At 44.6% G+C, this 288358-nt stretch overlaps 9 protein-coding genes, 2 long non-coding RNA genes and 1 pseudogene across 17 annotated transcripts; 6 read left to right on the forward strand and 6 right to left on the reverse strand.

The window, feature by feature from the left end:
• Window positions 1–55119: 55119 nt before the first annotated feature.
• LOC143487926 (chemerin-like receptor 1) lies at window positions 55120–57984 on the forward strand. Its single transcript, XM_076987229.1, has 3 exons — window positions 55120–55210; window positions 55329–55474; window positions 56029–57984. The coding sequence occupies exon 3, from the start codon at window positions 56039–56041 to the stop codon at window positions 56987–56989; it is 951 nt and encodes a 316-aa protein (XP_076843344.1). The 5' UTR covers window positions 55120–55210; window positions 55329–55474; window positions 56029–56038; the 3' UTR covers window positions 56990–57984.
• Window positions 57985–94246: 36262 nt separating this feature from the next.
• On the forward strand, window positions 94247–98315 carry LOC143487912 (chemerin-like receptor 1). Of its 2 annotated transcripts, none has more exons than XM_076987205.1 (2): window positions 94247–94326; window positions 96113–98315. In XM_076987205.1, exon 2 carries the CDS (start codon window positions 96132–96134, stop codon window positions 97125–97127), a length of 996 nt encoding a protein of 331 aa, XP_076843320.1. In that variant the 5' UTR covers window positions 94247–94326; window positions 96113–96131; the 3' UTR covers window positions 97128–98315. The 2 variants fall into 2 exon arrangements, with proteins under 2 accessions (XP_076843320.1, XP_076843321.1); XM_076987206.1 differs by lacking the exon at window positions 94247–94326 and adding an exon at window positions 95144–95738.
• Window positions 98316–128945: 30630 nt separating this feature from the next.
• Window positions 128946–133415, forward strand: ficd (FIC domain protein adenylyltransferase). The gene is made up of 3 exons (XM_076987236.1): window positions 128946–129014; window positions 129776–130108; window positions 130781–133415. Exons 2-3 carry the CDS (start codon window positions 129826–129828, stop codon window positions 131857–131859), a joined length of 1362 nt encoding a protein of 453 aa, XP_076843351.1. The 5' UTR covers window positions 128946–129014; window positions 129776–129825; the 3' UTR covers window positions 131860–133415.
• Window positions 133416–133606: 191 nt separating this feature from the next.
• On the reverse strand, window positions 133607–154447 carry sart3 (spliceosome associated factor 3, U4/U6 recycling protein). Its single transcript, XM_076987235.1, has 20 exons — window positions 154300–154447; window positions 153461–153782; window positions 149332–149458; window positions 148302–148409; window positions 147813–147997; window positions 147505–147610; window positions 145976–146100; window positions 145711–145866; window positions 143039–143177; window positions 142791–142898; window positions 142614–142691; window positions 142273–142331; window positions 141951–142060; window positions 141544–141656; window positions 141234–141310; window positions 140657–140825; window positions 140070–140542; window positions 138500–138652; window positions 135902–136089; window positions 133607–135654 (listed from the first exon to the last, which is right to left on the reverse strand). Exons 2-20 carry the CDS (start codon window positions 153644–153646, stop codon window positions 135468–135470), a joined length of 2847 nt encoding a protein of 948 aa, XP_076843350.1. The 5' UTR covers window positions 153647–153782; window positions 154300–154447; the 3' UTR covers window positions 133607–135467.
• A 71-nt stretch (window positions 154448–154518) lies between these two features.
• Window positions 154519–158715, forward strand: iscua (iron-sulfur cluster assembly enzyme a). The gene is made up of 5 exons (XM_076987237.1): window positions 154519–154676; window positions 156726–156839; window positions 156942–157052; window positions 157606–157684; window positions 157912–158715. The coding sequence occupies exons 1-5, from the start codon at window positions 154575–154577 to the stop codon at window positions 157998–158000; spliced, it is 495 nt and encodes a 164-aa protein (XP_076843352.1). The 5' UTR covers window positions 154519–154574; the 3' UTR covers window positions 158001–158715.
• Window positions 158716–164631: 5916 nt separating this feature from the next.
• On the reverse strand, window positions 164632–169316 carry tmem119a (transmembrane protein 119a). The gene is made up of 2 exons (XM_076987164.1): window positions 168974–169316; window positions 164632–166739 (listed from the first exon to the last, which is right to left on the reverse strand). The coding sequence occupies exon 2, from the start codon at window positions 166721–166723 to the stop codon at window positions 166043–166045; it is 681 nt and encodes a 226-aa protein (XP_076843279.1). The 5' UTR covers window positions 166724–166739; window positions 168974–169316; the 3' UTR covers window positions 164632–166042.
• Window positions 169317–169740: 424 nt separating this feature from the next.
• On the reverse strand, window positions 169741–172328 carry selplg (selectin P ligand). The gene is made up of 2 exons (XM_076987233.1): window positions 172159–172328; window positions 169741–171664 (listed from the first exon to the last, which is right to left on the reverse strand). Exon 2 carries the CDS (start codon window positions 171662–171664, stop codon window positions 170735–170737), a length of 930 nt encoding a protein of 309 aa, XP_076843348.1. The 5' UTR covers window positions 172159–172328; the 3' UTR covers window positions 169741–170734.
• Window positions 172329–172473: 145 nt separating this feature from the next.
• coro1ca (coronin, actin binding protein, 1Ca) lies at window positions 172474–206508 on the reverse strand. 2 transcript variants are annotated; one of them, XM_076987231.1, is made up of 11 exons: window positions 203948–206508; window positions 190597–190796; window positions 184583–184705; window positions 183173–183302; window positions 182067–182248; window positions 181520–181639; window positions 180067–180171; window positions 179666–179811; window positions 179262–179319; window positions 178596–178862; window positions 172474–175604 (listed from the first exon to the last, which is right to left on the reverse strand). In XM_076987231.1, exons 1-11 carry the CDS (start codon window positions 206385–206387, stop codon window positions 175485–175487), a joined length of 3891 nt encoding a protein of 1296 aa, XP_076843346.1. In that variant the 5' UTR covers window positions 206388–206508; the 3' UTR covers window positions 172474–175484. The 2 variants fall into 2 exon arrangements, with proteins under 2 accessions (XP_076843346.1, XP_076843347.1); XM_076987232.1 differs by lacking the exon at window positions 203948–206508 and adding an exon at window positions 202506–202656.
• A 51-nt stretch (window positions 206509–206559) lies between these two features.
• Window positions 206560–209773, reverse strand: LOC143487929 (uncharacterized). Its single transcript, XR_013124423.1, has 3 exons — window positions 209620–209773; window positions 208101–208192; window positions 206560–206849 (listed from the first exon to the last, which is right to left on the reverse strand). It is a non-coding gene; the product is annotated as an uncharacterized LOC143487929 (long non-coding RNA).
• A 7139-nt stretch (window positions 209774–216912) lies between these two features.
• On the reverse strand, window positions 216913–255372 carry ssh1a (slingshot protein phosphatase 1a). 4 transcript variants are annotated; one of them, XM_076987123.1, is made up of 15 exons: window positions 255097–255372; window positions 248337–248374; window positions 231067–231167; window positions 225525–225589; window positions 225117–225238; window positions 222806–222874; window positions 222356–222421; window positions 221207–221401; window positions 221031–221124; window positions 220394–220522; window positions 220264–220310; window positions 219596–219742; window positions 219289–219489; window positions 218168–218819; window positions 216913–217904 (listed from the first exon to the last, which is right to left on the reverse strand). In XM_076987123.1, exons 1-15 carry the CDS (start codon window positions 255175–255177, stop codon window positions 216966–216968), a joined length of 2946 nt encoding a protein of 981 aa, XP_076843238.1. In that variant the 5' UTR covers window positions 255178–255372; the 3' UTR covers window positions 216913–216965. The 4 variants fall into 4 exon arrangements, with proteins under 4 accessions (XP_076843238.1, XP_076843239.1, XP_076843242.1 ...); XM_076987124.1 differs by lacking the exon at window positions 255097–255372 and adding an exon at window positions 254503–254598; XM_076987127.1 differs by lacking the exon at window positions 255097–255372 and adding an exon at window positions 248826–248959.
• LOC143487914 (uncharacterized) lies at window positions 244548–246468 on the forward strand. Its single transcript, XR_013124421.1, has 3 exons — window positions 244548–244678; window positions 244816–244931; window positions 245034–246468. It is a non-coding gene; the product is annotated as an uncharacterized LOC143487914 (long non-coding RNA).
• A 28136-nt stretch (window positions 255373–283508) lies between the features above and the next one.
• On the forward strand, window positions 283509–287778 carry LOC143487842 (uncharacterized; annotated as a pseudogene). The gene is made up of 5 exons (XR_013124396.1): window positions 283509–283512; window positions 283963–284296; window positions 284397–284571; window positions 284696–284817; window positions 285342–287778. The product of XR_013124396.1 is annotated as an uncharacterized LOC143487842 (transcript).
• Window positions 287779–288358: the final 580 nt, after the last annotated feature.

Below are 288358 nucleotides of genomic sequence, written 5' to 3' on the forward strand. Positions count from 1 at the left end.
TGAAACGTACGAGGTTAAGAAGTACTTAGCGCTACGAACGTTTCGGGAAACCCACCCCTGTTCAGTCAGACAGCTTGTGAAACGAAATACCATTACAATTTCAAGCATTTTAAAGTAGGCGACGTTAGTCAAAATTCCAGCACTTTTCAAACGTGGAACACAGTGCAACATTAAAATTCTTCAGGTAAATGTTCCTTCCCCTGTTTTTGAGGGGTGTTTCTTTATACTACCACACATCGTTACGGGAGGACACTGCAAAAAATGACTTGTAAAACGCGCTCGCGCTCTCACAGGGTTGCGCGCAGCGTGCGGAGTCGAGTGCTACGGTCAGACGCAAAAGTAGAACTGAGCCAAGAAGAAAGCAAAAATATATATTTTTACTAGGGAAAATAAAACTAGTAACGCACAGTTATTTGGATAAGTAACTTTAATCTGATTACTGGACTGGAAATAGTAGCGCGTTATATTACTCGTTACCAAAAAAAGTGGTAAGATTAGAGTAACGCGTTACTGACATCACTGGTTAGGAGTCTAGCTGCAGTTGTAGCTTCTTTATGGGTGAGGTACTGAGAGAAGTAGAAGCACAACACTGTCTTAGGTTCAGCAATGTGGGATTGATTACCCTTAATTAGGTTAATATAGCCTATAACAACAACATTAATAACAAAATATCAATCACTTTAATACAATAGCTTTATGGATACAATACAATAGCTTTAACTTGGTACATAAATAGCGTGTGATATTTCAATCTTCAAAATCATTTCTTTTTCAACAAGTCGATAATTCCTTGTGCACCCGCATGATGGAGACACAAGGCTAAGTTTCAAAAGGCAAGGCTAACTTTCCAAAGCTAGCCAGTTTAGCTATTGTTCCCTCCCTACTGGGGAACAAGGCACGTTAACAGCTTTCCCACGTGATGGAGACAAAGAGTTTGCTTTCACAATACAAGAGGCTAACCTTAGCAGGTCAGCTAGCTAGTTCAGCTAGTCAGTTCCCTTTCCGCTAGGGAACGAGATACATCGGAGGTGACGCATTTCAGCACCGCCTATCCAAGGGGGTCCCAGCGTTGCTGTAACGTACTGCGCGAGGCAGAACAGGGAGGCGGACACAAACGCTGAGGAGAGCGAGATTTATTAAATGGAATTCCAAAGGCAGAGTCGTGATCGCAGGCAGGGGTCATAACAGGTAGGCAGTCCGAGCAAGACATGTAGACAGGCATACTAACAGGGAACGAAAACAACAGGGCAGGTTAGCTTAGGATAACTGAAAACACAAAAGAGCGAACTCACGAACAGCAGTAATCACAAAGAACAGGAATCCACAACGGCAGCGATCACAATAAACAGGCATGAACAAAGTGAACAAAATAACCGATACAAACATGGGAGAAACAGGGACTAATATACATGGAACTAAACAAGGAACAGGTGATAACAATGACGACATAGGCGTGGCAGACGAGGGGAAACCATAGAGACAGACGAGCAGGGCGGGATCCAGGAGCACGGAACAACACAAAACCAGGGAACAAGGGAAACCAGAGTGACAGCTAGGAGAGGGGGCGTAGCCCTATGTGACAGTTGCTTTGATTTGCATTCGATTTAACTTTACCTCAGAAGGAGGTACACTGATCTCAGACAACCACATCAAGAGATGCTACATTTAGTTCAATCTTTTTGTTAGTTCAGCACAGGAGAAAAACAAGAGCACGGCTGCATTTCCAAAATCAATATCAATATCCAAAATTTCTATCACAACATCAACTACTTATATGACTCATAAATATTTAATTTGCCATGGGTTGGTTGCGAGCCCAACCTCGCTGTGGCATTCACAAATAAACAATTTGCCTGAAGAGTCAGCTGAATGAATTAAACTGTAGCTTCCTGAACTCTCCGCGGAGAACTGGACGAGGGGGAGGACTCGCAGTCATGTATAGAAATGGTTTTAAATGTACTGCACTCGCTATGGAAGTGTACTCCAGCTTTGAGTCGCTCACTTTTAAAGTTGAATCTACGATTTCACTACTTGTCATTTTAATTTATAGAGCACCTAAATTTAATAAGGACTTCATTAGAGATTTTTATGACCTTTTATCCTCAGTAACGGTAATGTCTGACCGTATTCTAATTCTAGGGGATTTCAACATCCATGTGTGTTGCCCTCATAAGCCCATGGTCAGTGAATTTAACCATCTGTTGGACTCTTTTGATTTTATACAACAAGTGGCCCTACTCATGAACACGGGCATACCCTCGATCTCGTTATATCTCATGGATTTAATGTAGAAAATGTTAAAACCTTAGAAATGGCATTTTCAGATCATATGCCTGTTATGTTCAGCTCACTGCTTGCTTTACAACCTGTGATCATCAAGGCCCCAGAACATTTCACCAGAAAATTTGGCCCCACTACAGCTACTCAGTTTGCGGTTACATATAAAACTTATTCCTCTCCTACTATCTCTCAGTTGGACATTGAGCATTTAACTGCTTCTTTTCGATCTTCCTGCACAGCAGTGCTGGATCAGGTTGCCCCTTTTAGAGTGACTCACCCCAGCTTTAAATCTAGACCTTGGGTGGATGATTCCATTAGAATGGCTAGGAAAGAGTGCAAGAAGGCTGAGCACAAATGGAAGAGGGATAGATTACAAATATCATTTGAGATTCTTAAATCAACTTTGTTCAGGTTTCAAGAACTCATGAGATCTGCTAAAGCAAAATATTTTTCAGAAATGATTTCAAAAAATCAGCATAACCCTAAATTTCTGTTTAATACAATAAATTCAGTACTCAACCATGTTCCACACATTAGCCCTGAAGCATCCTCAAAAAACTGTGAGGCTTTTCTTGATTTCTTTCTGGCCAAGGTTGATAATATTAGAGCTAATATATCAACGTCGGTGTTCAGTCCTGCTGTTTATAAGCTGGGTATTCCAACATTTGAGAAATTTGACCCAATCTCCTTGTCTCAGTTAGCTGACATTGTCTCTCAAATGAAGTGTTCTAACTCTGCTGTTGATGTTCTTCCATCTTGGTTTTTTAAGAAAATCTTTGACACAATTGGCCCTGATGTTTTGTTAATTATAAATGCAAGTTTAGCCTCTGGCACAATTCCCGAGTGTTTTAAACATGCAGTTGTACAGCCTCTCTTAAAGAAGCATAATCTGGATATAGGGGATCTGAGTAACTACCGGCCTATATCAAAGCTATCTTTTCTGTCTAAGATCTTAGAAAGAGCTGTTTTAACTCAACTAACCTGTTTCATTGACAGCAACACAATTTATGAGACTTTTCAATCAGGTTTTAGGGCATTTCACAGCACAGAGTCTGCTCTTTTAAAAGTTACCAACGACCTCTTATATAATGCTGATTCTGGAGGTTCTTCAGTCTTGGTTCTGCTGGACTTGAGCGCTGCATTTGATACTGTCAACCATGATTTACTCATTGAACGCCTGGAATACTGTGTTGGAATCAAGAGTGTGGCTCTTAGTTGGTTTACCTCTTATATTAAAAACAGGACCTTTTCAGTGAGCATTGGCAAATACTTTTCTACCTCTACCATGGTGACTTCTGGGGTTCCACAAGGATCAATTTTAGGCCCTGTTGTTTTTTCATTATATATGCTTCCCCTTGGTCAAATAATTTGTAAGCATGGAATCTCATTTCATTGTTATGCGGATGATTTACAACTGTACTTACCTTTGAAACCTGGGAATCATCACCCCCTAGATAGACTTAATGAGTGCATCATGGATATAAAAAACTGGATGACTCAAAGCTTTCTTCAATTGAATGACAGTAAAACAGAGGTTATTCTGTTTGGGCCTCCTTCAATAACTAACCATCTGAAGGAAAATCTAGGCCCTTTAAAACCCTATCTGAAAACTCAGGTTAAAAACCTTGGGGTCATCTTTGATTCAAAATTCAAATTTGAGAAGCAAATTAATGCAATAGTCAAGGGCTGCTTTTTCCAGCTAAGAACAATCTCCAAATTAAAGTCGTTCCTTAGTACTTCAGATCTTGAAAAGGTCATTCATGCTTTTACTACATCTAGATTGGATTACTGCAATGCACTGTATTTTGGTATTAATGGAGCAACTCTGTCACGCTTACAGTTGGTTCAGAATAGTGCAGCCAGATTATTAACTGGTACCAAAAAAATCAACCCAATTTTGGCATCCCTGCATTGGCTCCCAGTGCATTACAGAATCCAGTTCAAAATAGCATTGATGGTTTTTAAAGCCTTAAATGGACTTGCACCAGCATATATTGTGGACATGCTCTGTATGTATGTGCCCTGAAGAGCTTTAAGGTCTTCGACCCAATCATTTCTAACAGTTCCAAGATCTCGTCTTAAACAAAAAGGGGATCGTGCTTTCACTGTTGCTGCACCAAGGCTTTGGAATGGACTTCCAACTGATGTCAGAAATGCACCGTCTGTGACGAGTTTTAAATCCAAACTTAAAACACACTTTTATTCTTTAGCATTTGGCAGCTGACAAACTGTGGATTAAGGATTGTGTAATTGTTAATGTTTGTTCTGTGTTTGCGGTGGGTGATTAGGGGTGGGAATGTCTTTTTTCTATTGTGCAGCACTTTGTTTTAAACGTGCTATATAAATAAAATTTTACTTACTTACTTACTTACTTACTAAACTGCTATTTGGGGCTCTAGGGCTTCAGCCTGAAATACTTGGAATACGCAAATATCTCAAGATGCACTTCAAGACTAAATATTCAGCTCGGTAACACGCAAAAAAGACTCTCTTGCTTTTAACTTGTATTTCCAGGTTTGTTACGCTGACAGGCTAGGGTCAATCTCTGGCCCCGAAGTCTGGTCACTTCAGTCAGAGATTAGCGATACACATGCAAAACTTGCCTATGACCGAGAAAGAAACTTAGATTTGGTGATATGCAAACTCAATTTTCTCCCTCAAGTACGTACAGAATGGCGAAGACTTCTTGACAGGAGCACAGTCAAAACCGGGTTGCGCTGGATGACTTGTCGAGGATTATTCAAAGCTAAACTAAAATCAATGCCTGTCACCCAAACAGAATTAATTTCAATTTAACTAAAAAAAGAAAATGAAATCGACTTGAAAGACAAGATGAAATAAAAGTAAGTTTGATGACGACACATAAACTAGGTTAAATACTTTTCTTGAGAAAATATAGTAAAGATCTTCTTGGAGGTTGGAACTTGGCAGCAGTCTCTTGGCATCACTCCAACTTTCGGTTGGTGATGGTATCTTGGCTTAAATCCAACAAACTCAAAGTTTTTAAATAACTTTTATGGGCGTGGTCGTACAAATTGTGAATAAAAACTGAATGCAATGATGTGGAGGTGCCAACATCTAATATTTTATTCAGAATAGAACAAAGCACAGATTACAGATTACAGAACAAAAACTCAGTCGGTTTGGTTCATTTCTCAGATCAGAATTGAAATTCTCAAAACTGTTCATTCAGTCTCCACATCTCCTTGTCACTTGTGCACATCATAATTGAATTTCTCCTTGTGTTTAACATTTTCCAAATGCTTTTGTACATATTGCAAATGGACATGGGCAGTTGTCTGTTGTTTTTTACATTATGTGTTGCTTATGTCATGTTTATCAAAATGTGTTGTATGGATTGGCTGTTGAATTGTCTTACCCTCCCAAACATTTAGTCTTTAGGTCATCGCCTAGGTCATTATATGCAAAAGTGTTGAACATGTTGTCATAATCTCTACGGCATCATTTTACATTTATTTAGTTAATTGTTTTGTTACATTTTGGTAATTTATCCTAATTTGATTAAATTGTTTGCAAGTGAACATTCAGTTACAGTAAGAAAGGGAATTGGTGAAGGCTTAGATCAACCAATGGTCTCAACCGGTCAGAGGTGCGTCTCATGAACCTTTACTGTAATTGGCAAACATTTATAGACGCTAAACACGGCAGTATCACAAAGTCTCATAAAGGAAAGACAAGGCCATGTATAGGGTGAACAGTCAATAGGAGAAGTAAGACTGTGGTGTAGAGGGGTAAGACTATATGGTGTAGATGGGTAATACTGTGTGGTGTAAGGCTGAGGGGACAAAACAGTGAAATACAGTAAGGGCAACAATTGTGGACCATGTTTTACATGTAAGTCATGGTCTCACAATGGCTGAAGCTGGTTGCTAGGTGCAGCCGAATATTGGAAGATCAACTGTGTCTTCAATCGTTCAAACATTTCATAGAGAAAACATGTATGTACTGTAATTCAGAAATGTGCTCTCTGCTGTAATGCTGCACATTGACATACTTTCTGACATGTTATTCTTTTTTTTGCATTTTTGCATTCTTATACCATATAGGATATCAAGACTAGCTCATAGTGGTAGCAGAGGTTCAATTTTCACACAGCAAGAGGAGGCTGTATGTGCTCAGGTTGTTTTGAATGTGTAGAATAAGTTTCTAATTTTGCAGTTGTCTGTCTTTTCTGAATTTCAGTGAGTGTTTTTGTCAACAAATTGCAGTGCGAACAATACCGTCAAACAATATTGCTGTACAAATTTGATTCCAGTCCAATTTCTTGCTATCAGTCTCCCACATACAGTCATGTGTAACTGTGTTCCGTGTAAGTGTGTATGTGTGTAACATGTATTTGATATACCACAGAATGTGCAGCTTTCTTGAAATCAAAAGCTTAGCTAGTTTCCATCAGAATATACAGTCTACAATGACTGTGACTTATAGTTGCACTGACAACATGACTAAGTATTTTGACTGCCTTGTTCATAGGCAATGGCACACAGACTAGATATTCTGATGGCACTGACAAATCGACTGACCTAAATATTTGATTTTGGGGCAAAAACAAATAATTTTGAGTGAAGTATGTGATTTTGCCGGTATTTCATTGAGTTTTGCTGTTTGCATTAACTGTTTTGAGAAATGCACTATTTGTGATGCCAATGTAAAGCATGATGTGAGAAATGAACCAAACCGACTGGGAAAAACTATAAAAGTTGAAACTGAGACAATGTATTATTTTACGGGAAAAATATGTTGTTTCAAAATTTCATGGCGTCAACAAATCCTATTTTTACCACTGTGGCATCCCCCCTTCTTACAACACTCAACAGACGTCTGGGGACAGAGGAGACCAGTTTCTCAAGTTTAGAAATAGGAATGCTCTCCCATTCATGTCTAACAGAGGTCTCCAACTTCCTCTTTATGATGTGCCAAATGTGATAGATAGATAGATAGATAGATAGATAGATAGATAGATAGATAGATAGATAGATAGATAGATAGATAGATAGATAGATTTTATTGTCCACAGGGGAAATTTTTTTCACCTTCAGTACAAAGCCTCATCAACATGAATACATACATAGGTATTCTTAACACATACCCTTCCCTCCCATCTCACCACCAACCTCCACACAAACATAAATACATATATAAACACAAGACAGAGCAGATCATATAGGCAGTCCAGCAGATGTCACAGAGGACACGGGGAAGCGTTCCACAGACGGTCAACTGGACAATCACCACCGTGTGCTTTCATTCAGAGTAGCTATCGCGGAGAGCACAAAACGTTTCCCAAACCGTGCCCGTTTCCACGTTAAAGCCCTGTATCTACACCCTGATGGGAGCAGAATGATGTGGCGGTTGAGGGGGTGGCTGGGGTCATGTGCAATCAGATGTGCTCTGTTTCTGGTGGACTTGCTGTTCTGGTCTGGTAAGTTGGTGTGTAGGCCTATTATCTTGGATGCAGTGTGAGTGATGCGTATAAGTTTGTTTCTATTGGCAACAGTTAACATGTTGAAAAAGCAGGGTAGACAATATAGGACGATGGGCTGGACTATGCTCTTGTACAGGAGAAGTAAGTGACGGGGCAACAGAAAGAGCTTTAAACTTGCTATTAGCTGTAAGTCTCTGTTGGCTGCATTTATAGATCTCCATGGTATGTTGTTCAAAACTGAGTCTATTGTCCATGGTGAGTCCAAGGTATTTGAAACGGTCTACCATTTCTAGTGTTTCACTGTCTATACAGATGGGATTATGAATTGTGTGTGTGTCACGCTACAGCCCTGGACCCCTCCCCTTAGGGGTGTGTTTAAGTAGTCTGTGTCCATGTATGTACAAGTGGGGGTGTGGTTGTGTGTGTGTGTGTGTGTTTGTGTTCACCCGTGTCATTTGTCTAATGTGTTTCACGTGGTGCTCATTAGTTCAAACGCATAAAGCGTGTGTGTGTGTGTGTGTGCAACATTTTGTGCTTGTCTTTGTTAGAGTCGGTTACCTGTGTGTGTTTGTGTTTAATGTGCGCTATCGCGCTGATCACTGAATAAACGTAACGGTGTTTTCACTTTGGAACCGCCTCATTTTTCGAAATCCCACTCATCGTTACAGAAAGACGAGCAGACCTAGAAAAAGATGCCAGGCTACGCGTCACGTGCAAAGAAGGGGAAGAGGGCAAGTAGGCACCATCATCCCCTGTACGTCGCCACGAAGCCCCTGCGACCGTCACCGAGATGATGCATGATTCCATATGCGCAAGTCTGCTGCATCAGGCTCAGGAGGCCAAGACGGAGTCAAGTGCAGACCATTTCAGACAAACTGCACAGAGGGTGTGGAGAGAAACCTATTGTTCCCCGACCAGAGACTCCTCTCCCCTGATAGCGAGATCCTTCGAGGTTTTCACCATGGAGATGACTCCTAAACCCCCCGAGAGTGAGTTCAATGAGGAGGAGTCTGGAGAAGAGGAAAGCTACCCGCCATCAGTGTACTCAGCACCCACCGAGTACAGTAAGGGTGAGGAAGAGGTCAGTCCTCCCCTTTCCTTGTATTCGGTGCCCACCGAGTACTATGGGGAAGAGGTCAGCCCCCCTCCGTCCGTGTACTCGGTCCCCACAGAGTACTACGACAACGAGGGCGAAGATGTCAGCCCCCCTCCGTCCGTGTGTTCAATCCCAACCAAGTACTCCAGCGAGGAGGAGGTCAGCCGTCCCCCATCAGAGTGCTCGGAGATGACTGTGCGGTCGAAGAAGGGGTACCAGCATGGGGAGGTTCCCCATGTCTCCTCCGAGAAGAGCAACATAGACTACTCACAGTGCAACACCCCCAGGAAGGAATGGAACTGGAGGAACCAGGAAGTGGGACCAGTCCCGTGGAGCAGCCGCCAAGGGGCGGTGAGGTTCCTCTCATGGCTCCCCGGAGAAAAGAGAGCGAGGGCCAGCAAGCGTACACTGAGGCGCGCCCCCCAGTGTTGCCCAAAGAGACAGCGCGCCTGCCCACTGAAGGGAATGTAGGCCCATCTGCGTTTTCGTAAATGTACTGTTGTGTGTCTAACGTCTTTTCCCCTGTCTTCCCAGGGAGGGTGTTCTAGGCTGTTAGAGGTGGATTCTCCAAAAAAAAAAAAAAAAAAAAGGTGGATTCTCCACCAGGGGCGGCTCCCTCCTGGACGCGTCACCGGCGACTCTGGACCCGTCCATTGGTGCTGGTCCGGGGTGGTATAGCTTCACTGGCACCGGGACGGGTAGTGCCCTTGGTGGGGGGCTCTGTCACGCTACAGCCCCGGAACCTTCCCCTTGGGGGTGTGCTTACATAGTCCGTGTATGTACAAGTGGGGGTGTGTTTGTGGGTGTGTTCACCCATGTCATTTGTCAAATGTGTTTCATGTGGTGCTTGTTAGTTCAAATGCATAAAGCGCGTGTGTGTGCAACATTTTGTGCTCATTTTTGTTAGAGTCAGTCACCTGTATGTGATCGTGTTTAATGTGCGCTATCGCGCTGATCACTGAATAAACGTAACGGTGTTTTCACTTTGGAACTGCCTCGTTTTTCTAAGTCCCACTCATCGTTACAGTGTGTATGTGATCTGGAGTTGGTAAATACCTTTTATTGGTAGTCCAACTGGTATGTCATCTGGTTTGGTCGATATTGATTCAAATTTTACATTAGGAGAAACAATTCATCCACTCCTACAATCAGAATTAGAGAAAATAATTTCATCATTAAATTGTACTACTTGCACACTAGATTCGGTTCCCTCAAAATTATTAAAAGAGCTATTACCAGTTTTAACTGAACAGTAGTTAACTCATCCATTACAACAGGTCACATGCCCAAATCCTGTAAATTAGCGGTTATTAAACCTCTGATCAAGAAATCAAATCTTGATTCAACTGTATTATCTAATTATAGACCCATTTCGAACACATTTATATCCAAGATCATAGAAAATGATATATCTGCATAGGAATCACATATTTAAAAATGTTCCAATCTGGATTTAGGCCCCATCACAGTACTGAAACAGCCCTGGTCAAAGAAACAAATGATCTCCTCCTTGCATCAGATCAAGGCTATGTATTTCTGTTAGTGCTTCTTTATCTTAGTGCAGCTTTCGACACAGGATCTTACGGTTAGAACGCTGGGTTGGATTCTCAAGCATCGCCCTTTCATGCTTTTACTTTTACTTAACTAATCACTATCAGTTTGTAGAGCTCAATAATATTCCGTCCAAACATACAAAAGTGAAATATGGGGTCCCGCAAGGCTCCATCTTAGGACCACTATTATTTACATTATATATACTACCATCGGGCATAACTAAAACAAATATGGTGTCAATTTTCACTGCTATGCAGATGGCACTCAACTTGCCAAACCTGATGACAAACACAGTTTAGGAAAAACTGAGGCCTGCGTAAGAGATGTTAAATGCTGGATGTCTCTAAACTTCCTCCAACTTATTGAGGACAAAACAGAAGTTCTCCTTCTGGGCCCAAATGCCGCAAGACAGTAAATACCTGGGCCCGTATTTATCAAACTTCTTAGAGTGGAATTTTGGACTTAAGTGCTGAAAAATTCTTAGATTTGCTCCTACTCACAGAGTTAAGTGTAAGTGCCAGTTATCAAAACTCTCAAGTATAAGAATCACTCTTACTCTCCCGAAAAATTAAGACTGCTTCAGAGGACTCTTAAGTTGTTAAGAGTTGCCACCAGGGGGCTGAGATGGCACTGAGAAGACAAAGACGTGTGCGAACCTTCCAAGAGAGGAAGAATGTCTTGGAAATGTTTGATGACTTTCAATTAATCAAATGATATAGACTAGACAGAGCAGGAATCATCTTTGTCACTGACTTAGTGAGAGATGTCATCTCACCTTCAACTACATGCAGCAACGCCATCCCAGCTGAATTAAAAGTAGTGCTGGTGCTTTGTTTTCTTGCTACAGAAAAAATGCAGCAGTGTAGTGCTGATGATTTGGGACCATCCCAACCAACAATTAGCCGAGTAGTCATGCAAACAATTATAGCACTTACAGCGCCACACATTGTAACCCGTTTTATTGACTTTCCAAACAACACCCTGTGTCATCCTACAGAAGCAAACCCAGTTTATGCAGATAGCTGGGTTTCCAGGAGTTGTAGGTGCACTTGATGGCACTCACATACAGATCAATGCTCCCAGTATTAATGAGGATGTTTATGTGAACAGAAAGAGGTACCAGGAATCTAAATAACCTTCAAATAGTTCAAAATGCTGCAGCCAGAGTTTGACTAGAACTAGAAAATTCGATCATATCAGACTAGTCCTATCAGCCCAGCATTGACTCCCAGTTAAATTCCGTACTGATTTTTAAATTCTTCTATTGACTTATAAAGCACTGCACAGGCTTGCTCCTGATTACCTCCAGGAACTTATTCCCTATTATGAACCCCTACGCCCACTCTAGCCAGTTGAGTCCAAAGCACACACTTTATTATTATAATTTTTGGTCTGCTCAAGTTTTCTAAACCATTTAGCTTGTATGCCATATCTGGCCCTCCCTCATGTATGTGTGCTGTGTGGTGTAGCATGCATGGGTCCATGAAGTCATCAGTGCCCATCAGTGCCCATGTACGTGTATATGTATATATATTAAAAACTAGGGGTGACCTGCAATAGTCACTGATTCGACTATAGTCGACTAAACCCCCTAGTCCAGTGGTTCTCAAACTGTGGTACGCGTACCACTGGTGGTACGCAGAGCACCCCGCGGTGGTACGCCAGATGAGCTCAGAAAATAAAAGATGCTTTGAGTTTTTTTTTTTTTTTTTTTTTTTTTTTTTTACACAACACATTTTTTTAATTAAAACAGAATTATGACAAGTCCTGAAATTCAGAAACTAAAAGGGATGACTCGTATTATTTGCGGAGAAAATGTCGCTAAACAGCTCGATCTGGTGCATCTTTCAAACGACACAGTCACTCGCAGAATTGATGAAATGGCGAACAACGTCAGACAAACATTGACCGAGAGAATTAAAATGAGTAAATGCTTCTCACTGCAGTTAGATGAATCCATAGATGTCGCAGATTTAGCCAACTTGCTCGTTTCCGTGCGATATGAGTATGAGGGCATGTCGCACAAAGACTTTTTGTGCTGTAAACCCCTACCAACACGAACTACAGGAGAACTACATTATAACATATGTGTGTAATGAGCAGGGTTGCCAACTTTCACGCATTGAGCGTGAGACACACGCATTTGACCGTCTTCACACGCCACACATCCGATTTCTCACGCCGACAAAAAAAATCTAGTTTATTTACCTCTGATCCACATCTATGATTCAATGAGTTACTAGTTCGCTCTGGCACCAACCACCGCGATATAATACTTATCTTGTGTCCATTTTACATCCTCCCGGTAACAATTTACGTTCGCTAACCCCCCGTCAACAACTTAAACTCGCCAAACAGCTTTTTCTTTTTTTTTTTTTTTTGGGGGGGGGGGGGGGGGGGGTACGTGGAGGTTTTTCGTTTGACAGTTGGTGGTACTTTGTGTAAAAAGTTTGAGAACCACTGCCCTAGTCGACTATGAACGTCATAGTCGAATGTACCATTCTAACTGCATGGGGGTGCCCAAGGATGCAGCTAAGCATTAGTTGTTACATGAAATGTCTTTGTTTTCGTTATATATAGCCTTGTGTCAAATAAAATAATCTTAATTTCTGTTAATAAATATTTTTAAATGATGTGTGTGCATTAACAATAGGCATCTTCCTTACTAGTGTTGTCACGATACTAAGAATTACAACTTCGATATGATACTTTAAAAAGTATTGAAATTCGATACGATTTTCGATACCAAAGTCAGATACTGTGCTCATTTCCATTTTAAAGGCTTTTAAATTATTTTTTATAAACAAACAAATGAATATTGTATTTTGTTTCACAAATGTCAAATAAATAAAAGATGTAGTCCCTACCACATTAAAACAGAAAAATAAATAATTGCACATTAATATAAATTAACATAAATAATAGTAGTGCACTCTGGAATTCACATTTAGAAGTTAACTTCAGTATTAGATTAGAGTTCAGTATTCATAGATGAATGGTCCATTGTAGTACGATCACTCTTTTTTTCTCCCTGTATGCTGTCGCACTTACGGCTCTTAACACTAGAAGTCCCTGAAATTTCAACCACCCCCCTGAAGTCCCAAAAGAGGGTCCAAAGAACCTTAGTCCAAACTGACACCTCTGGTGGCTCCAATTAACATCCATTCATTTGCAAAAGTGCCCATTGCCCGAGGAATCAGCAGGGGGGAGAAGAGCTGAACTTGCCTCCAGTGTTATGTAAATGAGGCGTGTGTCAGGTATGGGTGGTTGCTGCTGAAAGCTTGCACCTCCTTGGCTGCCATATGAGACTGTGCAAGATCTCTTGCAAGAAGTCTCCTCATCTACAGAACCATATGTTTGAGATTTGATTTGTGAAAGGTTGAAATAATGTGAAATTGACACAAACATAATATTTGAATTATAATGGCATATAGGTGGCATATTGATTAGTCAAAATGGCTCTGATATTTTTAACCTTATTTTAAGTAGTTTTGTCTTTTGAAAAACTGCTAATAGGTAAAAATATTTTTACATAAATGTATACAAAAAACCCTCAGCTACTTGAAATAGAATAATATTATTGAGCAATTTTAACTTATCAAGATCAAGATTTTGCAGTGTGTCTCTTCCAAATACAGCCATAACCAGCAAACAAAAATAGGAAATTTAGGAAATCTTACCAAAAGAGATATCACTACTACAGATTTTCACTACTCTCTGAAAACTAACAATGTGTTGTGTGTGACGTTTGTGACCCTAGGCTTGAAAATTGCTTCATATGGGCTTTTCAAACTTTTTTTTTGGCCCACCTCCAACCTTTCACCTTTGGAGGACAACTTTGTTTTCATGTAAGGATCAAAAGAAAATAATTCTGTATAATACAGTACAATAGTGATAAAAACAATTGGGGTTAGGTGAACCATACAGGACAGGAGAGAAAAGAGGGGGAGAGAAAGTAAAAAGGGAAAAGACAGAAGAGCAGAAAAAACAGCTCAAATGATTCACCAACTGCTGCTACTAAATGAAGAGCAGAAAGTAAGACATACAGCACAAATGACTGATGTATGTGTGTGTGAGTGTGTGTGTTTATGTAAGTGCAACATAGGATAAATGTACAGAATGTACTTAGCAAGGCCCCAGAGGCCAGAGGCAGGCAGAGAAAGACCAGGGAACCCCACCCGCCCACGGCCCCTCCAGGATCATGTCAAAAGCCTGCTGTGTACTGGAAACCTTTGCTATCCTTGCTTCTCAGTCAACAGAGTAAGTGAAATGTGTGGTGACATGAATTTTCATCCACATGTAGGTGGCTACAGTCATCTTTCTCTTTATTATAAAACTGACACAGACATTATTTGAACTATAATTTCAAAACATCTCAAGTCTGCCTCCTTTGTACTAATTTTGGATTTTTTTCTCACTGCAAAAGGTGACATGATTATTGGTCAAAATAGCTAAAGTTCAGATTTCTCTGAAAGGGTATTTTCTTCTCCGTCTGAGTCAATGGATCAACATAGCTCACACTATCACCCATCCCCCCGTCTACCTAGAAGTGGCTGCATGACAAAGGATGGCCTCATGATCCAAAATACCTCAGCACTGGCTTTTGGCAGGCTCAGGTAGAAATGTAGTAATGTTAGTAATGTTTTTCTTCTAAAAATGATAAGTGGGTTCAAAATAACAATTTTTGAAAAAAATTACCAAATTAATTGTTGATCCACCTCAAAAAAGGTCATGCAAAAGTCTGTAAGCTGGTCCTGAGTGTGTCTGCCCATCCCCCAGCTGCATTGTTGTGCAGGGGACATGCATAAGGTGAGAGAGGCAGTCAGAGGGCCTGGCTGAGAGCAGAAGCTACAGAGGACATGATATAAGTTTAGAAATATATACAATAAAGTTGAAATGTTCTCAACAGAGCACTCACATACAATTATCCACTCAGTCTGCCACTCCCTCATTTGGGGAGAAAGCTACACTATTGTGGCTATGCCCCACTTTAGACAATTTTTTAATCATGGAGGGGTCTGAAAATTTAGTCTTAGGTGCATGTCCTCACTGTATTGGAATATTTTATTGTCTGAGTGAAAGAGAAACAAAATGGGGTCACTAAAGTGGGAATAGCCACAGTACTGTAGCTTTCTCCCCAAATGAGGGACTGGCAGACTGGGTAGATAGTTGTATGTGAATGCTCTGATGAGAACACTCATGAACAATTGTGCAAATGTGAGATGTGTCGACTGCTACAGATACACGTGTGGCAAATGTACCAGGGAGATACCCTGGCAGTGCCAGGCATGTTCTGACAGACTGCTGAGTGACTGCTGAAGTGCTAGTCACACAAGAAGGACATGCCACTCACATACACACACACACACACACACACACACACACACAAACACACACACACACACACACACACACACACACACACACACAGCCCTGCACTGCAGCCTATTGTAAATATGTGTGGAATTGTTTTATTCCTTGTATTTTTTGTATAATTTTATGGCAATAATAAAAAGCATGGAACATAAAAAAGCATGGAAACATAACAGTTGTTCTTTTGTATGTTTCTCATGCTGAAATTTCAGTCCTCCTGACTTAGACACAAATGCTTCTGGTCATTACTCACATGTACCTGGCTATAAAATTTCTAATTTTCTATTTAAAATATTAAAAAATAATTTATTGTTTGTGCTTTGTTGCTCAGATAAAACTAAACTATATACAATATATATAACCTTTATATTATAAAATACAATAAACTGAATAGAACTAACTAAATGGCTAAACTCAATGAAAAACAACAATTAGTTGTGAGCTGAAGCATGCCCCCTCCTGTGGTGCGCCAGTAATGGCCTTATTTACAGAACAAAAGTGCCTGCTCGCAGCTGATAATAGGGTGTTAGCTAAAATCCTTCAGTTCTCTCGACCCTTCTCTGGGTTCCGATGGTAGAAGTGTTGAAAGACCCTTCTCTGGGACTTCTAGTGTTAAACCAAGAATATGACAAACATTTGCTAGGATACCATAATCAGACACATAATTTTGTATGCTATAATACTAGAAATGGGAATAATCACCAACCTCTTGGAATGTGTCACGTCCAGCCCCTCCCTCCTCCCTGGTCCCGCCTAGCTCCCCGCTCCCATTCGTTCCTCCCTCTGTCTGTCACGCCCCCTCGTTAGTGCCACACACCTGAGTCTCGTTTCACCGTCTTGTCTCTGTGTATAAAGAACCCCGAGTGTTTCATTCCCTTGTCGGTCATTCCCTGCACGGTAATCCCTCGCTCCTTCTATATCTCGTTTCTTCCAAAGACCTGTTCCTCCCGCTATCCATGTTCTCCCTTTGACTTCGCTCCCTGTCTGTTTGTTAGTTGTGCCCAGTGTTTTACGCCTGTGTTCTGAGTGTATGTTCCCTCGTGGTATTTCTATATGATTTTATCGTGCTGTCTGTTTGGGTTACCCTACTGTTGTGCTTTAGCGTTTCTTGTGTCTAGTTGCCCCGGTGTTCATTGTTGCCTATGTGTTTACAGTTTGTTAGTTGTGTGTTCTTACGTATGCTTGTTCCCAGTTGTTTAACGTTTCCGTTTAGTTCATGCTCTCTCCCCGTTAGTTTACTTAGCTCCCTCTGTCTTCCGTGTCCTTAGTCGTGTTTGTCTCTCTTTTCATTAACACTAGAAGTCCCTGAAATTTCAACCACCCCCCTGAAGACCCTAAAGAGGGTCCAAAGAACCTTGGTCCAAACTGACACCTCTGGTGGCTCCAATTAACATCCATTCATTTGCAAAAGTGTCCACTGCCTGAGGAATCAGCAGGGGGGAGAAGAGCTGAACTTGCCTCCAGTGTTATGTAAATGAGGCGTGTGTCAGGTATGGGTGGTTGCTGCTGAAAGCTTGCACCTCCTTGGCTGCCATGAGACTGTGCAAGATCTCTTGCAAGAAGTCTCCTCATCTACAGAACCATATGTTTGAGATTTGAATTGTGAAAGGTTGAAATAATGTGAAATTGACACAAACATAATATTTGAATTATAATGACATATAAGTGGCATATTGATTAGTCAAAATGGCTCTGATATTTTTAACCTTATTTTAAGTAGTTTTGTCTTTTGAAAAACTGCTAATAGGTAAAAATGTTTTTACATAAATGTATACAAAAAACCCTCAGCTACTTGAAATAGAATAATATTATTGAGCAATTTTAACTTATCAAGATCAAGATTTTGCAGTGTGTCTCTTCCAAATACAGCCATAACCAGCAAACAAAAATAGGATATTTAGGAAATCTTACCAAAAGAGATATCACTACTACAGATTTTCACTACTCTCTGAAAACTAACAGTGTTGTGTGTGACGTTTGTGACCCTAGGCTTGAAAATTGCTTCATATGGGCTTTTCAAACTTTTTTTTTGGCCCACCTCCACCCTTTCACCTTTGGAGGACAACTTTGTTTTCATGTAAGGATCAAAAGAAAACAATTCTGTATAATACAGTACAATAGTGATAAAAACAATTGGGGTTAGGTGAACCATACAGGACAGGAGAGAAAAGAGGGGGAGAGTAAGTAAAAAGGGAAAAGACAGAAGAGCAGAAAAAACTGCTCAAATGATTCACCAACTGCTGCTACTAAATGAAGAGCAGAAAGTAAGACATACAGCACAAATGACTGATGTATGTGTGTGTGTGTTTATGTAAGTGCAACATAGGATAAATGTACAGAATGTACTTATTAGCAAGGCCCCAGAGGCCAGAGGCAGGCAGAGAAAGACCAGCGAACCCCACCCACCCACGGCCCCTCCAGGATCATGTCCAAAGCCTGCTGTGTACTGGAAACCTTTGCCATCCTTGCTTCTCAGTCAACAGAGTAAGTGAAATGTGTGGTGACATGAATTTTCATCCACATGTAGGTGGCTACAGTCATCTTTCTCTTTATTATAAAACTGACACAGACATTATTTGAACTATAATTCCAAAACATCTCAAGTCTGCCTCCTTTGTACTAATTTTGGATTTTTTTCTCACTGCAAAAGGTGACATGATTATTGGTCAAAATAGCTAAAGTTCAGATTTCTCTGAAAGGGTCTTTTCTTCTCCATCTGAGTCAATGGATTAACATAGCTCACACTATCACCCATCCCCCCGTCTACCTAGAAGTGGCTGCATGACAAAGGATGGCCTTATGGCCTCATGATCCAAAATACCTCAGCACTGGCTTTTGGCAGGCTCAGGTAGAAATGTAGTAATGTTAGTAATGTTTTTCTTCTAAAAAAGATAAGTGGGTTCAAAATAACAATTTTTGAAAAAAATTACCAAATTAATTGTGTTGATCCACCTCAAACAAGGTCATGCAAAAGTCTGTAAGCTGGTCCTGAGTGTGTCTGCCCATCCCCCAGCTGCATTGTTGTGCAGGGGACATGCATAAGGTGAGAGAGGCAGTCAGAGGGCCTGGCTGAGAGCAGAAGCTACAGAGGACATGATGTAAGTTTAGAAATATATACAATAAAGTTGAAATGTTCTCAACAGAGCACTCACATACAATTATCCACTCAGTCTGCCACTCCCTCATTTGGGGAGAAAGCTACACTATTGTGGCTATTCCCCACTTTAGACAATTTAGACAATTTTTAATCATGGAGGGGTCTGAAATTTTCGTCTAAGGTGCATGTCCTCACTGTATTGGAATATTTTATTGTCTGAGTGAAAGAGAAACAAAATGGGGTCACTAAAGTGGGAATAGCCACAATACTGTAGCTTTCTCCCCAAATGAGGGACTGGCAGACTGGGTAGATAGTTGTATGTGAATGCTCTGATGAGAACACTCATGAACAATTGTGCAAATGTGAGATGTGTCGACTGCTACAGATACACGTGTGGCAAATGTACCAGGGAGATACCCTGGCAGTGCCAGGCATGTTCTGACTGACTGCTGAGTGACTGCTGAAGTGCTAGTCACACAAGAAGGACATGCCACTCACACACACACACACACACACACACACACACACACACACACACATAGCCCTGCACTGCAGCCTATTGTAAATATGTGTGGAATTGTTTTATTCCTTGTATTTTTTGTATAATTTTATGGCAATAATAAAAAGCATGGAACATAAAAAAGCATGGAAACATAACAGTTGTTCTTTTGTATGTTTCTCATGCTGAAATTTCAGTCCTCCTGACTTAGACACAAATGCTTCTGGTCATTACTCACATGTACCTGGCTATAAAACTTCTAATTTTCTATTTAAAATATAAAAAAATAATTTATTGTTTGTGCTTTGTTGCTCAGATAAAACTAAACTAAATACAATATATATAACCTTTATATTATAAAATACAATAAACTGAATAGAACTAACTAGAAACTAAATGGCTAAACTCAATGAAAAACAACAATTAGTTGTGAGCTGAAGCATGCCCCCTCCTGTGGTGCGCCAGTAATGGCCTTATTTACAAAACAAAAGTGCCTGCTTACAGCTGATAATAGGGTGTTAGCTAAAATCCTTCAGTTCTCTCGACCCTTCTCTGGGTTCCGATAGTAGAAGTGTTGAAAGACCCTTCTCTGGGACTTCTAGTGTTAAAACCCTTTAAATTCTGCAATTGCGTCATGCCTGCCCGTCACAAACGTTACAGAATGATCGACCAGTTTAACGCGACGCAGCAGAATGACAACACGGTGGTTCTGTCTACACAACCGTTCGACCGAGACGCTTTCAACGAGCAGTTGGATTCTATCCAAGCTATGCTTGGAAAGGACACTGAGGGGAAACCGGTGGCGCTACCCTCTCTCTGTCTCGTCCCTGAGGTATACGACGGGGAGAAAGGATTAGTCAGGAGCTTTCTCCTCCAATGTGAGGGTTACTTGCGTTTCCTCACGGTACCCCCACCACCCGAGAGCATACAGGTCGTATTCATGCGGTCACTATTAAAGGGAAAAGCCCTAGAATGGGCTAACATTGTCCTAGCGCACCGGGTTACGGATGCATGGACTGTGAAGGGATTTTGTCGGACGTTATGTGAAAGGTTTGGTGGAGGTGTGTATGAGTCTGCCCCTCAGTGTCGACGGGAGATACCTGCTGACCTGTTGGTCAGTAGGGGGATCGAGACCTCCACACTTCCCGACGACGCCTGCATAGCCGCCCGGCCTCCCGACGACGCCTGCACAGCCGCCACGGCCGTCCCAGCCTACGACGACCGCATCCTGGAAGCCACTCCCCAACGGCCCCCCAAGAATTTTTTGGGGGGACGCAGTGGCCACTCACCCCAGGAGTGGCTAGCTCGGGCCCGTGATGACGTCAGCATAGCGGATACGCCCCCCGATGACGTCAGCATAGCGGATACGCCCCCCGATGACGTCAGCGTGGCGATCACGCCCCCCGATGTCGTCAGCGTGGCGATCACGCCCCCCGATGACGTCGGCCCGGCGGACACGCCCCCCGATGACGTCGGCCCGGTGGACACGCCCCCCGATGACGTCGGCCCGGTGGACACGCCCCCCGATGACGTCGGCCCGGTGGACACGCCCCCCGATGACGTCGGCCCGGTGGTTCCGCCCCCCGATGACGTCTGTGCGGTGACCAGGCCACCCGATGACGTCGCTCCGGCGGTCACGCCCGCCGATGACGTCGCTCCGGCGGTCACGCCCGCCGATGACGTCGCTCCGGCTGCCACGCCCGCCGATGACGTCTGCTCGGCGACCCCGCCTGCTCCCGCTGCCCGCCAGCGGCGCCCGCCTGCTCCCGCTGCCCGCCAGCGGCGCCCGCCTGCTCCCGCTGCCCGCCAGCGGGCCCCGCCTGTTCCCGCTGCCCGCCAACGGACCCCGCATGTTCCCTCTACCGGCCAACGGGTCCTGCCGGTCCCTGCGGCCCGTCGCCTGGCCTCCCAGGCCCCTGCGGCCCCTCCGCCGGCCTCCCCGGTTTCCGCTGTCCCTCAGCTGAACCCGCCAGTACCCATGAACCCTTCCCCGGCTCCCCTGGACCCTCCTCCGGCTCTGCTGGTTCCCCAGGACACTCCTCAGCTTACGCCAGCCCCCACAGTGACTGCCTTGCCCGCCTGTGGGCCTGGGGCTGGCCCCATGCTGAACTGTTCAGACACTGACACTCATGTTAACCCTGTTTTACAATCGCCTGTGTTGCCTCTTTTGCCCTGTCCCCTCCCTGGTTTCCTGTTGGTCCCCGTTCCTGTGTGCGTCTCTGTCCGCGTCCACGTGCCTGTCCCTGTGTCCGTCCGTGGTAGTGTCCTCCATGTCCCTGTTCCCGTCTCTGTTCCGCAGATCGTCACCCACTTTGTTCCCGTCCCTGTCTCTGTCGTCCTCCACCTGTTTGCCTCTGCATCTCAGTCCTCCCTGGTGTCCGGTCCTGTGCCCTTGACCCCATCTTGTCCAGCTCCCTTGGTCCCGCCTCCTGTGTCGACCCCCTGTCCTGTGCCGTCTGGTCCCTTTCCCACGTCACCGCCCAGTCCTTGTCCCGGTCCTCCCATACGTCTGGAGTCCGGGCCGTTGTCTCCATCCTGCCCCGTGTCTGTTGTCCCTGCCCCGGCCTCGCCCGTTCGTTTCCCTCTGTGTCATGGTGTCTCTGTCCCCAGCGTCTGTCCGGCCCTCCCTGGTTGGCGTGCCCCGGAGTTGCACGCCTTGAGGGGGGGTTATGTCACGTCCAGCCCCTCCCTCCTCCCTGGTCCCGCCTAGCTCCCCGCTCCCATTCGTTCCTCCCTCTGTCTGTCACGCCCCCTCGTTAGTGCCACACACCTGAGTCTCGTTTCACCGTCTTGTCTCTGTGTATAAAGAACCCCAAGTGTTTCATTCCCTTGTCGGTCATTCCCTGCACGGTAATCCCTCGCTCCTTCTATATCTCGTTTCTTCCAAAGACCTGTTCCTCCCGCTATCCATGTTCTCCCTTTGACTTCGCTCCCTGTCTGTTTGTTAGTTGTGCCCAGTGTTTTACGCCTGTGTTCTGAGTGTATGTTCCCTCGTGGTATTTCTATATGATTTTATCGTGCTGTCTGTTTGGGTTACCCTACTGTTGTGCTTTAGCGTTTCTTGTGTCTAGTTGCCCCGGTGTTCATTGTTGCCTATGTGTTTACAGTTTGTTAGTTGTGTGTTCTTACGTATGCTTGTTCCCAGTTGTTTAACGTTTCCGTTTAGTTCATGCTCTCTCCCCGTTAGTTTACTTAGCTCCCTCTGTCTTCCGTGTCCTTAGTCGTGTTTGTCTCTCTTTTCATTAAAACCCTTTAAATTCTGCAATTGCGTCATGCCTGCCCGTCACAAACGTTACAGAATGTTTTGTACAAATATGCGTGCCTTCAGGTGTTTGGTCATATTCGTTGTGTTAAGCTAGGTTTATACTTTCGCGAGTGACCGTAGCGTGCGCGTCCGCACACCTTGAGCAACCCTGCTCGAACCTCTTGTCCGAAACGATATGTGGTAGTGTAAAGAAACACCCCTCAACAACAGGGGAAGAAACATTTACCTGACCAATTTTAATGTTGCTTTGTTTCAGGTTTGAAAAGTGCTGGAATTTAGATTAAAGTGCTTGAAAATGCTTGAAACAAATAGCTATCTGTCTGAACAGTTCTCCTGTATTACGTTAACTTGTAATTCCAGGACGAAACATGAGAGAACGTGAAGACGTTAAGATTGTGTTTTGAAAATAAACCACCATTAAATAATGTGATTAAAAGCGAATTTTTTCTAATCATTTCTAGTATATGTATAAATATTTAACTAAAGTTTAACTTGCTGGGAAATATTGAAATGGACCTTGAAAGTGACGTACAAGTGCTTTAATTTTACCTTGTTGGTGTATGAACCCTGCAAACAAACTGTTCATTGCTCTGCGGCGCGCGCTAAGTTACAAAATTGTAGAGGTGCACGTGCACGACCTCGCAAATCGACAGCGCGCGAGGCCACCGCGATTACATCATTTTCGCCGCACAGACCCTCGCGCTGCTTGCGGCGCGTCAAGTATAAACCAGGCTTTAGCGCCCTGCGTTGAAATGTTCCGAAAGCACCGCTTGCAAACTGGCTTGTTCATGTCCTTCGGTTTTCCAAGTATTTCCACACAGCACTTCTGCTGCGAACACACTGCGTTTGCTTTAGCTGCCATTTCAGCATTACAAACTGTTCTGTGCATTACGGCAGCTTGGGTGGGTCAAACGAAAGCGCATTTTATGTAAAAAGAATCGATTGGCTCCTTTGGTTGGTACAGCTTTAAAGCACCATTTGCAGACAGGTTTTAATGTGTCCACGGGGTTGCCATGACTGTCTGAAATGTATGCAAAATAATTCCATATTTCGCTTTGTGCGTGTAGTTTTTCAACAAGCTGAGGACGGTCCACAATATTGCCTGTATTAGCAGCCATTGTACACGTTTTCTTCTTATTCTGCAGAGAGGAGGCAAGCGCTGCACTGCTGTACGCGCACACTGCCCCCATGTGGCACTCTTTGGAAATACTGCTCTTAAAAAAAAAAAAAAAAAAAAAACGCACTCAGTCCTATAGCACCGATACTAAGCAAATTGGATATAGTACCGTTTTTAATGACAAAGTATCGTGATACTACTGTAGTATCGGTATACCGTGCAACACTATTCCTTACTACACATTAATAAATCACACCCTGCTGTTGCACAATCCAAACAAGCGAGCTGAACACGCTACAGAATACGCGCAGCATCTGCAGAGATTATAATATCTACTAAAAAACTTCAAAAGTATTTTAAAAAACATAAAGATGAATCAAACAAAGTAAAGTGCAAGTTATGTCATCAACGTCTTTCATTTCGCACGACAACAACCAACATGGCATACCATTTAAAACTCATAAGGTGAAAAAAACGTTTGTCGTTTCAGTCGTGTCGTCTCGTCGCGGTGCGTCTCGGCAAGTAGGCCTATAAACATTTTTTGTTGTTTGCTTTTAAACCCCGTTACTTGAACCTTTCCTTGTATTTTTTTGCTGTTGTGTGGCAATTTTTTATATTTTCAGGCAGGCATATTTTATTTAAAATATTTTTGACATTTTGCACAGTACCTGTCTGACAGTTCGATATGCGCAATGCGCACTGATGGTTAATGTTCTCTAACGTTTCATAAAAAAATTAATAAGTAAATAAATAAAAGCTGAATAAAGCCAACCTACCGTGTTTATTCTTTTATCTGAGTGTTTTAGGTTTTTACTTTGAAGAGGAAAAAAGTCCTGAATGAGAACGGGATCCCGTTTAAGGTGCTCTAAAAATAAATAAATAAATAAACCCGATTCGACTATTAGTCGACTAAAGGGAAAAGCTGACGAATCAGATTTGACTATGAAAATCCTTAGTTGAATACACCCCTATTAAAAACATCTATTACATTAAATTATACATGGTAATATATGTTGCATCCATATATGTTAGCCATATGTTTTATTTGTATGTCAGTTTATTGAAACATATACAAAAATTCTGTATGTTTACATGTGTATCTTATATATATCTACTATACAGTGTAAGTGTATAATACATATGTGTAATGTTCTGCACATTGCTGAACGAGGAGGCGGACACAATTGCTGAGGAGAGCGAGATTTATTAAAGGGAAGTCCATATTCAGGGTCCAAAAGGATAGCATGGGTCAAGTTATCGAGGGAGTCCGAACATTGAACAAGAAGTGACATACTAAACATGGGGAGTACTTACAAAGACCAGGCGAGGAAACAAAACAGGCAGGTACGAAACACTAGCTATTCACCTCATAAGAATTAAGAAAAGTCATGATATAATCATATTTTTGCTTTTCCAAGGTAGTGTAGGTGCTGGCCAAATGTATTTAGTAATCAGTCTCATAAAATTACCTGCGAAATGGTGGGAGTTCAGACCGTGTTAAATTTACCCAATTTTATATACAGTAAACTCAATATAACTAAGGTCGCCACTAATTGTGGTCAACTCCCGTAGCCCAAATTGTTTGATTAACAAACTATAAATCTGAAGGTTACAGTTCAAATAGTAGTTCTGGCTTCAGGTTGTAACAGAGAAACAACGACTAAAACGACAGCATTTAAACATAAAAACATTTATTGATCACAAAGCATAATAGTTAAAAACATCACAAACAAAGGGGGCAACAGGGTAGGCTAGTGTGTGTGTGTGTGTGCGCGCGTGTGTGTGTGGATGTGTATTCGAGTGCGCGCGGATGCGCGTGCGTGTGGGGGATGAGATCTTACACAAAGAGAAACTCGATGGCGCGAAAACCAAACCGAGCTCTCACTACAGTCACGAACACAACGCAAATGTTTCCTAACTAAGACACGGTATCGTCGGTCACTATACAACCCCAACGAGCGTATAGCGGGACACACGTTTAACAATTATACGAGGTATTGGGTACTAACTATGAAATAAATGAATCAGTACGAATAACCGAGCAAGCTTTAAACAGAGTACCTCTAAGCTTTAAACAAAATACGGTTTAACTGGAACGTAATTATAAACACCACTGTAAACAAGCATTCACAAGATACAGATCTAAGCACAGAGAAAAGAGTATCGCAAGATATCGCTCTAAGTCTGCCCAGATGCACAGTCTTACTTTTGAGTTGTTCATCCGTGGCCCGCGCAGTAGGCCAGGCAGTCTCTTGAGGAGGACGCCTTCGTACGCTTTTGTGAAGAAGGTTCCGCTGGATCGCGTCGCTCCGTCCAGGGGAAGCTGTGGTGGCCGTTCGATCGGCGGTCCCTCGGTGGTCCGTTGCGTGGTGTCCCGGGTGAGTGATCGCTGTCGACTTTCAGATGAATTCGCGGAGGTCCGGCCATCGCGCGAATGTTCAAACAGTTCTTAATCGTTGGCTAAGCTGAAGCGATTGGGTTTAGCGAACTCCGCAAAAGAAATAAAAGTAGCGAACTTTTCTGGCGACCATCGCGTGTTGCACGGGCCCGGGTGCAGAACCAATACCGCTTTGTCCTCGAAGGTGTGCGCGCTCTTCGTCTCTAGGTAGCTACTTTGATGCAGCCAGGTAGAGAGACCGAACAAAGGGGAATCCCCCCTTTTAAAGGGGATACGTCTGATGACGTAGTTCCACATCCGTCCTGACGTGGGCCATGCACCTAGGGGGAGCACCCCCCTTCCTTTGTCTGTGGAGGCATGGTACCTACATTCCCCCCTTGGTCTGATGGTGAAGTTGTAGAGCCCTCAGAGCACGCTGTTCACCTGTCATCCACAGCAGGCGCCGATTAGTGAGCGTCCACCTTGGTCCCCAGCGCTTTGTCAATGTCCATGCAGTGTCCTTTTCACTCCTGGGTCGACTGACCTACATAATTCAAGACTGACAGCATCTGGGCAGATCATGAAACATGACACTGGGCAGGAAGTGATGACTGACATCTGGGCAGAACATTTAGACTGTATCATCTGGGCAGAATATCTACTCTAACATCTGTGCAGATCACATGCAATATTGGGGAAAAATACATAAAGAGAGAAAAAGAAAGTAAAGGGCAATCAAAATCTACAACAAACTATAAGCAACTAACTACACCTGCACTAGGTAGTGTCGGTGTGGCATCTTTCTACATGGAAATGAAGGTATGGGTGGTATGGGTTTTATGTTTATACAAATGTGGAGAGGAACGGTCAGGGTCTACTGCCTTGTCAAGGTAGTTACCCTTAGAGGGGAAGGAAGAGGTGCCTCGAGGGGTTGAAGGCGAAGGTGTTGAGGGATGTTTGTGAGTGAGTCAATTCGAGTGTGTAGAGCTCGGGTGTACCTCAGGAGCATCAGACAGCTGAAAATAAGGTTTGTGGGTGTATATGTGTGTGAGGGTGTGTGTGGGAGACTTGATTGTATTGACTTGGGACTTGACTCGAGACTTGATTGTATTGACTTGAGACTTACTTGTTACTTGCAACTTAGTGACTTGTTCACATGTCTGTGTAAGGGTGTGTGTGTGTGTGGGTGTATATGTGTTTGGGTGAATATAGATGTCCAATGTAGCAGCAGTTGGTGAACCATTGCAGTGGTCATTTGAGCTGTGTTTTTTTCTGCCTTTCCCTTTTTATAATAAATATTAATAATAATCTTTATTTGTATAGCACCTTTCATACATACATGCAACTCAAAGTGCTAAAAACTACTGAAAATAAGGTTTGTGGGTGTATATGTGTGTGTGGGTGTATATGTGTGTGGGTGTATGTGTGTGTGTGGGTGTATATGTGTTTGGGTGAATATAGATGTCCAATGTAGCAGCAGTTGGTGAACCTTTGCAGTGGTCATTTGAGCTGTGTTTTTTTCTGCCTTTCCCTTTTTATAATAAATAATAAATGACCTATCAGTTCATTGTTCTGGTGGATGTGTTTACTGACACAAATAGAGAAGAAAAAACTCTGGCCTCCCCTTGGGGAGATTGTCTGTGTGGGTACATATATGAGTAAATTTATGTTGGGATGAAGGTGTGTGGGTGTATGTGTGTAAGGGTGTGTGTGTGTGTGTGGGTGTATATGTGTGTGTGGGTGTATGTGTGTGTGTGTGTGTGTGTGTGTTTGTGTGTGAGGGTGTATATGTGTGTGGGTGTATATGTGTGTGTGGGTGTATATGTGTTTGGGTGAATATAGATGTCCAATGTAGCAGCAGTTGGTGAACCATTGCAGTGGTCATTTGAGCTGTGTTTTTTTCTGCCTTTCCCTTTTTATAATAAATATTAATAATAATCTTTATTTGTATAGCACCTTTCATACATACATGCAACTCAAAGTGCTAAAAACTACTGAAAATAAGGTTTGTGGGTGTATATGTGTGTGTGGGTGTATATGTGTTTGGGTGAATATAGATGTCCAATGTAGCAGCAGTTGGTGAACCATTGCAGAGGTCATTTGAGCTGTGTTTTTTTCTGCCTTTCCCTTTTTATAATAAATAATAAATGACCTATCAGTTCATTGTTCTGGTGGATGTGTTCACTGACTCAGATAGAGAAGAAAAAACTCTGGCCTCCCCTTGGGGAGATTGTCTGTGTGGGTACATATATGAGTAAATTTATGTTGGGATGAAGGTGTGTGGGTGTATGTGTGTAAGGGTGTGTGTGTGTGTGGGTGTATATCAGTAGCGAACCGTGACCATTAAACCTGGGCCCGCTACACCCCCCCCCCCCCCCCCCCCCGATTTTTTTTCCTCTCCTAATAAACTGCACTAAAGAATAAAGAAAAAACCGACAGTATAGCTTTAGAAACGCATGTAGTGCGTTCAAATAACATTTGTACTAGATAACTTGTTAAGCAAAATAAGTTTCCAAACAAAATAAGGTTTCACAGCTCCGTGGTTCTCGCAAGCGGAATATGTAAATGAGGACGTCAAAGGGCCGAATCGAAACTAGCTAGCGGCGGTAGGGTAACGACAGCTAGCGTCGCCACAGCGGGCGGAAATTATCATACAGTTAAGCCCGCCCACTAAGAGGGAAGATATGATTGGTCAATTTTGCTGTCATTTGAAACTGGTATTGCGCTGAATTATAACTGCCAGGCCCTCTGTAAACGAACAGCGGGCATCACAGTCCTGATAGGGGGAGACACAGGCTCACAGGCTTCCACTCAACCCCTCACCTTCCAACACAGATTGAATAGACACGGTTGAATATTTTATTTGCTTATATTTTTGTAATTGTTTAGATGTCGATTGTAAAACTGTAAGTAGATAAAATAAAATTGGATAATTATATATATAATGTTTTAAGAATATTTTAGGCCCTCTGAGAGGGCGTAGAGGGCCCTGACGGTTCCCCACTGGTGTATATGTGTTTGGGTGAATATAGATGTCCAATGTAGCAGCAGTTGGTGAACCATTGCAGTGGTCATTTGAGCTGTGTTTTTTTCTGCCTTTCCATTTTTATAATAAATAATAATAATAATCTTTATTTGTATAGCACCTTTCATACATACATGCAACTCAAAGTGCTAAAAACTACTGAAAATAAGGTTTGTGGGTGTATATGTGTGTGGGTGTATGTGTGTGTGTGGGTGTATATGTGTTTGGGTGAATATAGATGTCCAATGTAGCAGCAGTTGGTGAACCATTGCAGTGGTCATTTGAGCTGTGTTTTTTTCTGCCTTTCCCTTTTTATAATAAATATTAATAATAATCTTTATTTGTATAGCACCTTTCATACATACATGCAACTCAAAGTGCTAAAAACTACTGAAAATAAGGTTTGTGGGTTTATATGTGTGTGTGGGTGTATATGTGTTTGGGTGAATATAGATGTCCAATGTAGCAGCAACAGCTGGATCTATTTAGAAACATCATAATGGCTAAATGCTGCCTCTCCTTGCTTAGTTCTTACCTGACCTTTCTGCCTGTCTCATAGCTCTGCAGCATGTCATATAGATACACTGGTCCTACACCATTAAGTGATTTATAGTAGTAATACCTTGAAGTCTATTCTGTATTGTACTGGGAGCCAGTGTAAGAACTTAAGAATGGGGGTGATGTGATCACTTGTACTTCAACTAGTGCAAGACAATTGGTGATAGTAGCTGGAAAATATTGTTATGTTTGTTTGTGTGTGGGGGGGGTAGAGGTTTTTTAGCTTCTTGGCAGCCTGGGTGGAGTTGAGGGGAGAGAATTCAGCATCCTCACAGCCTTGGGAATAAAGCTGTTGATGAGTCTGGTACGGGAGCAGAGGCTTCTGTGCGTCCTCCCAGAGGGAAGGAGACTGAACTTCATGGTGGAGTGGATCACCCACAAGCTTGATCGCTTTGCGGGTGAGGTGGGTGGTGTATTATGTCTTGCAAGGAGGGGTAATGAGGAGCCAATGATTCTTCCAGCTGTGTTCAAAATGCGCTGCAGTGCCTTCCTGTTGTTTTCAGTGCAGTGCAGTGCCCTATACAGTGATGCAGCTGGAAAGGAAGCTCTTAATGGTGCATCGGTAGAATATGCTCATGATGGATGGTGAAGCATTTGCCCGCTTGAGGTTGCCCACTGTGATTCCCTCACCAGTGATGCAGTGTTGGTGGTCCAGGAGAGATCCTCACTGAGGTGCACCCTCAGGAATTTCTCACCCACAGCATCCTTGGCGAGTGTTTGGTGTGACCTTTCCAGAAATCAACAACACTCAACAAGATTGTTGATGCCCCTGTATCACATGGTCAGAAGATTAACCTCCTGATGAGACCAACCAGAGTTGTGTCATCTGCAAACTTCACTATGTGATTGGTGCTGTTGGTTGTAATGCAGTCATGTGTTAGCAGGGTGGAGAGCAGGGGACTGAGCACGCAGCCTTGGGGGGCTCCTGTGTTCAGTATGATGTTGCTCTAGGTGCCAACACATACTGCTTGTGGCCTCTGCCTGAGGAAGCCTAGCAGCCAGTTGCAGGGGAGCACCAGCTTGTTAAGTTTGCAAATGAGTTGTTGCAAACTGTATTCTCACTTACCTCTTTTTCTTGTCGAGGTAGGTGAGGGTTGGGTGGAGGGCAAAGCAGATTGTGTCCTCTGTAGACTGTTTGGCTCTGTATGCGAACTGGCTGGGGTCTATGGTGGGAGGCGGGGGCATGGATTTGATGTGTGCCATAACTTGCAGTTCAAAGCACTTAATGACAATGGATATCAGTGACACGGAACGGTAGTCATTGAAGCAGGACGGTGCAAATTTCTTTCAGACAGGTTGATGATGGCAGCTTTCAAGCATGGTGGAATGATAACTCCCTTCAGGGAAGTGTTAAAGATGTCTGTGAAGACATTTTTAAATTCCTCTGCGCAGTCCTTCAGTTTTTCCCATGCTTTGAAAAAAAAAACTATACTCACCCACAGAAAACCCCATCCCTTCTCCACAATCAGACACATGCCGGCATTAACACCCGCAAAGCAACAGGTCCAGACATCTCTGGGTGTGTGCTGGGAAAAAGCTATTCAGGTTGTTCAGTAGAGAGGTATTGTTCTCTCAGCTCTGTGGTGTGGGCTTGTAGTCTGTGATGGCATGATGGCCTGAAGGCTCTGTGCATCGCTGCTGTATTTGAACTGGGACGTTATCTTGTGTAATTTAGTTTTGCTTTCCTGATGCCATGGGACAGGTTGGCTCTTGCTGTTCTCAAGTTAGCTTCATCCCTGTCAATGACAGTTTCTGGTTTGCCCGAGTGATGATTGTTTTTGTGTGGGTTACATCAATGCACTTTGTGATATAGGACATCATAGTGTCTTGTGTACTTCTCAAGGTTGTTGTGGCAATTATAGATGGCTGACCGTTTGAACATTTCCCAGTCTGTTGTATCAAAGGGGTCTTCTGGCCACACTCTTACTTGCTTCTTAACAGATTGAATGACTGTGGTAGAGTGAGTCAGAAATGGTACGGAGGCCCTTGGGAATAATGTTTCAGAAAGATCAGGACTCCGTTCCATTTCGCACGCTTTATTTTTTTACACAAACATCCACAATGACTATGGTGTCAGGCCCGACGTGACTCAACAGCAGTATCGCTCCCCCGTGGGTTCGCATGAACACCTTTTAATCGTAGGCTCTTCCCCCAGCAGGTTCGGGTCACACCATCTTTCTCCAACTCCGGTGATCTAAAATCAAAGCGACTTCACAAAATAATTACATATACACTCCACACATCCGTCGGCCGTCATCATACATTCAATACACTCGCACACTAAATTGTAGTCCCTGATAATATATAAAAAAGTGTTGTCTTTACATGTCTCTGCACCTTCACTATAACCTCCTTGGTGACCTGCGGCCCTTAGTTACTTGCGGTTGGTGATGGGTCGGAGCCTCCGACCGCATCACAATGACTTTCACAATTTTTTTGTATGTTGGCATTGGCATAATCATCTTAGTAATACACATACATTATGTAAATGTGCATATTTTGTCAATTGTGATTTTTCACCGCAATCGAAATTTGTCCTCCGCTTTTTACCCATCCGTGCAGTTAGCACACACACACACATCACACGTGCCCAGAGCAGTGGTCAGCCCTAGCACGGCGTCCGGGGAGCAGTTGGGGTATGATAATAGTGATAAGTCTCATAAGTGAATAACATGGCAAAATAGGGGAAATGCGATCAATATTATATAAGCATGTACATGGAACACAGTTTACATAGTATTTCAGTAGTAATTATACAGGATTTAATCTTCATTTTCAAACACCAATCCTGATAGCACAGTCTATGACTAGCTGGTTATGTTCCAGACACTAAATACTGCTGGGCTCCATGATCTGATGATCCTGTATTCTTTATCTACAAATTATTGTTTTCTTTATTAGAATAATTCCAAATTTGGTGTCTTTGGATTGGTCTCACAGAACTACTTCTAGGCCAGGTTAGAATCCAGTGTCTGTCTTGGAACATAAGTTATAAGGAACCGTGAAAGTGTTCATTGAAGTGTTAATGAATTTCAAAGAGGTGGTGGTTGGTGATGTTGGGACTTAAGGAAGTCAGATAAGGTTGGTTCCTCAAATTTTATGAGGAAATGTCCTTCCTGGGGTTGTGCACTGTGGGTCTCCAGAGAAAGAGTGATGGTTAGAAAAACCTTAAAGGACCAGATACGTTTAATTTCTCAAACTTTATCCCATTGCCCTTGGAGTCCTTCCTGGGGTTGTGATCTGTGGGTCCTCAGAGCAGAGGAGGAAAATGTTTGCTTTCTCCACTATGAATGAATGAATGAATGTTCGATTTATATAGCGCCTTTCCAAATTCCCAAGGCGCTTTACAATTTAACACAGGTACAATTCACAGACAACAAATCACACACACACCGGTGAGAAGCGGCAGCCAATTGCGCACAGCGTACTCTCTACCGGGATCCACAGCCCCCTGGGGGACTGAATGGGGTGGAGGAAGGGGAGAGAGGACAGACCCTAGTGGCAGAGCACCATCCACCACTGGGCATACAAGCACACACACGCACACAGACAGACAGACACTACTTTTTATTGAACATAGAGACACAGACACACAGGGAGAATTTTTTGTTGACTGCCAATTTACCTAACCTCCATGTTTTTGGACTGTGGGAGGAAACCGGAGATCCCGGAGGAAACCCACGCAAACACAGGGAGAACATGGAAACTCCACTCAGATAGGGACTTGAACCCAAGACTTGAACCCAAGACCCCAGTGCTGAGAGGCAAACGTGCTAACCACCAAGCCACCGTGTTACCCATGTTACACTATTCACACAACAATTCTGAACCTGGACTTTATTACAGTGGGGGGCGAAGACCTCAGTCTTTGTTTTTCACAAAACAGAACCCTGATGGTGTAGGTCAGGGCTATTCAACTATATTTTTCTGTGGGCCAGATTTGGCAGAGAGCTCTGACCTGTGGGCCAAAAAATTTTCAGACCTATACCAATACTGTCATAGTGGATGTAAAATTGAAGAAAACACTACAACATTTAATTTTTCTCCATTTTATTAATCAGGAGATCATCTTCAACACCAGAATCACAACAGTAACATCTGTTTTTAGTGGAAAAAAAAGCCTACTTTTGGCTTAAAGTGCAAAAAGAAAAATTAAAATAAATAACAACTTCAAGTTCCATTGCATCACAGTAGCCTAACAAGTAACAGTCTCAGTGCAAAACATTGCTTGTAGTTTGTAATAAAAGATTGTATTTTTGTTTGACGAGCACCAGATCCCGGTGGATATTCATTGTCAAAATGAGAGTGAGTAGTAGTAAAGTGCCTCCGCACGTTGTACTCCTTTTTCACTGCACAACACTCGTAACTGTGCATGTGTAAATGTGCATCTTGGGTAATGTAGCCCTTTCTTGTGACGTCCCCCTTGGAGAAGGGGGACACAATTGTGTTAAAAAACATTTACTGGAGTTTCATAAACAGCATTTACAGTCTCTTTGAATGAGTATGTCTGCTGTTGGTAATGAGGTTTGTTTCCAGCCAATCAATTCATGAGTTTGTTTACAAATTTAGAGCTTCCTTTCTCCCACTGTCATGCAGAGTAAAGAAGGGTAAGGCTGAATGCTTGAACAAACCTGTGCTAACAGGAACGAGTCGTTTGTGTTCCTGGTTATTTGTGTTTTATTTAATGTGAATAAACTGTCAGAGACTTGGATTATATGCATCCGTCTGATTATTGCTGATGAGATGTTATTATCTGAAGACGTGTGGAATTTACTACAAGTTTCAACCATGGCAAAGCGTTTGGCCAAGTCCAAGAGACTCTGACTACTTACGTGTTCAATAAAAGCCTTTACCTTGATACCTTGAATATCCATTTGTACTATTTCCTTGAATGGTTTTAAAGGGGTAATTTCAGAGAAAGCTCTGAACCTCTGATTTCAGCCTAACATCACTTTAAACCTCAAATGTAACTGGAAACATGGCACACTCAGCAGTGGTGTACAAACATCAACTGGAAATGTCACAGGCAAAGTGATGGCCTTATTCAGTGTCACATGCATAGTGATGGCTTTATTCATGGCAGGCCAGATCTTCTTCTTCTTCTTCTTCTTCTTCTTCTTTCGGCAATTCCTATTTAGGGGTCGCCAAAACGGATCAAACTCCTCCATCTGGCGCTGTCCTGAGTGTCCTCCACTGACACACCAGCCACTCTCATATCCTCTACCACTGCATCCATAAACCTCCTCTTAGGTCTCTCCCCCTCTTGCCTGGAAGTTCCATCCTCAAGACCCTCCTACCAATATACCTCTCCTCCCTCCTCTATACATGTCCAAACCATCTCAATTAGGGATGCACCGAAATGAAAATTCTTAGCCGAAACCGAAAATGAGGAAACCAAGGCCGAAAACCGAAACACCAAAATAGACTACATTATGTGACGGGCAGGGGTGAGCAACTAAAAGGAAGCGATCACGCCAAGTCTCAGGGAAAAAGGATGGTTTAATAGAAAGTGTGCAAACCAAAACCCGTGCAAAAGATCCAAATTAAGGATATAATGACCAGCGGTCAACTGGTACAAAGACAAGACATATATAGGCAAACAAACGACCCTCAAGTGAGACGGATCACGGGCGCCGCCCACCTGAGGGACGCACATGACGTCACCAAACAACAACAACAACAGCCGCTGTGGACGGAGGCGGCCGGTAGGGGGCCGCCTCACCGTGACACATTATGCCAATTATTAGTAACATTGGATTTATGGCTAACCTCACTAAAATCAAGGCATTGTTATTCAAAGAATAAATCAACTACAAAATTTGATTTGAAAATATTTATTTAGCACTGACATTACAGTAATGCATATTATAAAATAAAATTAGTGGTGGGCCGTTAACGGCGATAACGCTGACAACGGCCGACCACTAATTAAATTTAACTCGCTTGCAGACCGTTTTTATCTGAGAGGATAAATATATGTATTTTATACGAGTTACATTTAATAATAACTGACTGGCCTGAAAGATAAATATAAATTATCTCATAAAAACGTGACGTGAGTTGCAACAACAATAAACAGCTCAGGTAAACACACATCTGATAAATGTCATCTGCTCGGCAAAACATAACGGGGCTCAATGTGCTCTATTAGCCTACGAAATCCCTACGACAGAGAACGGCTGATCGTCTAAGGCAACGAGTTCCATAATTTTTGGTGTAATGTCCTTTGCCTCGGCGCCATCACTGGAAAACTTTTTTGCTAGCTTTATCCAAATAAGCGCGTGCAGGTGGCGATTTTTGCTTGCGTCATCACAGCACATTGTTTCGGCCGTGTTGTTTCGGTGATTAAAGTATTTTGGTGGCCGAATTTTCGGTGCATCCCTAATCTCAATCTCACTTCTCTAACTTTATCTCCAAAACATGCTACATGTGCTGATCCTCTAATAAACTCATTTCTGATCCTATCTTTCCTCGTCACTCCAAATGAGAATCTCAACATCTTCATCTCAGACACCTCCATCTCCCTCACCTGTCTCTTTGTCAGTGCCACTGTCTCCAATCCATACAACATAGCAGGTCTTACTACTGTCCTATAGATCTTTCCTTTCATTCTAGCCGACACCCTTCTATCACAGATCACCCCAGACACTTTATGCCATCCACATCACCCTGCCAGCACTCTCTTCTTTACCTCTCTTTCACTTCCTCCACTTCCACATTGAAGACGGGTTCCAGAAAGGACTGGCGACAAGAGCTGTTTTTGTTGACCTGTCTGCTGCGTATGACACTGTGAACCACCGCCTCCTCCTGAAAAAGATCTTGGAGATGACAAAAGACCTGGCACTCACAGACCTAATCGGAGCCCTCCTCAAAGATAGATGTTTCTATGTTACTCTTAACAACAAGCAAAGCCGATGGCGACGACAGCGGAATGGCTTGCCTCAAGGAAGCGTGCTGGCTCCACTATTATATAACATCTATACCAATGACCAGCCAATGGACCAGAACACTGAGCGGTTCATCTACGCTGACGACCTCTGTGTAACAACCCAGGAGAGTACGTTTGAAGCTGTGGAATCGAATCTCACCTCAGCCCTGGATGAGTTACACCTCTACTATGAGCGCAACCACCTACACGAAAACCATGCGAAGACCCAAATCTGCTCGTTCCATCTCAGGAACCGGGAAGCAAACCGACCTCTTAACATCTCATGGTCTGGAACACCTCTTGAGTATTGCACTAACCCTATCTACCTGGGCATAACATTGGATCGTACCCTTTCCTATAAGGAACACGTCAAAACCACCAAACTGAAAGTAAACTCCCAAAACAACATCCTTCGAAAGCTGACCAACTCCAAATGGGGAGCTACAGCACACACGTTAAGATCTACTGCTTTGGCTCTGTGCTACTCCTCTGCGGAGTATGCATGTCCTGTTTGGGAAAGATCATCCCATGCCAAGAAATTGGACTCAGCATTGAATGACACCTGCCGCTTAATCACTGGTTGCTTGAAACCTACAAACGTAAACAACTTGCACCTCCTCGCGGGCATTGCCCCTGCCGATGTAAGACGGGAAGTCGCCAGCCGAGTAGAGATGACCAAGTCCAGCAGTGATGCACGCCACTCCATTTTTTGGTCGCGTACCCCCGGCCCAACGGCTGAAGTCCAGAAGAAGCTTTCTCAGCCATGTCCAGTCCCTATCAACATCACAGGTAGAAACTAGACTCCAACTATGGACAAAAAGGCTTGAGGATGACCCACCTCCTACTGACATGGGTTTTCCCCCTTCTGAAGCCCTCCCCCCGGGCTCAGAGGCACCATGGGTCCAGTGGAAAACGCTCAATCGCTTGAGAACAAGAACAGGGCAATCAAAAGCTGCCATGGCCAGATGGGGATATGGAACTGGCCAGACCACCTGTGAATGTGGAGAAGAGGATCATAAAATGCAACACTGCCTTGTTTGCCCCCTACTACCAAAACAGTGCAGCTCAAAGGATCTTGCAGTGTTCAATAAAAATACAAAGGATTGTGTAGGGCAGTGGTTCCCAAAGTGGGGGGCGCGCCCCCTAGGTGGGGCGCGGAGCTATTGCAGGGGGGGCGCGGAGCTTGGAAGTAAAACATGTGCACGTGTCAATATTAGGGATGCACCGATTCTGATATTAATATCTGAAAAAATTCTAGATCGGGTATCGGTGACAATGTGACCGATCCATAAAAACAGATCTATTCAGTCTAATTCTACGCTTGTAACGCTTTTCGGAGTTAGTTCAACCTTAAATATTCACTCTGTCCCGGATAGAAGTGAACTTGGACAGTTAACAGGCGAGTGAAGCACACAGAGGAGAGGTGAATCACTGACTCGTACTCGCGCTGGTGCTATTCCACTTAGTCCGTTTATTTGCTGGTTGACCAAAATAAAGCTGGGCTCCAGCACTACTTGACTGTTCATACATGAACTGGTGAGTTGTCCAAAGCTCATTGAATGCGTTACTTACAGAAATAAAATAAAGAGCAGTGGTCTGAGTCGGTCTACGGCAGAAAGCTAAAAAAACAACAATATTCCGTACGCGCGCTCAACTCGCTCCCTTAAAGAGACAGTACACATATTTCTGGCCGTTACATGCTTTGTGCTCTGCGTGATGTCTGCGCTAGCAAACTATCTGCATAGGTATTGCTGTTTCTCTTATTTCATCTCCTTATTTATTTTAAATGATATTTAGAATTCTTGAACCATTTTAAAGGTTTCTTGCAGTTTATTTTTGACCAAAGTTGTGAACCTATTGTTTTTGTCTGTTTCAGGTTCTTTGATATTTTACATTCAATGTTATATTCATAATTGCACTGACTGATCAAATGCAAGTTGTGTTGTTTTTATATGTTTTTATGTGTGTTTAAGTGTGCTATACTGGTGCAGAGTTTTCAATAAACTTGTAATTCAGTATGTCTGTGTTTAAAAAAAAATGTTTTAAGTTGATTCAGCACTACTGTTTTACTCTATCAGATCGGTATCGGATCAATTTCGGCCGATACTAAGCCTCAGATATCTGAACAGGTATCGGAAGTGAAAAACGTGAATCGGTGCATCCCTAGAATATGGGGGGGGGGGGGGGGGGGGGGGGGGAAGAAATATTCTCATTTACTAAAGGGGGGCACGGCAGAAAAAGTTTGGGAACCACTGGTGTAGGGAAATGGGAAACTAATATAAACTGTAAGTTTCAAAGACACGAAAAGAAGAAGACTTCCTCCATTACTCTGTACCCTCGACCCTAAGTAGCTAAACTCGTCAACCATCACCAAATCGACTCCTTGTAACTGGACCTGTCCACCATCTGCCCTCTCATTCACACACATGTACTCTGTTTTACTCCTGCTCACTTTAATTCCCCTGCTCTCCAAAGCATATCTCCATCTTTCCAAGCTCACCTCCACCTGCTCTTTACTCTCACTACAGATCACAATGTCATCAGCAAACATCATAGTCCAGGGATGGGCAACTTCCATGATAAAGAGGGCCAAATTTTTTTCAGCTCTATTATTGGAGGGCCACATGACCACGCACTTCAAATAATTGGATATGAAAGACACTACAAATTATTCTCAATAAGAACACATTTTAAATGAATTCAGATCTGTATGTTTATTGCACCAACATACATCTATTTTCTGCAAATAAATGCATTAACATGTGGTCAACAGGACAGGCAGGAGTCGTAACAGAAACACAACGGAGATGGAAAATACCAGAACAGTGATGACAGATAATCCACAAAACCGAACAAACCACAAATAACCGACAAAGGGCGAAACACAGAGATACAAGTACACAGGACTAAACTAGACACAACTGAACACAATGACGACACGTGCGTGGCAGATAGAGGGAAACCAGGGCAACAGACATGCAAGGCGGGATAACCGGGCAAGGAACAACACCGACACGGGAGAGGGGGGCGTAGCCCTACGTGACAAGAACAAAAAAGTCCTGCTCTATCGGGTTTTTTTTCTTTTAATTATTAAATTATTATTGATCTATTTGTCGCCTTGGACTATGACAGGGATGGGCAACTGGCGGCCCGCGGGCTGCACACGGCCCTCGTCCTCACTCAGTGCGGCCCATTGCCCATCCCTGTCATAGTCCAAGGCGACTCCTGCCTAACCTCGTCCGTCAGTCTGTCCATGACAATTGCGAACAGGAAGGGACTCAGGGTTGATCCCTGATGTAGACCTACCCCCACTTTAAACCCGTTTGTCATTCCTACCGCACATCTCACTGCTGTCACACTGTTCTCATACATATCCTGCACTACCCTCACATACTTTTCTGCTACTCCTGACTTCCTCATACAATACCACAGCTCCTGTCTCGGTACTCTTATCATAAGCTTTCTCTAAGTCAACAAACACACAATGTAACTCCTTCTGTCCTTCCCTATACAGGGTTCATACACTTTTTTGACAATCAATTTCCACGACTTTTCCATGACTTTGAGGCAAATTTTAATGACTATACATTCTCTAAACATATGTGTAGACATGAAAAATAAGAAAAAATCCAGGCCAAAATTCCACAGTATATCATAAATTAATGACAAGCCACGTGGTTTAATTGAAAAAATAAACATTTACCGTATTTTCAATATCAATATAAACCGGAGTTATGACCTACTTTTTTTTTTTTTTCGCGCGTGCACGGAGGAGCAGTGGCAGCACAGTGGAGTGTTGTGGAGTGTTGTGTACGATAAGCTGAGGCAGCACAGGCTCCACTGCAGCCCATCTCGGCAACACGATCGCTCTTTCTCGCGTTGTACGCACGAGGACATCGTTAGTTTTTTTCTATACTGTGTTTACGATCAAAACGTATCTAAATCTAGGGTCGCGCTTAACGACGAAAACTGCTTTATGACGGACTTTTCAGTCTCTAACCCCATCGTTAACCGTGCACATTTTGCACGCCCCGTGTCCTTGTCTTTCACAAGCCATAGCTTGTATTTGTCCAACTGAAGCAGTCATTGTTTAATCGGCATTTACCAGCATTACGCCGATTTACATCAAAGTACAATCTACAGCTCCGCTTGGAGTCCAACGCTAACGCAGTGAACTAATGTGTGAAGTTACGTTAGCGGTCCGCACAATGAAAAAAAATGGCTATATTATATTTATTAATTTTTTCTTCCGGTTATCAGAACAACATACATTTATTGTGTCAAGCATATTTCCATGACTTTTCCAAAACATTTGAGTATTTTTTTATTTTTCCAAAACTTATCCAGGCCTGGAAATTGCTATTTTCAAATTCCATAACTTTTCCAGGTTTTTCATGACCGTACGAACCCTGCTATACTTTTCCATTAACACTCTCAAAGCAAACATAGCATCTGTGGTGCACTTAGCTGGCATGAAAGCATACTGCTGCTCACAGATCTCTACCACTCCTCTAAGCCTAGCTTCCACTACTCATTCCCAGATTTTCAGGCTGTGACTTATCAACTTTATTCCCCTGTAATTACTACAGCTCTGAACGTCGCCCTTATTCTTGAACATCGGCACAATTATGCAGTCTCCACTCCTCAGGCATCTTCTGACCTTCCATGATTCTGTTAAATAACCCAGTCAAAAACTCCACTATTGTCTCTCCCAAACAGGCCAGATAATCCTGTTTTTGTTCTGGTACCAAGTCACAGTGATTTGGTATGAAATGTTTAATATTTTGTTTTATGAAATATGATCAAATTACCTTGCAACAAGTAAAGGGAGTTTGTTGCCGCTGTTGTGGCCAGGACACTCCTGAAAATTAGAATGTAGATTGTAAATCTCAGCGAGCTTGATTTAGGAGTGGGTTTGTAGAGTTTTTAAATGGATTTTCTCACCCATACATAGAACAAAAGGTGTAAAAGAATATTAGTATGTGAGGGAGTGAGGCCCTAGATGGCGCAGTGTTTGTAGATTAACATAATTTTATGGCCACATGTTACGTCTGCCCATTACAGTTTCCTGTGGAAATTGTAATAAAAACACTTTTAGAAATTCTGGTGGGTAAGGACAAAGGAGACATTCATAATACACACAGCTTTGCAATATGAACCTCTCGAAGGGACCCTCTCCATTATATTTATGAGGGGGGCAGGATTCTGACGGTACCATGAATGGCTCTCTTGGCTCTCTTCTTTATACAACAACTGAGATCTAGAGGAAATGTTAGCAGTCCAAGTCCCTCACTCTGAGTAGTAGGCAGAGTGGTATTAATGGTGGATATTCTTCCCGATGTAAATTATTATAGTTCCTACCTTATAGTTAGTACAAATATAGAATGCAGGAGATTTGAACTGGCATGGCAGTCTCATGTGGAGGTGGATGCTGTGGATGGGGACCTGCAGTGATAAACAGTAAAAGCCAAAGAAGGGCTGGGGACAGTGATGATTCCTAATACACTCGTGACTGAAACCTGGGATGTGACTTGAGCATGATTGTTGCTTGCAGAATAGTGACCAGTGTGTGTGGCTGGGCACAGAGGTGTGGCATCTACGTTGGAATAACATTTTTTGAAGATTACAAAAAATAAATTTTAAGTGTATTTGGTGAATAATTAGGTACGCTTGTCAGATGTAGGTCATCACGTTGGGTGGGCACTGGATGCAAAGGTCAGGTCCGTCACAAACAAAAGCAGGTAGTAAGACTTAGCACTCCACATAGGGTAGGTCAATGACCACAAGACAAACACAAGGGTTAAATGTACATGTTAATGAGCGGAATATATCCATATGAAAAAGTTTTTTTTTATCATACATGAGTCTTATAAGTTTTACCCTAATCATATGAATTCAATATAGGGAATTCTAAGTATATGGCCTGCATACATGTGAGAAAGAGAGCTTCATAATAGATAACGAAACCCATCCTATGTGTTTAGATTTGAATGTCATCATAATCTGGAACGATAGTAAAAAAAAATATAAAGGGTGCCAATCCATGTATGATTCCCCACCTTTTCACCTGACTGAGCTAAGCAGGTGGTAGAGGTGGAGGAAGACATGTAGTCTAGTGCGCACCAGTGGCCTAAGTTTCAAACATTAAGCTACTTTTGTTTACCTTCTTTTCCATCTTGTTAATGTGCAACAGTAGCGAACGGTGACCATTAAACCTGGGCCCGCTACCCCCCCCCCCCCGAAAAGAAATTTTTTCCTCTCTTAATAAACTGCAATAATGAATATAGAAAAAACTGAGACGACAGTACAGGTTTAGAAACGCAATAAACAATAATATCTGTACTAGATAACTTCTTAAGCAAAATAAGTTTCCAAACAAATTAAGGTTCACAGCTCCGTGGTTCTCGGAAGCGGAATATGTAAATGAGGACGTCAAAAGGATGAATCGAAACTAGCTAGCGGCGATACGCTAACGACAGCTAGCGTCGCCACAGCGGGCGGAAATTATCATACAGTTAAGCCCGCCCATTAAGAGGGAAGATATGATTGGTCAATTTTTTTTTTTTTTTGGGCCCACCTCCACCCCCCTATCTTTGGAGGACAACTTTGTTTTAATATCAAATAATAGATCAAATAATAACAATTCTGTATAATAAAGTGATGACAATTATTGGGGTTAGGTGGACCATGAGAGGATAGAATATAGAAAGAAAAGAAGAGAGAGAGAGAAAAAGAGAAAAGACAGAAGGGCGGGGAAGAAAAAAAAACATACATACATATATACAAATATATACATATTAGTGGTGGGACTTTAACGCGTTAATTTCGATTAATTAATTACAGGAAAATTAACGCACTAAAAAAATTAACGCATTTTAACGCATTTAACGCATTTAACGGACGAGACACTTTTGCACCGTTTCTCAGTGCGCGAGTTCCGGGCATACAGATTATGGACACACAATAAGATGATCATGATGGAGATGACTGAAGAGGCTACGCTGGTGGATGGGAAATTTAAATATAAGAAACTTTCAGATGGAAGTACAAACAAAAATAGTGTTATTTACACTTTATGTAGGAAGGAGTTCGCTTATCACAGGAGCACTTCCACCCTTCGTTACCACCTCAACGCAAAACATGTTGCGGCTAAAGCTGGGCGTACACTGTGCGATATTTTAAATCGTGTACTCAGCTCCAGCTCAAACTGTACGACTAAATCGCAGGGAGAGTCGGCTCGTGGAGCTGCTTCAACAGTGCGATACTCTCACGAGGAGCGATTTGAATTTCAAACATGTTTGATGTTCTTGCGACGCTGCGATTTCTGATCGGGAGTTGGTCGTGAGGTGTGAATCGTTCCTCGTTTACCTGTGTAAACTATACGATGCACGACACGCGATTGAGCCGAAACGAGTGAAAAATCGGCTGAAAATGGGCCAAAAATCGCACAGTGTACGCCCAGCTTAACGCGCAGGTCAGTAATGATAACTTAGCTGCTAAATGTATTCCTAGTACGATAGGGTGACCAAACGTCCGTAATTCACATCCTGTGAGGAAACGTCCTGGTTTTTAAATGACCTTCATTGGACCATTAAGACTGGATTAAACTTTCGCGAATGGCCGTAGCGCGCGACTCCGCACGCGTTTATACATGATGCGTCACATTATTTGTGTTGTCCGCTCTCTGTGGTCAAAGATAAATGCTTACAAGAAGCGCTGCGAATTGCGTCAACTGATGCAAGTTACGAACTACCGTCCAGGGGTGAGTTTCCCAAAACGTTCTTAGCGCCAAGTACTTCTTAACCTCGTACGTAAGAACGAGGTGACGAAGTACTTGGCACTAAGAACGTTTTGGGAAACTCACCCCAGAAAGACAATGTCGAAGAAAATCCAGCAGCTGTATGATGAGGAAAGAATTAAAACAGGTTATTGTGAAGAGTGCCACAAATGTGGCTCTGACTGGGGATCACTGGACCTCTGTTAGCAACAAGAATGATCTTGGTGTGACAGCTCATATTATAGATGATGAATCTATAGATGATGAAGATCCAGTCATTTGCTTTGAGCATGCAGAAGACCACTTCTAGGCACTATGAAGATGCCTATGGCAGAGGCCTGGGAAATTAAAGAAAGTCTACCATCTAAAATAGTATTAAAAAACATCTTCTGATTTACTTCAATACTTCCAATATCCTGAGCAAAACTCCCTAAATTAAACAACATTTTTGGTCAGAATTTCCAATGTTCTGAACTGTTTTCTGCACACTACACATATATTGGTCTTCATAGTAGACTGGTGGAAAAATAAACAAGATGTTGAAGTTTATGATTATGTTCATTGATTCATTCATCATTCAAACTTAAATTAATATTTCTCATGTTAAATACTGAAATGCGATTAAAATGCGATTAATTTCGATTAATTAATTACAAAGCTTCCGATTAATTCGATTAATTTTTTTAATCGCGTCCCACCCCTAATACATATATATACACACGCATATATATAAAAAAAAAAAAAAAAAAAAAACCAACCAGCTCAAATGACCACTGCAAAGTAGAGCAGAAAGTGTACCCAAGACATACAGCACAAATGACTGATGTATATGTATGTATGAATGTGTGTTTATGTGCAACACAAAAGTACAACATAGGATAAATGTACAGAATGTACTTGCCAGCGAGGGTAGAGAGCTGCGACAACATTCCCCCCAGAGGCCAGAGGTAGGCAGAGAAAGGCCCGGGAATCCCACCCACCCATGGCCCCCCCAGGAGCTGTGGAGTCCCAGGGCCGCACTTCCCAGTGACCCCCGCACGCCCGCCCCAGCCCGGGAGGGAAAGGGAGACCCCGGACAGCGCCTCCCCAGCCAAGGAGTGCAGGTCCAGGGGAACCAGAGGAAACAGAGCCCCCCCGCCATGGGCCAGTAGCAAAGCCCCAGCGCCACGCGCCCTGGGGAACCACCCACCACCCGGCAGGGCCCCCCTCCCACCGAGGAGTCCCGCGCCGCCCCGGACCACAACCGCCCAGGGGAGCGGGCCAACCGCCCCCACGCCGGAGCACCAATCCAGGCCCCGGAACCCCAAGGCACCCCTCCTCTGGAGTAGAGCAGTAATCACAGGGGAGCAGCCGGGAGAGGACCGAGCACAATAAGCCCCAGACCCAGAACCAACCGGCCCCACACATACACTCTTACTTACAATCACCCCCATATATACCCCCCTACATACCTGCACACTACCCCTTATATACACCCTTACCATGTATACACCTACACCCATCCTTAAACACATACATATACACACACACACCCCCAAACTCACCCTCATATGTAGACCCTCACATATCTACACCTACACACACATGTACATTCACCTCAACATACATTCCCACACACGTTCACCCACATATATACACTTTTGTGGACATATATACCCCCACATATGTACTCACACATTCACCCCAATATATACACACGTCCCCATATCCCCCCACCCAACACGTACTCATCTACCTATACCAACAGAGACAAGGACAAAAACACACATTCATCCAAACTAACACACTCTCTGCGGCGGGGGCAAATGGCTGGACCAGCAAGGACCGGCAGCAGCCCCAGGACGCCCCCAGCCCAGCCCCACGCTAGCGACCCACCCCCGCCCCGGCAGGGAGCAGGAAACGGGTGAAGGAAGGCCTTCCCACCCCTCCACCCCCAGTACTGTGTTGTGTGTAAGTGTTGGTGTATATGTATGTGTGGTAGTGTGTGATACTATGGTGCAGGTAAAATTGAGGGGACAGGTGCTGGGACAAACGTGGGCAAGGGCCCAGGCCACTGGTCAGTGTATGTCCACACCGTCCCCTCAAAGGCCCTCAATGTCTAAAGTGCAGTAAAAACTGAGGGACAGACAGTGGTGAGGAGACGGGTGAACCATGGCAGCAGGCCCACCTTGTCAACCTCTGGGTAACATGCCTGCCCCCCAGGATCCTAAATGTAAAAGGACTGTGTGTGTGTGTGTGTGGGGGGGGGGGGGGGGGGGTAGGTCCAGAGGAAATGGTCCTCTGGAAGTAGGGCTGTCGCGATAACCGCAGTATAGCAATACCGCGCTATTGACGAGAAAATCGCAACGTACGGGAATTAACCACAACAACCGCAATATTTGTGTTTTTTCCCATGCGAGGGGAAAGTGATCAAAAAACAAAAAGCGACTTCGCCGGTTTGGGAGCATTTCGGGTTCAAGTCAAATCCACGCAGATCCACTCGCCTGGTGGTGCGTCAATGAGGCTAGATTTCCTCTGCTCTCCAAAATCGCCCGCAAGTACATGTGCATTTGTGCAACAAGCACACCATCAGAGCAAGTTTTTAGTACTGCCGGGAATATTGTTAGCCCTTTCCGCTCCTCACTGAAACCACATAAGGTGAATATGTTGGTTTTCTTAGCGCGCAACAGGGACGTGACAACTCAGGTTTAAGCTGAGACGTTATTCTTCTGGTTAAGGAAAGATTTCGTTTTATTGATTTATTTATTAAATTCTTTTTGTGTTTAAAGTCTCGTTTAAAATATTTACCCTACACTTTTAAGAAAGCGAAAGAGCATGGGTTCTTACTGCATCTCATTTGACTTCTGTGTTCTCTATTTGACAATAAACACATATTTAACTGCTCCTAAAACTGTGTCTTCTTTGCAATTTAAAAACAATAAGAACCCCTTTACAATAAAAACAATGAAACAATTATATAGCTCTAAAATTAAGATTTTAGACGACAAATGACGCATATCGCGGTGTTGAGCCACCATAAATAACCGCAGGGGAAATTCTTTCACCGCGACAGCCCTATCTGGAAGAGGAAAGCCTGCTTGCTAGCTGGCTCATTGGGCACCGAGCCTCGCTGCCCCAACCCGAGGCAGGGAGCGGCCAACCCGGGGAGACTGGGGGGGGACATCCCACCCCGTCACCATATCCAATCCCGGCCCCCACTACCCCCACCGCCGAGAGTAGGCATCCTAAACACATACTCACACACGTATACCCCCACACACGTTCATACCATGATTGGTCAATTTTACTGTCATTTGAAACTGGTATTGCGCTGAATTATAACGGCCTGGCCCTCTGTAAAATGAACAGCGGGCATCACAGTTCTGATATGGGGAGACACAGGCTCACAGGATTCCACTTAACCCCTCACCTTCCAACACAGACTGAATAGACACGGGTGAATAATTTATTTGCTTACATTTTTGTAATTGTTTAGATGTCGATTGTAAAACTGCGAGTAGATAAAATAAAATTGGATAATTATATATATATAATGTTTTAAGAATATTTTAGGCCCTCTGAGAGGGCGTAGAGGGCCCTGACGGTTCCCCACTGATGTGCAATATGTAATATTTTTCTTTTTTCTTGTGTATTAAAAGTACAGAAAATTTGTTATCTAGAGTAGCTAGCTAGCTCTAGTTTATAAGTATTACAACCAATAATGAACGAGAGAACCGGCGGTGAACAGCGCAACAGCGTCTGGCCATCTCCTCTCTGAGACCAATCTCATCCCCGAGACCAGGAAATGACGACTCACTGTCACGTGATTGCATAAGAAATTAAGCATGGCAGATCACGAGATCAATCCTCTGCGTTCGCCCCCTATTACAGAAATAGTGCACTATCTTGTGTCAACTAATGGTAAATAGTACAAATAGATGTGATAGGGAGCAATTTTGAATGCAGCGATGGGTTATTTTATATTATATATACATTTTTAGCAAACATCACATACAGTCATATGCAAAAGTTTGGACACCTCTTGCCAAATGGAGTTTAATTTATTATATACAATACTATGAATTAAAATTTTAATTAATAGTTATATATAAATGAAACTTCGTTTGCAAATGTTTGCACATGGACGTCAGCAGGCGGGCCACGGGAACAGGCGGGGCCGGCTGGCGGGCAGCGGGAACAGGCGGAGCCGGATAGACCGCTGAACTGATGTCCTCGGGGGGCGGGATCGCCGGGCTGTCGTCCTCTGGAGGCGGGACCCCCGGGCTGACGTCCTCGGGAGGCGGGACCTCCGGGCTGATGTCCTCGGGCTGGGCCGGCCACTCTTGAGGAGAGTGGCCACCACTCCCCCGCAAAAAAATATTTGGGGTCCTTTGGGGAGTGGCTGGCGAGATCAGAGGAGGGAGGTCCTCATCTGGCCATGTAACGACGCTGTCACGCGCTGCCGATTCGCGAGGTCGTGCACATCTCGAAATTTGTAACTGCGCGCGCGCCTCAGCGCATTGAACAAAGTCATATTTGCAGGGTTCATACACCTTTACAAGGTGGAATTCAAGCACTTGTACGTCACTTTCAAGGTCCATTTCAATATTTCTCATCACGTTAAACTTAAGTTAAATATTTATACATATATTCGAAATGATTCGAAATACTTCACTTTTTATTCACATTATTTAAAGGTTGTTTATTTTCTAAACACCCAAAACACATCTTAACGTCTTCACGTTCTCTCATGTTTTGTCCTGGAACGTAATACAAGAGAACTGTTCAGTCAGATAGCTATTTGTTGTTAAACAAAGTACTTTAGCCTAAATTCCAGCACTTTTCAAACCTTTATTACTTTATTAATTTAATGTACAGGACATGTTTTCTATGAAGGTAGTGAAGTTTTTATCTGTTTGCTTGTTGAAAAATGTTTTCACTTGAAATTACTGACAGATCCATAAGAAAGTATTGCTTTATTCATTTAAGCATTAAATAATAAACACTGTGTTAGGTATTGGTTCAATAGGCTATGTGCAATCATTTCAATATGTTTTAATACAAGCGGTTTTCTGGGCCATGTTGAACGACACTTATAAACTAAAGGACATAGACAAGAACTGTTCAAACATCACTGCATTATTCATCAGGAAGCCCTGTGTGCTAAAACTTTAAAGTTCAATCATGTGATGGACTTCGTAGTCAAAAGTGTGAACTTCATACGAGCTAGGGGACTAAAGCATCGCCAATTTCAATTTTTGGAAGAAGTCGAAGCTACTTTTAGTGATGTACTTTACCACAATGAAGTCCACTGGTTAAGTTGAGGATCAGTCCTGAAATGATTTATAGCACTCAGAGTTGAAATACAACAGTTCTTGAATGCCAACGGACGCGACACCAGCGTTATGAGTGATGACACTTAGTTGGCAGATCTAAGTTTCCTGATCAATATTACAGGCCACCTGAATGAGCTCAATCAGAAACTGCAGGGCAACAATAACCTTGTTCGAAAAGATTATTTCGTTTGAGCGGCAGCTGAAACTATTCACAGCTTGTGATGGCCCACTAAGGCCCACATGTGTAACAGCATATGGGTTGTGTGTGTGGGTTGGTAGTGTTGGGGAGTTTATGTGGTTTTAAATGTTTAAATGTAGCTCAATGAGCTTATAGGTATAAAGACACCAAATAAAGACACCAGTGAATATGAAACCATACACTTATAGCAGGGGTACTCAACTGGCGGACCGCGGTCCGGATCCGGACCCGAACGCAGTCCTGTGCAGACCCAATCTCATTCCTGATTAACTGGATACGGACCAAAACAAAACCGTAACATTTATTTCAGGGCTATTGAAAAAACACTCCGTCACGAGTGTTACGTTTGCCACCCCCGCTCAACAACTTACGTTCGCCACCCTCCCCCGGGCTACAAGCCTGATTGACGCTTCGCGAGCGGCGCGAGGGTCCGCGCGGCGAAAATAACGTAATCGCTGAGGCTCCGCGTGTGCGCGAGTGCCTCGCGCGCAGTCGGTTCGCGAGGTTGTGCACCTCTCGAATTTTGTAACTTCGCGCGCGCCGCGCTTCAGCGCAATGAACAAAGTCACGTTTTCAGGGTTCATACACCTTTATAAGGTGGAGTTCAAGCACTTGTACGTCACTTTCAAGGTGCATTTCAATATTTCCCAGCATGTTAAACATAATTAAGTTAAATATTTATACATATACTCGAAATAATTTGCTTTTTATCACATTATTTAATGGTTGTTTATTTTAAAAATGCCCAATCTTCACGTCTTCACGTTCTCATGTTTCGTCCTGGAATTACAAGAGGCTTGTATTTGTTAACCTAATACAAGAGAACTATTCAGTCAGACAGATATTTGTTGTGAAACCAAGTAGTTACAATTTCAAGCATTTTAAAGTACTTTAACCTAAATTCCAGCACTTTTCAAACCTGAAACACATAGCAACATTAAAATTGGTCAGGTAAATGTTCATTCCCCTGTTTTGAGGGGTGTTTCTACCACATATCGTTTCGGACAAAACACCACAACCCCCCCCCCCCGGATCTCTGGTCACACGTATCTGCCAAAATTGGAGTACGCCTGACTTATAGGAGCTCTCTTTATAATGTGTAACACAGTTCATACCTTGTGCCAATGGTTTAGCATTTTTAAAACATGTACTTTTCTATGCTAGGAGGGCACGCCAGCAACAAGAGTCAGACCATAGGTAGGGACAGTGGTAGCATTTTATTGGGCTTACCCAGATCTGTCTTCCTGCCTTCTGTGTTTGTTCCCCAGGAGCCATGTCTGCAGCGTGGGTTAGTGCTTAAGAGGGAGTGTGGGTTTACTGAGCCTGTCTTTATAGACCTGCTTGGAATTCTGGGAAATGTGGGCTAGACTATCTGGAACCTTTCTAGGGGTTGAATCAGAGGTATTCAGAGTTATGTGAAATATAAGTAACTTTCTTGTCTACCGAACTATTTTGCGGTAAAACAAACTTGTGAAAAATAGGTAGATATTTAACGGTGACGTAAAATAAGAAACAAGATTTTTTTGTAGTTCTAACTGGTGAATCCAGGGACGTGTGAGGATAACATTCGCGCCAGGGCTGAAAAGGTTGAAGATGAAGTTGTAAACTCTTGTCATTTGATAGTCTACCCTGTGCTTTAGCCCATGTTAGAAGCCTTTTGTGACAAAATAAAAACACGTGAACCCTGGTATTTTTTATACTCATTTTCGCCGCTGATGTATTTATTGGTTCATTAAGACGTAAAGGTTTTGACTGAGCCATCTGGAATGGCGAAACCGGCTTCTCGCTTTTACGGATCTGCCTCCATCCATTGACAAGACAGGTGTCATATTTCTTCCAGCGCTACATTATCGTGAGAGAAGACGACAGGGAAGACCGTGTCACGAAAGGCTTGCCGTGTGAAAGCTACTAAGCTGTTGCTGTTATGTTGCTATTATTTTTAGTCGCTGCTGTAGCTTCTGTCACCGTTTTGCTACATTCACAATCATAGTAGTCTACTAGTTACTTGCTCCTCCTGGATCGTTCGCTAGCGTCCCCGCGGGTCTAAAGTGAGAAGTAAACCAATCCGCATTCTGCATTCCAATGGACTACTCTTCTTACTCGCACCTCTTGAAGTACCTCTTTTTTTAATCTGTGAATCGGACAGTGTCTGAATGTCATGTTTGACATGTATTATGTTTAGTATCGCTATGTTCAATGGTTCAATGATTATTGTTCACTTCTTAATAAAATATGGACAGCACAAGATGCATGTGATGTGTGTTTGGCACCTGCAGAACACTGAAAAACATTGTGAGTGAACAAAGCTGGTTGTATATAGGGTGGCCACTTTTCAATATTGCAAAGCGCCCCCTAGTGGGCCCGGCCTTATAAAACATATTAAACATTAATGAATCTCCGAACAAAAGCGATAAATTCAAAACGTCCTATGCCGTCTACATGCCTACCGAGTTTCAGCCGTCTACGTGCAGCCGATCGCGAGATATCTGGCTTTGAAGTTGGCGGCAAAAGTGCACCCCGTGGGGGGGTCTTCCAACATGTCCATTTAAAAAACATATTTATGATGTGAGATGTCTTAATGTTTTGTCACCTAAAAATCGTATACTAATAAGGCTTTAATTTAAGACCTTAACATCGTATATCCGTTGTAGTTAAGTACCTTAAAAAGCTTGCTCACCTCACTGCAAAATTGTCCGTAATCCACTTCCTGGATGAGACGCTCCGACAAATCTGCCCCCTACGCGTCACCGAAACGTTTTGAAAGCTGATTTGTCCTCTAATTACAAAGCTGCAGCGGTTCTGCTTTGATTTGAGTGGTTTTTATTGGTCTGAAGGGGGGTAGTGACTTTGAGTGACAGGTTTTACAACCTCTCACCGGGGAGGGGGAGGTGGGGTGATCCAGTTGGCTCTACAGACATTCTGGCGCCTTAGAAGTGATTGAAAGCTGTTCTAACCAATAAATTACCTCCTTCTGAAGCCAACCAGCCCTCATTTGCCATGATTGGTCAATTATATTTTTAAATCGAGCCCTCGGAAAGTCACGGTTCATTTCCAATGTGGGTCCGCTAGCATAGCAACATAAGCTAACCTTTGCTAACCTAAGCTAAGCTCCCCAGAACACACTGTTCGCAGTCATGGATCATTTTGTTCGTTTTTATTCTGATTGTGGATACTTTTGAACATCACAGGATAAAAGGATTACTTTTTATGGAATATATGAGCAATTTTGAATTTTGAACACCGGCTACAACGCGATTCTACGTACTCGTGAGTAAAAATGGATAATTTTTCATAAGCGATTTTGTACAAAATATATAATCTAATACTAAACATTAGATTATAAACAGTATTGGAGCTTTTGAGTGCTGGAGTACTCGGTATCGCGTCGGATGCTACCGGAGTTGGCGACGTAAGCTTAGCTTAGCCTGTCGGACTATATTAGACATAAATATCATAACGTACCGTTCATAATTGGACGTGGAATTTATTCATTGTAATTTTCTAGTCTTTCTGTAATATGTGCTTTGTTGTTGTTTGAAATAGCTCCTCGGTTTCGTGTATGGAATTTGTTAGCATGTTAGCTTGGTTGGCTATGGGTGTGTACCGGGTGTGTCCCATACTTAGCATACTTGGACATTGGAATGTTGAACTTGACATACCTTGGACAAAGTGGAATAACTTTGCAATGCTTGCATGGATTTGCTCCATTTTTTCTGAGTTATTAGAAAAGACCATAGCGAAATACATTGCAAATTTATAGACAGATTAGAATAACTATGTGAATATACATACTGGTCAATTTCAAGTTCAAGCTCAAGTTTTTTTGGCCATGTTCTTCTGTAATATAAGCTCTCAAATAAAACCACAATTATGGAAATATAAGCCTAGAGATGAATCAATATGTTGGCCTAACTGTCTTCTTCAGTTTGAGCCCTGAATGATCATTTTCCTATATGTACAACTTGAGATATCTAGTGTTGAAGTGTACTAGTACCATTCGCTCAGAAATGCAGCCATTGGGCTGTAAAGCATCAAAGGGGGTCATAGATGCAGTATAGGGTTAATTTGGGTATTTTTTACTATTATGGATTTTACTATATTTGGCATCACCTCCCGTACAGCAGCAGATCAACCCCCCCATCACCGTATCCCCGTGCCATCACCTGTCGCCGTACCAACAGAAATAGATATTGCAAATATTCATATTTCTTCCACACATCAGTGTTTTCTCTCCATCCAGTTCACTAAAATTTTTAAAAGCTCATGCTGGTCAAGTGTACTAAATATTAACTGTCATGCTTATTTCCTCAAGGTTGGACTACTGCAACAGTCTTTTTTATGGGATTTCTGGCAAGGACATCCAGGCATTACAATAAATTCAAAACAGTGCTGCCAGAATCCTAATGAGGGTCAGGAAGTATGAACATATTATTACAGGGCATACCATCATCGGAGTCAGAGAAGCAGTCCGGGGTCATAACGGGAGGGCAGTCCAAAAAACATGCATAGACAGGCATGACGAAAACAAGGAAATGCGAACAAGGCAGGGAGACACAGGAAACGAGAATAACAGGCGATCAGAATCAAAACTTGAACACAACACGAACAACCAGGACAACCAAAATAACCGATGAAGGACAAGGGAGACTCAGGGGCTAATATACACAGAGCCGAAACAAGAAACAGGTGATGACAATGACACAGGGGCGTGGTAATAAATAAGGAATCACGGAGACAAACGAGCAGGGCGGGGTGAACGGGCAAGGAACACAGACACGAGGGAACCCGGAGTGACAGCTAAGGGAGGAGGGTGCGGCCATACGTGACAGTGGGAAACAGCGATATAGGTCGCAAAGCAATAAAAAATATCATTAAATATTTCACAAAGGTTTTGTTTATATTTTTTTATGTAACTAAAATTGTAATTCTTAATATTTCCAGAAGTAACTGTAACTGAATTACATATTTTCTCATTGTAACTGTAACGAATTACAGTTACACTTTTTTTGTAATTAAATTACGTCACGTAATTTGTTACTCCCCAACACTGCTTGTGATGAACATATAACAAACATAGTATGTAGACATATATGATTTAAGTAAGAAAGACATTTCTAGCCTTATAAGAATCATACTGTTTTTGTTCGATATGGGTAATAAGACGGGTGCAGCACATAAGCACATGGCTCTCACACACACAATGGAAATGTAGCAGACACACATCAGGGGGAAGGGCTGTTACATGAGTACATAAGTATCTATATGCCTATTAACAAATGCCTATTGTGGAGACTAAATGTACCGGTAAGTAAAATCATCGCATCTAAAAGGAATGTTACTTGAACTTCAGTGAACTTGAGCCAGTGAACTTCAAACTGTCAACATTTTCTGTGCTCTTTTGGCATCTGTATGTCACTTTAAGGGGGAGGAAAGTCAAGGGATGGACCATCAGTGCACTCTCAACTTACCAGTTATTATAATGTATCAACTACATGGGATACTAGTTCATTCGTCTTCAGCTTCAGAAAGGAAGCACCAACATTTTACTGATTAGCTTAACTTTCTGAGGTAAGAATACTCAATAAGTTATCTGCATTTCTTGTTATGTTACAAAAATAATGGTTTGTGTTCTGTATTTCAGATATATGCATACATACTAAAACGGTCATACAACACAGTATAGTCTTTTGGTATCAGCAAAACACAGGAAAAACATTTTGTAGGCAAAATGAATCATGTTACTTTCTTGTAGGAGTTTCACTTAAGCTGAAGTTACACCAAAAATCAAGCATTTTGTCTGCATATATTAGTCTGGCTTTTTAAGCATACTCCAAGATCTCTTTGCCTGATGGCGTAATGTTCAAAAGAATACATGTTCCGTCCTGTATAACTTCTTTCTTTCTATTAATATATTTCAAGCTCTTACTTGCAAAGACATGCTTGTTCGCATGGCAACAGTAATGATCTCAGTGTTATTCAGTTCATGCCATGTGTCAGATCTGGTTCAGGTACTCAATGAGATTGAGTAGGAGTGCAACAGCCATGTCTTTGTAAGTGCAACAATCACTAAATGTCACTCCTACATTTAAGTGTTATGTGCTGTTTACTGTCTGTTATTGCAGAAGTTCCAAGATGTCTTCCAATACATCTGATGACTATGGAGATGATTATGGAATATTTGAGGTAAAAGTCCAAGAAGAGGCTACATACCTAAACAGCTTCAGGATGTTGTACATTGTTGGATATCTCATCATCTGCATTCTTGGCATACCACTCAACTTTTTAGTCATTGTGACTGGATGTTGCTCATATCATAAGTTGAGAAAAAACATCAACATCTGGGTGCTGGCCCTGGCCATGACACATCTGCTCTGCTGCGCGTTCCTGCCTCTGCAGTTACTCTACGCATGGCACCACTTCAACTGGCACTACGGAGCGACTCTGTGCAAGGTCTCGTCCTACGTGACCTACACCAGCATGTTTAGCACGGCAGCAGTTCTGAGCCTGTGGAGCATCAGCAGCAGTATGACCAGCTGCAACTGCTATAAGGGTCTTCGCACCAGATGCCTTAGCCACAGGATGTCCATGACCTTGATCCTGAGCGCGTGGACATTTGGGGCCGTCCTAAGCATCCCATCGTTATTCTCTCGAGAACTTCGGTACACTGAGAATGGGCAAGAATGTATCGACGACTATGACATAGAAGAAAAGAAAACAACGGACGAAGGCAGGAAATGGCATATTATCGTTGTTGTGTGTAGGTTCATGCTAGGAATTTTGGTCCCCGCTTTTGTGGTGTTCGTCAGCTGCTGTCTGACACGGCGAAGGCATCATGATCTGGATGGGACTTATAAGCGCGTCATCAGTGTAATTAAAGTGGCATACTTTGTATGCTGGACGCCACTACTTTTCATGGGGCTGCTTCAGGTCAATATGCCATCACCCAATCTGTTAAAATATACATTACCACCTGGTACTGTTCTGGCAGCAGCTCATAGTTTTGTCAACCCAGTGATCTATCTGTCAGTGGACTGCAATATTAAATTGCAGTGGATGTCACAAGTCTCGGATAACACCCTCTAAGGATGAATATGATCATTTAGCAGCACTAAAACAGCAGATGTGAGTGGAGTATTAAATTGCAAGAGTGTCAGGCTAAGATTTGTCCATTTGGAATTCCAAACATGAGTACAGTCTCAGAATTCCCTTCAACCTTGAATTTTATACAGAGACTTTCATTCATGAAAGACCTAATAAGAAACCCACATTTATCACCATAAGAACCAAAGCATGAAGAATATGTAATTGTTCTCTCTGGTAAATCAAGATATTTTCTTTTTATAATGCTTCATAACGGCGTTGCTCTGAGGTGTGTATGAGAAGTTCTTGTCTAGAAGACTCCTATACAGAGATGTGCACAATGCTTTAAGGACAGCATTTATTTTACAGATAACCTCTTAAAAGTCAAGATTTATTATTATTCTTTTTTTATGTCATGTTTTTTAATGTACTGTCAGCATACTGAAACCTGGCCTGGATGTTTTTTGTGTTTTATATTTTGTTGACTACTAAAATGTAAGAACTATTGCTTTGATCATCTTAACACTTTAGGTATTTTTGTTACCTTATGATCTATGACTGTTATGGTATCATTATGATAGGTTGTAATTCCCTACCATTTTGTATGCATGAATATATATGTATTCCTATAAAAACTGCAGTGTAACTGTATTATCATGTTAAAGTGATGATGATGGAAAAATAAGATATTAAGGGATTTAAGTTAGACAAGCACCTAGAATCTGTGAGCATAGGAACAAATACAAATACAAATAAGGGCAGTCATGGCCTGGTGGTTAGGGAACTGGTCTTGTGACCGGAGGGTCGTGGGTTCGATCCCCAGACCTGAGGCCATGGCTGAGGTGCCCCTGAGCAAGGCCCTTAACCCTCAATTGCTCACTTGTATAAAAATGAGATAAAAATGTAAGTCGCTCTGGATAAGGGCGTCTGTCAAATGCCGTAAATGTAGAATGTAATATTGTTGTGTTGTCCAAGAGAATAAACACATACACAAAGCAGGTCTTTGCTCTCCAAAGATCTTTGTAAGCTTTAATAAATGTTTAAATGTTACAAGGTTAAAAGACTGAATTCTGATGTGTTTCTCTTTTGCATCAAACAATCACGCTGCAATTGCAATGAATGAGAAACAGTTCTTGCTTTATAAGGATGGATAATGAGGGACACACATGACCCGGTATGTGTGGCTGGGACTTCTGTGGGAAAGAGTGTCTGGAGCAAGGCAGCATTACAAGAATCACCTCAATGCAGGAAGTCAGTGTGTTGCACCCTTGAAGAGACTTGACTTCACGCTTTGCAACTTTATTTTGCCAGTTCGGTGGTGGAGTTACATTTACACAAGGCACACAGCATGCAAGTACATGCATTGGACATCTACACCGCAGATGAAAAAAATCTCTTTTACCAACGCTACACACTCCTCTTTCTGTCACCTCCCGTTTACTTCATTGAACTATGACCTCTTGTGCATAACAGAAAAAGAAATAAATAAAACCCAACTTTCAAAATTAATGAAAATCAAGATACAATGAAATGAATTTACTTCCATATTGGTGTTCTGTTCCAATAAATAAAAACATAAGATAAATACATTTTCTTATATTTAAAACTAGGTCGCAACACCATCCCCCACTTCAAAAAATTGTTTTTCATACATTTTCTTTTCTACCTTTCGATAGCTACTAGTGTTGAGCGAGAACACCACTATCTGAATCTGTTCAACCATCTAAATTATCTGTATCCATATCGGTACTCGGGAGTGGATGGGGTCTAAACCTGAATGGGGCGTGATTTAACCGGAAGTGGGTGGGGATTAAATTGGTACATTATTTTAAGTCTGATATCAGGCCCGTAGCCAGGGGGGATCGAAGGGTTTGTTCGACCCCCCCCCCCCCTCCCCCGCACCCTCCCTCCGTACACACATGCCCCTCAAGATAGGTAGGCTATTCAATGAATGAATTGTTAATCTCCGGTTAATATACAGACGAACAAATAAGGACAGCAACAACAGACTCACAACAAACTTATAACAGTGTTGCCAACTCTCACGCAATGAGCGTGAGACACACGCATTTGACTGTCTTCACACGCTCACATGCCACACTTCCAATTTCTCACGCTAAAAAAAAACTAGTTTATTTACCGCTGATCCACATCTATGATTCAATGAGTTACTACCCCCTCCCCGCCCCCAAATCTAATCTCACTAGTGATTTTGAAAAGTTGGCAACCTTGCTTAAAATTAATAATATGTTTAAAATAGTGGTGGGCCGTTAACGGCGTTCGTTAATTTGATACTCTTATCGGGCGATATAAAAATTATCGCCGTTAATCTATTCTTAAAGTTGGGTTGGGAACTGGGTCAAAATGGGTAAGCAAACTATGATGACTTTCAACTTGATAGTTTAGCTCGGCTGTATTCCTAACCAAATTGCACAGTAGGGGCGAGAACGAGTTTTCAAACCTGTGAATTACAAATCGTACGTGTGTTTACATGGACGCAGCCACGAAGTCGCCAGGTTTGCTTCATGGAAAATTAATTTTTAGGAACGTAAAGTGTTACCGGAGCGGAGCTCGGAGCGGTCTTTTTCTGCATGGTCCTAGCGCTAGATTCGTCGCTATTTAAATATTTCTTTTTATTAACCGTTAAAACTGCAGAGGACCAAAACCGGCTTTTGAAAAAGTCCCCCCCAAATTACGTCCGTGAGGTTAAATGTACTAAATGTTGGCTTACATTTCAAATATCATGTTTAGCTGAATAAACATGTTATCAACCCCTTTTAATGTACAGTATGTAAGCTTACAAATTCATGTTTAACTGAATAAACCGTTGAACACGAGTAGCCTACATTTTATTGAGCATGTTTTTTTTCTTCAAGTATCAAAGTAGAACAGCTTCCTCAAGCAGTCATTGATGCATTTTGAAAACAGGAGATGAGCCCCTGGTCTAATGCACCCTCTGTATTAAGAAATCCTATCTCAAAAACTGACTTTTAGTCATTACTTGAGTAGCACGCATATAAGCCATTTTAATATAGATTAATCTAGATTAATTTCAAGATTTCAGTGAGGTTAATCTAGATTTAAAAAATTTATCTATGCCCACCCCTAGTTTACAATAAAAGGTTTGAAGTGTGCTCGTGTATTTAGGGGGCATTGGAGTAGAGAGCCAAATGAAGTCCACTTTTGGGGGAAAAAGATCCCCCCCATCACAATGCTGGCTACGGGCCTGGATATTGATATGGATTGATCAGAAGTTCAGAGCAAAGTTTTCCAACAGTCTTTATATCATCAGCCAAAATGGTTGGCTTTAAACTGGTTCTGTTTAAAGCCAAACTTAAGCCTTATTAAAAAGGCCTTTGACGAATAATTCTTGACACTTTAAATTATTTCTACTGTTATTATAAATGGTTTTATTTTTGTTTTGTTTAATTAAGCTCTTAATTCCTGACACTGTACATTTCTACTTTTACTTTAATTTTTTACGACTGCTAACATGCGTTTCCCAATATTTGAGATACATTTTCAAAACTCTAAACACAGCAACACATTTATCTCATACAAATAGCCAAATAGTTAATATCCTGTTCAAAAGCGCATTTTCTTGACTAAATACCAACTCTGCATTTCACAACGCAAACAAAGTTTTCTCTTTATAGACTAACTTTGTTAAAACACAGCAAACCTGGTTCAGTATCCAATCATTCCTTCAAACACTAGCACAGATTCTCTATTTGAGATGAACATAGTCAATCACTGCACAAACACTATAAAAAAAAAGATGATTTGATGGCAATACAGAAACAGTATTACATGTAATATTTTACTCTCTCCCAGCAAACAACAGATATTTTACAGTAACATCTGTTGTTTCCTTGGTCAGTTCATTTTTACTGTAATCTGCTTCATTTGGACTTTTTTTTTATGCGTGCATTTTTGGCAACATACTGTGTACACAATGAGTGATATTTACTGTTAGGTACTATATGGAATGTAGATTAGAGAAAAAATGAGTCAGTAACAGTTTTGCAGTAAATGGTATATTTTACTGTATTAGGGACTTTACTGTAAATGGTGGCCTAACCCAAAAATTATTACCATAATTGTAAACATAATTAGCCATGGTCCCATATGTGTAAAAATACACATATACAAAAAAGCCACACAAGGGGAAAAAACAGGATACAAAACTGAAAGTCTTGTTATGTGTAATGTAAGTGGTCTTCGGCAGTTGACCACATGTTTTCATCCACATCACATCTGATGTTGGCCCTTGCCATGCACCTGGGAAAGAAAAGCTTGGTATGTCTTATTCACCCCTGGCAGTCTTCAGCTGAAATGTCTCTGCAGCCGGGATCCATTGCATCCAGGAGGGACATTTGGTCATGGGGCCGTAACTCCAGACTGAAAAAAGTTCCTTAGTGGTGTTGAGGAAAGGCGAGATGGGCGGGAGGAAAAGGGACATCACTCTTGGGTGGTCTATAAACCAGTTTGTGATGACATGAGAATGACAGAATGCTACATTGTCCCATCACAAATGTCCTCGTGTTTCCTCCCACCTGTTCCCTTTCTGCTTCTGGAACCAGTTGTTGGTTTCGTTTCAAGAACGAAAGAAGGAGGTCACTGTTATAGGGACCAATCTGGCATTTGTGAAAGACCAAACCAGCACTTGAGATTGCAGGACAAATTGTTATATTTGCTCCTCTCTGACCCGGTATATTACTGTACTTCAATTTATTTCATTGATCTATATGTGCAAAAAATGTGTATTACAGTAATAGCTTTTCAGCTGCCTTTGTTTTTGCAGAACTTTGCATTTTATACAATATTTAAGGTTTTGAACCTTGTAAAAAATGTGCTTTTGATTTGAAAATAAGCAAAAGCAGACAGTTTTTTTTTTAAGTGGAGGTATTGGAGGCAGTGAATCATGCGACACGAGCAGTTTCCAACTCTCTCTTTTCAAATGTGTACGTTACAAAACCAGTTCAACAAGTAACTTTATATAAACAAACCAAGGCGAGCTGAAGAAAACCTAAGGAGTACTGAAGCGAGCAACATGAGCTCAAGTAAGGCCCAGCACAGAGAGATCTGTGTGTGTGTGTGTGTGTGTGTGAGAGTGGAGCACAGAGAGATCTGTGTGTGTGTGTGTGTGTGTGCGCGTGTGTGTGAGAGTGGAGCACAGAGAGATCTGTGTGTGTGTGCGTGTGTGTGCGCGTGTGTGTGTGTGAGAGTGGAGCACAGAGAGATCTGTGTGTGTGTGTGTGTGTGTGTGTGTGGTATGTGGTATGTGTGGTACCCACCTTTGAAGGGTCAACACCAGCGTCTGTGTTCGAGTTCCCTGCATTCTAAGCACTAACTCACTCATTCACTCACTCACTCACTCACTCACTCACTCACTCTGGGTACGAAGCGGTATATCTTCTTCTCAAGATGTTGAGAAGATGCTTGATCAGTTGGGCCATTAATGATCCTATATCATCAATTGCAATTTTAATTGTCTCTAGAAGCTGTGACACTGGAAACATGACGCAACACAGACGCTTGCAACACAGACTTCAAATAAATAAAAGGTTTAATGTGAATAGGAAATCCAAAGAGAGGTCGAGGGCAGACCAGGTTCGTACACAAGAGCAATCCAACTGAGCAGAGGTACCAGAGGGCAAATCCAAGAGGGAGAAAAATGTGAAACACTAAACAGGTCAAATCAGAGAATCAGATACATATAAGGTTTGGTACGCTTTCAAGAGAATGTCGGCAATACTTCGCAATGATGCATTCGCATGATAGGTCTTATATAGGACTAGCTAATAGGTGGCAGGTGTCTAATACTCCGGGGAGGCGGATCTCCGCCTTTGTGGTGGAGCATGCTGGGAACTGGAGTTCCCCGTGTTGGAGGCCGTGAAAGATGCTTTATAGGCGACGGCGTCATGTTATTTTTAATACTTGTGGGGAGGAAAATTCATGCATGCTTTTTGTTGTTTCGGCAAAACTAAAATATCAATGAAAATTCAATACCCCAAAATCGCAATCAAGGCTTTTTAATACTTTTTAAGGGCCTTAATTTTTCCAATATTGATGTATCAACTTTTAATAGACCCCACCAACACCCTGTACAACCACAAAATAAAAATTAAAATGGTGATGGATTATGATTATAATTATGATGGTGATGATATCTGAAACATTTTAGATACTTTTGTTTTCTGTGATTTAAAGAGTTGACAAACTTTATTTGGTTTAGAAGTGGTCTGTAGGTCAAATTCTTTTATGTTCATTCTGTTTTAGTTTATTTTAAACCTTGGCTGCCTAATTGTCATGGTTGGTGTGTATTTGTGTGTGTGTGTGTGTGTGTGTGTGTGTGTGTGTGTGTGTGTGTGTGTGTGTGTGTGTGTGTGTGTGTATGTGTGGGTCATCAGGGTCCTATCATGTCACCACATGTCATACGTTCCTCCTGTGCATCCATCACGTCATCATGCTCTCCATCCCAGTCCCTTCTGCATCTGTTCTTCTCCACAACCCCTCCCCAGCATCCTGGGCCTTAGGTGGATGCCCCAGGTAATGCTGTCCCCAGCCCTCCATCAGCTCCACCCATGCAGTCCCATTCTCACACTCCCATTCTCATCCTTGAAATGAGAATTCACTCTCCATTGTGTCCCCCTTTGCAGGACCTATCCAGAGGGTCACCGAGCTTCTGGTTGTGTTTGACCGGGGTCAAGCTTCTTTCAGTGGGCAGTCTAGCACTGAAGGACAGGCGTCCCTGCACCGTGACCTTCCTGGCCAGCAGCCTCCTGGGGGTCCTGGTCTCCCCACCGTGGGGATAGTCCCCAGCACTGGACTGGCTGTCAACACGCATGGGATACACTCAGTCCCCAAGGCCTGCAGATTCACCCCCCCCCCCCCCCCCCACATGCATCTGTAAGATAGCTGCAGACTTGTCCTAGTTCCCAGTGTGTACAACGCTCCCCCTTCTAATAACTTTGCCAACCCAGGGACGCTAGCAGCTGTGGACAAACGGATTCACCTCACCTTGTCAGTAATGCTAGTGAAATGACAAATTATGCCCTAACTCTTGTAAATATGAATATATCTAGCTTTGGGATTATTAAGATTTTTAAGATAAATTGAGGTTAATGGTTTTTGTAACTGTTAGTCCTCGACGACGTCTTGATCAGGCAATGCCTTCTCAACAGAACATCTGGGTCCTATTACACGAAGTGAGCTTTGCTTGAGTTAGCCAAACAGTTCACTTCCATCTAATTATGTTCCACTAATGAAATCCAGATGCAAACTCTTCCTGCTGAAGGAACAAAAATTATGTCAAACTGGATAAACCTCTGCCAAGTGTCTAACTTGACCATAGGGAGTTTTTCCTTGCCACTGTCGCCTTTAGCTTGTTCATTAGGGATCTGGTCCCATACGATTGTAAAGCTGCTTTGTGTTGTGAAAAGCACTATATAAATAAATTTGACTTTGACTTTGTTCACAGTTGTTCCCATGTATGCCAGGCACAGAGATGAGGATGGTAAACGACAGGAGCTGTGGTCGAAGTGATGCTTTTCTCTAGGTAAGCCCACTCCCTTTTTGATTGTGTCAAGATGGAATGGCTGCCAACCCAACCCAAGTCCCCAGTTTCTGTTGAACAGGAACTAAAACAAAAAATCTCAAAAAAACCATGATATTCCAAGGAAGTAATACTACGGAGCCCGGGAGGGGACATGGGTAAAAAATAAAAATTAAATGAGGGAACGTTTTACCATTCGAGCACACGTTTTCTGTAATTTGTGCTCACGATTTATTCGTTCGTGCGCACGATTAACAATTCGTGCGCACGTTTTGTTTTAATTGTGCGCACGTTTTAATTAAACGTTTTAGTTTTCATTCATTCAGCAACATTAAAATTTGTCATAAATGTTCATTAAAAGACTTAGAATTCGCTTCAGATGCCGTTTACCGCTGTGCAAGGGAAGCTACAATGTCCTCATGACGCATAAGCAAATAAGACCTAATAAACGTATCTCTGTTCATTGTGGCATAAATCTAAACAATCAAAGTATATACAGTTTCAGGGAACTGTTACTGCCTCTCTCCTTGTATCTGCAATGTATGCACTTAGGCCAGTAGGGTTTGCAAATGAATGAATGAAAACGTGCGCACGATTAAAACAAAACGTGCGCATGAATTGTTAATCGTGCGCACAAATTACTAAATCGTGAGCACGAGTATAATTAAAACGTGCGCACGATTAAAACAAAACGTGCGCACGATTAAAACAAAACGTGCGCACGAATTGTTAATCGTGCGCACGAATTAATAAATCGTGAGCACGAATTACAGAAAACGTGCGCTCGAATGGTAAAACGTTCCCTCGTTTAATTTTTATTTTTTACCCATGTCCCCTCCCGGGCTCGGTATAATACTGCATGTGGTCACAAGCTTACTGAACTTTCCAATTCCAGGATCTAGGAAATTTGATACATCACAACACATATGTACATACAAATATGAAATTGATTTTGTACTACCATTCCTCCAACAAGTGTGCAGTTTTAACTTGACAATAACTAGGCACAGTAATCAAACCATATCAAAATGTATTTATATAGCGCTTGTCACAAAGCAGCTTTACAAGAGTCCAAGCCCCCAGTGAGCAAGCCAAGGGCAACAGTGGCAAGGAAAAACTCCCTAAGAGCATGAGGGAGAAACCTTGAGAGGAACCAAGACTCAGGGGGAGAACCCATCCTCCTCTGGCCGACGCCGGTCGCTATAAAAACAATTAAAGAGATAAAAAACCAAAGAAAATATGGGAAGGATAAATAAATATCATCTTGGTGTGTATTTATTTACATGAGTTCTCTATGTAATTCCTATTCAGTCCTAAACGTTATGATCAGAGCCGGAGTGGCTAATCGGGAGATTCGGGAGGATTCCCGATGGGCCGGCTCATGTCAATCTCTAGTTTGGGCCGATTGGGAGGGAAAAATAATTTTGGGCCGGATTTGGGCATGAAACTCCCGGGCTGAAAAAGTGTCCCACTCCGGCCCTGGTTATGATGATTGGTAATAGTAGTCATAGCAGGGGAGAATTCGGGGCAGTGAGAGGGTCCAGGGCAGTGGGTATTTTCCTTCATACATAGGTTAGTCAGGGCAGTGGGTTGATTCTTCATCATAGCTGGTTAGGCAGGATGTGGCTGGCCCAGAATGGATCTTGGGAAGGCTTGTCTCTCTTTGTCTCTTTTCTCGGGTAGTATTTCTTGGGTAGGCGGGCAGCCATATGGAAAAATTAGCTCTGTATGAGATCATATGTATGAGATCATATGCTTATTTACAGATGCGGGACAGATTCAATTAAAAAATTTCTGGAGTGTGGCAGCAACTCCGGCATTAAATTTAATTATTACAGCCTAGCTAAACAGGCAGAACCAGAAGGCAACATAGGCTTGGGGGCATTCTGAGACATTGGCATCCATCCACTACACCGTCAACAAACTTCAGTGACCACATGCAGTGACACGATGACAGCACCAGCGCCCCAGTCTACCATAAAACCCTGGGGGGGAGAGAACGTAAAGTGTAACCGGAGCGGAGCTCGGAGCGGTTGTTTTTTGCATGGTCCTAGCGCTAGATTTGTCGCTATTTAAATATTTGTTTTTTTAACCATTAAAAAGTGGGGGGGGACATGGATTTGTCGCTATTTAAATATTTGGTTTTAACCGTAAAAACTGGGAGGGACCAAAACCGGCTTTTGAAAAAGTGGGGGGGACATGCCCCCCCCCCCCCCCCCCCCCCCCCCAATTATGTCCGTGTGTTACCTTATTAGTTATTGGAACTAATAAGAGGCCAGCACCCTGTGATCTTAGAGGACATGTGGGTTTGTAATAGGAAATAAGTTCCTGGAGGTAATCAGGAGCAAGCCCATGCAGTGCTTTATAAGTCAGCAGAAAAATTTTAAAATCAGTACGGAATTTAACTGGGAGCCAGTGCACATGGTTTTCTTGAATTGTTCTGCCTGGATTATTGAGTTTGCAACATTGCACTGCAAAAATACATACCTTTTATTTATGGCAACATTGGCTTTCATCAATAACCACAAATAATTTCTCTTTCAATTTTTAGTCAAAGATGGTTTCGTAACGTACACATTTGAAAAGAGAGTTGGAAACTGCTCGTGTCGTATGATTTACTGCCTCCATTCCTCAAATTATTTCTCTTTCAATTTTTAGTCAAATATGTCTTTCATGTCACTGCACTGTCACTTGCATTTCTTGATTGTTGAAGCCATGGCTGAAAAGGTTGTTGAGCTCTTCACAGAGCCATCTGTCATCATGTCTAATTTCCATATGTCAAACACAGAAAGAATAAAGAGATCTCACTGCATAATTATTGGGTAACCTTAAATTATTGAGTACAGAGGCTCACTCAGAAAAACATGGCTTTGAATTTGCAATTCACTAAAATTGTAAACTCTTCTGAGAATGTCTACATCATTAAATAATGGTAAATTTAAATGTGCATGAACATGCTCTTACATTTGTAAATAAATATCCATCAAAATTATCTTGATGGTGAGTTCTCAAAAAATCCAGATCCATCTCTGTGATCAATCCCTTTTTTGTAAGCTTGAAAGGATACCCAAATATGCCCACTGATTTAAGCCAAGATTTGTAAATGATTGAAGTTTGGTTCTTTAGCTTTTGTTAATTTATTAATGGTGTTAAGTTGGATATAGTGTTAGCTTCAGATGTTCTTCTTACCTACAGATGGTTTTTATGTTTTCAAGTAATCTTATATCTAATTTAAGCTAATATATGCAATATGCAATTTCCCTTTTGCACAGATGCAGCAGCATTGAAAGTAGCATTACAAAATCCCAAACAAACAACTGAAGAACAGAAGAAAACTTGGAAAATAGTTTTCCTTGAAGAAAAAGACATTTCCTCTGGGAGAGATTCAGGGGTGGTAAAAGGTTCAGAGGTAGAGGTTCATTCTCAAAGCAGGATTTCTCTGTAATCTGGTCCAAAATCACAACTATCCAGCAAAAATTTTACTTTTCTCGTGCTGTGCAATTTTGAATTTTTTGGGCTACTTTATCAGGTAAACTAGAAAATCCAGATGTAACGTTGGTGAACCTGAGGGTGGAGAAGGATCCATAAACAGGTGTATAAGACTTTCATTTAATATAGAAAAACAATGAACAGTGGTCCCAAAAGGGACAACCCCGTAGGGAAGGCAGGCAGCAGCACAAGAGGGCGAGGCAAAAAGGGAGAGTCAAAAAACCAGGCAGCAAATAGTCAAAACCAGAAAAGACTTTAGAAGGGCAAGCAGAGGGGGGCTTAAAAAAGGGGGGGGGGGGGGGGGGGGCTAGGCAAAACAGGAGGATATCAAAAGGCCAGAGCAAGGATCAAAACCCAGAATCACAGTCAGCGTGCATACAAGAATAAGGCTTGGTAGAGACACTCAGAGAGGCAATACTTCACATTGGTGACTCGTGAACAAAGTCCTTAAGTAGGGTGTGGTGAATAGCAAATTAGAGACAGGTGTGCTGATCAAAATTCTTGCGATGGCGCCCTCTGGCGGTCATGGGTGTGATTGACATTCCTGACACCTGATGAGTGGAATATACTCATGTTACTTTGTGGGTATTATTCTGTTAGTTTTATAGATCCTGTTTGGGGTAAATTAGATAAGATGTTAAACTCTTCTTCAGAACAATCACGTCTCATGCTGCTTCTCACTGGATATGTTTTGTATTTCTTGTATTTTGTATTGGAGTCTTCATCTGATTGTTGTCTTTCTCTTGAGCATTTCTGCCTCGGTTCGGACCCGCCCTCCTTCTTTTCCCATTGGCTTCTCAGTGCATCGATTATATCTGCAGTGCTGCCACTGGCTCCACAATGATCTTTCTTCCCACATTGGCCACCTCTTTAGTTGGTGAGTTCTGCTCTCTCTGAGCTGGCAGATGCCAGTTTTGATATTCACAGTCGATCTGCGTGTCCCTGCTTTTCTGGTGCTGTGAGATGGCTAACACCGTGTGGTGAGTTGGAGTTTGGCAGGCATATGCTTTTTTTCTGTTAAGCCATGGGTTCAGTCACTAGCCTTATTTTTTTGTATTGGGCCATGATGCTACATTACATGATGCTTGTGTCAATGGGTGAGGAGGCACAGGAGGTGAGCAGTTGGTGAGCAGCAAAGCAACAAGCTGACAATGCAGCAAATAACATCCTCAGATGTAGGCTTGGGAACGCAAAGGGCAGGTGCAGGGTTGAGTGACTTGAGTCCGTGAGCAGAAACAGGAACCATCTCTGACTCGCTGGGATGATAATGTGTAGCAAAGATGATGGGTACCTTAGGGCTTTAAATAGTGAAAAACTTTAAATGATAAAATATTAAATGATGATAATAATAAGGTGAAACGGGGGGAGTGACTGTGTGTTTGTGGCTGTGTTTGGCTGGGACTGATGCATGGTGATGAGGATGTTGGTGTTACCGTCGTTATCAGATGCAGAGAGACTGGTCTTTGTCTCATCACAATTGGGCTAGTGTGCCAGTCTTGGATGCTCTAAAAAGTCCCTAAAGAAATGCCAACTGGAATAAAATGTTGCAGCCTGATGTAACACTGCACGCGCTGCTGAGCGAGGAGGCGGACACAAGCGCTGAGAAGAGCGGAGATTTATTATAGGGAATTCCATAATCGAAGTCGTAAGAGGCAGGTAACCGGAGAGCCATCCAAGTGAGACAAGTACATGGGCATGACAAAACACTGAAAGACATGAAGGAGGAAACACGGAACACAAAGACTTACAATAGAGCAACGAACCCCTAGAGAACGACGAACCACAACGAACCAAGCACGGCAAAACAACGGAGAAGCAATATATCAAAACAGAACGAATAACCCACAAGGGACTAGGGAAACACAGGAATATATATACATGGCACTTAAACAAGACACAGGTGAGGACAATAACGACACGGGTGTGGCAGACAGAGGGAAACCATGGCAACAGACAAGCAGGGCGGGCTTAACTGGCCAGGAATAGCACAGACACCGGAGTGACAGCAAGGAGAGGGGGGCGTAGCCCTACGTGACACCTGAGTCCTAACTAGGGCTAGAAAATTGAGACCACTTATAGGCACTATTCACCAGACACGGAGTTCAGACTGTTAAAATGCTGTCCCCATTATCTACCACGAGAACTTACTGCTGTGTTTCTGGCTGCGGCTTATAGCCCTGGCCTACAGGAGTTTCCATGTTCTCCCTGTGTCTGCGTGGGTTTCCTCCGGGATCTCCGGTTTCCTCCCACAGTCCAAAAACATGGAGGTTAGGTAAATTGGCAGTCCCTGACAAATTCTCCCTGAGTGTGTGTCTGTGTCTCTCTCTGTTCAATAAAAACAAGATGTTGTCTGAGTGTGTGTGCTTGTATGCCCAGTGGTGGATGGTGCTCTGCCACTAGGGTCTGTCCTCTCTCCCCTTCCTGCACCCCATTCAGTCCCCCAGGGGGCTGTGGATCCCGGTAGAGAGTACGCTGTGTGCAATTGGCTGCCGCTTCTCGCCGGTGTGTGATTGGTTGTCTGAGACGTAGCTGTGTTAACAATTGTATAGTGCCTTGGGTATCCTGAAAGGCGCTATATAAAATTTAAACATTCATTCAAATAAACTCGGTAAGCAAAACTGTTCAACTATGGACTCTGGAATCTGAGGCATTTGTTGTGTTTAAAACTGCAGTCACTATGGAGGACTCTTCTGTCAACATACAGTACAATGCTGGGCATGTGGCCGGTTACATCAGCACATGTGTGGATAACATCGTGCCCTGGATGAACATTCAGGTAGCACACGTACTGTGTGAAGGTTCTGGCATTCACATCAGGCAATGAGACAAGAGCACAAAGCTGCAAATGACAGACTGAGCAGACAGGCAGTACAGGAAGAAGCTGGACTGCTTCTACGCCACTGCCTTCAGTGCATCATGGACTACAGGACCATCACCAGCTCCACAGACAGCCTATCGGAAGACCTCAATACCTTCTACACCTGCTTTTGAGACCTCCAGCATCAGCACTGAGAGACACACACACCCAGCCTTTCCAACATCCCCTACAGGCCAGAAGCACTCTTGATCATTATGAAGTGCTTTGAGAGTGTGGTGCTGGTCAACATTAAGCGCAGCATACCAGACCCCCTGGTGTCTCTGCTGTTTGCCTACCGTCCCAACAGGGACGTGTCCTCAGCCCCATCCTCTACACCCTTTGCACCCACGACTTGCCTCGCAGGAGGACATCATCATCCTGAAGTTTGCTGATGACAGGATAGGACAGTGAGAGGACACATGAAGATGATAAGATGATGAGATAAAGCAGATAAAGAGCCTCAGCCTCTCTGAGGGCCTAAAATATTCTTAAAACATAAAATATATATACATATATAAATATCCAGTTTCATTTTATCTACTTACAGTTTGACAATTGACATCTAAACAATTACAAAATTATAAGCAAATAAATTATTCACCCGTGTCTATTCAATCTGTGTGTCACGTATGGCTACGCCCCTCTCCTAGCTGTCACTCTGGGTTCCCTTGGTTCTGATGTCCCTTACCCGTTAGCCCCGCCCTGCTTGTCTGTCTGCCTGGTTTCTGTCTGTCTGCCACGCCCATGTCGTAATCGTCCTCAGCTCTGTCTTGTTAGTTCCATGTACTTATAGTCCCTGTGTTTCCCTAGCCCCTTGTCGGTTATTGGTTCTCTTGTGCTTTTGTGATTCATGTGCCCTGTTCCCGGTGTTTATACTCTCTGTTGGTTTATGCTCTGTTCTGTGTTATCCTGCCTGGTTTTGTTTCGTGTCTGTCTTAACTATGCCCCTGTACTTGTCTCACTTGTATGGCTCTCCGGTTATGACTCCTGCCTGTGACTTCGACTACGATTATGGAATGTCCTGTAATAAATCTATGCAGCGCGAGCTACGTTACACTGTGTTTGAAGGTGAGGGGTTAAGTTCACACAGCCTGTGAGCCTGTGTCTCCCCCTATCAGGACTGTGATGCCTCTGCAGAATGTTGGAGGTTGGTGGTCCCGCTGTTCGTTTACAGAGGGCCAGGCAGTTATAATTCAGCACAATACCAGTTTCAAATGAAAGTAAAATTGACCAATCATATCTTCCCTCTTAATGGGAGGTCTTAACTGTATGATAATTTCCGCCCGCTGTGGCGACGCTAGCTGTCATTAGCGTACCACCGCTAGCTAGTCTCGATTCACTACTTTGATGTCCTTGTGCATGTCGTTTACATATTACGCTTTTGAGGAACACGGATCTGTGGAACCTTATTTTGCTTAAGAAGTTATCTAGTACAGATGTTAGTACAGATGTTATTGTTAGCGTTTCTAAAGCTGTACTGTCGTCTCAATTTATATTTTTTCTTTATTACAGTTAATTAGAAGAGGAAACAAGGAAACAATTTTTTTTCGGGGGGGGGGGGGGGGGGGGGGGGGTGGGAGCGTCCAGCAGCAATGATTTCTGATCCACCGGAGACCCTGCGGTGATGTTCAGCTGCTGCAGGCCCTGGGTTACCAGGGGGCATGGTGTCTGATGCTGGGTTAGACCCACACAGGGTCACTGGAGCCATGGAAGACCCACTCAGGGTCACTGGAGCTGGGGTAGACCTCTTCTGGGTCGCGACGATGAGAAGAAAATTACCTCTTCTGGGCCACAGGGACAGGTGCAGCTGCCGTGCTGGCCACCACGGGCGCTGCTGCCATGGTGACGCCGTCCTGACCTGTTGAAGACACCCAGTACTCTGGGAAAAAAATATCCAGGTGGTTTGCCTGTCTCTGGGGCGTCTAAAAGAACCACTGTAAACACTGAAACAAAGGGCGTGGTCCTCTCCACACTTGTGACCGTGGTATGCTTGGAGGTACTTGCATCCTTCTCTCTCACAGGAGTCTGGGCAAGCCTGGAAGACACATGCGGACACAACCTTTCAGTTACTCTCATCATGCTTGCTCCGCCTCACTTGAGGCACCAGGAGCTTGCAGTTGTGCTTGAGAGCACACCAAGATCCCTAACCTGGGATTAACTGCACAGTTTTTCCGTCTAACCATGTCTTGCACTTGGGAGTTTGCTCCTCCCTGTAGTGCTGGTGATAGACCTCGGTTCATAATAAGCTTCTTCTTTTCTTTTGTGAAGCACTTTGAACTGCCAGTGTCTATGAAAGGTGCTATCAGGCCCGTTGACTGTCTTGCTAGGGCCCGGGACAAGAAAGTTTAATGTGCCCCCCCTCCCCCCGGCGCACGTCATTTGAATTTCGTCATTTGACAATCCTTCTGTTAGGTCATATAGCAGGGTTGCCAACTCTCACGCATTGAGCGTGAGACACACGCATTTGACCGTTTTCACACGCTCTCACGCCACACTTCCGATATCCAGTTTATTTACCTCAGATCCACATATATGATTCAATACGTTACTAGTTCGCTAGCTCTGGCGCCATCCACCGGCGATATAACACTGAATCTGTGTCCATTTTACGTTCGCACCCCCCCGCTCAACAACTTTCGTTCGCCACCCCCACCGCTCAACAAAATACACTCGCCACAGGCTCCAGGTTAAAATCTCACTCCAAGCGAACGTCAAAAGTTGGCAACCCTGATATAGTATATAATATAGCCACACATCAAAGCTGTTTCTGACAGCTGACTGGTTTATACTTGACGTGTCACGAGCGGCGCGAGGGTTCGCGCGAAAATGACGTAATCGCAGTGGCACCGACCGTGTGTGAGGGCCTCGCGCGCTGTCCATTCGCGAGGTCGTGCACCTCTTGACTTTTGTAACTTCGCGAGCGACGCGCTTCAGCGCAATGAACAAAGTCATGTTTGCAGGGTTCATACACCTTTATAATGTGGAATTAAATCACTTGTACTTCACTTTAAAGGTCCATTTCAATATTTTCCAGCACGTTAAACTTAATTAAGTTAAATATTTATACATATACTCGAAATAATTCGCTTTTTATCACATTATTTAATGGTTGTTTATTTTCAAAACGCCCAATCTTAACGTCTTCACGAGAACTGTTCAGTCAGACAGCTATTTGTTGTGAAACGAAGTAGTTACAATTTCAAGCATTTTCAAGTACTTTAGCCTAAATTCCAGCACTTTTCAAACCTGGAACACAATGCAACATTAAAATTCGTCAGGTAAATGTTTTCCTTTCTTTTCTGCGCTCCAGATTTCTGTATTTACTTTACCTATCCACCACTGTATTTCCCGCTGTTGTGCGGGTACCAGCCGGTTACGGTCGGTGCTGGATCAAACCATTTTCCAGTGGGATGCGGGGGTGTATGCACTTAATGGAAAATATGCAGATAGGTAAAAAAAACCATATATATTTTAGCCATTGAGTTTATTTTGAGTACAGAATTTTATATTAATGAAAGATTTCAAGATTATTTAAAAATTATAGACTTTAAATAAAAAATAAATTGCTGGGCTCTTTGATGGGCCCCCCTGGCCCTGGGGCCCGGGACAACAGACCCGGTTGTTCCCCCCTGTCGACGGGGCTGGGTGCTATATAAATAAAGTTGCCTTGTCTTGCTTTGCCTTAGATGGGTAGACTCACAGCACTTACCTGGGGTCTCTTCGCAAATGTCAGTCGAAACCAAAAGTAACTGTGCTTTCTTCCGTGAGCGATGAGACACCATTGTTCCCACAGCGCCAGGGGAATTCCTGTCTTTGGCTCGTTCTTGTTGAAACACCAGAGACATTAACTGCACAAAGCAGCTAGAGACTCATCTCAGCGATAGAACTTACCAGAGTCTCACTGTCTCGCTGCGTCCTGTTTGGGCTGATTATTCTGGAGTGATAAGGCAGATACAAATCTGTCCAATGCTTAATCTCACAGACTACCCCATTACACCTGGCACAGTAGCCAAAAATCTCAGCGTCATACTCGACTCTGACCTATCATTTGATAAATACATAGATAATATTACTAGGATAGCTTTTCTACATCTCCGCAACATTGCTAAGTTAAGAAATGCATTATCACAGGATGATGCGGAAAAATTGGTGCACGCCTTTGTTAGCTCCAGATTAGACTACTGTAACTCATTACTGTCAAGATGTTCAAATAGGAATCTAAATAAACTTCAAATAGTTCAAAATGCCGCAGCCAGAGTTCTGACCAGAACTAGAAAATTTCAGCATATCAGTCCAGTCCTATCAGCCCTGCATTGGCTCCCAGTTAAATTTCATATTGATTAAAAAATTATTTTATTGCCTTATAAAGCACTGCACAGGCTTGCTCCTGAATACCTCCAGGAACTTATTTCCTATTATGAACCCCCAAGTCAACTAAGATCACAGGATGCTGGTCTTTTATTATAATGGATAAGAGCGTCTGCTAAATGCCATAAATGTAAATGTAAATGTATTAGTTCCAACAATTAATAATGTAACAGCAGGGGGAAGAATCCTTTCTTATAAGGCCCCCCAGCTTTGGAATAATCTTCCAGAATGCGTCCAGGACTCTGACACAGTCTCAATCTTTAACTCTAGGTTGAAAACCCACTTCTTTAGTTTAGCGTTTGATAATTAATATACCCCTTTAGATAAAGGTACAGATCCAGGGGTTCATAGGCAAAGGGTTTTATGATAGACAGCGCCCCAGCTGGTGCTGTCATCCTGTCACTTGACAAACTCGTTTGTTGACAGTGCAGTGGATGGATGCTAATGTCTCAGAATGTCTATGTTACCTTCTGGTTCTGCCTTTTCAGCTAGGCTGTAATAATTTAACTTAATGAAGGAGTTGCTGCCACTCTCCAGAAATGTTTATATTCTCATCTGTCCTGTATATGTCCTCATACAGAGCTAATTTTTCCTGTTTTATTTTCTCCACATGGCTGCCCGCCTACTCGAGGCACACTGAGATGAGGAGAGACGAGCCTTTCCAGAGATCCATCCTGGGCCGGCCACCTCCTGCCTAACCAGATATGATGGAGGATCAACCCACTGCCCTGACTAACCAGATATGATGGAGGATCAACCCACTGCCCTGACTAACCAGATATGATGGAGGATCAACCCACTGCCCTGACTAACCAGATATGATGGAGGATCAACCCACTGCCCTGACTAACCAGATATGATGGAGGATCAACCCACTGCCCTGACTAACCAGATATGATGGAGGATCAACCCACTGCCCTGACTAACCAGATATGATGGAGGATCAACCCACTGCCCTGACTAACCAGATATGATGGAGGATCAACCCACCGCCCTGACTAACCAGCTATGATGAAGGATCAACCCACCGCCCTGACTAACCAGATATGATGGAGGATCAACCCACCGCCCTGACTAACCAGATATGATGGAGGATCAACCCACTGCCCTGACTAACCAGATATGATGGAGGATCAACCCACTGCCCTGCCTAACCAGATATGATGGAGGATCAACCCACTGCCCTGACTAACCAGTGTGGATGAAGGATAAACCCACTACACTGGCCTCTCACTGCCCTGAATTCTCCTTTGCTATGTATAACACTACCAACCATCAAGACGTTTGGGACTGAACAGGAATTACATAAAGAACTCATGTATAACATTATTAACCTACAAGACGTTTGGGACTGAACAGGAATTACATAAAGGAATCATGTATAACATTATTAACCTACAAGACGTTTGGGACTGAACAGGAATTACATTAAAAACTCATGCTTATAAATACACACCAAGATGGACTTTATTTATCCCCCACATCTTTTCCCTTTTTTCTCTCTTTTTAACCTTATACTGCAGATTCGCACGCCCGGTGGCCATTTTTAACATAGTTCACATTAAAACTAGATATCTCAAGTTGTACATATAGGAAAATTATCATTCATGGCTCAAACTGAAGTAGGCAGTTGGGGGAACATATTAATACACTTCAGTATCATATTCACATAATTTGGTTTATTTTAGAGCCTCTATTGCAGATGCTAATATGCCAGGAATGTCACAAATGCTGACTTGAACTTGAACATGACTGGAATGTATATTCACATAGTTATTCAAATGTGGTATCAGAAATTACAATAAATTTCGCTAGGGTCTTTTCTAACAACACAGAAAAAATGGAGCAAATCCATGCAAGCATTGAAAAGTTATTCAGCTTTATCCAAGGTATGTCAAGTGCACCACACCCATGTCTAAATATGCCACACCCGACACACACCATTAGCCAACTAAGCTAACATGCCAACAAATTCCTTACACGAAACCGAGGAGCTACGACAAACAACAATGCTGCACATATTACAGCAAGACCAGAAAATTCCAATGACTAAATTTCATGTCCAAATATGAACGTTATGATATCATATTTATGTCCAATATAGTCCGACAGCATAAGCTAGGTTACCGTAGCCAACTCCGGTAGCATCCGACACGATACAGAGTGCTGCAGCACTCAAACGCTCTAAAACTGTTTATAATCTAACGCTTAGTTAATGTTTAGTATTAGAATATATATTTTGTACAATATCGCTTATGAAAAATTATCCATTGTTACTCACAGTACGTAGAATCGCGTCGTAGCCGGTGTACCGTCTCACTTCCGGGTTGGCGAAAATTCCGAAAATTGCTCATATATTCCACACAAAGTAATCCGTTTATGTTCAAAAGTATCCACAATCCGCATAAAAACGAACAAAATAATCCATGGCTGCTTCAGTTTCGCCGAACAGTGTGTTCTGGGGAGCTTAGCTTAGGTTAGCAAAGGGTTAGCTTATGTTGCTATGCTAGCGGCCGAAATTGGAAATGAAGCGCCAGTTTCCGAGGGCTCAATTTAAAAATATACTTGACCAATCATGTCATATGAGGGCTGGTTAGCTTCGGAAGGATGTACACTATTGGTTAGAACAGCTTTCAATCACTTCTGAGGCGCCAGCTTGTCTCTGTGGGCTTATTGGTTCACCCTCCCCCCCTCCCCTTCGCACCTCGCCGTGGGAGAGGTTGTAAAACCTGTCATTCAAAGTCACTACCCCACTTTAGACCAATAAAAACCACTCAAATCAAAGCAGAACCGCTGCAGCTTTGTAATGAGGGGTCAAATCAGCGTTAAGAATGCTTCTGTGACGCTTAGGGGGCAGATTTGTCGGAGTGTCTCATTCAGGAAGCGGATTTTGGAAAATTTTGCAGTGAGGTGAGCAAGCTTTTTAAGGTACTTAACCACAACGGATCTACGCTGTTAAGGTCTTAAATTAAAGCCTTATTAGTAAACGATTTTTAGGTGACAAAACATTAAGACATTTCACAACATAAATATGTTTTGTAAACGGATATGTCGGGAGACCCCCTCGCGGGGTGCACTTTTGTGGTCAACTTCAAAGCCGGATATCTCGCGATCGGCTGCACGTAGACGGCTGAAACTCGGTAGGCATGTAGATGGGATAGGAAATTTTGATTTAAGCGCTTTTGTTCGGAGATTCATTAATGTTTAATATGTTTTATATCGCCGTAAAGGAGCTGGGCCCGCCGGCGGGCCCACTAGGGGGCGCTTCTTAAATTGTTGTCATGGTGACTGGCATCGGCCAGAGGAGGATTGCACAGGGTTTAAATACAAAAGACTTAACAAAGAACACCTGAATACAATAACAATATCAACACCACAATGATCTTTCATTAAACTTGCAATCCCACAATGCCTTGGAGTCCAGATTATCCAAATTCATTTTTCATTTAGATTTATTTAGTAAAAAACATTTATCATTTACCTTTGTGTTTCAAAGTTAGCCGGGTAAAGTCATTGTCTCCTGGTCATCCAAGACAGGAGTGAGACAATATCTTCAAAGTGGATACCTAGTTTCATGCAGTAAATATACCCACCAGAACATGCACATGCACTTGGACACTTGATCACAAAAGCGCTTTTCCCAGACAATAGTCACTAAGCGCTGTACATACAGCACAAAAGAAAGTAGAAGGTAATAAAATAAGATGATAAAAATAAGGGAAACAAATAAAATAAGATAAAATAAGACAAGATAATAACCTAAAACACCACACAGCTTATATACATATAAACATACATATATACATATGCATACATACACATATATATTAGCAGAATAAAGAGAAAAGTTTTTAACTCTTTTTTGAAGGAATCAACAGATTCTGCTAACCGGTTCCAGAGCCTGAGTGCTGTAGACTGAAAAGCTCTGTCCCCCATGGTCTTAAATCGAGTCCGGGGAACAGCCAATAGACTTTGGTGCAGTGAAGCGTAGACAGCGAGATGGTGAATATTTAGTAAGGAGCTGTGTGATGTACACAGGAGCCTGGCCATTTAATGCTCTATATGTAAAAACAAGAATTTTAAAATGAATTCTAAAATTTACTGGGAGCCAGTGCAGTGAATATAAGATTGTGGTTATGTGAGCTTGTTTGCCAGCTGCTGCATTTTGTATCGCTTGGAGCCATAAAGGTAGATTTGGTGGTTGCATAAGACTTGTACATTCAACACAGATAGACTATGCAATAAACATAGCTCATGTGTCAGTGATTAGCATGTGGCTCCGGCAGGCTAACCTATAGCAGCATAACTAAAGGGAGGGGTTCAGAGGTGACCACGGTCATGAGGGCTCACTGAGACATTGCTTTCCAGTCAAGTCACTGTCACAACTAGAGTGATGCCATGACACTGCTGGTTGACAGTGAAGCGGGTTCGGGAACCGAGGCAGAAACTGCTTAATCCAAAAATCCCGAGGAGGGAAACTTTATTTTCAAAGCAACACAAACAATAGCACTGTTCGCTCTCTAACCCCTAACCCCTAACCCCCTCCACTCCTGCACCCCTGGCGCGCGCAGGCACTGCCCAACCCCCCCCCCCCCAGTGTCACTTAAAGGGCTAAGACTCCTTGAGTGGCCAAGTGCCTGTCCGTTAGGGAATTCACCGTGACGAGTAGTAGTCGCTACAACAGCATCAACATCTCAGATTACCAGAAGTCTCGATGTCTGGGGGCCCCCGAGCCCCTACACCTTCACAAGGGGAATATTAGCTGAAGGCTTGATTAAATAGGTGAGTCTTAAGTCTAGGTTTAAAGATTGGAACTGTGTCAGAATCTCGGATTGGAGCTGGAAGGCTATTCCATAATTGAGGGGCTTTCAAGGAGAAAGCTCTGCTCCGGCTGTAGTCTTATTAACACTAGGAGTCCCAGCATTTTCATTCCACACTTTTTCTACCTGGTCTCCACCAGGGGGCAGTTCTGGGGACATTTGCATTTCATTAGGCCACCCTTTGTTATGTACATGCAGCCACTTATAGGTAGACGGGTGGGGGGGGGGGTGATGGTGTGAACCATCAGTTCATTGTACTGCTGCATGTGTTCACTGACTCAGATAGAGAAGAAAAAACTCTGGCCTCCCCTTGGGGAGATTGTCCGTGTGGGTACATATATGAGTAAATTTATGTTGGGATGAAGGTGTGTGGGTGTATGTGTGTAAGGGTGTATGTGTGTGTGGGTGTATATGTGTTTGGGTGAATATGGATGTCCAATGTAGCAGCAGTTGGTGAGCCATTGCAGTGGTCATTTGAGCTGTGGTTTTTTTTCTGCCCTTCCCTTTTTATAATAAATAATAATAATAATAATAATAATAATAATAATAATAATAATAATAATAATGTTTATTTGTATAGCACCTTTCATACATACATGCAACTCAAAGTGTTAAAAACTACTGAAAATAAGGTAAATAAATTACTTGTCTCTCCCCCTCATTTCTATCCTGTCCTGTATGGTGGAGATTGGGGAACAGGCTGAACTACTCTCTGCAGTGGGGGTGGTGGGGCACCACATTTTAGGCTGTTATAGTCGGTGATTGTGTAAGGCACCTCTTCCTGTACTCTTTACTGTATTTTAGACATTGAGGGCTTTTGAGGGGACGGTGTGGATGAACACTGACCAGTGGTAGTAAAAACTACCATCTTGATAAGTTAAAATTGCTCAAGATTATTATTCTATTTCAAGTAGCTGAGGGTTTTTTGTATAAATTTGTGTAAAAATATCTTTACCTATTGGCAGTTTTTCAAAAGACAAAAACTACTGAAAATAAGGTTAAAAAAATCTGTGCCATTTTGAATAATCAATATTCCACTTATATACCACTATAATTCAAATATTATGTTTGTGACTTCTGACTTCTTCTCACTTTGTGACTTCTTAGAAGACAGCTTGCAGTCTCTTGTGGCAGGCAGCCAAAGGTGTGTATTGAAGCAGCCACCACCCAGACCTGAGACACGCCTCATTTACATAACACTGGAGGTAAGAAGGGCTCTTACCCTTCTTACCCTCTGCCTTTTGGAAATGCTGTGGGACCTGGCAGGGATGACTGCCTTTTGGCAAAGGCTGAGGCATCCCAGTGTTAACTTTTGGAACTAAGAGAAATCCAGCATTTTGGGAGCGCAAAGGGCAAGATGGGTTGTAGTAAGCAAGGAGTTCACTCAGATATTGTGGAGCAAGACCACTTAATGCCTTATAGGTCAACAGAAGAATATTAAATTCATTTTGAAATTTAATTGGGAGCCAGTGTAATGCTGCGAGAGTGGGACTAATATGATCAAATTTTCTAGCCTTAGTTAGGACTCTAGCTGCAGCATTTTGTACAAGTCTTTATGGACTGTTTAGAACATCCAATTAGAAGACCATTACAGTAGTCCAATCTTGTCGAGACAAAAGCATGGGCCAGCTTCTCTGCATCAGCAAATGAAGGTAAGTGTCTCAGCTTGGCGATATTACGTAAATGGAAAAAGGCAGCCTTAGTGACGTTGCATATGTGTGTGTCAAATGAAAGATCCGAATCAATATTGACACCTAAGCATTTTGCGGTAGATTTAGGTGTTACTGAAAAACCACATAGGGTGAGGGGACTATCGGCCCAATTGCTTCTAGCAGCTTTGGGCCCAATAATCAGCACCTCAGTCTTATCGGAACTTAGTTGAAGAAAATTAGACACTATCCAGCTTTTAATGTCCTGGACGCAGTTCTCAATCTTGAGAGTAGTCGTGATATCATCCGGATTGGAAGATATATACAACTGAGTATCATCTGCGTAGCAATGGAAGCCAATACCATGCCTACGAATGATAGTGCCCAGTGGTAGCATATATAATGAGAATAATATGTGGCCTAGTACAGATCCTTGTGGGACACCATATTTTACCTTAGTACATTCTGTTTAGCATTTGTTATTTACTAGTGTGACGCGCGGTGCAAGGTGAAGGATGAGACACAGAATCCCAACGTCACTCATGGTCACTCTTTATTATGACAGATATAGCGCAGTAAGTGCACGAAAAACAGCAGGACACGTGCACACAACATGTAGACTCAAACAACGACGAGCACAGGACACTGCGCAAATGCACATTAAGTAGACAAACCACGTCAATCCCACGTGATCCACGGAGATCCACAGACGCAGACTAGGAGACACAGACAACGTAAACACACGTCCAAAAGGGAGGGGCCGGGGTCCTCAACGTGACAACTAGTACAAATTGGTAAGGTAGGACCTGAACCAGGAGAGTGCTTGACCTCTTATGCCAATTAGTGTCTCCAGCCTATTTAGTAGAATATTGTGATCAATGGTGTCAAAAGCAGCACTGTGGTCTAGCAGTATGAGAAAAGAAATGTGTCCTTTATCAGAGGATATTAAGAGATCGTTCAGTACTTTAGTCAGTACCGTTTCAGTGCTGTGATGGTGTCTAAATCCAGACTGAAATATCTCTAAGACATGTTCTGTCTGTAAGAAGGAAGAGAGTTGTGTGGAGGGATTAGCAGATTCTACCAATGAAATAAGCTCCTCACGACCAATTGGGGAGAAGGACTCCAAAAGAGCATCAGAGCTGACCAGACAACTGACAGGTTGACAGGTTCTGAGATAGCATGACTTTATTATTTTATCAATCTTGTCAATACGGAATTTCATAAAATTGTTACCGCTGCACTCTAGTGGGATTTTGGGTTAGTGGGAGGATTTTAGGGGGAGGATTTTGCCGTATGGACGGCACGCTTATATTCAATAAGGCTGCTTTTCCATGATACTCTATACCCCCCATACTCAAATAGCGGCCCGCGAGATGTTTTGAAAAGTGTTTTTTTTTTCAATCGCACTATCCGCTCTTATTTTGAAATCGCACACCGCGATCTCAAGACGATGCTGGGGATTGCCTTTATGGCAACAACAAACATGTAGCAGATGCCTAAATGCCTTGGCAACCCCCCCCCCCCCCCCCCCCCGTCGACAGTTTACGTTCGCTAACCCCACCCCCCCGTAACCGCCCCCCCCCCCCCGGTCATATATTGTGGCAACACCACCTCCTTGACCATTTGGTTGGGGGTTATGAACATATCTATAGCCAGAGGGAGAAGCTTCGTTTAGGGCCATATATTTGTCTGGCCAAGTCCAGGTTTCCGTCAAGCAAAACATGCATAGATTATGGTCGGTAATCATTTCATTAACAAGTAATGTTTTAGATGACAGGGATCTAATATTTAGCAGTCCTAGTTTCCGATTTAAATTATTCTCAGAGGCAGAGTAATTTAATTTAACATTGATTAAATTTTGTCTATTAACTTTGCGAGAATTATTTTTTGGTACTCGAGGAACAGACACAGTTTCAATCTGGTGTGACCTAGGTGACGTCTCTTTGCAGCTCGCAGACAGTCGGTTTAGCCTGTGTGTCTGCTGCCTGGCCTCTGCCCTGGTTTGTCAATCCCCATTAACTACTCCTACACTACCACTATTAAGCCTAGCAGATATGCTACTAGAAATGAGAGCAGCACCCTCCCAAGAGGAGTGAATGCCATCCCAATTCAAAAGGCCAGGCCTGCCCTCAAAATGTGTCTAATTATCTATATAACCCATTTAGACATCCAGCAGTGTATCACCCATAACCTGCTGTAGGTTTTGGCACCATACCGAATTGGAATGGGGCCAAAGCATATTCAGAATCAGAATATTTTTATTGTCATTATACCAGGTATAACGAAATTAAAGTGCCGTACTTGTGGTGTAAAGTGTTTAGTAATATAGTTTTAAATAAAATAGTTTTAAATAAACTATAAATTATAAATTACAGTAACAGGCCTGATAGTTTTCAGGCGCCACGCCGGAATTCCGGCGTACCTGTCCGCGAGAAAAAAAAAATTTGAGGGGGGGAAAAATCTGTCAAATCATAATGATAAACCACACGCGCGCGCATGCTATCTGTTTTGAGGCCGAAATATAATCCTTATGATCCTTACGAGGTTCCCAAGTTACGATTTTTCGTGGTTACTACACATCTCCCATTTACTGTATAAAGCCTCGTTTGGACCTAAGTGGTTCTGCGTCGTAAACGGAACTTGGTGTTTGGTGTGCGCGGCGTCAGGATTAGTTAAACGCAGCTATGGATAAAGGTATTGGCCAAAAGCCTAGCTTTAGGATAGGATAACTGCGTATAGTACCTTATTTACGTACAGTATGTACGTATGTTCCGATTTACACCGAAAATCGATTTACGACGGATCAACGTCGTAACCCGGGGACCGCCTGTATTTCAGACATCGGAAGAGCTTCAGAGGTAGCTACAAGATAAATTCAGTATTTTATCTTTATTCTGATTAAGTAAAATTTTTATCAGAAATATAAGAGTGCTTTTTTTTGAGCCGGTACAGGTGGTCAGATGATCTGGTTCATCCTGGCCGCCTTACGGCGTAAGGTGTAATACATGAACAAAAGCACAAAATGTATGTCCTAATAAACCAACACAAAATATTTATTAAATTTATTAAATTTTATATATATAAACTAACTATAATCATAATACTTGTAATTCTTTTAAACTTTATTTGCATAATTTCTTTGAGTTGTCTGGTATCCTATAATTTACTAACAGTAATGAATAAATAATTAATCATGCCTGTTTTTAACATATTGTGTCTAATATAAATCTTTAGGTTACAGCATTTTCTCAGAATATTAATAGAAATTAGTTTTTATTTCACTATAATGAATACCTGACTTATTTATTATTAATTAATTTAAAGATTAATTATTAAATATTCTAAATATGGTACACTAACACTCCACCCCCCCCCCCCCCCCCCCCCGCTCAGAAAAAGTTCAGGCTCAGGAATTTTTCCCACTATCACCCCTGCAGTAATTTACAAGAAAGTATTTAACAAATAACAAATAGCTTTAGAAGCAAAGGTCTCTACAAGACCAACTTGTAACAATAAGAAGCAAATGGGAATGATCAACAATTGATTTAGTGTGCGAATAGCAGTGGGGTAAAAGCTGTTTCTCAGCCGATTTGTCCTTGTTTTAATTGTTCTGTACCTTCTACCTGATGGTAGCAGACCTCACAATCCTCTGTAGTTCTTTCCTGTGTACAGCAGTACAACTGGAGAAGCACACACAGAGTCCGTGAGTGAGGATGCTCTCTATGGTGGAACAGTAGAAGGCCACCAACAGCCTCTGATTAATGTTGTTCCTGAGGATCCTCAGAAAGTAGAGTCTTTGTTGTGCCTTCTTTGTAAGTTCCTTGGTGTTCACACCGCAGGATAGGTCCTCCTGAATATGAATACCCAGGAAGTGAAAGTCTGTGACCCTTTCTACACAATCCCCATTGATGGTGATGGGTTGAATGATTTACTTTGTCTTCCTAAAATCAATGACAAGCTTCTTTGTCTTTGATGTATGCAGATGTAGATTGTTGTCTGTGCTCCACAATGATAGCCATTCTACCTCATCCCGATAGGCTGTCTCGTCATCTCCGGTGGTGCAGTCATGGGTGTAGAGGGTGTAGAGCAAGGGACTGAGCACACAGCCTTGGGGGGCACCTGTACTGAGGCTAATGGCTGAAGAGGTGTGAGGTCCCACTCTGACCCTTTGTTTGCGCTCCGTCAGGAAGTCTTTGATCCACAGACAGGTGTGAGAGGGAAGACCCAGATCCAGCAGTGTGCTCATCAGTCTGTGGGGGACAATGGTGTTAAAAGCGGAGCTATAGTCCACAAAAAGGAGCCGGGCGTAGGTTCCCTGCTGTTCCAGGTGGTTTAACACTGCATGAAGGGCAGTAACTACTGCGTCCTCTGTAGACCTGCCAGTCCTGTATGCAAACTGATGTGGGTCAAAGTTGGATGGAAGGAATGAAAGGATGTGATTTTTAACCAGTTTCTCAAAGCTCTTCATAACCACCGGGGTTAGAGCAACTGGCCGGTAGTCATTAAGACTAGTAATTTGAGATGTCTTTGGTATCGGGACTATGGTTGAAGATTTTAAACAGGTTGGAATGATTGACTGTGAAAGTGACCTATTAAAGATCTTTGTGAGAATATCAGTGAGTTGATCAGTGCAGTCCAGATCCTGATCTTCAAAAACATCCCAGTTTGTGGTGTTGAAACAGTCCTGCAGTTGTTGTGAAGCTCCGTCAGGCCAGGTTTTAATTGTTCTGGTAGTTATCTGAGCCCTTTTCTTGAGGGGGGTGTAGGATGGAATTAAAAACAAGGATAGATGGTCAGACTGACCCAGATGTGGTAGAGGTGCAGAGGTGTGTAGAGTATTCAACAATTTTACTCAAGTAAAAGTACAGTTACTTGAACCAAATGTTACTCAAGTAAAAGTAAAAGTATGCATCCCAAAAAATTACTTGAGTAAAAGTTAAAAAGTACTTTGATTAAAAGCTACTCAAGTAGTGAGTAAATGCATGAGTACTGTCTCGTGTCAGTAAATTATGGGAAATTGAATTACGGGAAACAATGACTTTTAATGATAAAAATAATTTATTATAAATAAATATTATATATATATGTCACGTAGGGCAACGCCCCCTCTCGTGGCTGCCACTCTGGGTTCCCTCGTGTCTGTGTTCCGTGCCTGTTTACCCTGCCCCGCTCGTTGTCTCTGAGATTCCCTGACTGTCCGCCACGCCCCTGTCATAATCGTCCCCACCTGTTCCTAGTTTAGTTCAGTGTTCATATAGTCCCTGTATTTCCCCAGTCTGGTTGTCGGTTGTTTTGGATGTCTGACCGTTTATGTGTTTCTCGGTTTCGTGTTGCCCTGCTGTCGTTTGTTGCTTTCCGTATCGTTATGCCCCTGTACCTGTCCAACCTTGATGGCTCTCCTGTTATGACCCCTGCTTGCCACTACGATGACGATTATGGAATGCCCTGCAATAAATCTCGCTCTTCTCAGCGATTGTGTCCGTCTCCTCGCTCCGTGGCGCGAGCCACGTTACAATATATAAATTATTTATTATAAATAATATGTATTTTTTTGTTTGTTCCTAATTATTAGGCCTGTGTAACTTTAATGTGTTCCACAAAGGCACTAACTGATGAGACTGTCAGCCAATACGTGTAGCTACAACTTGACACCAACTGAATCAATTTGTAGCAGACTTAATCATCATATATTGCTTGTGTATACACTCTATACACTGGTTTTTAGTATTGCACTGCGTTACATTTAATAATTACATCATACAAACGTTATGCCTCAGAGATATAGCATTACACAAAATTATACATACAGCAAACTTATCGCATCATGTTTCCTCATATTTGATGTTGAGTTCTTGTAGGCTGAAATGTCCACACGTTTGCAGACACGATTGACAGCGCCAAGGTTGCAAACTCTCACGCACTGAGCGTGAGACAAACGCATTTGACTGTCTTCACACGCTTACACGCCACACATCCAATTTCTCACGCCGAAAATCCATATTTATGATTCAATGAGTCACTAGTTCGCTCTGGCGCCAACCACTGACGATCGATCGATCGCGATACGCGATATAATACTTAATTTGTGTCCATTTTACACCCCCCCCCCCCCCGTCAACAATTTACGTTCACCACCCAAACCCCCACCCCGGTTTAAATCTCACTAAAAGAGGTCTTGAAAACTTGGCAACCCTGCAGCGCATTATATACCTGTCCTTTTACAGGTTTGTAATGTAAACGTTGGCTGTATGAGGTCAGGGATGCTCGGGAGGTTTTTCTGTCACTTTCTTACTACGGTGGAGAAAGTTTGCGTATGTGATCACGTGATTGACCGGCTTCATTTGATTGGTCACTCGTACTCGGGTGACGAGAGGTTGGTCAGTCTTCTCACTGAAAAGACGAATTATTTACAAAACGAAAGTAACGGTAGCGCGCGGCGCAAATTCGATTGTAACGGAGTAAAAGTCGCGTTTTCAGGGTTGCCAACTGTCACGCATTGAGCGTGAGACACACGCATTTGACCGTTTTCACACGCTCTCACGCCACACTTCCGATATCTCACGCCGGAAAAAAATATCCAGTTTATTTACCTCAGATCCACATATATGATTCAATACGTTACTAGTTCGCTAGCTCTGGCGCCATCCACCGGCGATATAACACTGAATCTGTGTCCATTTTACGTTCGCCACACCCCCCCCCCCCCCCCTTTACAAATTTCGTTTGCCCCCCCGCTCAACAAAATACACTCACCACCGGCTCCAGGTTAAAATCTCACTCCAAGCGAACGTCAAAAGTTGGCAACCCTGCGTTTTTCTCACCACATATTTACTCAAGTAAAAGTAGAAGTCTTTCATATTAAAACTACTCCTACAAGTACATTTTTGTCCAAAAATCTACTTGAGTAAATGTAACGGAGTAAATGTAACGCGTTCCTACCCACCTCTGTAGAGGTGTAGCCCTGTAACCCATTTTGATATTTGTATACACCTTGTCCAATGTATTTGCTCCTCTGGTAGCACACTTTACATGCTGATAGAGTTTGGGAAGCACTGCTTTTAAATCCACATGATTAAAGTCTCCAGCAATGATATGTGTGGCATCAGGATACTGGTTTTGTGGTTGATTAATGCTTTCATACAAGCATGCTAATGCTGAGTTAGCATTGGCATCTGGTGGGATATAAACAGCAGTTAGTATAACCACAGTAACCTCCCTTGGCAAGTAAAAAGGTCTGCATTTAACAGTCAGAAATTCCACATCTGGGGAACAATGACTGACAACAGTTACTGTATTTGTACATTGTCACAATATGGAAGGACAAGAGGTGTAGTTTTGATAACTTTTACTCGAATAGCCAAACACCATACAATCTGTATGTCACTGAACAGAATCACACTATACTCTAACTCTCTGACGCAGTGCGTGTTACGTATCCTAAATGTATTCTAATATCTTATCAAAATAAAAGCCATGTCTCATGACATCTCCCCCTTTAAGTTTGTTTATGTAACAAATATCAACGAACAAATAATGTCTTCGCACTGCTCACATTTTCTATATCCTAGTTTCATTACCACTTACAGACTGTAATAAAACATTAAAGTAAACTTCCTATAAAGAAAACATTCTATAGCATTTCTATAGTATTTCTCTTAACTACAACTTAAACTTAATTTCTCTTTTCTTTAAACTTAAGCAATCATCGGACAAAGTCCTTGAACTTCACAGGAGTCTTGATAGTTCTTTCTGATGACCTTTTAACCAAAGGAACTGGTGTAGTCGGCGAATGGACCGGCACTCCTTCTGGTGATGCCTGGTCTGGAGCCTTTGGTGCGGATGTGGGCTGAGCTGGCTCGCTAGCGGTCACACCAGCTGGTTGGGCATGTTCCTCTGGCGGTGTCTGTTCCTCCGGTCTGGGTTGCTCTGGGATGAGCTGCAGGTGATGTCGGTTACGACGTGTGACTGTGCCTTGCTCAGTTCTCACCACGCTCTGGTGCATTTGAAACTATAACACCAGGAGTCGTCCATCTCTTTTCCCCATCCAGCATGACTTTTACCTGCTGACCAGGGCGTAGAGCTGGAAGGTCACGTGCAGAGTGTCTCCTGTTGTAGAAGAACCTGTAGGCCTGTTTCGTCTGTCTATCTTTATCTTTCAGCTGCTTAGTATTGACATTGCAGGGCTGTAGGTGTTCTGTGAGAGTGGGGACTCTCGTTCTGATCTGGCGACCAACTGCAAGCTGGGCAGGGCTCTGTCCAGTTGACTGAATCGGGGTGGCCCTGTAATTCATTCACGCCAAGCGTGGGTCTGTTTGGCGCAAGATCCACTTGGCAGTCTGTACTGCTCGCTCTGCAGCACCGTTTGCTTGCGGGTAGTGCGGGCTTGAAGTTGTATGCTGGAAGTCATAGGTGTTCTTGAACTCACTGAACTCTGCTGACACAAACTGTGTGCCATTATCAGTGATGACCTCAAGGGGAATACCCCAGCGCACAAACATGCTCCTGAGGCAACTGATCACTTGCTTACTAGTTATACTAGGCAGGTGGGCTATCTCTATATCATTAGAATAATAGTCAACTGCGACTAAGTACTGTTTCCCATCTAGCTCGAACAGATCAGCAGCTATCTTCTGCCATGCCACCGGGTAATGGAGTGGTCATTAATGTCTCTCTGTTCTGAGTAGGTTTGTGTATGATGCAGAACTCACAAGTTGTAACGCACCTGGTAATGTCCTGTCCAATGCCCGGCCACCACACTGACATCCTGGCTCTCTCTCGGCTCTTGGTCAAGCCGAAGTGACCCTTGTGGAGCTTGGACAGCACTTCCATATGCTGTGACCCTGGTACGATTCTGTCGTCATACAGCAGCAAGCCATCGGCTTCGGAAAGGTGTGCTCTCGCTTTGTGATAGCCCTGGAGCATGTGTGGCAACTGTGACATTGAAGTTGGCCAGCCCTGACGGATGTAGTGAGTAACTCTCTGGAGATCCTCATCCTGGAGGGTCGCCGCTCGGATCTTCTCCAGTCTGTTGTCAGACACTGGTCTGATAGCCATCACCGCTTGCACATAGGCTTTCACATCCTCTTCAGTATCCGAAGCTTCAATGACCTTCAGTGGGTTTTGGGACAGTGTGTCTGCAATTATGAGTTGTTTGCCTGGCACATGTACCGCCTTAACATTGAACCTCATGAGGCGCCTTAATAAGCGTTGGCATCTCAGTGGTACTTTGTCCAGGTCGTAGGTGTTGATCAAAGGTACCAATGGCTTATGGTTGGTTTCCAGACAAAAGCTCTCCATTCCATGTAGGTAACGTGAGAATCGTTCGCATGCCCAGACACACGCCAGACACTCCTTTTCTATCTGAGAGAATTTGGCCAAGTAATTCACCATACCCAGCATTTGGCGGAGTTCACTAACATTCTGAGGACTTGGCATGTCGGTTATGGCTTTGACCTTGTCACCATCAGGCTTTATTCCATCCGCTCCAATGATGTGCTCGAAGTACCGTAGCTTTGGCTGTGCGAAGTGGCACTTGTCTTTGTTGAACTTAAGCCCCAATGCCTTGATTGTCTGCATTACAGCCTTCAGGTTGCTGTCATGTTCAGCTTTAGTCTTCCCAGACACTAATATATTGTCCATCACCACAACGGTGGCAACGTAAATTGTTACTGGGCGGGGTGTAAAATGGACACAAATTAAGTATTATATCGCGATCGATCGATCGCCAGTGTTCGGCGCCAGAGTGAACTAGTAACTCATTGAATCATAGATGTTGATCAGAGGTAAATAAACTAGATTTTTCTTTTTGGCATGAGAAATTGGAAATGTGGCGTGAGAGCGTGTGAAGACGGTCAAATGCGTGTGTCTCATGCTCAATGCGTGAGAGTTGGCAGCTTTAGAAACGCAATAAACAATAATATCTGTACTAGATAACTTCTTAAGCAAAATAAGGTTCCAACAAAATAAGGTTCACAGCTCCATGTTCCTCGGGAGTGGTTTATGTAAACAACGCGCACAAGGGCATCAAAGGAATGAATCGAAACTAGCTAGCAGTGGTACGCTAACGACATCTAGCGTCGCCACAGCCGGTGGAAATTATCATACAGTTAAGCCTGCCCACTAAGAGGGAAGATATGATTGGTCAATTTTACTGTCATTTGAAACTGGTATTGCGCTGAATTATAACTGCCTGGCCCTCTGTAAACGAACAGCGGGCATCACAGTCCTGATAGGGGTAGACACCAGGCACACAGGCTTCCACTTAACCCCTCACCTTCCAACACAGATTGAATAGACACAGTTGAATAATTTGCTTATATTTCTGTAATTGTTTAGATGTCGATTGTCAAACTGTAAGTAGATTTAAAAAATAGGATAAATTATATATATTTGTTATAAGAAAATTTTAGGCCCTCTGAGAGGGCGTAGAGGGCCCTGACGTGCCATCCATTCCACAATACTAGTAACATACTGAATACATCATTTATGTGACGACAGGTGTACAATCGGTACATACCGCATTAGACAATACAAAGAGATAGACCCAAGTGCCGTATAAAGCAGGCAGGAGACAATGGCTGAAAACTGTGTGCGTGCAATGAACACACACGCTGGTCAACAGAAAATAAATCCCACAGCGTGCAGGTAAACACACACACACTGCAGAAACCAAACTCAAAGGGATGCGGAAAACTCAACGAGCAAAAAATAAACTCCACCATAACACATGGGAAAATTACCAACAGAAAACAACATGGAAATAATCAACACGTGAAAAGACAAAAGAAAACTCAACCGTATAAGCACGGGAGAAAAATAATAAAGGCAACTCAAAGAACGCGGAAGAAACTCAACGCATGAAAACAAAACTGAGGATGCCAGGGGAGGAAACTGGCAGCAGGCAAACGCCGCGACAAAACAAAACCCTTCCCAAAATAAAAGATAAACTGATAGGAAAATATACCTGGAGGAAAACTTTAGGGAGACCAGTAAGCGGCGCAGGAGAAAGACACTCGAAATAAGTAAAAGCGAAAAGTCAGAGAAGAGAGAGAGAACGAGAGACAGAGAGAAAATAAGGTGGCGAGACACCTTAAAACTGAGATAGCAACCACAAGATTGAGAGACGAGAAAGGGCTGAGGACATAACGGGCAAGCCAAAACGATTCAGCAGTGATCCGTTTCACCAAGCTTCCTTAAGAAACTATAGCAACGGCTGAAACGGATCACTACTGATCACTACTTGAGTCTAGGACTGACTTGGGTGTCTCTCGTGGTGGTAGGAGTAGTGGCAGCTGAGCCAGCCCTGACAATTTGAGCTAGCAGCTTTGCTTTTTGTTGTAGAATAAAAGATTCACTTAAGCTTTTTGAAAATAAAAATTTATTTCCATGATGATGTTTGTATATTAGCAAATGTATTAATGCCATGTTTATGTAGAATGTGTAAACAGATAGACAGTAGTAAAATTTCTGGTGTTAAAAGTATTTGTTGTTTGAAAAAAGAAGTTAATGATCACTAGTAAGATACTAACTGTGCAGTAAGAAATTTCCTATTCCCTATTTACAGGCTATTACCCTTAGTACAAGGTTTTTTAAAGAAACTTGTGTCCTCTACCCATCAGGTGACGTGAATCACAGAGATGAACAGTCACCTGAACATAAATGAACATACACTCACACTGTAAGGGAACTTGGGATTCAGTGTCACCCTTAGTGACAGTGACTCCACTACCCCTACATCCAGTCCACTGTACATCCTCTCCCGATAAGGAGATCATCAATATTTTATTCTTCTTTACCCAATTATTTTAAGACACATTGTATTTCTTCTATATTTTACCAAATGTATTTTTAAACTTTAGAACTCTTTCCAAAGAGTGTTGTGAATCTGTTCTCCTGGTACGAGCTAAGGAACACTGAGAGCTGAATAAATTTACAATGCAAATTTACAATGATCTACATCTAGAGTTGATTTCAAAACCCAACACACGAATGTAATCCACATCACATAATTAGGGGGAAATAGGGGGGATTTGCGGGAAATATCAAACCACTGCTTAGGGACCCTGTGAAATGCAGCCATTGTTTATGTTGGAACAAGCCCAAGAGCTGTTTGTACACAGTGCACCATCTCCTGTGTGACTCACACACAATAGTCAGGATAGAAACCTCATACTGTTAAACATACAGTATTTCTCTCAAGTTGAAGTTTTTAGTAAAACTACTCAAATTGGTTCAAAAAAACATTTTATGTTTATGTTCATATTGCATTGCATTCACTTGCCTTTAAACTACTCAAATTGGTTCAAACAAACATTTTATGTTTATGTTCATATTGCATTGCATTCACTTGCCTTTTAAGCAGAGCTCTCGAGGAGGAGAAGTAAAATAGATTTTCTATCAAATGTACTGTACAATCTGCCTGGACAAACAACAGGAAAGGAATGTTCATTAACTCAAAGGAAGATTCTGGGTGGGTCTATTTACTCCCCACAAATCAGCTGACTGGGCTTTAAGTGCTGCAAGATACCACTAGTTTAGAGTCGTCTTCAGCTGCAGCAAGGAAACATAATAGTCTCCACTGGTCAGTTACATTTTCTGGGGTAAGAATATCTTTAAGCTTGATTATTTACTTTAAAACTCAATACAAACTAAGTTGTATTAGTGTGTGAGTCTTTTTATGTCACAGAATCAATGTCTAGTATATGTTCTGTATTTTAGATATATGTATATGTTAAATCTTTCATTCAAGTGGATTAAAATACAGCCGTCAATGGCATTTTGTAGGTAAAATGAATTGCATACCTTTAAAATTTCTTTTAAATGATTAAGAAGTACAGTAGTACATGTACTGTACATGTTTCTGTGCATACTGCAGAATGAATAGTGAATGCCAATAGTGAAATGTTTTGTTTGCGTACTTGTAGTGTCTTGTATGTACTTGTAGTGATTTGTCTGCATACTAGTGTAGGTTTGTAAGATCCAAGCTCTATGTAGCAGAAGATGATTACCTTCTCCTATAATTACATTCCTCCTATTGCAAAATGTCATGCTCCTATTTTATCCATTTGTGCTGTAGGCAATATCGAGTGGAATTCATTTTCATAACTTTAGGTCTTACCTATTATGAGTCCAGCTGTGTATTTCTCCCATTAGCACCGCACCATTATACATTATCTAAACATAGACAGTTAGCATTAATAAAGCCTCTGTGATTTAGAGCCATTTCAGGTGGAGTAAATATAGAGACCTCTGTAAAGTCAAATCTTTTTATTGTCAGTTTTAATTTTAACACTGAACATAGGGGAGCAGAGTTCATATATTGCAGAAATTTCCATTGCACAGGTTCATAAAACAACACATACACATTCATCTCACAGAGTGAGTGGACTAATAAAATAAAAAAATTAAATATTTGGTGGCGGCTGAGTTGAGGGGGAAATAGAACTAAACGAATCTAGGGTCCTAAGTATAGCAGGTATTGAGGTGGAGAGAAGTGGCTTCTTTGCTGCCCTCCTTGAGACCAGACCTTGTTCCAAGAGTCTCTGCCTCACAGTGCGTGCAGATGCACTCACACCTGCCTGCTGCCATTCCTGAGCAAGCTCTACACTGCTGGTAGCCCGATCCCGCAGCTGAAACACTTTTAAGAGACGGTCCTGGCGCTTGCTGGTCTTTCTTGGGCATCCTGGAGCTTTTTTGGCAACAATGGAACCTCGCTCCTTGAAGTTCTTGATGACGCGGTAGATTGTTGACTGAGGTGCAATCTTTCTAGCTGTGATACTCTTCCCTGTTAGGCCATTTTTGTGCAGTGCAATGATGACTGCACGTGTTTCTTTAGAGATAACCATGGTTAACAGAAGAGAAACAATGATGCCAAGCACCAGCCTCCTTTTAAAGTGTCCAGTGGTGTCATTCTTACGTAATCATGAAAGATTGATCTCCAGCCCTGTCCTCATTAACGTCCCAGGGAGCAATCACTAAAACAATGTTTTGGGGGATAAAGTTCATTTTCTAGGTAAATATTAACTTTGCAATTAATTGCTGTTAAGCTGATCACTCTTTATAACATTCTGGAGTATATGCAAATTGCCATTATAAAAATTGAAGCAGTAGACTTTGTAAACATTAATATTTGTATCATTCTCAAAACTTTTGGCCATGACTGTATGTACTAGAATATGTTTTTTCTCAAATTACTTTTACTTTTCTCAAATTACGATTACTTTTTTGTCACAGCACCAGCAATGACCTCAGTGTTATTGCCACAGAGACTCAGTAGCAGTTTAATAACAATGTTGTCTTTAAAAGTGCAACAATCACTTAATGTCACTCCTACGTTTAAGTGTTATGTGCTGTTTATTGTCTGTTAATCTCACTCATCCATTTTAGAAATTGCAGAAGTTCCAAGATGTCTTCCAATACATCTGATGACTATGGAAATGATTATGGAGTATTTGAGGTAAAACTCCAAGAAGAGGCTACATACCTAAACAGCTTCAGGATGTTGTACATTGTTGGATATCTCATCATCTGCATTCTTGGCATACCACTCAACTTTTTAGTCATTGTGACTGGATGTTGCTCATATCATAAGTTGAGAAAAAACGTCAACATCTGGGTGCTGGCCCTGGCCATGACACATCTGCTCTGCTGCGCGTTCCTGCCTCTGCAGTTACTCTACGCATGGCACCACTTCAACTGGCACTACGGAGCGACTCTGTGCAAGGTCTCGTCCTACGTGACCTACACCAGCATGTTTAGCACGGCAGCAGTTCTGAGCCTGTGGAGCATCAGCAACAGTATGACCAGCTGCAACTGGTGTATGGGTCTTCGCACCAGATGCCTTAGCCACAGGATGTCCATGTTCTTTGTCCTGAGCGCGTGGACATTTGGGGCCGTCCTAAGCTTGCCATCGTTATTCTCTCGAGAACTTCGGTACACTGAGTATGGGCAGGAATGTATCGACGACTATGACATAGACAAACAGAAAACAACGGACGAAGGCAGGAAATGGCATATTATCGTTGTTGTGTGTAGGTTCATGCTAGGAATTTTGGTCCCAGCTTTTGTGGTGTTCGTCAGCTGCTGTCTGACACGGCGAAGGCATCGTGATCTGGATGGGACTTGTAAGCGCATCATCTGTGTAATTAAAGGGGCATTCTTTGTATGCTGGACGCCTCTGATTTTCCTGGGGGTGCTTCAGGTCACCATGACATCACCCAATCTGTTGAAATATATATTACCTCCAGCTACTCTTCTCGCTGCAGCTCACTGCTGTGTCAATCCATTGACCTATATGTTGGTGGGATGCAACATTAAATTGCAGTGGATGTCACAAGTCTCAAGTAACACTCCTCAGGATACATATTGTGGTGATTTAACAGCACTAGAACAGCAGACGTGAGTGGAGCACTAAAGTACCGTATTTTCTGGACTATAGAGCGCACCTCAATATTAGCCGCACCTACCAAGTTTTTTTTTTTAATGGAAAATGTTGTATAAGCTACACCGGGCAATAAGCCGCATATATCTACTGAACTGAATACAGTGAGTCCCCGCTTTATATTCATGTTTCTGCAAACACTGGGAAAATACATAAGCTTATTTTGAACCTCATCTCTTGTAAATATATAATTAGCGTTCTGAAACCTGAATTGTTTTTGAAATGTATCTTGTAATGAACTCTGAGTTGAAAAAAACAGCTGATGGATCTCATAGTAGTAGCTGAAACATCTATACATAAATCCAAGAAAACAATTACTAAAGTGTATTTTAGTTACTCTCTTCCTACTGATAAGCTCGTTTCTAAGCTTAACAGTATATGAAACAATACACTTTAGATGTAGCAGTCACATTAGGGTTTATTGTTTTGATCTACCTAGCACTCTAATAAGTCTAAAGATTTGTTTCTTATCATCTCTATTATCCACTAGCATTATAATAGACTGTAGTTCCTTAACATTGTCTATGCATGAATATTTATGTATTCAAATTAAAGCTGCAATTTAACTATTTTCATGTTAATGTGAAAGTACAAAGCTAATAAAGGCTCATAGAAGTATAAGCTGTCACAACTAGTGATCGACCGATATAGGTTTTTTGATGGCCGATGTCAATGCCGATATTTGGATGGCAGTAGTGGCCGATGGCCGATATGTAAAGCAGATATTTTCATTTTTTATTTGAGAACTAATAAAATACTATAATAAAAATAATTTAAAAATAAACAAAACTAATGAACTTAAACATTTATTTAGCACAGTCTGCTCTTCTTTGCTCTTTCTTTGCTTTTTGTTCTTACAGGACAGTACAGGACAGCAGCTGCTGCCGCGATACACACAGTGGCATCTCCTTATTTGCGCTGTTTCACTGAACGAAATAAAAGGGAGCAAATAAGAAGGGAGCGTTCACATCTACAAAAGTTTGTCAGTTAGCTCCTTCATTTGTAGGTCTGTTAGAGAGGTGAATTACTTTATTTACTTTACTTACCTTATGGTGCCAGCATTTAGGAAGCAGAAGTAAACATTCAATATTAATCAACATTTTATCATTTTCAGTTATAAAAAGATTAATAAATGATTCAATGCTTTTACTTTTGTGCTATTTGCTATGACTGTACGTTATCACAAGAATTTTTCAACAGAGGAATGATGTGAGACCATCTGTTTGACCTCGTCAATAGTCTCGCTGCAGCATTCTGAATCCTGAGTAGCCTTCTGACCTACTGAGTGAGAAAAAGAACATTGTAATAATCAATGAGATTAAATAAATGCATATACACCAGAGTTGGAAAGAGTACTGAAAAATTGTAATTGAGTAAAAGTATCATTACTTTGCCTAAAATCTACTCCGAGTAAAAGTAAAATTACCCATCTCAAAATTTACTTGAGTAAAAGTACAAAATTACTTAATTTAAAATGTAATTTGAGTACAAGTTACTTAGTTACTTTCAGTTATTTAATGCATGGATGAATTATGAACCAAATTCAAGTCCCTATCTGAGTGGAGTTTCCATGTTCTCCCTGTGTTTGCGTGGGTTTCCTCCGGGGTCTCCGGTTTCCTCCTACAGTCCAAAAACATGGAGGTTAGGTAAATTGGCATTCCCTGACAAATTCTTCCCGAGTGTGTGTCTGTGTTTCTCCATGAGTGTTTGTCTATGTCTCTCTCTGTTCAATAAAAACAAGTTGTTGTCTGAGTGTGTGTGCTTGTGTGCCCAGTGGTGGATGGTGCTCTGCCAAAATGTACTCAAGTAAAAGTAAAAATTACATATTTCAAAAACTACTCAGAAATTACAAATTACTCATAAAAGGTACTCAATTACGGTAATGTGAGTAAATGTAATTAGTTACTTTCCACCCCTGATATACACACATCTCTAACTCTGGCTTTGCAACTACAGACCTCAATTTACTAATTTTAAATGGTAAAAACAAAATCTTGTCAACTGCTTTACAAACAGTGACTGGTCAAATATAACATGCAAATTCTGCAAACAAAAGTCAAGTCATGTCAAGTCAAACTTATTTATATAGCGCTTTTTACAACACATGTTGTCACAAAGCAGCTTTACAATCGTGTGGGTCCAGATCCCCAATGATCAAGACAAATGTGACAGTATCAAGGAAAAACTCCCTATGATGGTGGGGATTAGGAAGAAACCTTGGGAGGACCAAGACTCAAAAGGGAACCCATCTTCCATTGAGCGGCCCGTTAGCACAAGTCCGTATTTGTGGACAAAAGGTGGTTCTACAGTTATATAAGGTTATTGTTCCCTGGCCAAGTAGTCACAGTCCCTTCGGTGTAGATGGTGAGCCTCAGATAGGAGTTGGCATCAGCACATCCTCTTGCATCAATGGCATATCCAACCCCGGCATCAGTACATTTACATTTTATGGCATTTGGCAGACGCCTTTATCCAGAGCGACTTACATTTTTATCTCATTTTTATACATGTGAGCAATTGAGGGTTAAGGGCCTTGCTCAGGGGCACCTCAGTCATGGCCTCAGGTCTGGGGATCAAACCCATGACCCTCCAGTCACAAGACCAGTTCCCTAACCACCAAGCCATAGACTGTACATCCACCGGCAAGCCAGACCATCTCCTAGGTGCTTGTAGGTGCTTGCATGCAATCGTCTTGGGTAGAAGCATGCAAAAAGATAGACAATACAGACTGAGTGTGTGGACATCAATTTAAACCACCATTGATTTAAACGTACATAGCTCATGTGTCAGTGATTAGCATGTGGCTCCGGCAGGCTAATCTATAGCAGCATAACTAAAGGGAGGGGTTCAGAGGTGACCACAGTCATGAGGGCTCACTGAGACATTGCTTTCCAGTCAAGTCAGTGTCACAATTAGAGTGACGCCATGACACATCTGGATGACAGCATCGACATACAAAAGTGAAAGTGAAAGTGAAAGACAAGGAAAAGCTGCCCAAGGTTTTCTCTAATCATTGTGGTAACCTTTTCACGAGCAATAATTATGACTTCAGTCTTCTCAATGTTTAACTGTAAAAGTTACTAGATGCCCATACTCTAATGCAGGGGTCGGCAACCTTTGAGACATGGAGTGCCAACATTTCTAGTCAATGTGCCACTATCACCAAATAAAATTGGAGCGGGGGGGGGGGGGGGGGGGGGGGGGTTTGCATGTTGTGCACTGACAGTCACGCTGTCTACATTCTGAACAGGGCTGCCCTCACTTTAGCCTAAATTCCAGCACTTTTCAAACCTGGAACACAATGCAACATAAATTTTCGTCAGGTAAATGTTCCTTCCCCTGTTGTTGAGAGGTGTTTCTTTATACTACCACACAGCCCCGTCGACAGGGGGGGACAACCGGGTCTGTTGTCCCGAGCCCCAGGGCCAGGGGGGCCCATCAAAGAGCCCAGCAATTTATTTTTTTTTTAAAGTCTATAATTTTTAAATAATCTTGAAATCTTTCATTAATATAAAATTCTGTACTCAAAATAAACTCAATGACTAAAATATATGTTTTTTTTACCTATCTGCATATTTTCCATTAAGTGCATACACCCCCGCATCCCACTGAAAATGGTTTGATCCAGCACCGACCGTAACCGACTGGTACCCGCACAACAGCGGGAAATACAGTGGTGGATAGTTAAAGTAAATACAGAAATCTGGAGCGCAGAAAAGAAAGGAAAACATTTACCTGATGAATTTTAATGTTGCATTGTGTTCCAGGTTTGAAAAGTGCTGGAATTTAGGCTAAAGTACTTGAAAATGCTTGAAATTGTAACTACTTCGTTTCACAACAAATAGCTGTCTGACTCATGGACGTAGTTTTGATTTCATAAGTGGGGGGGACACAACCTGGGGTGGCGAACTGTTGAGCGGGGGGGGGTTGAATGAAAATTGTTGAGCGCTGTGAACAAAAATTGTTGAGCGGGGGGGGGGGGGGCTCGGAGCTGCATGATCCTAGTGCTAGATTTGTCGCTATTTGGATATTGTTTTTTTAACCGTTAAAAAGTGGGGGGGACATGACTTCGTCGCTACTTAAATATTTGGTTTTAACTGTAAAAACTGGGGGGGACCAAAACCGGCTTTTGAAAAAGTGGGGGGGACATGTCCCCCCCGTCCCCCCCCAAAACTACGTCCGTGGTCTGACTGAACAGTTCTCGTGAAGACGTTAAGATTGGGCGTTTTGAAAATAAACAACCATTAAATAATGTGATAAAAAGCGAATTATTTCGAGTATATGTATAAATATTTAACTTAATTAAGTTTAACGTGCTGGAAATTATTGAAATGGACCTTTAAAGTGAAGTACAAGTGATTTAATTCCACATTATAAAGGTGTATGAACCCTGCAAACATGACTTTGTTCATTGCGCTGAAGCGCGTCGCGCGCGAAGTTACAAAAGTCAAGAGGTGCACGACCTCGCGAATGGACAGCGCGCGAGGCCCTCGCACACGGGCGGTGCCACTGCGATTACGTCATTTTCGCGCGAACCCTCGCGCCGCTCGCGACGCGTCAAATATAAACCAGTCAGCTGTCAGAAACAGCTTTGATGTGTGGCTATATTATATACTATATGACCTAACAGAAGGATTGTCAAATGACGAAATTCAAATGACGTGCGCCGGGGGGAGGGGGGGGGGGGGGCACATTAAACTTTCTTGTCCCGGGCCCTAGCAAGACTGTCAACGGGCCTGCTACCACATATCGTTACGGAGAACACGCGCGAGGTGTGCGGAGTTGCGCTCTACGGTCTCATGCTGCCCCATCTACATACAATTTGGATGACTTTGACTGGTTAATGAGACCAAGAGAGACCAAGGGCTGCCTGTGTACAGCAGATATGGGTAAGGCAGCCAGAAAATCAAATCAAATCAAGTTTATTGGTCACATGCATGGTCATACATTGTACAGCTCAGCAGTGAAATGCTTTTTAGACTGTCCATTCAAATTGTAGGTAAAATAAATGGGGGGGGGCAGCATTATCAACAGAATAGAATAGAATAGAAATTAGAAAAATATATTATAGTACAAAATATACAAAGTATACAGTGTAAAATATAATGTGCAATTTAAAATGTCCAATTTAAAAATGTGCAAGTGTGTGCATTAAATTGTTCATTAGTGCAAGTGTGTTTTAATGTCTGGAGTTCAGAGCATGGATGGCCTGCGGGAAAAAGCTCCTCCTCATTCTCTCTGTGTTTGTCCTCAGAGCGCGATAGCGTCTTCCTGATGGCAACAGAGAGAAGAGTCCATTGTTGGGCTTGGGTCCATCACGTTCTTTCTGGCCTTGGTCTTAGGCAGCAATCTATTGGGAATTGGGGATCTAACTCTCAGGATCTCTGGTCTGTTCCTTTTTGTTGAATGAATGAATGTTCAACTTATATAGCGCCTTTCAAGATACCAATGGTCGCTTTACAATTTTAACACAGGTACACGACCTTACACGACCAATCACACACCGGCGAGAAGCGGCAGCCAATTGCGCACAGCATACTCTCTACCGGGATCCACAGCCCCCTGGGGGACTGAATGGGGTGCAGGAAGGGGAGAGAGGACAGACCCTAGTGACAGAGCACCATCCACCACTGGGCATACAAACATACACACATTCATACACACACACTCACACAACTGCTTTTATTAGACATGAAGAGAGACAGACACACACTCAGGGAGAATTTGTCAGGGAATGACAATTTACCTAACCTCCTTCTTTTTGGACTGTGGGTGGAAACCGGACACCCCAGAGGAAACCCATTCAGACATGGGGAAAACATGGAAAACTCCACTCAGATAGGGACTTGATGGACTCTCTGTTGCCAGGGTGCGGAAGTTGATGGTATAGTTGGCAACAGACAGGGCTTCCAGTAATGCACTGAGGATTGTGCTACCCACATTTCTCCAAAGCCCACTGCAAGGTTTTTTTAATGTTTACCAAAGCAATATTTTGTGCTCTCTTTCTAAATAAATAAATAAAACCAAAACAGCAACAAGAGAAACACAGTAAAGAACAATACATGGTTTTAAACAGAACAGGACTAAATAAACTTCCTCTACAAGCTCAGAGCATAACATCAATTCAAGAAACCATGTTTATTAATATCAGAAGGAAGATATTTGGGTTGAGGTACAAGAGGAAAAGGGACGTGAGGAAGAGGGGGAAGCAGCGTGTGCATGTGTGATAAGATCGTAGGGGTGATAATAGAGCTGGCTGGGAGCAGCTAGGCTAGTGAACTGCCACCAGTGGTCATAAGTGATTAAGGCTCTGAGGGTAGGCTCCAGGACCCCTGGCTATTAAATTAGGCACAGTGACCAGGGTTGGGTTGGGAGGGAAAACCACACACGACAGTGGAACATCAAACATGAGTATAGACTTTCATCCTGCTAGCATGAATCCAGTCAGCACCAGTTAGTATGAGGCAGTGGGTGAGGTTGAGCATCAGTTGGCTTAGTCCTTCATGTTATAGCAGCAGTGGTATTAGGTGGCCCATATAGCGCCTCACTAGATTTTTTTAGGAAGAAAACATTAGATTGTGTCATAGTTAGCCCTTCCCCCAGCTGTCATATCATGTAAGTTTTGTTTATGTAGCCATGTGCATTCGTACAGTAGTCTCTCCATGTTTTGTTAGTGTTTGCAGGTGTTTCATGTTTAGTCTTGTGTATATTAACCCTGTGTTTGGTATTTTGCATTGCTGTTCATTGTTTGATGTTGTTTACTCATACTGCCCCGTTTTGCATATCGTATGTCGTGTTTGCCCATCAGTGCTTGTTTGTTCTAGTATGCCTCTTCGTGTTGGATACGTTTCTTGTTCAGACTCCCTCTCAGATTTGACCACTGCCTGCCTGATTTTGGAATGGCGTTAATAAATCTCGCTCCTCCCAGTGCTTGTGTCGGCCTTATCGTTCCTTAACGGCAACATTAGCATGAGCACATGATTTTTATAATGGGAGTCTTGCATATTTCCCAACAGACAGCTGGCAACACTACCTGATTCTTCCCCGTTTCTTAACCTGATGTTCTTTGTTTTTTCTTTAGTGTGTGTTTGGTGTGTTCTACAGTACCTCAGATTGAGTCTGAAAAAGGAATATGGAGCATTCAGTCAATATTCAGGTATTTACATAACTCCTGAGTTTATTTTGAAAGAAAGGGATTTGGTCACAGTTAATTGAAAATGAAAAATACAATTCAATTTCCTTCGCTTGACAAGAGCAAACTGTAGGAGAGCAGCAGTAATAATTTGAAACACGAAATAAAATGGGTGGAAATTCCAGCACTCAAGGCCAAACTATCAGAGGTGGACTTGTTATGTCCACCTCTGCAAACAATGGCCCTAGACGCAAGATGACTGGCAACACACACCACTGATTGCAGGTACCTGTGGGTCTCAATAATGTGGAAAACAAAAGAAAACAAAACAATGAGCAGGTGTGTGTGTGACTGGGCATGTCCCTCATACTGGGTGACCAGTACACCATGACAGCTGGTCGTATAATGAAACAGAGGATCAGATGCAGTTTCAGGAAGAAGTTTAATAAGTAAACAGAAACACAAGGCACAGCAAAATGATACACAGAACAGTTAGACGATAATATCACTGTAACGTAGTGAGTGAGGCACAATGCCGAGACAAGAGAAGCTTGCAACATGACGGTTTATTTAACATATAGCAATAGCACATTGGCACTAGACAAAAGACAAACATCAACTGACAATGAACAGACTAGAAACACATTAAATATAAGCAACAAGTGTAACAAAACGAGAGACAGGTGATATGAATAACACAGACAAACACACAAATCTACACACACGGAAGGAAGGAAGCCCGGAGGAACGGGTCAGGGTCTGTACCATGACAAACCTCCCCACCCAGGACAGACCTCCCCACCAGGGACAGACCTCCCCACCAGGGACAGTTCCTTTCTTGTTATTGAACCCCTGAAAAATCAAGAGGTGCACGAGTTCGACACGCAACAGCGGCACCACCGCGATTGCATAATTTTTGCCTCACGAACCCTCACGCCAGTCACGACAGGTCAAGTATAAGCAGCTTTATGGGTGGTGCAGCAGATTGCTCTTGTTACCACCAGCCGCGACAACTTTTGCTCGACAGGCAGTAAGTGACTGTTTGGTCCACGTCTGACCTTTAAAATCCTATGAAATTCCTGACAACAGACACAGCTCCTTTCTTTGGAAAGAAATTTATTTATTTATTATATATAAATATATAAATTTATATTTAGAAATTTATTTATTTATTTACCACATCACATATCTTTCTTTTCCGAGGTTCACTTGGGGAGTAACACTGCAGTTGGAGCCTACAATTCCAGTATCATCACTCCGACATGGAATGAAAACCTGGCGTTCATCATTCACAATATCAGCACCCAGAACTTTCATTCTAGTTACCTTATACTTAGCTTGATTGTGTGATTTGTTTGTAACTTGTGTATTCACCTGTATAATTTGTTTTTATGTAATTTGTGTGTTAATGGGCTGCCCAATGGAGGATGTGTTCCCTTTTGAGTCTTGGTCCTCCCAAGGTTTCTTCCTATTCCCCACCATCTAGGGAGTTTTTCCTTGTCACCTTTGGCTTGCTCATTAGGGATTTGGACCCATAGTATTGTTAACCTTGTAAATCTTGTAAATAGCTTTGTGACAACATGTGTTGTGAAAAGCGCTATACAAATATATTTGATTTGATTTGATTTGGCAAAATTTCCTTTAGGGCATCATCTTTTACTTCAATGTTTGGTAGAATTTCTGGTTCAGAACGTCCCTCGTTTTCAGCAAGCTAGTAGCTGGCTCTATAAAGTGAGACACAAAAAAAAACCCTTCCCAAAATATCCCAAAACTATATAGTGGAGCCAAAAGCAAAGGAAAAGTTGAGATGGGCCAGAGAGAGTGCCGCAGCACTGGGAACACTCGTACAAATCACTAGAGATCTAACGCCTCTAAACGGAGATGTAGAGACTGAACGAATGTGGTAACGAGACACCAAAAACGCAACCCAATACCGAGAGATACCTACTGCACAATACCTACTGCAGTCGCATAGCGTGGGGCTACAAACAACTCAGCAGTGACAATTGACCCTCAGGTGTCAGGTTCCCTAATGATCCATGCCCACCTGAGGGACGAACACAATGCAAACAACAAGAGAACATGGAATACTGCTGCTGCTGACGGGGGTGGCTGGCAGGGGGCCTCTGTAGCGTGACAGAAATGTTTTAGTTGTTCGGTGAGCAGATGCTCACTGCTCTTTCACCAGGCTCTGAACAGGCTTCTTGTTCTCCAGTCTGGTTTTCAGCACAAAGGTCATTTTGTCTTTTCCCACAAACACAGTTCCACAAAACCAGTTGTCAAAAAAATGGATTTTCATGCTGATCTAGTCATAGCTGTAGTTTTGGGGGTGAGTGTGGGTATTGAAGGAAGGATGTGTGTCCCCAGTTATTCCTCCTCATGCTACTCATATAATGTGTTCGGTTGGGTTGTGTGGGTGCCATAAGAGTTTTTTCCCATGTATTTTAAAAACAGTAACTAATGTTTACACTAAATATATGTGGGGTTGATTTTCATTTGTATATCTCTTGACTTTGAAACTTTAGTTCTAATGTAAATCAGTAATTTCCAGTATGTGATTACACACTGACACTAACCGGTAGTATTATAAACACTACGGTTAAGGTTAAACACTAAATATTTACATATTTATTAACCACACAAAGTACGTTGTATGACATTTCATCACAGGTTCACTGTCCAAATGCTTAACTACAAAGCATTTACTGAATTCTAAGAGCACTGTAATATGAAATTGTGACAGGCAAGTGAGTGCAAAAAAAGAAGGAAGCGATAACACCAGTCTAGGAAGATTTAATGCAGGGATGTCAAAGTCAAATACACCGAGGGCCAAAAAACCAAATTTGCTACAAGCCGAGGGCCGGACTGGTTCAATGTTTATTAAAACATATTGAAATGATTGCACATATTGAACCAAGACCCAACACAGTGTATACTATTTAATGCTTAAATGAATAAAGCAATATTTTCTTATGGATCTGTCAGTAATTTCAAGTGAAAACATTTTTCAACAAGCAAACAGATAAAAACAAACTTCCTTCAAAGAAAACATGTCCTGTACATTAAATTAATAAAGTAATAAAGGTTTGAAAAGTGCTGGAATTTAGGCTAAAGTATTTGAAAATGCTTGAAATTGTAACGACTTTGTTTCACAACAAATGTATTACGTTAACAAATACGAGCCTCTTGTAATTCCAGGACAAAACATGAGAGAACGTGAAGACGTTAAGATTGGGCGTTTTGAAAATAAACAACCATTAAATAATGTGAATAAAAAAGCGAATTATTTCGAATCATTTCGACTATATGTATAAATATCTAACTTAATTAAGTTTAACTGGTGCGCGCAGTTACAAAATTCGAGAGGCGCACGACCTTGCGAATCGACAGCGTGCAACGCCCTCGCGCACGGGCAGAGCCACTGCGATTGCGTCATTTTCGTGCGCGGACCCTCGCCGCTTGTGTGCGCGGCAGTGACTTCGCGGGCTACCGTTGCATTGTGGGGAATGTAGTGTTTGTGCGTGCAAAACACCATTAGAACCGGCCCACAGGTCCATGATCCATGCCCACCTGAGGGACGAACACAACGCAAACAACAAGACAATGGAATACAATGGAATACTGCTGCTGCTGACGGGGGTGGCTGGCAGGGGGCCTCTGTAGCGTGACAGAAATGTTTTAGTTGTTCGGTGAGCAGATGATCACTGCTTTCACCAGGCTCTGAACAACAGGCTTCTTGTTCTCCAGTTGGGATTTCAGCACAAAGGTCATTTTGTCTTTTTCCACAAACACAGTTCCCCAAAACCAGTTGTCAAAAAAATGGGTTTTCATGCTGATCTGGTCATAGTTGGGGTTGAGTGTGGGTATTGAAGGAAGGATATATGTGCCCCAGTTATTCCCCCTCATGCTACTCATATAATGTGTTCAGTTGGGTTGTGTGAGTGGGCTCCTTCACAAAAGGTGAAATGAAATTACACCAATGGATCTGGTTCATTGTGTAATCCTAATCTTTTATATTATGTCCCACAAGAAAGTGCCTCCATATTTTTTCATAGGAGAGAACAAAGATGAAGGTGGAACTGATCAACAACTGTAATGGATCTATTCTGTTTGCTGTTGTGGTCAGGGTTGCAACTACAAATTTTCTGAGGTGTATGCAAACATAATATCGGCGCCCCCCGCACTCCACCCCCACCCCCCACCAACTCGGCAAATAATTTTCTGGCATCGATTTAGCGCCCCTATGCATCGCATATGCTGCATACCCCCTTTTTGCGCCACTGGTTGTGGTCACTCTGTACTCTTCACCTTTTACTATTCTAGTTGTTGTACTGCTCAGTCTCTCGGGGCAGAATACAGTTTAGATTGCATAATAAAGCTGTTGTCTTTCTTGTGCTTGAATTCAAAGTGGTCCTTCAGATATGGCCAGGTGTTTGCTCCATTTGTTTCAGCTTCAACCTCACATGTAGATGAAGTCATGCAGATGTCTGATTCGTCTGTAGTAGGGATGGGGAGATTCACCGATTCACATCAGTGATTCGGCACACATGTCTGCGATTCGACTGCACCGGTAGATTCAACGTGCATCGTTTAATTTGCGGGCGAATTTACGGTGCATCTCCTCTAGCCTTTTTGCATCGGCAAATACCATGGTTAAATCGGGTGTTTTGTTTTCCAGTATCTATTCCTTATTCTAACATTTTCAGAGGCAACATACTTTTTATTTTTATTGATTTCGTTTTTTTTCGAGGCAACATAAATGCACCATCGTGTCCTCAGGTACTGACGCAAACACGCAGACGTACACAACAAAGATGGAGGGAAACGAGAGCATTAGCAACGACAAAGATATTTAATGCACCAAAAAAAGACACACAAATCAAACGTGTGGCAATATTTCGGGTAGGGTTGCAGCGGTAACCGGTTTCACGGTATACCACGGTATTAAAATGCACGGTTATCATACCGTGTGCATTTGCTTATTACCGGTAAAAAGCAAGCCAGCGGAGAAACTGACCCGCGCATGCGCAACTCCGCTCCGGTTCAGCTACTCAGCACAGCGGTGAGAATGGCAGAAAGTGTATCAGACTTAACACATTTTTTAACAAAAAAAAGCGAAACTAATGTCAGCGGCGAAAATGACGTAATCGCGGTGGCTCCGGCCGTGCGCGAGGGCCTCACGCGCTGTCGATTAGCGAGGTCGTGCACCTCTCGAATTTTGTAACTTTGCGCGCGCCGCGCCTCAGCGCGATGAACAAAGTCATATTTGCAGGGTTCATACACCTTCATAAGGTGGAATTAAAGCACTTGTACTTCACTTTCAAGGTCCAGTTCAATATTTCCCAGCACCTTAAACTTAATAAAGTTAACTATTTATACATATACTCAAAATAATTCGCTTTTTCATCACATTATTTAATGGTTGTTTATTTTCAAAACGCCCAATCTTAACGTCTTCACGTTCTCTCATGTTTCGTCCTGGAATTACAAGAGGCTCGTATTTGTTAACGTACATACAAGAGAACTGTGCGGAGTCGTGCGCTACGGTCACTATAGTGAAAAGTATAAACCTAGCTTTTTATGGTCCTTGCTTTTACTGGATGTGAAAGACGCCATTAATTTACATGCGTTCATTTGCAAATTCTAACGTGCCTGTTTTTCACATGTTAAAACCAGACTCGGTGTGAAAGCCTTAAAATAGAAATCTCTATTGTGATGATGTCAGAAATAAATCCTCTCTTTCTGCAGTATCTGGTGGCAGTACAACGGACGTTTACAACAGTTGTTGATCAGACACTGACCCAGGCTGAGTTTATCAGATATTAAATAATTTAAACTTAAATAATTGTACTGAAATCCATGATTTAGGTTTCTCTAATTTTGCAGTATTTATATAAACATGTTTACAGCTTTTTTTTTTTTAAAGGAGACATTTTGTATACAATAGTTGCAGGTTTCTACAATAAATAGTTAATTGAAAAAAAAAAACTTGTTGTAATTTCTTTAAGGGTCAGTGTATCTTTTAATAATATACAAACTAACTGTGATACCGTGATAACCGTGATACCGCGGTATTTTCTGAGACGGTTATCATACCGTGAAAATCTCATACCGTTGCAACCCTAATTTCGGGTTTTTTAAGCGAGGTGGTCAACTTGACAAGACGCACGCAATCTGCAAACAATGCCGTGGGGCTATCAAATACGTTAGTAACACAACGAACCTGGCTACACACATGAAAAGACGGCACGGTGTGGACATCTCTGCTGCCGCTACCCCCTCGTAAGTCTAGCAGACAGTAGTGTTGCAGATCATAATTTTCACTATGTTAATACAGTACTTTTAAAAACTGTTCATCTTATGTTTTAAACGTTTTGTATAAATATAGATGGAGAAAATAACTGAATAATTCACTTGAATAAATTAATGCTCTGTCTGAATATACTGAATTATGAATTTTTTTATATTATGTATTGGTTTTGCTCCATTGAAAACAACCAGGGGTGAGTTTCCCAAAACGTTCTTAGCGCTAAGTACTTCTTAACCTCATATGTTTCATACAAGGTTACAAAGTACTTAGCGCTATGAACGTTTCGGGAAACCCACCCCAGATGCATACATCCCTTAAATTGTTAGAGAGTAAAGTAGAATTGTGCTATTGAGTTAAGAAAACTGATGGGTTAGGCCAATACATCCTCAAACCTCAACTAACTGTATCGAATGATCACTTATCAAACCGAATCCTCATATAATGAATGAATGTTTCAATTTATATAGCGCCTTTCAAGATACCCAAGACGCTTTACAATTGTTTACACAGCTACAAATCTCAGACAGCCAATCACACACCGGCGAGAAGCGGCAGCCAATTGCGCACAGCGTACTCTCTACCGGGATCCACAGCCCCCCGGGGGACTGAATGGGGTGCAGGAAGGGGAGAGAGGACAGACCCTAGTGACAGAGCACCATCCACCACTGGGCATACAAGCACACACACTCAGACAACAACTTGTTTTTATTGAACAGAGAGAGACACAGACACACACTCATAGAGAGACACAGACACGCACTCAGGGAGAATTTGGGACTGCCAATTTACCTAAGCTCCATGTTTTTGGACTGTGGGAGGAAACCGGAGAGACCGGAGGAAACCCACGCAAACACAGGGAGAACATGGAAATTCCACTCAGATAGGGGCTTGAACCCAAGACCCCAGTGCTGAGAGGCAAACGTGCTAACCACCAAGCCACTGTGCTGCCCAATAAGTCCACTGTGCTGCCCAATAATAAGTCATATCGTTATCGAATCTACCTTAGTGGTGAAGATAAACATCCTTAGTCTGTAGACATCTTTTTTTATAAGTCACATTTATTTCTTCATCCCAGCATTCACTGCAGCAATTCTTTTGTATTCAGTAATGCATGTGCTTTAAAATATAGTAAATCATAATTCTTACAGCAAAATATACTAAAGTAAAAGTATAGGTTATAAAATCTACTTTAAAAGTAGACATACACAAAAAACGACTTAATTACAGTAACACAAGTACATTTAATCTGTTGCTTTCCACCTGTGCAGAATATAAACTATTACCTCCTAAGAAGTAAATAAAAATATAGCATACATCAAAGAACTGGACTTGGCTCATAATCGCATCTCTGGTACATTAAGGAGATATGATTATGTATGAGAAAACCCCAGCCTCTTCAGAGCACAAGAGTATATAAACCCATGGCCCTTGGCTCCAACAAGCACACTTTTGTCTTTGTATCTCCTTGAACAGGGTGGGAGTGGTACAAAGAACAATTGACAAGCCACTTTAAGAACTCAGCGCTTGTGTCCGTCTCCTCGCTCCGCAGCAGGGCCAGCGCTGGGGGGGCTGAGGGGGGTTAGCATTGCCCCCCAAATTGTGTCTTTGCCCCCCCAAGCACAATACAAGCAACGGCTATTTATAAAATTATCTCTGAACCAATCACAAAAATGCATTTTCTTTACAGCGTGAAGATATTTCCTTGCTTATTCCTGATTGGCTCTTTGAGTCATATAAAAGTCAGCAGACCGCCCCAAACAGTTCAGTTCGGCAGTATCTGTTAGTGTGAGCGAAAGGCAGATATACTGGTAAACACTCGTCTGTGTTTAAACTGACTTTCACATGGTGGTATTTGCTTAACTGTGGTTCTTTGTTGCTTTAATGTTACTTACCTCTTACATAGATTTTGCTTAAATTATTGCGTTAATTATTTTATTAGACGTTTATAATTGCTGCGTCACATTCTTTGCAGTGTTCTCCGAAACGATATGTGGTAGTATAAAGAAACACCCCTCAAAAACAGGGGAAGGAACATTTACCTGACGAATTTTAATGTGTTTCAGATTTGAAAAGTGCTGGAATTTAGGCTAAAGTGCTTGAAAATACTTTAAATTGTAACTACTTCGCTTCACAACAAATAGCTGTCTGACTGAACAGTTCTCTTGTATTACGTTAACAAATACGAGCCTCTTGTAATTCCATGACGAAACATGAGAGAAGGTGAAGACGTTAAGATTGGGCGTTTTGAAAATGTGATAAAAAAACTAATTATTTCTAATCATTTCGAGTATATGTATAAATATTTTAAATTAAGTTTAACGTTATGGGAAATATAGAAATGGACCTTTAAAGTGACGTACAAGTGCTTTAATTCCACCTTGTGAAGGTGTATGAACCCTGCAAACATGACTGTTCATTGCGCTGAAGCGCGGCGCGCGCGAAGTTACAAAATTCGAGAGGTGCACGACAGCGCGCGAGGCCGGAGGAAAATGACGTAATCGCGGTGGCTTCGCCCGTGCGCGACGGCCTCGCGCGCTGTCGTGCACCTCTCGAATCAAGTATAACCCAAGTTTAATCCAGGCATACACCGTGTAGGGTTGAATTAAACCCAAACGCCAAAACCACAAAACAAAACAAAAAACCGAGACCACCACCAAAACATTCGCGGGAAAATATACAAAAGAAAACGTCTTCGTGTAGGCAGCACGAAGGAAAACCACCAACAGAAAAGAAAAGCGGAACTGCTCAATGCGATGTATGCAACAAAACAAAGGAAATGCAAAACCATGAAACTAAAGAGACGCGGAAATATACTCAACGCGAAAAGAACGATAACAAAAAGGGAAACAAAAACCACCGGGGGAGGAGCCAGCTCACCAAAAATGGAACGGCGAAAAATAAAAACTTCCCAAAACGATGAGAGAGAGAAACGAGAGAAAAATACAGCGGGGGGAAAACTTGAGAAGGACCCAAACGGGCGCAGAAGTGAAACACTTGAAGAAAACAGCTCGAGAGAAGAGAGAGAGAAAAAGCAACGTGGAGAACACCAGAAAAAACGTTACAGGCTGACTGCTCTGGAGAAAACAAACAACTCAGCGAAGATGCGATGGCAGCTATCCTCCCTAAATAGGGCACGAGAAAGCTGGATCTCATTTTCGCTGATTATGTCTACTGGAAGTAGACCGCGAGCGCCCTCGGGTGGTCATGGGCGGGGCAGCGCTGGGGCCTGCCCTGACAGAGTCCCCCCCCCCAGGCCCGAGACCCCGCGGGCCAAGAGCAGCGGCCCTCTCGCGACGGAAGGCACGGATCAGGCCCGGGCACAGAATATGCGAAGCCGGGACCCAACTGCGCTCCTCCGGCCCGTAACCCTCCCAGTCCACCAGGAACTGCTCCCGACCACGGACCCGACGGACATCCAAAAGGCGGTGAACCGTGTAGACGGGACCCCCGCCAACCATACGAGGAGCCGGCGGAGGAGGTGCCGGAGGAAGACCACACAGGACCGGCCGGAGTTTGGACACGTGGAAGACCGGATGCACCCGCATAGAAGGGGGAAGCTCCAGGCGGTAAGCAACAGGGTTGATCCGCCGTAACACCTTAAAGGGCCCCAAGTACCGTGGGGCCAACTTCCGCGTACCCCCACGGACAGGCAGGTCCTTAGCAGACAAGCAAACCCGCTGGCCAGGGCGGAACGAGGGAGCAGGGAGCCTATGCCTGTCGGCCTGACGACGTTGGGCGGCCCTTCCAGGCCAGCCGGCATCGCTTGACAAGAGCCCGGGCCCCAGGCACCGCGACCTCGCTCTCCTGGTCAGCAAACATAGGAGGGGGGTACCCGTAGAGACACTCAAACGGCGACATCCCCAGGAACGAATGCCACAGCGTGTTGTGGGCGTACTCAGCCCAAATCAGGCGTTCGGCCCAGGATGACGGACAAGCGGAGGCCAGACAACGCAAGGTCTGTTCTAGGTCTTGGTTGACCCTCTCGGTCTGGCCGTTGGACTGGGGGTGAAAACCTGAGGACAGACTGGCCTTAGCCCCCAGTAAACCGAGAAAGGCCATCCAGAACCGGCTGGTGAACTGGGGTCCCCTGTTGGAGACCATGTCGACCGGGAACCCATAAGCCCGCACCACGTGCTCCAAGAACAGACGGGCAGTTTCTTGGGCAGAGGGCAATTTGGGCAAGGCCACGAACTTGGCCGCCTTGGAGAACCGGTCGACTACTACCAGGATAGCGGTGTTTCCCCGGGATGCCGGCAGCCCCGTCACAAAGTCCATAGAGAGGGGAGGGGGTGCAAGAACCCCAAGGGCTTGGACCTAGGGGTCTTGATGCTGGTACACACCGTACAAGCTGCCACAAAGCCTTCAATGTCCTTTACCATACCGGGCCACCAAAACCGTCTGCGGATGAACTCCGTGGTCCGGCGTGACCCGGGATGAGCGGTGAACAGTGAGGAGTGCCCCCATTGCATGACCCCTTTCCGTTGGTCAGAGGGGACGTACAGCTGCCCAGGTGGCCCACCTCCTGGATCGGGCTCCGCCACGAGTGCCTGTCTGACGGCCGCTTCGATGTCCCATTGAATGGGCGCTATGATCTTGGTGGCTGGCAATATGGCGCCAGGGACCACAGGACCAACCTGCGGTTCCCATTGGCGAGATAGGGCATCAGGCTTGGTATTTTTGGAGCCCAGACGATAGGTGAAGTCGAAGCGACTGAAAAACAAGGACCACCTGGCCTGCCTGGGGTTCAGGCGTTTGGCCTGTTGAAGGTAGGCCAGGTTTTTGTGGTCCGTCCACACCAAGAAGGGGTGCTTGGCCCCCTCTAACCAATGCCGCCATTCTTCCAAAGCCGCCTTGACGGCTAACAACTCTTTGTCCCTGATGTCGTAATTACGCTCGGCGGGCGTAAGACAGTGGGAGAAAAAGGCACAGGGATGGAGCTTGGTTGGTTCCCCTGTCCTCTGGGACAGCACAGCCCCGACCCCTTCGTCAGAGGCATCAACCTCCACTACAAACGGGAGGTCAGGGTCGGGTACGGTGAGAACAGGAGCCGTCACGAAAAGCGCCCTAAGGGTGTCGAAAGCCTTCTGTGCCCTAGGAGTCCAGGTGAACGGCCCAGGGGACTTTCTGGTCAGAGCGGTAAGAGGAGCGGCTGTTTTGCGGTAATCTTTGATAAAGCGCCTATAGAAATTGGCAAAACCTAAAAAGCGTTGGACCTGGCGAAGTGTTGTGGGGACTGGCCACTGAGCCACGGCCTTGGTCTTAGCAGGATCCATAGCCAGCTTATTTTGAGAAATTATAAAGCCCAGAAAGGACATCTCCCTGGCATGAAACACAGACTTCTCCAACTTGACGTACAGGTGACTCTCCAACAGCAGTTGGAGAACCCGACGTATGTGTTTGGCGTGTTCCTGCTGTGAGCGGCTATAAATCAATATATCGTCAAGGTAGATGTACACGTATCGGTCTAAGGCCTCTCTCAGGACCTCATTGATGAACCTCTGAAAGACCGCGGGAGCGTTCATTAGCCCGAACGGCATGACCAGGTATTTGTAATGACCTGACAGGGTGATGAACGCGGTCTTCCATTCGTCCCCCTCTCTAACTCGAACCAGATTGTACGCGCTCCGCAGGTCCAGCTTGGTGAAGACCGCGGCCTGTTGTAGGGACTCAAATGCGGTCGCCATAAGGGGCAGCGGGTGACGGTCTTTCACCGTGATCTTATTGAGGCCCCGGTAGTCAATGCACGGCCTCAACCCGCCGTCTTTCTTCCCAACAAAGAAGAAACCGGCCCCAGCAGGGGAGGTGGAAGGCCGAATGAGACCAGCAGCCAGGGACTCCTGAATGTACTGCTCCATAGCCTTGCATTCAGGCACAGCGAGGGAAGAGTCTACCCCGGGGAGGGTAGGTACCTGGCAGCAGGTCGATGGCGATATCATAAGGCCTGTGAGGAGGGAGGTAACCTGCCTGGCGTTTACTGAATATGTCCTTCAGGTCGTGGTACTCGGAAGGAACCCGGCTCAGGTCGATCACCTCGGGCGGCCTGTCGGGATGGCCGGTCCTGGGAGCCAGGAGACAGGAGCCCTTACACATAGGGCCCCAGCGACTGACCGTCAGGTTGAGCCAGTCTACCTCTGGGTTATGGCGTTGCAGCCAGGGAAGGCCGAGGATCAATGGCGTTTTGAGGGCTCTAATTGACATAGAGGGCTACGTGTTCGGTGTGCCCTCCTATAGTTAGGGTTAACGGCACCATCTGGTCAGCGACCCCCCCTGAGGACAGTGACCTGCCGTCCACAGCGGCCACAGCCAGCGGCGTACTAAGCGGGACCAAAGGCACCCCGAGAACCGTAATCAGACCAGCGTGAATTAAATTACCGGCCGTCCCCGAGTCCACGAACGCAAGCAGCCTGTGTTCGGCTGAACCTCGCCATGACAGCGTGGCATGAAGGGTCAAACCGTTAGGATGGGGAGAACCCAAAGGGCCCGCCGAAGGCCTCCCGTCTACCGGCGGACCCCCCCTTTTCCCTGTAGGCTAGGGCATGTGGTGCGCTTGTGACCCTCTGTGCCACCATACAGACACCGACCCTCCCGCATGCGTGACTCTCTTTCATGCGGGTCTCATCGGGCCTGACCTATCTGCATGGGCTGCTCTTGGTGTCGTTCTTGGTTCTCGCTACTATTGGCGAACGAGCCTACTGAGTGCGTGGCACTGGTGGCTTGGGACCGGTGCCGCTGAGTACGCTCCCGCAGCCATAGACCGCGAGCGCCCTCTGGTGGTCATGGGCGGGGCAGCGCTGGGGCCTGCCCTGACAGCTTTAGCTGACTACGCTCTTTCCCCTGCACAAGCCGTCGCGGCTCATGGTTTAAACGACTCCTCGCCATCACAGCCAGTATTGTTATACTGTGCATCAATAAAAACTTCAATACTTTTTCCACGTTTGAATATTCTCAGTCTGTGTGTAGGTACATTTGTCAGCTTTGTCTTAAATTTATATTAAAGCCTTTCAAGTAATAGAGTTCTATTAGTAATGGCAATTTAATTACGGGGGCATATTGAAATGAAATACAAACAGATCATCTTTTTTCTGCATTTATATAACGTATTTTTTAATCATTGGGTTTTAAGTTTAAGTTCGAAAACATGCATTTCTATTTCTTTACCTAATACACATAATCACTTTAAGCCAGTGGTTCCCAAACTTTTTCTGCCGTGCCCCCCTTTAGTAGATGAGAATATTTTTGCGCCCCCCCCCCCCCCCCCCCCCATTGACTAGGGATGCACCGATTCACGTTTTTCACTTCCAATACCCATTCATATATCTGAGGCTTAGTATTGGCCGATACTGATCCGATACTAATCTGATAGAGTAAAACAGTGCTGAATCGACTTAAAACATTTTATTTAAACACAGACATACTGAATTACAAGTTTATTGAAAACTGCACCACTATAGCACACTTAAACACACATAAAAGCATGTAAAAACAACACAACTTGCATTTGTTCAGTCAGTGCAATTATGAATATAACTTTGAATGTTAAATAATACCAAAGAACCTGAAACAGACAAAAACAACAGGTTCACAACTTTGGTCAAACATGAAAAAAATAAACTGCAAGAAACCTTTGAAATGGTTCAAGAATTCTAAATATCATTTTAAATAAATAAGGAGATGAAATAAGAGATACAGCAATACCTATGCGGCTAGTTTGCTAGCGCAGACATCACGCAGAGCACAAAGCATATAACGGCCAGAAATATGTGTACTGTCTCTTTAAGAGAGCGAGTTGAGCGCGCGTTTGGAATATTGTTTTTTTAGCTTTCTGCCGTAGACAGACTCAGACCACTGCTCTTTATTTTATTTCTGTAAGTAACGCATTCAATGAGCTTTGGACAACTCACCAGTTCATGTATGAACAGTCAAGTAGTGCTGGAGCCCAGGTTTATTTTGGTCAACCAGCAAATAAACGGACTAAGTGGAATAGCACCAGCGCGAGTACGAGTCAGTGATTCACCTCTCCTCTGTGTGCTTCGTGTTTCGCTCGTCTTTTAACTGTCCAAGTTCACTTCTATCCGGGACAGAGTGGATATTTAAGGTTGAACTAACTCTGAAAAGCGTTACAAGCATAGAATTAGACTGAATAGATCTGTTTTTATGGATCGGTCACATTGTCCCCGATACCCGATCTAGAATTTTTTCAGATATTGATATCAGAATCGGTGCATCCCTAATATTGACATATGTGCACGTTTTACTTCCAAGCTCCGCACCCCCCCCTGCAATAGCTCCGCCCCACCTAGGGGGCGCGCCCCCCACTTTGGGAACCACTGCTTTAAGCCAGTATCAATACTTTGGCTGTCATCATTAATGCACAAATAAAGCCTTGAATATATTTCTGGTTTCAAAAACATGACTATCACCATGCCCCCTCATTATGTTTTACTGCCCCCCCCAAGCAATGCAGTCCAGAACCGGGGCTGCTCTGCAGTGTGAAATTAGTTACAACACCTTAGATCAGGGGTGACCAACCCATCAGAGACCAAGGCTGTGTTCAAAATAGCCTACTACATGCTACTGGCATAGCCTGCTGCTTGTGACCCAAATCAGTATCCAATATGCAGCATGCGAATAAAAAGAATTTTTCCAGTACACTAAACATACCCGGATAACATACTACTTCCGCAAAATATTCCAGTATGCGAACAGAGCTATCTTCTTGGTGTACTGCATCCCATCATACAACGCTACATTCACGTGACCCCGTAGTATGCTTTGCTTTTGTCGCATATTGAAAACTACGAGGACCAGTATGCAGTATCCAGTATACACTGAGTGCAGTATGCAGTCCCCAGTATGTAGTAGGCTATTTTGAACACAGCCCAAGGCTGAATCTGAAATGCCATACTTAAGCAGTAGGCACTAGATTTCAATGCAGTACATTCTGCTCAGCCTTTAAAGCAGTGCGTTCTTTTAGTATGTGAATGGGCAGCTTTCATAACCTCGGACATACTACGCCAGGGGTGCACAACACGCGGCCCGCGGGCACCTCCATTGCGGCCCGCCGGTTGATAAATAATTTGGCCCGCCTTCTGGCTTCGTGCCTGAATTGGAACGACGAACCAACAGTGTTGTTTTTTGGGCTACTTTTTAGTTGGGCTACCGCGGGAGTAAGTAAACATTAAGAATCGATCGCGACATAATTTGTCTCCATTTTACACTACTCGCCGCCACCCCCTCCCCCTCCCCCTCTCAACAATTTAAACTCGCGCCCTTCAAGCAGCTTTACATTTAATTTTGGCCCGGCTCCTCCTTCAAGTTGTGCATCCCTGTACTACGGCATTCCATATTTTTCTGTTTTATACTTTTGCAACATTTACCTCGTTTGGTCATGGATTTACAATCGGCATCAAGACGTTGTCAAGGACTAACAGAGTTACAATAACCATTAGCCTCAATTTAGCCATAATAATCGCAAAAGCTATATATATTTATATTTGCAAGGGTTTGGCATTTCACTAGTATTACTGACAAGGTGAAGTGAATCCCCCAACTTCAGCATGACAATTAGTCAACCAAGATTTAAAATAAACTAAAACAGAATGAACATAAAATTCAACCTACAAACCACTTCTAAACCAAAGTTGGTCAAGTCTTTAAATCACAGAAAGCAAAAGTGTCTAAAGTTGATGTAATGTTTCAGATATCACCATCATAGTTTTTATTGTTGTGGTTGTACAGAGGGTCTGCGGGGTCTTTAAAAGTATTAAAAGTTTATAAACCAATTTTGTAAAAATGAAGGCCCTTAGAAAGTATTTAAATGCCTTAATCACCATTTTGGGGATATTGCATTTTTGTTGATATTTTAGCTTTGCCTAAACAAAAAATATGCATGAATGTATTTTCCTCCCCACAACTATTAAAAATTACATGATTGTAATGTTTCACAACTGGGAGACGGACGCAAATGCGGAAGAAAACTCAATTTATTGAGGGAGACAATCTGAGCCTCTTGGAGGCGAATGGTGCCGACCCTTAACACACGGGAACGGCGAGGCTTGTTAAACACAAGACAGCTCTACTTTAACAGACAAGCAGTATAACTCGAAGCCTTACATAGGCCAGTCGTGTGGACCCAACACAAAACAACCCGTAAACAATAGCATACACATCATAAACCAAAACATCCAAGAACTCACACAGGTACAACACCTGAACATCCAAGTAAAACAAAAGTAACACAGAATGAAATAAAAGAAACAAACCCACACAAATCACAGAATGCAAAGCTAAATTCCTAACCTGATAAACACTCAACCAAACCAAAGACCCAAAACGTATCAACACGATCTAGCACATACATGTACACAGAAACCTCGCAGAGAATAAACCGCTCTGCAAACCCAACAACCCCAAAACCTCAAGGATCAAAGCGATAGACTATTTAACCTAATCCTTGGTGACGTAGATTAAGAAAAGCCGGAAATGACAGGTGAGCACGACTCAACGACCAGAAATCCAACCACGGAGAAATGGTGAGACTAAGCACAGGTAACGAACAGGATGACTCACGCCAGGAGATCCGACATCCAGGAATATAACCAGGTATTAATTAACAGAGCAACTCGAAACAGCCGAGTGACTTCAGTAACAGAAATAGAACAAAGGGCGGGGCTACCACTACACACAGACGACTAAAAACGCAAAAACAGAAGGGACAGAATATAAAGACGTAACATCACCCCCCCTCAAAGCGTGCCACACCGGGGCATGCAAAAAGTCCCCTGAAGGGGACCAGTTGGAACAGGTGAAACCCGAGAAGAGGCTATGGAGGACGGAATAGACACCTGTGTAACTCCAGACAAAATACTCGGACCCAGAAGGGACAAGAGGCCTGAACATGGGCAGGGGAGGCAGACAATAAATCGGACTGTGGGCTCAACAAATCACACAATGAACCAGAAAGATCTGAAACAGGACTCGAAGACAACAGCACAGGACCACTAGAAGATACTACCGAGACTCCAGCCGACACGGACATGGGCCCGACTGACTGAGAATCAGTTCTAGGAGGATGGAAAGGTCGCTGGTCCTTGGGGTACCGGGCAGGATCCAGAACAGACACAGACTTAGTAAAACTGGAACCAGATGGAGACCCCAAAGAGGGGCCATGGGGAACAAAACTAGCACCAGATACAGAAACAGAAGACAATACACACAAAACATATGAAGAGGTACCCAATATGTAAGCACACAAGGCATAGACAAACACACAGGAACAGAAATGTAATGTTGACACACTTCCCAAACAGGAATCAATAGAGGCAAAGACATCATAACAGGCACTGGGACCAAGACATAACCACGAACAGGGGCAAGGAGAAAGGGCATAGTCTTGGGGTCAAAGCCGTTTAAGAGTTCAAAAATGGAAAGGACACTTCCAGAAGACTCTTCTGTGGTAGAGTTCGTAGCGGAAGCACCGCATAGGGGCTCTTGGTAAGCTGGATGAACCGGAGCCGACTCCATCCGAGTGTCAGGCCGGATGGCCTCCGGGGCAAGCTGGAACCCTGGTTGTAGGCCCTCCGGGACAGACTGGGAATCCGGCTGCGGACACTCTGGAACAGACTGGGAACCCGGCCGTGCAGCCTCTGGGTCAGACTGAGGAACTGAGGGTAGCCTCCTTAGCCCTCTTTTTCTTCCCCACATAACAGATAGGGTCAGAAAGATGGGCTATAAAAGATCTACAATCAGGAGGTACACTCGCTACAGAACATCTCGACTTAGTCGTAGCTAAGGGACTCAAAGGTCTAATGGAAGGAACTCCATTGGCATCTGGACTACGCAGGACCTTAGTTCTAGAAAACCTCAACTTAAGAGACCGAAAAAAATCCATCAACGGTCCAGGCCTCCTCCAGTCTGGTAAACAAAACAAGGTTCGCCCACTCGAGAGCTACACCCCATAAGAGATCTCAGAGTACAACCACATTATCTGGAGGTCTAGGGCAAGTTAAATGTTGTAAATACACCTCACATTGCATAATGAAATAATTAACATTTTCTCCTTCGCCACTAAATTCACAAAGGCAGGGCATGATTGAAGGTAAGATAACAGGTTTTCCCTCTGAGTCTAACGAGAACTCCGACTGCAACACACCAAGTTGGTTCGAATACATTAGTCTGCTCTCAGCACGGCTCACAATAGAAGGCTTTACTTCAGGACCAACAGTTACCAACATAGTCTCTTTACAACCTCCCTCCTCAAGAGGAGAGTCCACACTGAGTTTACTCACTGCATCCTCAATCGGTGAGTCATTCTGTAACGTTTCACAACTGGGAGACGGACGCAAATGCAGAAGAAAACTCAATTTATTGAGAGACAATCTGAGCCTCTTGGAGGCGAATCGTGCCGACCCTTAACACACGAGACAGCTCTACTTTAACAGACAAGCAGTATAACTCGAAGCCTTACATAGGCCAGTCGTGTCGACCCAACGACACACACAACCCGTAAACAAAATAGCATACACATCATAAATCAAAACATTCAGGAACTCACACAGGTACACCTGAACATCCAAGTAAAACAAAAGTAACAATGAAAAAGAAAGAACAAACCCACACAATCACAGAATGCAAAGCTAAACTCCTAACCTGATAAACACTCAACCAAACCAAAGACCCAAGACTAATCAGCACGATCTAGTACATACATGTACACAGAAACCTCGCAGAGAATAAACCGCTCTGCAAACCTAACAACCCCAAAACCTCAAGGATCAAAGCGAGAGACTACTTAACCTAATCCTTGGTGGCGTAGATTAAGAAAAGCCAGAAACGACAGGTGAGCACGACTCAACGACCAGAGATAGAAGACAAAAACAGAACCAAACCAGACAGATTAAATCTAACCACGGAGAAACGGTGAGACTAAGCACGGGTAATGAACAGGATGACTCACGCCAGGAGATCCGACATCAAGGAATATAACCAGGTATTAATTAACAGAGCAACTCGAAACAGCTGAGTGACTTCAGTAACAGAACTAGAACAAAGGGCGGGGCTACCACTACACACAGACGACTAAAAACGCAAAAACAGAAGGGACAGAATATAAAGACGTAACAATGATGAAGTCGCCTGTAACGCGTCTAGACATAATTAAAATCGTAATTGGTGCTATAGGATCATTAATGGCCCAACTGATCAAGTCCCACGTCTTGAGAAGATGTACCGCTTTGTACCCGGAGTGAGTGAGTAAATGCTTAGAGTTGCCGCGATGCGGGGAGCTCGAACACAGACGCTGGTGTTGACGCTCTGAAGGTGCTCCTTTATTGTGAAATAATGAACATACAACATATGTGACTACAGATGCTCCATTTATACATAAACTTCACATAAGCACCGTCACAGCATTAATGAGATAATGTACATCGATCTAGACATAAATAAAAACTCAAGAGTTGATGCAAACTGAAGAGTCATTTGAATGCAAAACAAATGCACTGATGTACGTGTCATGAGTACCGTGTTTATTTATTATTCACCAGTTTAACCAAGTTGTCCTAGGTGGTGAATAGCTAAGTACATTTGTAAAAGTGTTATCTAAGATAACATTAGATAAAGCTTTAATTAGCCCATGGACGTAATTTTGATTTCAAAAGTGGGGGGGACATGGATTCGTCGCTATTTAAATATTTGGTTTTAACCGTAAAAACTGGGGGGGACCAAAGCCGGCTTTTGAAAAAGTGGGGGGGACATGTCCCCCCCCGTCCCCCCCCAAAATTACGTCTGTGAATTAGCCCACAACAGGGAATTTTATAGAATTAAAGCAACAGGCAAGTGCACATAGTGCAAACAAAATTACATAAGGATTGAAATATAATATCATGAGTTGTGGACTAGAAAAAAAATTATGAACAGAACAATTTAAGTTCAAGGACATTTATAAAGACTCTAAACATACAGAGGAAAAAAATAGATTAATGATTTTCTGAAATTAAGTTGTGTTGAGTCATTTTTTTACTCTGTTTATTTAAGAAAAAACAATTGCAATGAAAGGAAGAAAAATATTTTTTTTCCCTAAAAATAATTCTATTTGAAAAAATAAACAAAGAAAAAAATAACTAGAAAAGATATCTAGTGAGGGAATAATTTTTATTCAGTTTTGTATTTTTTTTTGTGTGTGTGTATTCTACTCGTTTGGGCAACACGGACCACGGTGACTTGGTGGTTAGCACGTTTGCCTCTCAGCACTGGGGTCTTGGGTTTGAGTTTCTATATTCTCTGCGTGAGTTTCCTCTGTTGTCTCTGGTTTCTTCCCACAGTCCAAAATCATGGAAGTTAAGTAAATTGGCATTCCCTGAGAAATTCTCCCTGAGTGTGTAACTGTGTCTCCGTTCAATAAAAAAGCAGTTGTCTGAGTGTCTGTGCATGAATGTGAGTGTGCTTGTATGCCCAGTGGTGGATGGTGCTCTGTCACTAGGGTCTGTCCTCTCTACCCTTCCTGCACCCCATTCAGTCCTCAAGGGGGTTGTGGATCCCGGTAGAGAGTACGCTGTGTGCAATTGGCTGCTGCTTCTCACCGGTATGTGATTGGTCGTGTAAAACTTGTACCTGTGTTAAAATTGTAAAGCGACTTTAGGTATCTTGAAAGGCGCTATATAAATTGAAGAACCGCGTCTCACCAACGAGACTCAAAGCACAATCACAATATCACAGATACTTCATGCCGCTAGTCTCCCGTTTTCCACTACGTCGGTTTTAAAAGTATTAGCGGCTCGCTAGGCTTGTAAACAAACCGCGCATCACGAAGATGTAGCAGTGTGTCGCCCTCATTGCTGCTGAGGTAACCGGGCCACGGCACAGACCGTTAGTGCAGGTGAGAGTGCGGACCGGCTGGGGACTCGGACCTCTCCCCAATCGGACCGGAATACAGCTCGGTTCGAATGGCCCGTGTGAGTGCGCCCTCAGAGCCGCATGAAACCAGACAAAAGGCCGCATGTGTTGGCCACTCCTGCTTTAGATTTACTATAACACTACACCTGAGAAATGGCAACAGATGAACGTTTCTGGATTGGTCCTGAAGTTTTCTACTTTTAACTGTATAAAAAGTGAGCTTTTTGGCTGACTGTAAAGTGTGCAAAGGTGTACATGCCGGATGTAGAAGAAATAACATTGTTATTGTTAAAAGTCTTCTCGCGAACCTGGCAACTCTGTCTGCAGGAAACAGGCAGGACTTTATAAATGTTTTTTAAAGGCAGGAAACAGTTTAAGTGCATGAAAACAGGAAGGATACATATGGAACAAGATTTCGAACAGATTTCAGTAGCGGTCTGTCCTAGTGATCTGGTCCAAGATTACTTCTTATCATTATTACTGCTTATTTTAGTCCTGCTCTTTAAAACAACGATCTCCATCAATGTTGAATTTATTTCACTAAATCAACGTCAATCGATAAAGAACTAAAATAAATGGAGGTTACTTTCACTTTCGATTGAAAAGTTATTTCTGCGACATCTGATCCGAATTTAGTTTTGCTATCGAGTGCTTGTTAACATCTTTCATGCCATACCCGCTCAGGAACAAGGCCCAAATTAGCAGCACCTGAACAGATGAATTAGTTAGTGGTTTCTTAACGCTAGTACAGCACTTAGGAATATATAAATAAGATGAATCCAACAATACGTCAACAGAGTTGAGAAGGAATCAGATATGTAAATCCAAGAACACCCAACACAGCATATAAGAAATAATTATATGCAACAATATTTTACATATTGGTAGTGATGGTAAAAGTGGGGCTTTTGGGAGATTGAATCAAATGAACCAATTGATTCGGAAAATGATTCGATCTTGTGAAACGTTCGAATCATCACAGCCACAGTGACATCTAGTGGACAACCAGGGCCTAAATCAACAACTTTTTCTTAACAGAAACAAAAGTAATGTTTTTTTAATGAAAAATTACATGAAATATTCCCCCCGTAGCATATTTTGTCCCTAAATAAATTTTAGTCATGAAAACATAATTTTGCAGAGAACAAGGTTATTTTCATGATGTCATTAAGATGTATTTTTCATTATGATACAATGTTAGTCAGTGGATTGATATAGCTGACATTATTAATTTTACATTACAAGTAATCTGTAAAGATTCTGATCTCAGACCAGCTGCTTGAACTTGAGTGCGGACTAAAACGCCCGAAAAGATTCGAAACGTCTCGAGGTAACGAAACCCGTTCTTGAAACAGTCACGTGGCATTCCACTTTCGATAGAGACTTCGAAACAGTGTTTCGGAACACCGTGATTCAAATGAATCGATACAGTTCGATTCCGCGTTTCGAGTTTGACATCACTACATATTGGCTGTTAAGAAATACCTTGATGTTGGAAAATGGGAAATGAAATTTTTATCTCAAAAAAGCTTGTTGACCAAGGGAGGCATGCAGTGCTATAACATGTGGCTACACTGACTTTGGTTTTGATATAACACAGTGGAGCCTCACCAGCAGGTGTAGGTTCAAGGTGTTGTTTTCAGATGAAAGTAAATGTTGCATTTCATTTGGAAATAAAGGTCCCAGAGTCTTGAGGAAGAGTGGAGAGACACACAATCCAAGCTGCTTGAGGTCTAGTGTGACGTTTCCACAGTCAGTGATGGTTTGGGGAGCCATGTCATCTGCTGGTGTAGGTCCACTGTGTTATATCAAGACCAAAGTCAGCACAGTTGTCTACTTCGTCCACTTCATGCTTCCCTCTGCCAACAAGCTTTTTGGAGATGGAAATGTCATTGTCCAGCAGGACTTAGCACCTTTCTACACTGCCAAAAATACCAATACCTGGTTTAATAACGACGGTATCACTGTGCTTGATTGGCCAGCAAACTCACTTGACCTAAACCCCATAGTGAATTTATGGGATATTGTCAAGAGGAAGAGGAGAGACACCAGACCCAACAATGCAGTCGAGATGAAGGCTGCTATCAAAGCAACCTGGGCTTCCATAACACCTCCGCAGTGCCACAGGCTGATCGCCTCCACGCCACGCCGCACTGATGCAGTAATTCATGCAAAAGGAGCCCTGACCAAGTATTGAGTTAATTTACCGTACTTTTCAGTGGGCCAACATTTCTGAATTTTCTTTTCCAGTTGGTCTTATATAATATTCACATTTTCTGAGATAATGACTTTTGGGTTTTTATTGGCCGTAAGCCATAATCATCAACATTAACAGAAATAAACACTTGAAATAGATCAATATCGTTTGTCATGAATCTATAATGCATTTCACTTATTTCATTTATTTCAGTTATTCCCAATACAAGCTTAAACGTTTTGATGATATTCTCCAGATGATATTCTAGTTCATGCTCTCTCTCTCTCTCTCTCTCTCTCTCTCTCTCTCTCTCTCCCTACCTACCTGTACTTTTCCACTACCCCTAGATCCAGTCTACTGTGCCTCCTCTCCTGATAAGGAGAACACCAATCATACATGTGTTTTATTATTCTTACCCAATTGTGTTAAGACACATCTTCTTCGTTCTGTATTTAACTACATGTGCTATTATTAAAGAACTCTTTCCTGACACCCGTGTGTTGTGAATCTGTTCTCCTGGTACCAGCTACCGAACTCTGAGGACTGAACACATTTATAATCCTGTCTATGAACCATGAAGGCTGATCTACGTCTAGAGACGATTCTGAAACCTTAACAACTGTAAAAATGTAGAAGTTAAAGAAAATGCATGGATGATAACACAGCCTTTTTACACACTGTGTATAGCCTTTGTACTATAACACATACACTATACTAACATTTTATCTATTCAATGACTCAAAGAGATGTGCAGAAAGAAAGAAAAACGAAAGAAAAAAAAAATGGCTACAGTGTGCCGGTCGTCTTTGGGCTGATCTACAGCCACTCTTGGTAAATAATAAAACACTTGAATGTTTCCCTTTAGTCCTTCATCTTTCCGACTGTGTTAATAAATTCAAATGCACCGTTTGTAACAGGAAGTGTAACACGATTTAAAGGGCGTTAAATGTAGTGTACATGGGGGCGTTCCCAGCGCGTGCAGCAGCCACAAAGCCAATAGCGCGTCGGAAATGTGTTTATCCAATCACAACACACTACGATACAATCACAAAACCCTACGGTCCAATCGCAACACACTACGATACAATCACAAAACCCTACGGTCCAATCGCAACACACTACGATCCGGCAACTGTGTTGCTGTTTGATGACGGTGCGTATGCATCGAGCCAATCATCGACTGCCTTCAATATAACAATAACGAATCAGATTTCAGTTTAAACCCACGTCAGATTCGAGGAAGTTGACGGCGTCGTTTCAGATGTGAGATCGTGAATGTTCACGTCGTGGGGAGAGTCAAACGTGTCCCTGCTGGGGGTGAGTGGAGATCTGTGTGATGTTCTCCTCGACTAGTTCACCTTGTTTAGGTTTTAATTGAACGCCCGTGTAAACTCGTACGTGTACGTGTAGGCTGTTAACTGTGTCGTTAGATGTCCCATGATCTGAAGTGCGTGATGTCTCCATCTATCTTATTATTACCAGTTATTGCAACAGTGGAAACACCAGCTTCATCTTCTCGAGCAGTGGCTGTCCTGTGTGTCCAGATACTGCTTCACATTTCTGCGTTTTATATGATGAATCTCATCAGCTCATCCTGACACAATTGATTTGGGACGTTTTTTAAAGTAGAGCATGTAGAAATATATGCACCGTACCCATAGTTATGGGTATATAGTTAATACCACTGTACTGGTGATAACCCGCCTGATATTTTATTGCTTTACTTTCTGCGTGCATCCTAATATATTATAACATTGATAATGTATTAATCTACTAATGGCTTTTTCACCATTGTTGGTGATATCTGTATAGTCTGCCTCTTTATGGGTCTTGCAGTAAAATGTATTTTTAGCCGCCACGCTGGAGAAATTGGGGGCATTAAATTCTGCCGGCTTCTTTAAAACATTACACCATTTTCTTTAGCAGTTTATTCACGACGACAGTATGATGTGTGTGTGTGTGTGTGTGTGTGTGTGTGTGTGTGGCTTACGTGAAAATCTGAGGCCATATCAGTCTTGTGAAATGGCATCTCTGTGACATCTAAGACTCTTTAACATGTCCCTTTGACTTCTTTACAGGATGTGCCCTTTCCCGCCAATATGCTGCACACGTTACTAGGGGAACCTGGATGGCCAAATTGATGGCAGCGTCAGCGGTGTTGCGGCACGCTGGCGGTAGCCCTCTGCTGTGGGGCTGGGGGCCTATTCTCTTCGTCCTGCTGGGATCCGTCTTGGTGCTGCTGCTCCCCCTAGTGGGTGTGGAGGACCAATGCTGTGCCACACTGAAAGGCGTGGCCCTGCTGCGTTGTCAGCTGTGGGGCAGCAGCCAGGGGTCTGCGGGGTACTCCACCAGCCTCACCGTGCCCTACACTGGCCTCGAGCTGCTGCCTCAGAAGGCCAAGCCCAGTAAAGGTAGGGCACATTCAAAACTTCAGATGAACAAGGTGTGGTTGGACCAGAGAAACAAGAATGTAATGGAAAAGGTGCTGCTTCATTAGGCTGGTTAACAGAAACACCAAGTACATGAAAAGCTGTCATCAAAATATAGGTTAACATGTTTTCTTTCATTGGTTTGGCCTCTTCCCTGTTTAATGTCAAAAATAATAAAAATAGAGTAGGTGTGTCCAAACATTTGACTGGTAGTGTGTGTTTAACTACTATCCACATGGGACAAAACATCTCCCTTTCTTCAGCTGTGGTGTGTTATACTGTGACCTTTACACTTGTTCTCGCTGGGAATCGAACCTGTGTTCCTAGAATAATACTCCACCAGGTGTATATGCACCTGGTATTAAAATTTGAAAAGATGCAAAGATGCAAACCCCCGTCCCCATTATTCCATTAAAATGCCTATTTCTACCATGTCTTATTTTGGCTACTTCACCCATGGCTGAGAGGATTGAGAGAGGAAAAAAATCACACCATAATTCCACAATCCAATCAAATCTTGATGGGTTCACTGATTACACTGTCACCACGCAAATATCATTTCACTCCGGTGTAAATTACGTTGGTGAAGAAAACGCATTAGGATTTCCATTACGCACTGTGTTTAAAGGGCTGTCATGGGTTCCGTTTCCACAGAGATGCGGCTGGAGGCTAAAGCAGCTCTTCAGCAGGCCGTGGAGATGAGGAAACAGGGCAAACGGGAGAAGGCCCACAAACTGCTGGTCCACGCTCTCAACATCAACCCTGACTTTGTGGATGCTTTGACCGAGTTGGGGACTATCCTAGAAGAGGAGAAGGACGTGGTTCAAGCCGACCATCTCTACAGTAAAGCTCTCGCTATTTCTCCGTGTCACGAGAGGGCACTCGTGAACCGGGACCGCACGTTGCCGCTGGTAGAGGAGATCGACCAACGGCACTTTGACGTCATCGACGGGAAGGTGCGGCGGCTGATGTCCATCCCGAAGGGCAACTCGGCGCTGCGCAGGGTCATGGAGGAGACGTACTATCACCACATCTACCACACCGTGGCCATCGAGGGCAACACGCTCACGCTTTCCGAAATCCGCCACATCATCGAGACGCGCTACGCCGTGCCCGGCAAGAGCCTGCAGGAGCAGAATGAGGCCATCGGCGTGGACGCAGCCATGAAGTACATCAACACCACGCTGCTGTCCAACACCGGCACCATCTCGCTCCATCACATTCTGGAGATCCACCGGCGCGTGCTGGGATACGCAGACCCGGTGGAGGCGGGACGTTTCCGGAACAGCCAGGTGTTTGTGGGCCACCACATCCCGCCACACCCCAACGACCTGGAGCGCCACATGCAGGAGTTTGTGCAGTGGCTGAACTCGGAGGAGACGCTGCACCTCCACCCGGTGGAGTTTGCCGCCCTGGCACACTACAAGCTGGTGTACGTGCACCCGTTCGTGGACGGAAACGGACGCACCTCCCGGCTGCTCATGAACCTGGTGCTGATGCAGGCCAGCTACCCGCCAATCACCATCCGCAAAGAGCAGAGGGCGGAATACTACGCCGCCCTGGACACGGCCAACGAGGGCGACGTGCGGCCGTTCATACGCTTCATCGCCAAGTGCACGGAGAACACGCTGGACACGTTGCTCATAGCAACCACGGAGCACGCGGTCGGGTTGCCTGGAGCCAGTACTCAGGCTTGTCCCAGCTGTAAACAGACCATACCAGCGCATAACTGACACATCCCCAGATTTGTCCTGGCGACAAAGGTCATTGGACGCTGGTCACTTTGGACACGTTTTGCACTCTAGAAATAATAGGAACATTGCAGGGATTTTAGAAACTGGATCATGTTGTGGTATTCATGAGGGTCCAAGCGATTGTTCCAACTAATCAGTAAATCGTTTCCTGATTAGAGCCTTGATTTCATCAGTGGAGTAAGACGCAGTTATTGCTAACAGCCTTTTATAGATGAGCTTGGGGGACCATTTTGTGATTGCATAAAGGATTGAATCCGCACAAAACAAGGCCAATGATTCACATGCCTGTGTGAGGCACTATTGTGAGCCTGTCCTGCAGTAGTCTGATCATTGCATGATCAAATCGTGCTTAAAATCTGTCACTTTTACAGTGGTATGTTTTTTTTTTTTACGCAAGGTTTGTTCATAAAAGCCCTTTAAAGAAGGGCATCAACTGGATTCATTTGTCTTCTGAGATTGCCCTAGTTTCTTGGGCAGGAATCTAGTCCAAGTTGTTTTTAGTTGTTGGGGAGGAGATTGGAGGGAGTTCATCCAATTATCTGATTAAACCCAAATCTGTGTTGTTGGCTAGTTACATTTCCCAATTTACATTTATGGTCACATTCATAATTATTAACTTGTGGACCATATTTTGTTAGCAGTACATAAGAGTTCATCTTTTACATATTGCAAACATTTTTCTGCAAGTGACATTTCATAATTGAAGAATCATTTATATTCATAATTTTAAGGATTGAAAATTGTCAAGAAAACTGATTACAAGCGTAATCCAGCAGTCTTATGCTAACGAAGGCTAAATACTTTTACGAAGTGTTAGCCACACTGGCAATATGTAGTTGAACCAGGCCTTTATGCATTGCCTTACATTACAATTACAATTTTTAATTCAAAATGCTTTTTAATTTTTGATCTGCTGGGATAAGCCCAGTATCCCTCTTCTACCAGTGTGTAATGTGCAGTTAAAAAAAATCTTTAATTACCAGTATTGTTTATTGTATGAGTGATTATACAGAGACAACAAATATGGTTTTCTCTTCAGCAAAAAAAAAGCTTCGATCAAGGGGGCAAGTTCATTAGCACCACTGACCTGTGTAAACCCCTTCCCCTCAGTTTGGGTGAACCACTGACCTGTGTAAACCCCTTCCCCTCAGTTTGGGTGAACCACTGACCTGTGTAAACCCCTTCCCCTCAGTTTGGGTGAACCACTGACCTGTGTAAACCCCTTCCCCTCAGTTTGGGTGAAGGGAGGGACCCACTTCATCTGCATTGTCAGTTAACACATTACATTAAGTCTAAGTATTCTTTCAAGTTCTACCAGTGGAATTCTGTGGTACCATTTCCTTTCAGTACATTTGCATTTGAGTGTTAGAATGGTATTCTAAGAATGGTATTCTAACACGATATTCCATTGTGCCTTGTATTCGTTTGCACCCAGAAGCACTTTCATGTATTTAAGTGAAGACTTATTTATTTTATGAACATATGGAGCTATTTTATTACTGTTTGGCAAAGGTTTATTAAATTATTGAGAATGACGCTTGTCATCTTGGTCATTTGGTCATACACTGATAAGGCATCGTACCTATAGTGTTCTTGTGCACATTTAGAACAATGTTTAATGTACCTGGAAGCAAAAACTGATTTAATGTGATTTAGCAGTAAAGAGACTGTAAAGGATGCTGACATCTGTTCAGTGTATAAATTGGATACAATATGGACAATCGTGCAGTGTTGAACAACCACATTTTAATTTCTGTAATAAACAATTTAGGCCAGACACTGGATAAAAGAATAGGAAAAATACAAGATGAATGGCAGAAAACTTCAGTAATTCTTCAAAGGAAATTCTTTAAAAAAAAAAACAAAATTCTTTCAAAGACATTGACACACATTTGGTAAATAAAATCTGAAGCACACACTAACCTGTTGCAAATTAAAACAATAAGGAGGATCAAGAAATAAATCTCGAATGTCAATACCAAATACCACTGTGTTTTTCCTCTTTTGAACATATTGAACAAGACAACGCAAACAGCACATTTCTCAATACTAGTTTAGGCCACTGTGGTGATCATAAGCAAATACATAGAGCTACTATTTGTTCAGGTCAAAATATACAAACATTTTACAAAACTATGGCCAACCACCAAGGGAGGTGAATAGTCAACAAATACTCCATTAAAGGAACTGACTGGTGAGGAAATTTCTTAATAAGGGATTAGGGGAGTGAACAAGGGATTCTAGAACTAATACGCTTCTGACAAATCACTGGCTGATCCTTCCATTTTCATCAAAAAAGCCAAACAAAAATACTCTCTGACTCGGTAGATGCCAACGTGTATATACAGTACAGTGTAGGGAATGGGTTCCGTTCAGGCAAACTTAACGCAGAAGGTTCTAGCAATAAACAGCTGCATAGATTCTTTTACGTGATGGTCAGTTCCATGGACAAAGGGAATGGGACAAGGCCATTTAACAGCCACACAGAGGACATCCAGACCCACCCCGAGCTCGAGGAGTTGCAGAATCTTTGAAAAAGAAAAACAAAAGAACGTGTAGAACTTCAAGAAGAGTTCTAGAGCTGCACCAGAGTTCTAGACGTCTGCAGCCTGGCGACGTCTAGAACGTTTGGGCGCGTGTAAATAGAGGCCATCATTCTCCAACCATTCCATGGCCAACGCTGAGCCAACGAGATAAGGCAGGTTAGCAACGATGTATTAGCCATTAGGGGATATGCCCTTAATACAGGACTAGGGCTCAAGCCATATGAAGTACATGACGATGCAGGAGTTCGATGTTTGTCATCTCAATGAAGTTCTGGATGAAAGCACTACGATCTTAATAAAATGCAAGTCTACTTAGAAAGAATTACCATAGCAACGTGGGGTGGTTACATACGGGATTTGAACAGCTGATGAGACCCTTCTATTTTTTACCATGTTATGTGAAAACATTAATTACTGGTTACCTTGAAATCTAGAACACGCACAGAGTGAGCATACCAGGGTCTTAGTACTGCAAATAAATAGATTTTTTGTTGTTTGGGGGTTTTTTTGTTTGTTTTTACAAATGCAGTTCTGATGTTATGTAAAGCAAAGATTTTTATTCTTTCCTTGAACAAAAGGCAAACTGTGTTCACTGGCTGACCAAAGCAGTCTATAGAGAAAATAACCAATGTATTGATGGCAAATACATATGGGGGAAAAAAAAACACTAGTTTCTCATTTATAATACATTTCTAATATCTTTATAATAAATTTCTAATATCTTTCGTAGCAAATAAGTTTTGCATATACCTTATTTAAAACAACATGGTTCACATGTTTGTTTTGACATCTCGTTAAAAAAATACTCACTTTGAAGTCTTCAGTCTCTCCAACGTCACTTTCCCATCAAAGAAAGAAAAACGAATGACGCATTCATCTCTATCGACACGGTTACATTTGTTTTTGTAGAATCAGAAGTGTTTCACATATACAGGAAAAACGCAAAACGTCGCCGCTTCCTCCTCCTGGCTGTATAAAGACACAGAATGGCTTGCGACACAAGGCAGGTGCGTCTGTCGTACCAGACTGCCGTGGACAGGTTCATTTTTTCAGGAGCATCCTGGCGAAGTCCTCGTTGGACATGGCCTTGGCCGGAGCGGCGAGGACCCCATCGCTCACGCCGTCCTGCTCCTTGGGGGCGGTGCCGTTCTCCGTGTTTGCCTGCGGGGCGTTCTGCCGGTGAAGAGAACGCGGGAGCAGCGAGACCTGCGTGCGTCCTTTCCCGCGGCTGACGCCACACCGCAGAGGGAGGGGAAAGACAACATACGTACATATTTAGGACTGGTGCTGCATTTAGTGGTGCTGCACTTTGATGACTGGTCTTTGTTATTTAAGTACTAAAGGCTGGCTTGGCACCCCGAAACTGCTGTAACCAATCACGTGCTCTCTTGCGCCCCCTGCTGCCAGGTTCTGACTGTGACACAGAAATAGCCAGCACTGTTAAAGTGTGATTCAGTCTCGGGCTCCATACTCACGCTCCCTGCAGTTGCCGTGGCATCATGGCTCCCAGCACTCGCCCCGGTGCCATCTTGGTGTCTGCCTTCCGGGCCGGGGGGTTGCTAATGGCGACCGACAGGGTGTGTCCCTCCAGTTTGGTCCTGTCCATTTTCAGCACGGCCTGTGACGCCTGAGCCTCGTCCTCAAACTCCACGTAGGCCAGACCCTGCAGAACACGTGAACACATGCACCATCAGTCTACAGACCCTGCAGAACACGTGAACACATGCACCATCAGTCTACAGACCCTGCAGAACACATGAGCACACGCACCATCAGTCTACAGACCCTGCAGAACACGTGAACACATGCACCATCAGTCTACAGACCCTGCAGAACACATGAGCACACGCACCATCAGTCTACAGACCCTGCAGAACACGTGAACACATGCACCATCAGTCTACAGACCCTGCAGAACACATGAGCACACGCACCATCAGTCTACAGACCCTGCAGAACACGTGAACACACGCACCATCAGTCTACAGACCCTGCAGAACACATGAGCACACGCACCATCAGTCTACAGACCCTGCAGAACACGTGAACACACGCACCATCAGTCTACAGACCCTGCAGAACACATGAGCACACGCACCATCAGTCTACAGACCCTGCAGAACACGTGAACACATGCACCATCAGTCTACAGACCCTGCAGAACACGTGAACACATGCACCATCAGTCTACAGACTCTGCAGAACACGTGAACACGTGCGTGTGCCATCACTCTACAGGCAGGGCTACCTGCTGTCTCACACAGTACTTATATCAGCAGTTCAATTAATCAAATCCCTTATTAATCCTGTGAATAGAACTAAATAAAAGGATGGAAAGAGTTCTTGATTAGTTCATTCTTTGATTTCTTTCCTTTATCTTCATTATTCAATATCTCATTATTATTCCTCCATAAACTGATATGACAGCTTGATTTTAGATTATTTTTAGCTGAAATGCCATGCTGAGTCCAATCATTAAACCAGTGCATCACACTGTGTGTATCTGTGTGTCTGGCTCCTAATATTTCAACACCGTGTCTTGGTGGTTAGCACGTTTGCCTCTCAGCACTGGGGTCTTGGGTTCAGGTCCCTATCTGAGTGGAGTTTCCATGTTCTCCCTGTGTCTGCGTGGGTTTCCTCCGGGATCTCCGGTTTCCTCCCACAGTCCAAAAACATGGAGGTTAGGTAAACTGGCAGTCCCTGACAAATTCTCCCTGAGTGTGTGTCTTTGTCCCTTCATGTCCAATAAAAAAAGCAGTTGTCCGAGTGTGTGTGCTTGTATGCCCAGTGGTGGATGGTGCTCTGCCACTAGGGTCTGTCCTCTCTCCCCTTCCTGCACCCCATTCAGTCCCCCAGGGGGCTGTGGATCCCGGTAGAGAGTACGCTGTGCGCAATTGGCTGCCACTTCTCGCCAGTGTGCGATTGGTCGTGTAAGAGTTGTACCTGTGTTAAAATTGTAAAAGTGACCTTGGGTATCTAGAAAGGCGCTATATAAGTTGAAGATTCATTCATCCTAATATTTCAGTGGACACACTTGACTGACAGTCCACCATCACCACTCAAGCACAATGGAGTATAAATCAGAGAGGATCAGTATCATGTACTACATACATGTATTAACCTATTAACCCAGCGTCGTGCCCAGTACTGATGGAAATGGAATACAAACAACAAATAGACACAAACGTCTCAGTTAATGGTCGAAAATTTACCATTAACAACCCGAACCTGCTGAGATAAGCCTTCATCAACTATTAGGCATCACAGGCACCACATTAATTAGACCAAAGTGTACATGTTAAAATTCATAACTGGAGTTAGGTGCTGTGGGGTCTACACGAGAAGATTACTCGACGGTCATGACCAGAGGCGGTCTTTGCATAGAGGCGTTCCTAGGCAATTGGCTTGGGCCCCTCCCACTGCAGCCCACTGAAGGGGCCCCCTGACTAGCTAACTTAACTTTAAGCTTTAAGCCTGGTTTATACTTGACGCGGCGCGAGGGTTCGCGCGAAAATGATGTAATCGCAGTGGCTCTGCCTGTGCGCGAGGGCCTCGCACACTGTCGATTCGCGAGGTCGTGCACCTCTCGAATTTTGTAACAGTAGTTACAATTTCAAGCATTTTCAATTATTTTAGCCTAAATTCCAGCACGTTCAAACGTGAAACACAAAGCAACATTAAAATTGGTCAGGTAAATGTTCCTTCCCCTGTTTTTGAGGGGTGTTTCTTTATACTACCACATATCGTTTCGGACAACACTGCACGCCGAAAGTATAAACGCTTCCACCGTTCGCGCAGGGTCACCCGAGGTGGGCGGAGTCACGCGCTACGGTCACTCGCGAAAGTATAAACCAGGCTCGCATATTAATGTTAATGGGCCCCCTAGCTAAATTCGCCTTGAGCCCCCAAATTGCTAAGTCCGCCACTGGTCATGACCTCCACTGCTGCATTTTGTAGTGTGTAATGGAAGCTGAAGTAGAGGTGTGTGTGTGTGTGTATGTATGTGTGTATGTGTATGTGTGTGCGTGCATGTGTGTGCGTGCATGTGTGTGCGTGCATGTGCGTGCGTGTACCTTGGGTTTGCCAGAGCGGTTAGTGACGAGGCGCACTGCTCTGACGGTGCCGTGATCTCTACACAGCTCCTGCAGCTTCTCGGAGGTGCAGGAGAAAGGCAGACCCGAGATGAAGATCTTGTGCTTCTCCATCGACGTGTTGTACTTGAAGACCTGTAACAAGACGCGAGAAGAAAACAAGTCAAGTCTGCTGTCCACTCTTGGGTTTCTAGAGCTCCATTCTCCATCGTGAGCCTTGGGAACTGCACCACGAAGATCATGCACTACCACCTTTATTTGAAAAACCTACTGTGTATTGCCCACAGACTGCTGGTCTTCAACTGTAGACAGGCAGCATTTGAACCAAAATGGAAACTTATAGACCATCTTATTAAGACTTTCTACTTCGATAATTTTAGTCCGGTTAGGTCAGGTTTTAGACACATTAGACTTTTACCTTTTATTAAGACTTCCACTGCAAATTTGGTCCTGGAAAGAGTGGAAGTAACCCATATGTTTCAAGACTGCGAGCTAAAAAGTTAGCTAGCTAAACACTAATAAAACTTTAGTACTATAGATGACTTCTGCCTCGTTTCTACTGTAGAGCCAAATGGTTCAGAGAATGGACACGACAATTCCACATAAACAAAGACACCGAATGCTTACAAACTTTGCTCAGTATGGTTTTCTGAGCATGAATGATAAACCCTAAAGCTTAGAACTAACCCAAAACCTAAAGCATAGAACTAACCCTAACGCCTCAGGAGGGAAGTGTAGGATACGCTGAACTAAAACAGTCCCATCTGATCTGTCACATGGAACGAAGCTCATAGCACCGAGTGATGGGATAAGCCTGTCAATTGAGGATACATTTAACGACTTGAAATGTTCCCAAAATAATGGATCGTAAGTAGCCTATTTAAACATCTTCTGGTCCGCGAATCCCATCAACACCTGCTGTTGGCAACAAGGCCACCAATGGGTGGCGAGAAGGAGTATCTGGTCATCGCACGTCAGCGCTGACTGGAAGTTCAACCCAACATGGTAGGACAAGGTCCAATGCCCCAGCCTGAGCAAAACGCTGAAGGAACCTGCACCAAGGATGAAATGACACAGGCCAATAACCGCAGCCTGCCGCCAAACCCACACTGCACCGCTGGGGCCCTCAGCAACATCAGCCGTGTCTCATGCCTAGATGTGGAGAAGGTTCAACTCCAGGAGAACCCTGACCTGCATCTCTAGATGACCATCTCACATGAGCACTTTCTAAGCGATGGACACCTAATCGGACATGTGGACTCGGTGTGGACAGGCTTGGAGCGGCCCCCTGGAGGACACAGTTTCAGCAGACGGAAAAGCAGTGGATGCTGAAGAAGGAGGCAGGAAAGTAGCGAACCCTTCACACCACGGCTGGTGGCTGAAAAAATGTCCACATCCATAAAATATTGCTTTTATATCGAACTCCATAAGGATTACAATGGAAGGTGCAGCCCCCCTCCATTGTTTCTACTAAAGTGGGTTGTGACAGAGAAATCCTTCAAATCCTAAACCCTAAAGCACATCCGTGACATGTGCACTGGGGAGCAGGTACCTTAAAATCAGGGTTCTTGTTCTTATCCACGCAGGGGGACACGAACATCGGTCTTCCACCCACTTCCTGTCTGTCCAGCTTCAGCGCCTCTTGGACAGCCAACTCGTCCTCGAACTGCACATAGCAGTAGCCTCTGAACGCGCCTTTGGCCGTGAACACGGGCCGCACCTGCAGGACAGTCCCGCAGCTCTGGAAGGCGGCCCTCAACTTGCCCTCGGGGTCCTCCATGTTGAAGGATAAATTGCTCACGAACACGCTGTTGGAGTCTTTGCGCTGCTCGGCGGGGGTGCCGTCTTGGGCCCTGTGGGCGGAGCTCTCCACCACGGCCTGCTGGTTCCTCCGGGCGCTGGGAGGCTCCGCCTTGGAGGGCGGAGGGACGCGCCGGCCGAACAGAGCGCTCTCCGTCTCCATCTGCTCCTCCAGGGTCACGGAGTCAGAATCGCCATCGCCTCGAGGTCTCTTACAAGCCAGCTCTGAGAAAACAGTCGGTGAAACTACATTTACACCAAGCAGCTATACTGATCGATTCTCTTACACCAACTTGACAGAGTTTCCCGAAGCGCCACGCCCGATTCCCCGCCCCTTACCCGTTTCCTCTCCCCACTCCTCTTCGCACTGGTCCTCTGCCTTGCGCTTGTCTCCGGTCCTGCTGGTCTTCTGGACCTTCTTCTGGACCTTCTTCTCCGCCCTGACCTTCCGCCTCTGCTCCACTCGCACCTCCTCCTGCTGGGCCTGCTGGGCCTCCTTCTCTGCCACCTGCGCAGACGCGCAGACGCTCAGCCTCAGATCACACGCGCCCAGGCAGACCACCCCATAGCACAGAGAGCAACAGAGCAGACCACGCAGGCGGAAACAAGATGGGGCTAGGAACCGAAGGCTGAGGAAGACAGCACATTTCATCTTCCTCAGACAGAACAATCACCCATGCCTGAAAGAACCTCTCTGTCACTGAAAGATAAGCTCTCTCTCCTTCTCTGAACACCACATGGACACATTCTGAAAAGATCTTCAGAGTGTTCAATGCGATACGCACTACTGTTTAACACCTTTGTGTTGCAATGCCTCAGGGGAACCAAAATCAGTAACATGCATGAGGGCATTTCGTATCTAATGGACAAGCCAAAGGGAGTGCTGGTATAAAAGGACTGTGGGGGGGGGTCTTGCCTTTGCTCTCTGCTCGTTGACTCTATTCAGCCTGGACTCCGTCTTCTGTACGGCTGCGTCCCAGTCCCCCAAAGACCCTGCAGGACACGGGCAGGCGGGCAGAGACGGAAAGACGAAGACACAGAAGAACACAAACAATCAAAAAAAAAGAAAGAAGGAAACTTCTACATTTACCTTGCTGGGTAAAGAAGCAACTATTTTCAGCATATAATATTTTAGGGGTAATATAATCTCGGGTTTAATCTCTAAGGTTTAATCTGCGAGATTTAACATCCAGGGTTTAATCCATGTGCACATAAGCAGCACTCACCCTCCACCCTCTCAAACGTGAGGAGGACTTCGCACACGTGCTCCGGGTAGTCTGACGTACACTGCACCGCCCTGTGGAGAGCTTTCCTACAGTGTGCAGCATCTCCATATGACCTAAAACACACACACACACAGACTTTGTACACATCCTAACATCCTAGCGCTGCATACATATAAAACATTACATGAATGACCAGCATTAGAGGAAGACAGCCCATTTAACTGTCTGCCACTGATGAGAAACAGCAGGACCCAAACGGCTGCCTGCTTTCAGAGAAGGGCAACGCTGCTTTCCTGGTGAAGCCATTGTGCGATTTGCCATCATTTATGATTTTATGATGCGCTTTATGATTTTACAGGCCCAGTTTGCTCATTTTGCTCCTGCTGTTTAATGGGAGTGACACTAACCTCTCCAGGTTGTAGTACTCCAGCCACATGTTGGCGTATTTAGCATTCCCTTTCGTCATGATGCTATCCCACAATTCCCTCGCTTTTTGCATATTCTTACAGTGCAATGCCTGTTAAGAGAAAACGTATATGCACAACCCCAGAGACAAAACACAGTATACTAGGAGCTGGGCTCTAAGAAACACGCTCAACACAAATGAACAAACTGCAGGGTTAAATTTTTTTTTTATCTAGGACTAAGTAGTCTAGGACTTGTGCCTCAGAGCGTCTGAGGGATTCAGCACACACTCCCCGTCCTCTCTGGACTGGGGAACCTGCTCACCTCTATCCTGGCCCAGATCTGCATTATTGTGCAGGACAAATCTCCACTTTCACTGAATCCTGCAGCAACACAGTCCAGTTACACAATGACCACAGTGATGACATAATTACAACAGAAGAATAAACACAGTCAAGCTGTTTTCTACAGGACTGACGGATGACTGGTTTATTACGATTAACAACAACAGCCCAAATACCAAAACATGACATGTGAGGGGGGAACGCACTCCACTAATTGTAGCCTTCTGTCACAGAATAATTGCTTAGGGCCGACTGATCTGTGAACAGTTAACAGCGCGGACTCCTAGTGAACCTGCACACCGGGCCCAAGACGGCACTCACGTTCCTCCACGTCCTGTTTCAGGTAGTCGAGGGAGCGAGTGAACGCCGCACGCAGCTCCTCCAGCTCCCGGCTCCCCTCTGCAACCAATCAGAGAGCGGACAGATAATGAGGACACGCCCCCCCCGGAAACACCACAACCAGCACAGCCCGTGCGAACGGCGACGTGGCGCTTTCACCTTTGCTGAAGTCAACGCGTCTTCGCAGGTAGTCCAGGTACGACTGCCAGATCTCCACGTAGTCGGTGGCTTGGATGAAACCAGCACTGAGGGCTTTCTCAAACACATCTGGAAAGAAAGCAGACCAGACAAGACACGGAACACTGAAGTGTGATAACCAATCAACTGATAGAACCTCACAGAATTGGGGGGAGGGGCTAATTCAATGAGCAATCATCAGTGCGTTCTTTTATCTGTGCGGTGAATACCTGACACCAGGTGATGTTCCTCGCCGTGCCTCTCCAAAGCCAGCAGGTAGCTCTTCCACAAGCCCATGGTCCAGGGGCAGTTCCGCACCGCGCGCTCGTGACAAGACAACACCAGCTCTTTGATCTTCAGCTGTCGGTCCTGCATAAGGGCATTTAGGTGTTGGGTTACTTATCGTCAAGGGGCATTAGAACATTCTGGAGCGAGAGCTGGATGGCTCCAGGCAGGACACACTCTGTTCTACAGGTAGTGCTCGGAGGTCACACACACTGCACAAGTGATTCGTTTGCAGAGAGCCTCAGTCGGTGGAGAAAGTTTCAGACATGTATTTTATTTATTTACAACCTTAACAGACGGCACCAAATAAGTTTGGAGTCCTTCATCAGTCCCAACTAGGGTTGCAGCGGTAACCGGTTTCACGGTATACCACGGTATTAAAATGCACGGTTATCATACCGCGTGCATTTGCTTATTACCGGTAAAAAGCAAGCCAGCGGAGAAACTGACCCGTGCATGCGCAACTCCGCTCCGGTTCAGCTACTCAGCACACAGCGGTGAGAATGGCAGATAATAAGGTGGAATTAAATCACTTGTACTTCACTTTAAAGGTCCGTTTTAATATTTCCCAGCACCTTAAACTTAATAAAGTTAAATATTTATACATATACTCGAAATAATTCGCTTTTTCATCACATTATTTAATGGTTGTTTATTTTCAAAACGCCCAATCTTAACGTCTTCACGTTCTCTCATGTTTCGTCCTGGAATTACAAGAGCCTCGTATTTGTTAACGTGATACAAGAGAACTGTGCGGAGTCGCGCGCTACGGTCACTAGTGAAAAGTATAAACCTAGCTTTTTATGGTCCTTGCTTTCACTGGATGTGAAAGACGCCATTAATTTACATGCGTTCATTTTCAACTTCTAACGTGCCTGTTTTTCACATGTTAAAACCAGACTCGGAGTGAAAGCCTTAAAATAGAAATCTCTATTGTAATGATGTCAGAAATAAATCCTCTCTTTCTGCAGTATCTGGTTATATTCCAACTTGGCAGTACAACGGACGTTTACAACAGTTGTTGATCAGACACTGACCCAGGCTCAGTTTATCAGATATTAAATAATTTAAACTTAAATAATTGTACTGAAATACATGATTTAGGTTTCTCTAATTTTGCAGTATTTATATAAACATGTTTACAGCTTTTTTTTTTAAATGAGACATTTTGTATACAATAGTTGCAGGTTTCTACAATAAATAGTTAATTGAACAAAAAAAACTTGTAATTTCTTTAAGGGTCAGTGTATCTTTTAATAATATACAAACTAACTGTGATACCGTGATAACCGTGATACCGCGGTATTTTCTGAGACGGTTATCATACCGTGAAAATCTCATACCGTTGCAACCCTAGTCCCAACATCCAACATTTCATCATGTGCAGTGATCAGAGCCAGAGTGTAGAATACAAGAGCAGGATGTGAGTGTGTGTTGGAAATGTGTGACTGCACTCATCTGAACCACAGACACACCAGCAGACAGACACACCAGCAGACACACCAGCAGACAGACACACCAGCAGACAGACACACCAGCAGACAGACACACCAGCAGACACACCAGCACCTGGCGTGGGTGTGTGAGGACCTGCCTGTAAGACTGTACACCCTGCTCCAAATTATTACCTGAGGTTTCTCTCAGATTTTACTGAGCAAATGATGCTCAGTATAATTTTTAAGTCATGAACCGTTAATAAAAAATTTTTTTACCTACCTCCTAATGATTTATTTAATTTAATTAAAACTCAAAATGCACTGTTCCAAATTATTACGCACAACAGAGTTTTAAAACATTTTATAGGTTGTAAAGAACTGCTAATGGTCATCTTCAGGATTTGCAGTATTAAGTGGTCACATTTACTAAAATCAAAAGCTATTTCACAATCAAAAACATCTTAACTGGCCAATTCACATGTTAACATGAGAATATCCTCCCAGAGCTGCTCTCTGATGCGAATTACATCTCACCCTCACAGATCTTTTCCACGTTCATACATTCATAAAACAGACAATGCTCTGTTAGTCTGGGATCGAGCAGGTATCTGCTGGATTTAATTAATCGCATTTGATCTTAGCGCCAGGCAGCCATCGTGTCGAGCCTGGAATCAAGAGCCTGAGGGCCACGGTGCAGCTGACATCTGGATCTCACACATCAGGGGAGGTTATGCCAGGCTGTGCACAACAAACCCAGTGAATTAGACATGGGGCTGCTTCTGTGGCAAAGCATGTCCTCTCCATTTGTGTTGAGGTGTTTGCTCTCTCTCTCTCTCCGTTTAAGCTCCACCCCCCACTGCATCTAGCAGTCTCTTCTTCCTTCTACCTGCTCACCATCTCGCATGAAAGCTGCGATCCATCTGTCGCTTGTGCAGCTCTTTACCATCTCATTACCATGTCATTAAAATGCTTATGCATAAATTGAGGAAGGTACAGAAGGCAGCAAATAAACGGGATATCAAAACTAGTGTGTGTGTGTGTGTGTTGGGGTGGGGAGAGTGTGAGGGAGAGGAGCTGTGTGGAAGTGTATGAGTGATTTCACACACTTGCATCACTGCAGACCAGGAGCAGCTTGTGTGGGTGTGTGAGGGTTTGACTGTAGTGTACACTGGGCAGCTCACCAGGTAGGTGGTGTATTTGGCCCAGAGGTCTGGCACCAGGCAGTTCTCCGTCAGCGCCCTCTCGAACACCATCTGCACGCGGGCTGGGTCTCCCTCCTTCATCTCAGAGTCGATGTAGCTCTGATACTCCGCCAGCTTGGGGGGCTCGGACACCAGCTACAGCAGAGAGACGCACCACACGGAGAGACGTCAGGCGCGGGCGCGGAGCAGCAAAGTGTGTGTGTGTGTGTGTGTGTGTGTGTGTGTGTGTGTGTGCAGGTCTCACTAGGGCCTCCTCGTGAGGACGCCTCTTCTCCAGCTGCTGCAGGGCACGCTTGTAGTGGTGCGTCACCGTCTCCGGGACGCCCGCGTCCGCCCAGTCCGAGTACTCGGTGTAGGTGCCCTCCATATCTGCACAATAACACACCATCACCACCAAACTTACCCACCAGGACCACGCAAACGCTCCCGCCCACAACCAGGACCACGCAAACGCTCCCACCCACAACCAGGACCACGCAAACGCTCCCGCCCACAACCAGGACCACGCAAACGCTCCCGCCCACAACCAGGACCACGCAAACGCTCCCACCCACAACCAGGACCACGCAAACGCTCCCGCCCACAACCAGGACCACGCAAACGCTCCCGCACACAACCAGGACCACGCAAACGCTCCCGCCCACAACCAGGACCACGCAAACGCTCCCGCACACAACCAGGACCACGCAAACGCTCCCGCCCACAACCAGGACCACGCAAACGCTCCCACCCACAACCAGGACCACGCAAAGGACCACGCAAACGCTCCCGCCCACAACCAGGACCACGCAAACGCTCCCGCACACAACCAGGACCACGCAAACGCTCCTGCCCACAACCAGGACCACGCAAACGCTCCCGCCCCCAACCAGGACCACGCAAACGCTCCCGCCCACAACCAGGACCACTCCAACGCTCCCGCACACAACCAGGACCACTCCAACGCTCCCGCACAGAACCCTCCCACATCAACCGGGGACGCCCAGAACCAGGACCACGCATGAGGGTCTGGGATCGAAAGCAAACATTACTGATGAATTATTTTTCACTTCAAGGTCATTTCTGCGTTTGTTTGGCCTCATGTGGACATGGATTAAACCTTGGATGTTAAATCTCAGAGATTAAACCTTGGAGATTAAACCTTGGAGATTAAACCTTGGAGATTAAACCTTAGAGATTAAACCTTAGAGATTAAACCTTGGATGTTAAATCTCAAAGATTAAACCTTAGAGATTAAACCATGGAGATTAAACCCAAGGTGGCGGCGGCTGTAGCCACTGCAAAACGGCACAAAAGCGTCGGAACAAAATCCGCTCTGACCCCAAGGGAGGAGAGGGAGGGAGAGAGGAGGGAAAGAAGAAGAGAGGGATGCTCACTGCATCTCTCACATACAGAGAGAGAGAGAGAGAGAGAGGGAGGAATAGAGAAGCAGACCATCTGGCTTTGTGCAGGTGGATTGGACTGCTCTTGGCTTGGACCACCATGCTCTGGACCAGGACCAGGACACCAGAGACGGCACTATGGCGACAGCGCTATGGAGACTCCAAAAGGCAGCCTGGTGATGGCTGCAGGCAGCTGGTGCGTGTACCACACACACTACCAGCCTGGAGGAACTGAGAACCACTGTGACGTTGCACTTACCAAGCAAGCTTTCACACTAATACTATAACAACGCTGCAGCAGCAGGCCAAACCAGTACATGACTGGATGTGGACCAGTCAGTGCCACTGGAATAGAACTGCATTCTGGGTAGGGGGATAACGGCTTCCTCACCCATCAGAGGGACGGCCAGCTGGCGTCGGAACAGCGTGTGGATCCGGTCCAGCTGTGCGTTCAGCTGCTCCTCTTGTTCTGGGCTCGGAACGCTGCCGGGAGGGGGCTGCCATGGCGACAACAGAGCAAGGTTAACATAACTCCGCCCACCTGCCCAGGTAGCAATCCTACCACCACGCGACTTATCACCAACGCACTTAGACAAAGTTACACTTTCTTTGTGTTACTCAGCAAGCACATAAAACCACTGTGAAAGTACGTGTGATCTTTAACGGGCCTACAGGTGTGATGAGTGTGGGCTTCAGTACCTGCAGAGTGGAGAGGATGGCGATCTCAAACTCCCGGTAGGCCTCCCACAGGGCTGCCCCCTTGGTCATGTGCAGCCCCACGGCGGTCAGCGCCCTCTCGAAGATGGAGCGTGCCCGATCGATGCCCCCCGCTGTGCCCATCCCGCCGATGGAGTACTGGGCATATTCTAACCAGATATCAGGGCCTGGGGGGGGGGGGGAGGGGTACTTTAATAATCCTGCCCCCAAAACACTTCCTGAGGGCTACTCTGCAAGGGTCTTAACACTGTTGCTGAAGGAAATACATCCTGCACTAATCTGCTGAGGGAGAAATCAGAGACTTCCTCTGCCGGGGGTTTTCAGAGAGCACTCATTCATTCAAATGTAATATGTTGACAATTTGAAGACAATGAATTCAGCGTCAGTTATGATATATGCGACCAAAGGAGAAAAGCCATATTCAGAAAAACGTAAGAGTGGTGTCCAAAAGGCTAGTGGGGGGGTCCTTACAGATGTAGTCCTTCACGGCCTTCTCAAAGAGCTCGTAGATCTTCTCACGCTCCACCTCCTCACCCTCCGTCAGACCAATCTCATCCTTAAGCCAGTCCAGCCAGATCTCTGTGTAGCCAATCAAAACACAGCATGAGGAACGGAACCCTTATGCTAATAACACTAAACGCATACCGATGTTATGCTGCAGGTAAAGAGATGCATCTGGACGTTCATATGTTGTTGCTGCTAAATTTTCCTTTGCAATAATTAGATAACTGAAAGCTTACAATTTATTATTATGGTGGACTATGAGCTCTGTGAGAAGCATATCCCAGATGCAATAAGAATTAGTGGAAACACATGTGATACAGGGTCCATATTACACATCCCTACTCCCAGATTAATTTTGAGTTAATGTTATATATAAACTTTTGCTTTGCATAGATGTTTCAGACCCATTCCTGTCAGATTTGATTACGGCAACGTACATTACATGAGTGTAAGCAGCCAGAGAATAAGGGGCTAACAAAATAACCAAATACCAAAATACTAAAGCAATGGGTTGAGATACAATAAATACCCTTATAGCACATCCACCAGTTAGCATTATGTAATTTACATTATGCTAACAGGTGGTCATAAATGTAATGGCTTTCTCTTAGTTCTGGTCTCTTGAATACCCTCGTCATGCCGGGTCACTCCAAACGTACAGGACACCTTCAAGATTCTCTCACACATTTTCTCCGTCCACTTACAATTCATAACACTTCTTTTAGGCTCCACAGCATACAAAAGAGAATAACTGCCTCAGAAGAACGGCTACCCGCGTTCGACTCGGAAGAGCGGCTACCCACGTCCGCCTCGGAAGAGGGGCTACCCACGTCCGCCTCGGAAGAGGGGCTACCCACGTCCGACTCGGAAGAGCGGCTACCCACGTCTGCGAGTAGCTTCAATTTGTCCAGAAGCCACAGCAGCAGCAGCAGGCGTGATAATGTGATGATTTCTAAAGGTGAGATAACGTGAGTGGTAGGTGTTCTGAGGCGCTGACCTTCAGTCAGAGGGAAGAGCTCGCTCATCTTCTGCCTGGCCTTGCGCAGGCGGTGGAGTTTCCCCTCCTGCCTCAGGAGCTTGATCAGGTCCACGTGGCAGTTATAGTCGAAGGCGTTGATGGAAAGCTGCAAAGGAGACATTAGATATCAACACCACAGAACGACCAGCCCTTCAGTTAGATGAACATCTACAACATCTACAGAACCAAAACCACCACATTACACCAACACTAGAACCAAACACTGACATAACACCAACACTAGAACCAAACACTGACATCCGCAAAGACTGGAGCAAAATATATCAACATATATCAAAAATATATCACCTGCAAAGTTGAATGAAAAAGAGAAAGGTATTAGGTCCCACTCTGATAACTCCTCAGTGTTAATGATGCTAAATATTTAAGTAATTAAATGTCATTTCTCTAATCTAAAGAGTAAGAAAAAAAATGTAAAGTATAATTACAATACTGTTTATATTGTAATATATGATATAATGTGTGGTTATATAATTATAACCACACAATACAGTAATAATGATTTATATCCATCCATTACCATTACTGTCTGATTGAGCTGTACATTTTTAGTGTACCTCCCAAGTTGTTCCAGAAGGAAGGTTAACTCATTTTATATTAGTTCTTATCTTAAGTTATCTTGCTTTTTAAAGCAATTTCTTCTGTATCAGCTTTACATGTCTTCCCCATACTTCCACACAATAATGAATGTACGGAGGTACAATACAAAATGAAGTGAATTTTTGCTTAAGTTATTTTTTATTTTATACATTACACCAATTACTTTTGACATTTTAATTTGCAAGTTCTTTGGTTGGGCTTTTTAGTTCTATTTATTGTCAATTATAATACCCAGAAATTTCTTTTCAGTTACCCGTTCAATTTCAACATTGTTGACTTTGTGAACAGAATCTTAATTTTTCTGTTTCCAAAGATAATTTATCTCGTTTTACTTGGATTGGCTAATAAAACAGTATAGTATTTATTGTCAATTATAATACCCAGAAATTTCTTTTCAGTTACCCGTTCAATTTCAACATTGTTGAATTGTGAACAGAATCTTAATTTTTCTGTTTCCAAAGATAATTTATCTCGTTTTACTTGGATTGGCTAATAAAACAGTATAGCTTTATTACATGTTGGTTCATTTCATTTTGCTACCTGTATCCAATTAAAAGAAATAGCCTAAATTGTTATTAATATGTATAAATAAACTGTATCAATAATTATAAATAAGCTGTTAAGTGAGAAACCCTGTCATTGACAGGATGACAAAAAACAAGTTTCTTTTAGTACTGAAATATGCTCCAGTGCAGGCTCAAACATTATATACCGGTAGTTAGACGCCTAAATGCTCAATGGCTTAATTTACTTTGTGTGATGTTGTCGAGATCAAGGCAAGTCGCTAGTATAGGTAATGTGCATCCATTGAAAGACAAAGACAGTGTTCATATAAATCTACAATATAACATGCATCACTGTCAATCTCTTTGTCAAGTAAATTTCTAATTTATAGTACAAACAAGACACAAGTCAAAAGCTACCTAGTTTATTTTCTTACTGATATCCCATACATAACTTCTTTTACGTGTAAGCTTGCTTTCCATTGTAGGAGAACAAATGTCATTTGACAAGGCATGTAGTCAACCTGTTAAAATCAGTTTTGTTTGAGCACTGAAATATCCTCCGACACAGAAACATTAATGGCTGCTTACACACACGGTTCACCTCTCACAATTAGCTAGTGAATGATTTTGCCCTGTAAATTCAGTGTGCTATTGTGATGCCTTACTGTAGACCAATCAGCGCAAGGATTGTAAATTATTCACCAAAACTAGTGACAAACACGTATACACACACACACACACACACACACACACACACACACACACACACACACACACACACACACACACATTTTTTCATTCTAAGGCTAAAACAATCTGGTATTTTCCATCCTGACCAAAATCACATACATTCTACACACACATCAGAATAAAGGCATTCTAGGTCACCTTTAAATTATAATCACATAGCCATCTAGTGGGTACAAATTCAAAAGTGCGTTTAAAATGTCAAGAATTTATTCTGCTATATCCGCAGAAGAGACTTGAGTTCAGGGATTCTACTTAATCTGAAAGGACATCTGACACCAACAAATCACTTTTCTTCTTTCCATACCACAACAATTCAGGCCCTACTGCAGAGCTCAAGGAAAACTGGCTTCATCCAGTCAGAAACCTGAACCCTACAAAGAGGATGGCCGCATCTCATAGTTTTAAAGACGTGTTGTGGGCTGACATGTTTAAATAAAGAATACGAGCTGGCGAGTGAATGAATAAATAACTCTCAGGATGGCGGTTCTCCCCCTGCTCCTGTCGGCTAGGGGAGTCTCCGCAGCTCTAACGGGCTCCGAGCCCGTTCCCTCACGACCGGCTCTGACGGAGAAGCGCAGCTGGTCGGGCCAGCCAGCCTGCCGGAGCAAACGCAGCAACCGTACAATCTCGCCTGGTGATCCATCACCACCTTTCGATGGAAATTACAGGACTGCATCTGTTCACAATAACAACAGGGAGTTTAGTGCACCGAGAACTGTGCTGAAATCGGTTCAAGGCAGAGTCAATCAATAATTTTATTACCCCTTAATGTAACTGCCCTTTTACCACACGCTGCACTGGGCAAACCATCATATAGTGAATTCTGAAGCTTCATGTGCTTTGTTAGAGGTTTCGGTGGACAGTAAAATGGGGCAGGAAAATACTTGTTTTCAACAAGCAGGTGTAATTTCAAAGTTACAAGTGCATTAAGTCCGTTTCTGGTATTTAGTAGGTACACAGGCTGGGCGAGCCCAGTGCAGCCGCCAGTCCTGGAGTCGTGACACATGTTTCTCTCCTTCAACTGGGTCGACTGGGCTGCTGAAACAGGAATCACCGACTAAACCGACCAACAGAAGATCACGAATGTGACTAAATACACAACATTGCGCAATTCAGATTCGCCCGATCGCTTCACCCTTCTGGAGGTCTGTTGACATTTCCAACAGGCACCTTGTTAAGCAACAATAATAAGTAATAGTTTTCATGAGTAGCTGCTTTAATGCCAACCATTGACCATTTTGGTAAAAGACAGTAAACCCAAGAAACGTTTATGCAGCCCCAGTGCTCCCCCAGTACCCCCAGTACCCCCAGTAACACCCCAGGACCCCCAGTACCACCCCAGTACCCCCAGTGCTCTCCCGTACCACCCCTGTATCCCCAGTACCACCCCAGTACCCCCAGAATGGCGCCCAGTTTGACCAAACGTCCCCGAGGCAGCAGCAGTATCTCCACTTAAACTATGCAGCCACTTCGTGTGAGGGTTCGTCGAACTTCTGACTGATTATGAACTTTACAGACAAGGTGTGTTTGAAACACGCACGTATACAGGAGGATTACAGGAGGACATTCGCACCCCAATATGAACAAACACGCTGGGGATCGGCAGCTAACCGGCTAACTCTGGCTAACACACACACACACACACACACACACACACACACACACACACACACACACACACACACACACACACACCTCGCTGTAGTGCCCAGACACAGCGAAGACGCAGCTAGTTACATAATATACTGAGACTTTTAAAAACACGACCCTTCATCAGGACGTGGTGTTGTGTGTGTGTGTGTTCTGTGTGTGTGTGTGTGTGTGTGTGTGTGTGTGTGTGTGTGTTCTGTGTGTGTGTGTGTTCTGTGTGTGTGTGTGTGTGTGTTCTGTGTGTGTGTGTGTGTGTGTGTGTGTGTGTGTGTGTGTGTGTGTGTGTGTGTGTGTGTGTTCTGTGTGTGTGTGTGTTCTGTGTGTGTGTGTGTGTGTGTTCTGTGTGTGTGTGTGTGTGTGTGTGTGTGTGTGTGTGTGTGTGTGTGTGTTCTGTGTGTGTGTGTTCTGTGTGTGTGTGTGTGTGTGTGTGTGTGTGTGTGTGTGTGTGTGTGTGTTCTCTGTGTGTGTGTGTGTGTGTTCTCTGTGTGTGTGTTCTCTCTGTGTGTGTGTGTGGTGTTTTTATCAAGTGCGCACTAACGCGTGTAGCACTAGCCGTCTCCATTCATTCCCCACTACCCCACCTGCTCCTCCAGACGCTGGATCTCCGCCTCATTTTCTCGCTCGTCCTCCGACGTGTCGTCGTCCTCGTCCTCGGAGTTCTCCACACCCATCCCCTCTTCCTCCTCCGACTCCATTTCTCTCTCCATTTCCTCAGCCTCCTCTTCAATGTCTGCCAACGTCTCCCCTTGGTGTCCCGTCGCCGCCATCTTGGTCTGGTCTGCCTGGCAACAGCGCGCGCTCGCGGCAACACAGCGCGCGCTCGCGGTAACAGCCGCGCGTGAGGACGACGTTTACGAATCACACCTCTCCGACTTCAAATAGATCCTGTCACGAAACGACGACCTTACGACCAGAAACAGACCAGACACAGATCAGAAACAGACCAGACACAGATCAGAAACAGACCAGACACAGACCAGACACAGACCAGAAACAGACCAGAAACAGACCAGACACAGACCAGAAACAGACCAGACACAAACACAGACCAGACACAGACCAGACACAGACCAGACACAAACACAGACCAGACACAGACCAGAAACAGACCAGACACAGACCAGACACAGACCAGACACAGACCAGAAACAGACCAGAAACAGACCAGACACAGACCAGAAACAGACCAGACACAAACACAGACCAGACACAGACCAGACACAGACCAGACACAAACACAGACCAGACACAGACCAGAAACAGACCAGACACAGACCAGACACAGACCAGACACAGACCAGACACAGACCAGAAACAGACCAGACACAGACCAGAAACAGACCAGACACAGACCAGACACAAACACAGACCAGACACAAACACAGACCAGACACAGACCAGAAACAGACCAGACACAGACCAGACACAGACCGGTCCCTTCTGGAGAACTATCACGGCGCGAGAAGCTCTCCTGTTCACGTTTGGAAGAAAATAAACTACTCATAAATGTACGTCAATAAACACCGTGGCGCCCCCTGCCGTCCGTCAGAGGAGTTGTGGCGGTCATAGCCACGCCCCGTGCCTGGTGTCATGGTCATAGCCACGCCCCGTGCCTGGTGTCATGGTCATAGCCACGCCCCGTGCCTGGTGTCGGGGTCATAGCCACGCCCCGTTCCTGGTGACGTCGTAGCAGACATGGCGCTCGCGTCGGCCGCCAAGCGCTTTGCGTCGTTTGGACTTTCCGGCAGCGCGTCGAGGTTGCGGGAGATTAACGCTGTTTGTCGCTACCACAAGAAGGTAAACGGTGTGTTTAATGATGTGATTAGTGTGATTAGTGTGGGCGACCGTAAACGACGACAAACCGAGAGTGTTGTCGACGGCGCGTCGTCCTGGAGCGAGGCTAACGCGTTAGCAGCTAGCGGGCAGGACAGCCTGTGTGTTTATGTGGTTAACCGTGCGGCTACACCAGCACACCCACACCAGGGACCTGCATCCGCCTGTCGCTAACTCACACACCCTTCCAGTGTGTTTATTAACATGAACAGTGTGCAGAACAAACTTATTTTTGTTTGTGCAGAACAACCTGCAACTCTGGCCGATAGCTAGCTGGCTAGCGCACCAGCGGGGTCTGGCGCAGATGTGTTACTGTACCCGCGAGAGGCGCTGTCGTTACCGCCACCTACCGGTGTGGGGTGGTACTGCGAGGATTTAACACTCCTGAGATAGTCAAGAAGATTAAATCCGCCCTTCGCAGAGGATTTGAGTACAAATGAGAGAATGGCCAGAGAAGCGCCTTGTCCACGAGGGGAAAGAAGTGCCTGTGTTGCTTTGATAGACGGAAAGCGTATTTAAAGAAGGAAACATGCAAAGGTAGTGAATCGGTGTAAAGGGCAAAATGTTCATTTTCATTGGCTTTCTAGCCATTTTTTTGTACATTGTTCCCTTAAATTAGACCCCATATTTAGGAATATTTAGGGGTTGAAAGGGTTAAACTGAAGTGAAAATGTTAACATTTGAGGTCAGTTTGATGGGCAGCCAGTCTGGCTACAAAGAGACATCAAGACTTTCCTGCACACTCATTGCATATTTCAGAGGAAAAGGTTTCAAAACACCAATGAGAATGAAAATTAAGCTCCATGGCCCCTCCCTCTCTGATTCAGCCCCGCCTCCAAAGAAGCTCTTCAAGTGCCCCAGCTGCCTAGCTCAAAGCTGTTGCCCAACAAGCCAGCAGAAATAAATCTTTTGGGTATGAAAAGTAATCTACAGCAATATCTGTTTGGTGAAGCGTTGTGAATGGCTAAGTTAGCACTAAACCACTTATGAGAATATTTAGCAATGAGAGCACAGGCACACATCAGGAGAAACACCAAACGTCCCTGTTCCTTACCTGCAGAAATGCAGACACTTTGCATCAGTTTGCAGTACTTTCATGTCCCATAGTTCCTGCCACCTCTGAACATCTGCTCTGATGCTGTTTGAGTCTTCATCTTCTTCTGTCTACATCTGTCATGTAAACTGAAAGTGATGGTTGTCATTTAGCTACCATTGCCCTTGACCCAGCTCACTGATTTTGAACTTGTTTTTTAAATGTATAATTTTTCTCTGACCTTGTGATTCTTAAGAAGACATTTAAGAATCATTTGAGTTCTAATGGGAGCCAGGAGACTGTGAAATTTTCCTCCTCTGTCTCTGTCTCTACTGTGTACAGATTCCAGGACATGATGGCAGTTTTAGCAAATGTGACTGCAGGTTTAATATGATGAACGGTAGTAAAACTGTTGGTGGTCGCACATATTTCTTAGAGATTTATCATCTCTGGTTAAATTAGGTTATTTTAGAGGCATTGGTTTTCTATAAAAAAATATTTGATAGTTGTATTGTTATTTTAGATTTCCACATTTCCCATGCATCTGCTGGGACACGTCATGGCACTATTTAGACTAAGTATGTTATGAAGACTGTGTTGAATATGAGCACCAGTTGATCTGACTGTTGACAGCTGAATTTTACTCTGATTCCTCTGATATTTTCTCCAGTTCCATGAGGTCAGTCGAGTGTCTCCCTGCTTAGACCCTGTTACTCATTTTAGACTGAGCTTTGCTGTCTTCCCCTAGGGAGATGAGACATGAGGCAGGTCTCAGGGGCGAGCTGCACTGAGACCTGAGCATTATGGTACCATTGTAATGTTCTGTTTGGATGGGTTGTTTTTGTTTGTTTAAACACATTTTACAATCAACATTGGTAAATAAATCGTAGACACTGTCCGTGTTGGACGAGCACAATAAAAGTTGCATTTATGTGTAGAATACGTAATGTTACTTTACAAGTAACTGTATTATTTTGAAGGTGGTGGACCATTATGAGAACCCAAGAAACGTTGGTTCCTTGGATAAGAATGCCAAGAACGTGGGGACTGGTTTAGTCGGCGCACCGGCCTGTGGTGATGTCATGAAACTGCAGGTATGCTGCATCACTTCCTGTATGCTGCATCACTTCCTGTATTCCCCGAAGTTGTGCATGTTGGATTCACTTTGTGACTGCAGTCAACTGGCTTCTCTACAGATTGAAGTGGACGAGAATGGAAAGATAGTGGATGCCAGGTTCAAGACGTTTGGTTGTGGATCAGCCATAGCTTCAAGCTCCCTGGCAACGGAATGGGTCAAAGGCAAATCGGTACGCAACGTCATGACTGTGTGTGTGGGCTGCATTACATTAGCCTTCAGTGAACAGAAAGAAAAACGTATATCTTAAGAGTGGTAGGTGTTGAATGGTATTGTGAACAGATATAAAGGCTCACAATGGACACTGGGCCAGTGGGTTGAGCTATCATTTATTATTAGTGCTGTCAATTCCAGGTGCTGCGATTAAAAGTCCTCACCAGGATTTTGCTCAAGCTTGCTAGATTTTCTAATTAGCAGTCCAGGTAAAATTAGTGGAATCAACACAATCCAGGAAGCCTGAGCAAAATCCTGGTGAGGGCTTTTAATTGCGGCACTTGGAATTGACAGCACTATTTATTATTATTTTTATTATTATTATTTGTTTAAAATGCCCATTTAACGTTGACGGACTTGTGGCTAGCTTACGTTCCTAGCAGTGTGTCATGTCTTCAGAACTGTAATGTGATTTCTTCTCTGCTTTATCATGCATTGCTTTAGCTTTGAAGTGTGGCTTTGCTTGCTTGCTCTTTGGTAGATTTTCTGATGGTCTCTCTTCCCTCCTTTAGATTGATGAAGCCCTGAAGATCAAGAACACAGAGATCGCCAAGGAGCTGTGTTTGCCCCCGGTGAAGCTGCATTGCTCCAGTAAGAAGCAGTTTTTCATCGCCATAGCAGTGCTATGGTAACGGCGTTTATTAAAGCGAAACACCTTTATAATATCCTGATCCTGATTACGTTTACTTCTCTGAATTTGTATTAATCGGAGCATTTCACTAAATTATTCCCCTGGCGTACAAGTCCAAGTCTAGCCTAGTCTCTCATCTAACAGGCTATTTCTGCCCTCAACTCTATCCTGTTTGCTTCTCTCCCAGTGCTCGCAGAGGACGCGATTAAGGCAGCGTTAGCCGACTACAGACTCAAACAGAAGGACGATGAAGAGGTGGCGGAAGCTCGGAGTTAAGCGTTGCTGAATCCGTCCACGTTGCAGACTAATGCCTTGGCACGTTCACGTTATCGTGCACAAACTGTGCCGTGTAGCCTAAACCAAACCTAAACAACAGCTTCACACTCCTCCACTAGTCCTGAAGATGTAGCTACACTGCTGGATTGCAGGTTTGATTCAAGGTGTGGAGGGTAGGTGTTCATGATTAGAGTGCTCTCTGGGGGGTGAGTGGTTTTCTCAGTCTTTCTGAATCACGCACAGTGCTAAGCACGTTGTCAGAGGTTTTCCAGATACACGTCAAGCTGGATTGAAAAAGGAATTTTCAGAGGGGATTCGCCCAAAACCGATTGCACATGCAAAGGTCAAGTTTCTCAGACTCGGATTACAACTATGCTTAGACTTAAAGAAATTCCAGTGTAGTCCAAGATGTTTCCAGAATAGTCCACTGCCTTCTAATGATGACTTTAATACAGTGTGTTTGATGATTCTGATCTCTAATTCTGATAATACAAGATTTAATAAAATTGTCATCTTATTTAACGCAATACATTGTGATGGAAGGCAGTGTCAAATATATATTTGTTTACATTTGTGTTAAATTAGTTTTTTGCTTTGACTGGTTGTCTGATACTAAATCTTCTGAAAAATGCAAAAATATGCAGTCGTACACGCACAATTGAAACATGTATATATGTTAATTATTGGATAAGCATAATAAAATCAAAGATGATCATTATGAATTCTGAGTTATTTTGTGGGATCACACAGTAATGGGCTGGAACAAAACACTACAAACAATAGAAAAAGAGGCAAAAAAATACAAATTCACACATATTAGTTGATTCTTTCTCCATAACGACCAGATGTCTTCCCACATTTTTTCACAGGATGCACATTTAATTAAACAATCAATATCCACATACCGTCCACATCCTAAACGTAGTGGTTTGTTGGTCTTTCATACACCTTGCGCCATGTGACAATTCCTAGATACTAGATACAATACCAAATACTACAAAATTGTTTTGCTAATGTAAAGGATTTTGGTTTTGTCTTCTAGCAGACAGTGAAACTAGAATATCATACCCAAGCCAGTTTACAAAGAAAAGTTAGCACTACGTTACATAGACACTTTGTTCCTATGAAAATATGTGCCAGTTTGTTCTCTGCACTTTCAGCCCTTTGTCAGCACTCCCATAATAGTCTTGTAATGGGATATTGGAGCAGCACTTTAGACTCACTGGCCTTCGCTTCTCTCTTATGTGCCTCCCATTAAAACAAACCTGTTGCCTTGTGTGTCTTCATCAATAACACATTCAAGGTCCCTTTGTCTTGTTTGTCTTTTGTTTTCAAAACTCATTTAGCAGAACATGGAACCCTTTCAACAGAATATTGATTTCTTCTGGATGGGCCTTGGTAACTCAATCTCATTTGCGTCTTGTTTGAAATAAACCATTATATAGGATTGAATTAAATCACCTTTTTATTCCATATGGGGTTGAACTGTGATGTCTCCGCTATTTATACTGTGGTCGCTCTTTCCCACAAGAATCAATTATTTCTCCATCTGACCAGATCCAGAGTTTGTTGTCATAATGCTTCCCAAATCTGAACTTAATCATATTGCTAGATATTAAGCTCCCTTACAGAGTTAATATGGAAAGCATGTTTTAGCTATAGTCATATCTTTTGATTTGTGCCTGTTATTTTTATATGCAGATCAATCATCATAGCGCGATCAATTTAACTATCAGCAATATTTCACCAAAATAAAACAAGATTATATGCTTCCTTGTACCCGCTAGCACACCTATAATTCTTGGGTTCTCTCTTCTCAATTAACATATATCAGCTTCATTTAAGATTATCTTAACACTACAGTGCTAGTGGTAAACATGGCCCGGATCTGTAATAAGAATGTGCCAGTTCACGAAACCCTCTAGCAGACACCTTTGCCCCCGCGAGTGTGCAGCGTTAACTTGCGTTGCGTTGAGTGTTCAGTGAGGCCGGAAGGGGTGCGACCCTCTGGTTCCTCCACAGCAGGTTCTTCAGCACCAGGACGGCCGCCAGCAGCAGCAGCCCTGTGAGCACGCACAGCACAGAGAGCAAGGCTACCAGAGCCGTGTCGCCGGACCTGGCGGGTGGCCGAGGGGCGGCACCGAGCACCAACCCCGCCTCACCCGCGGGAGACGCGGCGGTGGCCGGGGCCACCGTGGTGGGGAGGACGGGCTGCGAGGCGCTGACCTCACCCCCACACACGGCCTCCTCCTCCGGCGCCGGGCTGAGGGGCGCCTTGGTCGACCGTGGGACCAGATAAGTGGAGTTTAGCAGCAAACAGCGTTCGTAGCTCAGCCCGTCCAGAGTGGACTGGGGGGAGCCGGAATGAAGGCCTGGTGCGGCGGGAACGGAGGGCGGAGCGCCGTCGAAGGCCGTCGGGGAGCTCGGAGACGACCTGGATCTGTTGGAAGGAGGATCTGCAGATTTTTTCGAGGAATTCTCCAGCACCGCCGAGGAGGCCGTGGTCACGTCGGGTGGCGCCAGTCGTTCCTGCGGTTTCAGGACGTTGGGGCAGATGGTCGTGACGGACAAGGTGAGGAGGAGCTTGTGTGCCAGGTGCAGCGGAGAGGCACACGCCAGGTCCGTCGCCATTCTCGTCCTGCCCGTCAGCAACCACCTGTACAGGTACATGATCTCGCACTCGCAAACCCACAGGTTGTCGGCCAGCTCGAGGGCGCGTAGGCGGGGCAGACCGTCAAAGGCGCGCTCCGGCACGGAGCGCAAACAGTTGCTGTTGATCTTCAGGACCTGGAGGTTGGCCAGGGTGGCCAGCGAGGGCGTGGCCAGCGAGGGCGTGTCCAGCGCCGCGATGCAGTTGGCAGACACGTCCAGGTGGGTGAGCGAAGGCGGCAGGACCTGGGGGAAGCTGGACAGCCTGTTCCCCTTCAGAGACAGAACCCGCAGCCGAGCCAGGCCCACCAGCGCCCCCAGCTGGATGGCCCGTATGCGGTTATCCTCCAGGTCCAGGTGCGTGAGGTTGCCCAGGTGCCTCAGCGCCCCGGCCGTGATGTAGGTGATACGGTTCTCCCGGAGCTGCAGGTTCTCCAGGCTGGGGGGCAGGCCGCGGGGGAAACGGCCCAGCCGGTTGTGGCTGAGACTGAGCTCCTGCAGGCTGGAGAAGCGCAGCAGGACGTGGTCCACGTTGCACAGGTGGTTACGCGCCACGGAGAGGGCGGAGGCCGTGAGGGGGACGGAGCGAGGGAGCAGGCGGAGGCCCAGGGACTCGCACAGGACCAGCACGCCGGGCCGGGGACAGCAGCACCCACGCGGGCAGGAGGAGACGAGCGGGCGGCACTCGGCCAGAAGGCAAAGCGAGAGCAGGAGACAGCAGACGCGAGGACACATGGCTCACTGACAGGGGACGAGAGAGGTGGAGAAAAAGCACAAAGACGACAGACCACATTTTCGGTGTATTTAACGTCAGACTCAAACCAGTATTTCAGACGTCTCATTTATTGCAGCCCTCACCCCGAGCACCTGCCCACACTCTCGCCTCAGCCCACAACGCTTGCATGGGTGCAGCCGACCACTCACCATCCTGCCGCTCCTGTCCTGTCCACTCCCTTCCACCAGAGCCTTTATCCTGTCCGGCATCGCCCTCCCGGTTCCGAGAGGCTCTTCGCCGAAGCCGCTCAGCTCGGCTGACTCCTGGAGGAGTCCATCAAACTTTAATGGGGCCTTGGGGTGTCGCCTTACCTGCTCTGTGTCTTCCCCATTCGAGTTCATAGCGCATCCCACCTGTCTGCGTATCTCTGGTGCCACCTCCAGGATCACAGGTCTCTACTCATAGCTACCTGCCACTCTGTTGTGCCGCCCGGTTTGTTCTGCCGGTGCCATTGGCGCCAGAACCGAGCCGCACGGCGATCACGAGACACGTGACCGAACCACGGCCGGACTGTCAGTCGCTGTGGTCCGTGCTGGCGGATTCCCCGGAATAATTCAGCACCGGGAACATAAAGCAGAGTAAGGCGAGAGGGAACGATGTGCACGGTCCGGGCTCCGGTTGCAGCCCGAGTGGGGACGCGGTGTCGACACGTGGCCCCGCGCCACGGCGACGGAGACTTTATTTTCATTTAGAAACCTCGTTTGCATTTTTATCTGATACGCACGTAGAGTGAGTAGTGTCAAATGTAAACTGAGTAAATTATTAAATAATTACTAATTGATTGTCTTGGCATATCATCAATGTAATTGAATGGATTTTGAATCCATTCAATTAAAACTTAAAAGGCACAGTGATCATGGCTGGACAGTTTAGTAAATCTTAGTTATGGTGGAGGTTTAAAAGCACCCCCACCAATGTCCACTAGGTGGCAGCATTTCAATCATTATAGGTTTTCTGCACAGTTCACTTGCAAAAGTAGGACCAGGATCAGAGGGCTTGGACCGTGAGAGATGCAGACGGTGAAAGGAGGAGAAAGTTCTCAGTTCAATCAAGACCAAGTCATACACGAGCCAGGTCTCATTTCAGAAGAAACAGCTCCTGTAACCACCTCCTGAAATATTGATTGAATTTTGTATTGCAGTCAATGAGTGTGACAAAAGGCCATTTTCTGCAGCTTGGCTCTGTTGTCATCAGTAGTTAGAACAGTGCATTCAGTACATTCAGTACTTTCAGTACACGGTCGCCTCTGCCAAAATACAGCTTAGCTGTATTAGCTTTAGCCCAGGAGGACATAAAAATGTATTATGTAATTAATGTTTTTCATTAAAGGTGTGGGGTCGTTCTTTGGAAGTGGTTCCAACCAATGAGAGAGCTATCAAACCTATTTATAAAAACCAAATAACACATTGCAGCACTATTTTTTAATAATGAATATTTCATTAAGGGTGGCATGGTGGTGTGGTGGTTAGCACTGTCACCTCACAGCAAGGCGGTCTGGGTTCGATTCTCGGTATGGGCTGCTCTGTGTGGAGTTTGCATGTTCTCCCTGTGCCTGCGTGGGTTTCCACCCACAGTCCAAAGACATGCGTGTTAGGTTGATTGATCACTCTAAATTGCCCGTAGGTGTGTGTGTGTTGGCCATGCGGTGGACTGGCGACCTGCCCATGGTGTACCATACCTTCGCCCGGAGATGCTGGGATTGGCTCCAGCCCCCCCGTGACCCCGACTAGCGGGATTAAGTGGTTCAGATGATGGATGGATGGATATTTCATTAAAAATGTTTACATACTATGGATTTTTTTTTTACCTCTGAAAAAATGCTGGAAGTTGACCTTTAATATTTTTTAATAAGCCATCTCTGATGTTCATCATCTATGATGATGACGACGATGAAGAAAAAGTGGGGAAGAAAAAAGAACAGAAAAATACCTTCTAGACAGAACTGCTGTAATGCTGTACTATCTGGCTGTACTACTAGGTACTTAAACAAACTCCAGCTAGTTCACAATACAGCAGTCAGAGTTCTTACCAGACATAAAACGTTTGATCACACTACTCCCATCTTAGCTACATTATACTGGCTCCCAGTCAAATTCTGTATTGCTTTGAAACTACTGGGTGGCACAGTGGGTGGTGTGGTGGTGTGTCCTCACAGCAAGGTGGTCTGGGTTCGATTCTTGGTCCAGGACACTCTGTGTGGAGTTTGCATGTTCTCCCTGTTCCTGTGTGGGTTTTCTCTGGGTACTCTGGTTTCCTCCCACAGTCCAAAGACGTGTGTTAGGTTGATCGGTCACTCTAAATTGCCTGTGTGTGTGTGTGTGTGTGTGTGTGTGTGTGTGTGTGTGTGTGTTGGCCATGCGGTGGACTGGTGTACCCAGTGGCGGACTTAGCAATTTGGGGGCTCAAGGCGAATTTAGCTAGGGGGCCCATCAACATTAATATGTGAGAAATAAGTTAGCTAGTCAGGGGGCCCTACAGTGGGCTGCAGTGGGAGGGGCCCAAGGCAGTTGCCTAGCAATGCCTCTATGCAAAGACCGCCTCTGTGTGTACCCTGCCCATGGTGATGTTCCATATTTGTCAATTGTGATTTTTTTCACCGCAATCGAAATTTGTCCTCAGCTTTTAACCCATCTGTGCAGTCAGAGCACACACACACACACACACTAGTGATTACTAGGGGGCTGTGAATCACACGTGCCCAGAGCGGAGGGCAGCCCTAGCCCTGGCGCCCGGAGCAGTCGGGGTTAGGTGCCTTGCTCAAGGGCACCTCAGTCATGGCCTCAAGTCTGGGAATTGAACCCATGACCCTCCGGTCACAAGACCAGTTCCCTACCACCAGGTCATGACTGCCCCTTTTGGCAGGTGTACCCTGCCATCACCCCGATGAGATTGGCTCCAGCCCCCCGTGACCCCGACTAGCGAGATTAAGTGGTAAAGATAATGGATGGAGATAATGGATAGAAAACACTTGTAATGGTGCACTAAAAGCCCCTCATCACCTCAGTGAACTATGACCCACCACGTGTGCACCCAAAGGCACAGGTGCGTTATTAGGAAGTGAGGAAGTGGTCCTGAAAAAAACCTAATTATTCTGGCCACAGCTTTGGTTCATTTTTTATTACTGAGTGAAAATAAATTTGATATTGTTTCAACATTTACCATTTCACAAACAAAATAATTCTTCTTTTGAAATGGAAAATTGTTGCTGTTAAAATGAGTTATTATATTATCACTAGTGACCTGAATATTCAACACTTAAATACATTTTATACATACATAAGTGTATAAACTTAAATACATTTAATAAAGAAAAAACATAGTATATTATATAGGCTATATTATACTGGCTTTCAGTTTTTTTGGTATAGCATATTAGTAATAGTATTTCCTTTGTATTAGTATTTTCTTTGTATGAGTAATAGTATTTTTTGTATTAATAATACTATTTTTCCACACATCACTGAATCCCTCTTCAAGTTCCACTACTGAAGAATGATGTAGATGTGTCAGTACATTGATGGTTGTTTTCCTGAGACTCACTATTTAGACATTAAAGCAGTTAATAATGATTTGCAGAACAAAGACAAACGGGTTGATGCCTACCAAAAGAATTTAATGAAACAGTAAATTCAAAGATAATTTATTTAGAGCTAAGTGTGGAACTTTAACTGAAATAATGAATATGTCTACATAGTTGCCAAGATAGGAACAGACTAGATATTTAAAGTAAAGTCACTGTAATAGGATAAGAAGATAAACTTTTCTTTTTCAAGTCACAGATCCTGAAAAGCAAAAAGCATTTCAGGAGATAATGCATGCTCATCTGTTCTAAAGTATATTGGTAAAGACAAGAAAAAACTAACTCTGACTCACATTACACCCTGTGCTGAACAAAATAAAGACCCATAGACTTATAGGTAATTAATATTGGACCAAACTAACCATTTCGGACCTCCAAATAATTTTTTTTTCTTTTTCTAAGAGTTTTACTCTTAGATGATGGGCAGTTCACATAAAAATATGCATCAAACTTCTCAGGTCAACAATGCTGATTCAGATTTAACTGAGGTATGAATATCAGTAGCTCAGATATCAAAACGTACAGCTGAAAAAAGGAACCGCTTTCTTGCTCTGAGAAGGTTTGATATGTACAACCAGTAAGATTGGAGTCAGTAGCATCTCCAGTAATTGCTCGTGTCATTCTCGCCCACAGTGAGGGGGAACTGACAGGGGAGGTCAGATATTTTGCTCAGATGTGGAATAACATACATGATTCATGTTATGTGATTTAAAATAATGCATCAGGTTTGTGTGGAGAACTTTCACCTGAAAACATCCAACCAATGGTGGCTCAAAGTTGTAGACGGACATCCCAGTACTCCAGCCCTCATAGCTGAAGCTTGCCATGCTATTTATTCATGCCCCACCCCATTTTTAATATGCAAATTGGGTGTTTCCTAGAACATCATAATCAGCAACAGAAACGGTTGAGCAGCTGAACATTTGCTATGCAGAAACAAGCGCGTCATTCCTGGAGAACAAACGTCCAGATCCACGAGTCCCTGTGAGCCAGCTCTGGCCCCGCCCAACCCATCTCTGGCCCCGCCCAACCCATCTCTCACTGCGCTGGTGGGCCGGCCTTCCGCAGGTGGCAGGTGCATACGGGTGCCTGGCTAGCTCCGCCCGCCGAGGTGCTGGGCTTTGGCTCCTCCCCTTTCTTCGTTTCCTCCACCTCCCGCGCGGTCTCGGCCCGCGGTGCTTTGGCGTGTGGATCCTTGCCCTCCTTCTCGCCCACCAGGGCCTTGGTCGGGCTGCGCAGGCAGCTCGCGGGGCCCGTGACGGCACCCTGGGGCCCGGGGCCCGGACCGGCCCGCTGGGGCGGCCTCTGCGCCCCCTTCCTCACCTCGCTCATGTACTTCCGGGGCACGGGCTTCCGGGGTGGGTAGTACGCCTCCAGCTTGCGTTTGTGGCTCAGTGCCGAGGCGCAACAAATGATGAAGATGACGACGATGAGCAGTGACGTCACGACGATGATGAGGAGCAGGTTGTCCCGCAGGAAGTCCACAACCCTGTTGAACAGGAAGTCCTTGATGCGGATGAAGGTGGTGGTGATGCTGGGCGGAGGAGAGGGGGAGGGTGGGGTCCCGTGGGTGGCCCGGGCCGTGGGGAAGATCAGCTCCGGTTCATCGCCGCTGCTTTCTACAGACACTCTGAAGGGGAAAGCCGGACTCGAACAGAACCAGCTCAGCATCACCAGGAAGAGCATAACGGATAATCGTCCACACATGGATGATGACATGGCAACGTTTAAGCACCTGAACAAAGACAAAAATGATGTGTTCAGCAAAGTCTCCCCCAGAAAAATGACACGCTTGGAAGAGGTTAGATTGTCTTGTGCACCTGACCAGATTGCCCTTACGATTCCATTTTATTATCAATTGATGATCTAATCCCGTTTGCACGCATTAGCGAGTCATGACCTCGGTTGTTGTTTGCGGAATCATGTTAGACTGGTTAAATGGTCAAGATAATGTAAAGGATAATGTAATATTTTTTTTCAGGAGGGGTATGATCACAGTATATTATTGAACTCATAGGCACCACCTGTACATGTAACCATGCACTGGATATTCCTCACCTTCGTATGTATGACGTTTCCAGTTTGATATTTTTTTTATTCAACAGCAACTGAGCTGCACTGGTACATGAATCAAAATGCTGCCGTTTACATTCAGAAATCTCACACTCTTTTTTCTCCTCAGCGGAAGGAAGACAATTAGTTGAAATTATCTTTTCATCTGTTATCAAATTTCCAAGTAAAAAAAATAAATCCACCACCAAAACATATCTAACAACTCTGCATAATGCAATACACATCACTGAATGAACATCACATTCTAAAATACTATAAAATGAAAGTTTGTTACGACAACCATACATGCTGTTTTTCTGCTGCTGGGTTGCTTAAAATCTATTCTGGTTACTGCAGGTCATTACTTATTTGGGGTGGAGACACAGCGAGTTGAGGTCTGGTTTGTAATTTTCTTACCGTTTCCACCGACCGCTTACCACTCTAAATAGAGACGGGTGAACCATCTGCTTCAGAGAGGAGCTCGACCGCATGCAAGAGAGCTGAGAGAGAACACGACAGAGAGAGACAGATGGGCAGATAGACAGAGAGACGGAGGGGGAGAGAGAGACAGAGGGGCAGAGAGAGAGAGACAGAGGGGCAGACAGACAGAGACAGAGGGGCAGAGAGAGAGAGAGGGGCAGACAGACAGGCAGAGAGAGAGAGAGAGAGAGAGAGAGGGGCAGACAGACAGAGGGGCAGAGAGAGAGAGAGGGGCAGACAGACAGGCAGAGAGAGAGAGAGAGAGAGAGAGAGAGAGAGAGAGGGGCAGACAGACAGAGGGGCAGAGAGAGACAGAGGGGCAGAGAGAGAGAGAGACAGAGGGGCAGACAGACAGAGACAGACAGGCAGAGAGAGAGAGGGGCAGACAGACAGACAGGCAGAGAGACAGAGGGGCAGAGAGAGAAAGAGAGAGAGAGAGAGAGAGAGAGGGGCAGAGAGGTGCAGTGTGGGGAGGTCCTGTCTTCACCCTGTATTTACATGCTATTTCAGCATGACTGCAGTGTAGCGGGACAGTGGCCTGAACTATTTCTGCTCTGAAATTACAGAATCCCAGAACAGTACAAAGAACTAGTACTGTGAATAAGGAAGCCCCAGGTCACAATCTCTATCTGTGAATCTTAATCCGTCTGTACTGATTTACAAAGGTAGTAAGTTCCCAACTACCGGGATTAAAAAAGGACATTAGTTACTGTTACATATCTACTAATGACAGTAAATTCTCTACCTGCCACTGAGGAAACAAACTGAACCATACCATATTTCTATCAACAAATCCAGGACACTGTAATCCAGTAATCTACTTTGCTGATGTTATCATTGCTAATGATCAGAGATTAATATAATTCGTGTATTAGCTGAAGTCCAAGTTAACCACATATGAATGAGGAGTTTGTCATGAGCTTCTCCACTGGATATAGTGTGTGTGTGTGTGTGTGTGTGTGTGTGTGTGTGTGTGTGTGTGTGTGTGTGTGTGTGTGTGTATACCCGTGCTGCAGAACTCTGCAAACTATTATGTTCAATTACATCCTGAAAATTTTTACGGATTAAATTAAATCCATGTACTATCCTTGATACGCAGTCTAATAGTGGAGGTTGAGTGTGTATCGCCATCTTTACTAAAGTGTTAGGTGATGTTTATGGTAGAGATGTTACACCAAAACTTGATAATGTTTAGAAATTCAATCTTGGCCATGAAGTCATTTTTCAAATTTCTGACCATGATCCATTACACAAGTGACCCCCCGTCAAACCTATAGGAGCGAATTAGCTAAAGAACCAAAAACCAGCAGCATCTCTCTAGAATAAACCAGCACTTAGGATTCTCAAACTCCACGAGATAATTTAATGGTTGAACTATAAAATTAGCTGTATGAAAAGCATAAAAGCCACAGATTTGAACAGGAAATTAATACTTACTGCTTTGTTTATCTTCTTCTCCGTGTGGTTCCTATAGATTCCAAACACTTATTTCAACAAGTACGACAAAAGAGACAACGGGAGAGAACTTGCCGGAACACAAACCGAATCTGTGCTACTCTGAGAAACACGCTGGCGTGTGCCCATGTGCTGGATTCCCCAGGGAAAAAAATCTTTCTAAGAAAGAGCAGTGTAGCTCTCACCTCCTCCTCTCTGGACAGGGGGGGTGGAGCAGTAACCCACACAGTCAGCCTGAGCCCCCAGAAGCTTGACAGGTAACTCACCGCTTGGGAGTCACCACTCAACACTCAACATTATATATATATATATAATGTTGAGTGAAGATCTAGTCAGAAGTCTCTCTAGAAAGTGCAGTCCCGTGAGCCGGTGTGGGCTGTGGGGTGGGATGGCGAGGCTTTGTGGGCAACTCCTGGGTGTAACTAATTTCTAAGCCCAGTTTCTGCTCTCTCTCATCAGCCATCTGCTATTACTGCCTTTTGCCCACAAATTTGGGCTGTGTGCGTGCACACCTCATGAACAAACCCTAAATAAACCATACCTCCCAACCACATGAACAGAGCCATGCAGTACAAGTACGCTGGAATACTGCAGCTTACAGTAAATACAGAGGGAGGAGGAAACTTTTTTAAATAAAAAAAGGTAGAAATATATTCAAGAGAACATCAAAGAGAACACAGTGTTCGCAGCAAGGTCATCAAAGGGAAAAAAATAAATTTAAGTTACAACTTTGTACATGCATACGGTTTATTATCTTTTTATATATAAGATGGTACTGAAACATTTTGTCTGTTTTCACAATTAAAATTCTCAAAGTAAAAAGACTGACCATATAATACATGTGCAAAGGCAATCTTCATCAGTAAGAAACACGTCTGACTTTCCCAGATACATCACACCATCGTGAGTATTACAGCGAACACTTAACGTCATTTAAGATGATCTTAACACTACAATGCTCTAGGTAAACAGGACCCAGATTGATATGGAGTTTTAAACATCCAATAAGCATTAATAAAAAAAACAACATTTCGGAATAAACTGCAACTTCATTAGATATATTTGTTCCACCTTTGCACCCAAGACTGCAATGCTTTTGTTACAATTTAAAATATTAAACTTGTGGAACCAATAAATCTTCATATTACAATTCTCACCCCAATGTGCATCTACACTAATTCCATTGTATATCCAAATATGTACAAATTGGTGAAGATTTGCATGTGAAGTTCATGAATCCACAGTATCTTAGAACTGTTTGGCGTTCAGAAAGAGCAGCAGCGTTCTTGTGTGATAGTAGGCAGACACAATGAGCTCTCCAAGCTTTAATTAAAACAAGCAACTTCCTCTTTCTAGTGACTCTAGTCTGTTAATACTTCCTGCATGCTAAGCTATATTGAATATTTGCACTGAAACATTATCTATTCACACTGGCCGATGCTTTACCAACATTCAGGAAAGAGACTGACGTAGTATTTGAGGATCAAGCAAGTGGCGACCATATCCAGATCTTCAGGTGGGACACGTCAACTGACGTTCACATTCACGTCTGTACAGATTCTATAAGTAGATGTTCTAGAACTTCTAATGGAAGAGTGAAGTATTCTAGTATTTGGATGTAAGTACTGATTGAAGATCTCTCCCCCATCTGTCTGGGTATGGTTTATGAAACACTTTCAGATTTCCTTCATTTACAACCACAGAGGAAGGCCTGATTAAAACAGGAAGACCAATAGCATATGTCTATGCTGCACATTCTGTATCAGGGAGGAAGCTATTGAGGGTGAGATCATCACCATCCTCGTCTTCCGTGTTGACGATTAACGCACCGTTGCTCCTGGGTCGCCTGGGTTTGGGCACGGGCCGCTCTGTGTCACCACCGCTGACGGCACGCGAGATGCACACCATCTCCGTGTCCATCTCCTCAAGCAATTCGGGCTGGTTCCTGTACTTACGGGCCGCCAGCTTCGTCACCAAGATGATGGTGCTCACAATGAAGATGGTGGCCAGGGCAGCCAGCAAGGCGATGGCGAGGAGACAGCGGCCCACCAGGCCATCCCTCTTAGGGCTGGCAGTGGAACAAACGTGTCTGGTCTCTGTCTGGGTGCTGTGGACGCGTGTTGCATTTTTCTTGGTGACTGGCTGCACTGTCGTCATCTGTTGGGGGGATTGTCTCTTTGTGGACGATTCAGACCTTATTGACACAGTGACGGCAGAAGCTGTGATTTGGATTGGGGCTAACTTTGTGGATTTGAGAGAAGCCAGCGCTGTCATGGCATAAGTTCTTGGTGTTGACGTAGAGGCGGAGGTGACGTTCGTCACAGAAAGGGTGGAAACACCTTCCCTACCTGGTGACAAATGTTCAGAGTCGAGGCTTTCATTTCCTGTACTGGGACGAGAAGTTTCGCTTCTCTTGGAATGCTGGGTGGTGACCATTTCTAAAGTGTGCTGAGCCTCTTTCTTCCACGCCATGGTGGGTGAAAGAGCCCTGAGGGGCGGAGTTTCCGAGCTGGACTTAGGCGTGGTCATGACGCCATGCTGCTGTGTGGATGTAGCTGTCTTTTGGAGGTCTTCGCCCACACTGAGTAAACGTCTGGAGGAAACCAAGCTGCTTGTGGTCAGCAGCAAAACGAGAAGTGGCCTGAGCTCAGGTCGGCTGGTCATCACGATCATCTAGAACACAAGGAAAAAAGGAGAACTTGGAGAATAAGGGAGCCCCAGAACATGCTCAACGCGTTACATTTTCATCAGCCTCTTCAATATTACATATTAAGACAGTTGCAATACATTTTGCACTAACCGTGGTGTATTAGCACAATTTCCTTGTTTAATAGGAATTGATAGAACAGTATGTATGTAAAGTGAAACAAACTAGCACAGTTGACAGAAAACCTCATGTTTGAGTTTGAAATGTTGGGTTTACATCCTACATCATTTGTAGCGTTCAAGTTCGTCTTCAGTCAACTAACGTTTTAAAACATCTAGTCAGACTGATTTCACCAGGTTCTTACTCGGCTTAGTCATATCGCAAGCTCACCATCTGACACGTTATTCATGCTACAGATATCCACATTTTGACAAAAGGGTTCAAATGCTCAAGCTACTGCTTCAATCCCAAGATTATTCAAAAATAAACAAGAAAACGAGATGTATAGACACATACTGACCGTAAACACCTTGGCTTTAGACGGATAAAGGGTGGCAGGCCCTTGTCTCGCTCACAAAGCTCGTGCTCCTTCGGAAGGCTTTTGCTGTTTAATTTAAGCACAGGAAGTTGTCTCAGTGTCAGACCGAGCTGAGGTTTCAAACTGTGACGGAAGTGTTGAACAAGCAAATGGAGGGACTGTTTCACAGAGGCAAACGCAGGCATCAGTTATCCGCACAGATCACCAAGGTGACAATGACGGCATCTGAAACTAAAGAGTCTCCTCCCCCTCGACACAGGAGGGTCCCAGGAAGAAACGAATAGCAGGTACAAAGAATTTGGTAGTTTTAATATTTATTTTTCATTGTGAAGCAGAATGAACAGGGAAAACAGCACAAATATACACAATGCAGTTTTTGTTGTTTCTTTGGATTTATTTTTAGACTCGTTTTTCCTTTAGGTTATTTAAAATGAACAGGGATACTTCAGAAAGTGATTCACGTCTTAAACATTTCGACAGGGGCATCAACAGTTTAGAACAAAAAGAAAAAAAATGTTATTTATAAAGAATTTAATTGAATCACATACACCAACTTTTCCACCTTGTATTACTTTCCAACCTACACAAGACCATCATTTGGTAACACCAGCCGTATAACATGGCAGTGCCACCATGTCACCAGTCACCCTGGAGGAACTAATCCCCCTTCACCAATCCCTCAACTGCTTGAAGACACACTGAGAACCCAGCCTGGAATCAACGTAAAAACACTTGTACAAACCACAGGGAACGAGGCAAGGGAGGTGCGTTTACAAAGGCCACATTAGCATAATTACATCGAGATTTAATGAACCAGTCCCTGAAGCTGAACGTGCCACGGGCCTGCGGTTGACGCCAGAAGGACTTGTTCTTAAAAGGAACAGTTCTGAGCTACAAGAACGAACCAGGTCTGTAACGTCAGATGAACAACACAGTTAACCCCTCCCCTCCTGTCCAACACCTCCTGGTGCCCCCTGAACACATCAACATTAAAAGGACTCACCCCCCCTTGCCCCAAAAAGAAAGAAAATCACATTAGCAGCTAATGGTGCTAATAATGCATAGAAAGTACAGGCAGTATTGTGGTATGGCCGGTTCCGCTGTAGCTGGGCTCGGCTAGTTTACTTTTGTTGCCAGTGCCCTCGGTGGTTTTGGGGGAGTCGTTCCTTGGAAATCCCACCGTTTCATCAAGACTGGGCGCACAAAAAAAAACAAAAGTGTGTACACGTGCGCACAAGCACTCTCACAAGTACACGTGTGCACACAGGCACTGTATTGTCTGTTGTGTGGTGATCAAAACTGACCACCAACCAACACGTTTTGGTTGTAATTGTGACCAATAAAAAAAAAAAAAAAAACCCACAGACAGAAAGGCAGTTTTTTGGGGCAGAGGGCAAGATGTAGCGAAAACACACAGACAGTAGTATAAACATCCCTTAAATCTGAATGATTATTAGTTCAAATTGAAAAAAAAAATTACTGTAAATAGGAGAGTTTTAAGTTCTGGCAAGATCCTTCACCTACTGCTGGACCTCAACATGTGAGTCACATAACACGTCTGCAGTTATAGGCCAGACGCCCGGCCAGACCCGGGTTTGCACGGTCAGGAGAGCAGGGCAGATTCTCTTGTGCACAGTGGAAACAGGAAGTCACAGCGATGGCAAATCTACACCTCCGCTTGTAGCGCATGGATAAGTATGCGAAGAAGAGAGAGCAGAGGAGTGAGAAATGACCAAATAAGGAAATGTCTGAGGAACAAACACCTCTGGCTTGTTCAGGACACCTTCTGGAATGTTCTGAACATCTTTAAGGAATGGTTCAATGAACAACCCCAATATGGTCAATGTCGCAGAACGTTACTACATAATTGGTAACATAAGTGGTCACACAGTGCCAGCCACATTGGCATTGCTTGGATGAAGTGACAGTTGACCTGGTCCCTTGAGATGGTCCCAACTCAGCCATCAGACCACAGGGAGACCCCTCTAAAGTCCTCACCCTCCAGACGTATCATACCACACAAAGAACCCTCTACAGACCACACCCTCCAGACGTATCAGACCACACAGAGACCCCTCTACAGATCACACCCTCCAGACGTATCAGACCACACGGAGACCCCTCTAAAGTCCTCACCCTCCAGATGTATCGTAGCCTTCTAAAGGCAGAGCTACAAATTAAATCCTCATTGATGCATCCAAAAGTTAAAAACGATTCTGGGACATATTAACGCTTCGATAAGTATGGACCGGTTAAGCACCCAAATCTCAGACCACAGACATGGGACTCAAGTCCGTGATGAGATTTTGACTGAGGACGCACAAAATGGGACAATTCAACAATGTAAGAAACCAAACGGGGCAAATGTTTCTAATCAGGCCTGAAAAGAAAAAAAAACTTTATTGAATTCAATTATCAGAGGACACTGTTTCCAGGAGAGACAAGATCAGGCCAGGTGAAGACAGACCGCAATGGTTGTGTCCATGGCAACTGGAAGAACAAGCCAAATACTAAAGCTTTAAAATTGGCACCTCAATAATGTTCAAACCAGATGAGACTTAAGACTTTCAGTAGATAGATGTTCTACTCCGATGATATGTACATATGCTCCAACTGTACACATTTAAATGCTTGGATAAAAATCAACTTAATTTTTTTGCATTATGTGAAGACCTTACAAATGGTAATATAGGATCTGAACAGTTCCACTTTCTATTGCAATGTCCCTTTACTAGAACTAAAGTCGGAGTAAGAAAACAAAAAAGCCAGAATCAAATACTGTCAAGGAAGAAGCACAGATGCCTCCTCAAAACATTTGGCAGCAAGTAACTGTAGAGGAAGTTGGGGAGGATTGCAATACTGGTGGCTGTTTAAACGCTTGAGTAAATCATAAGTTACGTGAATGACTCGGAGTACATCATAAGTTATGTGATCGATTCACGGTGGAATTTTGGTCACAATAAATTCAACAATAAGAACAGAAAGAATGTTAAGACTTTTCAAAAACACCAAATAAAACAAGCAATGATGAAAATTTGGGAGTAAAGGTTAGTAAAAGATATATTCTTCAGTTTTGTAAGAGACCTATGGTTTGTCTCTCTCATTTTCTGTGGATATAATCTGTTCAGGGGATCGAAAAAGAGATAAAAAAAAAACAAAAAAGTTCAAAAAAGTGGAATGTTGGTAAAGACTATTGCTAGGCAGGCTTCAGATGGAACGCAGTCATGGTTGATTGGCAGTGACGGGTCCCGCCCACCTGGCCAATAGAACATCCTGAACAGTAGCTGGGGGAAAGGGGATTGGGTCCTTTAGATGTCCATCTTGGACAACTGCTCCTCGAGTTTGGCGATTCGCTCCTCCTGACTGCTGACCACCTCTCTGAGAGACTTGATTTCCTTCAACACCTCACCCAGCTTCTCTTCACTCTTCTGCAAGAGAAAATAAAGACATGAGACCAGAAGCTAGATGAACATGTAATCAAATAAATACATCTGGGCTCCTCACAGCCACTCTGATGGAGACACCACTTCCTGCTCTAGACGAGAGCATCTGCACCATGCCACCATTAGCCAGCCTGGTAGTGGCATCGGCACAGGCAGTACTCTGTAAGCAGCAGGATTTGAATGTGATAACGAGGGTTTTCTGTTTAATATGGGACAAGACCTGTGCATCCAGTGTAACTGACTGGAGTAATATGACGAGATCTTTACTAGTACTCTAGCAGCAGAGTTTTGAATGTACTGAAGTCTGTTCAGATAATTGTTCACAAGATCTATAAAGAGAAAATAATCAATATAGGAACTGATGAAGGTATAGACTCTAGTTTGGGCATCAATATTCAGAGAAAATGAGATTTGGAACTAGTACATGCTTTTACATTTGGTTTTCATTAACTACTCAAATTACATTAATACACTTAATAAACCGTTTAAAAATACACATAAATAAGCCGTTTTAACATTGTTTGTCACCCATGAACAATGGCATAATCTACAGGCCAAACTCTACTTGGAACCTAATAATTTTGATTTTAGAGATACATAATTTAGATACACTCAACGGCCACTTTATTAGGTACACCTGTTCAACTGCTCATTAACGCAAATGTGGAATCACATGGCAGCAACTCAATGCATTTAAGCATGTAGACATGGCCAAGACGATCTGCTGCAGTTCAAACTGAGCATCAGAATTGGAAAGAAAGGTGATTTAAGTGACTTTGAACGTGACATGGTTGTTGGTGCCAGACGGGCTGGTCTGAGTATTTCAGAAACTACTGATCTACTGGGATTTACACGCAACCGTCTCTAGAGTTTACAGAGAATGGTCCGAAAAAGAGAAAATATTCAGTGAGCAGCAGTTCTGTGGACGCAAATGGCTCGTTGATGTCAGAGGTCAGAGGAGAATGGCCAGACTGGTTTGAGCTCATAGAACAGCATCAGTAAATCAAAAAGCCAGTCGTAATAACCGAGGCATGCAGAAGAGCATCTCTGAATGCACAACATGTCGAACCTTGAGGTGGATGGCCTACAGTAGCAGAAGACCACACCGGGTGCCACTCCTGTCAGCTAAGAACAGGAAACTGAGGCTACAATTCACACTGGCTCACCATTGGACAATAGAAGATTGGAAAAACGTTGCCTGGTCTGATGAGTCTCAATTTCTGCTGCAACATTCAGATGGTAGGGTCAGAATTTGGCACCAACAACATGAAACCATCCATCCTGCCTATCAATGGTTCAAGCTGGTGGTGGTGGACCAATGGTGTATGACCAGGAATATTTCCAGTACCTTGTTGAATCTATGCCACGAAGGATTAAGTCAGTTCTCAAGGTAAAAGTGGGTCCAACCCAGTACTAACAAGGTGAACCTAATAAAAGTAGCCAGTGAGTGTACATGTACCAGGAAGCTGCTAGTGGAAGTTTACTGGGAATGATGGTGAAAATGGCACTTAACTATAATTGAATGTTATCTGTACAACAGTGAAACCTAAAACCTGGTTATGGATATTTTGTCCAATGGATTAACACTTAAATAATTTAAAAAGGGGGGAGGGTAGTGAATGACATGTGCTATCCTAAGGAGACAAATGGTATTCTGTCTAAAGTGACCACTGCAATGTCAACAGAAGATAGATGTAAAACCAGTACATTGTGATTAACGGTGAAAAGACACACTTGGGATAAAGCAGGATCAGAATATTTACAGATCCAGTATCAGCAGACATCTGTGGATAAAAATGCTACTTGAGCTATGAAAGGGAATAAGGGTCTACTCTGGGTATGTTCAAAACAGGCACAACAGCTGCAGGTTGTTATGAAACAACCCCAGAAGACATGGCAGTGTTTAGTGAGTAACTTGGAGAAGGTCATGAGTAGAGAGGCATGGGCGTGGTCTAACTCAGTTCCTCTCAACCCAGTCCATCAGCAGCCCAGTCCATGGGGCCTACCAGACGCTTTCACGTTTTTGCTTTAACCGAATGTACTGGGAACTTAGACTGAGCAAAGCTGTGGAACCATCAAATGGGCCCTGAAGACTGGGAGAAAACTGAGGGATTAACGAAGATTGAGAAGCAAGGAAAAGGGTGAAGGATCTCACCATCTTTGAAGAAGAGTAAGAGCTCATAGTACTGTGTACCGAAGAGGGCGTTTTACTTTATGAGCACATCCCGGTCTACAGAATGACGCAGTTCAGAGGTCTGTGCCCAGGCTTTAGTTGTGTGTGTGTGTGTGTGTGTGTGTGTGTGTGTGTGTGTGTGTGTGTGTGTGTGTGTGCACACCAAGGAAGGATACTATTTTACTGTGTACACAAGCACGAGAGGATGTACGGAGGGGGTTTAGCATCAAAGTGACTTCTGTGACTCCAGGTCTGCCCTGTATAAAAGGTGGGTGGAGCCACAGTTGAAGTTGCAGTCAGGCGGGTGGAGCCACATTAAATGCAACATGTAATCTCCATATAAAAGGACATAGTCTTTATGTGGGCAAGACTCTCTATAATCCTTCAAATGGAATCTCGAACATGGATGATGTAGCTCCACCACAGAGCCCGTCAGCCCTGCGTCTGGACGGCTCAGATCTGTAGCTGAACGTGGAGTACAATTTATTGGTCGTGGGCCATAACAGCAAAATTGAGCTGTTATAAGGACGTGAAGCTGGGGTTTGTGGATACGTCATGAGGAGCAGACAGCTGTATGTTTGCTCTAATCTGAATGCAGAACACTGCAGTTTCACGTTGCGCGTCATGTACGTTTTTTTGTGCGGAGATCGCCCAGCTGCAGTTGTTTGTTTTCTCCGCAATGGCATCCGTTAAAGTCAGGGAGGAAGGTGTCTGCGCAAGCGTGCCTGGGGTGACCTTTAGGGTCGGCGGGGCAATCGGTCAGAGGTGGAGGATCAGAGAGAGGACAGCGTCGAAGAACTCACGATGGATGGAGCCGTGTCGGGTGGAGCAGCCGTCTTGGCAGTGGAGTGGGTGGAGTGGGCGTTCTCCACGTTCTTGCTCGCCTTGGGCTTGTGGTCCAGAACGTTCTTCTTGACCACCTTGAGGTCGCGGTTCTTGCCAGGAATGTAGCCGTGTTTGAGCGAGATCAGGATGGGCTCCCCGTTTTTGCCCTCCATCCACTCCTCGGCCTCGATGGCGCAGTCGGGACCCGCCGTGTCCGGATACAGGTCGTCCTGGAACAGGTCTGACTGTGGAGACAGAGAACAGGCCACGTACACCACCGCTCATCACAACAAACACCACCAAAAGGCCAGTTAAAGAACTACACTCTCTTAGCATTTTTGGCTCTCTTGATGACTAATTATTAAAACTATTTGTTATTTGCCTGTTACTGGTGGAGGGCTTGCATTTACATTTATGATAAATGATTTTATGTAGTGACCATAAACACTGCAATACACAGTAATTGTAAATGTATTTCCAAACCTACTACAACTACTACAACCCACATTTTTTCTCCCACATTGCTCTTGATCTAAAGTCAGTGCTCAGCTTGCATGTCTTTATGGTCAGAAATGCTGTAGCTCTCGTGCTCTTAGCGCCCTCTAGTGTTAAGTGAACATAAGCACTACATGAAGAGGGCTCACCTTCCTTGGCACAGTCATGATTATGGGCTCACATTTCCTCTCATGCAGTTTGTAAAACCTGGGAAAAGAAACAGGACAAGTTGTTAATGTCCAAAGCCATGCAGGGCAAGCATTACTGAACAGTATCCCGTTTAAAGGGGGGGCGGAGTTACGGGGGGCCACGGGACAACAAACCAATCAAACTGCAGCTCCACTACAGAATGGTCACTCCCACTTCCCCTGCAAACTCACGGCATCTCGCTCCACACATCATCTTTGTGTTGATACTAAGCCTCAGCGACAGTAATGTGAGAGTAACGTGTGAACACTCGTTACTCTCACAGGTTCAGGCGTGACGTGCTGCATCTGTGCGAGTGCTGATCTGTTCAGTGTGTGCAGGGGCGGGGTCGGGAGGCTCCGCCCACCTGGCGATCTCACACTTGTTGACGTCCAGGCCCCTCTTGGGCATGTACCCCATGCCCCGCTGTGGCTCCTTTGTGGTGAACGTGTTGAGGTAGTGCACGAACGGCGCCTCCTCCGTGATCTCAAAGTAGCGAATGCTGCTGTCGCCCTGCCAACGACACAGTTGCCGGCAACGCCCAGGTGAGCGGGTGGCCACGCCCAATTCAACCGCTTCAAAACCTCGTTTTTATTGGACATAAGCCACGGATCCACGAGAGAAAAGCTTTACCACATAGGAGGTGATAAGATGCGTACGTAGTTATGAAAGGGTATTTAAAAACAGGAACAGTAAATTAATTTACACCCGAGGGAGGGGCTTAGTCAAGCCCCGCCCCTTGGATATCACGTGGAGCAGGGCGCTTACCTTTCCGCACAGGTAGACCACGTTGGTGTCGGGGTCGTAAAAAGGCAGGAGGACACCATTACTGGTGTCCATCTCATGGACGGTGATGGGCTCCTCCATATTTTGCTGGAGGAGAAATGGGACGATGTCAGGCAAAACAAGCTCCTCCTACTCTGGATTTACCTTAACCTGCAACACTGACATACATCTTGTTTGTTAATTTGTCAACACAAGAAGCTTGCAAGGAATTAGTTTATTTCTCTCTAGTTCAAACTTGACTATTTCTTTGACGTGCTGTGTCAATGGGGATTCTCTATTGCATTACTCAAGGCACCAGTGGCTCCTGAAGGGAAAAAATATCAGGCGCTGATAACTTTATCTAGGCACCATAATATTATACAAACTAATAAACATTGCAACACTCACATCAGATCAGCTGTTATTTAGGATCTCTGCCATCCAACATGACTGATGTCTTTCTCTTCCTTCTAACTGTGGTTAAGTTGGCTTCATGTTCGCATATTCGGAATTACACGTTATTTTAAATGTACTACTACAGCGTCTAAGTGACCCTCTACAAATTACCTTACCATAGACAAAAGTGCTGGCCGTAAAGGCCCTGGAGGCCACTCTGTTTTTCTGCAATAATTTCAACAGGTTTTAAATGATCCATCATATCTCCATAAAACAAGCAGTATTTCATTAAGTGCATCCTAATCAACAACCTTGTTTTGTGGTTTATTGAAGGACCTGTGAAATGTTGAGACAAAATCTGACCACTACAAACTGGTGCATGGTATAAACACCCATTCAAGAGGTGTAGGCTGTTATTAAGGATGCACTCTGTGTAATACGACTTGTTTTGTGGGGTCAGACAGATGTAGACCGTGTTGAATAAATCCGATGTTTTTCACTTCACATTTTCAACAAGCTAACGCTTATACTAAAGTTTCAGCTCAGCTCCACTATTGAGAGTCATGCTGGTGATGGAATTTCCACGTTTGTTGATGGACAACGTCCATGTGAGTGGGAGCTACACCGTACACTTTAACTTTTAACATACAAGTTACAAATCAAAAGAAAATGGTGGATATTTTTCCAATTACAAAAAATCCTCACCTATAAAAAAATTAATAAAAATAATATTGCTGTTGAATCACCCGTCACCACTGGTGAGTGAAAATTATATTACACACAAATGAATACTTTAACATTTTAGTCGCAGTTTGGAGCCCTGTATTGTCCATCTCTAGATTTAGGTCCGAAAACACATGCAAATCTGTCCATTCTTATATGGGCTTGCAATTTGCTCCATTACAATAGTGGAAGACATTCAATCACTACTGATAATGCCACACACACACACACACAGAGCAGGGACACGTAGCATGTCACTTCAAGAATGCACACGTGTGTGTGTGTGTGTGTATATATATATATGTGTGTGTGTGTATATATATGTGTGTGTGTGTACCGGGTTCCATAGTGCCAGCTGTCTCTCGCTCATGCGGCTGAATCCCGTGGTGAAGACGTTCCCGTCAGCCATAAAGATGGCCCTCATGGGTCGGGCCCCCTCATGGGCCTTATCCTTCTCCTGCATCAGAACACACACACACACACACACACACACACACACACACACACACACACACACACACACACACACACACACACACACACACACAAATCACAGAGGACTCTAGACAAGAGTTTTAAATCTGGTGTAATATTGATATTCCATCTGTAACTGGGATACTGAACCACTCTTTGTGAATTCTAACAATCGTATTCATCACACAGCCGACTCCTGCAGACCTGTGTGTGTGTGTGAGTGTGTGTGTGTGTGGTGTGTGCGTGGCGTGTGGTGTGTGCGTGGCGTGTGGCGTGCGGTGTGTGCGTGGCGTGTGGTGTGTGCGTGGCGTGTGGTGTGTGCGTGGCGTGTGTCGTGCGCGTGTGTCGTGTGCGTGGCATGTGGGTGGCGTGTGGGGTGCGTGTGCGTGGCGTGTGGGGTGTGGCCGTACCGCGATGACCTCCTCCTTGCGCGGGTCAATGACCCGGATCTTCTTGTCCTTGCAGGCGGTGCAGATGAGGCTGCCATTACGGTTCCAGCAGGCGCTGAAGATGACGTCCGGGTGCGTGTCCTCCAGGGTGATGAGAGCCTCGCCAGTACCCACGTTCCAGATGATGATCACGTTGTCACAGCCTGCGTGGCAGAGCGGGGGAGGGGCGGCGATGAGCGCGGGGTCGCAAAACACACCCGATACACACCGACACACGACGCACGGTTACACTGGCGCACGATGCACACTTCGCACAGCAGATTTGGTCAGGAAGATAAAGTATAAAACTACAAAACAGGAAGGTTTCTTTCTTCTCCATGACACCCAATACACAAACACTCAAACAAATATTAAACACAGACTGTATGAATGAGTTCACTTTGATGAAAGGCTCAAACTAGCCGCCTTGAATGGTGAATCGTTTACCCAAACCACCTAACGCTTAGAGCAACTTTAATAACTATGGGAGAATCAGTTGAGACAAACTTGAATACTTGAATAAAATGGTTCTAGCTGAGAGAGGGAGAGAGAGAAAGAGAGAGAGAGAGAGAGAGTTAGAGTTTACAGGAGAATAATAGGAGGGTAACAGTGAATGAGAGATTTGGAGCAAGGGATTAAATAGGAGGAACAGTGGCAATCTTTGAAAATAGAGACAGAGCAGAATGAAGATTGTTCTACGAGGCAAAACTCGGGGAAATTATTGGAAATTAGCTGGGGTTTGTTTTGTTGTTGTACCATGATCACGTATGCGAAGACGTAATGGGAGAACAACAAAAACACACAAAAAAATAAACCGTGTAGGTTTTAATTCCTGTGTCGTTTGCACAGCTAATACACTCAGCATTCTTACTTCCTGTATTGACACTTGTACTGGGTGTGTATTCACCATACTCACTAGATCTACAACGTCTACAGGGCTGACTCGCCTATCCTTTGACCACTTAACCTTCATTTCTATCATGGGGTTTGGCGGGCAGGCGGGGGCGGGGCCTAAGGGCGGCAGGCAGGGGCGGGGCCTAAGGGCGTGCAGGGTGGGCCTAGGGTGTGTCGAGGGTGTGGGCGCTCACCTGCGCTGAGCAGCACGTTGCGGGCGGTGGGGTGCCAGGTGATGATGCCCACACGTTTGGAGTGACCCTCCAGCACCACCACGGGCTCCGCCATGGAGGTCACCAGGCCGTTCTCTGGGATCTGCCACACCTGACACGCAGGACAAGAGAAGAAGCCATTACCTTCAGGATGATCACAAGCGGTTTCATTCCGTGCTTTATCTTCTAGGGCTTTGAGATGCCATTCTCGGGTTTCCTTCGGAAAAGGGCGGCATTATGACTGGGATGGGTCAAAAACCGGAGACGATTTCCGAACAAGTTTATGATATTAGATTACTTTCAGAACCTAGAACATACACTTGCATTTACCATAACTAGCCTGAAGGGGGCAGCAGACCACCAGTACCGCAATGGCATCACATTTGCACTGAGAATTCCTAACGTATCTCACTATAATTCGTAAGGTGTCTAGTGAGGCTTCTGTTGTTGTCACTGAATTGAACGCAACAGGAAGGTCTTGCCTTCTCTTGCCCCCAATCTAAAGTCTTAGAAAGCTGATATTAAAATTTCACACTACAGCAGGTGGTTGGGGACTTAAAAATAGTCAAGCCTTCATTTGAAGGTATTTCTCTGTCTCTACCCACATATCCATACTTTCTTCATCTGTATGCTTGCACTTCAGAGGTTTTTTTGATTCCTTACTTGCGTACCATCAACAGAATTCTGTCAAAAGCATAAAGTAACTAAGCTTGTTTTTGAAGTGCAGGGGGAAATCTATAACCACCAGAGGGGAAGTATGAGAACAGGAAGGGACGGCATGAGAACTGGACCTGAAATAACCAGACCAGGAACCAGCAGCCGAAACCAACCACCTGCTACAAAACCATCCGGCTGACACAGATCCCTGGGTGAGCAAGTGAAACGACCTCACATAGGTGAGAACAAGTGGACCTTCAGTTCAAGAACGTCTTAAAGGTAAAAAGTTAGCATGGTAAAAAGTTAGCATGGTGTGCATATACCCTGCAAAAAAACATCTACTATGAGAATATCTATGAGAATATGGCATAAACTGTAAAGACTATAAAGGACTGGTTTAACTGTTCAGCAGGGCGCAAGTTTAGGTCAGATTTACAGTAACTTCATCCCTGCTGACATCACAGCTGCTGCTGGGGTAATGAGTCACGACCGCATGACAACGGCCAATACAGGAGTCAAAGTACAGGGTGGGTGAAGACACACACACACACACAGACACACACACACACAGACTTCTGATCACTCTTTTGATGAGTAGAGAAAACAGGACGTTATTAAATGCATTTTTTTATACCAAAACCCAGGATTTTTATACCTCTTCCCTCCTGTGGTGATTATTTCAGTGAGATGGACCCACACCTGTGTAAATAAGAGCGGCGCATACGTCGGGCCTACCATGACGGTGCAGTCCTCAGAACCGCTGGCGATGACCTGGTCATTGTAGGGGCACCAGTCGATGTCCAACACGGGCCCCGTGTGACCGCACACCGTGGGGTAGGACTTGTCTATACGGCCCGTCTACAGGAAGGACGATGAAGGGGGAGGAGAAAAAAGAGGGGGATTAAAGAGGATGTTTTTCACATAGAAATGAGACGGTTACAGCCAGAAGACATGAGGTCATACCAGAACGTACTTCTGACCCGAACAACACACAAACAGAACCACAAAACACGACATCAGGAAAACTAAACCACAGCTTTTCATCTTCTACAGGCTGAGAGAGAATTCAACACCAGGACGCACAAAGTTGCACCAGAATCACAGGGTCAAGACCCAGATACAGGATCAGTTATAACTCTTCCCATTGTAATGAAACTCTACCACACCAACACACAGCCAGGAAGGAAAATGATCCTGGATCAGTGTGTTCCCTTAGACGCAGGACACGCCATACTTCAGAAAGGAGACACACAAAGTCGTGGTTCTGAAGTGAGACGGGTACACGCGAGGGCCAGACAGCGACGTGGCTTCAGCGTTGCGTTTTCCTTGCACGCGTGTGGCCAGGCACGGGTGTAGGGCATTCCTGCACCATGAGATAAACACTCACATTTCTCCGCAGTGGGGAAGAGTGTTGGACCGCACGGCCTCGGGAAGGCACCGCACATGGAGAGAAGATGTCCGTTTTTATCACAGACGCTTCACCAGCCCTCTTTACGGACCCCCTTATTCAACAACCTTAGTTGATTGTTTCTCTGCGCACACACACACACACGCAGGTAGCCTGCATTTTTGTTCTCCAGTAGCTGACGCCCTGATGACAATACAGGCGAGCCTGGCCATGACCTTTGACCTCCTCCAGGACAATGCATGCTGAGGGAGCAGGTGATGAAGTGGTCAGCCACATGTGTGTGTGTGTGTGTGTGTGTGTGTGTGACACCTTATGGCTGTTAACATGCTGTGCCTGCACTGTGATGACACTGATGGTAAATCACCAGTGCAACTTAAAGCGCAACACGCTCCACTCCAACAGAAGCACCTCCACCAGCTAAACGAACACCGCCTCCGGACACCCACACGCCCACAACTTGAGCTCGCACGCAAGTACGCACACACCGACATGTCCGGGCAACGGAACACCGCCTTGCAAAAGTACACGTGAACGCATTTTCCATCTGATGACACTCGAACACCCCTGGTGTGTGTGCAGTGATGTGATCTGCACGACGCCTCCCGCCCAACGAGAAAAACAGGACCGACGGCCTTTGGAGGGGAGGGGGCCGACTCGCACGCGTCTCCCTCGTGAAATAAAAGTTTACGAACGAGGGGGATCGTGCACAGACGCATGCCAGCAGGGGGCGGGGCCAGCAGGAGGCGGGCGTGGTTCCAAGCACAAAATGGAATTAAATGGAGTTGTGAGGAGGTAGGAAGGACCAGCACTGACGGTGCCAGTGGAAGACGCCGCCTCTCGCGACTGTCAAGACCGCCCCACACAGCCGCACGGTGCGGGACAGGAAGGCACAGGGTGCAGGCACAGCCCAAGGACCCGCTATCCAAACGCAGGCTAAACACATCACTGGGTCAGTATCTGTATAGATAACTCGGCCCGGTTTTGTTTGAGTCTCTGGGTTTATGACTCTTATGATTCTGCATGTTAGTGCAGTCAGCGGGGGGTGGGACCTGCAGATGCTCTTGAATGGCATATAGGAGAAGCCGATTGGCCGTGGAGAACACCCAGGAGGAAGACCCAGGAGGAAGACCGCGTGCATGGCGGCTGCCCACGCAGCAGAGCGAACCTGCAGTGCTCCTGGGTGCTGGGTCTCTGACTTGGGGTTACACTCCCTGAGGTATACCAGACTGAGATGGAGGAATTCAGAGGTCTGTTCTTTATAAACAACAAACAGTTAAAGCTTTTAAGTAAGTGACCCCTGGGTCCTGCTAGTTTTAATTAAATGATTAGCTTAACATGGTAACACTACACTGCTACTGCTACAGGTTACCAATACAGGTAGCTAAGAAATCAGCTTCATTAATGGAAATGTTCAATTTAATATAATTAAATTAGAATAACATAAAACATAGAGCTAGCCCTTACTGAAACACTCCTTCAGGACTGAGGACAGTGTTGCATTAAGGACCAGCCTTCTGTGCCTTGATGTATCCGGACAATTCTTCAAGAACATCGCAGTAACCGTGAGAGACGGTACAGGCGCCCAGCGCTGCCGTGGCGATCGTTTTGCACCGTGGCGATACTCGGGACGCCAGCAGACACATGCGAGCCATTATCCCCGTTGCATAGCAACCGGAGAAACACCACTACAGCCCAACATTCCGCTGGCTATGATTCTGGCGGGAGCAGGGTGGGCGGGGGCGGGGACAGGGGCGGGGCTTTTTACCCTGACGTCTGACCCGCACGGCCGTGAAAAAGCGGAGGAATTCCTCGACACCAGGAGCCCAGGGGAGACGAGCAGGGGGGGCGGGGGGGCGTCACCGTGTCCGCTGGCCGCTTCACCACAACCAAACCTTCAGTCGACAGTGTTCAATTCCATCTGTGAGACAATGGTTCACGGGCTAAATAATTACAGCTGAACTGCTACAAAAGATCAAACCCACAATGTAACGGGTCGATGTCAGAAGAGAGTTGCGACACACCTCCACCAAGGGCCGTTCAACACACACACACACACACACACACACACACACACACACACACACACACACACACACACACACACACACACACACACACACACACACACACACACACACTTCCAGCATATCTAGCGTAGCCAGTGAGGAAATGTCCGTGTCCCGATGTCCTGACTCGGTCCCTGACCCCGAGTCTGGTTAGACTTCAGCTGTGCCCTGGCTCCAACCACAAGAAAGGCGAGCCAATGAAAACTCTTCTCACTGATTCTGTACTGGAACAGCCAATCAGCTGGTCCAGGGCCAAGGAGCTCCAGAGGGAATCTAATTAGAAACCAGGAAGTAGGCAGTCACGTATGACAAAGCAGCAGAGAATGGTAAGTGTGTGTGTGTGTGTGTGAGAGAGAGAGAGAGAGACGCTAAAAGCCACAGCGCTGAGTGAGGCAGAAAGTGCAGTTTCCTCCCCAGTGACCAGCGCTATGAGGAACAGAGAAAACGCAGACAGACACTTGACTTGAAATAAAGGCAAACCCCTCTCCACTCACTCCACACCGCCTTCAGCCCGCCACTAAAGCCACGATTGGTTGCCGTCCTCGTGCCTCAGCCAATAGGGGGACAGGAGGAAACAAGGCTGGAAGGCTGACAGGCGGGGAGCCGAGGATGACCATATATGGTAAAATCTGCAGTCAGCAGACCCAGTGCAGCACGGGCAGGAAGGGGCTCCTGGAATAGAGATTGGGAATCCAGAGGACACGTGCAGTCTCCCACACACACACACACACACACACACACACACACACACACACACACACACACACACACACACACACACACACCACACACACCACACACCACACACACAGAAGTGTGTGCGCTTACACGCGTCTCACTTTCCCGCTCTCTTCATGCCTTTTCCTGTCTCACTCTTTCCACCCCTCTCTTCCTCTTCCCTTCCGCACGCCCCCTTCACTTCCTCTCCCCACACTCCCACAGGCCGGGCGAGAAGACGCCGGGGGGGGGGGGGGTCACGGGGTCAGCCGGCGACCTCTACGTTCGGCCCTGGCGAGAGTGAGGCCACTTCAAAGCGTGGTCGGTTACTGGTGTGGCGTTGGGAGGAAGTCGGGGTGAGAGTTGTAGGGTCAGTGGGAAACGGGGAAACGAGCATCGCTGGGGTGGAGGGGGCGGAGCCTCTCACACCATTCAGCATGGAGCCCACTGAGTGGATGAGAGGAAGGCACGCCAGAGTGGGGGCGGGGGCAGTTACCACAGCAACACACCCCCTGCAGTTCCCTTCATATGGTAATAAGGGAGCATGTTTGCTTTCAGAACAGAAGAAGGGAGAGGGGGAAAAACAAGAATGCAAGAATGAGGACGTGTGATTGGTCAGATAAGTGATGAGTCTCGGAATCTAGAGGAGTTGAAAAGCAGGAAGAACAATCAGCTGGCGAAGACCCCCCCAGAGACGGAGCGCAAGACAGAGGTCCCCCCTGAGGGCCGACCTGCACCTTCACAAGGGAGGAGTCACGGAGAGCCCCCGGGCTGAGAAGAGGCGGGGTGCAAAGCAGTGGGCGGGGCCGGGACATGTACGCGCAAGCACGGAGACAAAAGATCCCCACGGTGGGTGAACCTGCATGGAGAGGCAGCGGGGAGAGGGTCTGAGAAGACAAACGGGCTCTAGACAGATACACAGTGTGTGTGTGTGTGTGTGTGTGTGTGTGGGGACAGACGAGTACAAGCACATCCCCAGGTACAAAAAGGTTGGAAAATTCCCTCATTCCTGAACAGCCATGATAGATGAAAACACTCTGATATACTAAAGAACAGACAGAAGAGTAAAACTAAGTTTTTAGAAACCGAAAGACACAGTATCTTCTTGCAGATGTCCTCACGGCAATGACGCACACTCAGTCAGGCAGAGCAAATTATCACCACCACATCACACACGCACGCATGCACACACACACGCAGGCAGACACACGCACACAGCAGACAACATCTCAGTTGTCACGCTGGTAACCCAGAGCCCTGTAATCACCACCACCGCGTGGCCCGTCAGTCGCGTGCTGGATGACCGGCCAAAAACGACATTCCGGGGTGTGTGACGGTCCCTTAAATTGATCACTGTGTGATAGATTGATCGTCGCTTTAAAAAGCTCAAATTACGCTAAAGGCCTGTGTGTGTGTGTCCATGACAGGACTGATATTTCACTCAGAGATGGTCCTGTAACTGCTGAATCAACAGGGCTCTGCTTGCGTCCCACACACGCTCACAGCAGGATTGTTAAACTGAACAAACATCAACTTTGCCCTCCGTCTTACAACGGCTCCGCGGGTCAAATCACGTTGCCTTAGATCAGCTTGAAAGGGAAACCTTCTCACGGCGAGTGGAAGCGTAAACACATACAACGTGGGTGATGTTTGTACTGTAGCGTTTCCACTGAAGAACCAACAGCAGGAGGAAACCGCATGTGACGGTAAGCACATTCAAGCCTGCGTGGGGACGGGACTCCCAGGAGCTGTTCAGCTCTAGTGGGGACCTTGGGCCACGCCCACATGGTACTAGACGAGATGGGCGTAATCCACCAGGAGTGGCCACTCCCCGTAGTTAGCGGAGGGGCGGGGCATTCATGCCAGATGGGCGGAGACACTCGTTTATACCGGCGTCCTTGGGAGGTGGCGGCTTTCCTCAAGATGAACTGTATGGAAGTATATAAGACACAAAAACGGTTCTCTGAAAACAAGGGAAATGGAAAATGGAAACTGTTAAAGTAGGGCAGAGAAAACAGAGCAGGAAGTGGGTTTAGTTCTGGACTGAAACAGCGGTGAGGAAAAGTCCGTGCTATAGCAAAAGTGGATTACCCCCCCACTTAAGTGTAAAAACAAACTGGAATTGTAATGCTGAGGACAACATTCTCTCTCTCTCTCTCTCTCTCTCTCTGTGTCTGTCTCCTTTTTTTACCTACCTCTTTTCATATTCTGTGTATTACAGACTGCACTTCCGCCCCCCTCCCTGTGCCCTGGGTGTAAAGTGGTATCTGGATTATGTGCCATATAATGTGTTGGTATTGTAGTAAATACAGATGTGTGTAGAGTGTAAAACCCAGCAGGCCAACAACCAAAACCCCAAAAGCACCGCAACGCTTCTACTTACACAGGCACCGTGTGTGTGGTGTGTGTGTGCTGGATCCGCTACCCACACTCATCTTGCCAAACTCTATGTAAACGCAACTCTTCCACAACGTGGTGGACTCGGAGCCGGTACCTGAGCGACCCGGCCAAGAGGCGACGTGAGGGAACGGGGTCGTGGGGGGTTTGGGGTCTCGTACCTTCTGGAGAGGGAGGACGAGGAAGGCCCCTCCGCCGCTGGCCTCCACGATGATGGCGACGAACTTGGGGTTCACGGCGCAGAAGGCGCTGTCCCACGTGACCCGAGAAACCCGGATGTCATCGTAGCACTGGTCATTCTTCACCGCCTGACCAAACACGTGACGGAACTTACTCTGACGCACGACCCTCCTGAACATATCTACATGGGAGAGAGGGAGACAGAGGGAGAGAGAGAGGGAGAGATAGACAGATTATTACATTAAACAAACAGCTTTGGCAGATCCAAACTAAGGTCTGGCTGATGGTCTGACTGATGCTTTGATAAAAAACGTTCTAGCACTGAGGTTCCATGAATTTGTCAGTATCAGCTGTTTGACAAATCACAGAAAATGACAGTATTATTGATCACAGGAATTGTTCAGCTTTAAAAAACCAGTATCACTGAATTTTCACACAGGTCTGGTACTACTTCAGACACTTTTACAGACCAATGGCAGTATGGCAACCAATGGCAACCACCTCATTACTTGATTCATATCCAAAAATAATACACATTATTTCACACTGGCCAGAAGTGACAGTGTAGGTCAGTATTCCACATGGATTTTCAATTCGCCAATTAACATTCGAATTGGTTGTGATACCAAGTTCTTACAAAAGGTGCTCATACTTTAAGACACCACACAAAAGGTACATTATACCTGCTACTGGATTATGTAAAGTTCACTGGAGAATGTTTAAAGTAACAATGTATAAAGTAATGCTTAAATACTAATAAAAAATAATAATAGATTTTATTTATAATGCACTTTAAATTTCAGAGAAATTTCAAAGTAATACGGATCAGCATTAAACCTACATAAAATAAAATTAATTTGCTTTTAATGAGTCACATCAAGGTCTCAAATGTACATATTGGCCAATCCTCCAATAACAGCACCCCACTGCACACTGTGCAGTCATTTAAAATTCAGACCTCTGCATTTGGACGAGCCCAACCCAAACACAGAAAACCACTGCAAGGGACCAGCCAGAGATTTTGAAGTTCAACTTGTGCAAGGTTGAGTAACGAATGGAAAACATGGGAAAAAATATGAAAAATAAACACTTTGGGGCGTATGACCCTCACCAAAACAGCTGTCTTCATATAAACTTCAACACCAGCCTTTTTTATTCCGTGGCCGGATCGTCTTACTTCACTTCTAAAACAAATCTGAGCTACAAGAGAATATTCTCTGTGCTCAGAGTTAAAATGATGACACTTCCCAATGTAAACACCTGACATCCAACTGGAATAACTTCTAAACTTTTTGGCTGGACCGATTCAGAATTTTACAAAATGTGTGTGGAGGGGGGAAAAAAATGGAAGCCTTGTCCGGTGGAACTGGGCTACGTCCACAGTACCAGTTCCCAACAGCGGGGAATTACCAGCAGTTACTGGAAACAACATCACCATAACTGGACTGCAGTTTCCACTTGGTAATCATTACAACTCAGAAGAGCATTCAAAGGAACCAGGAGTATATCCACATAAGAACATTATGTTCTCCTAGAAGAGGAAGTGGACAGAGACAGGATGTAAAAAGTTCATGTATTTATAGAAGTCAATCAGGCCAATATACACTGGCATAGTCAATTCTTTAACTGCTTAGCTGACTTTGTGAGGGAGAACGTATTTTCTGGACAGACTGTGTCATCAGGATCAGACCTTCCTTAGTGTGAGGCAATACAGAATGTCATAAACAAAGCCGTCGTTTCATTCTAGCAAACCACATAACCACATAGGCATAATCCAAATCTGTGTAGTCACTCAGACCTTTTCCTCAAGCTGGACATCACAAATAAGACCTCTCCTTCCTGCCAACACCAGCGCAGTCACACAGCCTCAGCCATAGATGAGCAACCAGACCTCCATCTCCAAAGGGCCCGAACCATTCAGGAAGTGGTTCCTGCTAGCGGGTGTGGTGGCAGGCGTGACTCCAGCAGATAATGTGGACTTTGTCTCCTGATAAACCTTCACACGCCCGAGCTGCTCCCTCGGCTATGCGGGTCTCACTTCGAGAGCACACTGAGCCACGGACTACCGGCTCGTCTTTATTTGAAAAGGAAATACAAAAAGGTGGAACAGAACCGTTGACTCAACACAACATACGGTTATAACTCAAGGCAAAATTTGAACAAAAACTCAGAAGAAAACAAGTTCATGGTCTTCAGCTCTTTCTCTGCTGTTTCCAAGAGGCTCCGTGTCAAATATGGTTTTAGTTATTAAGCCATGACTACATCATACAGTGACCAACATGGGCCAAGTTTCAGTCATCAAAAAGACCAATGGACTGTTGAAGAAAAGCACCACAGCCCAAGTTCACCGAGGTTCTCATGCTGGGCTACGTGCTTCCGAAACCGCCACTGCAGGCCCGACACAAGGCCCGACTGCAACAGGTTCTGCCCAAAGGTCCAACACAACAGGTGGATCAGTCAGGAGGTCGAACACACACTGAGATTCATCTTCTTCCTGTGAATGATGGTTAGTTTAGGGCTGGAGCATCAAGGCCCAAAGGACACGGCAACGCAAGGCAACATGGCCGTCGGCAAGAAGCTTCAATGGAGTGTAGTCCATGACACTGCAAAACAATACACTAGAGGAAAAACACTGAACATATAAAACAGAATAAAATGAAATACGCTTGGGACCATAAAAAGAAAACAAGTCAATCTCAGGCGTTCTCCACAAGTCAGCCTCCATTAGTTACCATCTCTACTCTACCAACATCGCACCCAAGTGAAGAAACATAGAAGAGCATGGCTAAACTCACACGCTCATAAACTCCTAAAGCCCTCCAGTACATTTCTGCCTGAAATAGCTTGCAGCAGCCTGGGCAGGAGAATTCCAGAGCGATGATTCACAGTGACTGGGAGCAGGTGGCGTAACACACCTTTGTGCAACTCTACCACAACACCAGTGGAGAATTCAGAGGTGGTTCGATCTGTCACACTCTTGAAAGGAGTCTGTAATGGATCAAAGTGACCTTTCATAGACTACTAAAGAACACCCACAACACAGACCATACGTCAGATATTCATGTTTAAAATGTGAAAAAACAGCTGAAGATTCTCAGTGCCAAAATGTTACGAAAGCCAATTATGATGTTACAGACATAACAGGAAAGCTACAGGATCAATACTGGCTATTTGATGGCCTTGGCATGTGTGAAGAGGAAACCTGGGGGAGGACATCCAGGGGACACCTCCCCGGGGGACAAACGGACCCTACGGGTAGACCAGCAGCCTGGCTGTGGCTGAACTTACACGAGAACTTAAAGGACGAGGACAGACACGAGGGCGCTGGGGATTAAAACAGCGTTTCAAAGTTGCTTCACTTCACTGCGCAACAGTCTTCACAATAATCCAGTGATGACCATAATTTCCTCTTCAGCAGAATCACCTGAGATTCTCCAATCACTTTAGCATCAATCTTCAGCTTTACACGGTGTTGCTCACTGAAAACTGTGTTACGCAAAGCACTTGCAACAGCAGGTTGTGTAGACAACTGGACACCAGCACAGCCCAGACAAGGACATCAAGAACAAATCAGGGACAATGTTCAGACTGTAGTCCTCTTGAACACACACACACACACACACACACACACACACACACACACACACACACACACCCCCATCTGTGTTTAGTCATGGCATGTAGTTACGGTACCACGTTAGCTGCTTGGCTCTGGGTTCAGTGCAGGGTCAGAACTACAGGGTTCCTGATGCTCGGCGGACACGAGCGCGCACGCATTCACCAGACAGGAAGACCAGAGGACACGAGAGCGAGCCAGACGCCCAGGCGTGACTCCAGACCAGACGTCAGGTGGGCGAGTGCACGGCCTGTGAGCTCCGGCTGGCCCCTGGCGATGCGTCCAGAGTGCCAGACAGGAGCCCCAAGACACGCGCACGGCCCTGCGGCCGATATTCCCCCCCCCCCCCCCCCCCCCAACATGCTGCCTAGCAACGTCCACCAAACAACCCACCAGGCATTAATCGAGGAGGGGAGAAAGAAAATGTGAACCGACCGGCTGGCCAAACGTGACCTTTTATGTACAAAACGCACGGAGGAGACGACACTGGTCTCAAAGCACAGAGGACGGGAGAGTGCAGCGGGGAGAGAGTGCTGCTCTGGGTCTTAGAGAGACGCAAGGCACGACGGAAGAGACACGGTGTGGCCCCAACACACCTGCTGACTGCTACACAATACAACAATACTTACATGTAAACATGCAACTCTGTGTACTGAGAGACATCAGTCTGCACTGTGGGACGGTAAGGGGAAAACCCCCCGTGACGCTAATTATTCACGCTCAAGAGCCTATAAGTGCTCTGATGAGACTAAACCATCTAGGCTCCTCTAATATATCCATATAATAACCAGCACGGCAGCACAGAGGGCCGATGACAGCAGACGTGAAACACGCCGTGACGCGGAACTTTACCAGACCGAGGGAGAACTGAAACTCGGGCCAGACAAGCGACGCTCAGTTCACTTACGTAACTGCAGGTCTCTAAAGACAATCACACAATGCAGCGGGTCTGCACAGGCCCGACATACAAGGTCACGTATTGTGGCAGCGGCAGTAACCGAGGAGTTTTGGGCAGCGGAGCGGTGGAGGGTACAAACGTGTTCTTTTAAAAGGAAACAATGAAGACTTCGCATGAGACCGAAAAAGCACGAATCCAAAGCCACGCAGTCTCGGTTCCTGACCAGGTGACACAACACTCGTTCATTAGACATCAGTGAGATGTGAGATTTTTGTGTTTGGAATCCCTTTATTTGAACGTGAGGAGGAAAAATAAGCAGCCCGAGATTGAAATGGTCAGGGACTTTGGGACAAAAAGCAGCAACATACAAAATCTTAATTTCTATTAATACTAAACTTGTGAATTCTACCCATGTAGGCCTAATTTGGTAACTACACAATGTTGCAATATATGCAGATCGTTAAGCTGTAGGCCCAAATTTACTACGAGACAATGTGTCTAAGGAAATCTCTTCAAAAACACACGGTTGATGAAATGCACCAATTTTGACCTCTTTAAACTCTACTCCACATTCCAGCCCCTGGAAAATCAACCGTCTGCTAGCGACACGGCTGTGAAGGAACCTGGACTACCAAACCACAGCATATTTTGAGTTTGGTAACGCCGACCAACAACATGACTGGAAAATCAATTGGATAATGACGACGACCTCATCGTGTTCAGCGTGGTCTTGATTTCTCTAAGAAATTGTAGCGGTCCCTCCCTACGGGCCTTAAATCAGCCCAGAGGAGGAAAAGAATGTCCTACTAGTCTAGTGAGCACTTAGTAGTGCTGCACTAACCACAGATCAGGAGCTCAAGCGTTTCTAAATCGCCCGCTGGCTCAAATTCTGCTCATCAAGCCACATACGTTTCGTATGGGCTCATCACCAAAACAGTGAACTTCCTCATTCCTATAAAGCTCTCAGATCTCCGGTTTAAAAGATCAATTTTATTCCCAAATTATGTGATATTAATTAAGAGGAGAATGTTGAGATATCAGAGATTTAGGAAGAGAGTGGTAGTGACCAAAAGGACCATACTGTATCAAAATGCCGCTGGATGTTTTTAATGAGAGAAGTTTTAAGAGTAACATTGGGGCATATGGCTCATTTCAGAGTTATTAAACAGCAAAAGCTCTTAAAACACCAGGAAACCCCACAACACTAAAATTCTACAATGGAGACCAGCCATGTTTGTAAGAGATGACTACAAAGTTGTCGACCTAAACAATCTGTTACAAAAACAAGTTTATCGGGCCTGGGGGCCATCCAACATGCTTGTTCTGACCCAAACTGGACCACAAACCCCCAATTAAAATAAAAAATGACAGAGGATGGATGGAGATCAGGACCACACATTGTTTTCCCTCCTATGTTTCCAGGGTCTGGCAGAGAGCCCATGTTAAGTCTGGAGGCCTTCGAGGGAATGCAGGTGTGAGGTCACTGCCAGGCAGGCGCGTGTGGGCCGACAGACGAGAAGGCCAGCGTGCTTCACCCTGACGGAAAGAAGACTACGTCTCTCAAACAAGGAATGTTGGGACCTACCCATCTAGTAATCATCTTTTAGCACCGCTGCGGCTCTTTTTACAGACGATTCTCCTGCGCGTGTCCTGGCCCATGTTGATGCAGTCATCAACTGCCCTGCGAACCACAGTTGGACCATTTCTAGATCTTTCTGCCAATAACTTTGGATCAGAATTGGTGCTGGGTTTTGTTTTGGCACATAGTTTTATAATACAACTAGGTAATAGAAATGTCTCAACATTGTACCGGGCCTGAGACCCTTTATGTCAATTAAAACATCTACATGTCCATCAAAATGACAGCATTAATATATTGTTGCCTTATGTTTTCTGGCATATGTAGTAAATCATCAATCAACACGACTTAGCACCTTTATCTTTGTACAAACATCTCCTTCAGAGAAAAGGCCATCACTACATCTGGACAGTGACAGATTTGGACCGATTAACTGGACTTGTTAAGTGCTGAGGATCACACACACACACACACACACACACACACACACACACACACACACACACACACACACACACACACACACACACACACACACACACTTTCCTAGCCAGTAACAGTATTAGCTGCTATGCTGTACACACACATGCATGATAAAGAGTCATGCACACTTCCAAACCACAAGGCCCCCAACACTGCACAGACTCCGAGCGCGTTTATAAACGGACACATTGAACCAAGGTTCCTGTTGCATAAAAAAGCATTTTAGTTACGTGGCTTAGAAGACAGTGGTGGGGGAGAAATGGACAATGTGACATCCCAAACAGGCAGAGCCCTGGCACTGTGGCTCAGATGATCGCTTAACCGCAGCTCACACGAGGGACTAAAGCTTAATCCGTGATCTGGGCTGAACCTTCCGCTTCAACGTCCAGAGAAGGTTCATCACCCAAGACGCAGACTGTGGTCTTTTCATGACAGCCAACTTTCTCTTCCCTGGGCGATCAATCAATCAGAGAGACGGACAAGGTCTCTGTGGCCAGTGTGTGTGGCCATCTCCACGGTTCCTGAGCTCAGGGTTGCACAAAGGAGCTTTGAGAGCACCGCGGCACGTCTGACCCGCGCGGTCGGGGGGGGGTGAGAGAGTTCTGCACCGTCCTTTCACAACGATCCAAAACGAGTTCTTATCAGGTTGGCGTAGTTCCATCAAATACAACATGGCCGACGATGAAAGGAATTTAGAGGCGGCGGGCTGCACGATCGCGCCAGCCGCTTGTCGCTGGACTCTTTGGACCCGTTTAGAGAGGTCAGCACGGGCGGGGGAAGAGGCTGGTGGTGCTCGTTCTGAAGTGGACATGTGGTGTGTAGAGGGCACCGAGCAGGGGGGTTCTGCTTCGGGCTGGGCACCGGGTCCGGCGCCTCGCTGAAGCGGTCACTGGTCAGCATGCGATGGGGCTTTTTTTGGGGCTGCTATAAAAATCCAGGCACATTGTTCAGCACTGACATAAGTGAGAGCAAAGGAAAGAAAGAGAGAAGCAAGAGAGTGTTCTCATGCATCCAGGGAAAGCAAGAACTTCAATTTCACTTTCGCCCGAGACAGTTAACGCCATACATGGTTATATTCCAACGTCCCAATTACGACGCTTGTCTTACACTCGCATCACTGCATTTCAACCACGGTGAGAGCAACCACACAAACTGAAAGCAGCATGTCAATAAGGAAGTGCTTTCTGCTCCCAGACTCCTCATAAACTAATACTACCATTATGGCAACGTATTACACAACCAAAATCCTGTTAAACAAAGGTGGGTAAATAAAAGGCCCAAACCAGTGGATCCACAGTGAGCATCATCAAAGTCTTTTGAATAAAGTGAATTCAAGCCTTCACTTGACCAAAGCACATAGTGGCGTAAGAATTTCCAAAAGGGGTCCAATGGTGTTTTCTGAATTTTGACAATTTCAGCAATTCACATACTTTAATCACATGCCAACATGAACATAATTCAGGGCTTGTTTTTCAGATCCTACCACCTTAACATTTAAAATGTTTAATGGTATATTCATAACAAAACATATCTTTCCCTATAACCGTCACCCAAGGATTTTAGGACACCCTGCTTCCTGCTGAGCGTTCCTGGGGTACGGTGGGCCTGTTGGGCCATGGGGGACCACCACCCTTCCCATCAAACACGGGCGAACGCACGCTTTTCTTACAATTCTCTTATTTGAAGTACTCTAAATACACTACAGGTTACTCCACAGTCCAAAAGGTCTGCCTGCTGTTATTGGGAATAAGCATTTGTTTGTAAGCACTGCAATGGGAGTCAGTCTACATTTTAATCATCATGTTTATATGGTCACCCCATGCACCAATATTCCATTTGAGTACACGGTCATCCATAATCACATAATAGGATAGCTTTATAATGGCAACCGTTATCACAGACTGTGATCAAGTTCATTAGTGCATCAATCTGATACAGATACCGTCATCATAATTAGCGTCTCTCATTGACAATGTTTTAAACTGGACAAAATGGCAAAGCCACACTGCACATGCTCATTAACTGCCCCCCACCCCACCCCGAGGACACAGCCAACGACTGCCCCCGAGGACACAGCCAACGACTGCCCCCGAGGACACAGCCAACGACTGCCCCCGAGGACACAGCCAACGACTGCCCCCGAGGACACAGCCAGGGCAAACAAAAGGCGGCTGTGTTGAGGTAGTCCTCCGTGTCCCCATGTAAGTATACCACTACTTCAGTCACTGTAAATGGGATTCATTTTTAATACCAAGGGCTCACTTCAGGGAAAGAAGACGGCATGACCTGAGTGAAAAAATGAAAGAGCCTTACGGTTTAAGATCAAACGTGACAAACTCACCGGTGAGTAGCAGGCCAGATGCTCAAATAAACGTATAGTGCTTTTTCACTAAAATAAATTAATAAACATCTGTGCAGCTCAAATCTTTACATCTTCTATAGCACAGAATTGCACTTGATGGCTTAACTAGAGAATTCAAACATGGCCAACAAGGGAATGAAGTGGGGTCGATAATATCACCCTAACTAGCCACCCTAGCATTGTTAGCCACAAGAGTTCAACTCCACTGATCTAGGAACTGTTTCCCCATTTCCCTTATAAGGTCTACAGTTAAAGGACTAAGTGTGAGCAGTACCGGTTCCATGCTTCCTGTAAGTAATAATGTGAAACAGAAACAGCCCCAATCAGAATGAGGAGGAGGAGTTTCACATCCCTGGGATGATGTAGTTGAAGACGTGGTGGCCAGATTATAATGAGCAGAGAACCATATGACAACGTCAGCACTCTTAAGCGCAACAGTGACGTCAAAGCCTGCGAGTGTGATGGGGAACCTGCCATCATCACATGTTAAACAAGATTCATTAATACAAATTCCCTCAGAAGTAATTTGACATTTAGATTTAGAAAAAAATTAGAAATCCAAAATGTGCTTCCTTTAGCTACCAACAGGTCTGCAGAACTCGTGACGGTGTTACACTCCGTTAACTGCATCATTCTCAGCCTTACAGTCACTTCCTTGCATCCTTTTACTAATTTTACCCAAAGCGCTGACCCATTTCCTGCTTAGCACAAAAACACGCGATCCCAAGACATACCACAAACACGCGTGCACACGCGCCCGGCGGGAGCCACGTCAAGACTCATCTTCACGCCACGCGCGCTCTTACACACTACCACAACTCCAGGGGCTCGGGAAAGAAAAACTTACGCTGCTAATGTAAATTCTAAAAAAAAAAAAAAAACAAAAAAACAAATGAGTTGGAGGAAAATGCAAACAAATCAGGCTTTTAAAAAACACTTTTTCCACTTTATCAAGTGAGGTGACAGGAGCCAATCTTCATCAGCTGGGCTTTGAGGCGACACTACAGGCAGGAGCTGCTAACTCCTCGCAAATGTTCCCCACTCACGACAGTTAATTTGACTCGTCGGTTCCGTTTCTGGTCGGTAACAATCTGAAGCCAATTTTCAGTTTGTTTGTGTTCATTTCTGTTCCCGCCTTTAAGTCTCCGGATGAAAAAAGCTGCCGTCAACAGAGGGGACTAGCCGCACGAGAGGGGGGCGTGCGTGCGGGTAACCACAGAAACCGCTGTTCAATATACTGGGTGACATCCTCACCTCAACACAGCGAGGACATGCTCACCCCAACACAGCGAGGACATGCTCACCCCAACACAGCGAGGACATGCTCACCCCAACACAGCGAGGACATGCTCACCCCAACACAGCGAGGACATGCTCACCTCAACACAGCGAAGACATCCTCACCTCAGCGAGGACATGCTCACCTCAACACAGCGAGGACATCCTCAACACAGCGAGGACATCCTCAACACAGCGAGGACATCCTCACCCCAACACAGCGAGGACATCCTCAACACAGCGAGGACATCCTCACCCCACCTCAGCGAGGACATCCTCACCTCAGCGAGGACATCCTCACCTCAGCGAGGACATCCTCAACACAGCGAGGACATCCTCAACACAGCGAGGACATCCTCAACACAGCGAGGACATCCTCAACACAGCGAGGACATCCTCACCTCAACACCCTCAGATGTGGCCTCTCTCACAATATAACGATAAACATGTATTAGGGTCAAACCCGCGGATTCAGGCACAGGACCGGAAGGGGTTGCAGCAGGCGCCGAGACTAACTGGTTTCTACTGGTTCTTAGACGGGGCAAAACTAAACGGCATCGATCATGCAGCCAACTCCTCCGACAGGAAAGACCAGTACGACCGAGCTGCTACATGTTGCTTCATGCAGAACTGTGTAAGAAGCACAACTACCACGACCTACGATGTTACTGAAGCACCTTCTTCTTCAGACCAACTACATGGACACAGTGTGCTAAATAACGCCAGAGACACGGCCATCATAAGAGCACCACACACCGAGGTGATCATCATCTGTTGATGCAGGGCGAACTGGGCTGCACGCAGAGCTCCATCTGGCCATGACTACAGCCCCATCTCCACCTCCACCATGTCTCCGTCTCCATCTCTACAGCCCCATCTCCACCTCCACCCTGTCTCCGTCTCCATCTCTACAGCCCCATCTCCACCCTGTCTCCGTCTCCACCTCCATGTCTGCACCACTACACCCCTGTCTCCACCTCGTCTCCATCTCCACCACTACAGCCCCATCTTCACCTCCATGTCTCCACCACTACACCCCTGTCTCCACCACCCCATCTCCACCACTACACCCCCGTCTCCACCACTACACCCCCATCTCCACCACTACAGCCCCATCTCCACCACTACAGCCCCATCTCCACCTCCACGTCTGATCAATAGTCGCACACTGCACGTCGTCTGAATGAAACACGGTGGTCCGTGTTCACAGAGACTTCAACTTTAGTTTAAGTTGTACAGCTGAAGACCTGGAGCGAAGTAAATGTTAGACAGACAGAGAGAGAGAGAGAGAGAGAGAGAGAGAGAGATCGAACGATTGAAACCAGTGAACAACTTTCCATCTTCCATTCACATGAACTGAACGGTCGATGCCTAGACGTTTTAGATCCAGTTAACCGACTATGATCAGAAATCTGCCACTTTATTAATGTTTCCTCGCATGTTTTGCTAGTGTTGATGAAGTTAAGCGCTACAGTTACAGTGTGATGGAGCGGCTATCGTGAAGAACTCGTACCGGGCGAGGCGGCTCGGCTCCGTTAGCATTAGCACGCGGGCTAGCGTTAGCAACCTAGCCGCCAGCCTCAAAACAGCCTCGAAACACACAACAGAGAGAAAACGCGCCGACGACACGAAACTCTTCACAGAACGGGGCCAGTACGGCGCGTCCTCTCTTACCGTCTCAGATAACGTAGAAAAATCCCCGTAATTCCGTAATATGTACAAGTACGAGTTGTCCACTGAAGCCCGTATGAACGTCCCTGCACGGCTGACTCGTCTTCCCAATGTTCCGGAAACACGCCCTCCGTGTCCTAAACACGCCCCCCGTGTCCTAAACACGCCCTCCGTGTCATAAACACGCCCTGCGTGACCTAAACACGCCCTCCGTGTCTCTAAACACGCCCTCCGTGTCTCTAAACACGCCCTCCGTGTCCTAAACACGCCCTCCGTGTCTCTAAACACGCCCTCCGTGACCTAAACACGCCCTCCGTGACCTAAACACGCCCTCCGTGTCCTAAACACACGCCCTCCGTGTCTCTAAACACGCCCTCCGTGTCTCGACACACCTCACAGACCTGCAGAAGTGACCACTGGATCTTTCTATTTAAAGTGTAAATATGTGAACAAACATGAGCTACGTGGGTATTATTACCCACCAAAACAAGATTATTTTAGCCACTCATTTGTAAGACTTTGTAGTGATTCTTGGTTTAGTAATTTGTGCTTTCTTTGTTTTTACCCACTAAATTACAAGGCAATACGTTTAGAGTGAATCAAATGTCAACGAAAAGACAACAAACGTTATCAAGTAATTTGTACCGTGACTCTTCACAGTGCTCGTGTGTAGACCACGTCTGGCACCAGTATGGTGCCCTAATACTTTTTCCACGAGATGGCACCATAATGCAGTTTAATAAATGAATGCTTCATGGATTGCATAGCATAGCTCAGCCTCCCATGTCCTAAGGACAAAGTTTTAAGAACAGTTGGTAACTGCTGCTATCAATATTACCAGTATTACAACAACAGCCCTGCAATGACCTGCACTGATACAATAATCTCTTTGATAGGCACATTAACTCAACAACGGTACCCAATAGGCTGAATACCTTTCACAGTCAACTGTAAAGTCAGATATGCACTCTGTGTGTATTATTCTAAGCTTTGATGAAAGGGCAGGTATTATCTGTATGTTTTTAATATCCATCCATAATGTCAATGCAAGCGTGCATGAATACAGCATACACAAGCATTCACACATTTGTGTAAATATATGTACAATATATCCAGACATCAACTTTTTAAAAAAAATCATGGTCATGAACAGTATATACTATCATTAATTGCCTGAGAAAGAATTGGTAGCCTGTAGTATGTGTTTCCCTTGAGGATGGAGATGTTCTTTAATATACTGGTACTGCTGTAATACTGGTAATATTGATATTTAATATATATTCTTCTGTATCTGAATAGGGTTTTAGCACAATCTGATTGCATTTTCTTTGAAAGCAGAGCCAGCACCAGCCAACTGAATTTAAGCTAGACTGTCAATATCAACTGTGTAAGATTTCCAATAGAGCATCAAATAGTCAGCTGTGGCAAAAAAAACAGGACCTTACCTTTTCTCACGGACGGTTTCCTCTCTGATGCCTTGTCTGGTGATTTCTTTGGTGGGTCGAACGCTGCCTTCATCTGCGCTACTTTGACAGACTGTGCGGGGTCAAAGGTCACGTCAGCTCTGTTCTCTGTTGGTTTGCTCCAGTCCTTCATATTCTCGTGCAGTTGGACGGTCTCTTTGATCAGATCAGACACGTGCCGGTTCTTCAGGGCACCGTGCACCTCTTCCTTGGCCATCACGCTGGTACGGGTGGCAGAGAGATTCTGGTCATTATTTGTTGAGTTGCTTTGATCAGTTTGGTTCAACTTCCCTTCATCAAGACCAGAAGTGGGAGGTTCTCCGGCGGCTCGTATAAGTTTCTTCTGTCCTGCGTCGTGTTGCTCGCTGCACGTTGGAGGGGCATTTTGAATGGTCTGCATCCTCTCTGCGCAGCTATCCTGGACTGCACGAGTTAATGTTTTTGTGCAGACCTCCGTGCAAAGCAAAGTCTCGTTTCTCACGTTCTTTACCTCGTCTCCGTCCACAGGTGGGAATGAATCAACCGCAGCAACGTGAGTGTTTGATTGTACGTGCACTACCAATGACATCTCTGGCCTGTCCTTTCCATGACCTGCAGTGGTGCTGAGGTCGCCGATGGGCCCTAAGGGACAATTGGCCACAGATGTTTCCTGGTGAATATCAGTTACTGAGTAGACGCATGTCTGGCGGTCTCTGTTTGCCTCTGATGATCTCATCCCACCCGAGGATTTGTTTCTATCTTTCACTGACATCACAGCTGATGGTGCGTCCAGACCTCTTTCTGATGACATCACTTTGCGCGCATCTTTCTCTGATGCTGTGCTCTTCAGCAACGATTTGTCTTTGTCAGACGACATCATTGTGGTTGATAGTTTGCCGCTGTCACTCACTGATTCTGTAACTTTGGCCAAAAATTCATTTCTGTCTATGGCGATTTCTCTCTCCTTGAATAAATTTCCTGCAGATCCCTTTGCTACATATATGGCCTGCAGAGAATCCAAATAATTGTGACTGCTCACTCTGACATCAGTGGGTGACAGCATGTCTGTCTTTTCACTCACCATCGCCACAAAATCTTTAGACATTCTCTCGGGTTGGGCGTGTGCTGTTTCTTCCACTTTGTCATTTCTAATTCCACCTCTAGGAGACAGTTCTCTCCCTGGGACTGCCATATTTGAGGAGGATCCAAGATCATTCTCATCTCTGTGGTTTCGGAAAGCAGTTTTGTTTTGGCTGTTTGCAGATTCATTGGTAGAACCAGAGATTGTGACAGATGTTTCTTCTGCCTCTGTCCCTCGTGATGATGGGGTACTTGTGGCTTTTATTTGTAGAGAGTGAGAAAAACTCTTTGACGCATGCAGAGGCTCCTCCCTCTCACATATGCCTCCAGATGGTAGACCATCACATGAAGTATCAGTTTCTCTCTCTGCTGACACAGGAGAGTGCTTCACCTCACCCCTGTCCTCCTCCCATCTCAACATCTTTGGAACTTTTGGACTCGTTGAGGAATTGGGGTTAATTCTTCTCACTTCTCCTGCCACTGTGTCATCACACGGCCCCAGGTCACCGGATGTAACCTGGTGTTCTTTGATGTTCCCAAAGTAATTCATGGTTTCCGTCACCTCTGTGGTGACGTATTTTAGACAGCTCTCTCCAGTGTTTGAGCTCTCGTGTGTTTCTTCGGCTGATACATCTACTGTGTCGAGCTCTGACCTGTCTGCCCGCTCCACAGCCGTAGTAGCAGAAGGTGTTTCCATGTCACGGTCATGTTCTGCCCATACAGCGTGCTGCTTTACGATGGGCCTTCTTGGTGACTCCATGTCGTTATAAATTCCCGTGTCTTGGGATTCAGACATGGCTGAGCTCCACTTTATCGGCGGGTTTCCTGAGAAACGGAAAGCTGATGATCCTCTTGCATCTCCTTTAGCTGAGCTGGAGTCAGAGGTCACGACCTTGGCAACAGGTTGTTCTTGACGGTTTGGTGAAGTTTCAGTTGAACAGAGAGCTGGGAGATTTCTCTGTAGAACATTGAGTTGTTCTGGATTGTCCTTCTCCAGCACGGCTCTGAACGATGTCTTCAGAGCAGGCAATTCATCTGTAAAACCATCACCAGCATCCTTCAAAAACACAAAAGACCTGAGATCAGGAAAAGTCACAGTGCTTTCCTTAATGTTCTGTCGCTGTTGCATATTAAAGTTGTCTTGAACTTCCTGGTCAGCTTCCACCTTGATCCTAACTTGCTCTTCATCATGCTCTTCATCATGCTCTTCATCATGCTCTTCACTAAATGATGCTCTAGATTCCTGACAACGAACAGTCTCCTCCTTGCTACGTGTGTCCTTCCCAAGGTCCTGGATGTTGCTGTGGTGACGCAAAACATCCTTCCATTCTTGACTGTCTTTCACAAGGTTTTCCAGGTCCATTTCGCCGGTGCTCTCAGGAACAGGTTCTGAAGGTTCTGAAGAGCCGACCTCCTCGGTGGCTCTCTCGACCGCTCTGATATCGTTCAGCGGCTGCAAAACCAGAACTTCAGCTCTGCCTCCCTCCCCTTCTCCTCTTTCTCTTCCCCCCTCTCTTCCTCCCTCTCTTCCTCCCTCTCTCTCTTCACCGCCGCCCTGTGACCGTGCCGGCTCTGAAGGAAGGCTCCCTTCTGTGTGAGAACACCAGCGGTGTGCTACGGTAAGTAGTGCTGGCTCCATGCCTGGGCCTACGTCCAGCCTTTCGCCCGCCATTCCCGCTCGGTGCTCCCCCCCTGAGCAGGTCACTCTGCTGGGGTTTCCTTCCTCCACAGCTCCCCCTGGGTCTGGGCCGGGTCCCTTTTCCTCCGGCTTTGCTGGGCCGCCCTGTTGCTCCTCTTCCCTGCCTTGATTCTGTCCCATTGCATTCTGTGGAGAGACATATAGCGTTACGGCTGGTACATGATGGTAGCAGGCCGCAGGTTGAGAATGACTCCATGGGTCTGGCATGCAGGCGATGCGAGTTCTTATCTAGCACCGGGCCGAACCTCCCTCACTCCTCCGTGATCACTCCCCGTTCTGCGTACATCTGTATTCTGTGACGCTTGCTAACAGTATCAGTTTCATGCCTCATCTCATCTCTTGGTCTGTGGTAAGCGTACGTGTAGCCATCATTGGAACTTAATATCACTGCTGTTCATTCCAGCTTTCCTTATCACTCTGTTTTTGCACTCTTATAATTTCTCTTTCTGGGTCTGTTTTCAAACCTAGGGCGCTACTTCCTGTCCAGCTGTAACTCAGGGGAACACGGACACTCTCCTCCAACTGCATGAACAGCAGCCATGTTGTGAACTTTAGGCTTCGTGTGAACTGTGCGATTGCCCTTAAGAGTCTTGTGACTGACTGTGACGTCTCCGAACAGCCACTAACCCGTTCTGCTGCTTCACTACATGTTCCACACCAGCACCAATAAAAACAGTAATAAGAGTCACAAGGTTTTTCTAGCTGGAGATCACACCAGTGAATCAATCACTCTCCCTATCACACCCTCTCTCCCTCTCTCTCTCTCTCTCTCTCTCTCAACCTCCAGAAACGCTCCTGTGAATCATGCAGGTTCCAGGTTCCTGATCTAGTCCATGTAGTGTTGTTTAGTCCATGTAATGCTGTGTAAGAGGTCGACCGTTCATTATAAGAATCATTATTACACTTTTCCTGTAAATTCCCATTCTGAACGTGCGTTATGTCATGTAGAAAAACAAAAAAGAACTTAATTTTGTTAAGGGTCTTGAACACAGTCTGCTTATGGGGTCTTGTGGGAGTTTCTCTGCCAAACACAAACTCATATACAGGCACCTGTTATAAAACACCAGGATGTGGTATCATAAGTATACACAACATGACAATATGTTTAAATTATTGTTGAGCACTCGAGACACTAATGTCCATAAGGATTTCAACCTGCAGGACCTGGATTATAAATCCAACCTGCAGGACCTGTATTATAAATTCCCATAGTTAAGATCTAAAGTCAATTCTATACATTAATTGTAAAGTCTTGCATACCAGATCTAGTTTATCACCACCACAAAAATAAGGAGCCTTAGGAGGAAGACTCACACAAGGCCATTAAAGTTCCTCACACACACACACACAGTGAGTCTAATTGGCGGCCCAACTCACACATCATTTAGGAGCACATTTCTCTCCTTCTACACCTCTCTGCCCTGGTGATGTTCAGCTCCATTAGCTGTGTTTTCATCGCTCTCCCCAACCTGCATCAATAAAACACACGTGCATCGTCAGTGCTACCTAAACATCAGTCAATGCTCTTAGTCATATAATAATCCCGTTTTACAAATCTGTAAGGGCTGACAGCACCAGACTCTTTCACTTTCTCTCAATTCCACTGCTGCAAGACAGACTTTGACAGACCGCAGAACGAACATTCACATTGTTTTCAAGAATTCCTTTCTCCCATCATGCTTTGTGACACACGCGTTGGTGCTCGTAGGTTACGGCACAATGCTGAGAAACAGAGGCACAGGAATGGAAATGACTCATACGCTGGACAAGGTTCGACATTCACAATGTGTTTCCTGTCCCTGAGCCTCTCCGTCTGCCTCTTAACACACACACACACACACACACACACACACACACCCATCAACTAGTTTAGAACAAGTCTAGGTCCAGTAGTCCTGTTAGAAATCTTCACTTAAAAATGAAATAAGGGAGAAGGGTAAGACCATTCAGTTGGCTATCAGAAATGAATTGCATGGATAAAAACTTCCTCGAAATTAAGGTCATATGACTCCTGAATGAGTCTCTAACAGGAACTCCTGAATGTTTTCTCTAACAGGAACCTTGGAGAAGGCGATATCCATCTTACAGAGTCTGTTCAAAGTGTTAGTCAGCAGCATCATTTACTGATTCTTGAAAGCAGTCATCATTTATGTATAGCATTTGCTAGCATTTTTTTTACATGTTTGAGGTGCAGTATTCTTTTAAGGAATCCAAAGGCCTTAAAATCAGTATAAGGACGTCTACAAGCACCACATCAAGTGTAGTGTGTAGATCTGGATATAACCAGTGTATCATTGGGTCCGTATACAGACCCATTCCAAAAAACGTTGATCCATTTCCATAATTCCATTCAAAAAGTTACACTTTCATAGACTATAGATTCAGGGTCCACAGTTGAAAGTATTTATTTGTTTATTTTCACATAATTTTGGGATTCCAGCTCATAAAACCCAAGAAAACAGGATTTAAGAAAAATGACTATGGAGAAATCAGTCCAATCAGCCCAAACTTTGCAGGGCATGAATGTTTTAAACTGCACATGCGTTTTAAACTAAATCTACATTCAGTGCTGTACTATGCCTGCACTGTGCTGGAGGACCCCTGGTGCACAGCTATCCCATCCTGCATTGCCACAAGTGCCCCATTGTGCTTCTCCCAGTATTCCAGGCTTAAGGGGAATCACTTGATTGCCTTGTGCCTGCCCGTGTCTTCCCCTCCTCACGCACCCGACATGCAACCCGCCGGGAGCTGCAGGTTCTCTGAGAGGATCTTCGTGGTCATAACGAATCAAAATCAGAAGCTAAACCAAAGCGTGTCTAGCTCGAAGATGGACATATTGAATTGTATTAACTGTGTGTGTGTGTGTGTGTGTGTGTGCAGAATAGCCCTGACTCACCGGCGAGCGCAGTGGATTTCTGTGACCGATCGGTTCCTTCTGCCAGGACAAGGAGTCTCTGTTGGGTGGTTAGACTCAGTATCTCACTTCTCCTCTGCTGTGTCATTGAAAGAGCCTTTTATTGCCCTCCTGTGCTGTGATGTCACGGCAGAATTCTCGCTGCGAGGTATTCCTCGCGCAGCTCAGCAGGGCTGGACGCAGGTAACTGTGCATATCTGCAATCAGCTGCTTTCTGCCTGTGTGTCTTGCACATCTGACTTCAGATCAGTACATGCTGCTTTTAAGGGCATTCACACAGTTTGGACATATGATGTCCAGTTTAACTCTGTACTGGTTTGGTTTCCACATTTTTGAAGAGCTTTCACTTTCAGGGAAATGTGAAACTGCAAGGCAATCCGATATACCATAGTGCTGCCTTACCAAGGTCCCTGAATATAATACACTGGTGGGAGTGACCTGGTATCCCTCGAAGTTCAAGCTTATCCCGGGTGTTCTCCGGCTCACGTCTGTGGTTCCCAAAGCTGTGCGGTGTAGCTGCTGTTAGCTGCTCACGCTCACCTTCACGCACGCGATAACGCCGTGTAATGATGATCTCAGCACAAGGATTTGTGGGGTTGCTTTACTGGCAAAACGACAAGCTTTGATATTTGCCCTTCCCCATATAAAAATACAAACACCTTCAACAACCAACTAATCCCAAGCTTTTAAACTTCAAGCCTCTAAGGTGTTGGCTGTGTGTGTTCATACTCAGAAATATTGTAATTGTAATAACAGAAAGCCCATAACCCGTATTCTGAGTACACAGGCTTCATTGTTACTGACCCAGTGTCTGAAGCAGCATCTCCACGGCTTTTCTCTTCCTGGTGGCACACCCTTGAACATTCCTCCCTCTTCCAATAACTCGATTCTGTGTATTTACATACCAGCGCAGCTAATTCCACTGTAATTAGATTAGAACCAACACGTAATCAAGCAAGGGTACTGAAGTACAAAGTTTATCAAGGAGTCTTTGAGTCCCGTCCAAACGGACTCTTTGGAACAGAACCGCATATTCGGTCATAAACGGTATGACTGGCACTGGAGCAAAGGGTGTTTGGTGGGTGAGGTGTTCTTTAACATGAACCCGAGTTCTGCTCCCTGCCCGGGTACCAGACAGATAGGACGAGAGGAGAGCACATAGAGACAGGGGGACATGGGGGGCAGAGGGGGTTACAGAAAAACAGAGGGAGAAAAAGAATGAAGGGGAAAAGAGGGATGGAGAGGGCTGGGAAGAGAGAGTTTCGGGCTGTAAACATGGTCAGAGTGAGGTAGCCAAAAAACAAAAAAAGGCCAGATGAACAATGGCTGAGTAATCTGTGTTTCTCCCGGTTGCTGTGGCGATGGCCAAACAGGACATGCAAATCCTTGGGGCAATCCAGCTGACGGACCTGTGTAAAGAAATATCTGCACACCTCTACTCTAGACCAGAAACATCTGCACACCTCTACTCTAGACCAGAAACATCTGCACACCTCTACTCTGGACCAGAAACATCCACACACCTCTACTCTGGACCAGAAACGTCTGCACACCTCTACTCTGGACCAGAAACATCTGCACACCTCTACTCTGGACCAGAAACGTCCGCACACCTCTACTCTGGACCAGAAACGTCCGCACACCTCTACTCTGGACCAGAAACGTCTGCACACCTCTACTCTAGACCAGAAACATCCACACACCTCTACTCTGGACCAGAAACATCCGCACACCTCTACTCTGGACCAGAAACGTCTGCACACCTCTACTCTGGACCAGAAACATCTGCACACCTCTACTCTGGACCAGAAACGTCTGCACACCTCTACTCTGGACCAGAAACGTCTGCACACCTCTACTCTAGACCAGAAACATCCACACACCTCTACTCTGGACCAGAAACGTCTGCACACCTCTACTCTGGACCAGAAACATCCGCACACCTCTACTCTGGACCAGAAACATCCGCACACCTCTACTCTGGACCAGAAACATCCGCACACCTCTACTCTGGACCAGAAACATCCACACACCTCTACTCTGGACCAGAAACATCTGCACACCTCTACTCTGGACCAGAAACATCTGCACACCTTTACTCTGGACCAGAAGCATCCACACACCTCTACTCTGGACCAGAAACATCTGCACACCTCTACTCTGGACCAGAAACATCCGCACACCTCTACTCTGGACCAGAAACATCCACACACCTCTACTCTGGACCAGAAACATCCACACACCTCTACTCTGGACCAGAAACGTCTGCACACCTCTACTCTGGACCAGAAACATCCACACACCTCTACTCTGGACCAGAAACGTCTGCACACCTCTACTCTGGACCAGAAACATCCACACACCTCTACTCTGGACCAGAAATGTCTGCACACCTCTACTCTGGACCAGAAACATCCACACACCTCTACTCTGGACCAGAAACGTCTGCACACCTCTACTCTGGACCAGAAACATCCACACACCTCTACTCTGGACCAGAAACGTCTGCACACCTCTACTCTGGACCAGAAACATCCGCACACCTCTACTCTGGACCAGAAACATCCGCACACCTCTACTCTGGACCAGAAACATCCACACACCTCTATTCTGGACCAGAAACATCCACACACCTCTACTCTGGACCAGAAACATCCGCACACCTCTACTCTGGACCAGAAACATCCACACACCTCCACTCTGGACCAGAAACATCTGCACACCTCTACTCTGGACCAGAAACGTCTGTACTGAAAGTGACTACAAATGTGCTACAATGTCCGTCACTGCCCCTCCAGAGATCCCGTTAGCTAAAACACAGAGTCCAGTGGCTTGTGCCAAAATGACACGGTCTGCTCTCACTTCCTGTTTTTGGGCCGATCCTCTCACTATCGCCACGGACACAACTTGCTCTCCATCCCTCAGGTTTCCAGGCACACACACACACACACACACACACACACACACACACACACACACACACACACACACACACACACACGAATGGAGGGCAGGAGTTGCTGTTATTAAAGCATCATGTGACACACTGGACTACACATCAGCTGGTCCTGTACTGCATTTATATCTCGTTTCATTTTCTCACGACAAACAAACAACACGTAATCAAGTTTAAATATCTTCAAATAAATGTAAATATGTTGAATCGAGGCAGCAAAACAGAAACATAGGTTATTTTCTTTCAGCTTGTAAGAGTCTTTTCTGACATATTGTGTTAATGTACAAATTTCACTTTGCCCGTGATGAGAAACAAGAATCTTTCACATGAGCCATGTTAGCAGGATTTAATGACATCCCTGATGCTCTAAAGATAACCTTCTTAAAGAAAGCTTTCCTACACTGAAGTCGAGCCAATTCATGCCGGTAGCTGCAGAACACCATCTGTACACCACCTGTGGTCAGTGCTGGGGAAAGGTGACGCCTTGTTCTTTGTGGAGGCCTCTGTCAGAGATGTTCTTCAGCTGGACCTTCTGAACCTCCACCAGCAGCTACAGCACTGCATTTCTAGCGTGAAGTTTTGATTTCACTGCACTCTCAAATAACCAAAGTCATACAAATACATCCTAAACCAGTAAATTACAAACACAAGCAAGAAATAAAATAAAATAAAATTAAAGTGAATACATTCCATCCATAATTGAAACCTTCATTAATTAATTCATTTTTATTCATAATCAATCTATTTTAGCTATATTAAGAGAAGAACACAGTGTAACTGAATGAAAAAAAACATTTATTCCCATAATATACACACCATTTCCACAAAATGTACAAAGTGCAATATGCATCGAAACTACAGCAAATCTGCAGTACAAAAGACAAGATTACTGCATACTTAAATATAAAACTAAACAAATGGTAAGAGTGGTGACGAGAGAGAGGTAAGAGATATACTAGTTTCAGACCCGTCTCTTTACAGCGTCTTCTTAAAGGCATGAAGGGCCTCACTGACAATATGGCTGATTTCGTGGCTGATGACTGGGCTCTAGTCGTAATCCAGTGGACGATATTACAGCGATGACCTCTCTCTCTCTGTCTGGGTCACTGTAAGCAACTTTTACGAAGATGCGGTAGAAGTTGCGTCAGCAACAGAACGCTCGAAAACGGTTCCTTGTGAAAAACTCGGTGCTGTGGCATTTAAACGTTGTCTTTAACGCACGACTTTAAAGCCGCGCTGTTTAAAATACCTCTTCTGTTTGGACTGGGGAAAGACAAAAAGGAAAACTTGGCAAGTCTACACAAACCATCTAAAGGAGACCACTCCTCCACCACCACGGATGAGAAAAACTAAATTCCCCCCAAAACCCTCAAATATTCAGTTTCGCTTTTAAGCTAATCGAAGAGGTATAAAAGTAAAATTGAAGACCACAGCGATAATGAACTGGAGTGCCTCTGACTGCCAGCTTCATACTGAAACTGCCCATGTACCAACACCCCCCCCCCCCCCCCCCCTCTCTGGCTAGTTGGCAACATAATCAGAGGGAGGATTTCTATAGAACAATGCCTCTGGTGTCTCTGACTAAGGCACTTTGAATAACATGAATAACTAGATTTTTAAAAAATGACCTTTGACCTTAACTTGGCATCAGAGGGTAAATGGCAAAGGCTTAGGTAGGGGATGGGGTATTCAGGGAGACAACATTAAAAAATGTGCTTGGCTCAGACCACACCCGGTCTGGTATGGGGCTTGTGAGCATGTTAAATCAAAATCAAAATACGTTTGAGCACTAGGGGGCAGCAGAGTCTTGCTCTGGGCAAGCGCATCAACCCTACGTTTGTGTGACACGAAACAGCCCCAAACCTAGAAGCTTATGGACTGTTACACAAAAAACCTACGTAGAAAGGAACAACTCCCACATCCATGTGAGACCGTTTTAAACAACGTTCTTCTAATTCCAGATAAAGGATAATTCACCAATTAGGAATCAATAATGACAACTTTCCTTCCTGAAAGAACACAAGTATCAGTAAATGTGATCACATTCAAAAGCAGGTGTCATTCATCCTGTACCATGGACTGGCCTGCTGTGAAGTACAGGCAGATGTGAGATATTAGCGCACATGTCAAAGGATGTCCGCAAGGGTTTTTAACAACAGTTCCATAAACAGGTGAGCTCACCAATCACAGCTCCTCATTATTGTTTCTGGACCAACTGGACTGTCTCTCCTAGATTAAACGTGGAGTCGGAAGTCACAACGACGCAATACCCCTGCCCCATCCCCCACACAAGAAGGCAAGAAGAGGGGAAGATAGCATGTGCATCTCCCCAGGGAATATCTGTTATCCAGGGATGTGAAGGAAGATTGTTATGCCAGGGTGCACAGCAGCAACTGTTGGTGTCTAAACCCGCACATGTACAGAGGACCCGATTCAAGGCAGGGTGGAGGTCCGAGATGGCCCGCTCTGGCACAGCCCACATACGCGTTTACCCCCAGTGCACCGCGACTCGTGTGCATTACAGCCGGGAACGTGTGCACTCTTGACCTCACTGATTAACGCCAGCACAGCGAACCTACCGTCTCGCGCTGAAGGGTTTGTGTTTTTTTCATAAATATTTCACAGTATATTTTCAAGTGATGTCACACGCAGGTGCGCGTACACACACGACACGCGCTTCACCTGATTACAGCATAGTTACATGTACAAAATAAGGTTTAAAAAGACTTGTGGGTAAAAGTCAAAGTATGTTGCATAACGTTTAAAAAAATACCTCACGTACATAAACTCAAGTCATAATTGCCCAATATTACTTGGCCAAGACGAGGAATAAACATAGCAATATAACATGACCACATCATAGCAGGGCTAGTAATGTAAACATTACCTTCAGATGAATGGCTATATTGGAATGTGTGTGTGTGTGTGACTGTGTGTGAGAGAGAGAGAGAGAGAGAGCGAGCGAGAGGGAGAGAAAGTGTGTGTGTGATTTGCAGATCTTGTGATCTAATAAGCTGGAATTCCTCAACCCTCAGGACATAAACACACAAGAACACAACAGATCCTGCATTAAAAACAGCAGCTCGAGGACTCGGTCCTGCTAGACGGTACAGACAGGAAACCTCATCTCTTACCTTAGATTAGCACTGATTAGTCTGACACGTGATCTGGAAGGGGCAAGATGAGTGAAATGGTGGGACTTGTGACACACACACACACACACACACACACACACACACACACATTTTTATGCAAGTGTGTATATATATATACAGACAGACACACAACCTTTTTCAGTTATGTCAAACCACTTCACGAAGACAAACCCCTTCTGTGTGGGCAAGTCTTTGACTGAGCAGTTTTGAACAAACTTTTCCTCAAAATCGAACTGGGACGTGCAGCAGGTTTGACCACTGCAAAAGATCAAATCTTCCCATGTTTTTTGGAGTGAACACTCATCAAATTTGAAAGGGCCTTATAGGTTTGAGCCAATCCTAACAGAAATATAGTGTACCTTACTGGTTAGTGTTTGTGTATTACGCATCTGTTGTACGGTGTGTTTCGGGGTACAACTCCCACCAGGATTGCTTTGTCACATTAAAAAGAATGAACAGTATTTCAAAGAAATAACAACTCGTATTCAAGTTAATGTCAAAACACCTAAAGATTAATATTCACATGCAGGCACACACACGCGCACGCACACACACATGTGTGTGTAGTGCAGAACCATGGACCATGTGTCTCAGACCAAAGTACATACACACACACACACACACACACACACACACACACACACACACACACACACACACACACACACACACACACACACACACACACACAAGGAGCAACCGGCAAACATCCAAATCTCCTTTTCCCTTTTGTTGTCCAGTGTGTGATTCAAAAGCTTGTTTGAACATATACAAGTGAGTCAGCAGGAAGATGTGATTTACTCCATTAGTGGACACAGAAGAGTGGACAAACGGAACAACCGTGTAGACCATGGAGCTCCGTGGTGGAGCACGTCTGCCTGTCTCCGCCTCAGACACCACGTCAGTAGGAGGTGGAGCAGCAGAAATGAGGTCTGGAGTGCTTTGGGGGTTTGGCCGACCGACAGTGCCAACACTACGCATTCAGCATCAGCTCCAAGAGAAATCTGTCAAACCACAGCTGTCGCAAAATATTTGGATACCTTTCTTTCCATAAATAGCATATGTTTATAGTTGTAGCGTTTAAAATGTCTTTTCCCCTCTGTGTTCCTCAGTTCATGTAGAGTCCTGCCACGAGTCTTATGATGCCCCCCCCCCCCCCCCCCCCCCCAGAGCAAGCAGGGCATCAGTCCTACAATATCCCCCCCACCTCCTTGGCGTCAGCTTCTAGACCCAGGATCAAATAGCGCTACTGGGGCACCTCCGGGCCGGCTGCCACCCTGCTCCCAGTCCGGGCTGGTGACGTGTTCCAGCTCCGGGGATAGTGAGAGGAGGGGCAGCGTGCCGGCGTCGGACGAGCACGCCGAGGAGCACAAGTCCTCGGAGGAGAAGGTCAGTCCCCCGAGCTTGGCCAGCGAGTTGGAGCGTTTGAGGCGGGAGGGCACGGTGAGTCCGGCCAGGCGCAGGCGGGTCTCGATCTCCTGCGCACGCTGCCGCACCAGACCCAGGGTCCCGCGGACGCTGCGGATGCTGTCGCTGCTGGAGCTGCGCGTCAGCGGGGACGACACGGGCGACAGGCCTCCAGAACCTGCCGGCAGGGTCTCGCATGCGGCGGGGAGCGGCTGGAACAGGCCCGAGAGTTTCTCCAGCCGCTCGGCCCTCCGCCGCACCAGGCCCGAGCGCTGCAGCTGCGCCAGCATCTCCTGCTGCTGTTGTGATGGCGCGTGGCCCGCCGGCCTCTCCCACCCCGGGCCCGACCTCCCGTCCGTGGCCGAACCGGGACACGGCTCCCCGGGACTATCCCATCCCCTAAAACCTCCCTTTCCCTCCGACACCTGCCATGACGTTCTCTCCCCTCGGGCCTGGAGGAGGTGCGGATGCTTGTCCGAACATGACGGGACGGGGCCGGCCATGCCGAGGGACCAATCGGAGGCCACCTCGCCGAACGGCCCACAAGCCCGACACAGAGCCGGCACGGTGGGCTTGACGGGACTGCTGGGACAGGCTGGAACCTCAACGGAGACGGCAGGAACAGTCCGGAAAGGCAAGGAGGCAAGACCTGGTTCGCCAGCCTCAGGCACTGGGCTCCGGCTGGTGTGGGTGACAGGAAGAGAGGTGGGAGATAACCTCGTTTTGACCAGCTGCTTCTGAAGATGATCCTACACAGGAGCAAAGAAAGAACAATAAAACATACTGCACTGAATTATTACATTTCAGATACTGAATAAACTACACTTCAATTCAAGGTGTGTTTTACGCATTACTGTAGTGTATCTTCCACGGTACATTATCATTAAACATAAGTAGCTGAAAGTGACATTAATGCAGGAAATACAGTTTCTGCTGAACAGTTTACACACAGTTGGCCATAAATTAGCCAGAATATTTGAAACCGAAGAGCGTTAAGAGCTGCTGCACTCACAGTGGGGCCGTTCGGAGCTCGGAGGTGGTTGTTGTTGTTGGAGTTTTCGTTGCCGAGGCGGTTCATGGCGCCCACGTCATTCCTGCTCTCGCTGCCGTCTCCCTCCGTCTCCTTCACTCCTCCTGCTCTTCGCCTGCCACCCTCCGCCAACGCCTCCATCTCCTCCTGCTCCTTCTGGGCCTCCTCCTCGTCCTCCTCCTCCACCGTGCTGAACTCCAGACGCAGACGGAGTTCCTCCAGGGGCTCAGCGCCTCGCGGGTACGTCTGAGCCGCCGTCCCCTCCCCGGGCGCGCCCAAGTGGGACAGGGGCAGGGAGCCACGCCCCTCCGACGCCTCGTCGTCCAGCAGGGCGTCACGCTCCACGTCCTCGATGGCGATGAAGACGCGCTCGGTGTCGAGGAGCGGCGGGCCGCGCACCGGGGTCGACGGTTCGCTGTCCAGCGCCGAATCGGACAGCCGGCGGAAGTAGTAGTTGTGGTTTTTTGGGCCGGCAGGGTCCAGCTGGAAGGGTGAGCTGCAGCATGGGCCACCGCCGGGGGTCGTGGTGTCACACGGGTTCACGGGGTCGCCAGGGATCTCCTCCGCACCTTGCTGGCAGTCGGGATGATCGCAGCTGGAATCTGGACGCCACAGGCGGTTATGACGTTGCTTACTGCAGAGGTTCAGAGTTAAACCTCAGTTATGAAGGTCACAGAGCAGAAGAACAGCACGTTTCTTCTTCACATTATGAAACACACGTCTCATTATGCTGCCACCTAGTGGCCTGGATGTTTCAGATATTTGTATGTATTGGGGGAGTTAATGGAGCATTAACTGGATCATTTGAGGATTACAAATTACTTTAAAAGTAATTTAAAGTAAGTGCTTAAAATCAAATAACTACAAATTACTTTTAAAGTAATTTAAAGTCAGTGCTAGAAATCAAAAGACTCCAGTGACTTAAAAGTCAAAAGAGACGTGCAAAGCACACACTAGAGCGGAACAAACAGGATAAAATGTAAATTACATGGCTACATTTTCATTTTCTTGCAACATAAACATAATGACTAGTAGCTTTTAGTTCACATTTCTGACATTCAGCCTGAAGCCTTTCGCCGTGGCCCGAGGGCGGAGAGGTTCACCTGGCGTCCAGAATGCCCTCGTATTCCGCCAGCTGCCTCATGAAGCTGTCGTTGGGTCGCGTGATGCTACGTCTCTGTTTGACGAAGTTATAGGCCTTCTCCAGCGACCAGTTGTACTCCTTCATGGCGTAGGCGATCACGGTGGACGCCGAGCGACTCACGCCCATCTTGCAGTGCACCAGACACTTGGACTGGTTCCTCCTGTAGAGGATGGGGGGGGGGAATGCTTTTAACAAGAGCCACTTCATTTCTCTGGTATATTCCAGACATAAACGAGTGCAGGTTGATTGTCCCGTGTGTGCCTCACTTGGCCCTGACGATGAAGTTGTACGTGTCGTTCCAGTGGGCCAGCAGGTCTGTGGCCTCTTCATCGTACACGCGGACGTTATGGTAGCAGAACGTCCCGGGAAAGAAGTTATCGATCTCGCGTGTGACATTCAGGATGTAGCCCACGCTAAAAAAACAACAAAAAAAAACAAGGGATGCTGACATGGACTTAGAGACTTCTTTAAAACACACAAGGATGGATGAAGAACAAGTGACGAGTGTTGCCCTCTCTCACTGGGCAGAAGTGCTATAAGTGACACGGAGAGACACACGGAGGGACAAAGAGAGACAGAGAGAGACACGGAGGGACAGAGAGGGACTGAGAGGGACACAGAGAGACACACGGAGGGACAAAGAGAGACTGAGAGAGACACGGAGGGACAGAGAGGGACTGAGAGGGATACAGAGGGACTGAGACGGACACAGAGACACAGAGAAAGACACAGAGAGACAGAGAGGGACAGAGTGGGACAGAGTGGGATACAGAGAGACACAGAGAGACAGAGAGGGACACAGAGAGACACAGAGAGACTGAGAGGGACACAGAGAGACAGAGAGGGACAGAGTGGGGTACAGAGGGACTGAAAGGGACAGAGAGGGACAGAGGCATAATAGACATTTTCCATTTCAGTCTGAGTTTAAACTCACCCTGTCTCCTGCAGCTCCTCCAGGTTGGACGCGTTCCATTCTGAGCCCTGGGGACACAGGAGAGTCGTCAGTACCGTCACCTTTCATCATGTTTGCAGGCATTCGGCGCCCACTCACAGAGGGAACTGACCAAGTAGACGTGGTCGAATATGAGCGTGGCCTTGTCCATCTGGCCCAGGATGAGCAGCATCTCGTTGTCGATGAACTCTTTGTACTCCGTCAGGTTGCAGTTCATGTGCTGCTCCAGCTCGTTACGGATCTGACGTGGGGGCATCACACGTCACAGACATATCACGTTACGGTCCGAGACTACGACCTCCGTCTGCTGAGGTTGTGCTACACCATTAAAGGTTCCTAAAATGTGGCCATGCTTCTGACTGTAAGTCTGCCTGAAGGCAATCTAGAATTATGGTTACATGAAGGTGTTATAATTGCCCACAGTATAATTATGATACATGTTTAGCAAAACAATAATAAAACACATTGGTGAGCCAATGATGTTTCGTGGTTAAAAACTGCATCAATTTGACCGAAACAATTTGCTGTATCATGTAAATGCAGTGACTCAAAATGGAATGATCTGGAATATAAGTGTTTTACGTGAATTATGTTCACTTAAAATTATCAGTTAATGATCAGTTTATGATACATTAGTAGGCTTATCTGCACATTACAGACACCTGCTACTGTATATCGGTACCGCAATACCATGATGATTCAATATCATGATGATTTCCAAACAATATATTGCACAGTGCTGCGCTCACCTCCTTGGATGTCACATTTTCTAGGTCCTGAAACATCATGATGCTTCGGAGTTTGGCTTTAACCAGGCACTCGGTGCACTCCCTCTCCGTAGGTCTGTGAAGAGAACAGGAAGAGCATGAGTAATGATCAGGATTTTCCACACATCGAGACGAGATGAGACGAGACGAGAACTCACTTGTCCACAAACATGGCAGGGGAGTCTGGGCGCATGGTCTCCAGGTCCCGCATGGCGTTCCACTCATTGATGCAGCTCTGGTCGGAGGAGATGCAGCTGTTGTAGTAGCTGGCCCAGACCAGCGCCACGCCCCCGGGGAAGTAGTTACACCTGCGTGACACCTCGCACGCTTTGTGCAGCACCTGCAGTGCTGACCTGGCAACACACCAAAGGCCAGTTCTGTTTGAAAAGATCGCCTGCAGTGTGCCAGTTGAACGTAAGCATTTCTACTTGGCTTTGCCACAATTACATGTGTCCACCAACAGATGGCAGCACCAGGGTTGGTTTTGTCAAAATGAGCCAATCTCTTACAGGTCCTCATTGCCTCTGAACAACAACGTGTTCACACCACTCCAAAGCCCAGAGGACCTCCTGCCTTTAACCTCACAAATAAAGCTCGGCAGAGGACGTGAACCCACCCAGCCATGGGAACTATGGTTTCCTCATCTACCACCAATGTTTACCTTTTTACATTCATCTCTGATCATAGACAGAGGGAGAAAGAGAGAGAGAGAGAAAGGGAGAGGGAGAGAGAGAGAGGGGGGGGGGGATAAAGACACATGTAACTGAAGCTTCTCAGATCGAGAGCGCATTCAGTCAGTGCACGTACACATAGACTTTTGTATAATGCTTCTCAGAGGAATCAGACTGATCTAGGGTCAGCTGTCAGCAAATCAGCTGGTACGAAAGCAGTTTTCTTCTCCCATAACAGGGCTTGAGGAGCTGAAGGAACAGGCTGCCGTCGCTGGACATACTGAGGCGCAAGACGTCGGGTCCTCTTATCAGATGGTCATAAAAAACCTTCCTGAATCTGAAGAGGCTCAATATTATTCTGCTGTATTTGATCTGACAGCTCACGAGAGATGAAGCCCATCCCACAGCCTGCCTTGACAGGGTTATAATGTAGTGTGTGTGTGTGTATGTGTGTGTGTGTGTGTGTTTGTAAGTATGTGTGTGTGTGCGTGTGTGTGTGTGTGTGTGTGTGTACGTGTGTGTGTGTGTGTGTGCGTGTGTGTGTACGTGTGTGTGTGTACTTGCGCAGGTCTCCTACTACATGGCCTGCACTGAAACAGGTTTAAAGATGTGTGTGTGTGTGTGTACATCTCTTACCACATGGCCTGCACTGAAACAGGTTTAAAGATGTGTGTGCGGTCCGCAGTGCTCACACTGAAGCCCCTGGAGAAAAACACAAGGGTCAACCTAGGTCATCTCATGCCTATCCATGCACTTAGAAAGGTCACAGTTCAAATGATGATTACTCCACCATTACCAGCACTGTCAAGGTTTCAAATTTAAATTACTTCTGCATATCACTGGAGATAATTAGGAGTAAATTATGTAACAATGTTTTAATTATTTACCATTTCAAGTTATAGCTTCTATGGACAGTTAATATCACTCTGATATACAACAGAACTTCTTTATATATATTTATAATCGCCCTCAATGCAAAACTTAGCAATTATTCAGAAGTTTAACATCTTCAGTGAGCGCTAGAATATTCATACACCACATGCAATGCTTCGACCACTAGGGGGCAACACAGTGGAGCTCACTTACCCGTCCCCGTCCAAATGGATCTTAGTGTCACACCACAGAGGAAGCACCATCCCTATAGAGCAGCATTTACTGTAGAGAAAACACCACAAACCAGAAAGTGTGACTCCACAAACTCTCACCAGTGTCACTACACAAACTCTCACCAGTGTCACTCCGCAAACTCTCACCAGTGTCACTACACAAACTCTCACCAGTGTCACTCCACAAACTCTCACCAGTGTCACTACACAAACTCTCACCAGTGTCACTCCACAAACTCTCACCAGTGTCACTCCACAAACTCTCACCAGTGTCACTCCGCAAACTCTCACCAGTGTCACTCCGCAAACTCTCACCAGTGTCACTACACAAACTCTCACCAGTGTCACTCCACAAACTCTCACCAGTGTCACTCCACAAACTCTCACCAGTGTCACTACACAAACTCTCACCAGTGTCACTCCACAAACTCTCACCAGTGTCACTACACAAACTCTCACCAGTGTCACTCCACAAACTCTCACCAGTGTCACTACACAAACTCTCACCAGTGTCACTACACAAACTCTCACTAGTGTCACTCCACAAACTCTCACCAGTGTCACTACACAAACTCTCACCAGTGTCACTACACAAACTCTCACCAGTGTCACTACACAAACTCTCACCAGTGTCACTACGCAAACTCTCACCAGTGTCACTACGCAAACTCTCACTAGTGTCACTACACAAACTCTCACCAGTGTCACTCCACAAACTCTCACCAGTGTCACTACACAAACTCTCACCAGTCTCTCACCAGTGTCACTCCACAAACTCTCACCAGTGTCACTCCACAAACTCTCACCAGTGTCACTACACAAACTCTCACCAGTGTCACTACACAAACTCTCACTAGTGTCACTACACAAACTCTCACCAGTGTCACTCCACAAACTCTCACCAGTGTCACTACACAAACTCTCACCAGTGTCACTACACAAACTCTCACTAGTGTCACTACACAAACTCTCACCAGTGTCACTACACAAACTCTCACTAGTGTCACTACACAAACTCTCACTAGTGTCACTACACAAACTCTCACTAGTGTCACTACACAAACTCTCACTAGTGTCACTACACAAACTCTCACTAGTGTCACTATACAAACTCTTCTTCCAAGACTCTAATCAGGCAACGATATTACACAGACATCGCATCACTGTAACAAAGACTTGGTATAGGATCTGATACCGTGTGGTGTTTTTCTCCTAGACAGTCATACCACAGAGTCATAACAATGTGGAATCTACACCTTCATTCTTCATTTTTGGAGCCAGTCAGACTCGCCCCACTGTGTTCCACAGACTTGTACCAAATTGGCTACAACTCCAGGGGCCGCCGTGGATTTAACTGACATGAATCAGGTTGACGTGCTGTAAATGTGAAATGTGCCGTATTTTGTCAATTGTGATTTTTACACCGCAATCAAAATTTGTCCTCCGCTTTTTACCCATCTGTGCAGTTAGAACACCCACAAACACACACTAATGATTACTAGGGGGCTGTGGATCACATGTGCCCAGAGCAGTGGGCAGCCCTAGCCCGGCGCCCGGGGAGCAGTTGGGGTTAGGTGCCTTGCTCAAGGGCACCTCAGTCATGGCCTCAGGTCTGGGAATCGAACCCATGACCCTCCGGTCACAAGACCAGTTCCCTAACCACCAGACCATGACTGCTTCTGCAGCTGTGCATTTTCCATCCCGATCAACTGCACGACTATGACCGACCGACCCACCACACTGCGCAAGTCTGCATGTCTTGAACTGCGCAGACAGGTCGACGTGTCATAACTGCAAACCTCCATGTCTCCATGACCAAAACAGTAGTAGTTGCGTCCGTGAGATCTTAACAGCTTGTCAGATAACTGACTCCACATGTTCACCATATTTACATTCCCGATTTCAATCAGAATATTCTAGATCTGTGATTACCATATGAGGCAGCTGAGTTGATCTAAACTTTCACTTGACCATCTGTTATTTGATGCCAAATGTACTGCAGTTCAAGTGCAGTTCTGGCTGGCATTGGTACCAGGATGCAATATACAATAAAGCAGTAATACTCATTAAAGGGACAACGTGACTAATAATTATGACCATCATCATCCACCAATGAGGGTCAAGGTAGAGAGGTGATGCTGTCTGTTACCCAGCATGCTGTTCTTGCTAGTGCTTGATCAAATTAGCCCTGCTTCATTATGAGTAGTGACCTCACCTGTGTGTGGTGACCTCACCTGTGTGTGGTGACCTCACCTGTGTGTGGTGATCTCACCTGTGTGTGGTGACCTCACCTGTCTTTGTTGCTAAAGTCCATCCCCAGAAGAACGTTCTCCTCGGTGTCCTGTCTCCCACTAGTATAAACCACCACCATGTACCGCACGCGGTCCGACCAAATACTCTCCAAACGCACAGCCTGTTACACACGTCATGTTAAAAGTCATATATTGGTACCACTTATAACTGTATACCAAATGTCCTAAAATTCACATTTTGCAGAACTTATACATACAGCACATACATGAACTTAGGACAGTACAACTAGTTAACCATGCACATTTCTTCATCACAATGCAAATGGGCCTTGCCCACAATACACCACAACACTCCACAATAATGCGTGTAGCATGTTCACACCTGTGAACGATTAACGCGGGAAAGCAACCAAACGCGCGCTGGAATGTGTGTGTGTGTGTGCTCACCAGTTTGATTCGGTCCTCAGAGCGTAGAATGTTGATCATTACCTGCAAGTGCTGAGGTAAGTCTCCTATTAAAAAAAGGGGGGGGGGGAGTAAAAACAAAACAAAAACATTAAAAACAACCCTCAATAAAACAGCACTGCTGAACACCCACATGTTTCTGCGTGAACAGAAAGTAACAAACGATCACACCTTGTGGGGTGCTTAGGTGAAGAATAAGGTCGCCCGTGGTCCGGGGCAATGCCTGTCTCACCCGCAACCGGGGCAGGGGGTCAAGGGACGGCTGGTGAGCACCCGTAATATACTCACTCACCTAATGTGTGAGGTACTGCCCAAAATGGTAGACACCCCAACCTCAGACAGCATGCCCTAATCTACCATTTCCACTGTATGACTCCAGAAGGTTGCACAATACTGTCAAAAAATATACATCAGGACTATAATGCTGTATGTTGGATTGGCAACATACTTTCCAATATATCAAAATACACGGGTGAACCCCTTGATGCGACATTACTGGCTTGTGTAATTTTTCGCCAAAATTATTTAAATGTATTCAATCATATGCTGAGATGCTGTGACATCACCCACAGAACACGCTAACAGAACATTCAAGATTGATCAGACAAAAAATAACGATTCACAGTATTGCAAAGTCTGGGATCATGATAATGATTTACAAACGATGTATTGTGCAACCCCAAGAGATGTAAAAAAAAAGGTCAACTTCTTAACCTTGCTGGGCATGTGAAAAGCAAAACAAGGCCTTCCAAAAAAGGAGCCACATGTTTACCAAACAAATACAACTTTATACATGCATTTATATGGGCCCTTTCCCCGCCCGGGCCTGGCACTGTGCCAGACTACATGGCAGCACTGGCCAGAGCTCATGAAGCAGCCAGCCAGGAGACTGTAGCCAGACCAGCTTGTAAACCTAAAGCACCACGGTCATTAATTAACAGTTTGTGCTCTGATCAGATGGTGTTTTACATGCAGTATCTGCTGCTGTTTCTCTTTCTTTCTTTCTTTCTCTCTTGTTTGGCAACTCTTCAGGTAAAGCATAGCGATCTGTCATTGCTGTCGTGAGTCACCACACCCTCACGGTTGGCATGGTGATGATGTGTGTCTGGGAAAGGGGGTTGGAGGGTAAGTAGGTCACATGTCTGAGGAGAGAACAGGATTTAAAGGAATCTGAAGAACCAACTCACCTATTCTGCCTTGTTTCGGGTTTCTGGGTTTTTGTTTTTTTTTTAATCAAAGTAAGAATTCCTGTGCAAAATTAGTTTTGGCATTTTCATGCTCAACTGCACATAATAATATGGACACGAATCTGACACTAGACCAATTCTCTTATCCTACTGACACTAGACCAATTGTCTTACCCTGCTGATACTAGACCAATTCTCTTACACTGTTGAGTTTGCTAGCATCAGTGAACACTGAACTGTCTTTGCCCTTTCATGGACAACACCTGCTTTGCTATTCCACATGGCATTCATGTTTCACTCCTGCAAAGCAGTCCTGGTTTCAGAGCTCTTCTCTACTGAAGTAAGACCAGCACCTCCCTACCTTCCTCAAACCTCAAACTGCCCTAGGTTAGCATCAAAGGGCACCTTCTTCCAGAAGCTTCTGAGAAGGCCACATGACGCACACTGCATCTAACAGCATTGTGACTGTTACTATTTTAAAATATCTAGGTCTCAGTGTTTAGTAGCCAAGGGGAATGACAGCGTATGTGAGAATCTCTGGAGGTGGGTGGTGGGTTTGGGGGAGCACACTCTGCGGCCACACTAAATGAGAGCAACTCATGACGTTGTTGGAAAATGAGGCAGTGTTAGGTGTTAAAATAGAATCAGGGCAAGGACGTAGGAGATTACGGCCTGAAGTGAGAACTCTGGATTACATTAAAAGCTGCGTCAGCCAAAAAAAATAAAAGCTTCACTGGTTCATTGTTGCAGAAACTAGTTTTCTAGGGTTTGGTTCTACTAAATACACACTTACAGTATTAAACTCTGACAAAGCATCATAAGTATCATAACCAAGGTAGTCCCTGTCATGATACATATAACATTTCCTTGTCATGATAAATGTTTCAATAATTGTTTCTTTAGGTCTTATGACAGCAATTCTGACAGTGATGCAACAAACCTGTGAAAGGTTTGCATGTAACTAACAGAGATGAGTACATAATGAACAGAGACGAGTACATAATGAACTGAGACGAGTACATAATGAACTCTACACACGTTCATTTTCCAGATCCAAAACTGGAAACGTTCTATATATTTTATATTTTACTAAAATACTAAAATCATACACCATAGTTGTCTGCAGTGTCCAGGATCCACAATATGTGAGGAGGTTGAAAGCACAGTGAGATGATGTATACTTGCTATATTAAATTTCCCGTCACCACATAAGTAACCGTGGTGGTGGTGTGCTATCAGATTCCTACTTCTGAATTTCAAATGTTGAGGACTGTAACTAGTATGGGCCTTGATCCTTGATGCACTGACCAGTAATGCCGCATTATGATAGCTAACATTCTTAAAGTTCATACTTCCATTAGCTAACAGACCACTAAAGCAGTTATTCGGTCATCAGCACCTTGCTCTAATCCCATATAAGGTACTATAATGTTTTTGAAAAATCACCTATTTGGTAAGCATAAATGTTCCAAATCAAATACATTTTGTCTACATTTTGCTCGCGATTATCACTCATAGCACATTTTCATGGGCATGGTTCTGTGATTTTCCAGCACCACAAAAAGGCTCTCAGTCAGGACAATTGGTGCTGTTCTGGCCCATCTCGCTGGGCTGGGTGCACAATCTGTGATGCGATGGTCAAGGAGGTTCCCCAAATGTTGGGGAGAATACAGAAGGGAATATGTGCTGAGAGATCTCCAGAAGCAAATCCATATATTAATATACTCATCACTGTACTGTCTGATGACCAGTTTAGCTTTCTTATCTTCACTACATAAGGGTGTTATATCTGCATATAACCGAAGACGGAAGTTTTCAATTTCAAGTATGAAGCAATGACACCTATGTTAAAAAGCTAAAAAAAAAAATAAAAAGTTAAGGTACAAAATTACTGTCATCTATTTCAACCCAAGCCTATTGAACAGACGTCAGTGGATGTATTATCTCTTAGCATAGCATTAGCTTAGCATTTTGTTTCACTTAAGCTTTACAAACATAGCCCAGCTTTTATTTAGCTAGAAGTTGCCAGACAGCTATCGCAATTGCTATCTTTTTTTGTTAATATCACCTAATAGAGTTAGCTAGCTAACTTTCTTCATCTGACAACAACACACAACAGACATCATACTATAACCGCAGCAACAAAGAGGAGTCGGGGCAGCTGACATGTTTGTTTAGATATTCATTAGCAAGAAAATCCACAATGTAGCAGCTCACAAAAAACTCCCTGGAGGTTTTGAGAATCAGAAGCTTGTTTGTGTGCACAATGTGAAAGTGTATGTTTCATTCAGGGCAGATTGTGGACGTTGATGATGAACAAAAAGCTGGTGACAATTTAAAAAGCTGCAGCTGCTGAGTGTGCGCTGTAGCTAGCTGTTAGCTTGATGGTGTGGTCTGATGGTGGAACTAAACACACAACACTAGGGCCACAACTGGGATAAAACTGGGGTCATTATGTTTCTCATGTTTTCAACAGTCACGTTTCTAACATTTTCAACATTGGTTAGGTCATCAAGTTTCTCACGTTTTCAATGTTAGGACTTTATTTTTTACAAGAAAGGCTATCAAACTACCACAATAGCCCACTGGAGTTTCATTTCTGTAGTTTTTAATCACACAATGCGGTAGAGGTAATTGTCCAAAATATATCCATAGATCATGGTATAATGCCTATGAGGTGACACACAACCTCGGTGGTCTGTACACCTGCTTGCTATTCGCTCATGACTGCTAGCTAGCTAGCAAACAACACCTAAAGTGTCTCAACAAGGATATAGATAATATTAGCCTACATTAATTATATGCCTAATCTAGCATATAACTTATATGAATATTCAAACATGTTAATTACCATTATTGATATTATTTTATAACTATAAGTTTGAGCAAAGTTTGTGAAGTCCTGAGGTAAATGCACTTTGTGATAGCTGGTGACAACAATCTGTAAAATGTCAACCCAATGATTATAAAACCAGCACACTGGGACACACATCATCAAGATGAACTACTTGGCTGGACTGTACATGTCTTGTTTGCTGTCTTCAAAAAAACTAATGACTCACTCTGTCTGTCTCTGTTAATTATCTTCATAGCCTGATCCTGAACTATGTCACAAAGAACAAAGCAAAAAAAAAAAGAAAAGAAAGAACCTCTTAGACCTGGCTGTTAATCGGGGCTGGGCTTGCCAGAAGCACTGTTATAAAAAAATAAAAAACAGGATCTTTATATGGTAGAGCGAGGATTATACTGAACACTCTCATTCAAAATGATCCTGACACTGATCTTAACAATCATTTTGGGAAATGGAGCACAGAACAGTGACGTATAAAAAGACAGGATGAAAAATGGAACTGCAATGCCCTGCAGCAACAAGCCATACAGCACAACGGCATCACCCATAGCAACCGAAACAGCACCGCTGCCATGACATCAGATGAGGTAAACGAGGTTAACAAGGGCAAACACATACTCGACGAAAATCGGAGTGAAACTGCCAACGTGCGGCACGAGTCCTGCGAGGACGGGAGGATCCCAATTACCCAGAAGCCCACAGGCCACGTGCGTTATGGGCCGACAACATTACTCAGGATCCCTGCACCTGTTTAACGTTTCACAGCGCTGGAGTGGCGAGGGATTGCATATACGCCCCGAGATTCTGGAGTTCGTGGAAGACCAGTAGAGTACGAATTACAGGAAAATTACACCTCATGTCTACAATGGATCTAGCATGTTGTCCAGAATCCTTTCAAATAAAACGTCTGTTTCCAAAAGGATGTGAACATGCTAAAGATGTCAATAGAAGTGCCATGTTGAATTTGAGTAAGCTACAAAACCCCTTGGGCCTCTCGCTCATATTAAACAGCAGTGCCGTTCTCACGTCTCCAACACGCCTGTGCTAAACCGCAAATCCAGCTAATCCACACTAAAGGACACGCGCACGCATGTTTTTGTATGACATGAGCTGTGGGGGACACGTTAGTACACGGCACATCACTGGGCTGCGCTAGCTGGCGTCAGGACCGCCCTGGACACGCACGTGTGCAGTAACGACCCGGCCGAAGATCTGGGGCTTGAAGCACTGCCACAAAACACGAGGGATGCAGGAGAAAGTGTAAAGAAAACATGGAAAAAAGATAATGGAGAGGGAGAGAGAGGGGGGTGAGAAGGTAAAATGATTAGAGGAGGAAAGGAAAAGGGACAGACATAAAGAGAGGTGTAAAATGGCATTAACGTGTTCTTGTGTGCATGTGTTTGCGCATTCACACATATGTGTGTGTGTGTGTGTGTGTCTGTGTGTGTGTGTGTGTGTGTGTGTGTGTGTGTGTTCTTCGTCTCACCTGCGTTTTTGTGGTGGGTATGAGGTTTCTGGCCCTGGGCACTACTACCTTGCTGGAGGAATAAGGCTGCTCCTTTGACCATGAAGAAACTCTCACTCAGGCTGCAACAAGAGAGCAAGACAGAGTGCAGGAGTTAAAATGAGGATAAACACTTAGGCAATTCACTACAGTGCTACAACACAAAGCTTTGGATCCATTCTGTAGGGATGTTAAGACAAAATCAGCTCACCACCCTCTTTGTAGACAGACCTGACAAAAATATCCTAGAAGCCTTTGCAACAGACCACTTCAAGTAACAGAACAGACAAAAATACCCAGCAAGCCAACACCAAGGACAAACCCTCAGCCACCTAACAAAGCTCGCGAAAAGGACCAGCCCACTCATCCAAACCCGAGAACATCCAGCACTGCGACTCGACGGTTGTGACCCGGGTTGGATCATCTGCGGTTTGGGGGACAGGTGTCATGTGCAGCACTGCGGCCCGGTGCTGGAGGCAGCTCGGGTCGGGCCCGGCGTGCTGCCTCAGCTCTGCTGGCTTCGGTCTTTCAGCTGGGACGGCACATAATCTCTGGCAACACTTGACACTCTACAAAACATCACCGGTGAGCTGCCCCAGGGCTGAAGGACTTCAAAGTCACCGTGCCGTATATAACCAGGCTGCACCAGCAGAACATCCTGGAAGAGAGAGAACCTGAACCTGAAACCAGGTGGGGCAACACCTGAGAACAGGTGAAGGACGTAGCCTGCAGTACATGACAGTGTATACTCCCCTCCTCTTTGTGCACAGAACTACGTCTACAAGGCCTATATTACATCTGTACTGATCAGAGGTCAGTTTGTTCTATGGCTCCAAATGCACTTGGAGTCTCTCAATGATCTTTTGCACATTATGGCTTTGGATGAGAAGGATATTGGGGAAACCTGTGAGGAAAGAGTTAAATGTCCCAAAGCACGTACCAGGACAAAAACCAGGACAACAGCAGCAGACCCCATTACAAAATATGCCACGTCTGTGAGAATGCCATAGCAACGGGGAGGGAGGTAGGGCAGACAGGGAGCTGAAATATTCTGGGGTGGCATTTTTGTTCTCCCTGACCCGGCCGCGGTCACGACCCCGTGCTGGCCCACCCCACTCACTTCTGAAACCATTGTCTCGCCCTGACTGGACTTCCTGTGTCCCTGCGTCCTGAGGAACGCTGGACACAGCGGCTAGCAAACGGCGAGCCATGGAGCGACAGAAGTGGCTTTGTTGTCCCAGACCTCCCTCCCTCCCTCTCTCCTTCACTCCGCTCTCTCCTCACTCCCTCTCTTTTCATCTGTATCTTACTCCATTGTCACTCTTCCTCCCTGCTCTGTCCCTTTGTCCATCCCTCCCTCCCCCCCCTCTCTCTCTCCATTTCACTCTTGCCCCCATTTTCGCTCTCCATCCCTCCTTCCATCCCCCTCTTTCTCTTACTCCTCTCTCTTTTGTTCCAAAGACAAAGTTGGAGCTCTGTGCGGGATGTGGGGGCTGTCTGCCCATTACAAAGACTTTACTTTAATCTCTTCTTTAAAATGTTTCTCCTAACCCTCATTTCACTCATCTTTTCTTTCTTCTATCCCTCCTTTCCCTCTCACACGCTCTTCCTCTCTCTATCTTTTCGTCCACCCTACCAGCAATATACTCCAGGCCATCTGAGGGGAAGAAAGAGAAGACTGATGAATGTGACAAGAGACCACAATAGAGGGGTGGAGAGAACGAGACAGAGAGAGACAGAGAGACAGAGAGAGACAGAGAGACAGAGAGAGACAGAGGGAGACAGAGGGAGACAGAGAGAGACAGAGAGACAGAGAGAGACAGAGGGAGACAGAGGGAGACAGAGGGAGACAGAGAGAGACAGAGAGAGACAGAGGGAGACAGAGAGAGAGACAGAGGGAGACAGAGAGAGACAGAGGGAGACAGAGAGAGACAGAGAGAGACAGAGAGAGACAAAGGGAGACGGAGAGAGACAGAGAGAGACAAAGGGAGACGGAGAGAGACTGATAAGCTGACTACTCATCCTGAGGTGTATAATTATGTGAACACTTCTGCAGAAAGACTGCCAAAACCATCAATGTTTCACGCTGTATTTTGTCTGCAGTTAGCCATGAGAAATAACTGAGTCTACTAACAAAGAGCAGTGTGAATCCTCATGCTGTGCATTTTAATGGTAATGTTCTTGGCAATAGACCTCTCTATTACTGATACACAACATGTACTACTACAGATACATTTGTTTTTAATGAACTTTTTAATGCTCTCCGTCTCCTCAGAGCAAACACAATGGCATTATGGGCAAATTTTTGTCTGATCAACATTACGACGGCATATGCTCTAAAATATCATTGCATTTATTTGTACATAATGCAATCACGATACACCTTGCAGAAAGACACATGGGGGAAACCTTAATGTTACATGGTTTTATTGCAAATGATTCATATTTTATGGATCATATTCATGAAAATACAAACACACACACACACACACTTTGGTCACGATTCTCACAGCACCCAATAAAAACAGACTTTTTGCGTTAAACTGTGTTGGACTGCGTTGTGAAGCCTGTGATATGAAGGAAGCAGCACTTTGTGGCTTTTGTGTGCTTGGTTTGACCTGTGCGGTGAGATATCGTATAGATATTTCGCCTCTGGGCGTGTTGTGTGTCATTCATTTTTCAGTAAGCCTCCTTTTGGAACTTCCTAAAGAACCACTGCTCAATTTTTCAATATATACCACCTCATGTATTTATGACTGTGGTTTAAGTTCAGAGCTAATCGTGCCGCATTCTGTTTATGCAAAAACAGAAACAGCTATATTAGCTTTTCTCAGGACACCAGTGTAACGTGCCGTATAAATCACGCTTACCGGCGGAACTTTGGTGAACATGCGCCCAAGCCTCTAGGAACCTGTAATCGCACGCCTTGCAAACTACAGCCAACTAAAAACACAGTCCCCCATCAGACAAGTAGCCACACTCCTACTGGTGCTGGTGTACTACTGGTACACGCACGGCCCCACGGAACAGCGCCAGGTTCACGCGCTAATTACACACGCGACTCACCGTCAGCCCCATGTGTCAAGACGGACGACATCTAACGCTATAAATTCATAAAGAATGCTGGAGCAATGCTCACAACCTTCGCCCACGTCAGCCCTTACCCCGGGGCTTTAACCGAGTGCTACTATACGAGTATGGTTACCTGGCCCACAAACCTGCATCTACTTCCTTGTTTGTGGAGTACAAATAACAGAGACATATCTGTGGGTACGATTACAATTTCTGACCCCCTTTTACCCCAAGGAACACGGTTCTTGTCTTGCTCCACATAAACCCTTTTTCAACTTTTTATCACAACCCCAGTATTAGATGTCATCAGTGTGAAACCTAACTGGCTCAGATTTTTCATCATTCTTTCTGGTTGGTCAACAGTTTGTTTTGGTGTTACCTGATGACCCAGTCATTCTGTAGCCAGAGTCACCGAGACACTGTCCATCATGGTCCAGCCCCACATGAGTGCTGTGCCACATTCAGAGAAACAAAATTTTACACGAAATCTTACACGAAATCTTACAGCCGAACAACGAAAACCTTCTGATGTGGTCAACGATCAGGCTTCCTTCACAATGGCCCTGAGATCAATGCAGGTTCCTCACAAAGCCAGACCTTGGGGAATGCTCGCCTGTGAGAGATTTCTAAAGTTTGTCTGGTGTTTCTGAGTATGCATTTTGAGTGAACTCCAGGCATGCAGCTTTCTTCCTGAACCATACCTTCATAATCACCCAACCCCTTTCATAAGCCATAACAATACACTTCATACCAATGTATCAGTTTGCAAGACAGACAAGTTCATATTACTAGAGGCTAACATTTAAAACTTCCATAACCCAGATTAACTTGCTTAATGCTTAATGACAGGTAAGAGCTGACCATCATTAAAAATTTAAATTTATGGATGAATGGTTGAAAAAGTAAGATATTGCAATGTTTTGAAGTACAGTAACATTAGTTACTACCACAACATCAGCTCACTACAACAGATACCGACAATAAACTTCATCTTCAATCGTACTTCATTTCAAATTATATTCAATACAAGAAAGCTTCACTGGCTGGAATGCTGTGATTGCATAATTTCAAAAGCTGTGCTGCAGAATAAAAGTTTGGCAAGGACAGGAGTAAAGTAGACAGGAGTAAAGCAGACAGGAGTAAAGCAGACAGGAGTAAAGTAGACAGGAGTAAAGCAGACAGGAGTAAAGTAGACAGGAGTAAAGCAGACAGGAGTAGACAGGAGTAAAGCAGCAGACAGGAGTAAAGCAGACAAGAGTAAAGCAGACAAGAGCAAAGCAGACAGGAGTAAAGCAGACAAGAGTAAAGCAGACAAGAGTAAAGCAGACAGGAGTAGACAGGAGTAAAGCAGACAGGAGTAAAGTAGACAGGAGTAAAGCAGACAAGAGTAAAGCAGACAGGAGTAAAATAGACAGGAGTAAAGCAGACAAGAGTAAAGCAGACAGGAGTAGACAAGAGTAAAGCAGACAGGAGTAAAGCAGACAGGAGTAAAGTAGACAGGAGTAAAGCAGACAAGAGTAAAGCAGACAGGAGTAGACAAGAGTAAAGCAGACAGGAGTAAAATAGACAGGAGTAAAGCAGACAGGAGTAGACAGGAGTAAAGCAGACAGGAGTAAAGCAGACAGGAGTAGACAGGAGTAAAGCAGACAGGAGTAGACAGGAGTAAAGCAGACAGGAGTAGACAGGAGTAAAGCAGACAGGAGTAAAACAGACAGGAGTAGACAGGAGTAAAGCAGACAGGAGTAAAGTAGACAAGAGTAGACAGGAGTAAAGCAGACAGGAGTAAAGTAGACAGGAGTAAAGCAGACAGGAGTAAAGCAGACAGGAGTTGACAGGAGTAAAGCAGACAGGAGCAGACAGGAGTAAAGCAGACAGGAGTAGACAGGAGTAAAGCAGACAGGAGTAAAGCAGACAGGAGTAGACAGGAGTAAAGCAGACAGGAGTAAAGCAGACAGGAGTAGACAGGAGTAAAGCAGACAGGAGTAGACAGGAGTAAAGCAGACAGGAGTAGAGAGGAGTAGACAGGAGTAAAGCAGACAGGAGTAAAGCAGACAGGAGTAAAGCAGCAGACAGGAGTAAAGCAGCAGACAGGAGTAAAGCAGCAGACAGGAGTAAAGCAGACAGGAGTAAAGCAGCAGACAGGAGTAAAGCAGCAGACAGGAGTAAAGCAGACAGGAGTAAAGCAGCAGACAGGAGTAGACAGGACTAAAGCAGACAGGAGTAAAGCAGCAGACAGGAGTAAAGCAGACAGGAGTAGACAGGAGTAAAGCAGAAGACCGCTGCTCTGCTCCCTCCCGTCCGTCACACTCACATGCGGTAGATTTCGCTCTGCGTGAGCACGCCGTTCTCCACGAAGTACGGCAGCATGGTGAGCAGGACGTGCGGACGGCGGTCCAGCGGCAGGTGCATCCTGCCAAGCCACGAGGGGCCTCCGCCGCCGCCCACCGGCCCCACACGCCGAACGAGGAGCCGCACGGGGGGACGGGCCTCGGAGGACAAGTGGCTGGGTCTGGGCTGAGCGTCCCTGTCCCGGGGGCGCCTGCTGGGTCAGAACACTGCGTCTCGTCCCTCGCGTACGCCAGCCTGGGCTGCTCTGAGTGCAGCAGCTGGAAGACAGAGCAGCTCTCCTCCCACCAGCCCAACCAACTTGTGGAGTCTCCGCCCCTGAGACTGAGGCAGTGTGTGTGGGTGTGTGTGTGTGTGTGTGTGTGTGTGTGTGTGTGTGTGTGTGTGTGTGTGTGTGTGTGTGTGTGTGTGTGTGTGTGTGTGTGTGTGTGTGCGAGCATACGCTGCTTCTCTCGTCCTTGCAAAGGCACTCACACACACAATCACAGAGCAGGCACTGATTTTGCCACACCAGAGACAAAAAAAAAATGTTAAATTCAGTCCAACAAGGTTTTCAAATCCAAGTCTCTTTCTGAAAGATTCTGTAACACTGTTTCCACAGACACGCTAGAGAGAGAGAGAGAGAGAGAGAGAGAGAGAGAGAGAGAGAGAAGGAGGGAGAGAGTTCTCTGAGTTCTCTTATTCTCTGCTCTCAGCTCTCTGACGCAACTCGTTCCCTTTAGTGACGAAAGCACAGAAATGCAGAAAAAGATGAACCATATCCTCTGAGTGGCTGCTGAGAGAGACGTTGTGCTGGCCGGGCCACAGCGGGTTTGGGCCGGCCCCTCTCTCTCTCTCATGGATTTGGTTCATCTCATTACAGATTTGAAGGGGAGGATTCTTCTCGCTCCTCCTCCTCTGCAGGATAACTGCTGTCCTGCTTTTACACAGACTGCTGCAGTGAGACAGAAGCGTCCAGGGAGACACTCTGTCCAGCAAACTGACATTGGACAGTATCTGCCTGTCAGCATGTGGCGTCAGACGGAGAGACGGGACAGAATGCATGTCCCTCTCTCTCTCTCTCTCTCTCTCACACACACACACACACACTACACAGACTAAAGAGGGTAGATAAGGAGGAGGCTCTATCTGAGAGCTGATAAGATTGTTTTGAAGGAAAGCAGAAACAAAGGGGAAAATTGTTTAAGAGTAGAAAGAAAGAAAAGAAATAATAATCAAAACGGCAACAAACCCAACAACAACTCCTTCCCACCACTGAGATCTGAGATCTGAACCTGCCCATAACACTGTGCAAACAGACTGCAGCCGAGGGCAAGTTCAGCTGTTCTGAGATCAGATCGGAGTCACTGAGACTCCTCTTAATCCAGGTCGGCCCCTCCCAGCGGGGCCCTCGTAACGTCTCTGTGAACTTCATCATACCCAAAAGACGTAAACATCAGAGAAACAGGAACATGCACCTTTTTTGTCTTTTTATGTGGACCCAAAGAGAAAACTAGCCCTCTGATCTGAGTCGCGTTGCTAACGGCGCAGACGGACACACACGCATAGCGTCTTCATCTCACGCGCAGCAGGGCGGCTCCACTCTTATTCCGCCCTCCACTGTTTACAGACGAGTGAGCTGCCAGCACACAGGATGTCCACTTGAGGGGTGGCCCTCCAGATCATAACAAACCCACACATCCCAGTGGGAGCGCCGTCCTACCCACAATCCACTGGAACATGAGACCAAACCAAACCTCATGCTAAAATCCCAGTCAGTGCTTATTCTCACGACAGCGTCTCCAGACCTGGTCCGCCAGACGGCTGGAGCCGGCATCGGACCGGCCTGTCCGCCTGGTTATGGAGGCAGAAATGCCTGCTGAGATCGGTTGTGTCTGTTTACAGGTCTCCAAATGCTGGTCTGGTCGGCCTAGGGGTCAGAGCGGAGTCAAGAAGACGCCTTTATGTCGTTTTGCACATTCCCTCTTCCAAAATATGACAAAAATGTGGGGAAAGAACCATGTTGAATGTGTTTGAACTGAATGAAACTTTTAATTCATTTAAGAAGACTGATACTAAATAAAGCTTTTGTTTGTTAATTTGTTATTAAGTTAATTCAGAGAAGTATGTGCATGTGTGCACGTGTGTGCGCATTCAATCATGTATAAATATACATGGCTGTATATCCAGATTAGCCTCTTTCTGAAATGCTTATTTATAGAACACCCAGAATGCCCTCTGGCTTCGGCCATGTGACTCAGCACTGCGACGGTGCTTGTATCCAGTTGCAACATTCGGGGCAGACTGATCCGCCCCTCAGGTGTTCTGAACTGAGCTCTGTGCACAGGTGAGTCTGAGAAAGATGTGTTGCTTGTACAGACACACACAACACAGGCAGCGCTAAAACACAGAGACCTTTATCCCTCTACAGCACACAGAGGCCGAGGAGAGGGTTCGAATGCAGCAACAACAAAGAAGGCCTCTTCTGTCCTCTGTACTGACATCTCGCAACAGTCTCTGTCGATCACTGACGCTGACTCACATTAAAGGGGAGACGGAAGGAGGAAAGACAGAAGACGTGCTAGCTCTACCCAATCAAGGGCTTTTGAGACTGGATTAAAGTGACACCAACCAATCAGCACTCACAGATGTCCTAGCTTAACCCCTCTAGTTCCTTCTACATAATTCCCTTTCCATACTGGTAAAAGGGCTCAGTACCACCAGCCTAGCACCAATCCCACAGTTCCGTCTGATGCTCAAGGTGAGGCATTCTGATTCGCTCTGTATAGGTCTGATGACCAAAAACGTTTTGGCATGAGGCATGTTTAGTGGTTCCTCTGGTCTAGAGGAGGAGCTCACCAAATCATGGTCAGATCCCTCACATTTGTCTCTTATCTCAATACTGTAATTATCTCTACAGCCTCTTCATATATTTGTCTGACCTATAGACCAAAAGGCTTGGTCCATAGGTCACACTTTAGCCTTTTATTGTTACAGAACCTTGAGGCAGAAATATCCAAGAAGCAGAAAATAGCCTTAGCCTACCTCCACTAATTACATACAAAACAGGACGTAACCAGTTAACAGACTGGAGGAGCTGAGTCAAGGGGGGTGTAGTGGGGTAGTGGGGGTGCTGATACGGTGACAAGTGACGGGAAGGGGGGGGGGTGCGCGCGCTAGTGTATGTCAACAGATGATGCCACGGGGGTACGGCGACAGTACGGCATAATAGTAAGAATACCTAAATTAAAACAATACTGGAAAGTGGCCATTGGAATGCAGAGTGCGGATTAGTTTACTTCTCACTTTAGACCTGCGGGGACGCTAGCGAACGATCCAGGAGGAGCGAGTAACTAGTGGGCTACTATGTTTGTGAATGTAGCAAAACGATGACAGAAGCTACAACAGCGACTAAAAATAATAGCAACATAACAGCAACAGCTTAGTAGCTTTCACACGGCAAGCCTTTCGTGACACGCTCTTCCCTGTCGTCTTCTCTCACGATAATGTCTCGCTGAACAATTTTGACTTGTCTTGTCAATGAATGGAGCCAGATCCGTAAACGCGAGAAGCCGCTTTCGCCATTCCAGATGGCTCAGTCAAAACCATTACGTCCTAATGAACCAATAAATACATCAGCGGCGAAACAGGGTAGGCTATCAAACGACAAGAGTTTACAACTTCATCTTCAACATTTCGGCCCTGGCGCGAATGTCCTCACACGTCCCTGGATTCACCAGTTACAACTACAGAGACTAGAAAAAAATCTTGTTTCTTATTTTATGTCACCGTTAACTACACGGGGTTGACGCGAACTTAATAGGCCTATCTATCTACCTATTTATCACAAGAGCTTGTGGCTAGCTCTGACAGTGTTCAACACTGTAGAGAACGGCAGTAACTTTGTTTTACGGCAAAATGTGAAAATGATTGAAACCATTAATCACCCAATTAAATCCACTGGGAAATGTACGATCTGGTAAATGTAGTGGTAAATGTACACTCTGGTAAATGTACGACCTGGTAAATGTAGTGGTAAATGTACGACCTGGTGCTCTGGTAAATGTAGTGGTAAACGTACGACCTGGTAAATGTAGTGGTAAATGTACGATCTGGTAAATGAAGTGATAAATGTACGCTCTGGTAGATGTAGTGGTAAATATACGATCTGGTAAATGTAGTGGTAAATGTACGATCTGGTAAATGTAGTGGTAAATGTACGACCTGGTAAATGTAGTGGTAAATGTACGATCTGGTAAATGTAGTGGTAAATGTACGATCTGGTAAATGTACGACCTGGTAAATATACAATCTGGTAAATGTAGTGGTGTGATGATAGATGGAGACAGGCACGACGACGGCTTTAGTGCTGACACGGTGATTTATTCAGTGATGACAGTGTGAAGTCCAGCACAAAAGCGCAAGCACACGAACACATGTAGCTCACTCAAGCACGAACTTTAGACAAAGACGAGCACAAGGCACTGAACGAACGCACATTAAATAGGTGATCAACACAGACCCGCGTGATCTCGAGACAAGGCACAGGTGAGACTACGAACACGCTCACAAACAACCCACACCCACGGAAGTACATACATGGACATAACAACACGCAGACAACGTAGCGGCACGCCCACAGGGAAGGGACCGGAGCCATCACCGTAACAAGTGGTAAATGTACAATCTGGTAAATGTAGTGATAAATGTACGATCTGGTAAATGTATGATCTGGTAAATGTAGTGGTAAATGTACAATCTGGTAAATGTAGTGATAAATGTACGATCTGGTAAATGTACGATCTGGTAAATGTAGTGGTAAATGTAGTGGTAAATGTACGATCTGGTAAATGTAGTGATAAATGTACGATCTGGTAAATGTACGATCTGGTAAATGTAGTGGTAAATGTACGATCTGGTAAATGTAGTGGTAAATGTACTATCTGGTAAATGTAGTGGTAAATGTACGATCTGGTAAATGTAGTGATAAATGTACGATCTGGTAAATGTAGTGGTAAATGTAGTGGTAAATGTACGATCTGGTAAATGTAGTGGTAAATGTAGTGGTAAATGTACGATATGGTAAATGTAGTGGTAAATGTAGTGGTAAATGTACGATCTGGTAAATGTAGTGGTAAATGTACGATCTGGTAAATGTAGTGGTAAATGTACTATCTGGTAAATGTAGTGGTAAATGTAAGATCTGGTAAATGTAGTGGTAAATGTACGTTCTGGTAAACATAGTGGTAAATGTAGTGGTAAATGTACAATCTGGTAAATGTACGATCTGGTAAATGTAGTAGTAAATGTACGCTCTTCTGCCTTGTCCCCGGCGTAGATAGCACTAGATCCTGCTTCTCATACCGCTTAGCAATAAATGAATAACATGAATGACCATATATATATATATATATATATATATATATATATATATATATATATATCTCCCGAACCCCCCCCAAAATAAGAAACTCCTCGTATCTACACGATTCGCGTAGGTCACTTTAAAACGGCGAATTTCGCCGAAAGGTGACAGATTTTCATGCCTGACACACACACACACTCCAAAATGAGGGTGCACCCAAACACAGGTAGCTAGACTTGGCCGCCCCTGCGGTAGTGAAATCCTTGGCTGAGTCAAAGCTGTAGTGATCGTGAACGTCTGATGTTTGTACGCCAAAAACAGCTTCTATGGCTATGGACCTGGCACTTCAGGGCAAATACCCCGTTAACATTAGAGCTGGGAGGTGGGGGGGTTTCACAAGCCTAGTGACAGATGTTCTGATATTACAGATGTCATGCAGCAAAATAAATGTAAATGTACCATATTTTGTCAATTGTGATTTTTACACCCCAATCGAAATTTGTCCTCCGCTTTTAACCCATCTGTGCAGTCAGAACACACACACACACACACACACACACACACACACACACTAGTGATTACTAGGGGGCTGTGGATCACACATGCCCAGAGCGGTGGGCCCTAGCCAGGCGCCCAGGGAGCAGTAGGGGTTAGGTGCCTTGCTCAAGGGCACCTCAGTCATGGCCTCAGGTCTGGGAATTGAACCCACGACCCTCCGGTCACCACCATGACTGCTCCAAAGACTAGGAGTGCAGATGCATTAGAATGTGTTTTAAAACAGAAGGACCATAAAGATCCATGCTTAAAATATATGATGTCCACAGTTGCGTGGACTAGTCAAAAGAGAGTAAGCCCATTAAATGGCCTCGTTTGGCTGATCACTCAAAAGTTCATTGGTGACGCCAGACGCTGATTTTGGCAGAGAAGGTCTGGTTCAGTGGAGAGGTCTGGTTCAGAGGAGAAGGTATGGTTCAGTGGAGAAGGTCTGGTTCAGTGGAGAGGTCTAGTTCAAGGGCGACACAATGGCTAGCGCTCACAGCCGACACAGGTGGAGTGGGTCTGGTGGGACAGTGGAGCTTCTGCCTGTGTGGGTTTCTTCTGGGTGTTCTCGTTTCCTCCCACATTCCAGAGGCATGTGTGTTAGGTGGTGTCTCTAAATTGGTCTGGGGTGTGTGTGTGTGCAGCGATGGCCCGGCGTTCTGTTCCAGACCCGTGTGAACATGTGCCGGATTATGTAGTTTAGAAGATGAAGACGATGAGGTCTCAGCTCATGACTAACATTCCGATTGACCCCAAACATCTTCAGTGTTCGGGACCACTCGAGCTCAATGTCAGGCTCATGAAACCATGTCTTTACTGACCTCACGCTGTGCACAGGGCCACAGTCATGCTGGCAGGAGAAAGGGCCTTCTCCAAACCGATGCTACAAAACTCCTTTCAAATGCCTTCATATGCTGTAGCATTAACACAGCTGTTCATTGGAACCGAGTGGTCCATCCCAAACCCTGACAAACAGCCCCCAGCCCATTATCCCTCCTCCATTAAACTTTACTGTTCACACTATGTTCTGGCTGGTATTGTTCCCCTGCCCTCATCCAAACCCAGATTTGTCCATCGGGTTGCCAGATAGTGACGCATGACTCATCACGTTTCCACTTTTCCAGTGTCCAGCGGCAACATACTTCACGCCACTCCGCCCAACGCCTGGCACCGTGTGCGGTGATTTCATTCGGCCATGGAAACCCGTTTCTGCATAGGCAGTTGCAGAGAGAGCGACTAGCGAAGCAGCGCAGGCCGCGCGACACGCCGGAGCCCCTAGCAGGTGGAGGGTTAGCGCGCAGCATGGCTTAGCCGTCCTGGAAACATCCATTTCAAAACAGCACAGACCGACTGGTGGCAGAGGTGGCGCCATATGACGGAGGGCTCCAGTACACCTCAGTCCAGCGGCTGACTACAGAACGCTTGAACCCATGGTTAAGTGCTTGATGTTACACAGCTGCTGGCAATGGATGGGGCTCAAACACGTGAACGAAATCCACCCCACAAATCTTTGGCCATATCGTTTATTTATTTTGTAGTCAACGATGAAAAGGAACTTAGAACCTTCCAGTTTGATATTGTATACAAATAAACGTGAGCACCAATTCTTTATTTCTGGTAGTTTTTCAAATATATTGGCTATACTACAAACTCACTTAACCACGTTTAAGCTTCATCGCCTAAGGAAGCAACACTCAGATTCTTAGTGCATGCCCAATGCCGTGATATCACACATAAACAGACATAACTAGCTGCTGCACTTCCATACTGGCATTAATGTTTTGAGAGAAACATTATCAGCAGTACAGATGTTTATGTAATAACGGTTGGTCTCCTCCCATATATTGGTGTTTATCTTGGCTGCCCCGGGCCCACACTGTGTGCCCCCCCCCATACTCGTCAAGCATCGCCTTGAGCGTCTGATAACTCTTCCAATGCTGGAATGCCCAGAGGGTGGGAGAGAGCAGCTGCTGGAGGCAGCCTGCAGAACGTCTCTTTGTAATACTGATCTGAGATCAGTTTCCATCATGATCTGGGTATGGCTTGGGGAATTTGGGGGAGGTGGAGCAGATCCTTGCACATCACGATCCCCCCCAACACAAGCGAGGGGGGTGCTAGTATCCTCATGAAGCAATGCTCAGTGGTCACTGCTCCGTTCGGAGAGACAAGCTGCACTGTACGAGGAGAATTTGGACAATTCGGAGATGATCAGGAGGGCGTTCCAGAGAAGCTGTGGTCAGAAACAGTGCGCATTTGTAAAACAAACCACTATTCATTTCAGCTCTTCGGGAGGTAATGAAGTGATTTTACAGATTACACTTGTTTTGGACATGGTGTATGTCAAGAGACCTGATCCAGGATCAGACTGTTTGACTGCGAGTTGCGATCTGGGTCACAGTATGTACACTGCGTTGTTTTATCACAACCAGGCCTCAGAGGGAAAGCGGTGTTCTCACATCCCAGAAGAAACCCTGGAACAGCCCGCACTATCTGGTGCAGTAATCTCTCATGGTTCCGCGTGTCATTTCAGGACGCTATCGAGCAGGTCAGAGTTATACAAGCATGATGGAATTTCTGAGGAACTTCAAACAGTTTCTTCGCAGTGTTCTTCCTGCTCCCGCTTGCATAACTTTGAGTTTTTCCTTAGGGGACCAATGAGATCAACAATGAGGCAGGCCCAAGCCAGTCGTGATGATCTCCAGAACATACCCGCTAGCAAACCTCAAACAAGGAGAATCAGCCGTCAAACAACGTTTAGTAACATGACAAGTCCCGTCACGGTTATACAGGGGCAAAATGGAGCAGTGGTGTTGCAGATCCAGAGAAGATATGATCTTTAAGGGTTCTGCATATTTGCATAAAGCAGTCTAATCACAGCTTTATCCCATCAATCACAAGGGCTTGCTAACTCACCGCCGCTCACCATAATTATGATGAAAATCAGCCAGACACTTAGCACTGGGGCAGCTGGAACACCAGTTCAACGACACACCGCACTGGAGCAGCTGGAACACCAGTTCAACAACACACCGCACTGGGGCAGCTGGAACACCAGTTCAACAACACACCGCACTGAGGCAGCTGGAACACCAGTTCAACGACACACCGCACTGGGGCAGCTGGAACACCAGTTCAACGACACACCGCACTGGGGCAGCTGGAACACCAGTTCAACGACACACCGCACTGGGGCAGCTGGAACACCAGTTCAACGACACACCGCACTGGGGCAGCTGGAACACCAGTTCAACGGTACACCACACTGGGGCAGCTGGAACACCAGTTCAACGGTACACCACACTGGGGCAGCTGGAACACCAGTTCAACGACACACCGCACTGGGGCAGCTGGAACACCAGTTCAACGGTACACCACACTGGGGCAGCTGGAACACCAGTTCAACGACACACCGCACTGGGGCAGCTGGAACACCAGTTCAACGACACACCACACTGGGGCAGCTGGAACACCAGTTCAACGACACACCGCACTGGGGCAGCTGGAACACCAGTTCAACAACACACCGCACTGGAGCAGCTGGAACACCAGTTCAACGACACACCACACTGGAGCAGCTGGAACACCAGTTCAACGACACACCGCACTGGGGCAGCTGGAACACCAGTTCAACGGTACACCACACTGGGGCAGCTGGAACACCAGTTCAATGGTACACCACACTGGGGCAGCTGGAACACCAGTTCAACAGCACACTGCACTAGTGGTAGAGAGCACAGAAAAGAAGCTGCAGACCTAAGGTGCCATGTTGACAGTGCTGCAGATTGCCCCTGGTCTCGGTTATAGTCCTTCGCTCACTTTCCTGGGGCAGTGCAATATTTAATTTTTAAATCATTGTCACAGTATCGGCCTTTCTGCAAGATTGACCGCAGAAGCACATGGACCCTCTAGCCAATCACATGTTGTAATGTGTGCCGTAACCACTCTGTCCGATTTTAGCCCATACACATGGACATGGATGTTCTGGTGAAACAATGGCTTTCACACGATACTTATTTTTGCTTTTGATATTCAAAAACATTTGCAAGCTAACGACAGCCTGGCCAGTGCTCAAAGACTCTGGCTTACCATGTCCGACACCCAAAATAAGGAGTCAAAATGTACCTCAATGTTCAGATAGAGGGGGCCAAGCTGCTCTACGGGGTGCTGTGATAATGTACCTCAATGTTCAGATAGACGGGGCCAAGCTGCTCTACGGGGTGCTGTGATGCATTTAAAGAGCAGGTAGTGCTGGGCTTCTGCCAAGATTCTGCAACCCAAGAGTCTTTGACCTCTTTTCCTGCATCCTGTTTTTGAAGAAATCAGAAAATGTGCTGATTTCCGAACCAGTTATGACGGTGGGGAGGAAGGGAAAATGTGGAAGGAAGAATGAAAGGAAAAAGTGAAAAGAAAAGAAAGAGTGTGTGTGTAGTGTTTTGAGAGAATAACTGCTTCTTTGCTTTCGAGACAACCTTGTTGCAAAACAACATGAAGTAAAAGAAATAAACCCTTCTTGTTTTCAGAGGCCCTGATCACTCAGGATCGAATCTGCTCACCTGGTCACCATTAATCTGCCCAATAAAAGAAAACGTGTGACAGAGTGAGTTTTGAACAGGTCTGACCCACCAACACTTCTGAAAAGCTGCTTTGAAAACCGGGCGGCTAAGTATGGAGAACAAACCTGACATAATCAGCCTTTTAATTACAAACCAATCTGTGATAAACAAAATTCACACATTTTCTGCATCCTGGACTTTGGCTTTATACCATTTCAGTCTGGCATTAGTCTGTGACCCACTACCGACGTTCAGCTGATGAAGAGGGTTGGTGGTGTTTTTAGTGGTCCAGGTTCTTCCAGAGACACAGGAGAAGCCGTGGCCACTTCCCCTGCCCTGTCACCCCCACCGCTGCAGTGGCCCACCCCCTTTAGCATCCGCTACACACGTCTGCTTCCTCCCACCCACAGCGCAGTACCGCGTAAACCCATCAGCACATGGTGTTACTCACTCTGACCAAAACAGCAGTCATTCCACCAAACCAAGCCCTGATATAACCAAAACTATATATATACACTATAGCAATCTGAAACTAGTGCAGTTCACATCACAATAGTTGTGTCACGTTTTAATGCCTTTTTGCTGTTCTTGTTATTCAGACAGACTATTAAGAAATAGACTATTTAACAAAGAATTTGAGTCAAAATTACAACACACGGTAACAAAGAAATAACGGTACAGAAATGACCATACAATAACCAGTTAACATGCAATCAGATCGCTGTTAGGCGACTATGCAGTGATAATGTAGTGTGACATCCATCACTTCTTTAATGAAACAAATAGTGAGTAGACATCAATGCTACACACAAAGCCTAGTTTGAAACACGTTTAGTGACATGCTCTCCTCTGAAACATGCGTCATCATTCTCATTTATCTATCAGTTTATCTTCCAATCTTATAAGACACACAAAACAGCAATGGCAGCAGTAGCAGAGGCAGCTATATAAATGACAGAGAGTTCAGGCCTAAACCCACACGAGCTCAGGCCTAAACCCACGTGTCCCTTCACAGAGCTGATTATCCCTTACAATACAGCAGTGATGCAGCCAGCAGACTTTTAAATGCAGGTTGGGACAGAGGATACACCTCAAGCCATACCGAAGGATTTCTTAAGATTCTGTTATTCACAATTTGTGCATACAAGTGAAGGAAAAGGGTACATCTCTCCCTCTCTCTGTCTCACACACACACACACAGACACACACACACACACACGCATGCATGCAGGCACAGGTTCACACACACACACACACACACACACACACACACACACACACACACACGCATGCATGCATGTAGGCACAGGTTCACACACACACACACACACACACACACACACACACACACACACACACACACACACACACACACACACACACAGCAGATTTCTTACCTCTGATTTAATCTTCTTTCATCATCACTTCCAAAGTCCTAAAAAGGATCAGAAAGAGAGAGAGATATATTCAAGGTTTACCAGGTCAAACATTAGTCTATAAAACACAGACATGTCCCTATAAACAACCTGACAAGACACCTTTAAATTTTACTCAAACGGACTGAAACATACTAAACAACACAGTCTATTCAGATATCTTACTGTTCTTTAATTTGCAAGGGCCAGTTTCCCCGACCCAGTTTAAGCCTAAAACTGGACAAAAGAATTTACCTCAGGAATTTACAATTTAAGAGGAGTGTTAATACAAGAAAAAAATCCCCAGTGTGTAGCCTAACTGTGTTTTGATCATTCTCTCAGCTGCTACAGCACAGTCCCGCTCTGTGGCCGTGGTCCCTACATATCTGCATCTGGTAAAATTCATCACAGCAGCAAAAGCCTCTGGAACAGCACAAATGCACACTGCATAAAGGTTGGCAGCTCACCCACCTTTCTGAGGACTGAGATTACCGTGGAGCACAAAGAACACGGTCCTCGCCACACAAATGAGGTTTCATCGCCACAATAACAGCTTTAAAAATAGCTCCACTTTGTGCACGGAGGAGCAGGATGGGAATGATTAAGTTTCTGCCTGCAGCACGGAACAATAGAGGGGCAGGTGAGACGCCGGGGCAGAAGCGTCCCACACCTGAAGGAAGGAGACGTGGCTTAAAGCAAAACTGGCCCCTGGGGAGACGCTATCCCACAATGCAGCGTTCCACAGCCCTCTATGCACAGGAATTCCGTTTACGTGCCTTTAAATTCATGGTGGTGTGGGGAAGAAACCTGATAGTTTAAAGTTGTCAACAAGTTACCGATCAATAAACATGTTTACTGTTATAAATATTATTTATATTATCAGAGGTGTTTGACAAAAATTGCATGACAAACATCACTTTACTCAGATCCATAGAAGTAATCGATGTTAAATGGATGAAGAGACCACCGGTCCTAAGGCTGTGGAACTGACTGGCAGGTAAGACTCAGCCTACTGGTTTTACTGTGTGTGGTGCCACACCTGACCGGACACATACAGTTTACTCATGATGGACTTCCCATCAATCACAGGAATCTAATGACCCAACAAACATAAATCATTATACTAAAAATTGTTGGAATGCATGTCCCATCAAGGGTTCACATTCAAACATTTTTTATATTATATAATTACAAAAATTAGCAATAAAATGATAATTATAGTAACTGGGATATAAGGGAGCCCTGGTGGAAACACATATCAGGGGGCAAGGCCTTGTGGTGAGTGGGCGGGGTCTCGTGGTGAGTGACAGCATCTAAACATAGACACACCACAGCCACAGTGTCCACGCCTCCTCACCACTACATCCACAGTGTCCACGCCTCCTCACACCACAGCCACAGTGTCCACGCTACCTCACACCACAGCCAGTGTCCACACCTCCTCACACCACACCCACAGTCTTCACGCCTCCTCATCACCACAGCCACAGTGTCCACACCTCCTCACACCATAGCCACAGTCTTCACGCCTCGTCACACCACAGTCACAGTGTCCACGCCTCCTCACACCACAGCCACAGGGTCCACGCCTCCTCACCACCACAGCCACAGGGTCCACACCTCCTCACACCACAGCCACAGGGTCCACGCCTCCTCACACCACAGCCAGTGTCCACGCCTCCTCACACCACAGCCACAGGGTCCATGCCTCCTCACACCACGGCCACAGCGTCCACGTCTCCTCACACCACAGGGTCCACGACTCCTCACACCACAGCCAGTCTTCACGCCTCCTCACACCACAGCCACAGTCTTCACGCCTCCTCACACCACACCCACAGTATCCACGCCTCCTCACACCACACCCACAGTCTTCACGCCTCCTCACACCACAGCCACAGGGTCCACGCCTCCTCACATCACAGCCACAGGGTCCACGCCTCCTCACCACCACAGCCACAGGGTCCACGCCTCCTCACACCACAGCCACAGTATCCACGCCTCCTCACACCACACCCACAGTCTTCACACCTCCTCACACCACAGCCACAGTCTTCACACCTCCTCACACCACAGCCACAGTCTTCACGCCTCCTCACACCACAGTCAGTGTCCACACCTCCTCACCACCACAGCCACAGGGTCCACGCCTCCTCACACCATAGCCACAGTGTCCACACCTCCTCACACCATAGCCACAGTGTCCACACCTCCTCACCACCACTTCACAGTGTCCACGCCTCCTCACACCACAGCCACAGGGTCCACGCCTCCTCACACCATAGCCACAGTGTCCACACCTCCTCACACCATAGCCACAGTGTCCACACCTCCTCACCACCACTTCACAGTGTCCACGCCTCCTCACACCACAGCCACAGGGTCCACGCCTCCTCACACCACAGCCACAGTGTCCACACCTCCTCACACCACAGCCACAGTGTCCACACCTCCTCACACCACAGCGACAGGGTCCACGCCTCCTCACACCACAGCCACAGTGTCCACACCTCCTCACACCACAGTCACAGGGTCCACGCCTCCTCACACCACAGCCACAGTGTCCACGCCTCCTCACAACCACAGCCACAGTGTCCACGCCTCCTCACACCACAGCCAGTGTCCACACCTCCTCACACCACAGCCACAGGGTCCACGCCTCCTCACACCATAGCCACAGTGTCCACGCCTCCTCACACCACAGCCACAGTGTCCACGCCTCCTCACACCACAGCCACAGTGTCCACGCCTCCTCACCACCACAGCCAGTGTCCACACCTCCTCACACCACAGCCAGTGTCCACACCTCCTCACACCATAGCCACAGTGTCCACGCCTCCTCACACCACAGCCAGTGTCCACGCCTCCTCACACCACAGCCAGTGTCCACACCTCCTCACACCACAGCTACAGTGTCCACGCCTCCTTACCACCACAGCCACAATGTCCACGCCTCCTCACCACCACAGCCAGTGTCCACGCCTCCTCACCACCACAGCTAGTGTCCACACCCCCTCACCACCACAGCCAGTGTCCACGCCTCCTCACACCACAGCCAGTGTCCACACCTCCTCACCACCATAGCCACAGTGTCCATGCCTCCTCAAACCACAGCCAGTGTCCACGCCTCTTCACACCACAGCCAGTGTCCACACCTCCTCACACCACAGCTACAGTGTCCACGCCTCCTCACCACCACAGCCATAATGTCCACGCCTCCTCACACCACAGCCACAGTATCCACGCCTCCTCACACCACAGCCACAGGGTCCACGCCTCCTCACCACCACAGCCAGTGTCCACACCTCCTCACCACCACAGCCAGTGTCCACACCTCCTCACCACCACAGCCACAGTGCCCACGCCTCCTCACCACCACAGCCAGTGTCCACGCCTCCTCACCACCACAGCCAGTGTCCAACCCTCCTCACACCACAGCCAGTGTCCACGCCTCTTCACACCACAGCCAGTGTCCAACCCTCCTCACACCATAGCCACAGTGTCCACGCCTCCTCACACCACAGCCAGTGTCCACGCCTCTTCACACCACAGCCAGTGTCCAACCCTCCTCACTACCACAGCCAGTGTCCACACCTCCTCACCACCACGCTGTCTCACGCTCACATCTGGCACACGATAATGTCTGCTGTCTCATGTTTACGTCTTGTCCACGTCCATTGTTTCGAGGTAACAATTGCCCATGCCCATTGTTTCACGTTAACGTCAGGCCCACGTCCACTGTGTCACGTTAACGTCAGGCCCACGTGCAATGTGTCACATTTACATCGGGGCCACGTGCACTGTGTCACATTTACATCGGGGCCATGTGCACTGTGTCTTGTTGACGTCTGGCCCACGTTCACTGTCTCACATTCACATCTGGTCATGCCCTCTCTATTGTTCTCCCTTTTCATCAGCTGTGGTCATGCCCCATCTGTCCCTCTAGTAATGTCCTCTATCCTGTCCCTATCCATCTATCCCTCCAGTAATGTCCTCTCTCCTGTCCCTATCCATATGTCCCTCCAGTAATGTCCTCTCTCATGTCCCTATCCATCTGTCCCTCTAGTAATGTCCTCTCTCCTGTCACTATCCATTTGTCCCTCTAGTAATGTCCTCTCTCCTGTCTATCCATCTGTCCCTCCAGTAATGTCCTCTCTCCTGTCTATCCATCTGTCCCTCTAGTAATGTCCTCTCTCATGTCCCTATCCATCTGTCCCTCTAGTAATGTCCTCTCTCATGTCCCTATACATCTGTCCCTCTAGTAATGTCCTCTCTCATGTCCCTCCCTATCCATCTGTCCCTCTAGTAATGTCCTCTCTCCTGTCTCTATCCATCTGTCCCTCTAGTAATGTCCTCTCTCCTGTCTCTATCCATCTGTCCCTCTAGTAATGTCCTCTCTCCTGTCTCTATCCATCTGTCCCCCAGTAATGTCCTCTCTCCTGTCTCTATCCATCTGTCCCTCTAGTAATGTCCTCTCTCCTGTCTCTATCCATCTGTCCCTCTAGTAATGTCCTCTCTCATGTCCCTATCCATCTGTCCCTCTAGTAATGTCCTCTCTCCTGTCCCTATCCATCTGTCCTCATGTGAAAAGATGACATCATTGCAGCTGTGTGTTACTCTGCTACAGAGACTGTGCACTGAATTCTAAGTGGTGTGTCAGTGTGTGTGTGTGTGTATGTGTGTGTGTACAGTCACAAGACGATGGAAGAGCCCCACCCACTGGGACAGTCCATTTCACACAATATGGGGGAAATACACCCCCACTACTATCTAACAGCTCACAGGGAGAGAGGTACTGTGGCCTTCAAGGTACTTTACAAACAGTGATGTCATTAGGACAGCAATGGAACCTTCCAATAAGCACAAACACATTTTCCATTACCAGGTCTAATGGTTAGTCCCAAAGGACCTCACAGTACCCTCCCTTACAATCATTATCAAAGATACCTATTTCAAACCCAGTGCTAACCACTTGTTACACACTATGGTTACTTTACTAAACGATTTCCTCCTTTTATCTTACAATGGCCTGTTTGTGTAGCATACAAGTTTGATGTGTTTATAAAATTAATATGTGGCATAATAATGGACAACCACCATCTGTGAGATGCTCAAGTGCTGTATTGCAGGGGTTGATGTAATAGAATTGTGCCCATCAGACCTCATCCACTTTGTTTACGATGGGGCTTGCACAAAACGTTATGACGCTGGCGCCCTCTACTGGTGAAAGTCATAGTATACAGCAAAGTATCTCACAAGGCATACCGTGAGGTCAGCGTTAACTAAGGGAGTTTTATTGATTTGTTTCTTGTATCTTTTAGCCCGTTTGAAAAATTACTTTATATGAGAAAACCGGTTGGGGAAAAAAACTGATTTTAAGAAACACAGCACACTACAGGCACAGTGGAGATGCTTCTCCATAACTGCTGTAATGAGGTTGGGTGGTACTTCACAGAGGTAACCGGAGTGCTTGTATCGCCCACAGTCCCAGCAGCAGCACAGCGTGATGACTGAGCTTTAATTACTGCAAAATGGACGCCCGGCGCTGCAGGGGTTGGAGCCAGAGGCTGACGGTGCTGGCGAGGACACACGGCCGACACACTCACAGCCAGGCTGTTTCCAACCACACAGGGAACCTCGGGGACAGTCGCTGGTGTCGGACAGGTTTAGTGTATGTTTTTTTTTGTGCCCCCCCCAATAAATAAATAAAACAACAACTGATGGTTCATTATGCAGGCAAATGCCTGGTGTGTGTATACAAAGTTAAAGGCTCATTATACAGACAAATGACAGGTGTGTGTGTGTGTGTTGCAGGTTTATTTTCTGTGTTGAGAATAAAACCACATCACCACAATCTGCCTGCCTCTGTTTCTGTTTTGACAACTCCCTTTTCAACATGTCCCGACTATAAATAACACGGTGTAAACCACGCTGAACACACATCTTGCAATTCAAGAACAAGACCCATGTAAACAAACCCCACACACCCCTCGGGTTTTATACCTTTTGCTAACCAGTTTTCATTTGGCATTGCACCCAGTTTAATGATGGATCTAATGTACTTTAACATGAGCAGCTCACACATCCTGGAGCTCATCTGGACTAAACCCACTCCCCTCAACACCATCACACCAGCTGCACCTCACACCTGCGGTTCCTCCAAGTGTTTACACGTCTGTTGAAAGTCTTCACGTCCTTCAAATAAATAACATGAAGTATTCTCGTCCATGTTCACACCACTGATGGAGACCGGGTTTAGGTTAGCAGGACACTTCTGCAACTAGCTGTGCTAAAAGCAAAAACCACCATAACTTTACTAACAGAGTAATAACAATAATCAATCTGTAACTCAGTTTTATCTAGAAATCTCAGTCTAACCACTGTGAACACTTTAACTCCACTACAGCCGCCCAGGATGTCGCTCCATAAGGACATGCATTAATGTTTCAGCTAGCTGCAGATATTACGCTACTTTTGACATACTACCAAGCGTTTGACCGTGTCTAAAATCATGCATTATCTAGTTAAAACCTGACGGTTAACTCGCTGGTCTCTCTGGGTTGGACCTCTTATAGCGAGACTACCGGTACCAGAGACCGACGGGGCTCACCCGGTGCAGTCACTAAAACAAACCGGTGTGTGAGGCACCAGTGCTGCTAGCTGGGCCTACACCCTCCCACTCATCCCCGGGGTCTCCTTAAATTCGCCTCCCATTAAATCCCTCCCCGGTCCTCGCCCTCACCTCCCCCGCGGTGGTGGTGGTGGTGCTGGCAGTCGACGCCGCGCTGGGAGTGGGAGACCGCTGCAGCGTTACGAGAGCCATGGCGCAGGACACCGGACACCGGCGCCCCGGTTCTCACCACCGTCCAAAACCGTTGAAGAGCGACCAAAAGAAATGTTTGGGGTAGCGGCTCAAAGCGCAGCCCAGCTCCACACGTACGGTCCTACCGCGGGTTAAGATCCGTGGTGCGGCCGGAGCGGCGAGCACCGACACCGCCGCTGCTTGTGACTGTGATGATTTGAATGAGACTGAGCAGTTTGATACGTGAAGGCTGCATCCGTACGCTAACACACACACACACACACACACACACACACACACACACACACACACACTCTCTCTCTCTCTCTCTCTCTCTCATATCACTGTGTAAGAAAAAAAAATCCAGAAATCACAATGTGTGATTTTTGAATAATTTATTTGTGTGTTACTGCTGCAAATAAGTATTTGAACAACTGTGAAAATCAATCAATATTTGTTACATTAGCCTTTGTTTGCAATTACATAGGTCATGGGTTTTGTGTAGTTTTTCATCAGGTTTGCACACACTGCAGCAGGGATTTTGGCCCATTCCTCCACACAGATCTTCTCCAGATCAGCCAGGTTCCTGAGCTGTCTCTACGGAGTTTGAGTTCCCTCCAAATATTTTCTATAGGGTTTAGGTCTGGAGACTGGCTAGGCCACTCCAGAACCTTGATATGATTCTTACGGAGCCACTCCTTGGTTATCCTGGCTGTGTGCTTGGGGTCACTGTCATGTTGAAAAACCCAGCCACGACCCATCTTCAATGCTCTAACTGAGTGAAGGAGGTTGTTCCCCAAAATCTCACAATACATGGCCCTGGTCATCCTCTCCTTAATAGAGTGCAGTCATCCAGTCACCTGTGCAGAATAACACTCCAGCTTGATGCTTCCACCCCCATGATTCACAGTAGTGATGGTGTTTTTGGGATGGTACTCATCATTCTTTGTCCTCCAAACACGGCGAGTGAAATTAAGACCAAGACGTTCTATTTTGGTATCATCTGACCACAGAACTTTCTCCCATGACTCCTCTGGATCATCTAAATGGTCATGGCTGAACTTAAGACGGGCCTGGATGTGTGCTGATTTAAGCAGGGGAACCTTCTTTGTCATGACTTTAAACTATGAGATCTTAGTGTATTACCCACAGTAACCTTGGAAACAGTGATGCCAGCTCTCTTCAGGTCATTGAGCAGCTCCTCCGTGTAGTTCTGGGCTGGTTCCTCACCTTTCTTAGGAACACTGCTACACCACGAGGTGAGATCTTACATGGAGCTCCAGTCTGAGGGAGATGTACAGTCATGTTTAGCTTCTTCCATTTTCAAATAATTGCTCCATCAGTTGATCTTCTTTCACCAAGCTGCTTGGCAATTGCCCAGTAGACCTTTCCAGCCTTGTGGAGGTCTATAATTTCTCTGGTGTCTTTGGACACCTCTTTGGTTTTAGCCATGTTAGTAGATGGACTCTTACTGATTGTGTGGGGTCGACAGGTGTCTTTCTGCAGCTAATGACCTCAAATAGGTGCTTCTAATTTAGAATAATAGGTTTAGTGGAGGTGGACATTTTAGAGGCGGACTAACATGTCTTTTAGGGTCAGAATTTTTGCTGATTTGCAGGTGTTAAAACACTTATTTGCAGCAGTAACACACAAATAAATAATATTAAAAAATCATACATTGTAATTTCCAGATTATTTTTTTAGATTATGTCTCTCACAGTGGACATGCACCTAAGATTTCAGACCCCTCCATGATTTCTAAGTGGGAGAACTTGCAAAGTTCAAATACTTATTTTCCTCACTGTATATACACACACACCTCGCCACTTTATTAGGTACAGCTGTCCAACTGCTCATTAACGCTTAAGTCAATCAGCCAATCACATGGCAGTAGCTCAATGCATTTAGGCATGTAGACATGGCCAAGACAATCTGCTGCAGTTCAAACCGAGCATCAGAATGGAGAAGAAAGGTGATTTAAGTGACTTTGAATGTGGCGTGGTTGTTGGTAGTGATGGGCAAATGAAGCGTCATGAAGCAATGAAGCTTTCCAGCCCTTTGCTTTGCAAAAAGGTTCATTACTCGAGGCTTCATTCATCACTCACTAGTGACATCTGCTGGTGAAACTGTAACTGCCTCGTCATTCAGTTGGATCATACTTTCAAAAATTTGTAAATGCAATATTGTCACAAAGTTTCCATCAAAGTCATGTTTAGTAACAGGAGAATCAATTAAATCATACTTAATTGTCATGTTTTAATTATTAAAATGATTTGTAGCCAATCTAATCCTTGACCATTAGTGGTTGTGTTGGGTTTTCTTGTATGTCATGAACGTATTTGACAATGAAGATATGTACTTTACTATATTGGGAATTGAGTGATTGTTGAGGCAGACTGAATATTTTGAGAAACTGATTAAAAAAACAGAATGTGTTTAAAATAATTGCTTCTTGGGGGTTCTAGATCTGGTTTGGCAGTCATGGCCTGGTGGTTAGGGAAGGGAAGTGGTTAGGGAACTGGTCTTGTAACCGGAGGGTCGTGGGTTTGATCCCCAGACCTGAGGCCATGACTGAGGTGCCCCTTAACCCTCAATTGCTCACTTATATAAAAATGTAAGTCGCTCTGGATAAGGGCGTCTGCCAAATGTAAAATGTTTTTTTAACATTACAAATAAGGTTTGCCTCTTCCAATGGTTTTTAGTCTGTTTTTGATGTGTGAATCTGATGTACATCCTGATCAAACAAAAAGAATTTAGAACGTTCCAGATTTTAAATTTAACCACCTACTACAACCCACGAAGCAACAGGGTTCATAGTGCTTTTATTTAGAAAAACGATACGCAAAATGAAGCAATGATGTGGCCGATGTTATCCGAGGCCTCGTTTGTTGCTGATCACGTGATTTTGCTCAATATGACACAAGCTCCGAAGCAGGGCTTCATCGGACACGCCCCCTTTTTACTCGGTACACGTCTCGAAGCCTCGCTTCAGATGTCCCATCACTAGTTGTTGGTGCCAGACGGGCTGGTCTGAGTATTTCAGAAACTGCTGATCTACGGGATTTTCACTCACAACCTTGAGGTGGATGGGCTACAGCAGCAGAAGACCACACCGGGTGCCACTCCTGTCAGCTAAGAACAGGAAACTGGGGCTACAGTTCGCACAGGCTCACCAAAACTGGACAATAGAAGATTGGAAAAACGTTGCCTGGTCTAACAGTTCTGAAGGAAAAAGGGGGTCCAACCTGGTTCTAGCAAGGTGTACCTAATAAAGTGGCCGGTGCATGTGTGTGTGTCTGTCTGTGTGTGGGTGTGTGTGTGTATGTATATGTGTGATATACATACTTTTTTTTTTTTTGGTCAAATAGTGTTTATTGGTACATATCCTCATTCAAACATATGCCTGCACATGTTTAAATCACAGCTTACAAAGCCATATTTCCTTGAGAATATTCCCACAAACCAGAGTATAATACACAGTTTCATACTCTCATGATCCAACAGTGTTATTTTAAAACAAGGTCCTTGTGGCACGTAGGTCCCACTATCATGGTGTTTGGGGAGGGTAAAGGGGAGGGGACGGGGGAAGCGGGAGGAGTAGGAGGAGGGGCTCCGGACTACTCTTTTCCCCCACCCTGAGCCAGCCATTGCTCAATCCTAGGACCCAAAACTTTCTTTTCCATACACAGTCATATAACAGGATAGATAGGAAACCTGCAAATGCATGAATAAATAAATAAATAAATAAATAAATAAATAATGAAATAGTTAAATGCAGATAAATAGGCACCTAAAACAATACTCAATTTACACCCATCCATCACAATAAAACCAGTCATTAAAATTTTCTGGGAACATGTTTGCCGCAATACTTGTTTAAACATCAACTGTTTATCAGCAATCAAATTGAGAGCAAATGTCACATAATTCACAGTGTCCTTGAGAGGGGAAAAGGGGAAACAGCACCAGGTCTCTCCTTTCCCTAACCACAGACCATACCCATACCAGTTCAGAGGAGATCCCCCCCTCTGTCCGCTGTCTTCTATCAGGACAACACATGGTCCCTCAGGAGACGTCGGCAGAGGCCCGAGTTGGTGGTGGCAGGGACCCCCCTGCGTGTGACCTCGGCCCCCTCATCCGAATGGCGTGGCCCGGCGCCACCTGCAGTGTAGAAGTTGCCATATCCAGAAGTACGTGCAGGGGCACCGTTACCCGCTTCCCCACCAGCAGGTTGCGGGAGGTCCACAAGGCTGTTTTTACGCAATTCAAGGTGAGCCAGAGCATCTCAAATTCTTTTTTTGGCAACTTTTCCAGGCCCTGGCCCACCCCGAGCACCGCTACCCCGGTACTCCTGCGGGTGGACCTCCCCTGCTGGCAGGCTCGGGCATTTCAGAGGGCCGATCGCGGCCCACAGGTCCCTTGCCACGCTGCACTCCCAGAGCACATGCCTTACCGTTTCGGGTTCGCCACACCCTAGACGGGGGCAAACTGCCGTCTTCCCCATGCCCCGAGAGTGCATCACCGCTCTGACCGGGAGGACCTCATGAGCTGCCATCCAGGTCAGGTCCTTGGCCTTGTTCTGGAGTGCAGGACAGGCTGCATTCCTCCAGACCTGTGCTGTTTCCCTCTCCGTCAACCCCCTCACCGGGGACATCTCCTCCTTGGCCTGTACAAAAGATACCATACTTCTTGCATTTGTTAACACTTCCAACCCTTCCCCTTCCAAACCACATTTCATGAAAAACTTCCGTATGAACCCATATTCTTTTGCCAACTCGAAGGATATAGGTGTCCTCAGACTGACTTTCAGTACTTTCAGCCTCCTCAAATAACTTCCCATCCAGAAACGTGCCATGGCCACAGTCTTATGTGTGTCAGATGAGGATGTAGCATATTTCACATGTAGAGCAGCGAACTTGCTGGCCAGGAACATGTAGAGATCCGGTAGTCCCTTCCCTCCATTCTCGGGTGTCTTCTTTACAACCTCCCTCCGCACACGCTCCCATTTCGATCCCCACAGAAAGTAAAAGACCGCTCGTTCCACACCTAAAATGAAATGCCGTGGCGGGCTAAAAACTGAACAAAGCAATAAGAGCAGGGGTAAAACAGACACTTTAAAAACTAAAATCTTTCCATCCAACGTCAACTGCCTCAATCCCCACAACCCCAACCGTTGTTTTACCTTCCCCAACATTTCAGTCCAATTGCCCTGTCCCCCTCCCTCCCTATCAAACTTCAAACCTAAAATCCTCAAGTTACTACATTTAAAATTTATATCTAACTCTGGTTTCTCATCTCCCCACGGTCCGAAGCAGGGCTTCATCGGACACGCCCCCTTTTTACTCGGTACACGTCTCGAAGCCTCGCTTCAGATGTCCCATCACTAGTTGTTGGTGCCAGACGGGCTGGTCTGAGTATTTCAGAAACTGCTGATCTACGGGATTTTCACTCACAACCTTGAGGTGGATGGGCTACAGCAGCAGAAGACCACACCGGGTGCCACTCCTGTCAGCTAAGAACAGGAAACTGGGGCTACAGTTCGCACAGGCTCACCAAAACTGGACAATAGAAGATTGGAAAAACGTTGCCTGGTCTAACAGTTCTGAAGGAAAAAGGGGGTCCAACCTGGTTCTAGCAAGGTGTACCTAATAAAGTGGCCGGTGCATGTGTGTGTGTCTGTCTGTGTGTGGGTGTGTGTGTATGTATATGTGTGATATACATACTTGTAATCTCTCAACAGGATTAAAATAACTTGATGTATTATATCACACAAACCTGTACGGTTCTTAGAGTGAGCAGTGCACACAGAGGTCATAGAGGTGGTGTTTCTCTGACTTTCATTCACTTTGTCCTTTTCATATCCTCTTTCTTTGTTCATCAGAAGTGATCAGTAAAAAAAAAAGACATGAATCAAAGAGAGACTGGATGTCACACCCAACTCTGTTTCCTATCAATCTCCTGTCTATCTTGTATTCTGGTCACCCCCAAGCCCCGCCCACCCTTTGCCCTAGCACTTCCTGGTTTGATTAGTCCCTCCTTCCTATTTGTTACTCCACCCTCTTTTGATCATTCCCATCCAGTTCCAGTTTATTTCCCTTGTTGGTCTGGTCTATTTAAACTCCTTCCTTCGTCTTGCTGGTCTGGTCTATTTAAACTCCTTCCTTCGTCTTGTTGGTCTGGTCTGTTTAAACTCCTTCCTTCGTCTTGTTGGTCTGGTCTATTTAAACTCCTTCCTTCGTCTTGCTGGTCTGGTCTATTTAAACTCCTTCCTTCGTCTTGTTGGTCTGGTCTGTTTAAACTCCTTCCTTCGTCTTGTTGGTCTGGTCTATTTAAACTCCTTCCTTCGTCTTGCTGGTCTGGTCTGTTTAAACTCCTTCCTTCGTCTTGTTGGTCTGGTCTATTTAAACTCCTTCCTTCGTCTTGCTGGTCTGGTCTATTTAAACTCCTTCCTTCGTCTTGCGCTTGGCTGGTTTTGTATGTATGTTTGTAAGTATTGTATCATATTGCATTGCCTGTTCATGTGAGTGTTATGAGTAATTTGTCATCTTTTTTCTGACTATTTGTCTATCCTGCCTGTCAGTTCTAGTCCAGTTTAAGTTCCTTTTATTCTGCCTGGTTTTCTGTTTGTCTCCATTATAATGAATATCTGTGTTGGCTATATGACCCTGATTATGGATATCCCATAATAAACCTTGCTTTACTTGCTTTTACCGAGACCCCTGGCATTACACTGGAAAGGACCCACTAACAAATATCTTGCGTAATCTTTATGCAGGGTTGCCAACTCTCACGCATTGAGCGTGAGACACACGCATTTGACCGTTTTCACACGCTCTCACGCCACACTTCCGATATCTCACGCCGAAAAAAAATATCCAGTTTATTTACCTCAGATCCACATATATGATTCAATACGTTACTAGTTCGCTAGCTCTGGCGCCATCCACCGGCGATATAACACTGAATCTGTGTCCATTTTACGTTTCCCCCCCCCCCCCCCCCCCCCCCCCCCCCCTCAACAAAATACACTCGCCACTGGCTCCAGGTTAAAATCTCACTCCAAGCGAACGTCAAAAGTTGGCAACCCTGCTTTATGTATTATGTTATGTATTTCCAAACAAAGGAGATATGTTCAGTTAGAGTAGTCACAGAAGCCTTCATTTACACAATGCATCACAAATGCCTTTTTTCAAAATTATGTAAATATTTTCACACCCATAATGCTTTATATTTATAACAAATAGTCTGTGTTTGGAATCCAAAATGCCAAATGATATTATCTCAGTAACATTAGGTTTCATTACCACAATGTGCTACCATAAGGTTGTGCAGTGGAACTGAATATAACACTATCTGATCTCATCCTTGGTTGTCTTCCCTGGCTCGGCACCAGGATGCATGTCCAAACTTTACGTCCAAATAGGCTGGTACCACCTTGTACTAATTGGTGTTTGAGTCATCAGGCCTGGCCCACACATTATGTTATGATATACATATTATGTGGCAAAGAGATATTAACTATGGGAGTACATAGTAAATACTGCACCCTAAGACGTTTCACTTTGTTTCCCGTCCTTTAAATCTATTTCAAAGTTCTCAAGCAAATAAAAAAAACATAAAAGATGCATATCTAACCATTGGGACACATTACCTCTAAATTTACTAATCTTCATGTAAATTTAACTCCACATATTAGATAATATTTCAAGCGAATTATTCATTATGATCCCAATGTATAACGTGACCACCAAGTGTCTGTCACCCACCTTTCCTTCCAATAGTACAACTTTGTCCTCACATTAGTTTCTCTCCTTTCCTTTGCCAAATTGAAATGTTTCAGAATGCACGATGGTAGGTTTGGTCCCAGTACTACACAACACGAGAGGAGGAAGCTCAAGATGCCCTCAGCAAAGGTCATAACAAGCAATGCAAAACATGTCCTTCTTGGAAAAGAGCTAAATCCTTGTGATATATGAAAATCGCACACAAAGGCCACCCAGGCCTCATGTAAATGTGTTTCCTTCTCCTAAAACGCGGCCATGGTCCCGATCACAACACTGAGTACACGTTGTGGATGAATACCGTGATATATGGAGTGAGCTCTGTACAAAAGAGCAGAGATGTTAAGTTAGAGATGTTATTCCAAAGTGGTTGGAATATCCCATTAGTCACATTTGAATCTTATCCATCCCCTCATTGATAAGAAGTAAAGGATACAGGAAGAAGGGGGTGTTTTGAAATGCAGCTCCAGAGATAATGTGAAGAATCAGCAAACAATGTACTGATTCTTTTGACTCAGCACTGCCATGTAGGAAATGTAAGCTTTCTCCCATATCTGGAAACAACTTTAAAATGCTGCATTAGCAGTACTCACCAGGCTGTGGGTGGACAAAGAAACAAGAGGGGGACTTGAACTGTAAAGTATCAGTAGTAGATGAAGGGGAAAGACAAGAAACAAGGAGCAAACACAAATATGAGGGGACGCTACAAGTCCAGTCTTGGACAGCTTCACATCATTAGATCATTAGATGGCTTCCACAAATGACTGTCCTGTGTGGGGATCACTGAAAAACATTCTTCTCTGGCAGAGGCCAATGCCCTTATGACAGGATTGTGGTGAAGTAGCTATCAGAAGGGAATTTGATCTTCATTCATGTGCTTGGGATAAATAAGTGGTAGGTAGGTTTGTTGGCAGATAGATAGGGGGTAGGTAGGAAGTTAGGTTGGTAGTTTGGAAGATAGATAGATAGATAGATAGATAGATAGATAGATAGATAGATAGATAGATAGATAGATAGATAGATAGATAGATAGATAGATAGATGCACAAGTTTCTGCCTTTATCTTTCTATCTAAAAAAAAAATCTAATCTAATCTAAACAATCTAAAAAATCTACTTGATGCAAACATAAAGCAATACATACATGAGGTCTCCTACCAGGACACGGAGAACTTCTCGCCAGCACGCCTGGTTTGGCCAAAGCCTGAGGCTTCTGACCCTCTGGCATGTCCTCGCTCGTTATACGTAAGTTTGAACATCAATTAGCACACTGGATTAGGAAAAATCTGCACTTTACAAGAATGTGGTCAGAATGACGGCTGGCTGGCATGCCTCTTCTGAATTACAGGTATTTAATTAACTGACCCTCCCAACAACTAGAGGCATTAATTAAGTGATGGAATGCCTCATGAAGTCTTAGATGTCCCCACAACTGAATACAGTTGATTTGGTAGCATTCCAGTTTATTTTAAACCATAGTGAGGCATATCATGGGTTAGGAAGTATATATCTATATGTATAATATATATATATAGGCCTATCATGGGTTAGGAAGTATATATCTATATGTATAATATATATATATAGGCCTATCATGGGTTAGGAAGTATATATCTATATGTATAATATATATATAGGCCTATCATGGGTTCGCCATCGGTGGGAAGTACGCAGGCAGGGGTGGACAACTCGGGGGAGGGGCCGTGGGAGGGGCCAGAGGAAGTCAGTCTGGAACCTGGAAGTCAGTGGAGGCTGTGTGTGACTCTCGGTGTGTGTGTGTGTGGGGGCTGTGTGTGACTCGCAGTGTGTGTGTGACTCGCAATGTGTGTGTGGGGGCTGTGTGTGACAATGTGTGTGTGGGGGCTGTGTGTGACAATGTGTGTGTGGGGGCTGTGTGTGACTCGCAATGTGTGTGTGGGGGCTGTGTGTGACAATGTGTGTGTAGGGCGCTTTTTACATGTTTGTCCACAAAAACGGCAGCTGTCCTGTTGTGGTGTTGTGTGCGTCCCTCAGGTGGGCGGAGCCCGCGATCCGTCTCACCTGAGGGTGGTTTGTTTGTCTATGTCTATGTCTTGTCTTTGTAACAGTTGACCGCTGGTCATTATATCCTTCATTTGGATCAGTTCACAGGTTTTGGTTTGCACACTATTTCAATTAAACCATACTTTTTCATTGAGACTTGGCGTGATCGCTTCCTTTTTGTTTCGCTCACCTTGCCTGTCACAGTTAAAGCCAACTTTAAGTGGAGATGTTGTGAAAAGCCAGTTACTGTTCTTCTCTCCATGACTTCATGTTTCTTCAGACACTGATATGTTTCACCATAAATGACCATGTTTTTGAGTTTACTTTTTTCCATTTTGTACATTACACATCCACAAATTGCACCGACAATGCAATCAGCTCCTGAAGAATATGCAATGTGTTAAAATTAAATGTCATTGTAACCTGTTTTCTAAAAGTTTCTAAACATTTTTGTGAATTCGTTCTATACAAATCTTTCGAGCCCTTTGAGCTGTCCTAGCTGACAGACATGTGCCTGGAGCAACGAGGAGAGGATTTTGTCTCCTCAAACGAGCCACTCGCCATGCTAAAACTAAAACACAATCTCCCTCTCTCCCTCTCAGCTCTGACTCAGCCTTTTGCTTGTGGATGTTGACGGCTCCGTGATCACACACGATATACTCAATTATGACTAACCTCACAGTCTCCAAAACAACAGTGTTTCATTTACATACATAAATTGTTGGTTGTGAAACATGCCTCTCCCCTCCCTGTTGCTCAGTGATCAGGTTGAGTTTGGAGATTAAGACAAGCAGATTATCTCCGTCACATGGGTTAGTAAGGACTGCTTACAGTCTCGGGTTGCAAAGTGCCATGGACTGACACTTGATTCATAGCTGTGAAAGCTAGAGGGCTCGAACCTTTTCCAGTGGAGGTAAGGATGATTATCGCTTACTTGAGTAAAGACAATAGTAACTTATTCCCTTGAGAGAAGAGTTTGGCTTTCTCTCGCGTAAAAGCTGCGAGATGAATCTGCTCCGAGGCGTCGTCTTACTGTTCCACACCGATGGTCATCTCATGGTCGTCAGGTTGGTGGTGTTTGGGAACAGATATAACACAGGGCTCTCATGCTATTCCCTTATCTGTAATTACAAGGAACCTGAAAGTTACAGATGACCTCCTCCTCGAGACACAGCCCTCTTTTGTGAGAGCTGCTCATCTGATGGGTGTTGTGCTTGGACACCGAAACTAGTCAGTTTCAGCTTCAGTTTCTATAGCAGCATAACTAAAGGGAGGGGTTCAGAGGTGACCACAGGCATGAGGGCTCACTGAGACATTGCTTTCCAGTCAAGTCATAGTCACAACTAGAGAGATGCCACGACACAGCTGGATGACAGCATCAGATTACCAGAAATCTCAACGTCTGGAGGCCCCCGAGCCCCTACACCTTACAAGGGAAATATTAGCTGAAGGCTTGATTAAATTGGTGAGTCTTATGTCTAGATTTAAAGATTGAAACTGTATCAGAATCTCTGATTGGAATCGGAAGGCTATTCCATATTTGAGGGGTTTTAAAGGAGAAAGCTCTGCCTCTGGCTGTAGTCTTACAAATTTTTGGAACTAGGAGAAATCCAGCCTTTTGGGAGTGCAAAGGGCGAGATGGGTTGTAGTAAGCAATGAGTTCACTCAGATATTGTGGGGCAAGACCTTTTAACGCCTTATAGGTTAACAGAAGAATTTTAAATTCAATGCAATATTTAATCGGAAGCCAGTGTAATGCCCCGAGAGTGGGACTAATATGATCGTGATGATAGTTAGGACTCTAGCTGCAGCATTTTGTACAAGTTGTGGCTTCTTTATGGACTGTTTAGAGCATCCAATTAGAAGACTATTACAGTAGTCCAATCTCGACGAGACAAAAGCATGGACCAGTTTCTCTGCATCAGCTAATGAAAGTGTCTCAGCTTGGCGATATTACGTAAATGGAAAAAGGCAGCCTTAGTGGCATTGCATATATGTGTGTCAAATGAAAGATCCGAATCAATAGTGACACCAAAACCTTTTGCAGTATATTTAGGTGTTACTGAAAAACCATCTAGGGTAAGGGGAATATCTGCCCAATTGCTTCTAGTCAGTCCCACCAGGATTTCGCGGGCCTTTTTTGTGATTGTTGCGGGCTAAAATGTTTGATGTTGCGGGTGTTTTTCAAAAAAATTGCAATGGAAGTTGCGGTGTGTTTTTGCCTTTTTGTGAGTACATTGCAATAGGGAGTAAATGTTGTATGGTTTCCTCTATTTAGTAGTCCATTTTAATTATCGATTTACCTATTTATTCAGGGTTGCCAACTTTTCAAGATCGCTTGGAGTGAGATTTGAACCTGGAGGGGGTGGCAAACATTAATTGTTGACGGGGGCGGGGTTAGCGAACGTAAGTTGTTACCGGGTGGCCTGTAAAATGGACACAAATTAAGTATTATATCGAGATCGATCGCCAGTTGTTGGCGCCAGAGCGAACTAGTAACTCATAGATATGGATCAGAGATAAATAAACTTTATCTCTGACTTTAAACTTTATCTCAGTTTAAAAAGTTTAAACTTATAAACTTTATCTCAGACCCTCGCCGCTTGCGTGCGCTGCAGTGACTTCGCGGGCTACCGTTGCATTGTGAGGAATGTAGTGTTTGTGCGTGCAAAACACCATCGGGCGGCTGTGGCCTGCGGGCCGGTTCTAATAGTAATTAAATATCATCCAGGGGGCCATAGATAATCAATTCGCGGGTCGGATCTGGACAGTTTACCCCCGCTTTCATGTAGTGTACCGGGATACTGCTTTTCCCGATCTTTTTGCCGTTATTTTTGTCGCTCATGCTGCTTTCAGTCTGCTCCTCTTGAACGTATATACGAGGTAAGGCGGGAGTTTGTCGACGTCACATCAAGACGACATCAGTGATTGGTCAAATTTGCGGGAAAGTTGCGGTGATTGGCTGAAGTTGCAACACCGCCCTGAATTCGCGGGGTTTGCTTGAAGTTGCGTTGAAGTTGCAAATCGCAACATCGCGACTTTCTGGAGGGTCTGCTATGTTACCTTCTGGGTCTGCCTTTTTAAGCTAGGTTGTAATAATTTAGTTTAATGAAGAAGTTGCTGCCACACTCCAGAAATGTTTATAATTTCATCTGTCACGTATATATCCTTATACAGAGCTAATTTTCCCTGTTTTATCTTCTCCACATGGCTGCCCGCCTACTCGAGGCACACCGAGATGAGGAGAGACGAGCCTTTCCAGAGATCCAACTTGGGCCAGTCACCTCCTGCCTAACCAGATATGATGGAGGATCAACCCACTGCCCTGACTAACCAGTGTGGATGATGAATAAAGGGTGGTGGATAGGACTAAACAGGAATTACATAAAGGACTCATGTATAACATTACCAACTATCAAGACGTTTGGGACTGTACAGGAATTGTATAAAGAACTCATGTTTATAAATCCACACCAAGATGGACTTTATTTATCCCTCACATCTTTTCCTTTTTTCTCTCTCTCGCTCTTTAAATTGTTGTCATGGTGACCGGCGTCGGCCAGAGGAGGATGGGTTGCCCCCCTGAGTCTTGGTTCCTCTCAAGGTTTCTTCCTCATGGAGGGAGTTTTTCCTTGACACTGTCACCCTTGGCTTGCTCACTGGGGGCTTGGACTCGGACACTTGTAAAGCTGCTTTGTGACAACAACTGTTGTAAAAAGCGCTATATAATTATAATTTGATTTGATACATGATGATTTGGTAGCTTTTATTCACTATTTGGGACTCTATAAAATACACAAATCAAATTGTTACCAAATTACTCCACTATATTCTTGAAGTCCACTTCTTAATGTATCATTCCTGTGATTTGCAAGTGATTTTACTGTAACATTTTTGAATAAGAGGCTGATAAAATCCTTATACATGACGACACAAACATGCTCAATAAACTGATACCAGATGAACTGTCACGGTGAGGCGGCCCCCTACCGGCCGTCTCTGTCCACAGCGGCTGTTGTTGTTGTTTGGTGACGTCATGTGCGTCCCTCAGGTGGGCGGAGCCCGTGATCCGTCTCACCTGAGGGTCGTTTGTTTGCCTATATATGTCTTGTCTTTGTACCAGTTGACCGCTGGTCATTATATCCTTAATTTGGAGATATTGCACGGGTTTTTGGTTTGCACACTTTCTATTAAACCATCCTTTTTCCCTAAGACTTGGCGTGATCGCTTCCTTTTAGATGCTCACCCCCGCCTAGTGATGGGCAAATGAAGCCTCTTGAAGCAATGAAGCTTTCCAACCCTTTGCTTTGCAAAAAGGTTCATTACTCGCTTCATTCATCACTCACTAGTGACATCTGCTGGTGAAACTGTAACAGCCTCGTCATTCAGTTGGATCATACTTTCAACAATTTGTAAATGCAATATGTCACAGTTTCCATCAAACTCACGTTTAGTAACAGGAAAATCAATTAAATCATACTTTATTGTCATGTTTTAATTATTAAAATGATTTGTAGCCAATCTAATCCTTGACCATTAGTGGTTGTGTTGGGTTTTCTTGTATGTCATGAACGTATTTGACAATGAAGATATGTTGCACTTTATTATATTGGGAATTGAGTGATTGTTGAGGCAGACTGAATATTTTGAGTTAGAACTGATTTAAAAAAACAGAATGTGTTTAAAATAATTGATTCTTGTGGGTCTAGATCTGGTTTGGCAGTCATGGCCTGGTGGTTAGGGAAGGGAAGTGGTTAGGGAACAGTGATGTCAGTAACGCGTTACTTAGTAACGCGTTACTCTAATCTTACCACTTTTTTCGGTAACGAGTAATATAACGCGCTACTATTTCCAGTCCAGTAATCAGATTAAAGTTACTTATCCAAATAACTGTGCGTTACTATTTTTATTTTCCCTAGTAAAAATATATATTTTTGCTTTCTTCTTGGCTCAGTTCTACTTTTGCGTCTGACCGTAGCGCTCGACTCCGCACGCTGCGCGCGACCCTGTGAGAGTGCGAACACGTTTTACAAGTCATTTTTTGCAGTGTCCTCCCGTATCGATGTGTGGTAGTATAAAGAAACACCCCTCAAAAACAGGGGAAGGGACATTTACCTGAAGAATTTTAATGTTGCTTTGTGTTCCACGTTTGAAAAGTGCTGGAATTTTGACTAACGTCGCCTACTTTAAAATGCTTGAAATTGTAATGGTATTTCGTTTCACAAGCTGTCTGACTGAATAGTTCGCTTGTATTACGTTTACAAATAAATTTACAACTAATACCGCGCAGCTACACAAACGTAATGTCAGGAGATACTGTAGCGACTACTACGCCTCATGGCGAGTCTTTCCCTTCAAGTGACCCTGGGGGAGCGGCGACAGCGCGCCAGGGTTGCGTTATCAATAAAGTTTCCCTCCTCTGGATTTTTGGATTAAGCAGTTTCTGCCTCGGTTACCGAACCTGCTTCAATACATTGTTACTGTTAAAAATGCACTTCCAATAAAGTGAGTATTGGAAAATTACAAAAGTAACTTGTAATCTAACGTAGTTACTTTTAAAATCAAGTAATCAGTAACGTAACTAAGTTAATTTTAAAAGGAGTAATCAGTAATCGGATTACTTTTTCAAGGTAACTTCAAGGTAACCATCACTGTTAGGGAACTAGTCTTGTAACCGGAGGGTCGTGGGTTCGATCCCCGGACCTGAGGCCATGACTGAGGTGCCCCTTAACCCTCAGTTGCTCACTTATATAAAAATGAGATAAAATGTAAGTCGCTCTGGATAAGGGCGTCTGCCAAATGTAAAATGTTTTTAATATTACAAATAAGCTTTGCCTCTTCCAATGGTTTTTAGTCTGTTTTTGATGTGTGAATCTGATGTACATCCTGATCAAACAAAAAGAATTTAGAACATTCCAAATTTTAAATTTAACCACCTACTACAACCCACGAAGCAACAGGAGTCATAGCGCTTTTATTTAGAAAAACGATACGCAAAATGAAGCAATGACGTAGCCGATGTAATGCGAGGACTCGTTTGTTGCTGATCACGTGATTTTGCTCAATATGACACAAGCTCCGAAGCGGGGCTTCATCGGACACGCCCCCTTTTTACTCGGTACACGCCTCGAAGCCTCGCTTCAGATGTCCCATCACTACCCCTGCCCGTCACAGAACAACCAGCCACCCTTCGGAAGCCGCAGAGTCTCTTTTTCTTTCTCCTTCGTTCGTGGTCATGTCTCGTGGTAAGTGTTGGTCTGCGTGGTGTTTTGTGAAGAGTTCCGCCGTGCTTTTGTGTTGTGTTTGTGGCACGGCGAGGACCAGGGCTGTCTGCCCTGGGAAAACTCTTTGTGTCTGTTGTTTGTTTGTTTGAAGAGCTCCGCCGTGTCTGTGTTTGTGGCACGGCGAGGACCAGGGTGTCTTCCCTGGAAAGGCTCTTCATGTTTTGTGTTGGTTAAAACGTGTGTTCATGTCGACGGATGTGTGGATCAGTGTGCGTGCTCGTTGTGTTTAATGTTACATGTTTTGTGTGTGACGTGGTCGCCGCTCGTCACTGTCGCCTCGCTCCCCGTGTGTCTTGTGTTAAATGTGGGGAGCGACTGCGACTCTGAGCGGCGCGCGTCACTGTGTGTTTATGTCGAGCGCGCATGTGTAGGTCCCGTCTGTCTGTTTGTGCATGGTTTTTGTTTGTTTGTCTAGTAATAGCGTTTGTGTTGTGTGTGTGTGTGTATGTGTGTGTGTGTGTGTGTGGTTCTCTTCTCTGTGCAGGTGCTTCTCCTTGGCGGTGTTCCTGGACCTTGTGGGGGTCTCCACCTGGCAGGAGCCCCCTTGTGTTGTGGGGTGACCGGAGCCCGGTCATGAAGAGTCCCTCCCTAGAGGGCTGGGGCCCCCGGATGTTAGGGGACCATGGGGCTCCGGTCTGAAAAGCTCCTGTTGAGGAGGGAGATCCTCCCTCCTGCTCGGGGTGACCAGGAGGCCCTTGGGGCTGCTCCCTAGCCCGCGTCGAGGGTGCTCTGGGCCTCGGTCTCTGGCGCTCCTGGTTTGGGTGGAGGAGTCCACCTTGCGATGAGAGGCCCCGGGAGGGGTTGGCTCCCCAGGAGGCTGGGGTGACCCCTAGCAGAAGGCAGGGGTCAGCTCTGGGAGGAGGTAGGTCCAGGAGGTGAAGTAGCCACGCCTTGGGGAGGTAGCCTGCACACACACACACACACACACACGAGGGACGAGAGAGGAGCCGTAGCCCCTCGTCCTCACACCTGTGGGGCTCACCGGCTGAAGGCCGGTTAGGGCGTGAGAGGGCTGTCTCTGCCTTCCTGCCCCTTCGTGTTTTGTGTGCAGCCGCTGTGTGCCACACACCCAGTGGAGGAGAGTGCGGCTTGGTGGGGGGGTCTGTCACGGTGAGGCGGCCCCCTACCGGCCGTCTCTGTCCACAGTGGCTGTTGTTGTTGTTGTTTGGTGACGTCATGTGCGTCCCTCAGGTGGGCGGAGCCCGTGATCCGTCTCACCTGAGGGTCGTTTGTTTGCCTATATATGTCTTGTCTTTGTACCAGTTGACCGCTGGTCATTATATCCTTAATTTGGAGATATTGCACGGGTTTTAGGTTTGCACACTTTTCTATTAAACCATCCTTTTTCCCTGAGACTTGGCGTGATCGCTTCCTTTTTGTTGCTCACCCCTGCCCGTCACATGAACAGTGTTACAAAGAACAATTTTTATTTAAGAATAAAAGTTTCTCAACTGTATGGCGACTACTCCTGTTTCTTCTTTGGCTTACTCTTTCTCCCACTGTAGAAAACACTCGTTCACATGGCACAGATGACGCTGGGGTGCAGAGGAGGTATAATAATAATAATAATAATAATAATAAATATAGCTGCAAGTGGCGATTGGCAGGTTCATACACGAATAGGCATTTTGGCCTCAGTAGGCAAAAAGAAGCCCAAAAGGTCCTTTAGACCCAAAAGTGAAAAGAAGCTGTTTCAGTGGAAAAAATGCCTAAATAAATCAATGTGCAAAAAAAGGTTCAATTGAGGCACTAAAGGCCCTAAAGGTTCAAGATAAATTGTATTGGCAAAATGATTTTGATCATAATCCACTTCCTGGATGAGATGCACCAACAATTCTGCCCCTCTCAGCGTCACTGAAGCGTTTTGAAACCTGATTTGTCCTCTAATTACAAAGCTGCAGCGGGTCTGCTTTAAAATGCGTCGTTTTTATTGGTCTAGAAGGGGGTAGTGACTTTGAGTTGACAGCTTTTCGCACCTCTCCCCGGCGAGGTGTGGGGGGGGGGGGGGGGGGGGGGGGTCATCCAATAAGCCCAACTGAGACCAGCTGGCGCCTTCGAAGTGATTGATAGCTGTTCTAACCAATATTTTACTTCAAGCTGAAAAGAACCAGCCCTCACTTGCCATGATTGGTGATTTTTTTTTTTTAAACCCGAGCTCCGGAACATGGCTTGTGATTTCCGTTGTAGTTTTGCTAACCTACTAGCCTAAGCTAACCTAAGCTAAGCTCACCAGAACACACGCAAATGACTCTTGGAGAAACTGAAGCAGTCGTGGATTATTTTGCTAGTTGGTATTTTGATTGCGGATACTTTTGAACATCACAGAAAAGAAAAGGATTACTTTGGATAGATTTTATTTTGTTGGAGAATTATATTTGTAAAAGAATGTTAAGGAATATTTTAACCACAATACTCAAGAATGAAAGCTCATACCTTCTAATCAAACAGCTTTTTATAATCCTTATATAATTTGACTAGCTCTAAAGTATTAACCAAATTTCTTATATTAATCACTTTATATTTTGCTTACATTATAGTATTAATCGAATTGCTTATTATCAAGAGCAGGGCCGGCGCCAGAACATATACAGTGAGGGGGCATCAGAAAATTTCGGGGTGGCGAACGTAAGTTCTTGAGCGAGGATGGCGTGTAACGATTGTTTAGCGGCTGAGGGGGCGCCATGTAGTGATTGTTGTCAAATAAATGGGTCTTATTATTTACATTGACGGGGCCGGACACGTCGCCTGAGGGGGCGACGCCCCCCGTGGCGCCGGCCCTGATCAAGAGTGTCTGAGAAAATGCTTGTCTGCTCTTTCCCATATTCTAAGTGCCTGCCGTTTTCTAAAGAACAGGATGTTTAAAAATAATCCTCTGTAGGTCAGTTTGACAAGACTAGGAAGCGAAGACCTCGCTCCCACTCTTAGTAAGGAAACACCTGTATGTTTAACGTATGTAATTTACGTGCAACTCCTATGTATGGAACCAGAGCCCACCCTGACCAATGTGGTGCCCTAGGCGAGATTTTGGTTGGAGCCCCCTGCATCATCAATCATCGGGTTTTTACACTTACACATACACCGCAAAGCTTTATGTTTTGATAAATATATTTTTTATTTTGGAATGAAAACAACAGTAAAATCAGTATTAAAGAAACAAATAAAAACCAATTTAATTATAAGGATTACAGTACAACAATAAATATATTGCCCAAAAAATATTTTAAAACTATTTTAGATAAAGTGAACAACTTTTAAATATTAATAATAAATAAATATTGGTGTACTGAGGAGGAGGGATATGATGGTATAATGCTTCACTGGAAGGTGATAAGGTTGAGAATGTGTCTTCTGGTGGCCCAGGATGTGTAGAAACAGGATTTAAATATTTCAAAAGTGCATCTGAAAGGAACAGAGGAGTATATGTGTGTTTTAATATATATTTATTTTAAAAACTTGCTGAGCTAAGCTAATAATAGCACCTACTAGGACTGGGCAGTATTATGACAGTATTGTAAAACTGTGGCAGTATATTAAAAACAAAGGGCAGGAGCTTCAGGTGTTCCAATCCCACGTCCATTTTTTTCCCAGCAAGATATCTCTTAGTCAAATACCTGAAACCAAGTAATTTTTTTTCCAGACAGCTAATGTATGCGAAATCACATTGTGTGGACAGATGACAAACTCGGCTTTCAAATATGAATTGTAGAGGCAACTGCGCGTTAACATTGTACATTTTCAAGCCAGCTGATCAAAAGAACATCCTTGCCTCAAAAGACCTAAAGTTTACCAGATGTTCATGTCATCTCTGGTAGCTCAATATGTTGAGTCACATGGTCCCAATGAAAAACAAAGGGCAGGACCTTCAGGGGTTCAAATCCCACGTCCACCTTTTTTCCCAGCAAGATATCTCTTAGTCAAATACCTGAAACCAAGTAATTTTTTTTTTTCCAGACAGCTAATGTATGGGAAATCACATTCTGTGGACAGATGACAAACTCGCCTTTCAAATATGAATTGTAGAGGCAACTGCTCATTGAGATTGTACATTTTCAAGCCAGCTGATCAAAGGAACATCCTTGCCTCAAAAGACCTAAAGTTTACCTAATTTTCATGTCATTTGTGGTAGTTCAACGTGTTGAGTTACATGCTCCTAATTAGAAACAAAGGGCAGGTTCTTCAGGGGGTTCAAACCCTGCGTCCACCTTTTTTTCCCAGCAAGATATCTCTTAGTCAAATACATGAAATCAAGTAATTTTTTTTACCAGACAGCTAATGTATGCGAAATCATATTCTGTGCACAGATGACAAACTCGGCTTTCAAATATGAATTGTAGAGGCAACTGCGCATTGACATTGTACATTTTCAAGCCAGCTGATCAAAGGAACATCTTTGCCTCAAAAGACCTAAAGTTTACCTCATGTTCATGTCAATTGTGGTAGCTCAACATGTTGAGTTACATTCTCCCAGTTAAAAACAAAGGCCAGGATCTTCAGGGGTTCAAACCCCATGTCCACCTTATTTTCCCAGCAAGATATCTCTTAGTCAAATACTTGAAACCAAATAATTTTTTTTACCAGACTGCTAATGTATGGGAAATCACATTCTGTGGACAGATGACAAACTCGCCTTTCAAATATGAATTGTAGAGGCAACTGCGCATTGACATTGTACATTTTCAAGCCAGCTGATCAAAGGAACATCTTTGCCTCAAAAGACCTAAAGTTTACCTCATGTTCATGTCAATTGTGGTAGCTCAACATGTTGAGTTACATTCTCCCAGTTAAAAACAAAGGCCAGGATCTTCAGGGGTTCAAACCCCATGTCCACCTTATTTTCCCAGCAAGATATCTCTTAGTCAAATACTTGAAACCAAGTAATTTTTTTTACCAGACTGCTAATGTATGGGAAATCACATTCTGTGGACAGATGACAAACTCGCCTTTCAAATATGAATTGTAGAGGCAACTGCGCATTGACATTGTACATTTTCAAGCAGGCTGATCAAAGGAACATCCTTGCCTCAAAATATCTAAAGTTTACCTGCTTTACATGTCATCTCTGGTAGCTCAACGTGTTGAGTCACATGCTCCCAGTTAAAAACAAAGGCCAGGATCTTCAGGCGTTCAAACCCCATGTCCACCTTTTTTTCCCAGCAAGATATCTCTTAGTCAAATACCTGAAACCAAGTATTTTTTTTCCAGACAGCTAATGTATGCAAAATCACATTGTGTGGACAGATGACAAACTCGGCTTTGAAATATGAATTGTAGAGGCAACTGCGCATTGACATTGTACATTTTCAAGTAGGCTGATCAAAGGAACATCCTTGCCTCAAAAGACCTAAAGTTTACCTCATTTTCATGTCATTTGTGGTAGTTCAACGTGTTGAGTTACATGCTCCTAATTAGAAACAAAGGGCAGGTTCTTCAGGGGTTCAAACCCTGCGTCCACCTTTTTTTCCCAGCAAGATATCTCTTAGTCAAATACCTGAAACCAAGTAATTTTTTTTACCAGACAGCTAATGTATGCTAAATAACATTCTGTGGACAGATGACAAACTCGCCTTTCAAATATGAATTGTAGAGGAAACTGCTCATTGACATTGTACATTTTCAAGCCAGCTGATCAAAGGAACATCCTTGCCTCAAAAGACCTAAAGTTTACCCCTTGCTCATGTCCTCTCTGGAAGCTCAACGTGTTGAGCCATATTCTCCCAATTGGAAACAAAGGGCAGGAGCTTCTGGTGTTCAAATCCCACGTTGCCTTTGTTTCCCAGCAAGATTCCTCTTAATCATATACCTGTAACCAAGTAAATTTTTTTACCAGACAGCTAATGTATGCGAAATCATATTCTGTGGACAGATGACAAACTCGGCTTTCAAATATGAATTGTAGAGGCAACTGCTCATTGACATTGTACATTTTCAAGCCAGCTGATCAAAGGAACATCTTTGCCTCAAAAGACCTAAAGTTTACGTCATGTTCATATCAATTGTGGTAGCTCAACGTGTTGAGTTACATGCTCCCAATTAGAAACAAAGGGCAGGAGCTTCAGGGGTTCAAACCCCACATTAACTTTTTTTCTCAGCAAGATATCTCTTATTCAAATACCTGAAACCAAGTATTTTTTTTTCCAGACAGCTAATGTATGCGAAATCACATTGTGTGGACAGATGACAAACTCAGCTTTGAAATATGAATTGTAGAGGCAACTGCGCATTGACATTGTACATTTTCAATCCAGCTGATCATAGGAACATTTTTGCCTCAAAAGACCTAAAGTTTACCTCATGTTCATGTCATTTGTGGTAGCTCAAAGTGTTGAGTTAAATGCTCCCAATTAGAAACAAAGGGCGGGAGCTTCAGGGATTCAAACCCCACATCAACTTTTTTTTCTCAGCAAGATATCTCTTAGTCAAATACCTGAAACCAAGTAATTTTTTTTTCCAGACAGCTAATGTATGCGAAATCATATTCTGTGGACAGACGACAAACTCGGCTTTGAAATATGAATTATAGAGGCAACTGCGCATTGACATTGTACATTTTCAAGTCAGCTGATCATAGGAACATCTTTGCCTCAAAAGACCTAAAGTTTACCTCATGTTCATGTCATTTGTGGTAGCTCAATGTGTTGAGCCATATGTTCCCAATTAAAAACAAAGGGCAGGAGCTTCAGGGGTTCAATCCCCACATCAACCTTTTTTTCCCAGCAAGATATCTCTTAGTCAAATACCTGAAACCAAGTAATTTTTTTTACCAGACTGCTAATGTATGGGAAATCACATTCTGTGGACAGATGACAAACTCGCCTTTCAAATATGAATTGTAGAGGCAACTGCTCATTGACATTGTACATTTTCAAGCCAGCTGATCAAAGGAACATCCTTGCCTCAAGCAGGAGCTTCTGGTGTTCAAATCCCAAGTCCACTTTTTTTCCCAGCAATATAGCTCTTAGTCTGATACCTGAAACCAAGTCATTTTTTTTACCAGACAGCTATCCATCCATCCATTATCTGAACCGCTTAATCCCGCTAGTCAGGGTCACGGTGAAGATCTACGGCTCCGGGTTGTGGCGTCGCATCGTGATCATGATGTTGTAACGACACGTTCAGTAACTCCGCCACTGTCATCCAGAGAGCTCATGGCCTTTCTCTTCTTCCCCAAACACTGAGTCGCGTGTCGGTTTGAGTATGCCGGTTCCACTCGAACACGGTCGGTACCGAGCCTTTCTTTAAACGTCTCCGGCTAGTGCCCACAACAAAATCACTCTCCTTAAAGTGAATGCTGCACACTTTAGTGTGCTTCGTGACAGCAAAGTCTTCCTGGCGGGTCTTGACGAGCCAGACCAGTGGTGGACGAAGTACAGCAATTATGTACTTGAGTAAAAGTACAGTTACCTTGCATTGAATATTACTTAAGTAAAAGTAAAAGTATTCACCTCAATTTTTTACTTGAGTAAAAGTACAAAAGTATCTGCCTTCAAAAATACTTAAGTATTAAAAGTAAAAGTAAAAACTTTTTTTTTCTTAGCGTCATATCAAAACCCCTAGGCCTACTCGATCAACAAGTGAACAACGAAACAGTGCCTTACATTTGCCTAGCAAACACAAAATACTCAAAACTATATTATATTTAAGACCAAGTGCTTTTGAAGCAACAACAAAAAAAGCATTCATTCAAGTTTCATTATTTTATTTTTCATTCATTTCGGTTGTCAAAAAATTAATAACAAATAACAAACACCATCACAACTGATGAAAAACAATAAAAACACAACTGATAAATCATTCACTATAAACATTACATTTGATGAAGCATTACCTAAGTTTTGAAGAGGCGATACAGTATATGAAGAGGTTATACGTTGTCCACCATATGGCGGGACAGGGAAGCTTAGCACCTAGAACTAGAACTGTGTGCAGCCCAACCAACTGAACTCATAATATTAAACTTGGCCAAATAATTAATAATAATTATTAGTTCCGACCCTACAATGTGATTGGCTGAGAGGCGATCTAGGAGTGCCAATATTACACGTTATAGCACTGTAACTATAAGCTCTCCATGTATTACTCCGCCACATACAGGTAACCTAGCAACGAAGCAGCGTTTACAAGCCAAACAGCGCAACTACAAACAAGCAGCAACATTATCAAAATGAATTACAGGGAGTTCGTTAAATATATTGGCTTCGAAAGCATTTGTTTCGATCTGAAACTGGAGGATGAAGCTATAAATGACCAGCCTGATTCCTCCAATGAGCCAAGGTGTGTCACGCTTACAAACAATGATTTGGATGAGCTGGAAATGCAGAGAAACGAAGTTAATACCGTAAAACAAACGTCCTGGGATATTAATGTATTTACATCCTGGTTAAAGAGCAACGACATTGCAGTCGATTTTAGTATTATCAACAAAAATGAAATGAATCAGCTTTTACGACGTTTTTGGATCCGTCAGACACATGAAGGGAGAGTTATATGGCATCAGCAGCTTCGTTGGTTTAAGAGCTGCACTGAACAGATACCTGAACGAACCTCCAATCAGCCGTGGATGGTCAATAATTGTTGTACTTTATTTTTAATAAATACAACTTCATCAACAGTTGTTTTTGTGTATATTTACCTCTATAATATTTATTGGGTAAGGCTGTTCCAGTGTTGTGCAAGTTTAGCAGTGAGCCATTGAATGGAACTATTTTAACTGGCGGAGTGTTTTTAACCGAACAGGTCGTATTTTCTCGTCCTCTTTAACTCAAAATCTTTCAATAAACAGCGATAATGGAACTGTGATCGCAATAATACACTCGAGGTTCGTGCTATAACGTGTAATATTGGCACTGTGCTGATCTACGGCACTCAGCCTACGACCGCAGCACTGCAGTGCCAATATTACACGTTATAGCACGAACCTCGAGTGTATTATTGCGTAAATAATTAATATAATAATAATAATTTAAATAATTTTGCTTCGCTTCGCTCATATTTGCGTGCCTTCGCCTCCCTCATAGGAATGAATTGCGAAATTCGCTTCGCTTGGCCAAAGTCGCGTGTATGTGTCCCCGGCTTTAACGTTTGATGTGGGAGTCTCCTGTGTTAAACTGGCGCTTAGCATCTCCACAGATTGCAATTTGGGTACTAGCCAATGGTACTAGCACATTGCCTTGAATAAAAGCATGTGTTAAATGTAGTGTATTTAGATGTGATATATTTAACAGGGGTATATAAACCACCCTGTTGGTAGTACTCATCTAATGGCGAACTTACCTCGATGTGTTTTTTCAAGTTTGACGGCGAGTTAATAAATGATGACAGCGATGTGTTGTTCGGAATGCAGAGGAGACACTTGAAGGAATACGAATCATTTTTCTTTTCGAGGAATTAAAACAATTGGGCTAAATAAAAAGCCAGGGGTGTTGGGGAAAGCCATCTGTTGCAGCCACGTCAGATCCTCAGCCAATTAGCGTACAAATCTTAATCTCTTACTGAGCGCTGATTGGTTATACTCTTTTATTAAGCGTTGATTTAAAAATAGAAAAGGAACGAGATGTTTCTGTAAATGTAACGAAGTGAAAAGTAAAAAGTTTCGCTTTGAAATGTAGTGAAGTAAAAGTATAAAGTCTTACCATATAAAAGTACTTGAGTAAAGTACAGATACATGGAAATGTTACTTAAGTACAGTAACGAATTACATTTACTTCGTTACTGTCCACCACTGAGCCAGACACATTATCAAATTAATAATGGCACTGCTAGCATTAGTCACCAGAAACCAGGGAGCTACTTGCTAGGGGTGTGGCGAGCCATGATATTGGGTTAACGAGATTAAATTTTAACTTTAATATATTAATTTCAAAATTGAAATACATGATTGAAAATATTTTATTTGACTAAAACTCAAAAAATGCAAAACAGCAGGTGAATTTTGTAAGTAATCATCTTGCAACAGATGTCAATAAATGTTTACTCTGGTTATGAATTATGTATGGTTCCACTTAACCATATGCAGCAAATACAGAACATTATGCAGGTACTGCAGTTGGTTTTACCATAAACTGAACAACTCTCTTTAGACCTTTCCCTAATCTGAATTCTCTTTTTTGCCATTGGAACTTTGGCTTTATATTTAAACTTAAAAATGCATAGGATGTGCCATTTTGCGACTGGAGCTTTTAGTGTTCAAGGTGCATGGATTTGACTGTATACTAATGTTTAGTTTTGAACCTGGTACAGGCTTGTCATCCTGTGTCTTGTTGCTCTTCCTATAGTCAAAAACAAGTTTGGGATTCCCAGTGTATCTGAACTACATTTTTGATTAAAGTGACTCGGCAGTGGAGGAAGACATCCTTCTTGAACTGATGGAGGCCAATCCTGACTTATGCCTGACAGTACGTGACGGTGAGTCTGATGAAGGTAGGTTTTGTTAGAAATTGCATTGTAGTCAGTGCAATCATGCTACCAGCATAAGTTTGCAAATGTATGTTTGGTTATAAGCATCCCATTCTTGCTATACAAGGCCACAGCTTGCTATGTCAAAGTTGTGTATATTTTTCTGAAAAAATTTACTTTGCAGTTTAGATTATTTGTCTTTCACTCCATGACCCAAAAGTGCATATTTGGTGTACTGTATTTTAACTGTAAATTACTGTTCATAAAATAATGACCAGTATTATTTTGTCATTTTAAAAAAATCACTTAGGTGTAGAGTGAACATGTGAAATCCTCTCGTTGCAATTTAAGGTGTGTTGGTGTCACTAAAGATTAGGTGGATTATTTCAAATTTTTTTCCTTTTATTATGCAGTTATGTAAACCATAGTGTGACAGATAAAATATATAAATATATATACCACCACAATTTTTTGGATACATTTTGTCTTCCTTTTTTATATACGTATCTAAAACAAAAAATCCCCTTTAGATCAATCAGCATTTTCCCCTCACAGATACCCTGTCACCTTCAAGTGACAATGACCTCTTTATTCGACACTCCAGAGACAGATCTGTTCATAACTTCAGAGATGGGAACCCACCTACCACAGTGTTTTCCAGTGATGGGAACGTTACTTTAAAAAAGTAATTAGTTATAGTTACTCACTACTTGTTCAAAAAAGTAACTGAGTTCGTAACTGAATTACTCTATAATAAAAGTAACTTGTTACCAGGGAAAGTAACTATTTGCGTTACAGTAATTAAAAAAAAGTTATATGCAGTTTTCACAGTCAGTTGAAATGAGTAGATCAGAAAGGTGTTTAAATTTTGATATTTATTGCACATCCACAGACCAGTGCAGGGTAAAATCCTTTAAAATCCCAAATCTTTGTAAAAAAATAAATAAATAAAAAATAAAAGCAAAAGTAAACAGTTACACTATATAAAGTGCATTTACATCTATCAAATTAAATTAAATTCTCTCAACCTGAGACAACTGGTTTGTTCACAACAGAAATAAACTTAACAATAAAACCTCTATTCTTAATTATATAAATGAAATACCCAGTCTGGTAGTAGACATTCAGGTACTTCGGTATTGTCTTAAATAATGTTTATATCGTCACCTTGAAAATGTAAATTTTACTTCGGCTTGCCCCTGACTCACCATTTCTGCCTCTTCTCCGTTTGTGTCGTGTCACTGGTGTGTTTCGGCACGGATTACTGTTAGTATATCAATATATAGTAACGCACCGCTTTTAATGACCAGTAATGTCAACGGCGTTGTAACGACAGGAAAAGTAATACTTTATATTATCCCGTTACTGACAAAATGACGACGTTATTTTTAACGGCGTTATTCGCACTGGTGTTTTCTGAGGCTGCAAAAGAGGTACTTGAGTAATTGATTTATACAATTTGGACTCAACACCATCAGTAAACTTTGAACTTTCAAATTGTGAAATTTAGAATTGTTGGATGTGTGTGGGACTGAACTGGAAGAAGGACAACCATTTTCTAACTGGCCAGCCATAAACGGTAAATGGTACAGTAAATTGTATTCGATAACTTGATACTGGCAAGAGTACACAAACCAGTCACAGCACGTGGAATTTGTCACAGACAAAGTCGCTCATTACAACAAATGCCATGAAAGTAATTTTTGATTCTGAATTGTATAGTGAAAACATTTCTTAATAGATGGTAGAAAATCCCTTGGTTATGAAACCTGGTGGTCAGGATGTCCTTGAAGTGTACAAGTCAGAGAAATCACTGAATCATCGGACCCGGAGGCAGCTTGTCAACATATTGGCTAGCCATATGACTGAAATGCATGGGTAAGTGCGTCTTAAACTGTTTTAATTGTTAAACTGTTTTTTTTTAACTGAATGAATGGCATTGAATTAGTGCCCTGTAGTAGGACATGTTTATTTTTTTCTATTGCTTTTGCTTTAAAGGAGGATTCCGTCCCGTAAACAGAAGGAGAAGTATGCCCTATGGATCATTACACTTTTTCTTTCATTGGAGGATACTTTTTCTCCAAAGGGCTATGTAAATTTTAAGTACTTACTTTCAGAAATTATACCAGTTTTACATAGAGACAGAACTCTTAAGTGTCATTAGGGGAAAACGTGCTCAGTTTGAATAGAAGTGAATGGGAGATTGACTTGTAATGTAACAATAGCTCATTGAGACACCAGGCAGGCTAAGCTAGTTAACATAGCAAGCTCTGTAAAGTTTGTCAGATTTTAATCTGTGATAAAAGATCAATGAATGATGGATCTAAGTCATTTTTTTTATCAACAGGGGCGAAAAGGGCACAGGATATTTAGCATGGTGCCTGAAGACGATGTCCAGGAATAAATCTCAACAACCAGTTAAGGCAACCACAGTGTCACAAGCACAAGGACCAAACCACAGAAGATCAGTAGCATCAGTGCCTGAGCAGCTTGATGGAGATGCCTGCCAGGAAGCTCTATCATTTCTTGTTCATTGTCATGATGAACCAAAAGTTTTGAAGATGAAGATGACCTTTGAACATCGCCAGAACCTAGTGCATGACTCACAGAGAACGACAGATGTACTAAAAACATTCCCACGTTTTTAGATGTTAAAGGACGAGTGAGTTGTGCATTGGTTTTTAAAATCCAGTCTTTCATTTGGTTTGGCTGTTTACAGTGCATTGACCACTGATACATTTGTATGTGTATTTGATCAACAGCTGAATCAAGATGTTGTGCTGCTGTTTGGTGAGGAAACATCCTCCAGGTTGCCTGAGAAGTGGGACACGACCTTCAAGCCGAAGGTTATCAAAGAGTCCAAACACCTGACTGAGTCAACCGAGCTGCACCGACTTCTAAACGCTGCTGAGAAACATGCAGAGGATGATGACACCAGTAAGTAAGATAGTCTTGGTATCTAGTCAGTTGGCTAGTGTTATTTCTTTTGCGTATTCCAAATACATATTAATGATGGCGAGTTATTGTTTGTGTCTCCCAACCCCCACACACTGCTTATTAGACTGGGACAGTGACATGGCTTCTTTGCTGCTGCTTCTCCATCTCTTGCCACCGACAGCAGGACGAAAGAGAACCAAAATTAGTGCCAGTGATGCAGTGGACAAAATGGTGCACTTTCACAAGGTATATATGCCTCATCTGTTAAAATCTCATTGGGCCAAATCTTACTCATAGTAGTTGAAAACTTGCTGTTGGTTCCTCCCACTGTTCTCCTTGACAGTTAAGATTCTTACAAGTGTTTTACTGAGCAGGTTGACTGTGCTTTATTAAAGGAGAACTTCAGTGTGAAATGGACTTGTAGTGAAACATAATTATGAGTACTAACCTTTGTTGAATAGCACAACTCACGACGCTATAGGGCATATTTTTGCCCCTGCAGATAAATTGTTTTTTCCACCGCAAGCTCAAACAAAGTATCTCCACACTTCTTTGGTAGAGTCAGTAGAAAAATATGTTCTATAGCGCCTATTCTAAAGCCTGTTGGTAGAAACTGAAAAAAATGCTGGATTTCGGAATGTGGGGGGCGAACAGAAATGTGCTATTCAACAAATGTTAGTACTCCATTCCACTCATTTCACACTTGAGTTCTGCTTTAATATGGGTAATTATCTGAACTAACATTAAGGTGTTCATGTTCTGTTTTTTAGTCATGCTGCAGCATTGATGAACATCTGTGAGGAAGAGAGGGTAAACAACCTTACATCCTTGCTGTTGGCCGGGCTCAGAAGGGAATCGACACGTTCTACATCGTTGTGGACAAGCAGCTAATCCCTTGCCAAGCCACCAGACCCTTGGGTGCCTTTGATGAGCTGTTCAAGTCTCACTACGTGTTCAATCTTTCTTTTGATGAATCCCTGGTCCATTTCTACACATTTGTGCAGACAACAGTACAGTAGGGGTGTGACGAGATCTCGTGTCACGAGATCTCGCGAGACGTAACTCCGTGAGATTTGTGATCCAGCAAGCAGTCAGAATGACGTGGGAAAATACAAGTATTACTATTGAAGATGCCCCCGCCACTTTCAAATCGTTTATTTGGCAGCATTTTGGGAACCCGGCGGAAATGATAAATGGCAAGAGAGTGACTGATAAGACGCGGACCATATTCAAACATTGTATGAAAATAATGACGGACACCGCGACTAATACGAGCAGGATGCAGAGACATTTACAGCACCACCACAGCTCAGTACAACTAATCTCACTTGAACAGAGGTAGCAGGGACAGAAAGGCGCTTTGGCAAGTTGAGACAGCAGAGGATATCGGGAGCAGTGTGGGGATGCTAATATTCTTAAAAATGAACATGGCAGTGTAGTTGCAGCAAATTCAGTGACATACTTGGTCAGGCTCTGTTTGCACTATTTGCACTCTGTATTGACAGAGAAGAACTTTTTGTTTTGCACATAATACAGTGAGTCCCCTCTTAATGACGGGTCTGGATAACGATGGACCAGAGTTACTTTTTATTTTATTTCGCGCGGTGTGCGGAGGAGCAGTGGCAGCACAGTGGAGTGTTGTGGGGTGTTGTGTACGATAAGCTGAGGCAGCGCAGCCTCCACTGCAGCCCATCTCGGCAAGATGATCGCTCTTTCTCACGCTGTACACACGAGAATATTGTTCGTTTTTTTCTATACTGTATTTACAATCAAAGCGTATCTAAATCTAGGGTCACGCTTAACAACGAAAGCTGCTTTACGACGGACTTTTCAGTCTCTAAACCCATTGTTAAGCGGGGACTCTTAACTGAACTGATCAGTTTCTGAACAGTGCCTGACAGTTCAGAGTTCAATCAATCAATCAATCAAAGTTTATTTGTATAGCGCTTTTCACAACACATGTTGTCACAAAGCGCTTTACAGGATTTAAAAGGTTAACAATACTACGGGTCCAGAACCCTAATGAGCAAGCCAAAGGCGACAGTGGCGAGGAAAAACTCCCTAGAGTTCATGCCTGTAAGGTCTTTCAGCCGGTGTTGTGTTGAATTCGTTTATCCGAATTCGTTTTATAAAGACGCTTCAGATTATATTGTCGATTTATGTTTCTATGCATAAATAAGAGATAGACTTTAATTATCCAAACGGCACGGAATGATCTATGTCCAAAGCCACACTGGCTCAAGGGTGTTAATTATTTTAAATAAAATACAAACTGGCTATACAAAGTTCACTTGTGACCACGACTTCGCAGTATTACAGCCGTATTATTATGCGTGTGCAAACGAGGGGAGTCGGAATTTGGCACAACACGTTCGTTTGAAAAAAATTCTCTGTCGTGCCTGCTGCTTGCATGTGTTAAATGAAAATGAGCACTTTGATTTACAACTTTGTCCTACCACCTGATTAACTTTCTGTTCCACCCCTGACGGGTGAAGAAACATCTACAGAAAAGCCACACTTCATTATAAGTCACATGGTTCAAAGCGTGAGGGAATAAGTAGCGGTTTATAATCTGGGAAATACGGGTAGCAATCGCGGGGGCTCTGCTGTGGCGTGTCGAGGTCCCGTTCCGCTCTTCAGCGCTGTTTGCAGGGTTCATCTACCTTTACAAGGTGGATTTCAAGCACATGTACGGCACTTTCAAGGTCCATTTTCAATATTGTCCAGCACCTTCAGCTTAATTAAGTTAAGCACGTAGTCGTCTGTAACTGCACCTAATTTGTCCAATTAGACTGTTTATTTCCTCTTTTATTCTGTCGTGAAAAGACATTTCTGCTGGTTTCAAGTCCAACTACGAGATTGCTTCTGACTGGAGTCTAAGCCCCGCCCCAAATTCAGGCGAGCGTTCCTATTGGACAGTGATTAGATTTCATTCTGGCACGAATACAGCTTCGCAGAGACACACAGTGGAATACAGTGAAGTTCAGTCGATTGCATTTCAAGGTGGCTTCTGGCACGAATTCAGCGTTTCTTTCTTTAAATACAAATCCACACACACTGGAGCTTTTACTTTTCATTGTGGTATGTTTTCATCACATCAATGTTTAAATCAATCTCATGATCATTACATTTAAACGAGAGATTTATGTCTGAAATACCGTACGGTGAAAAGCAATACCTCTGTGCCGTGATTACATTTCGAGCTGTATTATATTCAATTCTGGCACAAATTCAGTGTTTTGGTTTTGAATGCAAATTTTTGTGTATTGTTTTTCAATAAAGAGATAAAGTGCACTGAAATGTAATGTAATAGTGCTTTTGCATTTCATTTAGGCACGTATTCTGCATGTTTGTATGGAAAACAAGCATCCAAGCATCCAGACTTTTCTCTGTCCTGGCTCCAAGGTGGTGGAGTGAACTTCCCTTGTGTGTCTGAACATCGGAGTCACTTGCTGTCTTCAGACGCCGACTGAAGACCCACCTCTTTCAAGTGCACTTTGCATAATTATGCTTTGTCTATTGTACTTTATCGTCTCTTTCCTCAGGTGTTAGTTACAGGTATTGCTTACTGTCTTTTTCTCAGGTATTGTGCATAATTGGGTTAAAGGAATTGTTTACTGTCTTTTTCCTCAGGTGTATATTCAGGTATAATTGTTAGGTATCATTTGACTTTCGTCTAGTGGTTTTTCCAGCTTAGAGTACCTTGTGTTCAGGACTATCTATTCTACCTTGGAGATTCCAAGCAACTACGTAGCACTTTTGTAAGTCGCTCTGGATAAGAGCGTCT

The sequence above is a fragment of the Brachyhypopomus gauderio genome, unplaced genomic scaffold (assembly GCF_052324685.1).
Source record: "Brachyhypopomus gauderio isolate BG-103 unplaced genomic scaffold, BGAUD_0.2 sc51, whole genome shotgun sequence".
NCBI classification, from domain to species: Eukaryota; Metazoa; Chordata; class Actinopteri; order Gymnotiformes; family Hypopomidae; genus Brachyhypopomus; species Brachyhypopomus gauderio.

Excerpts from the sequence above, each read along its gene's own strand:
- LOC143487926 (XM_076987229.1), top strand. The coding sequence starts at position 56,039 with ATGTCTTCCAATACATCTGATGACTATGGAGATGATTATGGAATATTT.
- LOC143487912 (XM_076987205.1), top strand. The coding sequence starts at position 96,132 with ATGTCTTCCAATACATCTGATGACTATGGAAATGATTATGGAGTATTT.
- ficd (XM_076987236.1), top strand. The coding sequence starts at position 129,826 with ATGGCCAAATTGATGGCAGCGTCAGCGGTGTTGCGGCACGCTGGCGGT. Across the intron at positions 130,109-130,780 it reads GAAGGCCAAGCCCAGTAAAG|AGATGCGGCTGGAGGCTAAA; the intron begins GTAGGGCACATT and ends CCGTTTCCACAG.
- sart3 (XM_076987235.1), bottom strand. The coding sequence starts at position 153,646 with ATGGCGGCGACGGGACACCAAGGGGAGACGTTGGCAGACATTGAAGAG. Across the intron at positions 142,899-143,038 it reads GGAACATCACCTGGTGTCAG|ATGTGTTTGAGAAAGCCCTC; the intron begins GTATTCACCGCA and ends CTTTCTTTCCAG. Across the intron at positions 138,653-140,069 it reads ACAAGAACCCTGATTTTAAG|GTCTTCAAGTACAACACGTC; the intron begins GTACCTGCTCCC and ends GTCTTGTTACAG.
- iscua (XM_076987237.1), top strand. The coding sequence starts at position 154,575 with ATGGCGCTCGCGTCGGCCGCCAAGCGCTTTGCGTCGTTTGGACTTTCC. Across the intron at positions 156,840-156,941 it reads GTGATGTCATGAAACTGCAG|ATTGAAGTGGACGAGAATGG; the intron begins GTATGCTGCATC and ends GCTTCTCTACAG. Across the intron at positions 157,685-157,911 it reads GGTGAAGCTGCATTGCTCCA|TGCTCGCAGAGGACGCGATT; the intron begins GTAAGAAGCAGT and ends CTTCTCTCCCAG.
- tmem119a (XM_076987164.1), bottom strand. The coding sequence starts at position 166,723 with ATGTCATCATCCATGTGTGGACGATTATCCGTTATGCTCTTCCTGGTG.
- selplg (XM_076987233.1), bottom strand. The coding sequence starts at position 171,664 with ATGATCGTGATGACCAGCCGACCTGAGCTCAGGCCACTTCTCGTTTTG.
- coro1ca (XM_076987231.1), bottom strand. The coding sequence starts at position 206,387 with ATGGACCTGGAAAACCTTGTGAAAGACAGTCAAGAATGGAAGGATGTT. Across the intron at positions 181,640-182,066 it reads GCAAGGAGGAGGTCATCGCG|GAGAAGGATAAGGCCCATGA; the intron begins GTACGGCCACAC and ends GTTCTGATGCAG. Across the intron at positions 179,812-180,066 it reads TGGTCTACCTGTGCGGAAAG|GGCGACAGCAGCATTCGCTA; the intron begins GTAAGCGCCCTG and ends TGTCGTTGGCAG.
- ssh1a (XM_076987123.1), bottom strand. The coding sequence starts at position 255,177 with ATGGCTCTCGTAACGCTGCAGCGGTCTCCCACTCCCAGCGCGGCGTCG. Across the intron at positions 222,875-225,116 it reads GACTTTAGCAACAAAGACAG|TAAATGCTGCTCTATAGGGA; the intron begins GTGAGGTCACCA and ends TTTTCTCTACAG. Across the intron at positions 221,125-221,206 it reads CCTGCCATGTTTGTGGACAA|ACCTACGGAGAGGGAGTGCA; the intron begins GTGAGTTCTCGT and ends TTCTCTTCACAG.